Source organism: Thamnophis elegans, chromosome Z (genome assembly GCF_009769535.1).
Source record: "Thamnophis elegans isolate rThaEle1 chromosome Z, rThaEle1.pri, whole genome shotgun sequence".
NCBI lineage: Eukaryota > Metazoa > Chordata > Lepidosauria > Squamata > Colubridae > Thamnophis > Thamnophis elegans.
Genome location: NC_045558.1, coordinates 62,477,144 through 62,732,083, shown reverse-complemented (window position 1 = coordinate 62,732,083; position 254,940 = coordinate 62,477,144). Strand labels below are relative to the sequence as shown.

General features: G+C 43.1%; 1 protein-coding gene across 1 annotated transcript; it reads right to left on the bottom strand.

The window, feature by feature from the left end:
- Positions 1-13,113: 13,113 nt before the first annotated feature.
- Positions 13,114-215,725, bottom strand: STAC (SH3 and cysteine rich domain). The gene is made up of 12 exons (XM_032235867.1): positions 215,633-215,725; positions 214,506-214,691; positions 195,205-195,478; positions 129,939-130,039; positions 128,920-129,001; positions 119,723-119,838; positions 62,698-62,779; positions 60,864-60,934; positions 49,432-49,520; positions 49,136-49,187; positions 48,360-48,494; positions 13,114-13,212 (listed from the first exon to the last, which is right to left on the bottom strand). The coding sequence occupies exons 1-12, from the start codon at positions 215,723-215,725 to the stop codon at positions 13,114-13,116; spliced, it is 1,380 nt and encodes a 459-aa protein (XP_032091758.1).
- Positions 215,726-254,940: the final 39,215 nt, after the last annotated feature.

The following is a 254,940-nucleotide window of genomic DNA, read 5'->3' as shown; positions in this document are numbered from 1 at the left end:
CACAAACTACATGAAAGCAAAAATTCAACATGTTACCACCAACAGCAAATGTCGCCTCTGTAATGAAAAAGACGAGACAGTGGACCACTTGATCAGTGGTTGCAGCAAAATTTCACAAACTGACTACCTACAACGCCATGACTGCTTTGCTAAGATCATTCACTGGAAATAGTGCCAAAGGTTTGGATTTGAGTACAGCAAAAACCACTGGGAACATCAGGTTCAGAAGGTTTTAGAGAATGAGAAAGTCAAGATCTTGTGGGATTTCAGAATTCAGACTGACAGGCACTTGGCCCACAACACATCTGACATAATAATAGTTGAAAAGAAAAAAGTATGGTTCATTGACATTGCAATACCTGGAGATGCACAAACTGAAGATAAACAGCAAGAAAAAATCACAAAGTACCAGGACTTGCAAATTGAAGTTGAGAGACTGTGGAAAAGGAAATCGTGTGTTGTCCCAATTGTAATTTGAGCCCTTGGAGCAATACTTAAAGGGCTACCTCACTATTTGGAAATTTTAAATTTATCAGACTTGAACATTCTGATTCTACAAAAAACCACCCTACTTCTTATATCCTCTGACATTACCTTAGGTCCTTGGGTAGGACTCGAGCTCTTGAGCTACCAACCAGCCCCAAAGACTGTGAATCTCACCAAAGATTAACATTATTATTATTATACAATTGTATCACAGCGGCCAGTTGTTTCGCCGGATTTGGGATTGGTTACTAGTCGGGCCCCACCCAGGGGCCTAGGACGTCGTAACGTATTTTCGTAATATGCGTGCAGATCCAAGCAGTGCGGCTTTTTGCATTTGACTGATGGTGATTTTGTCAATTTTTAACTGTTTTAAATGTAATTCCAGTGCTTTTGGAATAGCACCCAGTGTGCCAATTACCACTGGAATTACCACTGCTGGTTTGTGCCATAGTCGTTGAATTTCGATTTTTTTAAATCCTGGTATTTTGCAATTTTTTCATGTTCCTTCTCGGCGACCCTGCTATCACCTGGTATTGCAATATCTATGATTGTAACCTTGTTTTTCTCAACCAGTGTGATGTCTGGTGTATTATGCGCCAGTATTTTGTCCGTTTGTATACGGAAATCCCACAAGATCTTGATCATCTGATCCTCGGTGACTTTTTCAGGCTGATGTTCCCACCAGTTTGTTGCTGTTTTAATATTATAATTTTTGCACAAATTCCAATGGATCATTTGCGCTACTGAATTGTGCCGCAACAAACTTGGTTATGGTTAACAACAGGTACATTAAAGAAAGAAACAGAGTCACTAATCCTGGCTGCGCAAGAACAAGCTATCCGCACAAATGCCATTAAGGCCAAAATCGAAAAATCCTCTGATGATGCCAAATGCAGACTTTGCAAAGAAGCTGATGAAACTGTTGATCACATACTCAGCTGCTGTAAAAAAATTGCGCAGACTGAATATAAATTGCGGCACAATTCAGTAGCACAAATGATCCATTGGAATTTGTGCAAAAATTATAATATTAAAACAGCAACAAACTGGTGGGAACATCAGCCTGAAAAAGTCACTGAAAATCAGATGGTCAAGATCTTGTGGGATTTCCGTGTACAAACCGACAAAATACTGGCACATAATACACCAGACATCACACTGGTTGAGAAAAATAAGGTCACAATCACAGACATCGCAATACCAGGTGATAGCAGGGTCACCGAGAAGGAACATGAAAAAATCGCAAGATACCAGGACTTAAAAATCGAAATTCAACGACTATGGCACAAACCAGCAGTGATAATTCCAGTGGTAATTGGCACACTGGGTGCTATTCCAAAAGCACTGGAATTACATTTAAAACAGTTAAAATTGACAAAATCACCATCAGTCAAATGCAAAAAGCCGCACTGCTTGGATCTGCACGCATATTACGAAAATACATTATGACGTCCTAGGCCCCTGGGTGGGGCCCGACTAGTAACCAATGCCAAATCCGGCAAAACAACTGGCTGCTGTGATACAATTGTATAATAATAATAATAATAATAATAATAATAATAATAATAATAATAATAATAGCAGCAGCAGCAGCAGCAGCAGCAACAACAACAACAGTGCAGCTGTGACCTTGGCTACAGGGAAATATACTTTGAAACTGTGAGAATTGTTAAGTAGTATCTGTTATTGCAACATTGTATTCAACCAGTTGCACCTATTTGCTAGAACCCATTGTTAACTTTCTAAGCAGTTCAGAGAACCAGTTGGAAGAAATCTCCTTTTGTTTTTTTTCCCCCACTTTACAGGGCTAATCCTATAAGGAAGGCAGGAAGGAAACATTCTGGTGTTGTTTCTAGCCTAATCTTTATTGCCTGGCTTACAGAAACTGCCTCTTGGTTAACCCTTATTACATTGTAACAGCTAAAAGTTCGTGGCAGTATGGCCAGATTTACTGTTGACTGAGTTTTTCCAGAATTCCCCTCCCCCTTTGCTGGTACTTTGCTGGGGCTTGACTTTCTTAAAGGGAAGGGTTGTTTTAAGCTTTTTACACTGCTGTTGGGAGGAAATACTCCCCTGTTGGACTTCTTCCAGTCTGAATGCAATCATACAACCATCAGCACTTTGAAGAAATAATTGAATAATGAAACAGAGTTGCTGGAATGAAACAATGGTAAGGAACCAAGATGCAAGGCTTCTTAGCTAGAAAGATTGACATTCAAATGTGAGTTTACCTTTCTGAGTTTTGGTCTAAAACTGCTTTTTGGTGAAGTTTAATTCTGTGCTTGGTGACATTTAATCCTGTGTTTATTGATGGGATAATTTTCCCTATTCAGCTTTATTTGGAAGAGAAAAGGTTAATGGCTGCTCCTGAAAAGAAACTGCGTTGAGAAATTTGGCTAGGTCCTGTGTCCTGTGTCTATTTGTTCTTGTAATTGGTTTAACAAGCAACTGCTACTATGTTTGCTACATTCTAGAGCTAATTGCTTTCTTTGTAGTTAAGCTTATCTCAAGTGTTTACGCTTGAGCTTGCCTTGGGTGTGAGCTCTGGCAATGAGCCAGACAAGGCTTATGTTTTAGTTTTAGAAGAATTTAAACTATTGTGATTTAATTATCACAAAAATTCAAACAGAATACAATCATTAAATTGTATTGTGTTTGGTATTTTTCCCTGCTTCATGGTTTCTTTTTCTATCTGGGGAGAAAATTGGCCTTTTGGGGTGTACTTCCACAGAGGCAGGATGCAAGCTTGGCACTGATTTGTACTGCCTTTCTTGGGGGGAGGGGCATGTGACCTTTCCTTAAATCTGGATGGTTTCCTTAAGATATCTTGTGAGGTGAGACCAATTGTGGTCGACAAACTTGGGAGGGCAGAGGCTTGAGCCTGGGTTGGTTCCCTATATAATTTGTTAGTTTGTCTCTTTAGCTTGGCATTTTGTAGTCAAATATGCCCACCCATTTTCTGGACAGCTTAAATGACCTCTCTGGTAAAGGGTTTCACTTCATGAGCAAAAGTTGCTGATAATTATCATTACATTTTAACTATTTCAATTCCTCAAGGTGTTCTGGCACTCTACCTGATTTGTAACTCTGGGTTGCATGTATTTCTAATGTAATGGTTGGTATTTAGAGCAGCTTTTTGCAAGCAAAGAAGCTTTGTGTACTTTTGTACAGATAATCCTTTAAAAAGTGACATGACCATTTTTCACACTTAAGACTGTTGCAGGATCCCCATGGTCACAAGAGATCGGAAGAGGAGAAATGCCCCTCAATGTGAGTGATGCCAAATTGGCTACACCCACCCAGTCACATGGCCACCCAGCTGGTTATTAGGACAGAGAACCAGTTAAATTATTTGAATCCTGTCACTGGCTTGGATGGCCTCCTGTACCACCCTGGCAGCCAAAATGGGGCATGCCACACACCCCTGTGCCTCATTTTGAACCCGGACAGCCTCCTACAATACCCTGGCAGCCAAAACAGGGCATGCAGCCTGCTGCACTCCCCGCAGCCAGTTTTGGGTATGGACAACCTCCTGCATTACCCTAGCAGCTAAAAAGGGGTGCATTGAGGTTGTCCACACACCCCGAATGAAACCCTGTCCCACAGAGATCAATGCTGCTAGAGTGGGGAGGAGGAGGAGGAGGAGGAGGAGGAGGAGGAGGAGGAGGAGGAGGAGGAGGAGGAGGAGGAGAATGGTAAGGCTTTGTACCAGCCGGTTGATCAGTCAGGGACCAGGTCAGTCAGGGCTAGCTAGTTGGGGAGGGAGAATGATGGTGGCTTCTGCCACCCCTGCTGTTGCCAACAGCTTGGATGCCTTGGCTGAAGCATGGATCGTACACTCATACACACAGAGAAAGTTTGGAGAGCCCCCCCCCCCATCTCTTTCTTTTTCTCTCACTGTTGCAGCACTTCAATGGCTGGTTGGCAGGGTGTTCTGGTAAGCCAGTGTAGGCTGTGGGGTGAAGCTCTGCATCCCCACCTTGCTTCATCCTCCACTCCCCACCCCTTCAATTTGTGGTCACCACCCCAGTGTGTTCTCATCCTCCTGCTAGGTTACAGCAGTGAGCAAGGGGAAGATGTGGCAAAGAATGAAGATTGAAGCAAGGCCAGGGGTGGAGGATGAAGCAAGGGAGGGAGTGTGGAGCTGCCCCACTCCCTCACTTCAGCTTACCTGAGGGCCCTTCAGCCAGGCTAGCCAGGCCAAACACTCATCCCCATACCCCTCTACCCAGGGCAGCCACATCCCTTCACTTTCCTGCTTTCCAGATCCATCCAGATCCAGTTGCTACATGCAGGACAACTAAAGTAGTCTGTGGACTATGGTAAAAAAAATAGTTCAGACCTTCCAACTTATAGACTACCTTAGTTGCCCTGCACACAGTGCCTCTGCACATACACGAACATGGAGATGGTGTGGGCTGGGCCGAAGTGGATCCTTACAGTTTTCAGGATAGTTACGTAGGCCGAATTTGGCCTTGTCATGGGTGGGATCGGGACCCCCCTGAGTTTGACCCCCTGATTTACATGAAATTCCTTATTCCATTATGTTAAATGAAGTAGCCTAACAACAATCAGTGCTTATTTAATGAGCTACCATCTATCCCCTAATTTTGGACACATTAATTTTGAACACATTATGTAAACACCAATTCTCTTAAAAAGTCCATAGTGCAAAGAAAGGTCAAAGAAAAGGGGAAAAAAGAAGAACCAGCAGGAAGGATGGACTTGACCTCGGTGGAAATGGGCATCCTTTTGGGAGACCTGAAAGGCCAGATTAGGACCAGGTATCCTGAAGAGGTTCTGTCTACCTGGTTGATATTGTCTTGAGGACAGTGAAGCAGTGACGTGCGGTGAAGTTCACGGCCAGTGAGGCAAGCGGGCAGGACCTCTATATTCTCCTCCCCCCACCCTCCAATCTAGGCAGGACCAAGCCGTTCCGGAAAAAAAAAAACCTGCCTGCCTCTTGCCTTTGAAGGAGAGGAGGAGGAGGAGGGCACCCGCTTGGGGAGGGGAGGTAGGACAAGCTGAAGGGTTCATCTCCCCACCGCATAAGGATCGGAGGGCTTGCCTCGGAGCCCGCCTCTCCTAGTGCGTGCTCGCTCGCTATAGCTGGGTGAGGGGGGTGGCGGGGGCTTTAAGGCAAGCGTCTGAATGCAAGAAATGAATAATCTCCCCGAGCAGCCTCACACACCAGAAGCACCGAGGACGGGCAGCAGCGGCTGGCGTTGGCAGAGCCCCCTGCCTCCGCCCACCCTCACGCACCAGGATTTTCCTTGTGACATTTTGCCTCCACCCCCCCAGCAACCGGAATATTGCGCGTGCATGCGCCATCCACCCCCCTCACCCCAGCTACAGCTGAGGAGAGGGAGGAAAGCCAAGGAGAGCCCCCCCCTCCCATGCAAAGCCCCCTTAAAGTAGAGAACAAGCCCGCTCTATGGCGGACAGGCGCACTGGCACTTTAAAGTGCATGCCGGCACTTTAGCTTGTCCCTCGGCCGCCAGCCGGAACCCCCCCGGCTAAGCGTTTTGTGGCTGGCTGAAATGCGCGAACATTTCCAGCCACCCACAGGGGGACTAGGAGGGAAGGAGTCGCTCCTCGGGAGTCTATCTAGCCAGCAGCCCCAGGAGACACCCCCTGCCCCCCAGAGAAGAATTGGGGCCACCAAAGCTCCCACACCCACCCACCTTTGGGATGCAAGAGACAGCAAGGCTTGCAGCGAAGGGAATCTGGACTGGGAGTGCGCATGTGCGAGGCAGGATGGCCGCTGGTTTCCTTTGCTCCGTCCGGTGGAGCAAAAAAACGCCGAAATAAACCGGCGTTCTGGATCGGAGCCTTACAAAACAGGGTCCCTGCAATGGAGTGAGATCCTGGGGAGCTGAACAAACAATCTTTCGGAGGATCGACGCTCCCAAACGTCCTCTGTCCCATGCGGCAGCCCAGAGTGTGCTTTGCAGCGCTCGTTTAGGCTGGCAGAATGGCGGCACTGTGCTAAAGGCTTTGCTTCAGTGTTTTTAAGCCTTAGGCATTTTAGTCACCTACAAGCAACTTCGGACCAGCGTTTTACGATCTTTTATGGTCCTAGCTTTAGCCTTATTTCCTTTGCTGATTGGGAGGACCCAGGTGCTTAGTTGTCTCCAGAGGACTATTGTTATTCAAAGGAGGTGGGTGATTCGAACGATGCTGGAGGAGGCAAGGCAGCTGGTTTTCTCCCAGCTGCTGTAGTCTGCTGTAGTCTCTCTAGGCGCCCCCCCCCCCCGTCCCTTTCTACTCTGGTGGATTATATTACTGGATGTTTTTGGCGTTTTCGACATCTTTGGCCCTGTTTTCCTTGGAATCTCTTTAGACTCTGTTGCTGACTTTATAGAGGGGTAGTTGGTTTGATATGGGGCGGTATAAGACCTGGCAGCTGGCCTTGTGGCCATTACCATGACCCCTTAATCTACCCCCTAGGCCTTTTTTACAGCACGGCCTCTCCTTTTCTCCCTGGCCCTTGGTTTGCTCTTACTCATACGGGACTTTACCATATGGTTCCTTACTCATGGCTACTGGACATTGGATATTGGACTCACAATCTAGTCCTGGTTGGTACGATCATTGCCGCCCGTTGTTGTTAAGAGACCCCATCTTAGCCCCTTTGGAGCTTCTATCCCAATACCATCTATACCATCTTTACCATCTATCACGCAAGAAGAGAGAAGACAAATCTTTCTCCCTCTTTATATTTCTGCGAACCTACTGGACTGGACTTTATGCGAACCCATCTACAGACTTTACCCGAACTTGCACATTTGTTACATCTTTTAATACTTGCGCAATTATTCTGGTATGAGGAGTGCATGTGGTATGTATGTATTTGATTGAATGAGCCCACACTTTTTAACTTTGTAATTTGTTTAATTCCTTTTTATACTATATTGCTGTATTTTATGTGTTTTAATCACTACGTGGGGACTGCCTGAGTGAACAAATGAGTGTGTTTGATTCGGAGGGCCTGTTGAGGAATGCGGGAGCCATAGGGGTGGTTGAGGGAACCACGGACACGGGAGTGGGCCAGAGCATTACAGTCGTAACAGGGAGGGGCAGATATGGCGGGGACTTTAGGGCTGGCCATTACCGGGGAAGGAGGGCTCGCTACGTCACAGAGATCCCTCCTTCCGGCCCTATGAGTCCCACTCCAAGGCCAGATGGCGTGAGTAATCAGGACCCCGGTCTCAGGCTGTTGTCGCTAAATGCCAGGTCTGTAGTTCACAAGGCTCCCCTCCTCCGGGACTTAATTTTAGACGAGAGGGCAGACCTGGCATGTATTACTGAAACCTGGCTGGGCCCGGAGGGAGGAGTCCCCCTCGTAGAGATGTGCCCAGAAGGTTTTCAGGTGCTCCATCAGCCGAGAGCCCAGGGAAGGGGTGGAGGTGTGGCTATTGTTATCCGAGAGTCTCTAGTACCTCGTAGGATCCCTGCTACGGAGCTTGTCGGGTGTGAGGCCCTGCTGGTGAAGTTGGACCTCAAGGGTCAAGTGGGTTTGCTGTTAATGTACCTGCCTCCCAACAGCGTTGCAGCAACCCTCCCCTCGCTCCTTGAGTCGGTAGCCGAGCTGGCAATTGAGTTCCCCAGGCTTATGGTTCTGGGGGATTTCAATTTGCCTTCGCTCGGTGAACACTCTGATGGAGCGCAGGAGTTCATGGCTTCCATGACAGCCATGGGCTTGACCAAGGTAATTTGGGGCCCAACCCACTCAGCGGGTCACACGCTCGACCTTGTATTTCTCTCGGAGCAGTGGACTTGTGATCTTGGTCTGAGGGGTAGTGAGATCATACCCCTGTCGTGATCAGACCACTGCCTACTGAGGCTTGACTTTCGGAGACCAAACCTCCACTGTAGGGAGGAGGAACCGACCAGGTGGTTCCGCCCCAGGCGACTTATGGACCCCTTGAGGTTCCAGACGGAGCTTGGGGTTATTCCTGATACTCTCACCCACAGTCCGGTGGAGACTCTGGTTGCTTCCTGGAACTCGGCAGCGTCGGAGTCTCTTGACCAGATTGCGCCACTACGGCCGCTCCGAGGCAGTGGATCCAGGAGGCCTCCTTGGTTTACTGAGGAACTCCGGGAGAGGAAGCGCCAGAAGAGACGCCTAGAGCACCTATAGAGGTCCAACAAATCCGAATCGAGCCGAGCACTTCTAACATCGTGCATCAAGGAATACATCAGGGCAATTAGGACGGCGAAAAGAGCTTACATTGCCACCTTGATCGCCTCCACTGAGTCGCGCCCAGCCGCCCTGTTTAGGATAACCCGTTCCCTCCTAAACAGGAGGGACACGGGGGATCCCCTGCAGGGTAGGGCTGAGGACTACGTCCAGTTCTTAGCGGACAAAGTTGCTCGGTTTCGGTCGGAGTTGGACTCCGATTCTGCAGATCCAGCCGAGGCACAGGGGGATAATCTCGTAGACCACCCCTGGGTTGAGTTTCAGGATGTTGCCCCTGGGGACGTGGACAAGGCCATGAGAGCTGTGAGTGCCTCCACATGTGTACTGGACCCGTGCCCCTCCTGGCTGGTTGCTAACAGCAGGGAGGTGACACGGGGCTGGATCCAGGCGGTTGTTACCGCCTCCCTTCGGGAGGGGCACTTCCCCACCGCACTTAAAGCGGCGGTGGTGAGACCCCTCCTGAAGAAACCATCCTTGGATCCAGCCGTTCTTAACAATTATCGTCCAGTCTCCAACCTCCCCTTTGTGGGGAAGGTTGTTGAGAAGGTGGTGGCCTTTCAGCTCCAGCAGTCCTTGGAGGAAGCTAGCTATCTTGACCCATTCCAGTCCGGCTTCAGGCCTGGCTACAGCTTTGGTCGCATTGGTCGCATTGACCGATGACCTCTGGAGAGCCAGGGACGGAGGCTTCGCCTCCATCCTGGTTCTCCTTGACCTCTCAGCGGCTTTCGAAACCATCGACCATGGTATCCTTCTGCGACGACTGTGACAGGTGGGGGTGGGAGGCACTGTTTTGCAGTGGTTCTCCTCTTACCTCTCGGACAGGTCGCAGTCGGTGTTAGTTGGAGGGCAGAGATCGACCCCTAGGCCCCTAACATATGGGGTGCCGCAGGGTTCGGTCTTGTCCCCCCTACTTTTCAACATCTACATGAAACCGCTGGGCGAGATCATTCGGCGGCACGGGATAAAATACCACCAGTATGCGGACGATACTCAGTTGTATCTGTCCGCTCCGTGCCAACTCAATGAAGCGGTGGACGTGATGAACCAGGGACTTGAAGCTGTTAGGGACTGGATGAGGGCTAACAAACTCGTGCTCAACCCAGATAAGACCGAGTGGCTGTTGTGTTTCCCTCCCACCAATCCGGCAAGTATTCCACCTCTCAGGCTGGGGGGTCAAACATTATACCCTTCAGACAGGGTCCGCAACTTGGGAGTCCTCCTGGACCCACAGCTGACTTTCGAACACCATTTGTCAGCTGTGACCAGGGGGGCATTTGCCCAGGTTCGCCTGGTGCACCAGTTGCACCCCTACCTGAACCGGGAGGCTCTCACAACAGTCACTCGTGCCCTTGTGACCTCTAGGCTGGAGTACTGCAATGTGCTCTACATGGGGCTGCCCTTGAAGAGTATTCGGCGACTTCAGCTAGTCCAGAATGCGGCCGCGCGAGCGATTGTGGGTGCACCTCGCTTCACCCACATAACACCTATCCTCCGCGAGCTGCACTGGCTACCTGTCGATCTCCGGGTGCGCTTCAAGGTGCTACTTGTCACCCATAAAGCCCTACATGGTAGTGGATCTGGGTACTTGAGAGACCGCCTACTGCCAATTACCTCCACGCGACCTATTAGATCTCATCGATTAGGCCTCCTCCGAGTTCCATCTGCCGGTCAATGCCGACTGGCAACTACGCGGAGGAGAGCCTTCTCGGTGGCAGCTCCGACCCTATGGAACGATCTCCCCGTGGAGATTCGTACCCTCACCACCCTCCAGACCTTCCGCACAGCCCTCAGAATCTGGCTATCCCGTCAGGCCTGGGGCTAAGACTGTAACCCGCCCGAATGGTATGAATGTTGTGTTTTTTTAATTATGTATTGTCTTATATGTTAAAAAGTTTGTCCCCTCTCCCCTTTGGGTTGTGAGCCGCCCTGAGTCCCCCCAGGGAAAAGGGCGGCATATAAATAAACTTCTACAATCTACAATCTACAATCTACCCTGGGAAGGTTGGGGAGGAGTGAAGAGCGAGCCTCCTCCTTCTCCCCCACTCCTCTCTCCTCTGAAGCGCGCCCTCTGAAATAACCCGCCCAACGTAAGTGTGCTCAAGAAGACATGATTGACTGCTTCCAGATCAGGAGGTGGGAGAATTAGTGCCTCTTTTCCATCTGAACTTCTTTGCCTTTTAACTCTTTCTTAACTTTTAGAAGGCGAAAAATTCCTTAAATTCCCACAAGTTCTCTCACCTCCTGCTTTGGTTAACACTAAGCAGACACCAAGCCACTGTGACCTGGAATCTGGTAGCAACTATCTTGGCTTTAATTATTTTTAAAAAAATATTTAAATTTCTTTTCTTTTCCTGAGGAGAGTGGTGAGGCTCTGCCTCCCTTGCCTCTAGTGACTGCACGTCCCTGCAGTGAAGTATTAGTGATGATCCTAATGAATAATCTATGCATCTATTTTCTGATCCACAGGTATACAAAGTAATAATAACTAAGATATGGTTGAATAGAAACATTAATATGTACCATATTTTTCAGAGTATAAGACACACCTTTTTCCCTCAAAAAAGAGGCTGAAAATCTGGGTGCATTAATACACTGAATACAGCATTTTTTTGCCCCCTGAAACCCCACACCCTTCATCAAAATGGCCATGCATAGCCTTTAGGAGGCTTTCAGAGTGCTCCTGGGGGCTGTGGAGGACAGAAATGAGCAAAAAACAGGCCATTTCTTGCTCAATTTTGCCCCCCCCTGCCCAGCCTCCAGGAGTACTCTATAAGCCTCCTAAAGGCTATGCCTTTTTTTGACAAAAAACATACTCATTTTTGCAAAAAATGGGCTGTTTTTGCTCATTTTGCCCCACCCACCCACCAGGAGCACTCTACAAGCCTCCTAAAGGCTATTCATGCCCTTTTTTGAAAAAAAAAAAAACAAACCCAGGCCTGTTTTCATGAAAAACTGCCATTTTTGGGAGGTCTGCAGAGTGCAAAAACTTTTTTAAAAATTTGCCTCTTCAAAATCTTGGTGCATCTTATTCTCCAAAAAATACAGTACTTGAATGCAATTCTAAATATGAGGAACACTTAACAGAAAGTTGATTCATGCAGTGGCTTAAAACAGTGTCCAATATTAAACATGAATACTGTATGGATATTAAAGCCTTTGATCCACCATAGCAAAAGATGTATGTATGTGCACATGCATTTCTGATTTCACCATCAATGGTGGTAGGAAAAAAGATGAAAGCCATTTGCTTGTAACAGAAACATGAATCAATAGAAAACAACCCAAATGTCTTTTAAAAATTACTTTATTGCTTGGTATCAAAAGAAATGACAATAATTAAAGGCCATCGTAAATCGAAACTAATATTAATATTTATCCTATGAGGCAGGAATGAAAGAGAAATTGAACTAAGAGAAGCAGTTAAAACAGGGCAGAATGACAATATATTGCATTGAAATAAACAATAGCATGTACAAATGGTTATATAGTATTATCGGGTCTTTGCATACTAAAATACAATGTAATCATTTGAGGAACCCCCTAATTCTGGTCAGTGGTTTGAAACCAAACAATGATATAAAGCAAGTTAGGTTAATAGTGTTTCTTCTGTACTGCTACAAAGGCAAAAGCTGACTCGAAACTGATTCAACTGGAATCAAAACAATGTTGTTTATATTGGGTGTCAAAACAAAATGTGAAATGACCAAAATTTTGGCTTCTGTCAGAGGCTGTTATCCCAAAGCAGTGATATTTCTGTTAGACTTAATAGAAGTTTTTATACACACATCTGACTTTGTGTTGGCTTATAGCTGATTCTAGCTTTCAGGTGAATTTTCAAACTTTGCTGTTTGAATGTGTGCTCATTTTTCAATGTGTTAATTTATTTTTTCTTTCATCCCATATATTTTTCATCTGTGGATATATGCATTTTTCATTCTGAAGGAAACTGACCACCCACAGGAACAAGCCAATGTTGTGTGTGTATGCATTTACCCTCAAATGTTCACATCCATGTACACACATAAAAAAGTGTTATTTTGGCAACAACATCTAATTGGCCTCACTGGGGAAAATGTTATTCATCAGTTGCATAATCAGAATTTACATTTGTGATCTGCATGTTTTTAGATATACATGCTGACCAATTTAACCTATCTAAAAGAAACCTGCAGAGCAGCATGTTTCCCAAATTGATGTCTACATGTTTCACTTAAACTGCCTTTTAATTTTTTTAAAAAAAGGGAAGGCCTCCTCACCCGATAACAGAACTCTGCAACTAAATGCAGTTGGTCTTTGTAGTTGTCTCCTGATTCCCCTAGTCATCTCCAAGACAGCTTGTTTGGGTAGACACAGTGCAAAATGAAGCAAGCAGATATTCCTGGCAAAGCTTTGCTACTGTATTGCAGTTGCTGAGCGGGCAAATTTCAGATGTGTTCTAAGACATCTACTGGGACAAAGCCCTTTTTTTCCCCACTGCATACTTCGATAAATCCGTCATGTTCTTTTTCTGAAGTTATGCAGATCTGAAGATAAACAATGGAGAGAACAGTTAAACATGTCTCACACTCAAACACTACTATTATTATGGAATGCAAATAGCTGCTGCATATAGTAGAGGAGACAATAAGCTGTAAATACACTGAATTGAACCAGGCTACCCAACTTTGCAGCCCTCTTTTAAATTTCTTTGATGTTTGCAAAGGGTATGAAGATGGAAACTACTGCTTTCTAAATATAAGTGTTCAGTTCATGTCCTATCCAAGGTTGTCAAACGGGCAGCCCATAGGCCGGATGCATCATGTGAGGCCCCACCCATCCCAACTCCATGAATTGAAAAATACATTGTGATGGCATACATGATGGCAACATGATGCCACGAGTTTGACACCTGTGTGCTACACACTTTTTATTTATTCATCATATTTATTATACATCATATTTCTTTGTGACAATAAGCCATTTCTTTGATAAAAGCTATTAAGAACAAGCACATTACTGTGGCTGAGATGTTTGCTAAGAGTTGCATAATAAATGAATTAAAACTAATAGAAATGATGGTTCAGAGAAATTCTAAACATACAATTTTAATTAGTTGTAATCTTACCTGTAAAATTATACACTGCTCAAAAAAATAAAGGGAACACAAAAATAAGACATCCTAGATCTGAATGAATGAAATATTCTTATTAAATACTTTGTTCATTACATAGTTGAATGTGCTGACAACAAAATCACACAAAAATTATCAATGGAAATCAAATTTAGCAACCCATGGAGGTCTGTATTTGGAGTTACACTCAAAATTAAAGTGGACAAAAACACTAGAGGCTGATCCAACTTTGATGTAATGTCCTTAAAAGAAGTCAAAATGAGGCTCAGTATTGTGTGTGGCCTCCACGTGCCTGTATGACCTTCCTACAATGCCTGGGCATGCTCCTGATGAGGTGGCAGATGGTCTCCTCCCATACATGGACTAAAGCATCTTCCAACTCCTGGACAGTCTGTGGTGCAACTTGGCGTTGGTGGATGGAGCGAGACATGATGTCCCAGATGTGCTCAATTGGATTCAGGTCTGGGGATGGGGCGGGCCAGTCCATAGCATCAATGCCTTCGTCTTGCAGGAACCGCTGATACACTCCAGCCACATGAGGTCTAGCATTGTCTTGCATTAGGAGGAACCCAGGGTCAACTGCACCAGCATATGGTCTCACAAGGGGTCTGAGAATCTCATCTCGGTACATAATGGCAGTCAGGCTATCTCTGGTGAGCACATGGAGAGCTGTGCGCCCCCCTAAAGAAATGCCACCCCACACCATTACTGACCCATTGCCAAACTGGTCTTGCTGGAGGATGTTGCAGGCAGCAGAATGTTCTCCACGGCGTCTCCAGACCCTGTCATGTCTGTCACATGTGCTCAGTGTGGACCTGCTTTCATCTGTGAAGAGCACAGGGCACCGGTGGCGAATTTCCCAATCTTGATGTTCTCTGGCAAATGCCAAACGTCCTGCATGGTGTTGGGCTGTAAGCACAACCCCTACCTGTGGACGTCGGGTCCTCATACCACCCTCATGGAGTCTGTTTCTGAGTGTTTGAGCAGCCACATGTACATTTGTGGCCCACTGGAAGTCATTTTGCAGGGCTGTGGCAGTGCTCCTCCTGTCCCTCCTTGTACAAAGGCAGAAGCAGTGGTCCTGATGCTGGGATGTTGCCCTTCTACGGCCTCCTCCACATCTCCTGATGTACTGGCCTGTCTCCTGGTAGCTCCTCCATGCTCTGGACACTACGCTGACAGACACAGCAAACCTTCTTGCCACAGCTCGCATTGATGTGCCATCCTGGATGAGCTGCACTACCTGAGCCACTTGTGTGGGTTGTAGACTCCGTCTCATGCTACCACTAGAGTGAAAGCACCGCCAGCATTCAAAAGTGACCAAACCATCAGCCAGAAAGCATAGGAACTGAGAAGTGGTCTGTGGTCACCACCTGCAGATCCACTCCTTTATTAGGGATGTCTTGCTAACTGCCTATGTTTTCCACCTGTTGTCTATTTGATGTGCACAACAGTATGTGAAATTGATTGTCAATCAGTGTTGATACCTAAGTGGACAGTTTGATTTCACAGATGTGTGATTGACTTAGCGTTACATTGTCTTGTTTAAGTGTTCCCTTTATTTTTTTGAGCAGTATATATAATTTGCACAACTCCATGGAATTCATATATCCAATTAAAGCACTGGATTCTTCTTGGTGGCTTGAGATCACTATTACCTTTTCACAAGAGTTAGGGGAATAATATTGCCTTTGATGGTTTATGTATTAGTTTAATCCTATGTTCCTATGAGTTCAGATATGAGTTATGAATAAACACTATAATTTCAGCTGGACATGATCATTTTATATGCAGGTAAAAATTAAAAGCCACATCCCTAACATATCTCATACAATTTTGCAATTGTAAAGAACATTTATTTATTTATTTATTTATTAATTTGTCAAACAAAAATGAGAACAAGAATAAAAAAAAATTCAATGACTGTGACAATAGGCACATTAATGCACTTATACATGACCCCTCTCCTGACCATTTAACTATGAAGTAAGCTCCATGGAAGTCAATTTGCAACTGAAACTATGAAAATTTGTAGCTGAGACAACTGGATCAGATAGAGCATTCCAGACTTTGACAACTCTATTACAGAAATCATATTTTTACAGGCAAGTTTAGAATGATATACATTAAGTTTAAAGTGGTTGTTTGTGCATGTACTATTGCAATTAAAATAAAAGAAGTCATTCACAGGTAAAGCATTACTATGTATAATTTTGTATGCAATCTAGGTCTGACTGCAAGTGATGCAGTTCTGTTATACAAACTAAGAATTTCAAGCCTAGTGTTGTAGCCCAACAGTGGCTGGCTGAGCTGTTGGTGGAGTCTGACAGCGATGAATTGAATTGAATTTATTGCATTTATATGCCGCCCTTTTCCCCGAAGGGGACTCAGGGTGGCTCACAATCCAAGTCAGGGAAGGGGGTAAAGATAAAGCATAAAAAAGACGAACAGAACAATACACAATTTAAAAGCACACAACAACCATACCATTCAAGGAAGTAGTAGTAGTAGCAGTTAGACTTATATACCACTTCATAGGGCTTTCAGCCCTCTCTAAGCGGTTTACAGAGTCAGCATATTGCCCCCAACAATCCGGGTCCTCATTTCACCCACCTCGGAAGGATGGAAGGCTGAGTCAACCTTGAGCCGGTGAGATTAGAACCGCTGAACTGCAGATAACAGTCAGCTGAAGTGGCCTGCAGTACTGCACCCTAACCACTGCGCCACCTCGGCTCTTATAGGAGGGGGCAAAGCTCTTTAGCCCCAGGCCTGTCAGAACAGCCAGGTTTTAAGGGCTTTGCGGAAGGCCTGGAGGGTGGTGAGGGTTCGAATCTCCACAGGGAGCTCATTCCAGAGGGTCAGAGCAGCCACAGAGAAGGCTCTCCTCCGGGTAGTCGCCAGTCAGCATTGGCCGGCGGATGGAATTCAGAGGAGGCCTAATCTGTGGGATCTAATCGGTCTATTGGAGGTAATTGGCAGCAGGCGGTCTCTCAAGTACCCAGGTCCAATACCATGAAGAGCTTTATAAGTGACGACTAGCGCCTTGAAGCGTATCCGAAGACCAATAGGCAGCCAGTGCAGCTCGCGGAGGATAGGTGTTACGTGGGTGAACCGAGGTGCACCCACGATACTCGTGCGGCTGCATTCTGGACAAGCTGAAGTCTCCGAATGCTCTTCAAGGGCTGCCCATGTAGAGCACGTTGCAGTAGTCCAGTCTAGAGGTCACAAGGGCACGAGTGACTGTTGTGAGGGCCTCCCGGTTCATGTAGGGACGCAACTAGTGCACCAGGCGAACCTGGGCAAATGCCCCCCTGGTCACAGCTGACAAGTGGTGTTCAAAAGTCAGCTGTGGGTCCAGGAGGACTCCCAAATTGCGAACCCTGTCTGAGGGGTGTACTGTTTGACCCCCCAGCCTGAGAGATGGAAAACTTGGCCAATTAGTAGGAGGGAAACACACCAGCCACTCGGTCTTATCTGGATTGAGTACAAGCTTGTTAACCCCCATCCAGACCCTAACAGCTTCGAGGCACTGGCACATCATGTCAACCGCTTCACTGAGTTGGCACAGGGCGGACAGATACAACTGTGTATCGTCCGCATACTGATGGTATTTTATCCCGTGCCGTCAAATGATCTCACCCAGCAGCTTCATGTAGATATTAAACAGGAGGGGGGACAGGATCGAACCCTGTGGCACCCCATAATTCAGGGGCCTAGGGGTCAATCTCTGCCCTCCGACCAACACCGACTGCAACCTGTCCGAGAGGTAAGAGGAGAACCACCGTAGAACAGTGCCTCCCACCCCCACCTCCCGCAGTCGTCGCAGAAGGATACCATAGTCGATGGTATCGAAGGCCGCTGAGAGGTCAAGGAGCACTAGGACGGAGGCATGACCTCCATCCCTGGCTCTCCAGAGATCATCGGTCAGCGCAGCCAAAGCGGTTTCCGTGCTGTAGCCAGGCCTAAATCCCGACTGGAAGGGATCTAGATAATCGGTTTCCTCCAAGGACCGCCGGAGCTGAAAGGCCACCACTTTCTCAACAACCTTCCCCACGAAGGGAAGGTTGGAAACTGGACGATAGTTGTTTAAAACGGCTGGATCCAAAGATGGCTTCTTCAGAAGGGGTCTCACCACCGCCGCCTTTAAAGTGGGGGGAAAGAACCCCTCTCGAAGGGAGGCGGTAACAACCGCCTGGATCCAGCCCCGTGTCACCTCCCTGCTGTTAGCAACCAGCCAGGAGGGGCACGGGTCCAGCACACATGTGGAGGCACTTACGGCTCCCATGGCCTTGTCCACGTCCTCAGGGGTAACAGCTTGAAAATCAATCCAGTGATGTCCATCCAGATTCTACCCTGGTCCCTCGGCTGGCTCTGCGCAATTGGAGTCCAGGTCCATCCGAAGCCGAGCAACTTTATCCGCGAGAAATTGGACGTAGTCCTCAGCTCTGCCTTGCAAAGGATTGCTCGTATCCCTCCTGTTTAGGAGGGAACAGGTTTGTCAGCCTCTGCTTTGCTGTTGCTTCGGCTGCCATGAAACGGGGAGGGAGGGCATGGTATTTGGGAGGGGTTACTCATTGTGCTGGAGGAAGGTTCTGGAGTTCAGCGGCTGATCGGACTACGCATGCGTGGGAGTTTCCCGCCAGGACTAACGGCACCGGCATTCCATCTTCATGATGCCTTTTGAAGTTATCTCGCACCTGACACTTGGGAGAATTATGATTGGACTGTAACTGTGATGCCAAGGGGGTGGGGGAATGGGCTATTCTATATATCAATCGCTTTCGCGCCTAAATATTCAGATTTCGCTTCGCTATGCCTTTAATCATTTATAATTAGTAAAAGTACACTTGATTTCCACACATGGAGTCTCGTGGTCTTTCTTTCCTAATTATCTAATGGAGAGGTGCTGACAGTAAGCAAAATCTCACTAGCACCCCACCAGGAGATTACAACCTTCCATGGGGGGTGTACTTTCAAGAAGAAACGAAGACAATGTCTTTGCACGCAAGCAATGAAGACATTGAAAAGGAAACTGCTGAACCATCATTACCTGAGAGAATGGCTGAGTTGGAAATAGCGGGCCTTGTGATCCCCCCCCCACTGGTCCTTGTCTATGGGACAAAAGGAGGACAGCGCAAGTTGGGATGCTGGAGTTACCAGGAGAAAACCTCAGGCGAAGCCACTTGAAATGGGGCAGATCTTGCCCAAATGAAGGCCCCGAGAAAGAGTTCAACCGGAGGACTTTGAACAAAGGTACTCTATGCAAAGATTCGGGGAGGGTGAAGAGGCCGAGGGAGGATGGGAGCAAGCTAACCCAGAGACAGCTTAACCCCTCCCAACTCTGAAGCCCCCTTTCTGGGTCAGAAGTGAGTGAAAGGGAGGCCCCACAGGCAAAGTCAAGCCGTTCACATGTTTCCGTTGCGGGAGGGGGGGCCACCACGCTCCAGAGTGCCGCGCTAAATTTCCCACAACCACCCCACCTCCTGCGAAGAGGGAAGGGAGATCAAGCAAGGCCCCAGACAAAAAGAAAAAGGAAGCTGCTTTCTCTGCTGATGCCACCCCCCCCCCCCGTGCTTCAGGCAGGATGTGGAGGAAGAAGCTGACGCTACCACCATCTCCTCTGATGACTCCGATGATGACGCCTCGCCTCGCTGGGTGAGTTCAAACAAAGGAACCATGCTGATCCCAATTGAATTAAGGGTTCCGCCCGATGAGGTGTCAGTGCAGCTTCCCGCCCTCCTTGACTCGGGCTGTTCCCACTGTATGATCAATCCTGCTATGGTGGAGAAACTAGGCCTCAAGTTAAAAACTTTGAAAACCCTTATTGTCTTTTGCCAGATAGATGGGTCCATTTCCCATCATCAAGCTCATCAATCCTGTTTCGGTTCGTTTGCAGCTGCCCAAGCATCTCAACCGTGTTCATCCCGTGTTCCACATTAACCTCATTAAGCCTGTTCGTGTTTCTACTTTACGTCCGCCTGTCGACCCTCCGCCTGCCCCCCTGTTGGTTGACGGTGAACGTCATTTTGAAGTTCGTGAGTTTCTGGATTCTCGACGGTGACGTAATCGAATCCAGTACTTAGTGGCTTGGAAGCATTTTCCTCCATCTCATACTGAATGGGTTGACAAGTCCCATGTTCATGCCCCCTGGCTGCTTCAACAGTTTTATTCTGCTTATCCTGACAAGCCTTGACTTTTTCCTCCCCCCCCTCTTTTCTCTTCTGTGTTTTGTTGTTCGTCTGTTTGTTTGTGTTTTCTCGTTTTCCAGGCCTGACTGCCTTTTTCCGGGGGACGGCTGGATGTCAGCCTCTGCTTTGCTGTTGCTTCGGCTGCCATGAAATGGGGAGGGAGGGCATGGTATTTGGGAGAGGTTACTCATTGTGCTGGAGGAAGGTTCTGGAGTTCAGCGGCTGATCGGACTATGCATGCGTGGGAGTTTCCCGCCAGGACTAACGGCACCGACATTCCATCTTCGTGATGCCTTTTGAAGTTATCTCGCACCTGACACTTGGGAGAATTATGATTGGACTGTAACTGTGATGCCAAGGGGAGAGGAATGGGCTATTCTATATATCAATCGCTTTCGCGCCTAAATATTCAGATTTCGCTTCGCTATGCCTTTAATCATTTATAATTAGTAAAAGTACACTTGATTTCCACACATGGAGTCTCGTGGTCTTTCTTTCCTAATTATCTAATGGAGAGGTGCTGACAAGGTTATCCTGAACAAGGCATCTGGGTGCGACTCAGCGGAAGCTATCAGAGAGGCAATGTGTGTTCTTTTTGTCATCCTGATTGCCAAAGGTAGACTCTGATGCTGGATGTTAAAAGCGCTCGGTCTGACTCAGACTTACTGGATCTCCATCGTTGCTCTAGGTGTCTCTTTCGGCGCTTCATCTCCCGGAGTTCCTCAGTAAACCAAGGAGCCCTCCTGGATCCATTGCCTCGGATTGGCCGTAAAGGCGCAATCCGGTTAAGAGCCTCTGCCGCTGCTGAATTCCAGGCAGCAACCAGAGTCTCCGCCGGACTGCGGGCGAGGGTATCAGGAACAACACCAAGCTCTGTCTGAAAGCCAAAAGGGTCCATAAGGCACCTGGGGTAGAACCACCTAATCGGTTCCTCCTCCCTACAGTGGGGGTTTGGTCTCCGAAAGTCAAGCCTCAGTAGGTAGTGGTTCGACCATGACAGGGGTAAGATCTCGCTACCCCTCAAACCAAGATCACAACTCCACAGCTCCGAGAGGAATACGAGGTCGAGCGGGTGACCTGCCGAGTGAGTCGGGCCACGAATTACTTGGGTCAAGCCCATGGCTGTCATGGAAGCCATGAACTCCTGTGCTCCATCAGAGTGTTCACCGAGCGAAGGCAAATTGAAATCCATCAGAACCATAAGCCTGGCATTTAGCGACAACAGCCTGAGACCAGGGTCCTGATTACTCACACCATCTGGCCTTGGAGTGGGACTCATAGGGCCAGAAGGAGGGATCTCTGTAATGTAGCAAGCTCTCCTTCCCCGGTAATGGCTAGCCCTAAAGTCCCCGCCATATCTGCTGGTCCGGGCCACTCCCGTGTCCGTAGTCCCTCCACCCACCCCCATAGCCCCCGCATTTCCCGACAGGCCCTTCAAATCAGTCATGCACTTATACATGACCCCTCTCCTGACCATTTAACTATGAAGTAAGATCCATGGAAGTCAATTTGCAACTGAAACTATGAAAATTTGTAGCTGAGACAACTGGATCGGATAGAGCATTCCAGACTTTGACAACTCTATTACAGAAATCATATTTTTACAGTCAAGTTTAGAATGATATACATTAAGTTTAAAGTGGTTGTTTGTGCATGTACTATTGCAATTAAAATAAAAGAAGTCATTCACAGGTAAAGCATTACTATGTATAATTTTGTATGCAATCTAGGTCTGACTGCAAGTGATGCAGTTCTGTTATACAAACTAAGAATTTCAAGCCTAGTGTTGTGGCCCAACAGTGGCTGGCTGAGCTGTTGGTGGAGTCTGACAGCGATGAACACTATGGGACTGCCCTGGAGGCTGAGGAAGACTCTGGGGGGTGTTCGGAGTCAGAGCAGGGACTAGAGAGGGTGTTGGCCACCAGGTGGTGTCTGAGTCAGGGAGCAGTGAGGAAGAACACAGGGAGACTGTCCCTGACATACATATGCATAGGACTGCAAGGAGAAGGGAGCAGCTTTGGAAAAAGGATCACAGAAGGAAATAGGAACAGGTGGCTACTGATTGGACCCTCCCAGAGAGCTTATAGACAGGAGGGGAATTTTGCAGGAAACAACAGTTTACTGATCCAGCCATAGAGAAAGATAGGGAGAATTTCGTGAGTTCAAGCCTTGTTTCATAGAGATAGCTTTCTGGACTCACAGCCAAGGGGTTGCTTATCTCCCTCCTTAGTTGAGGCAGACAGCCAAATCTGCATCTGTATATATTGTAGAGGCTTGGGACAGAACAGTTTGTTTCCTGCCCTCTAAAACAGATTTAAATATAATTTAAAATGGAGCAGCTTCATGCAGAAAACATGCAGCTCACACAACAGGTAGCTGTGTTGGCTGCCCAGGTGGCTCAGCTCCAAGTTCACACTGCTCCACCACCACCTCGGAGGAAATGTCCAGATGCAGTGCTTGATAAATTCGATGGCAACCAAGCCATGTTTCCGGCTTTTTTGGGACAATGCCAGTTGTTTATCTGCTTCAGAGCAGAGGACTTCCCCACTGACCGAGATAAAGTGGAGTTTATGATTAGCCTTAGCCTCTCTGCTTTGCTGTTGCTTCTCTCTGGCTCTGCAGCTCGTTGGACTACCCCACTGCTGGTCTAGGCTAGCCATTTGCTGGATGACTTCAGGGGGTTCTGTGACCACCTCAGGTTATGTATGAGGACCTCATTAAGATGGAGACAGCTATCCGATGTCCGAAGATTCTGAAGCAGGGACAGTATTCCTTGCAGGAATACATCAGTGAGTTTAAGCTACTTAGCCAGGATTTGGCTTGGAATGAGGCAACCCTCATGGACACATTTTTTAAAATAATTTTTAAAAATTTTTTAATTTAAAACAAATACATCATCCTTCTTTACATGCTATAGAAAGTGTATCAGTTGGTTACAAAAAAACCTTTCATGCATCTCTTCCACAGTAAACGAACATAGTTCATATTACCTTAAGTATTTTAACTCAAATATTTATACATGTCACCATCATTATATCTCCATTTTCACTTGACTATAATTGTTTAAACGTCCTTCATCATAAAGTATACCAAAGTTAAATACATAACCACATACTTGCCTTTCAATTACTATTTCTAAAATCCTCCACTAAGACTAAATCCTTATGTCCTGTTCTAGCTAAACATCCATAATATTTAATAACAAAGTTTTCTAATCCCCCTTTCCAAATCACTGTTTAAAGTTTACATCCAGTTTCCTTATGTTTACCCATATCTGTATATGAATTATTATTCTTATCCCTCCTTTATTTGACTATATCCTGTATCATAACATTTCCCCCTAATAATCAAACTTTAATTGTATCTAACTTAGTTTATTATTATTATGATACAATTGTATCACAGCGGCCAGTTGTTTCGCCGGATTTGGCATTGGTTACTAGTCGGGCCCCACCCAGGGGTCTAGTACGTCGTAACGTATTTTCGTAATATGCGTGCAGATCCAAGCAGTGCGGCTTTTTGCATTTGACTGATGGTGATTTTGTCAATTTTTAACTGTTTTAAATGTAATTCCAGTGCTTTTGGAATAGCACCCAGTGTGCCAATTACCACTGGAATTACCACTGCTGGTTTGTGCCATAGTCATTGAATTTCGATTTTTAAGTCCTGGTATCTTGTGATTTTTTCATGTTCCTTCTCGGCGACCCTGCTATCACCTGGTATTGCGATGTCTATGATTGTAACCTTGTTTTTCTCAACCAGTGTGATGTCTGGTGTATTATGAGCCAGTATTTTGTCCGTTTGTATACGGAAATCCCACAAGATCTTGACCATCTGATTTTCAATGACTTTTTCAGGCTGATGTTCCCACCAGTTTGTTGCTGTTTTAATATTAAAATTTTTGCACAAATTCCAATGGATCATTTGTGCTACTGAATTGTGCCGCAATTTATAATCAGTCTGTGCGATTTTTTTACAGCAGCTGAGTATGTGATCAACAGTTTCATCAGCTTCTTTGCAAAGTCTGCATTTGGCATCATCAGAGGATTTTTCGATTTTGGCCTTAATGGCATTTGTGCGGATAGCTTGTTCTTGTGCAGCCAGGATTAGTGACTGTGTTTCTTTCTTTAATGTACCTGTTGTTAACCATAACCAAGTTTTTTCATTGTCCACTTTATCTTTTATTTTTTCCAGAAATTGGCCATGCAATGCTTTGTTCTGCCAACTCTCCATTCTTGATTTTATCACATCTTTTCTGTATTCTTGTTTCGTCTGTTGGGCCTTCAGTAGATTTTTGTTCTTTACTTCGATCCATGTTTCCAAAACAGAAGAAAGAAAGAAAAAAACTAATAGCCACTGCCACTCTTGCCTTCCAGGCCTCTTTTATTTTTTTATTTTAGATTGACTTGAACACAAGTTCTTTTATGCTCTTCAAAGGAGAAGGGTTCTGTTTTTCCCCCTTTCTTTCCCCTGCCAATATAGTTCTGAAAGGCATCTGTGAAAACAATTCATGCCCTTGGCTCTTTATCAGTTTCTGTAAACAAGTCCCAAACCCTTCAGCTACAAAGTCAGTGAAGTCAAAGAATGAAAGAGAAGAGATATGTTGTTTCAAAAACTCCAGCCTCTGACTTCCGAGTGGCAGTGTGCTACTTTTCACTTTCTAATATTAATCTCTGACTTATAGGAAACAAAGTTCTTTAGATTTCTTTTAGTGAAATTTAATAACAAGTAATAGGAAGAATTGTAATCCAATTAGGGTTTATTTTCACTGCTCAATTCTTTTGCTTAAGGATCTAATTTGGCTTTAAAGAAAAATTTCTTTGGGTAGTCTTTTGCAAAATAGAAAAAATACCTCACCAGATGGATTCACTTTCTCTTTTCTCTTCCTTCCTTCTGGAGTGTCCTGACTTCATCAACCTGGGGCTGCCTGTTTACTGCCGGCTTGAAGCGCTTCCTTTGGGTCGATCAGGGACTTTGCGATGTCCCTGAGACCAGCAAGGCTTCGTCTTCCTCATCACTGTCTCTACGGGACAGTTTGGGTTTCAATGGACCATCCAGCGGCAAAAGTGTCAATGGTGTGACATCGCGAAATGGCTCCTCCTTCTGTCAGGAGTCATCTTTCTTTTATCTGAACAATACAAGTGCAGCCACCCTTGGTCTAGCCAGTTGTATGAACCCCCTTTTAAATTTTTGTCAATGAACTTTCATAATTCCTCCATCTCACGTAGGGTCATCAAATAAATCTGGGGCTTAGTGAGTTTTTCCCCTGGGAGGATTTTCATGCTGCAATCAGTGGCATGGTTGGGGGGGGGGGTTAGTTTGTCGGAGGCCCTTTCACTGAAAACCTCTCTGAGGTCCCAATATTCTTTGGGGATTTTCTCTTCTCCTTCAATCTTTTCCTGCACTGTGGCAGCTGGGTTCATTTTGGCTTGGCTATATGGAACATCCTCCCCTTCCCCTCAGGGGGTTTAGCAGAATGAATGTGCCACCACCCTTTCCTCCAGTTCACGTAAGGGTTCCATTTCCATAGCCACAGTAATCCCAGTATGAGGGGCCGATCCATCTCAGGTGCGACGATGAAACTCAAGGTTTCTTGGTGACCCCCCATCCACATTTCTATTGGTTCAGCTACACAATGGGCAGGGGCACCCTAGCAATTGACCCATCCAACTGGCAAAAGGCAAGGGGCACTTTCAAAGTTCTCAGACTTAAATCCATTTTCTCCACCACCTCTGGGCTGATTACACATTGGGTGCATCCAGAGTCTAAAAGGGCCAGCATCTTTTCCTGGGCTCCTGTTGATGGCACTTTTAATTCTACTGGGATGGTCACAGGGCCTAATCGGGGACTCACTGAGTGGTCATCATTTGAATCATTTTCACTTTCTCCCATGGAAGAGGAGGTTTCCTTCTCCTCGTGGCCTAGAGGAAGGACATCAGTACCTTCCATGCCTTCCAGGGCAGTTTCAGAGCGTCTCCCTAGCTGCCAGCCAGGTTCCTCCCTACCAGTCGGGGTCAGTTTGGGGCCATGTCTAGCATAGCAGCTGAGCTCCCAAGGCCCTCCTTTTTTGCTTTTGGTGCCTCCTTGGACCTCCCCCACACATCAGGCCTCCCCTCCTGGGTTAAGGGTTTCATCCTGCTTTTCGCCTTTTGATTTAGGAGGGGGTCGTCAAAACATTTTCTTAGGGAAGTAATAAACCCCTAGTAATCCCTCAGCAGGGGGGAAGCATCATTATGCAAGGCTACCATCCAAGCAGCCGCTTTGCCTCGCAAAGCCATAATAACACTTCTCACTTTGGCAACTTCTGATGAGAAAACCTCCCCATACTCTTGCATGTAATCCCAAATTTGCAGTAACCCCCCCCCACCAGTTCTTTGGGATCTCCTCTGTACTTCACTCCAAGTGGAGGAATCTGAGGCATTTGCTGCCTTCAGGGGGTTCCCTCCTCCTTGGGGAAGCTTGAACTGCTGCTGCTGTGGCCCCTCCCTCTTGCCCAGCTCTGGTAACTGTTCCCAGGGACGTTTCAGGGTTAACCAGGTCTTCTGCTCCCCCCTACGCCTAATCTATTCTCCCTTACAGTGAGTCTTACATGGACCTGCTGTTGTTCCCAAGCCTCCTCAGGAAGGTGTAAAGCATGGGTCATCATGAGTTCCTCTCTTTCAGCTGCCTGGCAGTCATCCTTTGGTTTTCAGCTGGTTGTGACCTTGACATCATCTTCTCCTGCTTGTTGCAGGGGCTAGACATTTGGGTGCTCCTCCCATGGAAGCTTTTAACTCCGGGATGGGTGCAAAGTCAGATCTTGCTTAATGTCAGGTATGCCTCCTTTAATATCCAAGAAAGAAAAACCTCAACTCCATTTTAATAGAGATAAAGTACTTTTACTAGATATGAAGTGAAAGCAGCAAAAAGGAAAGCAAGATCTGAGCCAGAAAGGCAGGAACAGGTACATATCAATCTTTCTCTATGGCTGGATCAGTAAATTATTCTTTCCTGCAAAATTTCTCTCCCGTCACTCCACCTATAAGCTTTCCGGGAAGGGACAATCAGTAGGCTCCTGTTCCTATTTCCTTCTGTGACCCTTTTTCCAAAGCTATTCCCTCCTCAGGGAGTTCACATTCCTCACAGGCATTATTGCAGATAACATGTTGGATTATTTGGAAACAAACAACATCTTGCCAGTAGAACAAAAAGGCAACAAAAGAAGGAGCAGGGGCACAAAAGATCAGCTCCTAATTGATAAAATGATATTAGAAAATTGTAAGAACAGAAAAACGAACTTGAATATGGTCTGGATTGATTACAAAAAGGCATTTGACTCACTGCCACATAGTTGGTTCATAAAATGCTTAGAAACAACTGGCATTAGCAAAATTATTACATCCTTTACTGAAAAGGCGATGAAACAATGGAGAACTGAGTTGGCAGTAGGGAATGAAATCTATTCAGATGAGGAAACCTTAAAATTCCAAAATATCTTGGCTGGAATTCAAAATCTATTGGAAGGATATGGGAGAATTGAGAAGAAGTTGGAAAGACTAGTCTTCCTCACAGCAAAAGATGATGGGATTGGAGCCCCAAAATTAAAGGGGAGAATGAAGATATAGAAGATAAAGATAAGACAATAGATGAATTTATTAATAGAGCAAATGTGGGTGAAAGTGGAAAGAAGGGAATATGGAAAAGGGAATTCGTTGAATTGGAGCTCTACTCCAGATTCCAGGACACGGAAGAAAAAAAATAGTAATGATGATGGACTTAAGAAGAGAAATTTTTATCAAAAGCAAGATTGACAACCAAAGACAAGCTAATTTTAGTAGCAGCTGGGCAACGAGATTACCTGAGAGATCCTTCAAGCAACAAAGTGCGGAGAGAAGTCTATAAAAATCTTATAAAGGAGATAAAAAGAAGACTGACACCACAATTGGCAAGAGAGATAAGACTGTTTTGTTACTAGAAAGATACAGGTTGACAATGAAAGTTGATAATAAAATATTAGTTGATTTTGTTGATTAATAAGTAGGAATTTTGTATCCCTTAGATTGTTTTAGATTGTTATCAAATGTTTTTTCACTAATGATTAATTAACTATAATAACAATAATGAAATGATAATGGATACAGCTTAATGATATATACATGTATTAGCAATCTAGTAAAAGAAATTTGGATATAAATTGCAAATTGTGACTTGGAAAAAAGACCTATAAATGTTATTAACAAATTTTTATTTAGATCTTGTTATAAAGGTATAAGGGTTTTTTTTGGGGGGGGGGGAGTCTGACAAGAGGAGATGGGACATAAATAATAAATGATTTTTAGCCAATTATAATAACAAGGAAATGTTAATGGGCATTGTTTAACAATATATACATGCTATGGTATTGGCAAAAGTAACAGATATAAATTCTAAATAGTGAGTTGGTGGGAGAAAGGGGGGAAGGTTTAGAAACTTTATTAATTGACTTTTACTTAAAAGATGTTATAAAGGTATAATGTTATTGGAGGATTTTTTGAAATAACTAATGAATGCCATTATGTGGTTGTGTCTTTAAGTATGAATGATTTGAGGTAAAAGCATGTTCAAATAATTGTAGTCAAATGAGAATTGTGGTAAATTGATAGTAAGATATACAAAGATTTTTGATTTAAAGTGTATAATCTAATATGAACTATAAGTAATGACTGTGGAAGAAATGCACGAAAGTTGTCTGTAACCAACTTTCTACAAGATGTAATGAAGGATGTACATCTTTCTACAAGATGTAATGAAGGATGATTCTTTTTTTGTGTTTTTGTTCAATTAAAATAAAATAAAAATAATAAAAAAAAGAAGCTGCAAACATTTTTGGCCAATAACCCACAAGGCCTTAGGTCAGGCTCACCAAGCACACAAAAAACAAACTGACAAAAAAAGGGCCAAGCCAGAAGAGTACCAAGTTGGGGATAGGGTATTTTTGTCCACTAAGTTTCTGCAAACCAAGCAGAAATCGAAGAAATTGGGTCCAAAATATGTGAGGCCGTTTCCCATTGTCAAAATTATAAATCCTGAATCAGTGAAATTGGAACTGCCAAAGGCCCTTAGAAGGATTTATGTAAACTTACTGAAACCAGAACACACTTTTGCTATGCGTCCACCCCAACCCCTCTTCCTCTCCTAAAGCTAAAGGAAACCCACCAGCTACATATGACAACTCAACAGGAGTTAATAAATCTTTTCTGTTACTTGGATTTTTCATTCACTAGCCATGTAATTCTTACTTCAGACTTGAATCCAAATGGCATTTTCACACAAGTATTTATTTCCAATTTACATAATCACACTTATTTATTAAATAGATGTGTGTAATGTTTCCTTTGTTTCATCTCTAAGTAATTTACAATAAAAGCATCAATAAAATATACCACATAACCTCTGTGAAATGATTACTGCTGGACTGAGAATTGCTGCCCTAAGAATTATACAATTTCTAGTAAAATTTAAATTATTGTCTTTGCAGTTTTCAAATTTTCTTTTTCTGCTTTTTTTGTATGTCAACATGAGTAATTAAAAACTTTTATGTTTTAATATACCCATTGTATAAACACTGTTAATACCTGAAGATACTTACAGCTTCCTGAGTAGCATGCTGAATGCCATCTACCTGAGAGGACAAATAATCTAGTAGTATTTTCAATAATTTTATACTGTCTTCTCATACTTAACCCTAACCCTAACCTTACAATCAAATATAGATGCCTATATTTTATTCTATAGTTGGGGTTATGCAATCTTGGCATACATTCCCAACATCCCCCACTCATTCCCTCTAGGATAAGTAGTGGGTTTTCCCACTAGTATGATGACACTGCACAGCTAGGAGAAGAGAGAATTAATATAATTAGAGGAATAGGTTTTACAAACCTGGGTATTTATTGATATCAGCCTTCTGATTACCAGGATTAAGTAGATACACAAACATTACGTTAAACAAATGCAATTTTTGATTTTGCAATTGTGCTTGATCAGCTAGCTTAACCTTGTCAGTCTTTCAGAGAAAATAGCTTCCCTCCAAACTATTTTCTAAGCTTTACATTCTTTGCACCTGATACTTTCTCTTGTCTAATATTCTGTTGGGAAAATCCAGTCTAGAATTAATCTCTGTTTGTGACTACATTATTTGGATAAGCTAGGTATCCTTTAATTGTAATAACATTTTCCTTCTCACAGCAGAAAAATAACATATACTATTTTCATTTCTCTTGCATTTCAGCTTCTTTACAAGAGCTATAATAAGGTGACCAGATTTTAACATTGGTAAAGTGGGACACCATTGACCGGGGGGCGGGGGTTGATTATTTTTTTTAAAAAAAATCGGGACTTTTTTAAAACACCGTGGGATGCGGGACAAATTGTTCAAAATCAGGACTGTCCCACCAAAAGCAGGATGTCTGGTCACCTTAGACTAGAGGTGCTGACTGAGGAGGAGGAGGATGAAGATATCGCCTTCAAACGGAAGCATGTGACTGACAATTCTATATATAACTGAACAGCAGCTTGGGATGTGAGGTGGGAATGTGGGGCTGAAAATTTAAAAAATTGCTTTTCAAACACTTGAAATAGAGCGATGCTGTATTAAACACTGCTTGTAGGCATATAAACATCCATATGGGTGTTATATGTGCACTAAAGCAGTGCACCTGCTTTGTATAAATAGCAGTGCACTCTGTTCTCACACTATGCAATCTTGGATCAGTGTTGTGTGGAGTTTACCAGTGTGTTAGTGGATGACTCAAAGTGGGCAAAACAGGAAAATGTAATACAAGTGTCAGCTCAACAGGGATTGTGTAAAACACCAAAAAAAATGCTGTACTAGCATCTCATGGCAGGATCATAGCTGCTTGACCCAGGCATTTTTTCCCTCAGAATTATCACCTTTCCCACCCTCCTGCCTGTTGTATTTATTTGATCTCTACTTACATAGTGTAAGGATTGAGTGAAAAATAATGGCTCTGAGGTTGTCAATTGCCATAAAAGGTAGTACTGACATGTTAGAAATGCTGAAACATTGTTTTGTTTTGATTGTTGAGAAGTAGTTTTGAAAAAAACATTGGGTTGCTATTGTTTGTGAAATGGAAGGCTGTGACAGGTTCTCAAGCATGCTTTAAGCAACGTGCCACGACTGAATTTTTGAGTGCTGAAGTCGCTTCAACTGAAATGCACTGCTGAAAGCAGCTTCTTTATGGTGATGATTATGTTGCTGTAAGTATAATTATTGCTGGCCAAAAATATAAATATGGTGAACCAGAACGAGCTGATTTATATGATCAAAAATGAAGTGAATGTTGCAATAACATAATCAAGCTGATGAATTGATTCAAGGCAATTAAATCACTCAAAGGGAGATGCTGCCAATCTTGGTATTTCACAGGAATATGTGAGATACAGTATTCTTCAATATCAGCAGTACAGTTGTGAGCACAGTGACAAAGTATTCTTACTGACAATGACAAACTGCTTTATGATGTCATTTTATGATTTTCAAACATTTTGTACATTTTTCTGTGTACAACAATAATACTTATATATTAGTTTTTTAAAAGGGTCCTGTTAGGAGGGCTATGTCACTAATTTTGGAGGATGACTTGCTTTTAAATACTTCAAAATAGTCTTGTGTCTTTCATTTGTAAATATTTAAAATTTCTATACAAGTCCCTCCACCAAAATATGTATTTTATATTCTAATGAGATACAAGTAACAAATCTAGTATTAATGTTTGCCATACCATGGGAATTAAATATGTATTGTCTGATGAGATTAATTTCACATTACTTGTCACTTTAAATAAACAAAAATAAAAACATAATGCAGTATTATGGTTCTTATTGGAGTTCTAATAAAAATTTTCTCTAGTACTTCAATCCTGTGTATATTTTCTTTAAAATGGCATCAATTAGCAAAATGTTTACAGTTTACCAACAGACCTGTTTGCCATGATAGTGAAGCTATAAAGAAATAAAATGTAGTCATTTAAGTACCAACTCACTCCAGATGCCTTTACCCAGCCATTAGGTCTCAAGTTAATCTACTTCCAAGGGAATGTTGCTGTGAAAGGGAGTATAGTACAAGTTCCTCTGCCTTGGTTTATAAGCATAATAATTAGTAAGATTTATCTCTATGTAAATAATCATAAAATATAATTATATGAATTAAATGCAGTCTTATTCAAGGATATAAATTATTGGCTATTTTAAAAAAATTAAATGTAATATAGGCAGTCCTCAATATACAACAGTTCATTTAGTGACAGTTCAAAGTTACAACGGCACAGAAAAAGGACTTCTACTGTTTTTCACACTTATGACCATTGCAGTATCCCTATGGTCATGAGATTTACATCTGGATGCTTGGCAACTGACACAGATTTATGACAGTTGCAGTTTTCTGGAGTCATGTGATTCCCTTTCGCGGCCCTCTCAAAACCAAAGAATGGGTAAAACAGATGCAGTCAACAACCATGTTACCAATTTAACTGCAATGATTCACTTAACAAATGTGGCAAGAAAAATTGTAAAATGGGGCAAAACTCAAGAAATTTCTCACTTAACATAAATTTTGGACTCAATTGTGGTCGTGCATTGAGGACTATCTGCACTTATCTTCAGTGTTACTTCATTCTGCTGTAGCATTAAATTTCATATAGAACAAGCTTGTTCTTTCAGAATTGTGGAATTGTTATATAACTGTCTACCTTTAGAAAAGTTTCTCTTGAGTTAAACTCAGCTCCTATAATTTTATTGATGTGTTTATTAATTTTCTTAGCAGTAGTATGGAAATTGTCATTGTTGCTTTTGGACAATTTTTAATATTTTCCTATTAAATATACAGTACTGAGATTCCCAGGTGGGTTCCCCTCCAATTATTAGCCAGGTTCAACCCTGCTCATCTTTTTGGGAACAGGCATAAACAGCCAGGTTACATCCCTACAAATTGAAAGCTCTCTCCCTCCCTCTCTATCTCTCTCCCCTCCTTTCCTCTCTCTCTGTCACTCTGCGTGTACATGTGTATGTGTCTGTCTGTCTGTCTTTCACTCACTTACTCACTTAATCACTCACTCTGTCTCTCTCTCTGTGTGTGTCTCTGTGTCTCTGTCTGTCTGTCTTTCTGTCTGTCTCTCCATCCCTCCCAACCTGCAGATGGGGTCCGGACCAGTGGAGCCTCTACCTTCTTTTTAACCAGGTGATTTTTCCTAAGACATAAAAAAAGAACCTTAATTACAGGCTCAACAAAAGAAGCTGGAAAGAGATACTGAAGCCAAGAAGCTGAAACCTGGGACTGGAGAAAAACCTTTTCTATCCCCTTACCAGCCCATCCAGGAAGATGAGTAACATGAGGGGGATCCCTCTCCCGCGGATGGGTTCCAGACCAGTGGAGCCTCCCTGGTCGTCGCAGCAGCAGCAGCCCCAAGGGTGCCGATCACGGCATTTTTTGCATCAGGGCATGCTGCAAAAGGGAGTGAGTGAAGACCTTTTCTAGCCAGCGCAAAGGACTTCCCCGGACCTGCTTTGCTGAGCGGTGGCGACGGGCCCGCACCTCCACCACCAGCAATTTGGAAAAGGTCTTCACTCACTCCCTCTTGCAGCCCACCCCGATGTGAAAAATGCCGAGATGTTAAGCAAGGGAAACATCTGTTGCTTCCGTAGAAAGGAAAGCAACTTCAGAGCTATGGCTGGCGTCGGGCCGGCAAAGGCTTCCCACTGACCTCCCCCCCCCACCTCCGTGTTCCTGACAGATCGAATTATTTCAGCAACATCTCCCCCCACCACAGCACCCCGCCTCCCCCTCGCATGTCACCTCTGCTCTGTTCTCCAGCGAGCCTCATGGGTTTTGTTTCCTTTAGGAATAAGAATGTTTAAAAGGCTTTTTTTTAATTTGGAAAAAAAAGATGATGCAGGTTCTGAAAGAGCGAATCTCCGTCGCACGGCTACACTTTTTCTTCCTCCAAATAATGGTCACCACTTATTGTAGCGAGTCAGCCTCCTAACTTCAGTCCAGGCTCTGCAATTACCTTCACTCCCCCCCCCCCCAAACCCACAGAAACAGGAGGGAATCGGTCAGTATCATTAGCACTCTCTCCCATGCCTGGCCTCCCCTTCGGAGGTAAGGGGAGGGGAAGAGCAGATCTCCTGGGGCAACAAATATTCCCCAAGTGGCCACCACCCGCTTCTTGTAGCTCCCCCCCAGAAAACAGGAGAGGAGTGAAATAAAGCTACGCTTTGGAAACGCGGATCTCCAACGCCAGGTCCACGCCAGGAGGTTCGGGGCTTCCCTCCAGGCCACCTGCACAGCCAGCAGCCGTGTCCACAGGCTCCATGGGGAAAAGCAGGCCATGGGAAAAGGGAGCAAGTGCGCTCCCTGCCTGCCCGCTCCAATCTCGCCCGCCCAGTTCCCAAACCCTCTCTTCGGAAAGAGTTCTCCAGCAGCCTCTGGCAAGGTGTTTTCCCCGCCCTGCTTGGGCCGAAAGCAAATAAAGCAAATAAAATATAAAATGCTGGTTTACCTTTCTCTGCTGCTTCTCTCCCAGGCTTGATCCAAGAGGAGATCCCTGTCCTAGTCTTCCTGCTGCCCTCGTGGTACGGGGAAAATGGATGGTACTTTGTCCCTTCTGTCTCCCCGTTGCTCAAAAAAGCAACTCCGGGAAAGTCCTTTTGGTGGCGGCAGGCATCCTAGAACCTGCTTGCTAGCAAAGGACCTTCCTGAAGTTGATTTCTGAGCACGGGGAGACAGAAGGGACAAAATACCATCTGGCCATTTGCAAGCCAATCAAGAGTGTGGCTTTGAAAACCTGTGGCATGATCGTGCTGCGCAGGAGTGAGTGTCTCTCCCCGAATATGGAGGACATAGTGGGCAACTTGTATGTATCCTAGAAAATCAGTAAGACCCGCAGGCGGCCTGTATCTGCCACAGTCTTGCAGCCTCTTTACCTTGGTAAAGATAAAAATTTAAAAAAAATCGGGACTTTTTAAGAACGCCGCAGGACGCAGGACAAATTGTGCAAAATCATGACTGTCCTGCCAAAAGTGGGATGCCTGGTTACCTTAGCTATAAGCAACTTGAAGGAACAAAGCTACAAAGCCATATAAATACAATTTGCCTCACTTTCTGGGCAAGTGACTTGGCATAAGTAAGGGTGCTAAAAAAAAACCTCTGCCCTTCTGAATAACATTATACAGTGGTCCTGTTGATAAAACATGATGTGTAAAATCTTTTTTAGTTCCCATGACAAGCATATTACTGTTTTGATATTCCTGCTTTATACAGCATATACAAACTCTCATTAAGAGTTTATGTCAAAATGTAGGCCTGAGAAGCGTCCATTAATTTTTAAAACATTCTTATCAAAAAAAGAAGTGTAATTTCATATTGGAAATTTAGCTGCACATAATATTGTGATGTGTAGGGTGAGTGAGGTAATTAGTGAATGGGACTTTGGCCTGGGAGGAGGAAACAAAATTGCAAATGGATTGTGGGGAGTCAAAAGAGCAGGCAGCAATATTAACATTTCTGTGTTGTGATGTTTGCCCTCTGGAGTGAGATCCTTCCTGAAATTATGTGACTTCCACCCTATTGACATTCCAGAATTCCTTGAAGACTTGACTATTTTCCTGGTCTGGATTAGAATGGATAGAAATGATTGTTGGATGTATTTTTTGCATGTGTTTATATTGAGCAGCGGATTCAAGTTATCTGTTCTACATTATGCTTCTATTTTTGTTTGCTAATTTGTGAGGTCTCTTAAGGGGAGCCTGAAACCCACACAGAGTGCATTCCTAGGTGGTGGATTGGGGGGGGGGGGTACTCAGTATTGCTTTTTTTTTTAAATATATTTTATTCATTTTCACATTCAATTTTACAATCACTTATATACTGGATATTTGCTATAAGAAAAGAAATAAAATAAAATAAAAAAGAAAAAAGAAAACACGATTCATCATCATTCAGCATAAGACAAAACCCCACCTGACACTTCCAACCTCCATACACCCCATCTTCCCCCTCCAACTTTCCTTTCCTCCCTCTAACACTCCCCTTTCCTACTTCCCTTTCCCCTCAAACCTTCCTTCTTACACCCTCCTTACATTCCCCTCTCACTCCCTCCTTGCTCCTCCCTCTTCTTTCCTTCTACCTCTCCCCTTGGTGTATTCCTTTATTCAACTCTTATTTATTAATATTGAACTATAAAGATAGAAAATAGGAAACAAAATATGATAAAAAGAGAAAGAAAAAAAAACCAAGGAAAAAAATATAAAGAAAGAAAAAAAAAAGAAAAGACAACCGTATACAAGTGCATTCTTCTTCTTATTGAAACTATATTACCACCCACCCACCCACCCCCCATAGGTCCCCCTCCCTAGTCCCCCCCGACTTCCCAGGGCCCACACCTGGCATTGTCCTCTGTCAAACCCCTTCTAAAATATCTTGTGATCCTATGAATTAAAAATAAAAGTAATATAAGAAAAAAATTGATACAAAAAAAAATTACAAATTATAAAAAGGAAAAGAAAAAAAAAGAAAAAAGAAAAAAAACTCTTTGTATTAAGCTCAGCCCCCCATCTTTATTAATGTTTAAGCAGTATAAATCATTCTATATATATTTTATTCTCGTCTCTTGCTTCTTTGTTATTTACCCGAACTTCCTGTAGACTCCCCAGTTCATCTTTCTTAACCTTATATTCAAATAAAAATTTATGCAAATTTATGCAGACATCAGTTTTCGATCTAGCTCAAAATAATCTCACCAAACTTTCCTTTATAGTAGGATTTAAACAGTGTGGATCATTCCACCTATTCAAATAATAATTTACCCAAGAATCAGTTTACATTCTGTCTCGAGATAATCTCACCAAGCTTTCCCTTCTAATAGAGTTTAAACAACGTAGATCATTCCGCATGAATTTTACCCTCATCCCTTGCTTCTCTGATATTTACCACTACTTCCTGTAGTCACTCCAACTAATCTTTCTTAACCTTATTTTCGAATAATAATTCACACAAGAGTCAGTTTGCCTTTTAACTCAAAGTAATCTGATCAAGCTTTCGCTACCCCTCCACCTACCCCGCGTTACCCGGCTCCCTTCCTCCCAAACCAAAATTCAGTAAAATTACCATCTCCACTCTCTTCACTTTAAAGTCCTGAACAATTTAAGTTAAAGTTCAAACATATAAGTCCCGTGAAATGTGTTCAACATCCGCTCCACGTAATTCAGTCCCAATATCACACCACCAGTATCCAATTCCGCTTTTTCAACCGGAGAGAGATCGCAAACCCCCATTCAATCCACAACTTTGAGAAATATTTTGAAATGTCTAATAGGAAAACATCGTAGTCTAGAGACTGAATATCTTGCAAATTGTTGGGTCTAAACAGGATTACCGTATCTTAAACCAAACAAATATTTTGAAGACATAGCTAAATCCTCGATCTCCGCTCTTCTGCTTCTCCAGGAGGGGGAGAGCTACACCCTCCGTCTTGCAGCCATGTGGTCTGCTGCTTGCCTTCCCCTCCGCCTTGTCTTTCCTCTTTTCCGAGTGAGTCAGGAAGTCCCGCCTTCAAAGTCTTATAATAGAAATCTTGAGCTTCCGAAACAGAATTGAGACGAAATCTTTGATTCTCAAATGTGACCGTGATGCCAGCTGGTGCTTCCCATTTATACTGAATCTGGTGTTTTCTAAGCTCTTCAGTTAGAAAAGTATAGTCTCTTCTTGCTTTTAACATCTGGGATGGTATTTCTTTGAAGACAATCAAATCCTGCCCATCAACTCGCAACCTATTATTGTAAAACTTTTGTATGATCGCATTTCTGGATTCTTTTGTGGAGAAATATATGATTATGTCCCTCGGGAGCTGTCGCTGTTCTGCTACCAACGAATTCTGGCGATAGATTTTCCGAATCTGCCAATCAAAATTAAGTCCCGGACTTCCCACCACATGGCTGAAGGCCTCAACAAAAGTCTGTTTCAAATTCTCTCGCTCCTTTTCACGCAATCCTCTGACTCTTATTGCAAATGCCTTCCTGTTAAAATTTATCATAACGAGCTGTTCTTGAGTATCTCTAATTTTTTGTTGTAATGTTTGCATGTTAGTAGTCAAATTAGAATTAGCCTCCTCCAAACTTTCCAATTTATTCTCCATTTCAGCGGTGTAATCTGTCAGAGCAGACACGGCTACAAACGTATTCGCCTTCATTTGGGCAATCTTAGTCTTTAAGTTATCATATAACTCCAATACAAATTCTTTAATTTCCTGTTTAAAGTCATTAAGCATTTGGAAAAAAAATTCCTGTGTTAAGAAATCTCCAGTAGAGGGCGTAGGAGACAAGGGCAGCGATTTTGTAACAGATTCTTTAAGCACATTCGTAGAAAAACGCTTCGGCTTTGACCTGGGAGCCATCATGAGTAAAGAGATAAACAAACAAACAGCGCTCTCGCTCCCCTCAATTTCCAAAAAAAATTCTTTGTTTGTAGGTTTTGGGTAGTTAATGAGGAATAGTCTCAAGGAAGATAAAGCCGGCTAAGTACATCCCCTTTCAGTCACCAACGGAGAAAAATCGCCATTTTGTAATGCGTTTAAACAAAGAAGCCTCTAGGGCAAACGAGGCTGGTGTTTAAGATAGTAATAAAAGTAAAACCTCTCAGGGGTGGGACCCGCTCGTATTAATCATAACTTCAAACAACTTTGCTTTGTCCTGAGGGGGGAGTCTCCTGTCTAGGGCTGCAAAAAAGGCAGCTGAGAAGAACTGGCTGGAGATAAGGGCTCAGCTAATGCTGGATCTAATCTCCGTCCACAGCCAAAAAAAAGGAAGAAGGCTGTGAACTACGAATAGACCCTAGCCACTGGGCTTCTCCCTGCCCCTTTCTTGCCAAAAAGGGGTGATATCTTTGATCTTATTTAGATATACAGACCAGATCTCTGAGAGGAGCTCCGTTGAGCCCCCTTCGGCGACAGCATCCACCCCCGGAAGTCACTCAGTATTGCTTTTATGCTATAATGGTGGGTTGGAGGGAATCAAATACCTCCCATGGACCAACAGGCCTGGTGAGTGGCAGATGGCTTATCAGTACCAACCGAAGGCAGATACCATTGGTCTTCAGCTTCAGAAGAACAGCACATGGTGTGGTGGTAGCCACTTGAACAGCTTGTGCACAGCCGTGTAGAAAGCAAAGGGAAGACTATTACACTATATATTTCACAGGAAAATCATGTAAACAGTGGTAAAACCTAACAATGGACTCAAGTACGGACACCCCTTTAAATAGGGCAGGGGTGGTAAGAATCTCCCAGTCTGCTAGAAGCATGATAAACCCAAAATTACAACTTGAAATGTGGATTTAGAGAAGTTCTATGAAGATATAAGCAGTGTACTGAAAACCCCACAAAGTGATGATATCATAATACTCATGGGGGACTTCAATGCAAAAGTGAGAGAAGGAAGTGATGTTCCTGTAGTTAGAAACTTTGGCTTAGGTACCAGAAATGGTAAAGGTGACAGATTTGTAGACTTCTGCAAGGAATGTAGGCAATATGTGATGAATACTTTTTTCCAAGTTACCAAAAAGAGGCCTCTACACTTGGAGATCACCGGCAGATACACAGAATAATATAGTAAGGAACCAAATTCACTATTTTACAATGAACAAAAGATTTAGAAATTCAGTAAAATCAGTAAAGACATACCTAGGCACAAATGTACCATCCAATCACAATCTGCTACTTGCTGAAGTTCAGGTGAAACTAAAAAAGATGAAAAACCCAAATCCTCCTAAACCAAGAATTGACAGCGACTTCATCATTAAACATGGAGATAAGATAAAAGAAGAACTAGACATTCATTTAAGAGAAACCAACAACCTAAATAATGAAGATGTAGAAGTGAATTGGAATAAATTTAAAAATGCAAAAGTAAAGGTAAGAAACTCAAAACAAGAAGAGGGGTACCACAAGAAATAACACTGGATGGTGGAGGAAATTATTCATCTCATGGATGAAAGACACTCTTATAAAAATGAAAACAAAGAAAAATATAATGAATTGCAGAAAACAATTAGAAGAAAATTTCAACTGGCAAAAGAAAAGTGGTTTGCAAAGAGATGCAAAGAGATAGAAGAGACAGAATGTATTCATGATAATTTCAACTTATACAAAAAAGTGAATGAAGCAGCAGGTGTCTACAAAAAGAAAACCAATAACTTAGTTGACAAGGGGGGAAATAATCTTGGATGATGATGAAAAACTAAAATGATTGAAGGAATAAATTGAAGAATTTTTTGAGGACACTAGGGATGATATTGATATGAGAAGTATAACAATTGGACCAAATATTACTATGGAGGAGGTTGAACAGGCAATAAAAATAGCAAAAACAAGAAAAGCCACAGGACCTGATGATATTCCAGTAGAAATTTTAAAATTGCTGGAAGAAAATTGGAAGAAATTTTTTACTGCATCTCTTCAATCAAATATATGAAACAGGAAAGATACCAAATGATTGGTTAAAGTCAACCTTTGTGATAATCCCCCAAAAAATAAATGCAAAGAAGTGTACCAAATACAGAAAAACAAGCCTAATGAGTCATGCCCTGAAAATATTCCTGAGAATAATTCACACAAGAATATACAACAAATTGAGGAGTGTCTAAGTAATTTGGTTTCAGAAATAATCTTGGTACAGGAGATGCCCTATTCAGCATTCAAGTTCTTGTACTGCACTGTAGAGATGTCAATCAGAGTTTACATGTGCTTCATTGATTTTGAAAAAGCATTTGATAAAATAAGACACAGCAAACTATTACAAATCCTGAAACAATGGGACTAGATGGCAGACATCCTAATCATAAAGAATCTATATTGGCATCAGGTAGCAAATGTAAGACTAGGCCAAAAATACTCCGATGATGCAGAAATATGAAGAGGGGTCAGACAGGCTGTCTCCGCTGTTGTTTAATATCTTCTCTGAGTCAATTTTCAATGAAGCACTGGAAAACATTGATGCTGGTCTCAAAGTAAACAGTGTCCAGATCAACAATTTAAGATATGCTGATGATACAGTTCTGCTTGCCAGTAAGCATGAAGATCTTTAGCTCCTCATCAACAGTCTCAAAAATATCTGAAAAATATGGCTTGAAGCTTGACACCTCAAAAACCATAAATTCAGAAGGAATGTGGAATACCACTAGAAAAAATTGAAAGGATCACATACCTCAGTTTTAATTAACATGAAAGCAGGGACATGATCACATTCTTCAAAATAATAAAGGTCTTCTGCAGTCATGATACAAGCCTAAGATTGAAAATTAGGCTTGTTGGATGTTACACCTTTTCTATCGTACTCTACAGAGTAGAGAGTTGATCTCTGACTGAAAACCACTTGAAGAAACTAGAAGCTTGAAATGTGGATTTACAGATGGCTGTTACATATAAGCTGGGCTGACAAAATCACAAATGAGGAGATGATAAGCCACCTGGGTAAGCAAAAGAATATCATCAAAGCCATAGAAAAGCAAAAGTTATAATAGTTTGGACATGTGATGAGACACCCAGAAAAATATGGCATACTTTACTTAATCCTCTACAGAAAAATTGAAGGCAAACAAGGTCCAGGCAGAAGAAGAATAATTCATGGCTTCAAAACCTAAGAGACTAGTTTGGACAAAACTCAGCAGCACTTTTTCATGTGGTTGTTGACAAAAATATGATTGCCAACATGATTGCCAATGTCCAATGATGGATATGGCACAACAAGAAGAAGAATATTGTGAGATGTATGTGTCAGATTCGTGAATCTGCCATTCTTCAAGGGAAGAGGGGGGGTTTGTTTGTTTGTTTGTTTATTGGATTTATATGCCGCCCTTCTCCCAAAGGACTCACGGCAGCGTACAACATAAAAAATACACATATAACAAAAGTTTAAAGGGAAATTAAATAAAGTATCCAAAAACAAACCCAATTAATATTAACAATACAATTTTAAAAATTAGATTAAAATTAACAATTAAATTAATCATTTATTTTATTCTGTTCAGGCCACGCCCGCTTGCTAGAAAAGCCAACTTTTTAGGGTGCGTCAGAAGGACCAGAGATTATGTGAAGCTCCAGATGCAGCTCATTCCAGAGGGAAGGTGCTCCCATAAAGAAGGCTCTCCCCCTGGGGGTCGCTAGCTGACACTGTCTGGCTGACAGCACCCTAAGGAGGCCAACTCTGTGGGATCGCTCTGGATGGTGGGAGGCTACTGGTGGCATTAGGTGGTCTCGCAGGTACCCTGGGCCTAAGCCATGGAGGTCATAATTAGTACCTTGAATCGCACCCGGAAAACAACCGGCAACTTGGGAGCACCTAGGTACCCTTATGATAACCTGCGCGGCCACATTCTGGACCAGCTGAAGCCTCCGGGTGCTCTTCAAGGGCAGCCCCACATAGAGAGCATTGCAGTAGTCCAGGCGAGAAAGGACAAGGGCATGAGTGACTGTGCACAGAGCATCCCAATCCAGGAAGGGGCGCAACTGACGTACCAGGCAAACCTGATAAAAGACCCCCCTGGTCACAGCCATCAGGTGTTCTTCTAAACTAAGCCGCTTATCCAGGAGGACTCCCAGATTGCAGGCCCTCTCTGAGGGGGCTAAAATTTTTCCCCTATCATCAAAAATGGAACAAGATGCACAAATCGGGATGACAGAAACCACAGCCACTCCATCTTGGAGGGATTGAGCTTGAGCCTGTTCCTCCCCATACAGATCTGCACAGCTTCCAGGCATCGGGACATCACATTGAGCGCATCGTTTAGGTGGTTTGGGTTAGAGATGAAAAGTTGGGTATCATCAGCAAGGCAGTGGGATAGAACCTCTCTCTCAATGAAGTGTTGGTAATCACCTGGAGCCAGCCTCGTGTCACCTCCTGGGAAGTCGAAACTAACCAAGAGGGAGACGGGTCCAGCACACAAGTGGCAGCACTGAGTCTCCCCATAATCTTGTCCATGCCCTTGGGGGTCATAGGGTCAAACTCATCCCAGATAGTCTCACAAGATTCATCCCCGTCGACTCACCCGAATCTACCCAGTCAGAGTCCAAGCCTGTCCAGATCTGAGCGATTTTATCCTGCAGATACTGAACAAATTATTCAGCTCTACCCTGCAAGGAGTTTTTCCCAGTTCCTTGGTTAAGTAAGGAGCGGGTCACCCTAAACAGGGCAACTGGGCAGTTATCTGCGGATGCGATAAGAGCGGGAAAATGTTGCCATTTTGCCACTTTTATCGCCACTAAGTAGGATTTAATATGAATTCTTACAAGTGTTCAGTCGGATTTGGACCGGCTGCCCCTGCAACCACTCTCTAGGCATCTTTTCTGGTGTTTCATCTCCCGGAGCTCCTCAGTAAACCAGGGAGCTACCCGGGATTGACACTGGGTCAGAGGCCACAAAGGCACAATGCGATCCAAGGCCCCAGTGGCCGCCCTATCCCAGGCTTCCACTAGGCCTTCAGTTGAGCTCTGAGCAAGGGATTCAGGAAAAGTCCTAAGCTCCATCAGGAACCTTTCAGGGTCCATCAGGTGCCTGGGGCGGAACCATCTAGTCGGTTCTGCCTCCCTGCTGCAAGGGATAGCATTATGGAAGTCAAGCCTGATGAGGAAATGATCCGACCATGACAAGGGTTGGATAGAAATATCCCCTAAATCTAGATCATTCATCCACTGCCCAGAGACAAAAATCAGGTTGAGCGTGTGTCCCCTGTTATGGGTGGGGTCTTGAATTAACTGAGTTAGGGCCCTAGCCATCATGGAAGTCATGAACTCCCGAGCTGACTCAGATGTGTCGCCAATGGAAGACAGGTTGAAATCCCCCAGGATCATAAGCCTGGGGAAATCAATCGCCAACAATCTGGCTAACACATTCAGCACCCCCAGCAGGGCCGATGAAACGTAGCAGGGAGACAGGTATGTAACAAAAAGGCCCACCTGAACTCCAAGGCCCCATTTCACAAAAAGAGACTCACACCCGCCTATCTGAGGCAGAGTGACCTCCTGAGGTCCGAGACTTTCCCTAATAACCACCACCACCACACCACCCCTGTCCTGGGCTCTCGGTTGGTGAAACGCCCAGAAGCCTGGTGGGCATAATTCACTAAGTGGAACACCCCCCTCATGGCCCAACCAGGTCTCTGTAATGCACGCCAGGTCCGTTCTACCCTCTTGTATGAGGTCGTAAATGAGGGGAGCCTTATGTACCATGGACCTGGCGTTAAACGATACCAGCCGGAGACCAGGGTCCTGTGATCCCGAGCACCCGGGGGTGCGAGAAGGGCAATGAGGGCCGGAATGCATGATCTCTCTTAAACAGCGAACTCGCATCCCCCAAACATAATTTGGCCCTCACTCCTAACCATATTTGCCTCTCCCACAAACAGTAGAGATGGTGAACCCCACAATGGAATGGCTTAATGTGTCCCCCAGAATCCCAACCCTACCCAGCACTCCTGACCCATGCCCATTAGTTAGCTCTGGCCTGTGCCCTGGCAGACTCCCCCCAAGCCTGTCTGAGCCATCTGAATCAACCCTCCCCGGGTCCCATACTCCCTATAGACCTTTCTATCGTTCTTTCCTATATATTCTATACCATGTAATTAATCACTTTATAACTGCTAGCCTGGTGCCTAGAGACCAGGCACTTTTTCACTTTTCACGGAATGGATAGGGAGGGAGAGCCATGTGGACTGCATCATTCAGGAAACAAGCCTGAGAAAGTCTTCTTATTAGTTTCCTTACAAACAACATGTTCACATGTGCAGATTGGCTAAATCCACATTGGATGGTTGGGAGGGAATTCCAACTTCTTTTATTCCTATTGTATTGCCTTAAGGACCCCAGATCCTGCTTTGCTTTTGCCTAGCTTTCACCTCTTTCTCAATAAAAGCTTCCTTTTGAAATGCAAAGTTTCAAGAGTCTTTATTTCCTTGATTAAGGGGGAGAGGCTGGGCCTTACATTATGTATGTATGTATGTGGACCCAATTGGCAAAAGGAATTCAGGACCATATAGTTGGAATCATGCAGAAGAGTCCTTCATCCTGCAGTGGATAGACAATGACTAAAATGATGGTGTATGTATTTATCTATGATTAAACTAAATGTCAAAAAACCTAGTCTGGCGTAAGGCAGATATTTTTCACTCTTTATTTTTTATAAGCTAAGTTGGCCACTGACATTTAGCCCTCCCTGTTCTTCCATAGCTATTTGTACTGTCACAAAAATATACTCTATAATTGGTAGAAATTGCTCACTTGCTTCCATTGCAAATGGCTATGACTCTCCATTAATATGTTTTCTTACAGCAATATCCCAAAAAATTGCTCTAGCTTGATTATTGGGATAAGTCAACAACCAATGTATTTTTTCACCGTTCTGTTGAAGATAAGAGTTTTTGCTTTTACAACGTATTCCTATTAATTCTGATACCAGCATAATTCCATAGTAACCCCTTGATTTAAATATATTTGTATGTTTATAAAAATAGCAAAATTACTTTTTTTCCTATATGCATTGGGGCATGTATATAATCTTTTTTTCAGCAAGCATGACAACCTTTGCCTTGGACCAGCTTTCTATTAATTGTGTTGACTATTTTATCCATGGGTTTGAATCTCAAATAGTTTGGAAGTTTGGAAGTTTATTAGCATTTGTATGCTGCCCACTCCCAGGGGGACTCTGGGCGGCTTACAGACAACAAGGGAATATAAAAATTAAAAATAGAAATACAGTTATTTAAAATTACTCAACATACATACCACTTAAAATGGGGCTGGATGCTGATCAACAGCCCCAGGCCTGCCGGAACAGCCAGGTCTTAGTAGCTTTACAGAAGTCCAGAAGAGTAGTGAGGGTCTGGATCTCTATGGGGAGATCATTCCATAGGGCCAGGGCAGCAACAGAGAAGGCCCTCCCCCGGGGGGTCGCCAGCCAACATTGACCCGCCAATGGCACCCGGAGGAGGCCCAATCTGTGTGATCTTATCGGTCTTTGGGAGGTAAATGGCAGGAGGCGGTCTCTCAGGTAACCAGGTCCTAAACCATGTAGGGCTTTAAAAGTAACGACTAGCACCTTGAAGCGTGTCCGGAGACCAATGGGGAGCCAGTGCAGCTCACAGAGGATAGGTGTAACATGGGTGTATCTAGGTACACCCATTATCGCTCGCGCGGCTGCATTCTGGACCAACTGCAGTCTTCGAGCACTCTTCAGGGGCAGCCCCATGTAGAGCGCATTACAGTAATCCAGTATTGAGGTGACGAGGGCATGAGTGACCATCCGAAGGGCCTCCTGGTCCAGATAGGGTCACAACGGGTGCACCAGGCGAACCTGGGCAAAGCCCCCCCCCCCCTGGTCACAGCCAACAAATGATGTTCTAATGTCAGCTGTGGATCCAGGAGGACTCCCAAATTGCAAACCCTCTCTGAGGGGCATATAATTTCACCCCTCCCAGGCTAAGAGATGGAATAACTGGACCATCCTTGGGAGGGAGCATCAATAGCCACTCAGTCTTGTCGGGATTGAGTGCAAGCTTGTTCACTCCCATCCAGACCCTGAAAACCTCCAGGCACTGGCACATCACTTCTACTGCTTCGCTGAGTTTGCATGGGGCGGAGAGATACAGTTGAGTATCGTCCGCGTATTGGTGGTATTTAATCCCGTGCCGGCGTATGATCTCACCCAGCGGCTTCATGTAGATGTTAATTAGGAGGGGAGACAGGACCGAGCCCTGCGGCACCCCATAATTGAGGGGCCTAGGGGTCGATCTCTGCCCTCCAACCAACACCGACTGCGACCTGTCCGAGAGGTAGGAGGAGAACCACCGTAGGACAGTGCCTCCCACTCCCATCTCTCGCAACCGTCGTAGAAAGATGCCATGGTCGATGGTATCGAAGGCTGCTGAGAGGTCAAGGAGCACTAGGATAGAGGAATGACCCCTATCCCTGGCCCACCAGAGATCATCGGTCAGCACGACCAAAGCAGTTTCGATGGAGTAACCAGGCCTGAAACCTGACTGAAAGGGATCTAGATAATCTGTTTCATCCAAGGTCCATCGGAGTTGAAAGGCCACCACCTTCTCAACAACCTTCCCTACGAAAGGGAGGTTGGAGACTGGACGATAGTTGTTCAAAATGGCTGGGTCCAGAGAAGGTTTCTTCAGGAGGGGTCTCACCACTGCATCCTTTAAGGGGTGCGGGATGGATCCCTCCCAAAGAGAGGTGTTAACAATCATCTGGAGCCAGCCACGTGTCACCTCCCTGCTGTTCGAGACCAGCCAGGAGGGGCACGGGTCCAGTATACAGGTGGAGGCACTCACCGCTCCCATGGCCTTGTCCATTTCCTCAGGAGTGACAAGTTGAAACTCGCTCCATAAAATCCGCTCAAGACTTTCCCCCGGCGCCTCGCCTGGTACCGTCCAATTGGAGTCCAGGTCCGTCCGAATCCGAGCGATTTTATCAGACAGAAACTGGACAAATTCCTCAGCTCTACCCTGTAAAGGGCCGTCCACATCCCTCCCTTTCAAGAGGGAGTGGGCTATTCTAAACAGGGCAGCTGGGCGCGATTCTGCAGATGCAATAAGAGTGGAAAAATGCGCACATTTTGCTGCCTGTATCGCCACTAGATAAGTCCTAATAAAAGCTCTTAATTGTTTTCGGTCAGATTCAGAGTTACTGGCTCTCCAGTGTCGCTCTAGGCATCTCTTTTGTCGCTTCATCTCCCGGAGTTCCTCGGTGAACCAAGGAGCCCTCCTGGATCCACTACCGCGGAGAGGCCATAAAGGCGCAATCCGGTTTAGAGCCTCTGCCGCCGCTGTATTCCAAGCAGTGACCAAAGACTCCGCCGGACTGTGGACGAGAGCGTCAGGTATTTCACCAAGCGCCGTCTGAAATCCCATAGGGTCCATCAGACATCTGGGGCGGAACCACCTAATCGGTTTCCCCTCCCTGCAGTGGGGGATTGGTTTCCAAAAGTCAAGCCTCAGTAGGAAATGATCAGACCATGACAAGGGCAAGGTCTTAATGCCCTTCAAATCTAGATCACGTCTCCACTGCTCCGAGAGAAATACCAGCGTGTGACCCGCTGTATGAGTCGGACCCCGAATTACTTGGGTCAAGTCCATGGCTGTCATGGAAGCCATGAACTCCTGCGCCCCATCAGAGCGTTTGCCAAGCAAAGGCAGGTTGAAATCCCCCAGAACAATAAGACTGGGGAACTCAACCGCTAGCTCGGCTACTGAATCATGGAATTTCAAGGGATTGTTTTTTTTAAAAGAGAAGATGGGTCCTTAAAATTCTAAAACAGAGAAAAGAGTTCTAAGTTTACTTACTTGGTTCTCTTTTAGAGTTATCTGTCCTTGTTCCTTGCATCCAATAAATGTTCTGATACATTTGAAAACATTTTCATCTTGTAATCTTTGAACAAAATTAGCAGGAAAAAAACCAATTCGACCTTCTATTTTTCCCTGTGAATAGGACATGGTGACCATTACATAGTATTAAAGCATATTTTGTATTTGTTATTTTTCTATCACTTCATCAAGGTGAAATGTTATGTTTTCCCTTCAACTACTAAGATGGCTAGCCTTATAAAATAGCTCACACCGAGTCTAAATCACTCACTGAGTTTCATTAAAGTTCAAAGGAATTTGAAGTTTAATCATTCTAGCTTTGGCCAGATGCTATAACCCATCTTCCCCTACATTGGCACCCCAAGTATGGCAGACTACAATTTCCTTCATCAATATTTAGCAAGTGGTTTGCATGATGATTGAGGATAGTGCACGCTATAATCAAATATATTTGGAGAACACCTTGTTGGTTTTATAATTGGTGACAATTTCTAATGTAGATAACCAGATAATTTGATGGGTTGTTTGCATTCTCCTGCTCTACTCAGATTTTAATCTGAAACAGAAGGAAGGTTTCCTTTTTTCTCACTATGAAAAAGAGTAGCTAACAAAAGAACTATGCTGGAAAAAATATAGTTCTACAACAGAGTATTGGGTTATAAATTAATTTGTACTAATGTATTGACCAACAAAGTATAATACAATATTCATTTTTTTTTTCCATTTTATCATTATTGAAGCTATTTTAATTGTACCTTCCACCAATCTTCATTTGAATCCTCCAGAAGTATAATTCTATCTCCTGGCCTATGATTAAAAGAACAGAATTAGGTGCAATTAGTTTACATGTCTCTATTAATATGCAAAAGCATCAGTATATTCTGTCATATATTCACCCATCAGGCTGCATTGTAGAATTATACAAAATTATCTGTAATGTTTAGGTGATACAATGTTGATGGGATTAAAAACTATTGTTTTTGATTTCAATAAAATTAGCTAAGCAAGCCAATCACAACAAAATGAAATATACAGTGTATACTAGCATTACCTCATTTCCAAATCTTCATGCTCCTGTGGTACAAATTTGTACAAGGCCACATAAGTATTCATCTGTATTGTATCTTTATTAAGAGATCCCTTGAAAGGGGAGAGAAAAGAAGAGTAAAAAATATTACTACCAGTTTTGCAAAAACATCATATTGGAAATCATAGATACTTTTCCTTAGACAGGCGGTATTTTGAAATATATTTGGTTTTTTGAGTACCCATGACCAATGCTACATTTTGGTCTGACTTTATTTTTTGTTCTTAACTCACTGTAGAACATAAATGGTGAAATATATCTGATAGGATCTAAATTTATTTTGAAAAAAAATTTAAAAAGCAAAAGAAGGGATATTTAGCAATGAATAACTCCTCTAGCAAACTCTGTTTGAGAAGCTACTAAGTATTATAAAGAGTACAACAGATTTGTATTATCTATTGAACTAGTACAATTCCAAATCCACCAAACAAGGCATATACAAAAGTGTGATCTGCGAAGGTAAATGGGGAATTTGGAAAGAAATTGCTTTTTTTTTTTTTAAATATATTTTATTCATTTTCACATTCCATTTTACAATCACTTATATACAGGGTATTTGCTATAAGAAAAAAATATAAAAAAAATATAAAAAAATAAAAAAGAAAACACAACTCATCATTCACAACCCCACCTGACACTTCCATCCTCCATACACCCCATCTACCCCCTCCAACTTTCCTTTCCTCCCTCTAACGCTCCCCTCCTACTTCCCTTTCCCCTCAAACCTTCCTTCTCCCCTTACTCCCAACACGCCCTCCTTACATTCCCCTTACTCCTTCCTTACTCCTCCCTCCTCTTTCCCTCTACCTCCCTCCTTGGTGTATTCCTTTATTCAAGTGTTGTTTATTATAATCTAATAAAAAGTAAAATAAACCAAGGAAAAAAAATTTAAAGAAAGAAAAGAGAAAAAAAAAGGAAAAAAAAAGAACAACCGTATATAAGTGCATTCTTGTTCTTATTGAGACTATGTTAACACCCACCCACCCACCCCCCATAAATCCCCATCCCTACTCCTCCCGACTTCCCAGGGCCCACACCTGGCACTGCCTTCTATCTAAAGTATCTTATGTTCGTATGGATTAAAAATAAAAGCAATATATTAAAGGAAAAAAAAAAAACCAAAAAAGGAAAAAAAAAAAGAAACTCTTTGTGTTAAGCTCAGCCCCCCATCTTTATATATGCTTAAATAGTGTAAGTCATTCTATCTATATTTTATTCTCGTCTCTTGCTTCTTTGTTATTTACCCCGACCTCCTGTAGACTCTCCCATTCCTCTTCCTTAACCTTGTATTCAGATAAACATTTATCCAAATTTGTATAGACATCAATATACAATCTAACTCAAAAATAATCCCTTCTAGTAAAATTTAAGCAGCGTGGATCATTCCACATATTCAAATATTACTTTATAGAAGAATAATCAAACTTTCCCTTTCTTAACCTTAATTTCAAACAATAATTCAAAATAATCTGACCAAACTTTCCCTTCTTAGTAAAGTTTAAGCAGCGTGGATCAAGTATTACTTTACACAAAAATCAGTTTGCATTCTATCTTGAAATGATCCCGACCAGCTTTCCCTTCTAATAGGATTTAAACAACGTAAATCATTCCGCATGCATTTTGCCCTCATCCCTTGCTTCTCTGATATTTACCACTATCAAATTTATGCAGACATTAGTTTAAAATTTAGCTCAAAATAATTTCACCAAGCTTTCCCTTCTAATAAAAATTAAATAGCATAGATCATTCCACATATTCAAATAATACTTTCAACAAGAATCAGTTTACCTTCCGTTTTAAAATTATGTCATCCAGCTTTCCCTTCTAACAGAATTTAAACAACATAAATCATTCTGCATTCATTTTACATATATACATTCAGTATCACCCCACCAATATACGTAAATCATTCCGCATGCATTTTACCCTCATCCCTTGCTTCTCTAATATTTGCCACTATCAAATTTATACAAACATTAGTTTAAAATCTAGCTCAAAATAATTTCACCAAGCTTTCCCTTCTAATAAAAATTAAATAGCATAGATCATTCCACATATTCAAATAATAGTTTCAACAAGAATCAGTTTACCTTCTATTTTAAAATAATCTCTTCAAACTTTCCCTTCTAACAAGATTTAAACAATGTAAATCATTCTGCATGCATTTTACATATATATATTCAGTATCACCCCACCAATACATTCCGCTTTTTCTGCCGGAGAGAGGTCGCAAACCCCCATTCAATCCACAACTTTGGTGAATATTTTAGAATGTCTAAATCCTCAAACTCCGCTTTTCTGCTTCTCCAAGGGAGGGGGAGCTACCCCCTCCATCTTGCAGCCATGTGGTCTGTTGCTTGCCTTCTCCTTCGGCTTGTCTCTCCTCTTTTCCAAGTGAATCAGGAAGTCCCGCCTTCAAAGTCTTGTAATAGAAATCTCGAGCCTCCGAAACAGAATTGAGACGAAGTCTTTGATTCTCAAATGTGACCGTAATGCCGGCTGGGGCCTCCCATTTATATTGAATCTGATGATTTCTAAGCTCTTTAGTTAAAAAGGTATAGTCCCTTCTTGCCTTTAACATCTGGAAAGGTATTTCTTTGAAGACAGTCAAGTCCTGGCCATCAACTCTCAATCTATTATTGTAAAATTTTTGCATGATCGCGTTTCTGGATTCTTTTGTGGAGAAATATATGATTATGTCCCTCGGGAGCTGTCGCTGTTCCGCTACCAACGAATTCTGGCGATAGATTTTCCGAATCTGCCAATCAAAGTTAAGTCCCGGGCTTCCCACCGCATGGCTGAGGGCTTCAACAAAGGTCTGTTTCAGATTCTCTCACTCCTTTTCGCGGAATCCTCTGACTCTTATTGCGAATGCCTTCTTATTAAAGTTTATCATAACGAGCTGTTCTTGGGTGTCTCTAATTTTTTGTTGTAATATTTGAATATTAGTAGTCAAATTAGAATTAGCCTCCTCCAAACTTTCCAATTTATTCTCTATTTCAGCGGTATAATCTGACAGGGCAGACACGGCTGCAAACGTATTCGCCTTCATTTGGTCAATTTTAGACTTTAAATCACCATATAGCTCCAATACAAATTCCTTAATTTCTTGTTTAAAATCATTAAACATTTGAAAAAAAAATTCCTGTGTTAAGAATTCTCCAGTAGAGGGCGTAGGAGACAAGGGCTGCGATTCCAGTGTAAATTCTTTAAGCTCATTCACAGATTCTTTAGGCACATTTGTAGAGAGACGCTTCGATTTTGACCTGGGTGCCATTATAAATAAACAAATAAACAGCACTTTCGCTCCCCTCTGTTTCCAAAAAAACCAAAAAAAGTTATTTTGTTAAGGAGCGGTCTGCAGGAAGGTAAAACCGGCTACGTACATCCCCTATCAGTCACCAACGGAGAGAAATCGCCATTTTGAAGTCCGTTTAAACAAAGAAGCCTCTAAGACAAATGGTGCTGGTATTTAAGATAGTAATAAAAGCATAAATCTCACAGGAGTGGGACCCGCCCGTATTAATCCTAGCTTCAAACAACTTTGCTTTGTCCTGGGGGGGGGGGGATCGCCTGTCTAGGGCTGCAAAAAAAGGCAGCTGAGAAGAACTGGCTGGAGATAAAAGCTCCGCTCACGCTGGATCTAATCTCTGTCCACAGCCAAAAAAAAAAGAGAAAGGCTGTGAATTACGAATAGACCCTAACCACAGAGCTACTCCCTGCCCCTTTATAGCCAAAAAGGGGTAATATCTATGATCTTATTTAGATATACAGACCAAATCTCTGAGAGAGCTCGGTTGAGCCCTCCTCAGCGACAGGCTCCCGGAAAGAAATTGCTTTTGATAACATACAAAATTTAGATTTTCCCCCCAATATCAGAACTGGCTTTATACACAAATCTATTTTCTCTCAAGCTTTCTTAATCTCTGTAAGCTTATATTAAGAGAGGGAGAAAAGGCTTTTTATGGCTGTTCTCATTCAATCTTGGGAACTGGAACCAATCCACATCAAATCTGTATGTATGTCTATTTCTGCCCATATTAGTTCTCTACAAAAGTAGTGATTTAAAAATGAAAATTCACATTTATTTCCAGACCTGTGTCAAATATATATCTTTTCTAAAATATGTTTTTCCTGAATACTTTTCCTTAATATGTGCATTTACTACCAAAGAAATTGTAAAGGGCTCCTCTCCTAACTTAAGAAAGTGAAGACTCTTGAAATGGACTATTTCAAAAGGAACCTTTAATTAAGAAGAATGGAAGCCATTAGAGGCAAAGCAACATCTGAATCGCTTTAGGCAATGCAAGTAGAATTAAAGTAATAGCGACCCCTCCTCTTTACTAGAATGCAGATTCTAGCCAATACACAAGTGTGAAGATGTTCATCAACTGCACTGAGAGCCGAATAAACATACATTCCCATGGCTAGCTTCCATTAGACACTAAAGTAAAACATCATAAACATTCCACAAAAGTTAATGGGATCACAGGCCTTTTGGCACCAGGAAACCAGCTGTAAAATATCAGTTGTCACAGGCATTGTCAATAAATTGGCTCCAAGTCCCCCCTCCTCCCAATTGAATGGCAGTATCACTTTTAGAGATATGACATGCTGCAGTTCTTTAGAAAAAGGAGAGATACACCTATGAAAAGATAGAAACAAAAATTCCATCATAGTATTTTAACAAGGTTTGTCAGGGTATTGGGAGTGGATTTTTTTTCAATAGGGTAGAGGCCCTAACATGGTGTTTAGCTACCCATTCATTTTGGGATGAAAGTAAAAGCTTCCAAGCAATTAAGTATTGGGTTTTCCCCCTGTGGGTCCTAGAGTAAAGGATTTCCTTAATTTCAAAGTGTTGTTCATCTTCTACCATGATAGGAACAGGTGGTGTAGGTGCAGGTATTCTGAGTTGTGAGATTACTTCTCGTTTGAATAAACTAATGTGAAATACTGGATGGACTTGCCTGAGTGCCTTTGGAAGGAGTATTTCTACTGTGAATGTTGAGTTTTACTGTTTAATTTACTTTTGTTCACATTTCTTTTTGTATTGTCCTACACTCCCTTTCCTTTTTGATTGTAAGCCGCCCTGAGTCCCCTCAGGGAAAAGGGCGGCCTATAAATGTCCAATAAATACAAAATACAAAAAATACAAATACTGTTACTGGGTTGATAACTCTAGTGATCAGGAAAGGTCCAGTGAAATTTGGCCGTAATTTTTTTGATGGCTGCAATGACTTCAGGAATTTTGTAGATAAATAAACTCTTATCTCCAACATGGAAAGGTTTGGGTTCCATTCTTTTCTTGTCAGCTTGAATTTTAAAAGCGCTCTAGCTTCCTATAAGGCTAACCTAACTACTGGCCATGTTTTTCATACCGTGTCTATCCATTCTTTAAGTGAGGGGATAGTGAGTTCTTCTGTGGGTAGTTCAGGCATGGGGCTGAAAACCTGGCCTGTTGCTACTCTAAAAGGGGTGAAAGCAGTCCTTGAGTGCATAGCGTTATTGAAGACCACTTCCACAAAAGGTAAAAGATCAGTCCAGTTATCCTGTTGAAAATTAATAAAACATCTTAGATATTGTTCTAGAACCAAGTTCAAATTTTCAGTTTGATGGTTAGTTTGAGTATGGTTACTGGAGCTCAATCTTTGGGTAATGCCAAGTAAGGTTAAAATGCCCTCCAAAATTTCGAGGTGAATTGGACCCCTCTGTCGGAGATGATTCTCTGCAGGGCTCCATGAAGGCGATAAATGTGTATCAGGAATAACCTGGCTAGACTTTTGGCAGTTGAGGTCATTTGGCATGGTATTAAATGTGCCTGTTTTGAAAACAGGTCTGTTATGATCCAAATGACAGTATTTCCCGCACTTTCTGGTAGTTCAACAATAAAGTACATAGCAATCTCTTTCCAGGGTGCTGAAGGATCAGCTACCATCTGTAATAGTCCTGGGATTTTTCCTTGGCATCTTTTAGCTGCCACACAAATAGGGCAGCTGGATACATAGCTCTCTATGCCCATTTTTAGTGATGGCCACCAAAATTGCCTTTTAATTAGGTATAAAGTTTCCACAAACCCAAAGTGTCCAGCTAATTTGGAGTTGTGGCACCTTGCTATTAAGCGCAGTCTTTGGCTAGTGGGAACATACAACTTCCCTCCCACCCAAGCTAAGTTAGCTTTCATCAGGCAGCTGGATTTGTGGCTCAAAAACCATTCTTTGGTGGCTAAAGCTTGTTTAAAAGTTTGGGTGGTGTTACTGCCCTTCAAAGTTTCTTGTTTTGCCTGGGATCTGGTGGTTACTTTAGTGGCTAGTTTATTGTTTTGTATCATGGGTTTGATTATGTCTGGCTTCATACTATTGTATTGCGGTTTTCTGGATAGTGCATTTGCCAGACACCCCACCCCAAGGAAGATATCTGAGCATAAATTCAAACTGTTTAAAGTACGGAGCCCATTGTGCTTGTTTTGGGGAAAGTTTCCTTGGGGTCTTTAGGGCTTCTAAATTTTTATGATCTGTCCAGTCTTCAAAAGGGATCTTACTCCCCTCTAGGAAATGCCTCCAAGTTAAAAGAGCCCACTGAACTGCATAAGCCACTTTCTCCCAAATGGCTCACCTTTGCTCAGATTCATTAAATTTTTTGGATGTGTAAACGCATGGTTATAACTGGTCTTGCTCATTCTTCTGAAGCAGGACCACTCCTATTGCCACATCGCTGGCATCTGCTTGTATGATGAATGGTTTCTCTATGTCCAGGTGCTTTATAATTTGCTCTGCTGAAAACAGTCATTTAAGTTTTTCAAAGGCATCTTGGCTGCTTCGGTTTTGGGTTATCCTCCCTCTTCATTTTTAAAAGCTTGGTGATGGGGAGAGCAATCTGGGTGAAAGCAGAGATAAACTGGCAGTAAAAGCTGGTGAATCCCAGGAAGCTTTGTAGTTACAGAGTAAACATTGTAGTTTATGTGTTCTGGGTGGTTCCCAGTCAAGTACCACCTGTGCTTTTGAAGGATCCATTTCTATGCCCTGGTGTGAAATGCGGTATCATAAGTGATCATTTTTTTCTTGGTGGAATTCGCATTTGGAGAGTTTAGCATAAGGTTTTGCAGAGCGAAGTTTGTTCAGAACCGCCTGGACTAGTTTTACATGTTCTGCCTTGGACTCAGAATATAACAAAATATCATCTAAGTAAACCAAATAGCCCTTATATAAATGCTCCTGTAACACTTTGCTTATTAATTGCATAAACACTGCAGGGGCCCCTTGTCCCCAAATGGCAGTTTGAATTGATAGCATCTAAGAGGGATGTTAAATGCTGTTTCCCATTCATCTCCCTCCTCAGTTCTGATATGGTAGTACACATCCCTTGAATCCAGCTTTGAAAAAACTCTCCCTTTTGCAAGGTTTGCTAGCATGTCCTTCATAAAGGGGAGGAGATACATGTTCTCCACAATGACCAAATTCAGGTTCCTAAAGTCCAAGCAGAGATTTTTAGAGCCATCATTTTTCTCTCTAAACAACAGTGGGGCTACAATTTTTGGCTGGGCTGGTTCAATGAAACCCCTTGCTAGGTTTTTCTCAATGAATATTCTCAGTTCTTCCAGCTTCCTCAGAGACAGGCTTGGGTTTAGGGAGTTTGGTCCTGGATAGAATTTCCATCACACAGTCAGTGGAGCAGTGGAGGGGAGGGATAGCATCAGAGGCTTTTTCGCTAAAAACCTCAGCTAAGTCCTTGTATTCTTTGGGTATGCCCTGGGTTGGCATAGTGTAAGTGGGCATTACTGTTTCTTGGTGCTCTTCCCCCTCAGTTTCTTTGTGTGGATTCTCAGCAAAAGTCATGTGCATCTGCACTCGTATGGTGCCTTACTTCCAATTAATTTGGGGGTTCCATTTTTTCAGCCATGCAAGGCCCAAGACTAGCGGCCATTCCATGCAAGGTGCCGCTATAAATGTAAGTATTTCTTTTAGCTCCCAATGCCTATCTGTAGAGACTCAGTGGCAAAAGAATCTGGCTTCCCCCTGCGATTGACCCATCTAGTTGGCAAAAAGCTATGAGGCTTTTCAGCTTCCTTACATTAATCCTCAACTTTCTTACCAGTGTTCGGCTGATCAAACAACAGGTGCATCCTGAGTTTATTTTATCCCCCTCTCCCAGTTGGGGATAAACAATCTTAGGGGGAAGATAAGCGGTTTAATTGGTTTGCTTACCAGTGGTTCAACCTCTGGATCGCTTCAAGTATGGTTCCTCCTGCTGAGAAGCGGGAGTTTCCTCCTCAAAGAGGTGGAGACTCTATGATTTCCCTTCTCCTCAGGGCCATCTCCTTAATATGCTGGCCAGGTTTCATAGGTTTCACCCCCCCAATGGGAACTGGTTTCCTCACAGGTGTTTGAGAATGGCATTGTGCAGCTCAGGGCCCCTTCTTTCCACACTTGAAACAGGCTGAGGTTTTCGGACAAGATGCCATTTGCAGATTGAAAAATTCTTGCTTCTATTGGGGTGGGGATTTATTCCACACACATCCTGCTCAGTACTGGTTCCTGGCCATATTAATCTCAGCCTCTTCGGCAGTGAGATACCATTCATATAGATGGTTTGGTGCACCTCGAGCCATGCAAGCATTGTAGAGGTCATCACAGCCCATTTTTGAAACAGCTTACCAAGATATCCTCTGGCCAGTTCACACAACACTTGAGATCTCAGAATTCTTCAGTATACTCTGCCACTGGCCGCTGTCCCTGCTTCAAACTTTATTGCAGTTGTGTGCTTTGCAGTCTGTGAGGGAGTCCTCAAAATGCCATCACAGGGACATCATGAAATGGACAGTCCCACAGTCCTGGTGCATCAGCATTATGTAGGGTCACAATCCATCTGGCTGCAGCTTCTTCCCTGGCTAGGGTAACAACTCACACTCAGGATCCTTGGGTTTGAAAATCATGCCCATACCCTTGCAATGTAGGTGAGCATGTGTCCACAAAGAATCCCAATTGTTGCAGATTTCCATCAAATGTCACCCCAAGTGAAGGAGTTTTTCTTTCCAGTTGCAGAGTTCAGGGTTGGTTGGAAATGGGCCCCAATCCATGCACCAACTGGTGTGGAGGGTTTTCTGGGTTGCCTACTGCTGTTGCTGTGTCATCTGCTTGATCAGAAGGGTCCAAAGAGAGGTAGCCCGTGGCTGCTGCCCTTCCAGTGCTTCTTTGCTGCCATTCTGGGTCCCCCCAGATGTTGAGATTATTGAAAATCTCCATAAACAACTGGTTTACATGTCTCTTCATGTCCCCTCAGCAAGGCTTTGTTTCCTCTTGGTGAGAGGGGGCTTCTAGCTCCATTTCCACCCTTGTTTTTTGGTTACCATGGGTGAGGGTGACTCATCTGGTCCTTCCATCCCAGCTGTCTTTCATCCCAATGCCAATCGACCAGCGGAGCTTTTTGGAGTCCTCCAGGATCACCTCATCCTCTCCGACAGGGTACAAGGAGCAAGCAGGCTTCCTGTTTGGGGGGGGGTTGACATCTCCCTCCAGCATTCAGCTTCCCCCTGCTCACTGTTGTGCTGAGAAAGGGTCCTCTCGATAAAGAGAAATTGCTTCTCTGGGCTGACCATTTTGCAGACATTGCTTTATGTAAGGATTGCTTCTCCTAGCTTAAGAAAGTGAAGACTCTTGAAAAGTAGTATTTCAAAGGGAAGCTTTTATTAAGTAGAAGGTAAACCATTGTTCAAAGCAATGTCTAAATGCCCTTAGGCAATGCAAGTAGAATTAGAGCAGTAGAGACCCCTCCCATGAATGCAGATTTTAGCCAATACATAAGTGTGAAGATGGTTCCTTTACCAACTGCCCTGAGAACCAGATAAACAAACATTCCCTTGGCTACCTTCTGTTAGACATTAAAGTGAACCATCCTACATAGCCATCATAAACCTTCCCCAAAAGGTGAGGAGATCTCAGGGCATTTGGTGCTAGGAAACCAGTTGTAAAATATCAGTTTTTACAGGCACTGCTAATAAATCGACTCCAAGGCCCCCCTTCTCCCAACTGAATGGTAGTATCACTTTTAGAGATCTGACACAATCATTCTTGCTATATTCAGCTGAGTTATTATAATTTACCTTTCCTATAATCCTATAAGATCTGGGATGGAGCTATAGAAGCTTTATATGCATGTCAACACAATCATTCCTCTTTATGAACACTTTGTGGACAAATTGGGCCTATTAGGTCTTAATACTTCTTTATGTAACTGGATACTTGATTTCCTTATTGATGGTCCCCAGTTTGTGTGAGTTGGAAAAGTTTCCATCTCCATGTCCATCTCCTTGAGTACAGGTCCTCCACAGGTTTGTGGCTTGAGTCCATTACTACTCACCCTGATGACCCATGACTGCTGTGCCAGGTCTGCTATGAATCATATTGTGAAGTACCTGGATGACACTGCAGGGGTGGGGTTTATCCGGGATGACAATGAAGATTCTTAGAGGGAGGAAGTGAAGGTTTTGGCAGATTGGTGCATTAAAAGTAACCTGGATTTGAATGTTAATAAAACAAAGGAGATCACTATTGATTTTAGAAAGGGCCGGCAAAGTCATAGTCCACTTTGTATGAAGGCTGCAGTTGTGGAAATGGTCAATAGTATTAAGTGCAGATAACTAACAATCTGACTTGGTCTCTTCATATGTTATCTTTAGTTAAGTGTGAAAAACAGCATTTGAATTACCTATGAGGAGAGCACATCTTTCTCCTTCTGTCCTGGCCACTTTTTACAGAGGCACGATTGAGAACATTTTAACAAACTGCATCACTGTTTGGTTTGGTGATTGCAGTGCCTCAAATAGAAGATCCATGCAGAAAATGGTAAGGACAGGTGAGAAGATTATAGAAAGCACGCTTTCCGTTATTGGTACTGTTTATAAACACTATCAACTTAGAGCTCGAAGCATTATTAGAGACCCCAAACACCCACTTTATGGTCTGTTTCTGTTGCTCCCTTCTGGGAGGAGGTTTCGAAGGATCTATAGCAGGACTACTAGATTCTGTAGCAGCTTTATTCAGCCATCTTCTAAACTCACAAGATTCTTTTTTTCATGATGGATACAAACTAGACTGTGATGTTTCTCTGTGTCATATATGTGTGTGTATATACATAATGGTTATCTTTTGAGAGCTGAATGCAATAAAATTTCATTTTAATGTAGGCTGACTAGTGTACTTTAAAAGTGACAATAAAGTTTCTGTTTCTGTTTCTATTCTATTCTATTCTTATCTTATTAATTTCAAGTTTTATTTTTTTCAAATGATATTTGGGGAGAATAAAGCTTATTCTGCAAATTATCATTTATTATCATATTTATATTTATTAATGTATATATTTACATTAAGTGTAATATACTGTTATCATATTTTAAAAGTCACCTGTAGTGCAGAGTTAATTTTCTTTGGTTCTTCTCCAAAATCTGACATGCCATTTACTGAATACGTAAATACTGTAATCAAAGAGAAAAATATATTTTAGGATTAAGAGTCTACCTGCCAAAGAACATCACCAGTTCTACTACTAATACGTTTTCACTTCATTTTGTCTTTGCCTGCAAGGATTTGTAACTTTCACTCCTATTCTAAGGGTTAATCACCAATATCCTATACTATTTCTAGCTGTGAAATTTTTTAAAGAGAAAGGAATGAAAGCCATGAACATTGATCCCGTTATTGGTATTAAAAATTTTACTTTTTAAATAGTTCCACTTATTCTTTAAGTGAATGGAAAGGTATGAGAAAAATGTAAGGAATGTTGTCAGTACCTCTCCATTAGATAATTAGGAAAGAAGACCACGAGACTCCGTGGGTAGAAATCAAGTGTACTTTTACTAATTATAAATGATTAAAGGCATAGCGAAGCGAAGACTGATTATTTAGGCGCGAAAGCGATTGATATATAGAATAACCCATTCCCCACCCCTTGGCATCACAGTTACAGTCCAATCATAATTCTCCCAAGTGTCAGGTATGAGATAACTTCAAAAGGCATCACTAAGATGGAATGTCGGTGCCGTTAGTCCTGGCGGGAACCTCCGACGCATGCATAGTCCAACAGGCAGCTGAGCTCCAGAAACTTCCTCCAGCACAATTAGTAACCCCTCCCAAATACCATCCCCTCCCTCCCCGTTTCATGGCAGCCGAAGCAACAGCAAAGCAGAGGCTGACAAATGTACAAAGATTTTATATTCAAATATTCTGTTCTGTTACATATATTTCCTACTTTTCTTCCTCACATATGACTTCTGACATATTAATTACTGTCAACATTCAACAATTCTGTTTTCAGAAATTTAACTATTTATCTGGAACTGATAATGTTCACATGAATATCAATAGTTACCAAGTATCAATTGTCTCCACACAATGGTGCTTTCCTAGGAATCTGAGGTAGATATCTCTGTCTCAGAGGGATCGTCCTCTCTCTTCTTTAAGTTCTATAGATGCTTGGTTCTTGGCAACAATGCCATATTCCATGTTAGCACAGGACAAAGCTTAAAAACTGCCTTATAATATGTATGTACTTGTTTTTTAATCATCTATCACACTTTGCATGCAGGGGTGGGTTGCTGCCCGCATTACTGCCAGCTTGGTGTGTGCAAAAAAATTGCTAAGTGCTGACTGTGTTAAGGGCCCCGTTTCCTGGCTGTATGGCTAACTGGCCAAATATCTTCACATGTACCTTTCAATACACTTAATACCCTTAATTAATGTGCTCTGTATTAGAATCCTTGGAAGCACAACACAAAAGGTTTAGCGTTATCATGGCTTTGCAGACAGCATGGGACATTTTCTAACTGCCAAGAGGAATATTTTGGAGGAGTTTTAGAGTATAATTTATTATGCTGGACTTCTGACAAGACAACTATAATCTCATCAAGTAATGATCAAATAAATTGTTTCTATTCTGGTGAGATTTGTTTGGAAACCCAGAGAATTCCATCAGCATCCTTCCTGCACTATGTGAAATTGTGCATAAATATGGAAAACATGAATATTAAATATGCTGTGATTTTTTTATGATTTGCTAACAGTGTACCAAGAAACACAACATACTTAATTATTAAAAACCCTGGGAAGTAGTAGAAGTAAGTAGTAACTGTCTCCTCAATATCTCTTTGCAACTTCTGACATTAATCCCAGAAGAGGATTTGTACTTTAAGACTCTATGAGATAATCTGTGTTCTAGCTTTAAATGATAGCTTGCACTCACCACTATTGCTGCGTTGCCTATTTAGGACAAACATATTTCCTAGGCTGCCTCCTTCTTCAGGAACCTCTGCCAAATCTGATGTCTGTAATAGGCAAAAAGGCAACACACTGGAAAATTAATGACGAAGAAAATTGAGATTAAACATGAGCATGCTACTCAGGAAGCTGTAACTATATTCAGGTATTAACAGTATTTATAAAATGGGAATATTAAAACATAAAAGTTTTAATTACTCATGTTGACATACAAAAAAAGCAGAAAAAGAAAATTTGAGAACTGCAGAGACAAGAATTTAAATTTTACTAGAAATTGTATAATTCTTAGGGCAGCAGTTCTCAGTCCAGCAGTAATCATTTCACAGAGGTTATGTGGTATATTTTATTGATGCTTTTATTGTAAATTACTTAGAGATGACACAAAGGAAACATTACAAACATCTATTTAATAAATAAGTATGATTATGTAAATTGGAAATAAATACTTGTGTGAAAATGCCATTTGGATTCAAGTCTGAAGTGAGAATTACATGGCTAGTGAATGAAAAATCCAAGTAACAGAAAAGATTTATTAACTCCTGTTGAGTTGTCATATGTAGCTGGTGGGTTTCCGGATCTAAGTCCTTGCAGGTTATTGGCCAAAACCGTTGAAGTTGATCACTCCACTCGGGCAGCTTCTTTTTTTTGAATTTTTTTATTTTAATTGAACAAAAACACAAAAAAGAATCATCCTTCATTACATCTTTAGAAAGTGTGTCAATTGGTTACAGATAACTTTCATGCATTTCTTCCACAGTCATTACTTATAGTTCATATTAGATTATACACACTTTAAATCAAGAATCTTTGTATATCTTACTATCAATGTACCACAATTCTCATTTCACTACAATTATTTGAACATGCTTTTACCTCAAATCATTCATACTTAAAGACACAACCACATAATGGCATTCAGGGGGCTGAATTCTACAGGGGGATGAATAAAGTGGGGGATTTGAGGGGCAACCCAAAGCACCGTCTGTCTAAATTTGCAGCAGGCAGGCAGTAACATTTTCATAGACCATGATCAGAGGAGCAGCTGATCCTATGGAGAGACTCCTCCTGCATTCAGTCCCAGGCCTACAAGTGGAAGTACCCCTTCCTTCCTTCCTCCTTTTACCTTCCTTCCTTCCCTCCCTCTTCCTTCCTTCTAACCTTCCTCCCTTTCCATTCTTTCTCCTTCCTTCCTTCCTTCCTCTTGCCTATCTACCTTCTGTCTTTCTGCTCTTTAGATCTCTCTTCCCCTTCCCTTAAGGTGACCAGATTTTCAGATTGGAAAAGAGGGACGCCCTTGACCGGGGGGGGGGGGGGGGGCTTGATTAAAAAAAAAAATTGTCAAAAGGTCACCCCAGGACACTGAAACCAGCATAAATACGAATCTGTTGCCAAACAAAATTTTGATCACGTGACCATGAGGATGCTGCAACGGTCGCTAAGTGTGAAAAATGGTCGCAATGGTCGCTAAGTGTGAAAAATGGTCATCAGTCACTTTTTTCAATGCCATTGTATCTTCCTGATTATTAAAAGTGCAAATTCACTCAGTGTCAATCATGACTCCTGAGTCCATTTCAAAGTATTGTGCATAGAAATTTTTAAAATGGCTTGTTTCAATTTATTTTGGATAGAATCTTTTTTTAAATAGTCTAAGACAATTTAAAAAAAGAATCAACACAGAATATCACTATTTTAAAAAATCATATGCACAATAAATAAAATATTATTTTAAAATACATTGAGCCTATACTCCTTACAGTAAATGACTCATCTGGAAACAAGCCAATAGCATTTTTTGTGCTTTCAAATTTACAGATTTTCCAAAATCAGCTTAAAGTCCAAATATTTAAAGACCACCCCCCTCAAAGCTATCTTACCAGAGCTTTAAATATCTTCTGGGGAGGCCCTGCTAGTAATCCCATTCATGACAAAGGTAGGGCTTTCTAGTTGGTAACATCTTAATTTGAGGCTTGATTGGAACATTATACAGAAGTTATTGAAAGACAGTAAAATGGACATCAACAATCTCACACCCTGCTCAAAGTTGTGACAGCAAGTTTAAATTTTTGACCTTAACTATCAAGAAAAAAAACAATTTTAAAACTGGCATGTCAGTGACTTCTTAAAAGTCAGGATGCCTGGTCAAGATTAAATTGCAGGTAGATTTCTTATCACTTTCTAAAAAGAGAAAAATTCAGAACATAACAAATAAAAGGTTGTGAATTTCACAGATGAGACAGAAAACCACAAATGGGCAAATATGATCTAGAAAGGCATGACTCTCCCATATTATGGGAATCCCATAAGCCCTGCAGATGTTCATAATGAAATTATATTTAACTATTTGGGACAGAAAGACAACACAGACTATTTTTTTAAAAAAATTCACCAATATCACACCATAAGATTCTTTATCTTTTCTTTGCAACAATTCCTAATGGCACAAGAAATCTCCATCAATATCTATCCCCAAGAAGAAAACTCTTCTTTCACAGCAAAATAATGTAGAAAAATTACAAACAATAACTCTTTTCAGCTTTATGCACCACCCCAGTAAACACAAATGTTTGATCAGAAAAAATATGTCCAAGATAGGAGCAATAAGCTATACACCATGATTTAGGAGTTTGATTTTTTTCAAAAATAAATGCTAAAATACTAAACTGTATATATGCACATTTAGGTAAATAGTGTTCTGTATACCCTCTCGGAGGCGGCGAGCGATCCCAATCACGAACGGACGCCGCCCGCAGATAACTTCCACGCGGTTCAGGCAGGGGCTTCTGCTGGGCGGCGGGACCCCCGGAAGTGAGAGGCTGCGATCCCGCCGCCCAGCAGAAGCCCCGGCGAGCGATCCCAATCACGAACGGACGCCGCCCGCAGATAACTTCCACGCGGTTCAGGCAGGGGCTTCTGCCGGGCGGCAGAAGCCCCGGCGATCGATCCCAATCATGAACGGACGCCGCCCGCAGATAACTTCCATGCGGTTCAGGCAGGGGCTTCTGCCGGGCAGCGGGACCCCCGGAAGTGAGAGGCTGCGATCCCGCCGCCCGGCAGAAGCCCCGGCGATCGATCCCAATCATGAACGGATGCCGCCCGCAGATAACTTCCATGCGGTTCAGGCAGGGGCTTCTGCCGGGCAGCGGGACCCCCGGAAGTGGGAGGCTGCGATCCCGCCGCCCGGCAGAAGCCCCGGCGATCGATCCCAATCATGAACGGACGCCGCCCGCAGATAACTTCCACGTGGTTCAGGCAGGGGCTTCTGCCGGGCAGCGGGACCCCCGGAAGCGAGAGGCTGCGATCCCGCCGCCCGGCAGAATCCCCGGCGATCGATTCCAATCACGAACGGACGCCACCCGCAGATAACTTCCACGCAGTTCAGGCAGGGGCTTCTGCTGGGCGGCGGGACCCCCGGAAGCGAGAGGCTGCGATCCCGCCGCCCGGCAGAAGCCCCGGTGATCGATTCCAATCACGAACGGATGCCGCCCACAGATAACTTCCACGCGGTTCAGGCAGGGGCTTCTGCTGGGCGGCGGGACCCCCGGAAGTGAGAGGCTGGGATCCCGCCGCCCGGCAGAAGCCCCGGCGATCGATCCCAATCACGAACGGACGCCGCCCGCAGATAACTTCCACGCGGTTCAGGGGCTTCTGCCGGCAGCGGGAGCCCTGGAAGCGAGAGGAAATTGTCTGCGGGCGGCTGGCAGCGCCCCAACCTGTCCTCCTGCCGCGGTGAGCGGAAAATTCGATTAGAATTAGATTACTCACCAGTCAGCGCAGCTGCAACCTCTTTCGTCTTTTGGTGAAAGGAAATGGAGACTCGCACAGGCGTGCTGAAAATTTCCCATGCCAGCCAGCTCACTGATTGGCTGGAGTCCAGGCCAATCCAATCAGTGAGCGGCAGGCTGGGCTGGCTTAAATTTGTAGGAGGTAAAAGGCTAAAAGCACGCTTTTTTGGCGCTCGCCGCTCCCGCCCATCAGCTGCTAGCTTGCTGGGCTGGCTCATCTGGTAGGATAGAGAACAGAACGATGAGCCAGCCCAGCAAGCTAGCAGCTGATGGGCGGGAGCTGCGAGCGCCAAAAAAAGCGTGCCTTTTAAAAAGGCGGGCGGGACGCGGGAAAATGCATTGGAAAGCGGGTGTGTCCCGCCAAAAGCGGGACGTCTGGTCACCTTACCTTCCCTTCCTTCCTCCTTCCATCCTTTCACAAAAACCAGGATGTTGTATTAGCATCATCATCATTCCGCTGAAAATGCCAGATTCTGTGGTACTTCTGGATGAAACTTAGAAAATTACAGAGACATGAGGAACCATTATATAATTTCACTTGGCAAAACTCTGATTAAAATAATAGCAACAAAATGTAAGGTTTTTTAATTTTAAAACTCTAGCAAAACATAGATTTATTTCCAGTTTAGTTATTTAATGTCATTGTCAGCACCTCTCCATTTAATAATTAGGAGAGAAAGACCATGAGACTCCATACGTGGAAAATCAAATGTACTTTTACTAATTAAAAATGGTTAAAGAGCGGTTGCATAGCAAAGTCTGATTAATTAGGCGCGAAAGCAGTTGATATATAGAATAGCCCATTCCACACACCCTGGCATCATAGGCCTAGGCCAATCATAAGTCCTTCAAGTGTCAGGTGTGAGATAACTTCAAAAGGCATCACGAAGATGGAATGTCGGTGCCGTTAGTCCAGGCGGGAAACACCCACGCATGCGTAGTCTGACCATCCAGTGAACTCCAGAATATTCCTCCAGCACATCGAGTAACCCCACCCAAATACCATGCCCTCCCTCCCCCTTTCATGGCAGCTGAAGCAACAGCAAAGCAGAAGCTGACAGTCATTATAAAAAGGAATGCAATTGATTAAATAAAAATGACTTTTTCTTTTATTAAGAATACTTATTCTACATTAAACTAGAAAATATTTCATAGGCCCTTCAACAAGTTTGTTACAAGTTTTCAGAAATACATGCATTCTTGAAACTGATACCATATAATGTTAAAAAGCAGATGGCTAACTAAGTACACTAAAAACCATGTTTAATTATTTGCTACTTGAGGCCAATAGCAATGATGAAGAAATTTCTACTAGACTGTCATCCTCAGTGACAATATTTTTAGGGCCAAAAAATAAAACTTCGTATATTGGATATGTTATCCATTTCTTAGCCTTCAATCAATCAATATAATTATTTCCATCAAAGAAAGCTTAAAAGTAGTGATTCAACAATAGTACTATAAAGAAAACATCATTTTTAATGATTTTCTATGAATGTGTGCATATCATTTTAGCATACCATTATTAATAAGCTAAAAACACTTAAAACGTGAGTTAAGAATAACCTAAAATAAAGGATAAAATCATGACATTGTTGAAAGACTATGTCCCTAATGAAAACCAAACAGGAATCTGAAAACATTCTCTGATATCATTTTTCAGTATTGTTGAGAATTATTGTTCATAATTCAGAATCATTGAGAATTATTGTTCATAATTCTCTGATTTAGTAAAAGTTTACATTTAGAGCCTCAAGTAACACTACTTGTATCCCTTCAAATATTTGAGAATCTCTAGTCTCCGTTAGCACCCCCATTAACTTTCTTTCATTCCAACCTACCCTGCAGGGTGGTTGCTGCAGGGAAAATTAGAAGGGAGTTCAAAGTTCATTGCTTTGAGCTTTTGAAAGAAGGGAGGATTAAAGCTCAAAGATTAAGTTCATTTCCTCACTAATGAATTGTAAGCCTTCAGGGCCATTCACCCAATTTTGAAAAAATATAAACCCATACTCATTACTGATCTTTCAAATTTATTATGGGATGACTCTAGAAGACATTATAAATTACCAGTGGGAAATATACTTAGTTGCATAACTAAATAAAACAATTCTAAACTTAATGTCATGTATACCAATTCACAGGCATATAATACTGCTGCGAACCTGCTGTTCATGCGATATGTTAAGGCCACCTTACTATATTTGAGTTAAAAATGACCAGTAAGCACCAGCCATCTTTAAAAGACTTTGCTGCATGCTGCCGCCTTGCCAACCTGGAATTTTTGCACCCTGCAAGTCTCCATCTTCATAATTTGCTAGAGTTCATCAGAGGATTTTATTTCGGCAATACAGAATTTCATTCCAATTATACCAACATTTTAAAATTGCCTGGGAGCTCCCCCACCGCAAATTAAAAACAATATACAAACACATTTAACAGTTGAGGACAGGAAGGAAGAAATGCTTTGTGGGCATAAGCCCGGACACCATCACGGGAGAAGGAAGGAAGATGTGGGCAAGAGCCAAGCCCTTCTTCTTCTTCTAACAAAGCAGCTGCAACTTGTGCAAGCTTAGGGTAGGCTTCATCGTGATGTACTCATTTCCCGTAGCCATGACTTTGGCTTGGAAGTCCTCCACCAGGTCCTCTTCCAGCTCACCTTCCTCTCCAATATTAAAAAGTCCCTTCAGTCCCAATGCGAGCAACCCACTCAGTGTCCCTGGCCCACGCTAGGAAATAATAGCCCCTGAGATCCCACCTGCCGCAACATCGCTTCCGCCTTCTGCCACATCACAAACAACTCCCCCAAGCAAATCTGTCTATGTCATCAACGTGCAATGGACACCAGACTATGCGGTGATGTCTCCAAGTCCAATGGAAAGCCATCAAGCATTGACTGATATAGATATAGGGCAAACAGTGTTCGTCTCCATTTGCGATTAGCTGGAGGGGGTTTCATTCACGATTCCACGGCCATTCTGCAGAGTATAGAGACTTCAGTCCGTGTCCAGCAAACGAGACTGCGCGGCAGTGGGAAACTGCTGTGCAATATTTACTTGCCATGTATTTACTTGCCAAAATTTACTTGCCAAAAATTGGGATTTTTTTACAACGCCCTGGGACGCGGGACAAATTATTAAAAAGCGTGACTGTCCCGCCAAAAGCAGGACGTCTGGTCAAACATTATCACAGGAAATATTTTATGGCATTTTGCATTATGTCATAAGCCATTTTATGATAATTTTATGACATAAAATGTTTCATAAAATTTGCCAAATTTCAATTTCCTAGGAGTCATGAGTTCCAGATTTTGGATGCATTCTATAGGTTAGCCCATTTGAAATAGCTTGGTTCAAAATTTGTTGTCTTATGATATGCTGTTTCACCAAGTTTATGTTATGGGTTTTAATAGTATATTGATTTTAATAGGGATATAAGCTTTCAAGAGATCAAGAGTAACTTCTTTGGAACAGCTTTAACAGTGATAATTATAGGAGAGAGGATATTGCATGGGAGATGTAAGACTACATTTTACTACTGTTCTCTGTCTTCTTTTTCCCCTAAGATGGTGGGCAGGAAGCAACAGCTGTAAAGAGCTCTTCCAAAAGTAAACAGATTTTTCCTTTTTCTTTTACATTTTAATTCACCTTTTTGACCCATTTTAAATCCATATCTTACTTTTTACAAGAGCACATATAGTGAGGCTACCAATTTGTTTTTAGTTACTTCTTAACAATACTACAAGCTTGGCTTTTAGAAACCAAGAGGCCTCTTACAAGCCAAGAGGCCTGAGAGGAAAGTAGAGAAAGAGGCCTGAGGGGCCTCAACCCCAGACAAGAAGTGAAGCCAGGGAGAGTAGGGAGTGAGCCACGGTGTCCCCAAAACATGAAAATAAGTGGCAAACGGCAAGACTGACCAACAGCCACAGACAAGCAGTAAAGCTGGGAAGAGCAGGGAGCAAGCCGAGCTAGCTACCACGAAGGATGGTCAATTTCCCGAAGACCAACAAGGTGACCTAGTGGCTGCCAGAAGTCATAACTCAGTGGACTTCCTGGGGGCGTGGCCTGTTGCCGAGGAGGGCTCCACCGAGCTCCTCAGAGATCTGGTCTGTATATCTAAATAAGATCATAGATAGCACCCCTTTTTGGCTAAGAAAGGGGCAGGGAGTAGCTCTGTAGGCTAGGGTCTATTCGTAAGCCACAGCCCTTTTCTTTTTTTGGCTGTGGATAGAGATTAGATCCAGCCGGAGCGGAGCTTTTATCTCCAGCCAGTTCTTCTCAGCTGCCCTTTTTTTTGGCAGCCCCAGACAGGCTAGCCCCCCCCAGGACAAAACAAAGTTTTTTTCAAGCTACAATTGATACGGGCGGGTCCCACCCCTGTGAGATTTATGTTTTTATTACTATCTTAAATACCAGCACCATTTGTCTTAGAGACTTCTTTGTCTAAATGGATTTCAAAATGGCAATTTCTCTCCGTGGATGATTGATAGTGGATATACTTAGCCGGTTTTACCTTCCTGCAGACCGCTCCTTAACAAAATAAACTCTTCTTCTTTGGAAACAGAGGGGAGCAAAGCGCTGCTTACTTGTGTATTTATTATGGCACCCAGGTCAAAGAAGCGCCTTGCTACAAATGTGTCTAAAGAATTTAAAGAATTTTTACTGGAACCACAGCCTTTGTCTCCTATGCCTTCTACTGGAGAACTTTTAACACAGGAATATTTCTTTAAAATGTTTAATGATTTTAAACAAGAAATTAAGGAATTTGTATTGGAACTATATGATGATTTAAAGTCTAAAGTTAATCAAATGAAGGCGAACACGTTTGCAGCCGTGTCTGCCCTGTCAGATTATTCTGCTGAAATAGAGAACAAATTGGAAAGTTTGGAGAAGGCTAAATTTAATTTGACTACCAATATTCAAATTTTACAACAAAAAATTAGAGACACTGAACAACAGCTTATGATGATAAATTTTAATAGGAAGGCATTTGCAATAAGAGTCAGAGGATTCCGTGAAAAGGAGCAAGAGAATCTGAAACAGACCTTTGCTGAAGCCTTCAGCCATGCGGTGGGAAGCCCGGGACTTAATTTTGATTGGCAGATTCGGAAAATCTATCGCCAGAACTCATTGATAGCGGAACAGCGACAGCTCCCGAGGGACATAATTATACATTTCTCTACAAAAGAATCTAGAAACGCGATTGTGCAAAAGTTTCATAACAACAGTCTCCGAGTTGATGACCAGGACCTGATTGTCTTCAAAGATATACCTTTCCAGATGTTGAAAGCAAGAAGGGACTACACCTTTTTAACTAAAGAGCTTAGGAGCCAACAGATTCGATACAGATGGGAGGCCCCTGCCGGCATCACGGTTACATTTAAGAATCAAAGATTTCGTCTTAACTCTGTTTCGGAGGCTCAAGATTTCTACTGTAGTACTTTGAAGGCGGGACTTCCTGACTCACTTGGAAGAGAGGAGAGACAAGTGGAAGGAGAAGGCAAGCGGCAGGCCATGTGGCTGCAAGATGGAGGGGGTAGCCTTTCCTCCCTCGGAGAAGCAGAAAAACGGAGATCGAGAATTTAGACATTTCAAAATATTCGCCAAAGTTAAGGACTGAATGGGGGTTTGAGACCTCTCTCCGGTAGAAAAAGCGGACTAATTCTTATCAGAAGGGAAAGCTGGGTGAAACTACTTTGAGCTAGATTTTAAATTAACGTTAGCATAAATTTGATAGTGGTAAACATTAGACAAGCAAGGGATCAGGGTAAAATATATGTGGAATGATTTACGTTGTTTAAAGCTTATTAGAACAGAAAGCCGGTTGGGATTATCTTAAGATAGGTGTAAAAAGAATGCGGAATGATTTATGTTGTTTAAACTTTGTTAGAAGGGACTATTTTAAAACAGAAGGTTAACTGACTCTTGCTGAAAGTATTATTTGAATATGTGGAATGATCCATGCTATTTAACTTTTATTAGAAGGGAAAGTTGGTTGAAATTGCTTTGAGTTAGATTTTAAACAAATGTTAGCATAAATTTGATAGTGGTAAATATCAGACAAGTAAGGGATGAGGGTAAAATGCATGTGGAATGAACTATGTTATTTAAATCCTATTAGAAGAGAAAGTCGGTTGGAATTATCTTAAGATAGAAGTTGATTTCTGTGTAAAGTAATATTTGATCTACGCTGCTTAACTTTACTAAGAAGGGGAAGCTTGGCTAGATTATTTTGAATTACTGTTTGAAAAGGAGGTTAAGAAAGATCATTTACGCTGTTTAAATTTTACTAGAAGGGAAAGCTTGATTACTCTTCTGCAAAGTAATTTGAATATGTGGCATGAACCACGTTGCTTAAATTTTATCGGAAGGGATCATAAGGTTTAGGAAGAGGAACGGGAGAGTCTACAGAAGGTTGGGGTAAATAGCAAAGAAGTAAGAGACGAGAATAAAATATAGATAGAATGATTTATACTATTTAAGCATAGATAAAGATGGGGGGCTGAGATCAACACAAAGAGTGGTTTCTTTTTTTTTCTTTTTTTCTTTTCTCTTTTCTTTTCTCTCTTCTTTTTTTCTGTTTTTCTTTCTTTTGACATATTACTTTTATTTTTTTAATCCATATGTATACAAGATATTTTAGACAGAAGGTAGTGCCAGGTGTGGGCCCTGGGAAGTCGGGAGGATTAGGGATGGGGATTTGTGGGGGGGGGTGTTAACATAGTCTTAATAAGAACAAGAATGTATTTATATACGGTGGTTCTTTTTTTTTTTCCCTTGGTTCATTTTACTTTTATCAGATCAAGCAACACTCGAATAAAGGCATACACCAAGGAGGGAGGTAGAGGGAAAGAAGAGGGAGGAGTAAGGAAGGAGTAAGGGGAATGTAAGGAGGGTGTGTGGGGAGTAAGGGGAGAAGGAAGGCTTGAGGGGAAAGGGAAGTAGGAGGGGAGTGTTAGAGGGAGAAAGGAAAGTTGGAGGGGGTAGATGGGGTGTATGGAGGATGGAAGGGTTAGGTGGGGTTGTGAATGATGAGTTGTGTTTCCTTTTTTTGTTCGTTTTATCTCCTTTTTTTTTCTTTTCTTATAGTAAATACCCTGTATATAAGTGATTGCAAATGGAATGTGAAAAATGAATAAAATATATTTTAAAAAAAAAGAAGAAGTCATAACTCAGTAATATTTTGGCACTCTGTAGCAGGTGTCCTGAAGGAACGGAGATTTGCATTTGACATACCAATCTCTTCTTAAGATTGGGAGAATTATTAACAGTGTTTGTTTGCTTCCATGGAACCTATAGAGAAAGTGTCTTTAAGCAGTGATCTAGTAAACTCTAGAACTTCCCCTATCCTTAGCCACCAGTCTCGGCAAAAGAGATACAACCCATCATTAAAAGCTTAAAGAGAAATCAAGCCCTAGGTGAGGATTTTTTATCAGCAGAATTATTCAAGAAATTTCCCAATGGTGGGATCCATTATTGGCAGGTCTTTTAACACGCAAAAATAACACCTGCCATATATCAGATGGTGGAAGATGGCAATAGTTGTGCCCATATATAAAAAGGGAATAAAAAGGATCCTAGTAATTACATGGCCTATTTGCCTGATTGACATTGTAGAAAAAATATGTGCTAGTTACTTTTAGAACAGAATTGAAATCTGGGTAGAGGAAAACAATATCCTTACAGAAGAACAAGCAGGTTTTAGACAAAGCCAATCTGCTTTGTCTTGAACCATCTAATTGCCATATATCCATATAAGAGGAGATCCCTGTTTGCTGCTTTTATATACCTTACAGAAACATTTGATATGGTAAACAGAGTACTATGCAGTAAATTGACATCTCTTAAAATAGAATCTAGACTCCTGGCTTTGATTAAATCCCTTTACATAAGTACCTGTTTGAGGGTGAGATATGGGGTTAATGGGGCTCTGACTAACAGGATTCCCACAAATAAAGGGATAAGGCAAGGGTATATCCTGGCCCCATTATTATTTAGTTTATATATCAACAACTGACCAGGGTTAATGAAGTATCCCATGGTACACATCAGTGATGGGTTTCAAAAAATTTTGGAACCTACTTTGTGGGTGTGGCCTCCTTTGTGGGAGTGGCTTGCTGGCCATGTGACTGGGTGCTAGTGGCTTGCCGGCCATGTGACCGGGGATGGCTTGCAGGTCATGTGACCAGGTGAGAGTGGCTTGCTGGTCATGTGACCGGGTGGGGGTGGCTTGGCAGTCATGTGGCCAGATGGGAGTGGCCAAGATGATGTCATTGAATTCTTTGCCCCAATGGATGATCTACAAAAAGAAGATATAAAAAAGGAAATTTATTATTTTGTGCACTTACTACTTAAAAAGATTAAAATAGGGACACAAAACAATAAAAGAGCTACTTACAGAAGGTAAGTAGCTTACTACTTACTACTTGTATTTCAAAGGGAATAAATACACATTTAATTTTTGGCTGTGGACGGAGATTAGATCCAGCGTTAGCTGAGCCCTTATCTCCAGCCAGTTCTTCTCAGCTGCCTTTTTTGCAGCCCTAGACAGGAGACTCCCCCCTCAGGACAAAGCAAAGTTGTTTGAAGTTATGATTAATACGAGCGGGTCCCACCCCTGAGAGGTTTTACTTTTATTACTATCTTAAACACCAGCCTCGTTTGCCCTAGAGGCTTCTTTGTTTAAACGCATTACAAAATGGCGATTTTTCTCCGTTGGTGACTGAAAGGGGATGTACTTAGCCGGCTTTATCTTCCTTGAGACTATTCCTCATTAACTACCCAAAACCTACAAACAAAGAATTTTTTTTGGAAATTGAGGGGAGCGAGAGCGCTGTTTGTTTGTTTATCTCTTTACTCATGATGGCTCCCAGGTCAAAGCCGAAGCGTTTTTCTACGAATGTGCTTAAAGAATCTGTTACAAAATCGCTGCCCTTGTCTCCTACGCCCTCTACTGGAGATTTCTTAACACAGGAATTTTTTTTTCAAATGCTTAATGACTTTAAACAGGAAATTAAAGAATTTGTATTGGAGTTATATGATAACTTAAAGACTAAGATTGCCCAAATGAAGGCGAATACGTTTGTAGCCGTGTCTGCTCTGACAGATTACACCGCTGAAATGGAGAATAAATTGGAAAGTTTGGAGGAGGCTAATTCTAATTTGACTACTAACATGCAAACATTACAACAAAAAATTAGAGATACTCAAGAACAGCTCGTTATGATAAATTTTAACAGGAAGGCATTTGCAATAAGAGTCAGAGGATTGCGTGAAAAGGAGCGAGAGAATTTGAAACAGACTTTTGTTGAGGCCTTCAGCCATGTGGTGGGAAGTCCGGGACTTAATTTTGATTGGCAGATTCGGAAAATCTATTGCCAGAATTCGTTGGTAGCAGAACAGCGACAGCTCCCGAGGGACATAATCATATATTTCTCCACAAAGAATCCAGAAATGCGATCATACAAAAGTTTTACAATAATAGGTTGCGAGTTGATGGGCAGGATTTGATTGTCTTCAAAGAAATACCATCCCAGATGTTAAAAGCAAGAAGAGACTATACTTTTCTAACTGAAGAGCTTAGAAAACACCAGATTCAGTATAAATGGGAAGCACCAGCTGGCATCACGGTCACATTTGAGAATCAAAGATTTCGTCTCAATTCTGTTTCGGAAGCTCAAGATTTCTATTATAAGACTTTGAAGGCGGGACTTCCTGACTCACTCGGAAAAGAGGAAAGACAAGGCGGAGGGGAAGGCAAGCAGCAGACCACATGGCTGCAAGACGGAGGGTGTAGCTCTCCCCCTCCTGGAGAAGCAGAAGAGCGGAGATCGAGGATTTAGCTATGTCTTCAAAATATTTGTTTGGTTTAAGATACGGTAATCCTGTTTAGACCCAACAATTTGCAAGATATTCAGTCTCTAGACTACGATGTTTTCCTATTAGACATTTCAAAATATTTCTCAAAGTTGTGGATTGAATGGGGGTTTGCGATCTCTCTCCGGTTGAAAAAGCGGAATTGGATACTGGTGGTGTGATATTGGGACTGAATTACGTGGAGCGGATGTTGAACACATTTCACGGGACTTATATGTTTGAACTTTAACTTAAATTGTTCAGGACTTTAAAGTGAAGAGAGTGGAGATGGTAATTTTACTGAATTTTGGTTTGGGAGGAAGGGAGCCGGGTAACGCGGGGTAGGTGGAGGGGTAGCGAAAGCTTGATCAGATTACTTTGAGTTAAAAGGCAAACTGACTCTTGTGTGAATTATTATTCGAAAATAAGGTTAAGAAAGATTAGTTGGAGTGACTACAGGAAGTAGTGGTAAATATCAGAGAAGCAAGGGATGAGGGTAAAATTCATGCGGAATGATCTACGTTGTTTAAACTCTATTAGAAGGGAAAGCTTGGTGAGATTATCTCGAGACAGAATGTAAACTGATTCTTGGGTAAATTATTATTTGAATAGGTGGAATGATCCACACTGTTTAAATCCTACTAGAAAGGAAAGTTTGGTGAGATTATTTTGAGCTAGATCGAAAACTGATGTCTGCATAAATTTGCATAAATTTTTATTTGAATATAAGGTTAAGGAAGATGAACTGGGGAGTCTACAGGAAGTTCGGGTAAATAACAAAGAAGCAAGAGACGAGAATAAAATATATATAGAATGATTTATACTGCTTAAACATTAATAAAGATGGGGGGCTGAGCTTAATACAAAGAGGTTTTTTTCTTTTTTCTTTTTTTTTTCTTTTCCTTTTTATAATTTGTAAATTTTTTTTGTATCAATTTTTTTCTTATATTACTTTTATTTTTAATTCATAGGATCACAAGATATTTTAGAAGGGGTTTGACAGAGGACAATGCCAGGTGTGGGCCCTGGGAAGTCGGGGGGGACTAGGGAGGGGGACCTATGGGGGGGGGGTGGGTGGGTGGTAATATAGTTTCAATAAGAAGAAGAATGCACTTGTATACGGTTGTCTTTTCTTTTTTTTCTTTCTTTATATTTTTTTCCTTGGTTTTTTTTTCTTTCTCTTTTTATCATATTTTGTTTCCTATTTTCTATCTTTATAGTTCAATATTAATAAATAAGAGTTGAATAAAGGAATACACCAAGGGGAGAGGTAGAAGGAAAGAAGAGGGAGGAGCAAGGAGGGAGTGAGAGGGGAATGTAAGGAGGGTGTAAGAAGGAAGGTTTGAGGGGAAAGGGAAGTAGGAAAGGGGAGTGTTAGAGGGAGGAAAGGAAAGTTGGAGGGGGAAGATGAGGTGTATGGAGGTTGGAAGTGTCAGGTGGGGTTTTGTCTTATGCTGAATGATGATGAATCGTGTTTTCTTTTTTATTTTTTATTTTATTTTATTTCTTTTCGTATAGCAAATATCCAGTATATAAGTGATTGTAAAATTGAATGTGAAAATGAATAAAAAATATATTTAAAAAAAAATACACATTTAATTTTACACATGTTAACAGCTGTTGGAATTGTGTTTGCATAACAATGGAAAAAACAAAGATATGAAAATGAATAAATATTAGAATGTGCAGGAATGAATAAATTGACAATTAAAATCAAGAAGGCTTCAAATACTTTTTCACGTGGGATTTGTTTTATCAATTGCTAACTAACAGAAACAGCAATTAGAAATTAAAAGTATGAAAGAAAACACCAATTATGTAAGGAAAGGTCACTAAAATGTATAAGGAAATATTATTAATACTTGATCATTATTAACGTGTAGATAATTGCAGGACATTACACACCCACATACACAAACTATGACAGTGCCAGGAAAACACCAAAAAATAACAATTTCCCCCCCAAAGACTGCAGATGAAACCAGTTTTTTTTCCCTAACCCTAAGAACAAGAAAGACAAAGCCACTGGAATAAAAAACCACCAAGGCATTGTGGAAAATTATAAAGGACAGTGCCAGGAAGCTCACAGAACCAGCAACCACCTCACAATTACCTAAACAACCAGGTATCACACAGAAACACAAAAAAATCTGGCAAAGCTGCCTTGCAACAACCTGGCTTGCCCATAGAAAAGCAGCCACCTTGAGAAACATAAACCATGCACCAATCTGTACACTTAAAAGCAACATATTGCATCACAAATAAAACATTTGCAAAACGGAATAACATTTCTTGTAATAAACATTCTATAAACAATAAATAAATAAAACATTCCCTAAAAATAATTAAAAACCACCAAGCTCAGGGAACACCAAGGACCCCGCTGTCATCTCCCCACCACCACTCCTCTTCCTCCTCTCAATATATCCCACTCTTTCTAGCCATGATGATGATGATACCTGGTTTGGGTAATGAAACATCTGCAAGAAAACAAGCAAGCTCAGAGGGCACCAAGGACCACAAAGTCATTGTCCTCCTACTCCACCTCCTTCTCTCTGTATACCCCATTTTTTCTAGCACTGATGATGACACTTGGTTGGGTAATGAGATGCCTGCAAGAAAACCACCAAGTTCAGAGAACACCAAAGGACCCCACAGTCCTCTCCCTCCTTATCTTTTTCCTTTTTGTCCTTCGACTTCTCCTCCTCCTCCTTTCCCCACAACCCCACTCCCTTCTAGCACTGATAATGTTACTTAGTTTGGTAATGAAATGTCTGTAAGAAAACCACCAAGCTCAGAAAGCAACAAGGATCCCACTATCCCCCACCTCCTCTTTCTCTCTTTCTCCTTTTTGTCCTTTCTCCTCCTTCCCCCCAACTCCACTCCCTTCTAGCACTGATGATGTTACCTAGTTTGGTAATGAAATGTCTGCAAGAAAACCACCAAGCTCAAAGAGCACCCAGGACCCTTCATTACTATGTGGAGCTATCAAGAATCTTTTCTGTTGGAGAGCCTTGATGCAAGGGAAAACTGAAAGTTTTAATTTTAATTCAGTTTTAGCATTTTAATCATCTTTACCTCTTTCAAATTTTATATGCTTTTTTTTAGATTTTAATGTTTTATTTGTACACTGTCCGGAGACCCTTTGTGAGGGAAATGGTTGGTTTCAAAATTTGATCAAATAAATAAATCAAAGCAGGGGCTGAGAGAAAATATGGAGATGTGGTGCTGTCCCTAAGAGACAAACATAAAAAGACCATCCCTGCAGTGTTTCATCCTCATGGATTTTTAGCCTTCATTTAATTGTTAATTTTAATGCTTTTATGGCATTGTAAGCGGTCCCGAATCAATTAAGCTAGTGAGATGGGAAGTATATAAATTTAATAAATAGACAACTCAGTTATGCACATGCAGAACAAATTGGGAAGTCTCTAAATGATGGATTACAATTGGTGATTCTCACACAAGTCATTCCACTTTAGCCTTTCAAGAATATTTTTTAAAAAAACTTTGGTGGGATGTTGTCTTTGCATATAATCTGGCTTTACTTTACTTGCAAGTACATATAGGTTTCTTCTGATAAAGACCCTAGTAACATTCTGAATTTGCAAAGATGCCGATCTCTTGCAGGAGCACAAGTCACACAAGAACTAAACAATCTTAGCATTAGTCCTGGTTTTCATGTGTCCCACTAAACCACAGTAGGGTTGATTGGATTCCGGTTGAGTAAACCCCAATTTGGGGTACCTGAAACATGATTTGCAATCTGTGGATTGACCCCAGGATCCCAACTCCTGTAGCCCCCAAAGTGTCTTTTTTAATTATTTACTTATTTGAATTTATTAGCCGGCCAACTCCAATGGACTTCCCTGTCCAGTACCCTCCACCCACTCACTCCTTTCACCCACTGCGTGTATACTACAGGCCCTGAACAAGACAAGGAGTGAACTGGCGAACCCATCTAGATATAGAATGTGGGAACACGGTGGAGCCTTAAGGGGAAACTCCCCGTTTTGCAAAAACCCCATTTTGCAACATTTTCCGCCAAACCCTGTGGGAAAAATCCTCCCAAGCCGCTTCCCCCTCAGGGTTAGCCCCATGGAAACTAGTCAACTACACAGCCTTGAAAAGAGAAGAGGGGGCAGATTTATCACAAAAAAGGAGCCTGGCGAAAGCCTAATGGGCAGGAACCGGTGTAAGCCAAACTGACCTGGAACAAGGAGCGATTGCTTCCTCTGCCCACTTCTTTGAGCGGCAGGCCTCAGCAGTGGTTAAGGCTCCTATCTTTAAATGCGGTTCTTTCCTCGCTACTTTATGAGGTTGGGCCCGGACTTGCTTTCTAAGCATGGGGCGATGGGCGGTAGTTTGGGTGGTGCGGCCGGCACCTAGGAGGTCCTAGGAGACCGGCCGTGCTGCGTAAGCTCCCGCCACCATGCCCGCGCCCATGCGGCCTGGCATCTTGGGCAAGTCTGGGGACCTTGCAAAGGCCTTGCATGATTCTCGAATCTGTCAAAGATGCCGGTCGTGCCACGTAAGCTCCCGCCACTGCCCCCATGCCCGCACCCGTGCTTTTTGGCAGCCATGCAGCCCTGCGCTATAAGTGAGCCCAGGATCCTTGCAAGGCTGCAAAAGGTCACTGGACTCACTTATAGTTCAGGGCCATGGCAGGCCGGTCCAGATGGCCTGCCGCTGCCCCTCTGCCCCGCACTTAGTTGCAGCTTACTTACCTCCTCTGAGTCGGCAGGCAACAATAGACAGCCAAGCAGGAAAAAAGGTAAGTGGGTTTAGATAGGGTTCTTAGAGGTGGGTGGGGTGATTGGTGAGCCAGCCAATCAGTAAGCGGTAGGTGGGGCTAGGATAGTGTGGATGGGCAGGGGAAGCGAGCAATGGAGCAGCTTCCAGACAGGAGGGGGTGAATGAGCAAGCGAGCGACAGGGCCGGGGCAGGTGTTCCGGAACTTACTTCCGGGTCTGGTGATGAACCAGTTCACCAGAACTGGTGCAGACCGGCAGAAACCACCACTGGTATACATGCCAATGATCCTAAGTTCTTGCTATAACAGCTTGCTTTATGCTGATGATATGATTTTATTATCATATTCACAAGTAGAATTAAGTAGGCTACTAAGAAGATTCAGCTCTTATTGCCAGGATAGCTCCATAATCATCAATAAATCTAAATGAAAAATAATCGTTTTTGGAAAACACCATCAGAGACATAGGTGGCAATTAGATAGTGAACCAATTGAACAGGTTTCACCTTTGTATACTTAGGCATAATTTTTTCAAAGACTGGATCTTGGGCTTGCCATCATCAACTGAGTACATTTAGAGCAAAAGCCTGTTTGAATTTTACTGCTTAAACTAAAGAACCTAGTTACCCAGGCTCCCTAGCCCCATTAATTAAGGTTATAAAGCTAAGGTTACCTCTGTGCTCTTGTATGGAGCAGACATTTGGGGTATACCACAGTCCTAGAACAAACACAGTTCCAGCACTTGAGATATATTTTGGGTGTAGATCCAAGAACATCTGCTGCAGGAGTTAAAGCTGAATTGGGAATTCATACAATTCATGCACTATCCAAAATTAGAGAATATAACTAAGTGCAAAGTCAATGAAATGGAAACTGATAGATTCCCCAAGTTATGTCTACTAGAGCAAATAAAATTATAGCCACAAATCTCCTGGATCATCAAACTAACCAATTTTGTAAGAAGCTGTGGCCTTCCTGTCTCTTGCATAGCAGGAGAACAACTCAAAAATAGAGCTGCCCAAAGTATTAAGGATATAGAAGCACAAAATGATATAGCTATCCCTAGAAAGGTGGGCAACTTGAGATGGCTGAGTAAATACAAATGTACTTTTCAAGCAGACAGCCATTTGAAGTTACAACTGCCAAAACATCTTAAAGATATTTACACGAGCGAGATTCAAACAGCTTGACACAATGGTCAGATATGGGAGATTCCAGTCTGTGCTCTATAATGGGTGTCTCTGTGTTTGTGGAGTAGCAAAAGTAGAAGACCTGGCTCACATCCTATTTGACTGTTGCTTGTATAAGGGGGTAAGAGACAGATACCTTGGTCTATATACCAAACAAATGCCCCTTGGGGTCCCCATATCAAAACAACTTACCTTATGTGTGACCAGAACCTGAAAATAGCATAACATTTAAAACAGCACAGTACTTAAACATAATGATTCAGTTGAGATCTGCATATATGGCACTGATTGGGGTAGATTGCAGGGGTGACACCAAAATATAATTATCATATTTATCTATATCGTAAATTATTGCATTCTATTCCAATTTCATTTTAGACTATTTTATTCCAATTTCATTTTAAATTGTATTTTATTTCAATTTCATTTTAAATCGCTTTTATCAAATTTTAGTAATAATTTGTTTCTGGAATTTTGCACTTTGATATGGCCCAAGGGCTAATCAATAAAGACCCAATGTCAACACAATAGCTTAAACTCAATTTATGGCCTACGTTAAAGAACCCTTTTCCAACGGTGGAGACAGTATGATTGATTTTTGTCTCCTTGCAAAGAGGGTCATAATGATGTGACTCCAAATTATAATTTTAAAAAGTCAACGATGATCTCATAGCTGCTGACCTCGCATCTCCTGATTGGCACCTTTTGTTCACAGGTTGTAATACTGCAGAAGACCATTATAACACTTTTTTTGCTTGAAATCAATAGAGTAATTAACCTATATGTATCAAAAATAACCCCTAAAGCAAAAAAAAAAAAATCCATAACAATAAGAAAGTTATAATCCCAAAAGATATCTTTGGTGAGAAGGCCATGTAGCTAATTTTAAAAAACACTATAAAACCTTATGCCACCACTTCCGGTGAGGGGGGGCTTTCCAGTGGGAGCTGATTGTTAACAGCTCTGGAATCCTGGTTGCGTTAAACTGTCTGAACAGCAATCCATCAGCCATTTGACAGCTTGTTTACCTTTTCTTCGGGCTAAGGAGATAAGGTGAGCTAATTGTGCTGGGCAATGCACCAACTAACTTTCTCAGACCGACTCTGGAAGGGGAGGAAGGGCACCTGAGATCAGAATTGTCTCAGTGCCAGGAATTCCTGCTGTTTATTAGCAGCACAAAGTAAACTACCCACCCTCAGAACAAAAAATTGATCTACTGAATTCAAGACGAGCAGAGCCTATACACGTGAACTTTTTATTGTTTGTATTAATCCTTACCTTCATTTTTACAAGAATTCCTTCTGATATCTTACTTGCTAAAGAGATATTCAAAATGGCGCCGAGTAGCTTCGTAACACTGATCGGGCTTTGAATTTCTACGGAGTTTAAAACTTCAAAGAAAAGGAGTGATTTATTACTAAATTAAACAGCAATTGCTGCACAATCGACCAGCATAGACTTATTAATTGGCTGAAGAAGATTAAAACTTGGAATGGCTTCTAAGCAAAACCCTATCCAAAAGGTTCCCCCCCCATTTCAAAAAGTGCGGGCAGTTCCCCCGCCCCCGGCATAAAACTAAAGTCATTACTTCCTCCCCCCATAGGGGAGCCATTAACTAAAGAAACTTTTCAGAAGGAACTGGCTGAAGCCTTTAAAAATCATGTAGTTACGATGGAAACAAAATTAAGCAGGAGATATCCGTTGCTCATAAGAACTGTCTGATAAACTTGAGACCCAGGTTCAGAAGATCAGGATTGATATATTGGGGGTTCTTAATTCGTTTCAGATTATGTGTCTGGAATTGAAAGCAGATTAGAAGATCTTAATGACTCTAATATTAATTTGGTATCCAAAATAGACGTGGTTCAACAAAAAGTCGGAGATGCTGAAAAGAAATTATTATGTTACAGTATAGACAAATGGAACTTGCACTAAGAATAAGAGGTTTGCATGAAAATAACCAGGAAAATCTGAAACAGATTCTCTCAGAAGCTTTCGATAGTCTGATGGGAAGGCCAGGGGGGAATTTTGATTGGCAAATTGATAAGGTCTATTGCGTTAACTCCTGGCTCGCTAGACAGAAGCAACTTCCAAGGGACACTGTGGTTTACTTTACCACAAGAGACATGAGGAATATGATATTGCAATAGTCCTATAAAACCAAGTTTAAATTGGAGGTCAGAAAGTGACTGTTTTGAAAGAGATACCACCTCAAATGCTAAGATCTAGGAAAGACTACACATTTTTAGTCAAAGAGCTTAAAAATTGTCAGCTACAGTTCAGATGGGATGCACCAGTTGGACTAGCACTCATTTTTCAGGGGCAAAGATACCATCTTAATTCAGTATGAAAGGCCCAAGATTTTTACCATAATATCTTGAAGGCCGGACACCCCGCCCCACCTGGACCTAGAGAAAGAGAACAAGAAGGACAAGATAGAGAGCAAACGACACAATTATCAACAAGGATGGATCATCTTTCTCTCTCAGAAGCACAAGGAGCCAAGGAACAAAGACAAACCCGTGTGATTACCAGACGAATGGACCAACAATTAAAAAAGCAACAATCACAACAAACACCTGTTACCAGTCAAGATGCTACAGGTACCAGCTTAGAAGCAGGATGTTCAGATGGCTCTAAAAAAGCTTCAGGGAACCAAAGATGACAACTAAGTTCCTAACATGGAACGTCAATGGATTAAACTCTCCACAGAAAAGAAAGAAAATAAATCACTATCTTAAACAGTTCAAGAATGATATAATTTGTTTGCAAGAAACTCACATTAGATCAACTGATCAAAAATATCTGATTAATACAAGATTTGGACAACATTTTATAGCTTCTGCTTCAGAGAAGAAAAATGGTATAGTTATATACTTAAGGAAGGATATGAAAGCTGAATTAATCAAAGCAGATCCCCACGGAAGATATATTGCAATAGACTTGGTATTAAAAGGGAAAAGGACATTGCTACTGGGAATATATGCTCCCAATCAACAACAAGATGGATTTTATAGAAAGCTTCATGCCAAATTAGTACAGTGGGATTATAGGTCCTGCATACTATTGGGTGACTGGAATGGTGTTATGGACACTAAGAAAGATAAGAAGGCTTCTCGGCCAAATACTCAAATGCGAGCGAAACTACCTAAGTCCTTTTTCGATATGATGGATGATTTCAAACTGAGAGATATTTGTCAAGAAAGAATGCAGAAGAATACGATTTACCTTCTTTTCTGATAGACATCAATCCTTTTCCAGAATTGATTTCATACTAACTACCAATGATTTGATTTCTAGGGTGAAGAAGAATGTGCCAGAGTTTATCAGATCATAATCCAGTTGGATGGAATTGGGAGGGGTGACGCAAGCAAGAAGGTCTTGGAGATTGAATGAAAATTTATTTAGATATGAGAAATATACTAATGAATGTAAAAAATTGTTAACAGAATACTTTGTTTTTAATATGAATAAGGGTACATCTATGGAAATTGTATGGGATGCAAGTAAAGCGTATATGAGAGGAGCTTTGATGAATCTAAATAGATTACATAGACGTAAACAAGGGGAAAAGCAAACAGAACTGGAAGATGAAATTAGGAAGAAAGAGCAAGAGTTAACTTTAAAACCAGGAGATATAAAGATTAAAGCAGCAATTACCTTATTAAAAGACCAATTTAATATGCTGATCTCAGACAAGGTAGCCACTAGTCTGTTATATGCAAAACATAACACTTTCTGCAATGCAAATAAATCTGGTAGATGGTTAGCATATCAGATTAGGAAAAAACAAAAATTTCGTAACATAGCCAAATTGCACTACAGAGGGAAAGAAGTGTATTAACAGGGTGAGATTCAAAAGGTCTTCCGTGAATTCTTTACAGCGTTGTACAAGGGTAACAAAATTAAAGGTCTAGATAAAGAAAAAATACCCATAGTTAAAGGAGAGCAGAGGGAAAGATTGAACCAATAACTTCGGGGAAAATTCTACAGGTAATTAAGCAGTTAAAGGCAGGGAAGGCACCTGGTACAGATGGCTTGACAGAGGCTTACTATAAAAATCTACAATTAGAAATGGCAGAACCTCTTAAGGAATTATTTAATAAGATTCAAACGGAAGGTAAGGTATCTCCATCTTGGAAGACAGCTTTTATATCCCTGATACCCAAAGAAGACCAGGATATTACCCAATCAAAAAAGTACAGACCTTTATCACTACTTAATGTAAATTATAAAATCTTTACTAAAATACTAGCAAATAGGTTAATGTTGGTTATTCAACAATTGATTCATAATGATCAAACAGGTTTTATTCAAGGGAGACAAATGAGAAGTAATGTAAGATTAATTGTTAATGCACTAGAATATTTGGGAAAGAATAACCAAATTCCTGCTGCGCTCATATTTATGGATGCTGAGAAAGCCTTTGATCGAGTTAACTGGCAATTCCTGTTGAAAACACTGCAAAAAATGCAAATAGGAGAACGTTTCTTACAATCAATTAAAGCAATATATCAACAGCAAACAACTCAAATTATAATTAATGGAAATTTAACAGATTCTTTTGAAATTGAAAAAGGTACAACACAGGGTTGTCCCTTGTCCCGATTAATGTTTATTATAGCTTTGGAAATATTGTTGAATAAAATACGGGGCTTGGAGGGCCTAAAGGGAATTAAGATTAGGCAGCAAGAATGTAGAGTACATGCTTTTGCGGATGATCTGGTTATAATATTAACCCAACTGCAGGAATCTAGTAAGATCTTAATGAATATGATTAATCAATATGGTCAAGTGTCAGGATTTAAAATAAATCTAGGGAAAACAAAAATATTAGCTACAAATATGAATACTAAACAAAAGGAAGAACTAGAAGGAATGATAGGATGTGAAATAGTTAAAAAGGTCAAATATTTAGGAGTTCATATTTCAACCATATTTCAAACCAGTGACGTGCGGTGAAGTTTAGGGCTGCTGAGGCACTGACACAGTAGTGGGTTTCAAATTTTTTAGATTTCTGGACTTCAACTGCCAGAATTCCACAGCCAGGCATGCTCAGTTCTGATTTAAAGTGACAGCATTTGTTTTTCTCCTTTGCGAAAGAAGTTTCCTTTTTTCATTTTTCTTTTTCTTCTCCCTTCCCCTACTTCCTCCCTCTTTCCCTCCCTCCCCCTCTTTCAAACACACACACACACACACACACACACACACACACAAGTTGTATTGGATATCTTTTCCAGTGGCTTGAAAACAGCTCCTCTGCCATCTCCCTCATTCCCCTGCTGCCTTCCCCAAACACCTACACCATTGCAAATGCAGCCTGCTGTCTGGGTGGGAAATGCCTGGAATGCAATGAAGCCCACCCACTCACCTCCTGCTGGAAGGCTGGGGTGAGAGGAGAGGCAGAGAAACTGGAGGGGAGCCGATCTGAGCCTTCCAAAAGAAAGAGGCTGGGGGAAAGTTTGTGTGCTACAGCATGGCTCTTTGCCTGGCTTCCTGTCTCCTCCAGCGTTCCCTCTAAGCTGTGCGCGTGAGCGGCCGCGCAGGTAACAAAGAAACACCATGCATAAGTTTCAAAGTGCAGCACAGTGTTTTTTAATGTCTTTAAATGTACTGATAATAGCCCCCTTCCCTCCTTTCTGAACTCTGATTTCTGATTGGTGAAATCAAGGAAAACTCTGCCCGGAGACCGATGATGCTGCAGAAGGGAGAATTCCCATTGGTCCCCCACATGTCCACTCCATTCCCTACCCAACTGCGCATGCGACACACACACACACACACACACACACAGACAAAACGCATGGACTTCCTCTCCCCAAAGACTTTCCTGAAGCCTGGCAGGGGGGTGCAGAAATGGCCTCCCTGCCCTCCTAGATGCCCTCTGGAAGTCAGAGACAGATCATGTCCGAACTTGTAGTTGGCCCTTTTGGGGCGTTTCTTGCCCTCTGCAGCCCCCGGGGACTTCCCTGAAGCCACGTCTGGCTTGTCCGGGAGGCCGTTGGTGCTTCCGGAGACGGTGGTGGTGAGCCTCGGGGCTCCCGGGCGGCCGATGTGCGCAGGGCGCTGGGCTGGTTCCAGCTGCAAAATTTCAGAAATCTCCCCATTCTGCCAGGCGGCTGCCAAAGGGAAGGGAGGGTTAGGGTGCTTCTCCCAACAGCCCAGGGCCGACTCCTCTGCCTTCCTCGGCGGTTGGGAGAGCGCTGCACCCCTTTCAGTCTCCTTGGGAGCCGCCAGGGTTGCTGCGGCTGGAGACGAGCGCTGCTGGGGAGAAGTCAGCGGGAGGGGGAGGAGAAGGGAAACTTCTGCTCGGGACTCCTTTTCCCTCCTCGCCCCCGGATCTCCCCCCAGCAGCGCTCGCCCCGCACGGCAGCAAAAGGTCCGTGTGTAACGGGGGCTGCCTGGCACCGATCAGCTGAGAGGCTGGCAAAGAAACGGCTCTGGGAGGAAGAAGGCAGGGATGCTGGCTGCCATTCACTTCCCTTCCTGTTCGCCGCCGCCTGCAGCCCTGGCCCCGCCTACACTGTAGGCTCTCTGGCTTGGGGGGAGGGGGGTTGGACTACATGACCTCTAAGGTCTCTTCCAACTCTGATTCATTTAACAACCGTGTTACTAATTTAAAAATGCCACGATTCACTTAACAACCGCATTACTAATTTGAAAACTGCAGCAATTCACTTAACAACCGTGTTAATAATTTAAAAACTGCAGTGATTCACTTAACAACCCTGTTACCAATTTAAAAACTAGTGATTCACTTAACAACTATGTTACTAATTTATAAATTAGTGATTCACTTAACAACTGTGTTACTAATTTAAAAACTGCAGTGATTCACTTAACAACCCTGTTACTAATTTAAAAACTAGTGATTCACTTAACAACCATGTTACTAATTTATAAATTAGTGATTCACTTAACAACTGTGTTACTAATTTAAAAACTGCAATGATTCACTTAATAACCATGTTACTAATTTAAAAACTGTAATGATTCACTTAACAATCGTGTTTCTACTTTTAAAAGTGCAGTGATTCACTTAACAACCCTGTTACTAAATTAAAAACTAGTGATTCACTTAATAACCGTGTTACTAATTTATAAATTAGTGATTCACTTAGCAAGCGTGTTACTAATTTAAAAACTGCAATGATTCATTTAACAACCATGTTACTAATTTAAAAAATTGTAATGATTCACTTAACAACCGTGTTTCTACTTTAAAAAGTGCAGTGATTCACTTAACAACCGCATTACTAATTTAAAAACTGCAGCAATTCACTTAACAACCGTGTTAGTAATTTAAGAACTAGTGATTCACTTAATAACCATGTTACTAATTTAAAAACTTCAATGATTCACTTAACAACAGCATTACTAATTTAAAAACTGCAGCAATTCAGTTAACACCCGTATTACTAATTTACGAACTAGTGATTCACTTAAAAACCGTGTTACTAATTTAAAAACTGCAGCCATTCATTTAACAACCATGATCCTAATTTAAAAACTGCAGTAATTCACTTAACAACCGTGTTAATAATTTAAAAACTGCAGCGATACACTTAACAACCGTGTTACTAATTTAAAAACTGCAGTGATTCACTTAACAACCGTGTTACTAATTTAAAAACTGCAGCAATTCACTTAACAAGTGTGTTACTAATTTAATAACTAGTGATTCACTTAATAACCATGTTACTAATTTAAAAACTGCAATGATTCACTTAACAACCGTATTACTAATTTAAAAACAGCAGTGATTCACTTAACAACCACGTTGCTAATGGAAGCGGAAGCGCAACAGCCAATGTTGGGGAAGGGGAAGGGGTGGCGCTCCCCTGTTCTCACCACCGCCACTCCTTTGCCCCTGGTAACGGTGACCGTTGTGCTGCTGCTTCCAGACGTAGGAGAGGCACATCGTTCTCCTGCTTCCTCCTGTAGAAGACGCTTTTTAGAGGCTTTTTTAAACAGTTAAGCAGAGTCATCCACGGTGACTCTGGCAGCAGCTAGTTCAGCCTGACCTCAGTGCTGGGGAAGCAAAACCCAAGCGCCTCTGCAGCTGTTGGGGGTTGGAGGAAGAAATGCTGCTGCTGCTGTTGTGTGTGTGTGTGTGTATTGGGGGAGGGGGAAGCATGAAAAGAGCCTAGAAGTTCTGCTTTGATCAGGAGAACGATGGGCCTCCCACCAGAGTCTGCCTGGATCTGGGGCCAATTTTGTGTGACTGGGTGTGTCGAAAAACACAATTGTGGGACACATGGCAACAAAACACCACGCAGCAGTTTCCAACTGCCGCGCAGTGGTTTTTGTGAGACGCCTTCCACCATAATAGGAGAGGAGAGCCAGCCCGGAGACAGCAATCAGTTCTAGGTCTACAAGGCAGAAAGTAAGTAGCTCAGAGAAGGGGTGTGGGGGTTGGGAGAAGGCATGGGACGGGCTTCCAGCAGCAGCTGCTCAGACTTGCCAGAGAGGGAGGGAGGGAGGGAGGGAGGGAGAGAGAGTATCCCTCCTTTCTTCAGCCCAACACTCTCGCTGGCATCCCAGCCAGATGAGAGGGACTGTAGAGGGTCTCCTCAAGTCTAGAGCAGCGAGCCATTTGATGGGAAAGTTGCCTCTTGGAAGGAATGACCCAGATTGGCTCCCGCTTCATCTCTCCTGCTTCGTCTCTCCTGCCTCTTTGCTTCTCCATTCAGTCTTTGGGCGGCAGATCAAAAGCGGAAGCCAATCCGGGTCATTCCTTCCAAGAGGCAACTTTCCCATCGAATGACTCGCTGCCCTAAACTCAGGGAGACCCTCTGCAGTCCCTCTCATCTGGCCGGGATGCCAGCGAGTGTGTTGGGCTGAAGGAAGGAGGGATACTCTCTCACTCTCTTTCTCTAGAAACATATATCATGTTTGCAATAATTTACCTTCTTTTCTAAATAGGCACAGTTCCCTTACTGGAACCCTCGCTCACTCACTCAAACACACACACATACACACACACTCATGCACAAAACCATTTTTCTCCATTCCAATTCAGATCCTATAAATCAATTGCTCTGTGAAACATCTGTGAAAAAAATTCAGGTGATCAGACATGAAAATGTGCTGCTCAAACACTATACTTTTCTGCACACACTGAAAATAAATTAGAGGGAACATTGGTCTCCTCCTGTGGTCTCCTCAGTGTTCGCTTGTGCTCTCCCTCCCCAAGTGTAGTTTGATTGCAGGCGGAACCACGTTGCCTTTTCAAACTTGTAATCAGTGAATCTGGGCTTCACACAAACTTTCTTTATATAGTTTTATCCAGCTGTGTGTGTGTGAGAGAGAGAAATGGATGGGGCCCTGGGGAGGAAGTCACTACACTTGGGGAGGGAGAGCACCAGTGAGAAGACCACAGGAGGAGGCAGGAAGCCAGGCAAAGAGCCATGCTGTAGCACACACACTTTCTCCCAGCCCCGGAAGGATCCACTATGTAAAAATCCAACCCAGCTTCACTGATTACAGGTTTGAAAAGGCAACTGTGGCTCTGCCTGCAATCAAACTACACTTGGGGAGGGAGAGCACAAGTGAGCTAGGGTCCTTCCTTCCAGCCTTTGCCCAAAGTCCCGCATAGCACCAGGAGGATAAAGTTTGAATTCCTTCCCCTCCTTCCGACCCACACATACCTTTTCCAGTTGCTTCAGAGAGTACTTCAACTCTGCTCTTGCCTTAGTTCCTCTGAAGAAGCTCTGCCCAAACGAGCGCCCTCTACTATGAGGCAGGAGAGCTGCGTGCTTCACCTAGTCTGAATTTTTAGGCATTTTATGATTGCTTAGGACAAGAAACATGTACACAGCGATCATAAAACGCCTAAAAAGTCAGACTAGGCAAGGAATGCAGTTCTCCTGCCTCATAGTAGTTAAGCAGAGTCATCCACTGTTAAGCAGAGTCATCCACTGTGAGGCAGCAACTAGCTCAGATTTTTCCTTTTACATTTTTTTCTTTTCATGATGAGAGCGGTGAGGCTGTGCCTCACTTGCCTCACCTGACTGCACGTCACTGGCAGAAACATTTGGACCACAAATCTTGACCAGGGTAAAGCAATAGATGCAATTTACATAGACTTCTGCAAAGCCTTTGATTCAGTGGTGCATGACAAAGTACTGTTGAAACTAAATTTTTACAGAATGTCCAGACCCATGCACAAGTGGAACAGGCAACAAATAGTCAAAATGGGAAGAGTCTTGGCCACTGACAATGCTGTTTCCCTACAAAGCAACCTTGACTATGTGTCAGAGTGGTTGTGCAATTGGCAACTCCAAATTTCAACTAATAAATGCTCTGTCCTACACATTGACAATAAAAATAAATTGGGCAGAAACAGTCTCATAGATGACCCTCACTCTGTCAAGGACCTAGGAGTACTCATCTCAAATGATCTAATCCCCAGAGCTCACCGTAACAGCATTACCAAAAAGGCATTAAGAGTTAGTAATCTAATTTTGTGAAGCTTCTTCTCCAGTAACACTGTATTGCTAATAAGGGCATATAAAACCTTTGTCAGAACAATTCTTGAATACAGCTTGTCCACCTGGAACCCACACTGTATATCAGACATTAACACGATTGAGCAGGTTCAGAGGTATTTCACGAGAAGAGTACTCCACTTCTCTATTCATAATAGATTCCCTATGCCGCTAGGTTTGAAATTTTGGGATTGGACAATCTATAACTGCTCCACCTGAGGTCCAATCTAAGCATAGTACACAAAATTGTCTGCTACAATATCTTGCCTGTCAATGACTTCTTCAGCTTCAACCACAATAATACATGGGCAAACCATCAAACTCAATTGCAGAAAATACAACTTCAGCAATAGAGTAGTCAATGCCTGGAATGCTCTATCCAACTCCATTATTACAGCCTTAAACCAGTGGTGGGTTTCTACCAGTATGCAACGGTATGCCCATACCGGAGTGGAAATTGGGCATCTGTTTCCATACCGGGGGAGCCGGAGGCCCTGTACAAGTACAGTCTCTCCCCTGGACTGTGCCCCCACTTGCTCCCTCACTCCCCCACCCCCAGTCACTGTTCACTCGCTCTCTCACCTGGCCTGTCCAGTCGCCACTCACTTGCTCACCAGAGGTGGGTTCCTATCAGTTCACACCGGTTCGGTAGAACCGGTTCGTCAAATCTACTGAACCGGTTAGAAAAGTTTCCACTGGTGGACCCGGAAGTATGCCCCAACCATGTCGCTTGCTCACCCTGCTCGTTCTGTCGCAGCTCACTCACTCCCCGCCTGTCCACACTAAACCAGCCCAGACTGCCGCTCATTGATTGGCTGGGGTCCAGCCAATCAGTGAGCGGGCTGGAGTCTTAAAAGGATTTAAAAGCGCAGTGCCAATGGCCAACATTCCTCTTTTGAAAAGAGTCTTTCTCTTTTGAAAAGAGTCTTTCTGTTTCCCAAGCAGCTGTTGCATCGCGTTTGCTAATAACATGGGAGAGAAACTTTGGTTATGAGATTGAAATGGGCAAATGGTGGGATCTATGGAGTAAGACTATTAAACTTACAATATCTACAGCATTTAAAGAAAACATATACAAGATGGCTTATAGATGGCGCCTCCTCCCAACGAGGTTAGCCAAAATGTTTCCTGGGTTATCTCCACTGTGTTGGAAATGTGGAAGAAGGGATGGCACATTCTACCATATTTGGTGGTCTTGTACTGAGGCCACGAAATACTGGAGAAGGATTCAAAAATGGCTGAAAGAGGTTACTGGGGCAAGCATGGAATGGAAACCCAAGAATTTTTTACTAAGCATACAACCAGAAAACATGAGTAAATCTATATGGTATTTGAGCCTACATATAATTGTGGCTGCAAGAATAACCTATGCACAATTTTGGAAATCTACTACCATACCGCCGGAAGATGCCATAATTAAAAAGATCTATGAATGTGCAGAAATGGACAGAATGACAGGTTGGCTGAGGGACAAAGGAGAAATAGAACATTATCTTAGCTGGAACCTATGGTATATGCGGGCGACAAGGAGAACAGCAGGGACTTAAAACGGGGAAAGTTAAATAGCAGTTGTTAACAATGGGAACTAAAAGTGAACATGGGTATTGTAATAGATCCCTGAACTTTGTAAAGAGAAGATGTTGCTTAGAGACTAAACAATGAGGAAGGAAAAAAAAGTTGGGCTGTGAATGACTGTCACCGCAGGGGGGTGGGATCCAGGTATAAGTGCATGCAATTAAAGTCCTCCTTTCAGTGTCTCTTCTTTGTGCAGGTTATTGGAGCAAGGTGATAAGGTGGTGGTGTGCAGAAGACAGGCAAGACAGTAATCTTTCCTCTGTAAGTAACTGTCTTTATTGCTAAGTGTGCTGGTTTCATCCTTAATATAGTAAGTGCAAGTGATTAAAGTCCTCCTTTCTGTGTCTCTTCTTTGTGCAGGTTATTGGAGCAAGGTGGTAAGGTGGGGGTGTGCAGAAGACCAGCAAGGCAGTAATCTTCTCTCTGTAAGTAGTTGTCTTTATTGCTGGGTGGGCTGGGTTCATCCTTAATATAGTAAGTGCAAGCGATTAAAGTCCTCTTTCTGTGACTCTTTGTGCAGGTTATTGGAGCAGGGTGGTAAGGTGGTGGTGCAGAAGACCGAGAAAAGGACAGTAATCTTCCTTTTCTATTATTTTGTGTGCTTGTTTCATCCTAATGAATGTGATTAAAGTCCTCCTTTCTGTGTCTTTTCTTTGTGCAGGTTATTGGAGCAAGGTGGTGAGGTGGTGGTGTGCAGAAGACCAGCAAGGCAGTAATCTTTCCTCTGTAAGTAGCTCTCTTTATTGTTTTGTGTGCTGGTTTCATCCAAATGCAGTGTCTGGTGTTTTTTTAAAGGGGGGAAACCACTGTTTTCTGTGGTTTCTGGTTCTGTGAGCTTTCTGGCATTGTCCTTTATACTTTCCACAATGCCTTGATAGTTTTTATTCCAGTGGTTTTGTCTTTGCTGTCCTTAGGGTTAGGGGAAAAACGTGTTTCATCTCCAGTATTTTGGGGGAAAACTGTTATTCTTTTGGTGTTTTCCTAGAACTGTCATAGTTTGGGTGTGTGTGTGTCTGTGTCTGTGTCTCTCTCTCTCTCTCTCTGTGTAATGTCATACAGTTATCTACACATTAATAATGTTCAGGAACTAATAATATTTGCTTATACATTTTAGTGACCTTTCCTTACATAATTGGTGTTTTCTTTCCTACTTCTTTCCTACTTTTCTAACTTCTGTTTCAGTTAGTTAGCCATTGATAAAATAAATCCCACATGAAAAAGTATTCAAAGCCTTCTCCTTGATTTTAATTGTCAATTTATTCATTCCTGCACATTCTAATGTTTTCTTTATTCATTTTTATATCTTTGTTTTTCCACGGTTGTGAAAACACAATTCCAGCAGCTGTTAACATGTATACAATTAAATATGTATTGTATTCCCTTTGAAATACCCAAGAAAATATTTTTGGATTTAAATCCATATCTTGCTTTACCATTGCTTCTCCAACACCAACTCTTGAATAGCTACTTGGACTGACCTAAGTACTGAGCCTAATTCATATATTCCTATTTTTTGAATTGAGGAATAAATTCAGAAAAAGAAATTTGTATTGCTCTTTGAATCTATCTATGACATTCATTCTTCTTGATCTTAGATGAAAAACTATATCTTTCCTGTTTGTTGGGGGAAGTCTTTCCTGAAAATACTGTACATTGTTGAGTGAAAACAGCGGTCCCTTCTGTTACCTGTAGTCCCCAGCTTACAACCACAATTGAGTCCAAGGCACAATATTGTTTTATTTCTTTTTCAGTTAGTATTATTTAACAGAATGAAGAAGAGGCAACAGATTATGACCACCTTCTTCTCCAAAAAACCAAGACAGGAGCAATCAGCTGATCCACCACAGTCATCAGCACCACCAGTGCCAGCACCAGCAGTACTACCAGTGCCAGCACCACCAGCATCACCACTTCCACCACTTGAAGTCGGAGAAAGCAGCAAGTCCATCTCCACTGAAAGTCTGGTAACTGAAAATGGTAAGTGAGCACCTGTCTACCCTAGACGAGTTCAAATCACCAGGATCGGATGGATTACACTCCAGGGTTCTGAAGGAACTGGCAGATGAGATCTCAGAACCACTGAACTATATCTTTCAGAGATCCTGGAGCACCAGGGAACTGTCGGGGGACTGGAAAAGAGCTGATGTGGTTCCCATCTTCAAAAAAAGAAAAAAATAGGTTCAGGAAACTACAGAGCTTTCAGCCTGACCTCAATACCAGGAAAGATTCTGGAAAAGATAATCAAGCAACGAATTAGCGAACACCTAGAAGTAAACAAACAACATGGGTTTGTCAAAAACAGATCATGCCAGACTAATCTTATTGCATTCTTTGATAAAGTGACAAAATTAGTGGACCTGAGGAAGGCTGTTGATATAGTTTACTTGGACTTCAATAAGGCATTTGATAAAGTAGACCATAACCTACTACTAGGTAAAGTAGAAGAATGTGGGTTAGACAGCATCACCACCAGATGGATTCATAACCGGCTGACCAACCACACTCAACGTGTAGTCCTCTATGGAACTGCATCTACATGGAGGGAAGTATGCAGTGGAATACCCCAAGGCTCTGTCTTAGGCCCAGTACTCTTCAACATCTTCATCAATGATTTGGATGAGGGAATAAATGGGGAACTCATCAAATTTCCAGAAGATACCAAGCTGGCAGGAATAGCCAATACTCCAGAAGATAGGCTTAAGGTACAGACGGATCTTGACACACTTGAACATTGGGCACTATCTAAGAAAATGAAATTCAATGGTGAAAAAAGTAAGGTTCTACATTTAGGCAAGAAAAACAAAATGCACAGGTACAGTATAGGTGGTACCTTGCTCAATAGTAGTAACTGTGAGAGGGATCTTGGAATCCTAGTGGACAACCAATTAAATATGAGCCAGCAGTGTACAGCAGCTGCCAAAAAAGCCAACACCGTTCTAGGCTACATGAACAGAGGGATAGAATCAAGATCATGTGAAGTGTTAATACCACTTTATAATGCCTTGGTAAGGCCACACTTGAATGCTTCATTCAATTTTGGTCACCACAGTGTAGAAAAGATGTGGAGACTCTAGAAAGAGTGCAGAGAAGAGCAACAAAGATGATTAGGGGACTGAAAACTAAAACATGAAGAACGGGTATGTCTAGTTTAATGAAAAGAAGAACTAGGGGAGGCATGATAGCAGTGTTCCAATATCTCAGGGGTTGCCACAGAGAAGAGGGAGTTAAACTATTCTCCAAGGCACCTGAGGATAGAACAAGAAGCAATGAGTGGAAACTAATCAAGGAGAGAAGCAACTTAGAACTGAGGAGAAATTTCCTGACAGTTAGAACAATTAATCAGTGGAACAGCTTGTCTCCAGAAGTGGTGAATGCCCCAACACTAGAAGTCTTTAAAAGATGTTGGATAGCCATTTGTCTGAAATGGTATATGATTTCCTGCCTCAGCAAGGGGTTGGACTAAAAGACCTCCAAGGTCCCTGTCAATTCTGCTACTGTATTGTATTGTATTGTATTGTATTGTATTGTATTGTATTGTATTGTATTGTATTGTATTGTATTGTATTGTATTGTATTGTATTGTATTGTATGGATGGTGTTGAATACCAGCAAGGACAGTCAATCTTTCTTCTATAAGTACCTGTTTTATTGTCTTGTGTGCTGGTTTCATCCTAATGCAATGCATGCAATTAAAGTCTTCCTTTCTGTGTCTCTTCTTTGTGCAGGCCATTCATTGGAGCAAGGTGGTCAAGTTGGAGATGTTGAAGACAGACAAAAGAACAGTCAAGTTCCTTCTCTATTGTTTTGTGTGCTTGTTTCATCCTAATGCAGTGCAGACAATTGAAGAGTTCCTTTCTGTGTCTCTTCTTGGTGCAGGTCATTGGAGCAAGGTGGTCAGTGATGTTGAAGACCAGAAAAGACAGTCATCTTCCTTCTATAGGTAGCTCTTTTATTGTTTTGTGAACTTATTTTATTCTTATTTAAGTAGTAAGTGCACAAAACAATAAATTTACCTTTTTTATATCTTCTTTTTATAGGTCATGTACTGGGGCAAAGAATTCAATGACATTGACTTGTCCACTCCCACCAGGTCACATGACTGCCAAACCACTCCCACCCAGCCACATGCATGCCAAGCCATTCCCACCTGGTCACATGACTGCCAAACCACTCCCACAAAATAGGCCACACCCACATAATAGGTAGTAAAAAAATTTGAAACCCACCACTGCCTCAAACCCTCACAGCTTCAATCTCAAACTGTCTAACATTCCATTAAATCATCCTAAAATCATCCAATCACAATATATCTTTATAACATATTCTAGATAAAACTTTTAAACCTCCTCTCATAATCTCCATCTGTTGTTTATATAAAATTTCATATTATCAAACTAATATATCTCTATCTCTATCTCTATCTCTATCTCTATCTCTATCTCTATCTCTATCTCTATCTCTATCTCTATCTCTATCTCTATCTCTATCTCTATCTCTATCTCTATCTCTATATCTATCTATCTATCTATCTATCTATCTATCTATCTATCTATCTATCTATCTATATATATATATATATATATATATATATATATATATATATATATATATATATTGTTATCATTATTAATCATTTTTTACCTATAGCTATTATTGCTTCATTTTATACATACTACTAGTAAACTAAATTTAGCTTACCGTATATACTCGAGTATAGGCCGACCCGAATATAAGCCGAGGCACCTAATTTTACCACAAAAAAAACTGGAAAAGTTATTGACTCGAGTATAAGCCTAGGGTGGGAAATGCAGCAGCTACCAGTAAATTTCAAAAATAAAAATAGATACCAATAATGTTTTTGAATATTTATTTCAAAGAAAAACAGTAAACTAGCGGTGTATTCAATGAAATACTTCACTCACCTCATGATGCTGATGTCCCGCTGTGATGATGATGTCCCGTGCAGCCGCGGGAGCGATGTCCCGCCTCCTATGACACACGACACAGTGATTCCTATCATTGGATCACTGTACCAGAGGAGGTGGGACATCGCTATGTGGCTGCTTGCCATAACAAGGAGGAGGTGGGACATCGTTGCAGAGCGGCAGGAGGGGGAGGAAGGGGAATCGTAAGACAGCCCTGCATTACATTAGAACGTGAGGAGGGGGGATGGTGCGGTGCGTGCTGCGCGGCAAACTGACACAGAGGGAGGGGAAACTCACAGGGGCACTGGGCCATTCACGAGTGTCACCCAGCGGCATGGCCCCGCCCCTTTTTCTCCTCCATTTCGGGCAAATTTTTCACTGACTCGAGTATAAGCCGAGGCGGCTTTTTTCAGCCCAAAAAGTGGGCTGAAAAACTAGGCTTATACTCGAGTATATACAGTAATTTTTATTATACATTTTCATTGCATCAAGCTGTATGCCTCCAGCAATAGTACTGTCTTATATCTCTTGCCATTTGCAGCATTAATGTTCTAGTTACTTTCTTAATAAATCTTATATAAACCTCCCTTGGCAACATGCTGTTCCTTTTGTATCTCACAAAAGCTTGAAACCCAATATTTGCTCTTTCCATTAGCTTATCTTTGGTTATCACTAGTGCTTTTATCAAGATTTCTCTCCTTATCTCCATCAGTTTTTCTCTATTTTCTTCTTCTGTGCTTTGAAGTCTGGGGTAGAGTTCCAATCCATCTATCGCCCCTTTCCATATTCCGCTCTTGCCTTTACCAACCACACACACTTTGTTGTCAGTATCCACAGTTTTCTTAGCTCTTTGCTCATTTTTTTCTTCCATCTTTTGAACTCTGTCCTCCACTTTCTTCATTTGGTAAATATCCTCAGTTTCTCCATCTGATTTTTCTGGTTTGTATTCCATATTCTCCAAACTCTTTTCAATTCTCTCTGTCACAACTAATAATTTTGAATTTCAAACAAAATCATATGTAATGTTACAGTTTCTTTTTCCTGTTGGGCCATTCTTTCAATTTTGCAGATACTGCAACTATAGGGTTCAAAGCTATTTTAATAAACTTCAAACAGGTTCATTTATTATCTTTCAAGTCAAAATGTTGTCTTCTCTCCAATAGCTAGTGATAGAACTTCCAAAAGGCACCTGTATAAACAACTTGTGCACTTCCTACTATCACTGTCAGTAAACAAGCTGAAAGAACCTTGAATCTCAAGTTATCAAAGAGAAAGAAGAAAAAACAATGTATCCAGCCTCCAGCCTCTAAGTGGCAGTGTAATTGCTTTTCCTCCTATTGTTACAACCCTCTTTAAGCCTTCTTATTTTCTTATTTATATTCCAAGCTTAAGAAAGAAAGAAAAACCCTTAAATGGAGATCAAAAACAATCCAATCAATCAAATCAAGCATTAAAAAAGAAGGATATTTTTAATCCATAGGTATAAGCAAAAGTGAAAAAGAAGAAGAAATAATTAATTCATTCAGTTTAAAAAATAGGGAGCCTTTGCAAAAGTTCCATCCATGAAAAAAAAAGAAATTAGAAACTGGATAACACACTAAGTTCAATGCAGCTCAATCTCGCTGTCTACAGTCTTTTGTCTTCAATCTTAACAACTTAATTTTTTTTCTTGGGTAGTCTCTTTTTCTATTAATAAAATTTCCTCACCAATTCGACACGCTTTCTCTTTCCACTTCCTTCCCATTCCGGAGCTGTCTCAACTTCAGCAGCTTCATTAGCTGTGTTTCTGTCGCCGAAAAAAAAAGGCTATTCCTGAATCTTTCAGGAACTTTGCGATGTGCCCTTCTCAATCACCATCTCTGCAGGATGGTTTAGGTCCAAATGGACCATCCAGTGGCAGGAATTTGACTGTAATTTCGAAACACCAAGATTGCACATCATGCCATCACGACATCAGTTCTCTTCCCTCAACTTCATCCCATTCTTAAGAGGTCCATAAAAGGGGCGTGCATAAGTGCACCAGTGTGCCTCTTGTCCCTTTCTTACTGCCCCCATTTATCTCTATTTATTTCCTTTGTTCATATTTATGTCATATCTATACTTGTACATTTTTGACAAACAAAAAAACAGTGTTCTAGTCAACTCTTGCTTAGGAACAGTATAGTACTATATTTTTAGTCAATATTGGCAGGATTAACTGGCAACTGCTCTCCAATACATAAAATGCATAAAAAAGAAATCTTATATAATTAGGGATGCAGGAAATGGAAGGTTTCTTCATGCAAATCATGTACTATATAACTCCTCCTCCTCTTCCTCCTCTTTTTTTGCCTTATGTTATCAGATTAGGTGCAAAAAGCATGCTGTAAATTTCAGAAGCTATATTCTAGTTAGATGAGAACAAAGCGGATGAGAGTTTATGGCATCTATAGGATGTTAGGTTGCATAATTTTACATGGAATTATTTTTATTAGTGTTTGGCAACAATACTTTGATTTGGCTAAAAGAAATTGAAAGTATGATATAATTGGAAAGCAGAGCCCAAAGAATTACTCCAGTTTTCCTCTGAACTGATCATACTGTAAATATTCCCTTATGCAAAGAATTGTTGAGAATCCTAAAGAAGCCCAATATAGTATGCAGGATTACATTACAGAAATGTAAATTGAAGCTATTATTGCACAATAGATATTCTAATTATGGCAATCAGAAATATTGTAATCTTATTATTGCTTTTCTCCTGAAATTGTAATTGTAAACAAAGTGTCCAATTTTTTCACTAGTGTTAACGGGTATTAATAGAGAACAGAAGAGAGAACAGAAGAGAAGATGCCCTAAAGATAGTATGACTTTTTCAAAGATCATTGGAAAAACAACCTCTTTGCATGATAATAGCATGCTGACAGCACCATAATGTAAGTATCTCTCTCTCTCTATGCTTTTAAAATATTTGCAATTCTATATGTATGGTATTTTGTATATTTGCAGAAGTAGGCATTTATAGAATTTTTGGTTGCTCCATAATTATCAAAAACAATTCTGAGCTTGTTTTTCTAGTGCGATTGGTATTCTAACTCAAAGAATAAATCGGGATTTCTCAACAGTTCTATTTTGTTTTTATCTCTCTTACAAGAATTGAAACTATTTTTGTTTACTTAGTCTGTCATGTCAGACAGAATTGGCTCAGGATAAGAAGGAATTTGCTTCAGAAAAGTCTATAGTTTGGGCTTTTTTGGAATGTTTTTCTCACTCTGTCAATCCCAAATAGCTCAGGATTTTAAACTTTAATTTTAAACAAGTTGTCTGTTTTTGTTTTACTTGTTGTCTTGATGGGCTGGCTGCTAAATCAAGGTCATGGCACACACTTGAAAGTAAATCGGGAAGACTGTACTTGGTGTGTGTGTGTGTGTGGCAAGAACAAAGAATGCATATCAACAGGAAATATGCATGTGTAAAGCATATAGCAATTATGGGTAGTTAGAAAGTTTGAATTTACTTTATTTGTATGCTGCCCTTTTCCCTGAAAGGGACTCAGGCGGCTCACAATTCAAGGGAGGGGAAAAACAACAAAATTACAAAATATAAAGACATACACAGTTAAAAAACACAACAATCATACCATTCGGAGTGGGGCTGCAAGTCTTTAGCCCCAGGCCTGTCGGAACAGCCAGGTCTTAAGGGCTATGCGGAAGGCCTGGAGGGTGGTGAGGGTACGAATCTCCACGGGGAGTTCGTTCCACAGGGTCGGAGCAGCCACAGAGAAGGCCCTCCTCCGGGTAGTCGCCAGTCGACATTGGGCGGCTGATGGAATTCGGAGGAGGCCTAGTCTGTGGGATCTTATTGGTCTAGTGGAGGTAATTGGCAGTAGGCGGTCTCTCAAGTACCCAGATCCAATACCATGAAGGGCTTTGTAGGTGACAACTAGCACCTTGAAGCGAAGTTGATAAAAATAACAAGGATTAGACAACTTGCAGACCTCAGCCAAAGTTAGCAATGGTCTGCAGCAAATGAAATGTCTATTAGATAACTCCTGGAGCATTTATTAGCCAAGGCTTAGGAATGGGACAGCTATAGACCAATAGAACAAATTGTAGAATTATTGCTAAAATGTTTATTAGAGGATATTTCTTATTATTTCACCTTTTCCCGCCTTCTCCTTTAGTGAAAACATATAAAGCTTTCTTAATCCTTTGTTCTTAGTTCTTGGCCTTTTGACCAGGAACCCTTTTCCTTGGAGTACTCCAATAAAAAGCAATTAGAAAACCTGCACCTCATGTCTGGCATCCATCATTGGCTTCGGCACCAGGCTCAGATCCGAATTGGAGACAAAAATCTGGGGGATCATTCCGGGATTCCACGCCTCGATTCAATTGGAGGGCACCAAAGACTACCAGAGGAGGACCCCTGGATGGATAAGACTTAGTGGCTGAAAGGTGTCTAATTGCTCTGAAATAAAACTCCCGGTCGGTGACCAGGACTGTGTGTTTCTGTGATTGAGTACTCTGAAAAGCAAAGGGTAATGCAGAGATCCACATGTACCACTGATGAAAAGAGTGGGTTGACTGAATACTATGAGCCACTGTTCTGTCCTATGATTCTAATGAATATGCAAGGACAGGCTTGGCTGTCTACCATGACTAATTACGGAGATAAAGCCACCCCTTGGCTAGAAGCCTAGAATGCTATCTTCAAGAAACCAAGATTAGATTTACGGAATGCTTTCGCAATGGCTAGTAAAATGGACTGTTGTTTCCTGCAAAGATTCACCTCCCATCACTCCACCTATAAACTCTTTTACTAGCCAGCTGTCCCTATTTCCTTCTATGATGTCTTCTCCACAGCTACTCCCTTCTCTTCTAAGCTCTATGCATACTCACATCAGGGACAACTTCCCTCTGTTCCTCCTCACTGCTCCCAAATTCAGATGCCATCAAGTGGCCAACAGGCCTCTCTAGTCCCTGCTCTGACCCAAACACCCTCCAGAGTCTTCTTCATCCTCCAGAGCAGTCCCATAATGGTCATCGCTGTCAGAGTCCACCAACAGCTCAGCGGGCCGCTGCTGGGCCACAACACTATCCCTCACCGCAGAGCCCTTACCCTGGGTCTGACACTCAGGGTGTGGCTTAGCTGGGAATTGTTTATGGAAATCCTGCACCAAAGCAGGTACGTGCACGGAGGTCACATCCTCCCAGGTAACATCTTCTGGCCCACGGCCTTTCCATTCCACCAGGTATTGGAACCGCTCTTTCAGCCATTGGGAATCCCAGATCCTGGCAACTTCATACTAGGCAGGCTCCTCATCGGCACGGGGTTCTGGCTGGGGATGATCGGGTTGGCGAAGAGGACAAGCTGGCTGTTCAGGAACAAGAAGAGATCGATGAAAGTCTGGATGGATTCGCATCAAACGTGGTAAAATCAGGTGATAGGCAACCGGATTGATGACTGCTTCAACAGGAAATGGGCTAAGGTAACGGTGGTCTAACTTCTTGACTGGCCGGTTTGACAGAAGATATCTAATGGACAGCCACAATTGATCACCCATGGTCAACGCCGGTGTTGCGCACCGAGACCTGTCCGTGACTTTCTTAAAGTCCTCCTTGGCTTTATCCAGATATCGCTGCACCACTTGATGGATCACCTGTAGTTCCAACAGGAAGTCCTTAGCTGCGGGGACCGGTGAGTTGATGGGTGTGAAGGGAAAGAACAGAGGATGATACCCCACATTGGCCAAGAAGGGCGTCGTCTGTGTGGATGTGTGTTGTGAGTTATTGAACGCAAACTCCCCTATTGCCAGGTAGTCCACCCAATCATTTTGCTGCTCATTCACAAAACAGCACAGGTACTTCTCCAAGATCCCCATCACTTTCTCCGTCCCTCCATCGGTTTTGGGATGGTGTGCTGAGGACAAGCAGACCTTGACATCCAAGCCCATAATCTGCACTTTCCAAAACTGGGCTGTGAATTGTGTTCCTCTGTCCAACCCGACCCTGTCAGGTAGGCCGTGCAGCCTGAAAACATGTTGGATAAACATGTGGGCAGTGGCGCGGGCTGTTGGTAATCTCCAACATGGGATAAAATGCGCCATCTTCATCAGCATGTCTACCTCCACAAACACTGTGGTAAATCCAGGAGACGGAGGCAAGTCTGTGTCAGCAATGGCTGGAGCAGCCATGGGGGGGGGGGGGCTCCCAACGCTGACTTAGCCTGCCAACACCATACACAAGATGTGACATAAGATTAATGGCTAGTAACTACTTCTCCCAAATGGTATAATTGCGCTTGAAAGAATTGAGTTTCCTCAAGTAATAAGCACAAGGGAAAAGGGTACTGCCAGATGCGTGAGCCTGAAGTAACACTGTTCCCACAGCAATATTGGATGCATCTGCCTCCACTACAAATGGATGGTGGGGGTCAGGATATTTCAAAATAGGCTCTTTCATGAAGGCCTGCTTCAAGGCCTGGAATGCATGGTGCTCAGCCCCCCACCCAGTGAAACAGAACTTTTTTCTGCAGGAGCCAAGTGAGGGGTGCAGTCAGGGAAGCAAAGCCAGGGATAAAGCTCCGATAGTAGTTGGCAAACCCGAGGAGTCACTGGACATCCATCACTCTGCTCCGGCCCTCTGGAATGATCTCCCTGTGGAGATCCGGACCCTCACCACCCTTCCGGCTTTCCGCAAAGCCACTAAGACCTGGCTGTTTCGGCAGGCCTGGGGCTGATGAGTTCCCAGCCCCACTTGAATTATTGCGACTGTTGTTGTGTTTTAATTTGCTTGTCTTTTTGTTTTTCTGTGTGTACTCCCCTTCCCCTCTGTTTGTTAGCCACCCTGAGTCCCTCGGGAATAGGGCGGCATACAAATTGAATAAACATAAACAAACTTAAACTCTCTGAGGAGGTTGCCAACTTTGCAAAGACTCCACCTTGTCCTGCTCCATTGCAATGCCTTAGGGAGAGATACGATGCCCCAGGAACTTGATCGTGGACTGCCAAAACTGGCACTTCTCCAGTTTCACATATAAGCGATTCTCATGGAGCTGTTGTAGGACCAGGCATAGGTGCTGCCGATGGCTCTCCCAAGAGGACAAGTAAATCAGGATGCCATAGAGATAAATGACAACAAACTGGTCCAAAATGTCCCGGAAGCTGTTGTTCATAAAATGTTGGAAGACAGCAGGGGCATTGGTCAGCCCAAAAGGCATGACCGTGTACTCAAAATGCTGGTACCTGGTGCCGAATGTCATCTTCCATTCATCCCCGGTTCGGATCCAAACAAGATTGTAGGCTCCATGCAGATCCAATTTGGTGAACACCTTAGCCTCTCTGAGCCGCTCCAACAATTCAGGAATAAGGGGCAGAGGATATTGATTGCCCACCGTGATAGCATTGAGTCTACAATAGTCACAACATAGTCTCAAATCTCCGGTCTTCTTTTTGACAAACAAGACAAGGGCAGACAATGGCGAAGATGAGGGTCTGATAAAACCCCGAGCTAGGTTTTTGTCCAAAAGATCCCGCAATGCAACCAACTCTGGGTCTGACATCTAATACAAATGACCCACAGGGAACGGCACGTATGGAATCAAATTGATAAGGAATCCACCTGAGATCTGGTTTTGAAATGGAAAACTGGTAGCAAAAAGGCATCCAATCCAGGAGCGACAAAGTTGCCAAAAGGGAAGCTCCCCCAAAATTTGCCAGTGGGTTGTATTTTGCCTTAACCTGAGATATTAGGAGGATTAGATATAAGGGATCAAAGGCAGCCTTTTTCTCATTATTGTATGTCTGTCTGGCATCAACTTCCCTTGGACAATCCAGGTGGTTTTTGGTCATTAAAGGGACCTCATAATATGGGACTTATAGAGCAACTAAAAACAATATTGCAGAAACAAAAGAGTCAGACAAAGATAGAATACTTCTGTTTATTTGTGAAACTTGTTAATAGTCCATTTCTGTTAGAGGAGTGTGGAGGTAGTATATATGTGTTTCTATGTTGCGTCATTTCCAAGACTTGGGAGAGGAGTAAGACATTATTATTTATTATTTTACTTAAAAAAAGGATTTGGGGGAAAATGGAGCTCATTGGCTTGTGAAAGCTTCCTAAAATAATGATAATAATGATTGGTTTGCCTGGAGAAAGTATGAAAGGAAATTTGTATGTGGATTTTTATGCAAGCAGTTTGAATGGAGGATAAAACTGTAAGTACACTGATGTGTAAATGTTTGTGTGTGTTGACTCCCTATCCCCAGACTGTGAAAGGAGTTAATTATTTTGATTCCCTTTCTTACAAAGAAACCCAGTGGTCCTCCAGTTAAACAGGAGGGCTCTGAGACTGGTCTGCCACCCCCTACTTACTAATGGGATGGAACACCCCAGACAAGGAGATCCCAGAGAATGTGGGAGGCTGAGGAACAACGTAATCAAACAGCGAGTGACTCTTGTGACATCTAGTCACATTCAAAACTAAAACCAGAGATGCAGGCTCACTCTGAGAAAATATAGTGGTAGGAGGAGAAAATAGATTCTCTCGAGTGCTAGTTTACATACCATTTTCTACTTCTGATCTTTATAACTGGAAGCAACAAAATCCCAGTTATAGGGAAGACCCAGAGAAAATGCACTGTTCTTATCGCATAGCCCCATTTGGGCAGACATTCAGATATTGATGGATGTCCTTTTAACACCAGAGAAAAAGAGACTGAGGGGGAGGGTAGTGGAGCGGCAGTTTTTTAAAAAGGAGAAGCATGAGAATGACAGCCGCTGGGAATGCCCCCCTCATGGAGCCAGAATGGGATCTGGATGATGTTGGGGAAAATATGAGGCTATAGAATTTTCAATGTTATATGGAATCCAAAAGTTCAATCCAAGAGTTCCCTAAATTAAGACTCTTGTAAAAGTATGTGAAATAAGGCAAAAGAAAGATGAGTCTTTTTCTTGAAAGGATATACCAGGACTTTAGGTAATACACTGATTTAGATCATGAAGCCTCAGATAATCAAGAAATGATAAACATGATTTTTATAGGGAAGTCAGCAGAGGATATTAGAAGAAAGTTACAGAAAGTAGAAGGAGATATGAGAAAGATATTTCAGACTTGGTTGAGATTGTTTACTGGAGAGTAAGAAGAAATGAGAAAGAAATTCAGAAGACTCGCCGAAATGCTATCTTCCTAGCAGATGCCCTTAGGCAGGAAAAGGTGGGAGAAACGGGGACAAAGTGGAAGAGGTGGCGAGGAGTGGGAGTTTAGGGAATCTGAAAGTAGTATGGGCATGAAAGGGAAAAGGTCCCCTTGGGACCTTACCAGAGTGCTATATGCAGAAAAGAAGAATTTTGGAAGAGTGGATGCCTGCCATACAAGCAGAAAAAGAAAGGTGAAGGGGCCAGGGGCAAGGAGCTGTTGCTCTCCCAACCCACCTCTGTGGAAGTCCAAACTGGGGGATCTAAACATAAGATGTTAACAGATACAGGAGCCACTAGATCTGTTTTTAACAGAGGTATTGCTCCTCGGACTACCAATGAGTTATCTTTTGTCGGGGCTTCAGGAAAGGCTATAATGTGCCTGAAACAACAAAAGCCCAAATTGCACAGCAGGAGGTGAAAATATAGGGTATGGCATCTGTACAGGACAGCAGAGATGTCAGCCTAAAGAAGCAATCTATTAAAGCCCTCTGTTAATAGAAAACAATTGGGATTCTTGGGGATGGTTGTTTTTTTTAATAGAAATTGGATTCTTAATTTTTGATTTATCATCAAGCCCCTTTATGTTAAAGGGGGGTGGGAAAATATTTGAATGGACTGGAGAATGCCAACGAGCATTCTGTCAGATCTCTAAAAGTGATACTGCTATTTAATTGGGAGGAGGGGTGCCTCGGAGTTAAATCACTAGCTGTACCTGTAACAACTGAGTTTTACAACTTTACAACTGGTTTCCTGTCACCAGAAACCTGAAGGTCCCAGCATCTCTGGAGGGATGTATATGATGGCCATGTGAGATATCTTACCTTAATGTCTAACTAGAGATAGCCATGGGAACCTGTGTTTTATTCAACTCTCAGGGCAGAAGAGTTAAGGAAACATCTTCACACTTGTGTGTTGGTCAGAATCTGCATTCAGACAAAGGAGAGGAGTCATTATCAGTTTAATCCAACTTGCATTGCCTAAAGGGTTTCAGATGCTGCTTTGCCTCTAATGATTTCCATCCTGCTTGATTAAAGATTCCTTTTGAAATAATCCATTTCAAGAGTCTTTACTTTCTTAAGTTAGGAGAGGAGCCATTACATAAAGCAGCATCTCTCTGCAAAGTGGTCAACTAGGAGAGATAACATTTTACTCTACTGAGGGGACCCTGCAAACCATGTCTGAGCATAACAGTGAACAAGGGGGAACTGATTGCTAGAGGGAGATGGAAACATCCCCCCAACCAGAGACCTGCTCCTTCTACCCTGGTGGAGAGAACAAGGTAAGCCTGGAGGACCCCAAAAAGCCCTGTTGGTCAATTGGAATCGGGATGAAAGATGGCTGGGAAGGGAGAACCAGGAGAGTCGCTCTTACTCGAGGTACTCAAGGTAGCTGAAAACCAGGGTGGAAATTGGAGTTAGAAGCCCCCTCTTGGCATGTGCGAGATCCGAATGGCTGCCAGGCTTTCTCACTCTGCAGAAAGCCTGACGAGAAAGACCCCGGAGAGCCTTCAGAACCTGCTATAATATTACCAAAAAGTCCCCCGGGGAGGACTGGAGCCCAGGGAACACGAGAGGACTGGGCATTTTGAAGATCTCGAGCGGTGAAACTCTCGGCGGCCTGGATTTACTCACGCTGCATGGAGAGGAAGATGGCGGTGGCGCGCTGCTGACAGCAGCATTTTACTTTAACCTTTGGCATTTTCAGACTCTATTCAGCCGAGCGGTGAGCCTTGGGGACCCTATAAATAGACATTACTATCTTCCATCGCCCCAGAGAGGCGGGGATCTATCGGGGCTTGGCCGGGCGGATCGGGCGGCTGGCTGTGGTTGCCGCCGCCGTAGCTCTCCTGGACTCCCCCCTCCATTTTGCTTGCCTTCCTCACCGTCGCAGCCTCTCCCCTTCGCCCTTCTGCGTGTCTGGGCATTTTTTTCTTCTGCCTGCCCACGCTGCTGCAGAGCCTTTGCCTGTTTCCCTACCCAGCACTGGCTCTCCACTGCCTTGGCCTGCGACCATCTGCTTTGGCCTTGTAACATCCATCCTCCTTCGACCGCTTGCCACCCGTCACTGCCCCTGAACATCTACTTCGGCCAGTGTCCATCTGATATAACGCTTAGGACCTCATGGTCTGCGCATTTATGGTGCATTCAGTCTGTGGAAAGGAGCGATAGAGGATGGCAGATTCAGGGGTGAGGACTTGGCGTCTTAACAACCGGCGCTCTCGCTTCTCCCCCCTCGATCTGTTCCAGCCACCGCCAGACTTTGGACCCCCAGACTTTGGACCTCTTAGAACTTTAGAAGAGGGGGAAGACAAGACATTTCCCTGCACATTATCTTCATATCCCCTATGGACCGTTATTGGTGATTGTTTTGACCTACATCTTGATCTGGAGGGTGTGGGACTGTGAAGTTACTGCTCGTTAACATCTGGCGTTTATGCCTTGTCCCCCTACATCTACAATCACCTTACACAACACGGAATTTTGGACCTTTGGCCTTGGGTGTCTTTCTGGGACTTAGAGGAAGGGAGAGGAGCAGAGCAGCTATCTTAAACAGCACTAGGTAGTGCTCCGCAAATTTTATGAATGTGGTGTGGATGGTGTGCCCGTTTGATGTCTGTACACACTTTTTAAAATTTTATTAATGCTGTATTTTCTGTGTTTTTAATTGACTTATGTGGAGACTGTATGGATGAGTGATTGTGTACGTATGTGAGGATTGGGAGTATAACCTGGTGCCTCCTCCACTGAGTGCCATTGCAGAAGTGGTAGGAGGGCCCAGGCCTATCTCCCATTCTAGAATGACTGATATAAATCGCCTGCCAGAAGGAATGGAGGCTGTGAGGGGGGAAATGAGGCCTACAGTTGCGTGGGTGGGCCGGAGCATTACGGTCATTACAGGGAGGGGCAGGTATGACGGGAACTTCAGGGCTAGCCATTACCGGGGAAGGAGGGTTCGCTACATCACAGCTATCCCCCCTTCCGGCCCTGTTAGTTCCACTCCAGGGCCAGATGGTGAGAGTGGTCAGGACCCTGGTCTCAGGCTGTTGTTGCTAAATGCCAGGTCTGTGGTTCACAAAGCTCCCCTCGTCCAGGACCTGATATTAGATGAGGGGGCAGACCTGGCATGTATTACTAAAACCTGGCTGGGCCCGGAGGGAGGAGTCCCCCTCACTGAAATGTGCCCAGAAGGGTTTCAGGTGCTTCATCAGCCGAGACCCCAGAGAAAGGGGTGGGGGAGTGGCTGTCATTGTCCGAGGGTCTTTAGTTCCTCGTAGGATCCCTGCTCCAGAGTTTGTCGGGTGTGAGTCCCTGTTGATGAAGTTGGACCTTGGGGGTCAAGTGGGATTGTTGTTAACGTACCTACCTCCCAACAGCATTGCAACAGCCCTTCCCTCGCTCCTGGAGTCAGTAGCCGAGCTGGAGGTAGAGTTCCCCAGGCTTATGGTGTTGGGGGATTTCAACCTGCCTACGCTCGGTGAACACTCTGATGGGGCGCAGGAGTTCATGGCTTCCATGACAGCCATGGACTTGACCCAAGTAATTCGGGGTTCGACTCACTCAGTGGGTCACACATTCGTATTCCTCTCAGAGCAGTGGAGGCATGATCTAGAGTTGAGGGGTATTAAGATCTTGCCCTTGTCATGGTCTGATCACTTCCTACTGAGGCTTGACTTTCGGAAACCAATCCCCCACTGTAGGGAGGAGGAACCGATTAGGTGGTTCCGCCCCAGACGCCTGATGGACCCTATGGGATTTCAGACGGCGGTTGGAGAAATACCTGACGCTCTCATCCACAGTCCGGTGGAGTTCTTAGTCGCTGCCTGGAATACAGCAGCGGCAGGGGCTCTAAACCAGATTGCGCTTTTGCGCTCCTGGAGAAGGGCGGCATACAAATAAACCAAATACAATACAATACCTCTCCGAGGTAGCGGATCCAGGAGAGCTCCTTGGTTTACCAAGGAACTCCGGGAGATGAAGCACCAAAAGAGATGCCTAGAGCACCACTGGAGGGCCAGTAAATCTAAGTCAGACCAAGCACTAATGAGAGCCTATATCAGAGCCTATCTCGTGGCAATATGGGTGGCGAAATGTGCGCATTTTGCCGCTCTTATTGCATCCGCTGAATCGTGCCCAGCCACCTTGTTTAGAATAACCCACTCCCTCTTGAAAGGGAGGGATGCGGATGACCCTTTACAAGGTAGAGCTGAGGAATTTGTTCAGTTTCTAATGGATAAAGTCGCTCGGATTCGGATAGATCTGGACTCCAATTGCACGGTACCAGCCGAGGTACCAGGGGAAGGTCTTGAGTGGAGTTTATGGAGCGAGTTTCAACTTGTCTCTCCTGAGGAAGTGGACAAGGCCATGGGAGCGGTGAGTGCCTCCACCTGTATATTGGACCCCTGCCCCTCCTGGCTGGTTTCGACCAGCAGGGAGATGACATGTGGCTGGATCCAGATGATAGTTAACACCTCTCTCCAGGAGGGAACCTTCCTGCTCCTCCTAAAGGATGCGGTGGTGAGACCCCTCCTGAAGAAACCTTCTCTGGACCCAGCCATTTTGAGCAACTATCGTCCAATCTCCAACCTGCCCTTCGTGGGGAAGGTTGTTGAGAAAGTGGTGGTTTTTCAACTCCGATGGTCCTTGGATGAAACCGACTATCTGGATTCCTTTCAGTCCAGTTTCAAGCCTGGTTACAGCACGGAAACTGTTTTGGTCGCACTGATCGATGATCTCTGGCGAGCCAGGGATAGGGGTCACTCCTCTATCCTAGTGCTACTTGACCTCTCGGCGGCCTTCGATACCATCGACCATGGTATCCTTCTGCGACAGTTACGGGAGGTGGGAGTGGGAGGCACCGTCCTACAGTGGTTCTCCTCCTACCTCTTGGACAGGTCACAGTCGGTGTTGGTTGGAGGGCAGAGATTGACCCCTAGGCCCCTCAATTATGGGGTGCCGCAGGGCTCGGTCCTGTCTCCCCTCCTATTTAACATCTACATGAAGCCCCTGGGTGAGATCATACGACGGCACGGGATTAAATACCACCAATATGTGGACGATACTCAACTGTATCTGTCCACCCCGTGCCAACTCAGTGAAGCAGTAGAAGTGATGTGCCAGTGCTTGGAGGCTGTTAGGGTCTGGATGGGAATGAACAAGCTTGCACTCAATCCCGACAAGACCGAGTGGCTATTGATGCTCCCTCCCAAAAATGGTCCAGCTATTCCATCCCTTAGCCTGGGGGTGGTGGTGAAGCCATATGCCCCTCAAAGAGGGTTCACAATTTGGGAGTCCTCCTGGATCCACAGCTGACATTAGAACATCATTTGTCGGCTGTGACCAGGGGGACCTTTGCCTGGTGCACCAATTGCGACCCTACCTGGACCAGGAGGCCCTTCGGATAGTCACTCACACCCTCGTGACTTCATGTCTGTATTACTGTAACACGCTCTACATGGGGCTGCCCTTGAAGAGTGTCCGAAGACTTCAGTTAGTCCAGAACGCAGCCGCGTGAGCGATTGTGGGTGCACCTAGGTACACCCGTGTTACACCTATCCTCCGCGAGCTCCACTGGCTGCCCATTGGTCTCCGGACACGCTTCAAGGTGGTAGTCATTACTTATAAAGCCCTTCATGGCATGGGACCTGGGTACCTGAGAGACCGTCTCCTGCCAATTACCTCCCAAAGACCGATTCGATTGCACAGACTAGGCCTTCTCCGGATCCCATCTGCCAGCCAATGTCGGCTGGTGACCCCCCAGGGGAGAGCCTTCTCTGTTGCAGCTCCAGCCCTCTGGAATGAGCTCCCCATGGAGATCTGGACCCTTAAGACCCTCCAGGCCTTCTGTAAAGCCACTAAGTGCTGGCTGCTCCAGCAGGCCTGGGGCTGTTGAAGTATCCAGCCCCACGGTAACTATGAATGTTGTTGTATTTTAAATTGTTGTTTGCCTTATTTATTCCCTTTCCCCTTTTTATTGTAAGCCACCCACAGTCCTCTGGGAGTGGGCGGCATACAAGAGTAATAAACTATAACTATAACTCTGACCAGGAGCAGCTAAATGAAGCCTCACTGAGAGAGGATCCTCTGAAGAGGCATGTAACCCAGTTGGTGATGGAAATATTGGAAAATCTCAACATTTGGGGAGCCAGACCGGCAACTGAGAAGCATTAGAAGGGCGGCAAATGGGGAGGACGCCAGGGGAACTAACTCCCCTATGGTCCCTGCTGATCAAGCTGATGGCACAGCACCAACAGCTAGGAACCCAGAAAACCCTCCCTTCAGTTGGCGCATGGGTTGGGGCCCACTCCTAACCAACCCCCAAACCTGAAGTTAGAAAGGAAAATTCCTTCCCTGGGGGTAAAATTTGATGGGAACCCAAAAAATTGGGATTATTTGTGGCACACATGCTGACCTACATGCAAGAATGTGGGTGTGATTTTCAAACCCAAGGAGCCCAAGTGTGAGTGGTTACCCTAGTCCTGGAAGGAGTCACCACCAGATGGATGGTGATTTTACATGATGCCAATGCACCAGAACTGCGGGACTTTGACCATTTCATGATGGCCCTGCAACGATGGTTTGACGACCCCCTTGCAGACCACAAAGCATGCAACCACATTAAAGTTGTGAAGCAGGGACGCCGGCCAGTGGCAGAGTATATAGAAGAATTCTGAGACCTGGCTAGTCATGTGAACTAGCCAGATGATATCCTGGTAAGCTGGTTCAAGGATGGACTGAGTGATGACCTCTACAATCCCTGTGTGGTCCGAGGTGCCCCAAACCACCTACATGAGTGGTATCTCATTGCTGAAGAGGCAGAGATTGACATGGCCAGAAATCAATACCGAGCAGGATGAATGCGGAGGAAATCCCCACCCCAATGGAAACAAGAACTTTAAACCGTAAACGACACCTTCGCCAAAATCCTGTTTCAAGTGTGGAAAAGAGGGGCACCAAGCTGCAGAATGCCATTCTCAGGCACTGGCTAAGAAGCCAGACCACCCACTGGGGGGGAAAGCCTACGAAACCTGGCCAGGACGGAAAGGAGACAGCCCTGAAGAGTAGGGAGACTGTATAATCTCCATCCCCTCCCTTCTTTGAGGAAGAAACCCCGGCTTCGCAGGAGGAGGAACCATACTCACCTGGAAGCGATCCAGAGGATGAACCACTGGTAAGAAAATCAATTAAACTGCTTACCCTTCCCCTAAGACTGTTTATCCCCAACTGGGAGAGGGGGATGAAAATCTCAGCTTTAGTGGACTCGGGGTGCACCCGCTGTTTGATCACCCCAACCCTGGTAAGGAAGTTGAGGATTAATATAAGGAAACTGAAAAGTCCCATAGCTTTTTGCCAACTGGATGGGTCAATACCAGGGCGGTGGAGCCAGCTTTATTTGCCACTAAGCCTCTACCGATAGGCATCAAACTTTCAAACTTTAATGGTATTTGTATGCTGCCCACTCCCTAGGGACTCTGGGCGGCTCACAGCAAATAAAACAACAAATAAAAACATTTAATACATTTAAAATTACAAAATTAAAATCAACACAGCATCCATTTCATCAAATGGGGCTGGAATACTCAACAGCCCCAGGCCTGCCGGAACAGCCAGGTCTTAGTCACTTTACGGAAGGCCGGGAGGGTGGTGAGGGTCCGGATCTCAGCAGGAAGCTCCTTCCACAAGGCTGATGCAGCTACAGAGAAGGCCCTCCCTCGGGGATCCCCCAACTGGCATTGTCCGGTTGACGGCACCCGGAGGAGGCCCAACCTGTGCGATCTTATTGGTCGTTGGGAGGTGAATGGCAAGAGGTGGTCTCTCAGGTAGCCAGATCCAATACCATGTAGGGCTTTAAAAGTAACAACTAGTACCTTGAAGCGAGTCCGGAGACCAATGGGAAGCCAGTGCAGCCCACAGAGGATAGGTGTAACATGGTGTACACCCACTATTACTTGCGCGGACCAGCTGTAGTCTTCAGACATTCTTCAGGGGCAGCCCCATGTACAGCGCGTTACAGTAATCCAGTCTTGAGGTGATGAGGGCATGAGTGACCATTCAAAGTGCCTCCCGGTCCAGATAGGGCCGCAACTGGTGCACCAGGCGAACCTGGGCAAAGGCCCCCCTGGTCACAGCCGACAAATGGTGTTCTAACATCAGCTGTGGGTCCAGGAGGACACCCAGATTGCGAGCTCTCTCCGAGGGGTGAATAATTTCACCCCCCAAGGCTAAGAGGTGGAATATCAGGACCGTCCTTGGGAGGCAACACTAATAGCCACTCGGTCTTATCTGGATTGAGTGCAAGCTTGTTCACTCCCATCCAGACCATGACAGCCTCCAGGCACTGGCACATCACTTCAACTGCTTCACTGAGTTGGCACGGGGCGGACAGATACAGTTGTGTATCATCTGCGTATTGATGATATTTAATCCCGTGCCGGTGTATGATCTCACCCAGTGGCTTCATGTAGATATTGAACAGGAGGGGGGACAGGACTGAACCCTGTGGCACCAACACCAACTGTGACCTGTCCGAGAGGTAGGAGGAGAACCACCATAGGACGGTGCCTCCCACTCCCACCTCCTGTAACCGTCACAGAAGGATACCATGGTCGATGGTATCGAAGGCCGCTGAGAGATCAAAAAGCACTAGTATAGAGGAATGACCTCTATCCCTGGCCCGCCAGAGATCATCGGTCAGCGCAGCCAAAGCAGTTTCGGTGCTGTAACCAGGCCTGAAACCCGAGTGAAAGAGATCCAGATAATCCGTTTCATTCAAGGTCCGTCGGAGTTGAAAGGCCACCACCTTCTCAACAACCTTCCCCATGAATGGGAGGTTGGAGACTGGATAGTTGTTCAAAATGGCTGGATCCAGGGAAGGTTTCTTGAGGCGGGGTCTCACCACCGCATCCTTTAAGGGGTGCGGGAAAGATCCCTCCTGAAGAGAGGTGTTAATAATCCCCTGGAGCCAACCACGTGTCATCTCCCTGCTGGCCGAGACCAGCCAGGAGGGACACAGATCCAGTAAACAGGTGGGGGCACTCACCGCTCCCATGGCTTTGTCCACTTTTTCAGGAGAGACAAGTTGAAACTTGCTCCATAAAATCTGATCAGGACCTTCCCCCGGCACCTCGGCTGGTACCGTCCAAGTGGAGTCCAGGTCCGTCCGAATCCGAACGATTTTATCCGACAGAAACTGGGAAAATTCCTCAGCTCTACCTTGTAGAGATTCGTCCGCATCCCTCCCTTTCAAGAGGGAGCAGGCTATCCTAAACAGAGTGGCTGGGTGCGATTCTGCGGAAACGATAAGAGCGGAAAAATGCGCACATTTTGCCACTCGTATCGCCACTAGATAAGTCCTAACAAAGGCTCTTAATTGTGTTCGGTCGAATTCAGAGTTACTGGCCCTCCATCGTCGCTCTAGGTGTCTTTTTTGGCGCTTCATCTCCCGGAGTTCCTCGGTGAACCAAGGAGCCCTCCTGGATCCACTGCCGCGGAGAGGCCGTAAAGGCTCAATCCAGTTTAGAGCCTCTGCCGCTGCTATATTCCAAGCAGTGACTAAGGACTCCACCGAACTGCGGACCAGAGATTCAGGTATCTCCCCAAGTGCCGCCTGAAATCCCGTAGGGTCCATCAGGCGCCTGGGACGGAACCAGAAGCCACAAGGAAATGCTTACATTTATAGTGGCACCTGGCATGGAATGGCCACTAGTTCTGGGTCTTGCATGGCTGGAAAAATGTAACCCCAAAATAAATTGGAAGCAAGGCACCATAAGAGTGCAGATACATGTAACTTTTGCTGAGAATCCAGACAAAGAAACTGAGGGGGCAGAGCAGCTAAAAACAGCAATGCCTGCTTACACTATGCCAACCCAGGGCATACCCAAAGGATATAAGGACTTGGCTGAAGCTTTTAGTGAAAAAGCATCTGATGAGCTTCCACCCCACTGCTCCACTGACTGTGCGATAGAAATCTTACCCAGAGCCAAACTCCCTAAACCCAAGATGTATAGCATGTCTCCAAGGGAGCTGGAAGAACTGAGGCCATTCATTGAGAAAAACCTAGCAAGAATATGCATAATATGCTGTATGCATATTCTGGGCAAATCAGAGGAATTCCACAGCTGAACTACATACATCACAAAGATAGCTACAATACCCCCTCCCCAATGGACAAATGGAAAGACTAGTGGCATTGGCTGTCAGGATGGTTGCCTGATTTCACTGGTTAAGTACCTAATAATGACCCTGGCAGGCATAGTCATTGTTCTCATAATCACCTGTTGTGCATTATAATGCAGTCTGTTTTGCCTTTCCACCTATAAGCAAACTAAGGGGTCCCCCAGTACACAGATATTGATGTTTGGTGAATCTTGGAAAATTAAATCATTTTCAGATTCAAAGGGAGGGAATGATGGGCTGGCTGCTAAAGCAAAGTCATGGCACACACCTGAAAGTAAATCAGGAAGACTGTAATTGGTGTGTGTGTGTGTGTTTCTGGCAAGAACAAAGAATGCTTATCAAGAGGAAATATGCATGTGTGAAGCCTGTAGCAATTATGGGTAGTTAGAAAGCTGATAAAAATAACAAGGATTAGACAACTTGCAGACCTCAGCCAAAAGTTAGCAATGGAGATGGTCTGCAGCAAATGAAATGTCTATTAGATAACTCCTGGAGCCAGGGCTTAGGAATGGGACAGCTATAGACCAATAGAATAAATTGTAGAATTATTGCTAAAATGTTGATTACAGGATATTTCTTATTATTTCACCTTGTCCCGCCTTCTCCTTTAGTAAAAACATATAAAGCTTTCTTAATCCTTTGTTCTTGGTTTTTGGCCTTTTGACCAGGAACCCTTTTCTTTGGAGTACTCCAATAAAAAGCAATTAGAAAACCTGCACCTCGTGTCTGGTGTCCATCATTGGCTTCAGCACCAGGCTCAGACCCGAATTGGGGACAACAGTCTTGTATACTAAACTTTTTTTAAAAGAGTTTCTTTTAACTCTTTATTTGTTCAATTTTCCCCATATTTCTACAAATCCTTTAGTTCAAAATTTTCAATACTTATTATTATTTTTTCATTCCCATTTCTTCTATCTTTATCCCTAATATTTATATTTTCTCTTTCATCTGCTTTTCTTTCCCTTCCGATATATTAAAATAGAAATGTTGATTATAAAATTGAGACAGGGACATAAAAAAAGCTCAAATCTCATTAGGAAAGTTTTTAAGGTGAGAGAAAGAAATGATATAATTACAGAATTTCTTTTGGGAGAGTCCGAGCTATTTCCAATGTTGCCGTTCTTGGTTTTCAGGGCCAATGAAGTTCCAAAGCGAAGTGTTTCATACACAGGGTCAACTTTATTGCCACAAGCTGAGGGGAGAAAAACAAAACATTGGTACATTTGAGAGATAAGGCAGGACAACTTATTTTCATAAACAATAACAAATATGCACCATGATAATACAATCCAACTGCTATGACAGCATGACAAGGTAGCAACAATGGTGCATTGGAATATCTGCAAGAAAAACACCTGCCTGCAAGCAAGAACTTGTGGAAGCATAAATTAGACAAAGTGATAGAAAGTGGTTGCTCTGAAACTTTAGAATTCAACCAGATAAGCACCTGCCACATAACTCCATAGATTTTCTTAATTGGCAATAAGAAAGACAAAAAAAGTCTGGCTAGTGGTTTTGGCAGTACCTGTAGACAGTAAAATAGAATAGAAACAATTGGAGAAGACAATAAAAGACAAAACTGATAAATAGAAATAGAGCAACTGTGGGGAAAAAAACCCAAAGATAGTACCAACAATAATTGGCACATCTCAGTAATATCCCAAATCAACTGGAACACTACTTGAAAACACTACTTGAACACGATCAGCTTTGACAAAATCACCATCAATCAATTGCAAAAGACAGTTTTACTTGGAACAGTAAAACATCCTGTGACAATACCTTCAACACCATCAAACATCCACATCTTTCTATCCCAGGTCCTTGGGAAGGACTTGTAAGTTGGATGAAAATGCCAAATCCTGTGTAAATATCTGCACAATAAACAGTAGATGTCAGCCGAAGAAGAGGATCTCATGATGTCCCACACTATGAAACATTTCCAGGAGGCTTGGGAGAGATGACGTTTTCACGAGAGCAGGTCCGAAAGAGAAGCTGATTCCCCTGATCTAGAGGAGAGACCTGCAGAAGACCTGTCTCGCCCAAGGGGGGCCTGGGGACAGACAGTGGACCTAATCAGGATGGGGAAGCCCCAGCAGCAGCTGCGAGAGCCCTTCCAAGAGGAGGAGCCCCCCCGCAGACACCAGATGGCAAAAGTTCCTCCACTTGGTGTGAAATTTGGAGGTGACCCAAAGGAGCTAGGATTTTTCCTGGTCCAGGTCTGGAATTTCATGCAACAGTTTGGAGAGGATCTCCCCAACAAAGAAGCCAAGGTAAGAGTTATTACCATGGCGTTGAAGAAGAAGATGGTGGCATGGATGGTTGCTCTGCATAACAATGACTCCCCCCTGTTAAGAGACTATAATAGGTTTATGGCCACCCTGAGAAAATGCTTTGATGACCCACTCACCGAGCAAAAGGCCAGAACCAAAATGAAAACCCTTCTCAGAGAAAGAATCCAGTGGTTGAATACATCCAAGAGTTTTGTGAACTATCTGTTTATATGCGGGACAGGTCGGAAGAAGCTTTAATGGACAGTTTTATGGATGGGCTGAACAAAGATATATACCAGAACTGTGTAAACAGCACCACCACCACCACCACCCGGTAATCTGCAATGCTGGTACGAATTGGCAGCAGATGTGGAGATCGATCTAGCCAATGATAAGTACTGTGAAGACAGTGAGAAAGAGAGAAATTCCCCTCCCGCCCCCCCCAAAGGAACTCCGAAAGGAGGAAAAAGTTGGTCTACAAGCAAGCCACTTGTTTCCTATTTGGGAAGGAGAGGCACTGGGCAGCGAATTGCCACTCCAAGATTGGACCAAAGGCCCCTGCTGAGGGGGAGAGGAAGCCAGAAAAACAACCTGGGAAACAGAAGGACACTGCTATAAAAGGGGTGGAACCGGTTGCAGAATTCCATCCCAATCTGAGGGAAGAAGAACCCTCCTCTCCATCGGGGGAAAGTGACACTGATTCCAATGACGACTGTCTGGTAAGTTCCCCATCGGGCCCCATGACCATCCCAATAGACTTAAAGTGCCTTCTACTGGCGCCCAAGCAAAAATGCTGGCCCTTTTAGACCCTGGATGCACACATTTCATTATTAGCCCAGAAGTGGTCGAAAAAATGGGCTTAAGATTGAGAACTTTGAAAGTCCCCATTGCCTTTTGCCAGCTGGATGGGTAAGTAGCTGGGGGGGGGGGCTCCTGCCCATATTGTGACTGAACCAATAGATATGTGGATGGGGGATCACCAAGAAACTTTAAATTTCATTGTTGCACCTGGGATGGATCGGCCCCTCATACTGGGCTAACCCTGGTTATGGAGATGGAACCCACACTTCAACTGGAGGAAAGGGTGGTTGAACATCCAATCAGCTAAACCCCAAGAGGGAAAGGGGAGGGTTTCCAACCTAACCTGGCGGCCCCGGTGCAGGAAAAAATTGAGGGGGAGGAGAAAATCCCAAAAGAATATCGGGACCTAAAGGACGTTTTCAGTGAAAAATCTTCTGATAAATTACCTCCCCTCACCACGTGACAGATTGCAGCATTGAAATCCTCCCAGGAGTAAACCTCCCAAACCCCAGATTTAATCGATGACCCCACGTGAAATGGAGGAATTACGGAAGTTTATTGACAAAAATTTGGAGAGGGGGTTTATAGAATCTGCTAGGCCTGTATTGTTTAGAGAAAAGAAATATGGCTCTTTTCATCTATGTGTCAACTACAAAAACCTCAACATTGTTTGCATAGAAAATGTATACCCCCTCCCACTAATGGACATATTGGCCCAATTGGGTAAAGGGAAGGTCTTCATGAAATTGGACCTAAGAGAGGCCTACTACAGAGTCAGAATCCAAAAGGGAGATGAATGGAAAACTGCTTTCAACTTTCCTTTGGGATGTTTTCAATTCAGGATACTCCCTTTTGGTCTGCAGGGGGCGCCAGCAGTTTTCATGCAATTAATAAACGAAGTTTTAAATGAACACCTGTACAAAGGTGTGATGGTCTACCTTGACAACATCCTTATCTACACGGAAACATGTGATGAACACATGACTTTAGTGTGATCAGTACTCAAGAACCTCTGGGCCACCGAACTTTATGCCAAATTGTGGGAGACGGCTACCGCATCTCCCACAATGGCATCAAGATGGACCCAGCGAAAGTCAAGGCTGTCACTGAGTGGGCACCGCCTCGCACCCGCAAACAATTACAAAGTTTTGGGGGATTTGCGAATTTTTATCGTCAATTTATTCCCTCATTCGCCAGCATTGCTCTGCCCATTACAAATCTCCTAAAATCAAAATGGGAGACCAAACCCAGACTGGTTAAGCCTTTGAATTGGACTATGGAGTGTCAAGCTGCTTTCAAAAAATTAAAGCGAGTCTTTGCAGCTGAACCTGTTTTGAAACATCCAGATATGGAGGCACTATTTATCGTTCAAGCTGATGTCAGTGATGTGGCGGTGGGGGCTGTATTACTTCAAATAAATGCTGATGGAAAATTGCAGCCGTGCTTACACCTCATGTAAGCTTACAGAGACAGAGAGGAGATGGGCTATATGGGAAAAGGAAGCTTTAGCTGTCAGATAGGCCTTGATGACCTGGCAACATTTTCTAGAAGGGGCAAAACACCCTTTTGAAGTATGGAATGATCATAAAAATTTGGAGGCATTGAAGACCCTGTGTAAGCTATCTCCTAAACAGGTGTGTTGGGCACAACACTTCAACCATTTCAACATTACCCTCAAGTACATTCCGGGGGGGGGGGACTTCATGACCGATGGTACAACAACTCTAAGCTGAATGTTGTTCACACACTCATCCCAGCAAAAAGTCTGGCTGCCCCAGTGGTTACTAGGAGCCAAGGCACAACGAATTTAGAGGTCACTATGGATCTAACATGCAAACTCAAGGAAGGCCTTGAGTCCAATGATTGGTTCAAAGAACATTCAAATGAATGCACCATGAAAGATGGACTAGCTTGGGTAGGAGCTATATTGTATGTTCCTGCTAACCTGAAACCTATTGTTCTTCAATGGGCCCACGATTCGAGAATGGCGGGCAATTTGGATTTGTAAAGATTTTGCATCTGATTAAGAGGCAATTTTGGTGGCCTTCATTGAAAAAAGACATTGAGTCCTACATTGCCAGTTGTCCTGTTTGTGCAGCTGCAAAATGACCACCGGGAAAGCCCCGGGCCTTCTCCAAAGTGTAGCCTGCCCTGAGGCCCCATGGAAGGAGATATCGATGGACTTCATTGTCGAATTGCCAGAGAGTCTAGGAAATACCGTGATTTGGGTAATCACCAATCTGTTTTCCAAACAAGTTCATTTTGTGCCCTGTTCCAAAATCCCATCAGCTAAGTTGTTAGCTAAGTTATTTATTACACATATGTATCAATTACATGGAGTACTTGAATGCATAATTTCGGATAGGGGGGTCAAATTCACCTCCCTCTTTTGAAAAGAGTTTCTGAAGTTAATTGGCTCCACTCACCATCCTCAGACTAAAGGGGCTTGTGAATGGACTAATTCTGTTCTGGAACAGTACCTCTGGTGTTTCATCAATTAACAGCAAGATAATTGGGCTGAACTGTTACCACATGCTAAGGTGACATACAATAACTCTGTGCACAGCAGTACAAGCTTGACCCCTTTTAGAGTTGTGTTTGGCCAGGACTTTATACCGATTCCTGAGTTACCTCAAGACAAACCACAAATTATGTCCCTCTCCAAGTGGAATGATCAACTTTGCCAATTTTGGCCCATGACCCGCAATGCGTTGGAGGCTGCTCACCAGGAGCACAAGAAACAGGCTGATAAAAAGAGGTTGAAGCTGAAAGAGTACAAAGTTGGGGATTGAGTGTTTTTGTCCAACAAGTTTCTGCAAACCACCCAAAAATAGAAAAAACTGGGCCCGAAGTATGTTGGTCCATTGCCTATTGTGAAAATCATAAATCCTGTTTCTGTACGATTGGAATTGCTAAAGAATCTGACATCTGTTTCACATGATCCTGTTGAAGCGAGAGCACACTTCTTCCTTTTGTCTGCCTCAACCTGTACCCCCAGCTCCTCTTCTTATTGAGGGAGAGCAGCATTTTGAAGTTAAAGAAATCTAGGACTCCAGGAAATATAGGAGTTTCAGTATCTGGTGTCCTGGAAACATTTCCCCCCCTCCCATACTGAATGGGTTGATAAATCTCATGTTAGGACTCCTAGACTTTTACAGAAGTTCTACACCAAGTACCCTGATAAGCCTTAATATTATTTGTAATGTACATATTTATGTTTTCTTTTATATTGTTGTTTCTCTTGCAGGGATGACTTCTCTTCCTGAAGGAGGCCAGATGTCAGCCTCTGTTTCGCTATTCGCTTTCAGCTGCCATTGAGATGGGGAGGGGGGGTATTTGGGAGGGGAAGATTTGGTACAGGAGAGATTGTTAAGAGGGAGTTTTGTTCTCACCATCTACTGCGCATGCTGATGGCTGATGTTTAGAGTTGGTCAAGGCCAACCATCTTGCATACCAACCTGATGATGCTTCTTGGAGATGCAACCCACATGACACCTGAGGGATTTGCAGATTGGACAATGGGATGGGGGTTACCGGGGGGGAGGATATTGGACAAATATTGATATTTATGATTTCATGCACTTTTGCCTCAGACCTTGCTTTACTTAGCTGCTATCTTTTCATAACCAGTAAAAGTACTCTTAATTCTGCAAAACAGAGTTAAGTGGTTTCTTTCTTGGTTGCTGAAGGAGGCCCGCTTGACAGTAAGAATAAAACAGCAATAATGTTTGGCAAAGTGAACATCTTAGAACAGATGTGTCAAACTCGATTTAATTGAGGGACAGATCATTATTGTGATTTTCCTGCAGGGGCCATGGGAAGGAAGGGCATGGCCAGGGTGGTTGCAGTGTACTGCGTATGGCCTGGAAACATGGCCACTTCGCCTCCTTTGGGCTGGGCAGACATGGTGCTCCAGGTGGTGACTGCAGGAGCCTACTAGACCTGCATGAGCTGCTGACAGCCTCAGTGGTGGCAGCAGCCCACTGCAGTGCTAAAGTGTATTGGGTGCATGAAGAGAATGTGCTCCATGTGCAGGCCAAGGGCAAGTCACACAAGGGGGATGAACTGGCCGAGGAGATGACCTCCAGCAATCTGCTCTCCAACTACAAGTAAAAACAGATGGGATCTCAGCAAAATGGTAAGTTATGCAGAACTCTTAGATGAAAAAGGAGAACTAAAATCAATACAAGATCTGAAAACACAAGGAATAAGTATGGAATGGTGGCCCTATTTACAAATTTAAAAGATTTAAGAAAGGTTGGGAACAATACGGAATACATGAGAAACAAATGGAATTAGATAAAATATTATTAGGAACGGGAGGAAAAATGATTATTAGATTATATAATTTATTTTAAGATATAAAATGGAGGAAGAGACAGTAAAGGAGAAAATGATTAGCTTGGGAAGAAATTTTGGCCATAATATAAGAAAAATGGGATAAAATTATGGGAAAGAAATTATAAATTTACAATGGCAGTAGCTTACAAAGAAAACCTCTATAAAATGTTTCATAGATGGCATTTGCCTCCAGCGAGATTGCCCAAAATGTACCCAAATTTATTCCCCAAATGTTGGAGATGTAGCCACAAGTCTGGAATATTCTACCATATGTGATGGACATGCCTCGTCACAAGGAAATACTGGTGCAAAATTTGGAAATGGTTAGAAGAAATGACAGAGCAAAAAATAGAACTGAAACTAGAAGCATTCCTATTAGGACTATTAGACCAAAAAATGGATAAACAATCTCAATACATAATCATACACATACTCACTGCAGCCATAATTGCTTTCACACAAAACTGGAAAAAAATCAATACACCCGCAGATGAAACGATAATTAGAAAAGTACTTGAATGTGCAGAGATGGACAAAATGACAATAGAACTAAAAGAAAGAGAAGAATCGGATTTCTATAAAATATGGAATAAAATTTATATGTGGCTAGAAAACAGAAGTCAAAACAGAAAATAGAGAATGTAATACGGTGATATAAATAATCAATATGTTAGCACTACTGATGTTATATTATAGGTTAAAGCAATAGGAAGGCAATGCAGAATGGAGAATTATAAAGGCTAAACAGGAAAGCCGATACAGAAGGCTGTATAATTACCTTATATTCTTATGTATGTTTTGTGTTTTGTTTTCAAGATTAAAACATTCAATAAAAATTATTTTTTAAAAAAACAGACGGGATGGAGTGGCTGTGGTGACACCATGGCAGCAGTACCTGGGGGCAGAGGCACAGGGTGGGGGAGGCTCATGGTCTGGCCTTCTGGATGTGCTGGGCAGCTACCTGTCCTATCCTAGCCACATGGAATGGAGCAGGCATGTCCAAAGATCCGCATCATGTGCCTTCCCCAATTATGTCTGCTGCTGGTGCTGCCACCACCATGCCTGCTTCTTGGAGGGGCAGCTGCTGACACCTCCCCCCCATGTGAGTGCATGCATGCATGTACAAACACACATATCTGAAAGACCAGAGATGCTGGTGTAGGCATGGCACTTATCTGCAACCTGGTGGCATCCAAGCAGGATGGGGTGGGATGGGCCTAAGTGATTGTGGCTTGATGCCTCCTGTGCACATGCGCACATGCCCTTACAGTGTCCAGGACCACTGCACAGGCTGTATTTGACCATGGGCCTTGAATTTGACACCCTGTCTTAGAACAAAGACTTCAGATATCATTAAGGTGACCAGACATCCTGCATCTGGCAGGACAGGCACACCTTTCAATAATTTTTCCCACGTCCCGGGCCATTCTAAAAAACAACCCGCTTTATTTTGGCGCTCGCAGCTCGCTCGCTCCCCTGCCCATCAGCTGCTAGTTCACTCGTTCTGTTCTATCTACACAGAGGCTCTGCGCAGCACCAGGAGGCCACGGAGAAGCTTCGCTCCACTTCTCACTCAGCTTTTCCCCAGAGGCGATCCGAGACTTCAAGCGGCGGAGTTTGGAGAAGCAGCGGCCGCAGGCCGGGTCAGCGGGTGGGCGGTGGGGCACTTTGCATCGTGGGAGCCGCCAAGCGCCTTTGCTGCAGACCCGGGTGCTTGGCGGCTCCCGCGATGCAAATTCCCCCCCGCCTCGGCCGCAAATTCCCCCCCCCCACCGCCGAGGCTTCGCAAAAGGATGCCCAGCTGAGCCTCATCAGGCATAAACCTCACCGCACGTCACTGAATTGTGGGTAGTTAGAAAATTGATAAAAATAACAAGGATTAGACAACTTGCAGACCTTAGCCAAAAGTTAGCAATGGAGATGGTCTGCAGCAAATGAAATGTCTATTAGATAACTCCTGGAGTATTCATTAGCCAAGGCTTCAGAATGGGACAGCTATATACCAATAGAACAAATTGTAGAATTATTGCTAAAATGTTGATTAGAGGATATTTCTTACTATTTCACCTTGTCCCGCCTTCTCTTTTAGTGAAAACATATAAAGCTTTCTTAATCCTTTGTTCTTAGTTCTTGGCCTTTTGACCAGGAACCCTTTTCCTTGGAGTACTCCAATAAAAAGCAATCAGAAAACCTGCACCTCGTGTCTGGCGTCCATCATTTGCTTCGGCACCAGGATCAGACCCGAATTGGGGACAACACAATAGTAACAGCAGAAACTGAGGAGAGGAGGAAACGACATTGCAAAAAATGTGGAGAAATGCTCCATGACAAGGCAGTGTAGTAGAATAGTTAAGAGGTTAATTCAGAAGTTCTAATTTACATTATAATTCAGCTAGGAAGCTACTTCAGTGAATTGTAGTTGTCTAAATGCTTTTATTTTTGTTAGCTATGGGTGATTCATCTCCTGCTACTTATATATTTACTTTCATCTGTCTAAGTAATCAAAAGCAACTATATTTTATTATGGTCTGGCTGTAAACCTCAATTACCCTTTAGAATCTCTTATCCCTGTGACTTTTAGAGAAAAAAAACCCTTGAAATCATATTCTGTTTATGTTGTTAAGAGTCCCCAAACGTGCCTTTGGCATGGGGAATTTCAGGTTTATGAACTTTATGTAACATTTGTGTTTTTTTTTCTTTATTGAAATTTCCCTCTTCAACAAGATTTGGAAAATTCCAGGAAGGAAAATGAGTGTCATGAATGAAAACATATAAAAGTTATACAGGACACTGAACATCAAGTTCATAGAACAGAAAAAGAGAAACAATAACAAACAGAAAATTAATCTTGAGTTTACCAATTGGCATGACTTCTTTGATGCATCCAAACTGCTCCTGAATGAGAAGGGGACTGCTGTAGTAACGGCTGAAACCTTTGGGCTAGAAAGTAAGAGAAAGGAAATGAAGATATGAGATTAGGAAAATTAAAGGCACTGGGTACACACATTTAAATTTAAAGACAAAAAGGCATTTCAGAGCCCATTCATTCACAGTATCTGCTCTAATTCTTACAACAACTGCACTTTTCCCAACAATCATGAAAATACTCTCTGCATTTGTAGAGCAATACTGAGAAAAAATTAATTCAGAATTTTTTAGAAATTCAGAAAGTTTAGAAATTCTTACTTACTTTAAAGTATATATCTACAGGTTTACATTATAAAAAGAATATTTGAATAAGGCTATTACAATAATACAGATGGCATTTGCACATTAAGGTGTTGTAAGAGAAGTGTTGAAATGGAGCCTTCATGGAAAGGAACTAGTAGGACTTTTGTTCTGATTCAGAAGGAAACCAGGAAACCACATTTGCTTTTCTGCTGAATTTAGGGCACAGTCCAGAATTTAGAGGGCCCTTGGTCAAGGTAGCTTTAACTGATCCTCCTCAGTATTACTGTCCACTTATTTGCCTTTTGACAAATTTGTGGATTGGAGATCTGCAAACTGTCAAAAAGCAGAGTATAAGACAAGAACAGCAGACTGCTTCACTTCTTCAGTCTTGCCATTGCTTGCAAAGTAAAGAAAGGATGGAAATAGCCAAAAACACAGTAAGGAGGACCCAGAAGATTATAGAAATCAGCAACACAGTCCTTGCAGAAAGAAGAATGTACAAAATGAAAATACTCAATATTATATCTGCCAATAGGGACCTATGCTACGTAAACATAAAGAGACAGGGAATGATTTCTATAACCTTTTAGTAGTGCAAGTATATTTCTTTAACTCAGCTAAATCAAGAAGATTGGAGGGATCTGTTAGACCAACATCTCTTACTGAACCTTATTTCCAGGTTTATTCAATAGTTATATTGGCTTACCAATTTGCCCATGCATCGTTGCTGTCCTGTGCTTTCTGCACATTTGTGGTGAATGCTCAGTTTGCATGCCTTACAGCGTAATCCATGTTTAGCATTTGTCCCTGTCAAAGGCACAGATACAATCAATAGTTTCCATATGCTCACCAAATGACATGGAATACATATTCAAATGAGATTCAACTTCTCTGCACTGCAAAACTTCCAGTTATTTTAAGTAAATGGAATCTGTTTCATTTTTACATATATGGTGAAGTGAGTCTGGAAAAACTTATTTGATCTGCAAATAATTGCATCTCAAGTATATGAGAAAGCAGAATTGTACATATGTAAATGGTTCCACCACAAAACCACGGTAGACTAAAGCGCATATGACTAAAGCGCAGTGACAAAATCGCACCGTCAAAACCGCGCGACAACAGCGCGCCGACAACAGCGCGCTGACAGAAGCGCGCTGTAACATAACCCTAAAAATAACCCTAAACCTAACCCTAAACCTAACGCTAAACCTACCCTAAACCTACCCTAAACCTAACTCTAAACCTAACCCTAAACCTAACCCTAAACCTTACCTTAAGTTAAATCGCGCTTCTGTCGGTGCGTTGTTGTGGGCGCGCTGTTGTGGGCGCGCTTTTGACATTGCGGTTTTAGCGCCACGGTGTTGTCGGCGCGCTTTTGACGTTCGCGGTTATGTTGTGCCACGATGTAAATGATAAAAATCATTTTTTAAAATGAATTTTTTAAAAAGATTTTAACCCAACATTTATTATTTTTATGAATAATTCAAGATGGTAAACATACCTAATACTCCTTCCTCCTCCTATTTTTTCCCACAACAAAAATTCTGTGAGAAGCTGGAATGAGACAGAATGACTGACTCAAAGTCTATCTGCTGGCTTTTCATGCTTAAGCAGGACTAGAGATCACAGTCTCATGTGTCATCTTTCCCCTTTAAAAACAGAAATGTATGAAATATTGCAAGGGTTTGGCAGCCTGTAAGAGATCCCATGGCTTTACCGGTGCAAAAGAATGCAATGAGAAATAAGGTTCCAGATGGCATTTGGTGCAGTGGGCATGATGGCAAGCGGGATCAGATGGGTAGGGCCAGGTCACAGAACTAACTGTAAATATAATTTACAGTTGAAGTTTGTTCATGTGACTGTGGAGTACTGCAGCAGCCAGTACTATTGGTTATAAATCTGTTTGTTTTACTTATCATAACTTAGAGCGGTTACTAAACAAATGCATATTAAGCAGGGACTTTGCATGAAATACAAATACAATAAAAATGCAGATCTAGTCTCCACTCTCTCTTACAATAAAGATATTTACAGAAATGCTTCCCTGAAATATTTTTGCCATATATCTTGTAACATTGATTAAGATCTAGCAATGGGACCTGGTTAGTAAAGGGGAGAATATCAGGTCCAAATCCTCATCATTTAAATAGACAAAACTGCTGAAATAAATAAAATTGGTTCCAGAACAGTAACTTGTGCATCACTATTTTCTCACTCAATCAAATAGGAAGATGAATGATTTCTCAATTTCTTGACATACATTTTCCTGTAATCTCCACTTGCATTTCCTATAGATTTGTATGCAACAAACATCCTGTACATATAACTCTGATCAGGTTAGGGTACTGTCTTTCTGCCCAAGCACTGCCTATTCTAACAGATTAACAGAGTTGGAAGGGACCTTATAGGTCATCTGGTCCACCCCAGCCCACCACTCAAGCAGGAGACCTTACACATTTCTGACAAATGGCACTCCAATTTCTTCTTGAAAATCTCAAGTGATGAAGCTCCCACAACTTCCGAGGGCAAGCTATTAGTTGACTGTTCTCATTGTCAGAAGGTTCCTCCTTATTTCTAGGCTGAATCTGCTTGCTCAGTTTCCATCCATTATTCCTTGTCTGGCCTTCAGGTGTTTTGGAAAATAGCTTGACCCCCGCCTCCTCTGTGGCAGCCCCTCAAATATTGGAACACTGCTATCATATCTCCCCTGGTACTTCTCTTCACTAGACTAGCCATGCCTAGTTCCTGTAACGATTCTTCATATGTTTTCGTCTCCAGTCGCCTAATCATCCTGATTGCTCTCCTCTGCACTTTTTCTAGAGTCTCAATATCTGTTTTATAGTGTGGTGACCAAAACTGGATGTAGTACTCTAGGTGTGGTCTTACTAGTTTTTATAGAGTGATATTAGTACCTCACTTGATCTTTATTGTATCCCTTTGTTAATGCAATTTAAGAGTGCATTGGCTTTTTTGGCCACTGCTGAACACTGCTGGCTCATATTTAGCTGGTTGTCCACTAGCCTCCAAGATCCCTCTCACAGACACTGCTATTAAGTCTGGTTTCATCCAGTTTAGAAGTGTCCTTTTGGTTTTTCTTACCTAAGTATAGGACTTCATTTTTCTTTACATTGAATTTCATTTTGTTAGATAGGGCTCAGTATTCAAGATCCTGAGTTTGTCTTCTAGAGTGTTAGCTATTCCTGCCAGCTTAGTATCATCTGCAAATAGAAGGGGTAAGTCGTTTATGAAGATATTGAAGAGTACTGAGCCTAAGACAGAACCTTGTGGTAACTCACTGCTTACTTCTCTCCATGTAGATTGAGATAAAATCTCCAAAATTTACATAATTGTTTTGTCACAAAAAGAACCAGCAAAAAGAAACAAACTCATGGAACAGGTGACTGACACTACTGTGGCATGCAGTATATGTTCCATGTGTGTGCTTATGCCCAAAGAACATCAACATTATACATGTATTAAATGTAAACTACGTGTACTGCTAGAAGAAAAAGTAAGGAATCTAAAGGCAACTCTAGCCCAACTCCAACCTATACAAGAAAACTATGCCCAAATTGAACCATATAATGAACAAATAACTCCCAGAGGATTTGACCCTGATAATAAACCCCTAGAGGAAGATAAATGGAGGTATGTCACACAAAGAAGGAAACACAAAGAAAAAACAGCATACATCTAAGCCAATCTAACCTAACCAGAAGCAGCCCTGTTAAAACTGGGCAATTGATTTCTCCCCCTAGATTAAAATATGCAGGCCCACTCAAAGAAAACATGCAGATACCTAGAAAAGAGACATCATCAAATACCCCTTAAAAAGTCACATCAACAAATACAGCTGAGATAAACAAAAAAGCACAGCCTGCACACCCTAAAAAGGAAGGTGAGTGTTGGTGATAGGAGATTCTATTCTCAAAGGAACAAAACCAGCCATCTGTAAACCAGGCATACAATCTAGAGAGTTATGTTAGAGAGTTATAATCTTGACAAACTTGAACATTGGGCACTATCTAACAAAATGAAGTTCAATGGTGAAAAAAGTAAGGTTTTACATTTAGGCAAGAAAAACAAAATGCACAGGTACAGTATAGATGGTACCTTGATCAATAGTAATAACTGTGAGAGGGATCTTGGAATCCTAGTGGACAACCATTTAAATATGAGCCAGCAGTGTGCAGCAGCTGCCAAAAAAGCCAACATAGTTCTAGACTACATAAACAGAGGGATAGAATCAAGATCACGTGAAGTGTTAAAACCACTTTATAATGCCTTGGTAAGGCCACACTTGAATGCTTCTTTCAGTTTTGGTCACCACGATGTAGAAAAGGTGTGGAGACTCTAGAAAGAGTGCAGAGAAGAGCAAGAAAGATGATTAGGGGAATGGAGGCTAAAACATATGAAGAATGGTTGCAAGTATGTCTAGTTTAATGAAAAGAAGGACTAGGGGAGACATAATAGCAATGTTCCAATATCTCAGGGGTTGCCACAAAGAAGAGGGTCAAACTATTCTCCAAAGCACCTGAGGGTAGAACAAGAAGCAATGGGTGGAAACTAATCAAGAACTGAGGAGAAATTTCCTGACAGAACAACCTATCAGTGGAACAGCTTGCCTCCAGAAGTTGTGAATTGAATTGAATTGAATACATTTATAGGCCGCCCAATCCCGAAGGACTCGGGCGGCTTACAGAAAACAAATTGCAAAAAAATAAACAATTAAAAACAGAGAAACAGTTTAAAAACCACATCATACATCCACTCTGGTCGGGGCTGGACCTCAATCATGAGGTCAACAGCCCCAGGCCTGTCAGAAAAGCCAGGTTTTGATAGCCTTTCAGAAGGCCATGAGAGTGGGTAGGGTCCGGATCTCTGGGGATAGTTCATTCCATAGGGTCGGAATGGCTACAGAGAAGGCCCTCCCCCGGGGAGCCGCCAGCTGACATTGTCTGGCTGACGGCACCTGGAGAAGGCCCACCCTGTGCGATCTTATCGGCCGTTGGGAGATATGCGGCAGAAGACGGTCTCGCAGATATCCAGGCCCTAGGCCATGTAGGACTTTAAAGGTAATAACCAGCACCTTGAATCGTGTTTGGAGACCGATAGGAAGCCAGTGCAGCTCGTGGAGGATAGGTGTAACATGGGTGTATCGTGGTACACTCAGTATCGCTTGTGCGGCTGCATTCTGGACTAATTGTAGTCTCTGAACACTTTTCAGGGGCAGCCCCATGTAGAGCGCATTACAGTAGTCAAATCTTGAGGTGACGAGGGTGTGAGTGACCGTTTGAAGTGCCTCCCAATCCAAATAGGGCCGCAACTGGTACACCAGGCGAACCTGGGCAAAGGCCCCCCTGATCACAGCCAAGTAGTGATGTTCTAATGTCAGCTGCGGATCCAGGAGGACTCCCAAGTTGCGGACCCTCTCTGAGGGGTGCAAATTTTCAACCCCCAGGCTTAAGGATGGACTATCTGGGCTGTCCTTGGGGGGCAGCATCCATAGCCACTCGGTCTTGTCAGGATTGAGTGCAAGTTTGTTCACTCCCATCCAGACCTTGACAGCTTCCAGGCACTGGCACATCACTTCCACCGCTACACTGAGCTGGCACGGGGTGGAGAGATACAGCTGTGTATCATCCACATATTGATGGTATTTGATCCCATGCCGACGAATGATCTCACCCAGTGGCTTCATGTAGATATTGAATAGGAGGGGGGACAAGACTGAGTTCTGCAGCACCCCATATTTAAGGGGCCTAGGGGTCAACCTTTGCCCTCCAACCAACACCGACTGCGACCTGTCAGAGAGGTAAGAGGAGAACCACCATAAGATGGTGCCTCCCACTCCCACCTCTTCCAGCCGTCGCAGAAGGATACCATGGTCGATGGTATTGAAGGCCGCTGAGAGGTCAAGGAGCACCAGGATAGAGGAATGTCCTCTATCCCTGGCCCACCAGAGATCATCGGTCAGCGCGACCAAAGCGGTTTCAGTGCAGTATCCAGGCCTGAAACCAGACTGAAAGGAGTCAAGATAATCTGCTTCATCCAAGGTCTGTCGGCGTTGAAGGGCCACCACCTTCTCAACAACCTTCTCTAAAAAAGGGAGGTTGGAAACCGGATGATGGTTCCTAAGAATAGCTGGGTCCAGAGAAGGCTTCTTGAGGAGGGGTCTTACCACTTCAGAGGTTGCGGGAAAGATCCCTCCTGCAAAGAAGTGTTCATGATCGTCTGGAGCCAGCCTCGTGTTACCTCCCTGCTGGTCGAGACCAGCCAGAAGGGACATGGGTCCAGTAAGCAGGTGGAGGCACTCATCGCTCCCATGGCCTTGTCCACTTCATCAGGGGTGACAAGCTGGAACTCACTCCAGGAAATCTGATCAAGACCCTCCCTCGGCATCTCTGCTGGTATTGTCCAAGTGGAGTCAAGGTCTGCCCGAATCTGAGTGATTTTGTCTGACAGAAACTGAGCGAATTCCTCAGCCCTTCCCTGTAAGGGTTCCCCCACGTCCTCCCCTTTCAGGAGGGAGCAAGTTATCCTAAACAGGGTGGCTGGGCAGGATTCTGCGGACGCAATAAGAGCGGAAATATGTGCACATTTTGCCACCCGTATTGCTACTAAATAAGTCCTAACGAAGGCTCTTAATAGTGTTCGGTCACATTCGGAGTTGCTAGCTCTCCAGCATCGCTCTAGGCATCTCTTTTGGTGCTTCATCTCCTGGAGTTCCTGGGTAAACCAAGGTGCCCTCCTGGATCCACTGCCGTGGAGAGACCGTAAAGGGGCAATCCGATCCATCGCCCCAGTCGCCGCTGTATTCCAGGCGACGACCAGGGACTCTGTCAGATTGTGGGCAAGGGAGTTAGGTATCTCCCCAAGCTCCTTCTGAAATCCCAGCAGGTCCATCAGGTGCCTGAGGCAGAACCATTTAATCGGTTCCACCTCCCTGCAGTGGGGGAGTAGCTTCTGAAAGTCAAGCCTCAGCAGGGAGTGATCTGACCATGACAAGGGCGAGATCTCTATCCCCTTTAGTTCAAGATCAGGTCTCCACTGCCCCGAGAGAAATACAAGGTCGAGCGTGTGTCCCGCTCTATGAGTCGGACCCTGAATTACCTGGGTCAAGTCCATGGTTGTCATGGAAGCCATGAACTCCTGAGCCCCATCAGAGCGTTCTCCTAGAGATGGCAGGTTGAAGTCCCCCAGTACTATCAGTCTGGGGAACTCAACTGCCAATCCGGCTACTGACTTTACGAGTGCAGGCAGGGCTGTTGCGATGCATCTGGGAGGTAGGTACGTCAGAAACAAGCCCACTTGAATCCCTAGGTCCAACTTCAAGAGAAGAGACTCACACCCCACAATCTCTGGAGCAGGGATCCTGCGAGGATATAATGACCCTCGAATAATAACTGCCACTCCCCCACCCCTTTCTCTGGTGTCGTGGTTGGTGGAGCACCTGGAACCCTTCTGGGCACATTTCTGAGAGGGGACTTCTCCCTCATGGCCCAGCCAGGTTTCAGTAATACATGCCAGGTCTGCCCCCTCATCAAGTATTAAGTCCCGGACGAGGGGAGCTTTATGGATCACAGACCTGGCATTTAGCAACAACAACCTGAGACCAGAGCCCTGACTTCTCTTGCCACCAGGTCCTTGAGTTGAGCTTTCAGTGCCAGAACAAGGGATTGCTGTGACGTAGCGAGCCCTCCTTCCCCGGTAATGGCTAGCCCTGTAGCTCTCATCATGTCTGCCCCTCCCGGTCGTAACCTGAATGCTCCGACCCGCCCCCATCCCCGTAGACCCTTCTGCCTCTCCCATGGCCCCCATTCTTCCCGGCAGGCCCCGCATATCATTCATTCTAGGATGAGAGGCGAGTCTGGGCCGCTTTCCACTTCTGCCTATGCACTCAGTGGAGGGGGCACCAGGCTGCACTCTCAGTCCTCTCATATATGCCACACAAGCACTCTCTCAAGCATACCCCACTGTAATCATTAAAACATATAAAATACAATAATACAATAATATAATTTAAAAGTGGGTTCATTCATCTTCATTCATACAGCACACACTCCACCAGCAGAATTTACGCAGATCTTAATTCTGCTTGAGTGGATCAGTGCAAGTTCAGATAGCCGGAACTAATGATGGTGCAGAAGAGCGAATTCCTCAATCTCTCTTCCCTCCTGTGGGTCCGGAAAAGTGCAAAAAGGGGCAAAAAGGGCTGGAAGTCTTTAAGATGTTGGATAGCCATTTGTCAGAAATGGTATAGGGTTTCCTGCCAAGGGGTTGGACGAGAAGACCTCCAAGGTCCCTTCCAACTCTGCTATTGTATTATTGTAATTGTTGTAAATTTATATAGCTCACACATAGGAGACCTAGGGTGGCTTCCAATGCTTCAACCTAGTGAAGCACCCAAATTGAACATCACATCCAATACTCAATATAGTTTAACATCACAGAGTATGTTAAAAGATAACCCTCAAGACAATCTCCATGACCACCATAATTCAAATTAATGAACTGGTATATGCTATAGACATTTTATATAATTCTGAAGATGTTTGTTTAAATGATTTTTAAAAACCAGCAATACATATTCCCCTGGGAAACTGAAGTTGGAGGCTAATCTCAAGGCAGATCAATCATTAGTCAGATGGTGGAATTACTTGCTGTTACTTGTCCCAGCTTCTGCCAACCTAGCAGTTCGAAAGCATGTAAAAATTTAAGTAGAAAAATAGGGACCACCTTTGGTAGGTAACAGGTTTCTATGTGTCTTCGGCATTTAGTCATGCCAGCCACATAACCATGGTGATGTCTTCAGACAGTGCTGGAACTTTGGCTTTGAAATGGAGATGAGCATCACCCCCTAGAGTCATGAATGACTAGCACATATGTGCGAGGGGAACCTTTCCCTTTAAGACTTGGTTATTGAAAAAATACAAGGGAATGACTCCATTGGATGCCCTAGAGATTGCTAAACAAAGGGTCACAGCACTGGCTAGCAGGTTAAGGAGATAAATTAGATAAACAGAGGCCAAGAAGATTTTAAATGCCCTGTTCTCCAAAGAACCATCCAAAGCAAAGCCACCAAAAGCAGAAATTTAATAGTACTGGAAAAACATTTGAGAGAAAGACACATAACATCAATGCAAGGTGGGGGCAGGACCAAAGAGAAGACCACAACAATCTCCCAGAACAGAAACTAGTCACCATCATAATAGCAGACATCCAATAGCAGATCAAAAATATAAACAGGTAGACTAACAGTAATATATGAATGTCTAGTACACAGATAAACCAGCTAGTAGTATCAGGCTCAGACCCAAACTGACTAATACAAGGAAGGACAGTGTCAAGCTTCAAAAGGTGTTTTTTTTGCTGTTGAAACCATTATCACTTCTCAAGTTGCCAACAAACTATGGTGGGAGAGAAGGGATAGATGGAATGTTGACTCAACATCTAGAAAGCAGCTTTGCAAACCAAGGACACTTCAACAAGTGTTTACCAGAGCCAAAATACTTTCTTACAACCATACCAGGAGACTCCATTGGACAATGTGACCTGGTCTAATAGGGTAAGGGAGAACCTGAATTTTAAGTAGGTGGGTTGGCACAGGAAATGGTTAGATCTGGTTTTGCCCTCATCTTTGATGAAATGTTGTAGTCAATGAAGTTTTGCATTAAGAGATTGGATATGGGGGGAGCTTGAAGAGACTGTGGAAGACACACACAGATGGCAAAAAGGGAGTAAAAACCTAGGGGTAGGCTGAAGAGATCATGGAAGGCAAGCATGGATGGCAGAAAGGGAGCAGAAAGCTGGAGGAGAACTTGCAGAAATCATGGGAGAGCCACGGGCAGGCAGTTCAGGGCTCAGGCAGCAGAAAGCTAGACCATGGCCCATTGTATGGGGGGAGGAAGCTGGGTGAGGAGATCGGGGAAGGCAGGTACCTGTAGGCTGTGGCGACCATGTGGTCGAGGCAAGCAAGTGAGCAAGAGAGCCAGAGATCAGCAGCAGCTATGGTGCAGGTGTCACTCTAGGCACTGGTCAAGACAGGCAAAGCAAGATAAGGAGTGGCTAGGAGAGGTGGGGAAGATGGAATGGGATGGGGCCAGCCAGTGGTGTGATCAGATAGTTCTCCAAACTTCACAAAAAGTTAACAACAGGTTCACTTGAACTGGTGTGAACCGGCTGAAAAGACAAAAGATAAGTAAGACTGATGGGGTGAAACTACCAGCAGGCCACATAGCAAATATGAAGAATAGCCACAAGTATTTTTGTATCCCACAGTCACATGAAACCATGACAAGGAGGCAAGAAAGAAAGCAACATTCAAGTACAATAAAAAAATAAGATAAATTCTAAAAAGCTATTTACACCATCAACATGTATTTTATTTTTTATTAATTTATTACATTTTATGCCACACATTTAACCGATGCAGTGATTCTGAGTAGCTTACAATATAATAAAAGGGTATAAAAAGGAATAAAAACAAAGCAATTAAAATTATGAGAATTTAAATAGCTAAAAGCAAAATTTCTAACTAAAATGGTTTGACTGAGATTGGACATATCAGTCAGGGTTCCAAGTAACACCCCTAATGAAAGAAGACTACGAGGCTTGAGTTTCCTCTATTTCATTAGAGATGTCATATTGGCACATCTGGGAAAACCTGAATCTGAAAGTTTCCAGGTTTTCCCCACCCAAACAAAGTCCCTGCACAACACTCACATGTCCATCACATGGTCCAATCAAGCACGGTGCCAACTGGAGATGCCTTCCAGTCACGCCACTCCAGATGCAGGTCCTTGACTCTCTGAGAAAGGAATGTTATTTTGACTATATCAACCTCACTACATACAATTCCCCCTTGTCAGGCGTCTCATTCAGTATCCAAGAAAGAAAACCCCCAACTCCATTTGAGTAGAGATAAAGGTACTTTTACTAGACATGAAATGAAAGCAGCTAAAGAAAAGCAAGATCCGAGACAAAAAGCATGAACGTGTACATATCAAATGTTTACCCAGAGCCCTCCCCCCAATTACCCCAACCCAATGTCCAATCTGCAACTCCCAAAGATATCATGTGGGGTGCATCTTCAAGTGGCCTCATTCCGTTGGTATGCAGAGATAGCTGATATTGACCAAAGCAAAACACCATCAGCATGCGCAGAAGATGATGAGACCAAAACTCTCTTCATTAATCTCCTCCAGCACCTGCAATTCCCCCCAAAAAAATACCACAAGTCCCCTCCCCTCCCAGTTACTATGGCAGCCAATAGCAAACAAGCAAAGTAGAGGCTGACATTCAACCCTCCGGCCAAGAGGACATCATCCCTGGAGAAAAAGATAAAACAGACAACAACAATAACAAAACATATCACAATTAGGGTTTATCAGGATATCTAGAATGGAACTTTTGCAAGATTTTAGGAGCTCTGACATTGGACTTATTCAACCACAGCATGGGAAAGAGGGAAATGTTTCCAGGCCACTAAATACTGTATTCTCCCCTATGTTTCTTGGAATTGAGGATCTCCTTAACCTCAAAATGTTGTTTACCTTCAATAAGGAGGGGAACAGGGGGTGGGTGTTGAGGTGAATGCATTAAAGACATGTTCTGGTATTAGTAAGTTCATATGGAACATGGGATGGATTCTCCTAAGGGTTTTTGGCAATTCAAATTGCACTGTGACAGGATTCACAATTTTAACAATGGGGAAAGGACCCACATATTTAGGACCAAGTTTTTTCAATTTCTGGGTAGTCTGAAGAAACTTAGTGGACAAGAACACCCTATCCCCAACCTGATATTCTTTTGGCTTTGACCTTTTTTTATCAGCTTGTTTTTTGTGTGCTTGGTGAGCCACATCTAAGGCTTTACGAGTCATAGGCCAGAAATGTTGAAACTGATCACACCACTCAGACAAAGTTCTGTGGTTTCTCCCGAGGCAATTCAGGAATAGGTATAAAATCCTGCCCAAACACTACCTTAAAAGGGGTCATTTCAGTACTACTGTGTACCAAATTGTTGTATGCTACCTCTGCATAGGACAAGAAGTCAATCCAATTATCCTGTTGATAATTGACATAGCATCTAAGATAATGCTCTAGAACCGAGTTAGCCCTTTCACAAGCCCCATTTGTCTGCAGATGGTGGGCAGAGCTTAGACTCTGGGCAGAGCCTATTAACTTCAGGAACTCCTTCCAGAAAAGGGGGGTGAATTGGACCCCCCCCATCTGAAATAATGCGTTCAGGAATTGCAGGTAATCTATACACATGAAAAATAAAGTTTAGCCAGTGTTTTTGCCAATGGAATCTTGGAACAGGAAACAAAATGCACTTGCTTGGAGAACAAATCTGTGATCACCCAGATGACAGTATTTCCCAGGCTTTCTGGTAACTCGACAATAAAATCCATCAATAACTCCTTCTATGGTGCACCAGGTCGTGCGATACTTTGAAGTAGTTCTTGAGGTTTTCCTTGAGGTTGGTGGTCTCTTTGCCATTGCACAAATGGGACAACTAGCAATGTAGGATTCTATGTCTTTTTTCAGAGAAGGCCACCAGAACTGTGTTTTAACCAAATGCAATGTCTTCACGAAACCAAAATGCCCAGACATTTTTGAATCATGGGCCTGTTGGAGGACAATGCTTTTTAGCCTAAAAAGAACATATAGCTTGACAAAGCCATCTTGCATGGTGCACTCATCGGAGTGTAATTTGAACCATTCATCAGATGCAAGGCTTTCCCTGAGCCTTTTCGTCAAATCAGTGGGCACCTCTAATCCATTTTCCCCTGGCTCCTGGTGACCACCAGAGCAGTTAGGTGTCTGATGGGAATGACTGGACAAATCACCACCGATCTGGCACTGTTGATTTGGGGTAGCCTGGACAAGGCATCAGCCATAAAGTTCTTTCCCCCATGTATGTATTTTAGTGTAAAGTGAAATAAGTAAAAATGTTATGCCCAGCGAACTTATTTAGGCGACAGTTTCCGTGATGTTTTTAACGCTTCAAGGTTTTTATGAAAACCTCTTTGAGGTCCCAATACTCTTTTGGGATTCTTTTTTCTCCCTCAATTTTTCTCATGCGAAAAAGCTGCTAAGTCTGTTACAGCACTGGCTAGGTGGGAAATCTTTCCCTCCCCCTCTGTCAGCTTTGCCAAATGGATGCATAACCATCCCTTCCACCAGTTCACCTGAGGGTTCCATTTCCACAGCCAAAGTAATCCCAGTATGAGGGGCCTGTCCATCCCTGGTGCCACGATGAAACTCAGGTATTCTTGGTGGTTCCCCATCCACAGATCCACCAGTTCGGTTACAAAATGCCCCCCCCCACAACTGACCCACCGAACTGGCAAAAGGCAATAGGTACTTTCATAGTTCTCAATCTTAAACCCATTTTTTCCACCATCTCATGGCTAATTAGGCATCAGGTGCAGCGAGAATCTAAAAGGGTCAACATCTTTCCCTTGGCACCAGTCAAGGGTACTATTAATTCTATTGGGATAGTCATGGGGCCTGATTGGAGACTTACCAAGGGATCATGTTCAGAGTTGGTTTCATTTTCTCCCAAAGAAGGAGAGGGTTCCTTCTCCTCCTGGCCTGGAGGAAGGATATCAGCAACTTCCACACCTTTCAGGGTGATTTCACGGCATTTCCCTGGCTGCTGATCGGGTTTCTTCCCTCCAGCTGAAGATGGTTTTGGGCAAAGCAGTGTAGCAGTTAGCAGCCAAATGTCCCTCTTTTCCACATCGGAAACACTCAGTTGATCTCAGCTTGGCTGCAGATCCCCCTTTTTCTGCTCTCGGTGCCTCTTTCGGTGTAGCGTGTGTGTGTGTGTCTTTGTTCTGGCTACTGCCTCCATGGTATTGATTTCTGGCTAGGTCAATCTCCTCATCAGCTCTCAACACTTAACAGCATTGCAGGGCACGGGCGGCCCTCCTGTTCCCACATTGTTGTTAAGGCCATTCATATAGCTGTCCATCAATGCCTCCTGGGGTCACCCCCACATATGCACAGACAGCTCACAAAGCTCCTGAGTGTACTCTACCACAGACCTACTCCCCTGGATTAAAGTTTTTTATCCTGGTTCTTGCCTTCCAATTTGCAAGGGGGTCATCAAAGTATTTCCTCAGGGCCATCATAAACAGGTAATCCCTCAGCAGGGGGGAATCATTGTTATGCAAGGCCACCATCCAGGCAGCAGCTTTGCCCTCCAATGCCATAGTAATACTTCTACTTTGGCAACCTCCAATGGGAAATCCTCCCCATACTCTTGCATGTAATTCCAAACCTGAACTAAAAAAACACCCAGCTCTTTAGGATCTCCTTCATACTTTACTCCAAGAGGAGGAATCTTTGGAATTTGATGCCTTCCTGGGGCTACCCCCCCCATAAGAGCTTGAATGACTGCTGCTGCTGTGGCTGGGATTCCTCCATCTTGAACAACTTCAATAGCAGCTCCCAGGGCCGTTTCGGGGTTAGCCAAATCATCTGCTCCACCTTCCACCTGCTCGGCTAATCCAATCTCCCTTTCAACCAGACCTTCGCGGAAATTGTGTTTTTCCCAGGCTTCTTGTAAAAGGTGCAAAGCCTGGGTCATCATGAGATCCTCTTTTTCAGCTTCCTGCCAGGCAGCCTCTGGTCCCCAGCATAGAGTAGTCACAACCTCTGCCACCGTTTCCTCAGGATTACTCACCTGTCCCACTCCCAGTCACCATCTGGGCCAGACTGATTTTTCTTCCAGATTCAGTTTGGCCATCAGTTCCATTTCCAATGAAAAGGATCCAGGAGCTCCCATGTCCTCCTGGTTGCTGCAGGGGTTAGACATGTTGATGCACCCCCCACGGAAGATTTGAACTCCAGGATGAGTGTGAAGGCAGATCTTGCTTAATGTCAGGTGTGTCTCATTCAGTATCCAAGAAAGAAAACCCCCAATTCCATTTGAGTAGAGATAGGTAGTTTTACTAGACATGAAATGAAAACAGCTAAAGAAAAGCAAGATCTGAGACAAAAAAGGCACAAGAGTGTACATAGGAAACGTTTACCCAGAGCCCTCTCCCCAATTACCCCAACCCAATGTCCAATCTGCAACTCCCAAAGGTGTCATGTGGGGTGCATCTTCAAGTGGCCTCATTCCATTGGTATGCAGAGATGGTTTACCTTGACCAAACCTAAACACAAGCCATCAGCATGTGCAGAAAATGGTGAGACCAAAACTCCCATCATAAATCTCCTCTAGCACCTGCAATTCCCCTCCCAAATACCACAAGCCCCCCACCCTCTCCATTACTATGGCAGCTGATAGCAAGCAAGCAAAAGAAGAGACTGACACCCCCTCCCAGTTTCCCACAGCAATAAATGTGGTAGGTCTGAAGGCCCAATGCCAAAGATGGCTTCCAGGCCTGACAGATCTCCTCCCCACACATCAGAAGACCATGTCCTGCAATGAGAATAACACAGGGGGTTAACATCAAAGTCCTAACTACCTCCCCCCAGGGGGACCCTTTGATTTGTCAGGATATTTTTCATGGAATTGCGTAACTAGCCTATTGCTTCAGACAAATGAACTTTCCAATGAACTAAAAATTGTAAATAACCCCTATATAATCTGGAATCCAATTCATTTTATTTCATAATGGATTTCCCCTTGTAGTACTATAGGCATAAGAGGTGCCTAGGTTTGAGGTCTTAAGCAAGACCCAAGAGCTGGTTTCAGCAAGCTGCAATGAAATACAGGCTGTACTTTCCCTATAATGCGGAGGAGGCTAAGCTGAAGTGTCACTGGGTTAATTACTTTCACTATTGGAAATGGACCTAAAATTTAGGTCCCAGCTTTTTGCTAGGCAGTCTTAATCATGTGTATTTGGTTGACAGAAAAATCCTATCTCCAATACAGAAGGGGAATTGAAGAGATTGGTCTTTGTCTTCCTGCTTTTTGTACTTCTCAGCAGCTTCTGCCAGTGCTTTTTTTGTATTCTCCCATCCCCTCTTTAGCGACTCCATCCATTCGGCCAAAGTCATGGAGGAGGGGGGGTCTCTAGGCAGTTCAGGCATGGGGACAAACTCCATGCCACTGGTAACCTAGAAAGGGTTAATTCCATGCTGCTATGCATGGTATTGTTATACGCCACTTCTGCAAAAGGCAACTCTGTGCTTGGATGAAAAGCCGAGCTGAGTCCTTGTGTAGATCCAATGGAGCTCTCAGGAACTCTCTCCAAAACTTTGCACTGAATTTGACTCCTCGATCTGAGATGATCCATTGGGCTATTCTGAGCAGTCAGTAAATTTGTCAGTAAATGAACGTCTTAGCCAGCTTCTTCGCAGAAGGCAGCCCAAGGTAAGCAGTAAAGTGAGCTTGCTTGGAAAATAAGTCTATCACTGTCGAAAATACTGTTTTACTTCCTCTATTTGGGAGTTCTACAATAAAATCCATTGGAATTTCTTCCCAAGGTCTGCTGGGGCTTGCCACTTGTTAAAGGAGTCCAGGGGTTTTTCCTGGTCTCATCTTAATGGCAGCACAGGTGGAAAAATCTTTCAAATAGACTTCTACATCAGCTTTCATCTTTGGCCATCAGAACTGCCTCCTAGCCAAGTGTAGGATTTTCAAGAATCCAAAGTGACTGGCCATCCTTGAGTCATGGCTGCATTGCAGCACCTCCAGCCTCAAGCTTGCAGGGACATATAGTTTGGATCCCTTTCAGGCTAGCCCCTCCCTCATGGTCAGGATGTCCCTGTTGCCTGTGAGCCAGAAAGTGCAGTTTTTAGTGCAGCTGTCAGCTTGTCCTGGATAGGGTTAAGTGGCCATCTGGATTGGCTCTGGTGGTGACTGCCCTGTTTGCTGTGGGGAGGGGGGGAATGATGGCATGGATGACTTCCTCCCTGCGGCTGTCAAATTGTGGCTTTCTTGACAGGGCATTAGTTAACAGGATTTTTCCTGCCAGGATGTACTTTAGCTCAAATTTGAAGTGCCTGAGGTATTGTGCCCAGAAAACTTGCTTGGAGACAGCTTCTTAGGGGTTTACAGAGCCTTGAAGTTTTTGTGATAGTCCAGACCTTGAAAGGCTCCTTCCCCCACTTCCAAAAAATCCCTCCATGTGAGGAAGTCCCACCAGGGACTTCTTTCCCCCAAATGGCCCACCTTCTCTCAGTGTCAGTGAACTTTTTGGACACATAGGCACAGGGCAGGAGTTATCCTTGGGGGTACTTTTGTAGGAGCACTGCTGCCAGTTATATCACTGGTGTCTGCTTGGATGATGACTGTCACTCTGGATCTGGATGCTGAAGGATCGGCTCCTGGGTGAACAGTTGTTTTAAATGCTCAAAGGCATTGCAAAAATGTTCAAAAGTTCAAAGGCTTTTTGACAGTCTATTGTCCATGAGAGTGGCTCGTTTACCTTCTGCGTTGTAGGAGGAGACCCAGTCTTGACCAGCTCTGTTAGGGATAGGGCAACTTCTGCAAATGCCAGGATAAACTGCCTGTCAGGTTTCTGAAAGATGCCCTAATTAATCATGAACCTTGAGCCATTTTTTGAAAAAATCCAGTCATTTATTAGGAACACCATTTCGTCATCACCCCATTACAGTTAGATCTGACCTCATTTAAATTATGACTGAACTTTGCCCCTGTTTCTTCCCTCCCCTCAGTCTATGTCATAAACCACTTTCTCCAATGAGGTGTATGCCTCACAAGCCTGCTGTAGTTATCTGAGATCCCACTCTAGCCAAAGGTATGCGTGGAATGCACCACCATCTCTTTCCTCACCATGGCAACTTTATGAGTTGACATTCGGCTTCTCTCACTTTCTGAAAGTGACCTGTGCAAAGCAAAAACAATTTGAGTAAAGGTATAGGATTTAATGTTGCACACACCCCCCCCAGGCTTGTTTAGATTTTCTGCATGGAATTTTGCTATAAGGCAAAGCCTGGATATTTCTACTCTGTACCCAAGATGCCTCTGACAAGGGGTAGCCCTTCCACCTGATTAAATATTGGAGTTGTCTCCTGTGCCACCTCGAATCAAGGATTTGTTGTACTTCATAATGGGTTTGGCCCCCTATGACCACAGGGTCTGGAGGCTCCTGTGGTAGTGGTCTCAGGGTCAATCCGACCATGGATCTTAAGAGGCTACTATGGAATACTGGATATATCTTTCCTAGCAGTCAGGGCAGTTTTAATTGCACTGTGACTGGGTTGATGATCTTTACTATGGAGAATGGTTCCATAGACAGTTTCTTGCTAGGGAGTTTTAACCTCAAATATTTTGTGAAGAGATAGACCTTCTCTCCCTCCTGGAATAGCCATTGTGGAACTCAGTGTTTATCTGCCTGTTTCTTTATAGGTTTGTGCTGCTTTAGCTAGTGCTTTTTTGACATTCTCCCAAGTTGCTTTCAGTATTGACATCCAATCAGTCAAGCTGACTGAGGAGGGTTGAATCCCTTGGATACTCAGGCATTGGGACAAAGTCCATGCCGCTCACTACTTTGAACAGTGTTAGTCCTGTGCTAATGTGAACAGCATTATTGATGCAATCTCAGCAAAAGACAGGAGGTCTGTCCAATTGGACTGCTGTTAGTTCACATAGCACCTCAGGTACTGCTCTACCATGGCATTCAGTCTCTCTGCCCCCCTCATTGGTGCTTAGGTGAAAAGCTAAGCTAAGGTCCTGGGATGATCCAATGGACTATAGGAACTCCCTCCAGAACTTAGCCGTGAACTGAACACTTCTGCGATAATTCTTCGAGGTACTCAATGCAGGCAGTTGATGTGCTTCAGAAACAGTTTGGACAGCTGGTGAACTGAGGGTAGTCTGCTGCAGGGTATGAAGTGTGCCTGTTTAGAGAACAGGTCTATTACAGTCCAAATCACAGTGTTCCCCCCACTTTTCAGTAACTCTACTATAAAGTCCATTGCAATATCCTCCCATGGCCTTGTTGGCTCTGTTGCAGCAGTCTGGGTGTCTGTGTTCCCAGTTGTCTCTTCATTGTGGCACAGATAGTGCAACTTTTCACATCTTTCTTTATGCTGGGCCACCAGAACTGCTTTTTTGTTAAAGGCAAAAATTGTTAGGAACCCAAAGTGGCCTGCCGGTTTGGTGTCGTGGCTCCTCTGGATAATTAGGGTGCATAGGGATTTTGATACGTAGAGTTTCATTCCCTTCCATGCAAGGTCATCTCTTTTTGTCAAGATGTGTTCCAGGGAACCAGGGATCTACTAGCAGTTTGGTTTTGAGTCTCCTGATTTGGTTGCTTTCTGGTTAGTCTTGGCAGTCATGGCATTGCCATCTGGTGGTCACTTGGGCAGCTATTTGAGTAGGGGGAATGATGGCATCACTACCTTCTCCCATTTGCATTTGTACTGGGGCATGTGGGAGAGGGTATCTGCTAGAAAGTTCCTCTCCCCTGGAATGTGCTTTAGTAAAAAGTCGAAACAGTTGAAGTACTGAGCCCAGTGAACTTGTTTGGGTGATAGTTTTCATGGGATCCTGAGGGCCTCCAGATTTTTGTGTTCAGTCCAGATTTCAAATGGTTTCTGGCCTCCTTCCAGTGGGTGTCACCAGGTTAGTGGTGCCCATCTGACCGTGAAAGCCTCCTTTTCCCATGTGGCCCATTGTCTCTCTGTGTCTGTGAGCTTGCAGGCAGTGTAGGCATGGGGAAGTAGGTATCCTTGGCTGTTTCTTTGGAATAGCACTGCTCCCACTGCCACATCACTGGTGTCTGCTTGGATAATGAAGGGTTGCTTGGGGTCAGGATGCTTCAGCACAGGTTGCTTTGCAAACATTTCTTTTAGTGTTTCAAATGCCTCTTGGCAGGTTAGGTCTCACTGCAGAGGTTGTCCTGGGTGGTGTTTCATTCCTGGGCTCCCTATCTTTAGGAGGTCCATCATGAGTTTGGCAATCTTCGCAAAGGAGGGGATGAATTACCAGTAGAACTTTGTGAACCCTAGGAAGCTTTGTAGCTGTCTGAAGACTTTGTACTTTGGCTGGGTCCATCTCTATTCCCTCATTTGACACTCAGTAACCCAGATAGTCTAGCCGTGCATAGTGGAATTCACATTTTGATAGCTTGATGTACAGGTTGGCTGCTAGACGTTTTTCGAGTACCTGTCAGACCAGGGGTATGTGGTCGTTAATGGTCTCTGTGTAGATGAGGATGTCATTCAGGTAGACGAGGACCCCTTGTAGAGGTGCTCATGCAGCAACTCATTTATTAACTGCATGGACACTGCTGGGGCTCCCTGCAATCCGAAATGCATCACTTTGAATTTCCCTAGGGGGCAGTTAAATGCTGCTTTCAACTCATCTCCTTCCCAGATGTGTACTTGGTAGTATGCTTCCCTGAGGTCTAGTTTGGTGAAAGCTTTTCCCCTGGTCAGGTAAGATAGCATGTCCTTCATGATGGGGAAAAGTTCATATGCACACTGCATTGATTCCTCTAAAGTCCACACACAATCTCATCTTGTTTTTTTCTTTGAAGAGGACTGGCACTGCACCCCATGGCTTGGCAGGCTCAATGAACCCCTGTGCTAGGTTTTTATCTATGTATTTGCATATTTCTTGCATTTCCTGGGGCATCATGGCTTGAGTAGTTTTGCCACGGGAATTATTTCAATGGTGCAATCTACCTCACATTGGGGGGGGGGGAGAATGTCGCACTGGGTCTCACCTGCAAGGTCCTAATATTCCCTTGGGATCTGTGAAGTGTCTGGGTTTTGTTCACCAATTGTTCTGGTGGGCTCTTTTGTGGGGGAGTTCCCTGCCTGGGTGTTGTTTCTACTTGCTAGTGTGGAAGCATTTGGGATCTCTTTTCTATCCTAAGTCTACAGATACCCCCTTGCCACCCACTTGTCTAGCCAGGAGAGTCACAGTATGACTGCACTTGTCATTTTGGGGGCTATTACAAATCAAATTAGTGCCCAGTGATCTGCTAGCTCTAGTCTCACTGGTTCAGACAGGTGTGTGGTTTACCTCTCTCTTTCTCTGGTGGCTTTCTCATGCCACTACAACATACTCCACAGTCGACTTTTATTGATACTCAGAACCACTCAGAGAGTTGGTTCAGAATGTCAGAGTATCATCTGGGCAATCTGCTTGTCCAGGGTTGTTCTGAAAAAATGCACTAACAGGGAGAGACTGGTAGTACCTCAGTGAGACAGGCAGAAAAAATGTGGGTTTTGAAGAACCTCATGGAAATTCTGGCTGACAAACCCATGCTGGGGATTTTTGGATCAGAACTTTTCTGAAGGGAAAGTGAAGGAGCTGCATTTCATTAGACCCAGAGGAACACAACTGGTTCCTTGCAAGTCAGAGATTAGCTCTCTGAATCGACGTCGGGGGAGGCAGCATTGTAAAATGGCTGCTACAAAGCTGAAGCATCTGAACTAAGCATTGATCAGGAACAGTGTTTGGAAGGAATGTTGAGACCTGGTGAGAAGATTTAAATAACCAATTGACACAAATCAGAATTTGGAAAAGGCAAAAATATTCTGAGTAGAAAATATCATTAACCGACAGATTGGGATTTTGGTGAAAAGGAAAGAAAGAAGGAAAAAAAATGTGGTTTAAATCATTACACCCAAAGAGAACTGTTGCCTTTAAACAATTTGTAGACAAAAATGAGAATTGGCGGCTTCCAGTTGGGTGGGGTCTGTGGGAGTTTCTTGTTTTTAACAGCTCTGGAATATTGGCTGCGTTAAACTGTCTAAACAGCATCCATCAACTGTTTGGCAGTTTGATTACCTCTTCTTCAGGCTTAGAAGAAGAAGGCGAATAAAACTATGTTTGGGCAGCGCTCCAACTAACCCCCCCAGACTATAAATCTGGGACGGGAGGGGGGGCCACCCGGCAGCATAGTAAATCTCTGTGTCAAGAATTTCTTCTGCTTTTTGCTGCAGAATGAAGGACCCACCCTCAGCACAAAGATTGATTTATTGCTGATTCCAAAATGGGCAGAACTAATACTCGTGAACGACTAATTGTATGTATAAATCTTTAGCTTCATTTTTAAAGAATTCCTTCTGACAATTGTTTGCTAGAAAGACATACAAAATGGCACCGAGCAGCTTTGTAGGAGGGGGTCGGGCTTTGATGACATTTTTATGGAGCTCAGAACATTTAAAGATCGGGAAGTGATTTATTATCAAACTAAATAGCAATTGCGGTATAATCAGCTTGCCTGGACTTACTAATTGGCTAAAGAAGATTAAACCTGGAATGGCTTCTAAGCAAAAGTCCCCCCCCTAACACATACAAAAGTGCAGGAAGCTCTCCTGCACCCACTACTAAATTACAGTCACTACTCCCCCCTTACTTCTGCAGGGGAGCCCCTGACCCGAGAAATTTTGCAAAAAGAATTAGTTGAAGCTTTTAAAAATCATGCAGATGCTATGGAAGTTAAAATTAAGGAAGAGATATCTGCTGCTCAAAAAGAACTGTCTGAAGAGTTTATGACTCGGAACCAGAGAATTAGAGACGATATTCTGGTGGCTTTTAACTGCCTTTTGAGCTACGTCTCGGGAATTGAAGAAAGATTAGAAGATCTTAGTGACTCTAATATTAATCTGGCAACGAAAATGGATGTGGTTCAACAAAAGGTTGGCGATGCAGAAAATGAAATTATAATGTTACAGTATAGACAAATTGAATTTGCCTTAAGGATAAGAGGCCTCCAAGAGAAAAATCAAGAAAATTTGAATCAGATCCTCTCAGAAGCCTTTGATCAATTGATGGGAAGGCCAGGAGGGAAATGGCAAATTGAAAAGGTTTATCGTGTCAACTCCTGGCTTTCCAGACAAAAGCAACTACCAAGAGACATTGTGGTGTACTTTGCTACTAGAGACATGAGGAACACGATACTGTGAGAGTCTTATAAAACTAAGCTTCAAATTGTGGGACAGGAGGTGACTGTTTTGAAGGAGATACCACCTAAAATGTTGAGATCAAGAAAAGACTATGCTTTTTTAGTCGAAGAGCTTAAAAATCGTCAGTTACAGTTCAGATGGGAAACGCCAGCCGGACTTGCACTCACCTATCTGGGGCAAAGATACCATCTTAATTTAGTATGGAAGGCTCGAGATTTCTACAATAACATATTGGAGGCTGGACATCCCCCCCCTCCTGGACCCAGAGAAAGAGAACAAGAAGGACAGGATAGACATCAAACCACTCAAGTATCAACAAGGTTGGATCAACTTCCTCTCTCAGAGGTACAAGGAGCCAAGGAACAAAGACAAACCCGTGTGATTACCAGGCAAATGGAACAAGAATTAAAAAAGCAACAATCACAACAAACACATGCCAAGCTACAGGTCTCAGTTTAGAATCAGTGGGAGGAGTCAGGCCAAAGGTTAAATTTCAGGATGTCCAGATGGCTCTTAAAAAGCTTCAGGGAGCTAAAGATGACAACTAAGTTCCTAAGTTGGAACGTTAATGGTTTAAATTCTCCACAGAAAAGGAAGAAAATAAATCACTATCTTAAACAATTCAAGAATGACATAATTTGCTTGCAAGAGACTCATATTAGATCAACTGATCAAAAATACTTGATTAATACAAGACTTGGACAACACTTTATAGCTTCTGCTCCAGAGAAGAAAAATGGTATAGTTATCTACTTAAGAAAGGACATGAAAGCTGAATTAATTAAAGCAGACTCCCAAGGAAGATACATTGCAATAGACCTGTATTAGAAGGGAAAAGGATACTGCTATTGGGAATATATGCTCCCAATCAACAACAAGACAAATTTTATAAAATGCTTCATGCTAAGTTAGTACATTGGGACTATAGATCCTGCATATTACTGGGTGATTGGAATGGCGTTACGGATACCAACAAAGATAAGAAGGCTTTTCGGCAAAATATCAAAATGCGAGTGAAACTACCTAAGTCCTTTTTTAAAGGATTTTAAATTGAGAGATATCTGGCGAGAAAGGAATGCAGAAGAATACGACTTCACTTTTTTTTCTGATAGACACCAATCCTTTTCTAGGATTGACTTTATACTAATAACCAATGATCTGCTTTCTAGAGTAAAGAAGACGAAGATATGTTCCAGAGTCTTATCAGATCATGACCTGGTTTGGATGGAGTTGGGAGTTGGGATGCAAGCAAGAAGGACTTGGAGACTGAATGAAAATTTATTTAGATATGAGAAAAATATTAATGAATGTAAAAAATTGTTAAGAGAATACTTTGTTTTCAATATGAATAAGAGTACATCTATGGAAAGGGTATGGGACTCAAGTAAAGCGTATATGAGAGGAGTTTTGATAAATTTAAATAGACTTCATAGACGCAAACAGTGGGAAAAGAGAATTGGACATGAAGATGAAATTAGGAAGAGAGAGCAGGAATTAACTTTAAAACTAGGAGACAAAAAGATTAAAGAAGCAATTACCTTATTAAGAGAGAAATTTAATATGCTGATGTCAGACCTGGTAGCTACCAATTTGCTATATGCAAAACCTAACACCTTCTGTAATGCAAATAAATCTGGTAGATGGTTAGCATATTTGACTAGGAAAAAACAGAAATCTCGTAATATATTGAAAGTACATTATAAAGGGAAGGAAGTGCACCAACAGGATGAGATTCAAAAGGTCTTTCATGAATTCTTTATAGGATTGTACACGAATGATAAAATTCAAGGCTTAGATATAGATAGCTACCTGGACAAAGAAAAAAATACCCATAGTTAAAGATGAGCAGAGGGAAAGACTGAATCAACCAATAACTTCGGAGGAAATTCTCCAGGTAATTAAACAGCTAAAGGCAGGGAAAGCACCGGGTACAGATGGCTTGACGGCGGCTTATTACAAAAATTTACAATTAGAAAAGGTAGAACCTCTTAAGGAATTATTTAATAAGATCCAAGTGGAAGAGAAGGTACCCCCATCTTGGAAGACAAGTTTAAGAGATCGAGGCAGGAACGACGCGAGAGCCAGGACTTCAACAAGAACAGATTTATTGGAAGCAAGCAAGAGCTGACAGCAATTCAAAAACATCAATTTCCATGCCAAGGTATTTATACAGACTTTGTTTAAAAGGGTAACCAATGGGTAGTGTCCAGCAACTGCTGATGCAGTACCCTGGCCAATCAGAGTGGCTCGGCTGGCCTCCCGGTCGTTGCTGGCCTCCCAGTCATAAGTGGAGGATTTTATTAATCCTCAACACCCCTTCCCCCCGGCTAGAACGCATGCCCCTAGTTGGAGCATGCGTAGTCCATTAGGTAGGCGGGGTGGCATCGGACCCGCCCAGACCTTCGCAGTTTGCCTGCAGTCGTCGGAGGGGTAGGACCTGCTCGTGGTAGCTCCTCCCCAAAGGGAGTGGAGCTCCAAGCAACGCCATCTTCAGACGGCCCAGAAGGCGGGCTCAACAAACCAGGTAGGCCGGGCCGAGGGGGCACGGCCGCTAGGGAACTGTCAGGTTGCCGGGAGGCGGTGACTGGCGAAGGGGTGTAGCTTGGCGGGAACTCTGTTACGGTTTGAGGGTGCAGAGGTGCTTGCCAGCAGGGGGCACCCAGATAGGCAGGGCCTGAACTGGGGAAGGCCCTTTCGAACTGCGCCGGGTCGGCTTGAACAGGCTGAACTGGAGCATTTAACTCTGGCAACAGAGGGTAGGAAAGGCCTGCCTGGGGAAAGGCCTGTGATGTTGGGACCGGCTGGCAGGCAGCTGTGTCGTCGGGCCCTGGATCCTTTGGCCCGCCGGTCTCTGCAGGGAGGCGCCTCCTTAGTTGATTCATGTGGTGCCTCCACTCGGATCCATTGGCCAGTCCAACCCTGTAGGAACAGGGGCCGGTTATGGAAACTATAACAGCAGCCACCCACCTAGGTTCCCCCGCAAAAGACCGGGCCCACACCAAATCCCCCAAGCGGAAGGAGCGGGGAGAGGTAACCCCCAGGTTGCATGACTGGTCCCCTGAATAGAGCAGGTGAAGCCTATCCAGGGGGGTCCGCAGACGCCGGCCCATCAAGAGCTCCGTGGGGCTTTTGTTGGTCGTTGAGCAGGGGGTGGAGTGTTGGCTTAGCAAGTAAGCTGTCACCCTCGTCTGCCAGTTGCCCCGGTCCATGCGGCCCAGTGCCTCCTTTGCTGAGTGGACCGCCCGCTCCGCCCGGCCATTGCAGGGGCTGTGGGCGCATGCCGGATTCCTTGACAGGCCAGGAATTCCTGAAATGTGGTAGACGTAAATTGGGGCCCGTTGTCTGAAACGAGTACGTCCGGCAACCCATGAGTTGTGAACAAACGGTGAAGGGCCCTGACCATACTCTCGGCTGTGGTGGAGGTCATGAGGACCAGTTCCACCCAGCGAGAGTAGGCATCTACCACAATCAGGAACGTTTGGCCATGGAAGGGGCCAGCGAAATCTATGTGGAGGTGAGACCATTGGCCTCTCGGAGCCTCCCACTCTCGAGCAGGCCCGGATGGGGGGTTAGGGCAGGAGAGTTGGCAGGTGGTGCAGCGGCCCACATAAGCCGCAATCTCTGAGTCCAGCAAAGGCCACCAGATATAGCTGTGGGCTAACGCCTTCATCTGCACTATGCCAGGGTGGTCTTTGTGGAGCAGAGGCAGGAACTGGGCCCGCAGTGCAGCAGGGATCACAACCCGATCCCCCCAGATGAGACAGCCCCCGTGGAGGGAGAGTTCAGCTTGCCGGGCCTTAAACGGCCGGAAGCAGTAGGCTACCTTCCCCAAGGGCCATCCCCTTAACACCCACGAGCAGACTTGGGCCAGGACTGGATCGGCCTTAGTGTGGGCCGCGACATCCGTGGCCGAAAGGGGCAGGCCGGAGGATGCAATCAAGAGGACGGATAGGGAGGGCAAAGGGGTGGGGTCAGTCTCCAGCAGGGGGCAGTGGCTAAGGGCATCAGCATGCCCTAGCTGCTTGCCTGGATGGTAGAGCAGCGTATAGGAATACGCTGCGAGGAACTCCATCCAGCTTGTTATCCTGGGAGAGAGGATGGGGGGTTCGGCTTGTCACCTGCCAAAAGCCCAAGGAGCGGCTTATGGTCAGTGACAAGAGTAAAGTGCCGACCATACAGATAGTCATGGAACTTTTTAACTCCGGACACTGCAGCCAGAGCCTCCTTGTCTATCTGGCTGTAGTTGCGCTCCACTGAGGAGAGTGTCCGGTAGTAAAAAGCCACGGGGGCCTCTGAGCCATTTGGAAGGACATGGCTCAGGACCGCCCCCAGACCATAAGGGGAGGCATCACAGGCTAATGTCAGCGGCAGCTTGTCACTGTACTGTACTAAGACAGCTGCTGACGTAAGCGTGTCTTTGACAGTCGTGAACGCATGCACTTCGCGGCTGCCCCAGTGCCAGGCCGTGGATCGGTCGAGCAATCGATGCAGCGGCTCGACTAGTGACGCCTTATGCGGCACGAATGGCACGTAAAAATTCAAAAGCCTGATGGCTGCCACCTTAGAAGGTGTGGGGTGGATTCCTTGGGCGTCTATCAAGAAACCCAAGAACTCCACCCTTGGAACAGCAAATGAGCATTTGTTGTGTTTGAGTTTTAAGCCCGCGCCCCTAAAATGCAGGAGGACCTTCTGAAGGATTTCGATGAGTTCTGAGCGGCTGGAAGCAGCGAACAGAACGTCATCAAAATACGGAACCACACCAGGGAGCCCATGGAGCAGCCATTCCATGAGGCTCTGGAAGATCCCCGGGGCCACGGAAATGCCAAATTGGAGGCGGCGGCAACGAAAAGCCCCACGATGGGTGATGATGGTCTGGGCAGCCGCCGCATCGTCATCCACCGGGAGCTGTTGGTAGGCCTGCGCCATATCCAGTTTTGCAAATGTGCAGCCCTGCCCCAGGGAATGGAGCAGGTGCTGCACCACAGGGACTGGATAGGGGTTTGCCTGGAGGGCAAGGTTGATCGTTGACTTGTAGTTGGCGCAGATCCACACCGACCCGTCTGGTTTGACAGGGACCACAATTGGGGTCTCCCATCGTGAATGGTCGATGGGTTCGAGTACGCCCTGCGCCAGAAGCTTGTCAAGCTCAGTGTCAACCTTAGCCCTCAAGGCAAAAGGCACCCTGCAAGCCTTAAGCTGAATCGGAGCAACCTGGGGGTCGAGGTTGAGGGAGATAGGGGTGCCCCTGTAAGAACCCAGCTGGCCGTCGAAGACGTCAGAGAACTCTAAGAGGACATCCTCCAGGGAGGAGGGAACCACCCTATGCACCCCCCCCCCCGATAGAGATCCCCAAGGCAGGAAACCAATCAAGCCCAAGTAAAGCAGGCAGAGAGTTCTTTACAATTAGAATAGACAGACACCCATGAAAATTCCCGTAGTCAACCTGAATAGGGAAAGTACCCAGGGTGGGAATGAGAATCCCCTGGTAGTCCCTAAGGGAAGTGTCCACAGGTTGTAGCTGGGCACAGGAGATGTGGGGCACAGGCGGGAGAAGGTGGCTCAGGAGATCAGGGAGCGGGAGGAACCAGAGTCCACCTCCATATGGCAAGGCTGACCTTCCAGCTGGAGTGAGGCAGAAACCTTCCGGGCTCCGGCGGACGCCTGGCTGACAGTTTCACCTGCGATCTCTGGCTGGTAGACAGTGTGGCAATCTTCAGCCCACCGAGCGGGCTGCGGCGGTTGGCGGCGCGGCTGCGTTTGGGATGCGGCAGGCTGCTGCAGGAAGGACGGTGCGGGCAGAGAGGCACGGCAGACCTGGGCAATGTGCCCCTTTTTGTTGCAAAGGCGGCAGACTGTGCCTTTCAAAGGGCAAGCCGTGCGGGCATGGTGACCACCGCAACCCACGCACAAGGTCGTAGCAGGGGCAGCGGAAGGAGGCGGTGGTGGGCACCTAGGCTGCACCCTGAGCTGGCCAACAACCTCATTGCAGGGGTCTTCGGGTGATACCAGTTCATCGACTAGGCAGGCTTGTGCGGCAGGTGGAGGGCACCCCGGCATCGGAGGAGGAGGTGACATTGACAGCTGGAGGCATTGCAGGGGGGGGTGCAGGCATTGCATATTGGCCGTGGACTGCTCAGAGAGTTCTGCTGCTCTGGCAGCCTCCACGGCCTGCTGCATTGTGATGTCGGGGTGTCGTAAGAGGTGGCTTCGCAAATTTATGTCCTTAACCCCACACACAAATTGCTCGACCAGGTTTTCGGCCAAATTCTGGAAGTCACACTGGGCCGCCGTTAAGCGGAGCGACTCCAGAAATTGCTGATGCTGATGCTCTCTGATGGTTTCTGGACACGCCGGCGGAATGCGAAGCGGCGAGCGATGCAGGAAGGTGCTGGGGCATAGTGGTTCTTCAGCTGGGACATTAGCGTATCCCAACTGAGCTGGTATACTGGCCACGGGGCGGCTAAAGCCCTGGCTGACACGAACATTGCGGGGCTGCAGCAGCTCAAGAAGAAACTGCATTTTTCCTCTTCTGGCTAGTTGTGGTTCTTGGATGCTATTAAATAGCATTCGAATCGCTCCATGAAACCTTCCCAGGTTTCACCAGCAGATCCGAATGGTGCGAAGGGCGGTAAGGCGGATGCCATGTTCACCGAGAAAAATTGACAGTTCAAGTGAGAGTAGATAGGGAGCGGAGAAAAAAAATTCAGCATTCGGCGCACCGACGGTTTGACGCGGCTTGAGCGGCTGGCTGAATCCCTTCTCACTCTGTCCTAGGCTCTGCTTCGGGAATTGCTGGATCCCACCCTTGTCACCAGTTTAAGAGATCGAGGCAGGAATGACGCGAGAGCCAGGACTTCAACAAGAACAGATTTATTGGAAGCAAGCAAGAGCTGACAGTGATTCAAAAACATCAATTTCCGCGCCAAGGTATTTATACAGACTTTGTTTAAAAGGGTAACCAATGGGAGGCCGGGTAGCGTCCAGCAACTGCTGACGCAGTACCCTGGCCAATCAGAGCGGCTCAGCTGGCTAGCAACAGTCTATGCTGCGCCTCAGCCAATCAGGGCTCAGCATAGACTGTTGCTGGCCTCCCGGTCGTAAGTGGAGGATTTTATTATTCCTCAACAACAGCCTTCATATCCCTGATACCTAAAGAAGATCAAGATCTTACTCAACCAAAAAATTATAGACCTATATCATTACTCAATATAGATTATAATTTTTTTACTAAAATACTAGCGAATACGTTCATGTTGGTTATTCAGCAATTGATTCATAATGACCAAACAGGTTTTATTCAAGGGAGACAAATGAGAAGTAATGTAAGACTAATTGTTAATACATTAGAATACTTGGGAAAGAATAACCAAATCCCTGCTGCGCTTATTTTTTTAGATGCTGAGAAAGCCTTTAATTGAGTGAATAGGCAATTCCTGCTGAAAATATTGCAAAAAATGCAAATAGGAAAGCATTTTTTACAATCAATTAAAGCAATATATCAGGAACAAACAGCTCAAATCATAGTTAATGGAAATCTAACAGATTCATTTAAAATTGAGAAAGGTTCAAGGCAGGGTTGTCCCTTATCCCCATTATTGTTTATCATAACTTTGGAACTATTGTTGAATAAAATACGGGGTTCATAGGACTTACAGGGAATCAAGATTAGGCAGCAAGAATATAGACTACGTGCTTTTGCAGATGACTTGGTTATAACATTAACCCAACTACAAGAATCTAGTAAGGTTTTAATGAATATGATTAATCAATATGGCCAAGTGTCAGGATTTAAAATAAACTCAGGGAAAACAAAGATACTAGTTACAAATATGAACACTAAACAAAGGGAAGAACTAGAAGGAATGACAGGATGTGAAATAGTTAAAAAGGTCAAATATTTAGGAGTTTATATCTCAACCTCAAATGGGAAGTTATACAAGTATAACTATGAACCACTATGGCATAGCATACAGACAGAGATGAAAAAATGGGAGAAATTACAGTTATCTTTGCTGGGAAGAATAGCAGCAGTGAAAATGAATATTCTAACTAAATTTTTATTTCTTTTTCAAACGTTACCAATACTCAAAAAAGATGTGAGTTTGCTAGAATGGCAGAAGGGCATTAATAAATTTGTATGGGCACGGAGGAAGCTGAGAGTAAGACTAAAAATAATGCAAGATTTGCGTGAGAGAGGAGGCTTGAAATTACCCAATTTAAAACTATATTATGAAGCAGTAGTTTTATCTGTAATTAGTGACTGGATTAATTTAACAGATGATAGAATACTTAATATTGAAGGGCATGATTTGGTATATGGTTGGCATGCTTATCTGCTATACAACAAAAAGGTGGATAAGAATTTCAAAAGTCATATTTTAAGGAATGCTCTACTGCGGGTCTGGAAAAAATATCAATACAAATTAAATGATAAGATACCCATGTGGGCAATTCCTAGACACACAATACAAAATATGAACATAGTACAAAAACAGGATGTAATTACTTACAGACAGCTTCTTACCTTAGAAAGAGGTGTACTACAATTAAAACTCTTAGATGTATTAAAAGAGGAAAAGATAATTCAAACATGGTTTCAGTACAGGCAGTTACAGGCCAGATGGAAAATAGATTAAAAAATCGGTTTTATGCAAGTCGAGGATAATTTACTTAAACAAATTAGAGATCAAAGTCCAATGCATAGAAAGAGAGTATATAATGTACTAATAGAAATGGACTCGGAAACAGAATTAGTTAAAGACTGTATGATAAAGTGGGCTCAAAATTTTGAAGAACCAATAATATTGGATACATGGAAAAAGATTTGGGTAAGAAATGTAAAATTTACACAAGCCCAAATTTGAGAGAAAACTTTTATAAGATGTTTTATAGATGGCATTTAGATCCTAAAAAATGGCTTCTATGTATTTGAACTTACAACCTAAATGCTGGAGATGTGATTGTGTGGATGCTACATATTTTCATATATGGTGGACTTGCAAAAAGGTTAAAGCATTTTGGATAAAAATATGGTGGATTATGCAAAATGTTCTTTAAAAAGGATAAAGTTTACCCCTCAGTTATTTTTGTTAGGTATAATTATTGATTGTACAGTTGTAGAGATTAATTTGATTTTGCATTTAATAACTGCAGCTAGATTGTTGGTGGCACAATACCGGAAGAAGGAAGATTTGCCTACTATTCAAGAATGGACATTGAAAGTAACAGACTTAGCTGAGATGGCTAAAATATCTGCATATCTTAAGGACTTGCTACTTGACTGAAGTAGCCAACATATAATTATGACTCAAATACAGCTATGAATTCTGCAATCCATATCTCAGGAAAAGTTTATATCACAGAATATTGGATTATTTTAATGGAAACTTGCAACAGCACCTCAAAGCATTTGGAGTGATAGACCATGTCTCCCCCCAAAATAAGACCTCCCCTGAAAATAAGACCTCCCCCAAAAATGACTAGCACAGGAAGCTGCCCTTCCCTTTCCTGGTCATTTAGTGGCAGCTGGGCCCCTTAATCATGACCTGCAGATCAGCTGAGCTGATTGAGAGCTGCCTCTCATTCTATCTCTCTGGATGCGTGGAGATGCTTCTTGCACACTCTTACCAGCCCTAGCCCTGCTGCGGCACCAGGCAACCTCACAGCTGAGGGCCCCTTGTCAAGTCCTGATCCAAGGCTCCCAATATGTGGGGGAGGGGCATGGAACTGCAACCATTGGAGCTGGCGAGTCCAATGATGAGCAAGGTTGTGGCGGCAGTGGTGGGACATCAGGAAAGTGTCGGCCAGCTGCTTGTCAGCAGGCCACTCTTCTGGCCACAAACAGCACTGGCAGGCAATGAGGTGCATGGCCGGCATGAAGAACAGGGAGGCAATGGTAGCAATGGGACCTAGTGGCAGCACAACACAACTGCTCATCATTTGTTCACCCCTGCAGCCGTGCACACACTTCCAGCCTTGCTTCCCAGGACTCTGCACCATGCTGTCAACCTGGTGATGCCACTGTGACTGTATCTCCTGTCACCACCATCGCCTCTCTGTTCTTTGCGCTGGCCACACACCTCGTTGCTTGCCAGTACCACTTGCAGCCAGATCCAGCCAGGAGAGCAGTCTGCTGCCAAGTGGCTGGCTGGCTGGCACTGTCCTGATGTGACCCACTGCCTTCCAGGATTGAAACATTGAAGGCTCAGAATGGGGCGTTTTTGTGAAATGCTTGAAAATGGGGAGGGGGAATTTTCCTGCTTTTCATTCTGTTCAGTCTGTGCTGAGCTTCAGAATAGGGTGAGGGGCAGGACAATCCCCCCCCCATGTTCAAGCCATTTGCAAAAACACCCTATTCCAAGCTTTCAATGTTGCAATCCTGGAATATGCTGAAGGCTCAGAATGGGACGTTTTTGCAAATGGCTTGAAAATGGGGAATGGGAATTTTCCTGCCTCTCACCCTGTTCTGAAGCTCAGCACAGACTGAGAACAGGATAAGAGGCAAAATTCCCCCCTTTTCCTGATTATCATTCTTTACTTAGGATCACAGTGCAGACACACATCCCCAAAAGGCTATATCTGAAGCCTTCAGCTTTGCAATCAGTACATCTGTGCAGATCTCCCAAGGAAAGGACTGTGTGTGTGTGTGTGTGTGTGTGTGTGAGAGAGAGAGAGAGAGAGAGAGAGAGAGAGAGAGAGAGAGAGAGAGAGAGAGAGAGAGAGAGAGAGAGAGAGAGAGAGAGAGAGAGAGAGAGAGAGAGAGAGAGAGAGAGATCCCTACCCCAAGATCCAAGGGAAGGAGGGCATCTGCAGACTGAAGCTGCAAAAAGGCCACACATCTTGGAGGTGGCTGCAGGAGTGCACAGCTGATAAGCTGTTTTGCAGAGGAACGTAGTGGCTCCTGCTGCTTTTGCAGCCACAATCACTGCACTTTTTTGAGACAGACCAAGCTGCTGGTTACACTGTTAGGCATGAGGGGCCGGTCACCCTCTCCCCCCCAAATAAGCAATTTTTTCAGAGGTCAAAAGAAAATAATACCTGGTCTTATTTTGGGGAAACATGATAGGAAGCTCCTAAATTTCTTTTCCCTGTTTTTGGAATAAGATAAGATGACAAGCAACTTTTTTTTCTGTAAACTTGCACTTAATGAAGTCAAATCTCTGATGTATCTCTTCTATAGCTTCCTACCTTTCTCAACTTTGAAGAAACACATAAGTTTGTAACCTGTAGTACAGTACAAGCAGTGTCATCAACTGGAATAGAAGTCATATTAATTAACACAACATGATTATTAGATCTAGAAGGAAAATTCAATTGCTAACATGATGTTGCCAAGAGAAGTAGAGAAAATTATTTCTTTCTTTGTTTGAACCAATATTCAAGTATTAATTCAAGATATTTTATAGCAATTTAGTCACCAGAAGAACATAAATACTAAATGTGTTAAAGCCCATAAAAAATAGCAATTTACCCCAGTTAATCCTAGTCACATTGACTTTTGAGTGTACTAAATGCTGCCATGTTTTAATGTAGTTTCATTAAGGAAAAGCAGAACACCAAAGAATATAAACTATATATAGTTTCGTTTCTTACCAGATGTTCTGACTAAAATCAATGATGACATTTCCTAAGTGCCTTTCAATGCATTTTAAGACTGTAAGTTGTTGCTGGTATGGCATTACATGAAGGCCGTAGGAGAGGCCCCAATTCAAAGGTCATTTCTGCAAGACAAATTATAACCTGGACAGTATTTGTGGTACCTCTGCAATATGAGGAATGCAACAAACCTAGCTTATTGATTGAAAAGGGTTTGGGGCAAACCAAATAATATACTATGCTGGGTGACCTAAATATACTGAGTGCCTAGAGGGGGAGATGGCTTATCATTTGGACTTCTCAGGAATATGATATGTCTGGGCTATGACCAGGTTTGCCCTATTGAAATATGGTGTGTAGGATAAACTACTATGAATTTTTTTTACTTGAAGCTGTTGTGCTGGAACTCTATTTCTACTCTTTATGGCTGCAATTTAATTTGTTAGTGGCACTTGTAAAAAGTCATATAAACCATGTTTGTGCAATTCATTTTATGCTTGGTCTGAAGTTTCTAAATGATGATGATGATGATGCATTTTTCATACTAAAACACTGCAAAAAAAATTAGAATTACAGCTAACCATATCATTTTCTCTGAGAAATTCTTGTCCATGGGAGACTTAGAATTATACTAGTATTGGATGAACTCTTCAGCAGTTCCTAATTAAATTGGATTTCAGTTAAAGATCCCTGCTAAATCAGATAAAACAAATCTACTTAAATCAGCAACCTGTTTCTCAGGCACTCATTATAATCCATAACAAGTACATGGAAGTGATAGTCATCCAGCACATACTTTTGAAGTGAAAGAAAAACTCAGTGCCATTTTATAATCTAACTAAGTTTATAAAACATTTCACAGTAGTACTTTCCATAATTTATGTGCAGCACATTGATTTTTAAAACTGTACTAGTGGTTACTTTCTCTGTGTAGGCCAACAATAATAACAAGTAATAATAGTAGTGGTAGTAAAAGAATAAATATGACCTTATGTCATCAAAGTTCTTGACTTATATCTTTAGTGATTATTTCACATAGGCAGTGCTCCAGAGGTGGGTTCCTACCAGTTTGGATCCATTCGGCTGAACCGGTAGTGTTATGCCGGCCTGGGCCACTGGAACCGGCAGTGACCCAGGCTGGCCATGCCCCCAAACCTGTTCCCTCAGTCACCACTGCCATTGCTTGCATGTTTTTTTGGCTGGAAAACGGCAGAGAGAAACAGTCCTATTGCCAAGGTACACAACGGGGGGGGGGGGGGAGCATGAGGCTTTGGGTGAAAGCAGGAGGGAGGTTGAGTGAGGGGAGAGCTGCTGGAGTGGTTGTTTTTTCCTGCTCCTCCAGAGCATGTGTTCAAAGGCCTTTTCAAAGTGAAAAGGGGGGCAGAAAAACAAAGTGGAGAGGAGGGGGCAGGATGCCCATGCACATGTGCCTCTCGGGCTTTGCCTGTATGCCTCTAAAGTTTAAAAAATGAGGTGAGGGGGAGAAAAAGAAGGTGATCTGTCAGGGCAAGCCAACCAGCTGCTGCTCTGGGAGGACATGCGCTGTTTGGTCACTTTTGCTTTCCCTCTGTTAAAACCCGTGCCTTGGGAAAGAAAAGAGGGGAAAGTCTCGAGCCCTGCAGGCACTGTGAGGGGAATGGCATGCTCGGGGGAGGGGAAGAAGAAGAAGACAATGGTTTGTGGTCTGTAACAAGTTCGAGATCCTGGCCGTAGAGATATTCATGGAACCTTTTTACTCCAGCCACTGCAGCCAAAGCCTCGCGGTCCAATTGGCTGTAGTTCCGCTCCACCGCAGACAAGGTCCTGGAGTAAAATGCAATAGGGGCTTTGGTGCCGTGCGGTGGCTGAGGACAACACCAACACCAAAAGGGGAAGCATCACAGGTTAACACCAATGGCAGGGTCTGGCTGGCTGTATTGTACTAGGAAGGAATCCGCTGACATGAGGCTCTGGAGGTTGCCCCTGACTACCGTCATGGGGAGGTTTTCATAGAAGTGTTTGTAGTTCACCCGGAAGGTGCCTGGGATGGGCACCCGGTTTCCCTGGTAATCATGCAGGCGGATGTCAGGGTTTCAGACAAGCCACTTTTGTAAATACAGGATCACTTGCTTGAGGACTGACCACGGCATTATGGTCAGTGATGACCCGGTGTCAATCTCCATCTCACATGGAGAGTCCTCGATGAGGACAGTGACTTTCAGCTTTTTGGGCTGCCTAGAGCGGATTTGTCTTATTGATGTATGGTAGGTGACTCTATTGTCACCTTCAGACTGCCAGGGGTACTTCTGCCAGGCCCCTGGTTTTGGCCTCTGTTGACAGCTTTGTGTATTTTGGGGCTGCCTGGTGTCGATAGGGAATTCACACCTTGGCGATGTGCCCCTTCCGCTTGCAATGCTGGCAAGTTGCTTCACGGAATTGGCAAGACAGTTGGGCATCGTCTCCTCCACAGCTGGCACAGGGCGGAACTTGTGAATTGAATTTTTGTGCTGGCTTGGTGAGGCTACCGCGCATGCGGTAGCTGTCATACTCCTCGCTTTCTGGGCCCTCAGGCTCGTCAGTCTCACAATGTACACAGGTATTTTTCCATGCGTCTTGAGGTGCACTTTGGCACTATAGAGTCTCAGTCAATTTGATGGCTGATTCGGATGCCCTGGTCTCATCCAGTGCGAACTGCAGAGTGAGGTTAGATTTAGTGAGTAACCTCCTCTGTAGGGTAATGTCTCGCATGCCGCAAATTATGCAGTCCAGAATCAGCTCATCCAGGTCTCGGAACTCGCAGTATGCTGCAGCTTTCCAGACCGCTGCCACATACTCGTTGATTGATTCACCCTCCATCTGGTTTCAGATGTTAAATTCATGCCGGCAAACGTACTTGGATGGCTTGGGTGAGTAGTGGGTCTTCAGCATCTGTTGTAGTGCAGACCAAGACACTGCTTGGAGTGATGTTGGTTCCGAGAGGTTTTTCACCATTTCAAACACTTCCCAGCCACAATAACTGAGGAACATGTTCTTCTTATGGCCTTTGGGAACGCTTGTAAGGTCGTTTGCCTCGAGGAAACACTCGAATCGTAGCATGTATGATTCCCAGTGCTCAGTGACTGGCTCATACAGAGTTGGTGGGGCATGTATAGCCATCCTGAATTAATTTTGCCACTCAGCGATGTCTTGCTCGATGCCGTGCAGGAAACTCCGGGCTGAATGTACTTGCAGAATCTCTTTTGCTAGTTCTGTTCGTCTAGTTGCCTTCCAATCCCACCTTCGTCGCCAGTGTTAGATTGGGTAAAGACTTCAGTAACAACAGCTCTTTATTGCAAGTAAGGTAAAATCCGGCTGAGGAAGGGTCGAACAGCAGCCCCTTTTAAAGGGATCTGTCAGACCCTTTGACCAATGGGATTAAACCTCTGTTCCAGCAGGACCTTGGTGGAAACCACTGTCAATGGGGGGGGGGGTGGAATATCTAACAAAGGATCTGTGAGAATTTTGAAATATTGCAATAAGCCAAGAAAAACAAAATAAAGCTGAAAGATTTAATTAAAGGAGAAGAAAAAGAATGGTAAAACATTCACTAAAGACACTAAATGCCTTTCTAATGTGTTTTCAATTGTAGGATTGGAAATATTTGATTGACTGTATGATTTAATGTTGAAAAAGAATAATCTTTATCAGTATAAACAGAGGTGTATTCTTCAAGCTTTAATGCAGTTTGCAAAAATCATTGTAGTAAACTGAATACCACTGTCGAACATCATTTCTCACCAAAAATGCAATTTAATGTAGAGTAAAGTAAAATTTTACACAGGCAAGAAAAAATGTATAGAATAGGTGGTGCCTGGCTCAAGTGGAAATAACTGTGAGACAGATCTGTGAGATGGAAACTTATCAAACAGATCCACCCTAGAAATGAGAACTTGACAGAACAATTAGATAAATGGGATGCCTTCAAAAAATTGTGGGTATACCATCACTGGAGGTTTTTAAGAAGAAATTTGTCCATAATAGTATAGGGTCTCATCTCATGTTTAAGCAGGGGTTGGACTAGAAAACCTCCAAGGTCCCTTCCAACTCTGTTATTCTTTATAAATCTCTCCACTCAGTCTTACCATGAGAATGGTGATAAACAATATTTGGAAATATACATTAGGCAGTCTTCTGACAGCAAAATCTTATCTTATTGGCTAGTATCAAGGGGAAGATGACTTTGAAAATGCTTCCTCTCCCACCACAACATGTGAGGTGAGTACTGGCTGGGAGGGGAGGGGCAAGGAGAAGCCAGGTGAGGTGCCCCTTCATGTGAATGACATTGAGTTGGCCATGCCCACCCAATCACATGGCCATATCCACCTAGTTATACTCACACAGTCACATGACCGCCAAGCCATGACTACAAAATAGGCCACAGAATAGGTAGTAATGTTTTTAACCCACCCCTCACACACACACACACACACACACACACACACACACCTATATACATAACAATTACAAATAAAGCAAAGCCATAGAAAACTCAATAGCAAATCTTAACATACTTAACAAGGTAATAACTATAACTGTAATATATTTACAGTAATTATAATAATACAACCAATGGGGGGGGGGGGGAGAAAAGAAAATGAACTTTAAATAAATTTCTACTTACATTAGTCTATTTCCTCTGGCAAAATGCATGTTGCTTGGCAATGCATGATGGAGCTGGTGAATTTAGCTTCTCTAATAGGGTCTCCCAAGGCATCGTATATACAGGCTGGGGAGTGGCTAAAGCCCAAAATGTCCCAAACATTTCATATCCTCAGAAGCTTAAGAAATAGCCTTGTTTGTGACCACTTGACAGCTCTGTGAAGTCATTAGCCTCTAGGAAGCACTCAAACCTTTCCAGGTATGCATCCCAGATCTTGGTTGCTGGATTAAAAGCCATGAATGCAGGTAGGACAGCCACCCTTACAAGGACAGGTGGCTGAGGAGATTGCCTCAGTGCGATATCCCATCGCCTGAGAATAGAGGGCAACATTCAGCTCTACATGCCTCAGCTTTGTTAAGGACTTCAGCTAGCCAGTCACCTCAGTCCTGAATCCCACCTTCATCACCAGTGCTCTGTTCAGAGCAGTGACGTGCAATGAGGTTTATGCCTGGTGAGGCTCAGCTGGGCATCTCTTCAAAGACTCGCCAGCTCCAGCGGAGTTCCTTCCCAGCCTTGGCGCGGGGGGGGGGGGAATTTGCATCACGGGAGCCGCCAAGCGCCCGGGTCTGCAGCAAAGGCGCTTGGCGGCTCCCCCGATGCAAAGTGCCCACCGCCGCCATCCACCCACTGCCCCAGCCTGCAGCCACTGCTTCTCCAGGCTCCGCCACTGGAAGTCCTGGATCATCTCTGGGGGAAGGTTGAGCGAGAAGTGGAGCGAAGCTTCTCTGCAGCCTCCCGGCGCCACGTAGAGGCTCTCGTATGAGCGTGTGCTAGTGGCCGGCGGCCCGGAGCAGCCCCGGCTCTGAGACAAGGCAGCACTTAAAGCAGCTGCTGCCACTGTCACCGCCACTCCTTCGGCCAGCGGGGCATTCCTGTCACCATGGGCCGCTTTGCCGCGCAGCAGCTGCTTCTGTAAGGAGGCGCTGGGCCAGGAACTGGAGAAGCTGGTGGATCGCTCGTACTGGAGCCTCCATGGAAAGGGCGCGGCGTGGCTTCCGAGCGATCTGCCGGCTTCTCCAGTTCCTGGCCCGCCTCCTCCAATGAACAATCCTGCTGTCCCAGCCTTCAGCCAGCCAGCCCACCCACCATCTGCCCGACCTGCTCCCTGCCTGGACTCACCGCTCTCCTTCTCCTCCTCCTCCTCCTCCTCCCCGCTCGGTGCTGGGCTGGCTGCAGGCCGGGGCAGCAGGATTGTTTGTCGGAGGAGGTGGGGGGCAAGGCGGTGGAGCGTGATGGCGGCGAGAAGCATCTCAGATGGAGCCAGGACACCCGGAAAGCAAGCCGGCACTTAAAGGCATGCCTGGGGAAGAGCTCCATTAACCCCCCACAGGAGATAATTCTGGGGTGTGGAAGGTGTGAGCCCCCCTGCAACTCAGCAAACTCCAGCCCAGGACTCATTTTGCTTTTCTGCAGAAACCAACGCACATGTTCATCCCTGCTCAACGTTTGATTTACATCTGAGTTCAAAACAGGCAGAGCAATGCCGGAGAATTTACAACTGTATGTATAAATAAACTTTAACTCCATTCCTTCTACTAAAACTAAAGAGACAGAAGATAAAATGGCACAGGAGTCTTGAAAGCGGGGTTGTACTGTAATGTTACAAACTACTACAGAGCTTAAAATCACTTAAAATAGCAGTGATAATTGGAGTAAGCAGTTTGTCTGGACTTAATAATTTGGTGGAAGATAAGCTTAACTGAAGAAATGGCTTCAAAGCAAGCTAAAATAATAACGGCTTCCAAAAGCGTGGGGAGTTCCCCAACCCCGACAAGTAAATTACAGTCATTACTGCCCCCCCATCCTCCTGCTGGAGAACCTTTAACTCAAGAGGTGCTACAAAGAGTTGGCCTAAAGGTTTTCAGATGCTGCTTTGCTTCTAATAGTTTTCATCCTGACTGATTAAAGGTTCCTTTTGAAATAATTAGTTTCAAGAATCTTTACTTTCTCAAGTTATGGGAGGAGCCATTACACAATGGTTAGATGTTCTTTTTCTATTCTCTAGTGTTGTTTGGTTTTGCCCTTCTCCTCCCTCTTTTTTATTTAAATCATAGCAACTATAAGACTGAGGCAGGCAAGAAATGTGGAACGGATGATTTTCCTGGTATTATTTTGAACAGCTTCTCTCTCCCTCTCCCCCCTTTGCCTGCTTATCTTACTGAATGTTCTTTTTTTTCTTATACTTTTTGTTATTTTTTTAAATGGGACAAACTGACTGTCAGATAAGAAAGACAGAAGTTAGAAAGGAAGAGATATTAAAAGGAGAAATCTTAAAGAGAAGAATTGTTAAAGCAGAGGATGTTAAATATCATTGTGACTATGTTATTGCACTACTACTATTATGGTGATGAATGTTATAATAAGAATGAATGCTATGTCTTATGAAATGTTACTGTACCCAGATCAAACACCGTTTGATGAAAATTGGATTCAAAATAGAACATCAATAAAACGTAAAAAAAAGAAGAGAGGGAGAGAGAGCAAAGTAGTTCACATTTGTTCCAGACATCAGTACATGAAAAAATGGTACTAAATTACAAGGAATCAGATTTCAGTTGGAAACAGAAAATATTTCATAATTGTAGGAGGTCAGGAGATGATAGATAGATTTTTGTTTGTTAAAGGTGCTTAAAGAGAGTCTAGATGGCCTTTTGTACAGAATGATGTAATAATGGATCCTACAGGAGTTGGACTACTAGATGTTCTGCAAAATCCCTTCCAATTTCAACAATCACCATAGGGACTCCAGAGATAGCATTCTATCAAGTGTTACCTTAATCCTGAATCAATTTGCAAAGATGAAAATTTAGTAGCCTATAAATAGACATAGCATTGCTTTAAAAAATGACCTTTGTTTTTATACAGATAGTCCACAACTTTGGACCATAATTGAGCCCATGTCTATTGATAAACAAGATAATTGTTAAAAGAATTTTGCCCCATTTTACGACCTTTCTTGCTACAGTTGTTAAGTTAAACACTGCTGTTGTTTTGAATCTGGCTTCCCCATTGTCTTTGCTTTCAGAAGGTTGCAAAAGATGATCATATGATCCTGGACACTGCAATCATCATAAGTATGAACCAATTGCCGAATGTCTGAATTTTGATAAATTCAGAATTTTGAAGGTGTAAAAAAATGGTCATGTTAGTTTTTTCAATGACATAACTTCAAAAGGTCACTAAACAAATGATTGTAAGTTGAGGACTACCTGTACATGATAAATACAGTGAGATTATTATACGAATGAAGATGAAACAATTCAACATTAACCACAATGGAGGAATGGATGGTGAAGGTGATTGAACTTGCTAATTAAAAACCCTTTATAGACATTTGTGTGAGACAGGAAAAAAATGAACTTATGATATATGTTTTTGTTGATTAGAAAAAATGTAGATTATTAAAAAAAAATAAAGTTATTCTGTAAACATCATTTTTAATTTATACCTATAAAAGAAAATTGGAAGTTACTTCTTTATATTTTCTTTCCTTTAAATATTAGTTCATCTTAGTTTTTATCATTCTTGTTCAAAATCTTAATAATGTTATTTTTAAGAGATTGAGCAAAACATTTTTCCCATTTCTATTTTTATTAGATACAATCCAAATGTATTTCTGAGGTCTTGATAAATGTATTTTTTAAAATTCCTAGGAGAAATAGCTGAATATATTACTACATACATACTTGAAACAAGAGTGAGAGTCCTTCTCATGACTTTGTTTTTAAAAATAACAATAATATTATTAACAGCATATATTTCCCCACAGTGCAATAAAAAGTATTCGATACTTTGGCATTGCTAAGTAGCAGTCTGCCTACAGCAAAAGCCCTACTTTAATTTGTATGTATATACTTTACTATTGTTTAGATATAAAGGAAGACATAAGGTCACAATTTTGTGTACATGTAAGAGCACATACACACTCAGACTCACAAATGAAAACACATTGAAAAGAGTATTGGGCAGCATAGTTAATTGTGAAACTAAAGCAGCAAATAGCATTAATAAAAACAAAAGGCCAGTTGGTTATACCTGGTTCGTTACTAGCCAGTAGTGATAGTTGGTCTAGTGTACTATAGTTCATATACTTAAAAACATATGGATATTGGAAAAAAGGTATTATCTTTAAGCACAAGATAATCAAATTGCAAGGCAAGCATGCAGGCTACCTTATATGGATAGAATAAAGTAAATGCAAAAAGCTAATTAAGCAGATGGAATCTTCTCACTTTGACAAGAAGATACCTAGATATTACTACATTTCTCGTCATAACCTTTAAACTGGATGAAATAGTGCATCATAGGGCAACAATTTTTCAACCAAATTGCAAGGCAAACATGCAGGCTACCTTATATGGATAGAATAAAGTAAATGCAAAAAGCTAATTAAGCAGATGGAATCTTCTACCTTTGACAAGTAGATACCTAGATACTACTACATTTCTCGTCATAACCTTTAAACTGGATGAAATGGTGCATCATAGGGCAACAATTTTTCAACCAAATACAAAAATGGGCTATTTTACCTAACATGTCCAAATCTATGAACCCTGTCTCCTGTGGAATTGAAATCTGGCCAAATGTAAAACTGTCAGCCTCTGCTTTGCTGCTGTTTCGGCTGCCATTGAAACGGGGAGGGGGGACATGGTATTTGGGAGGGGATTACTAATTGTGATGGAGGAAGATTCTGGAGTTCTGCTGCCTGTCTGACTGCGCATGTGGAGGAGGTTCCCGCCAAGGCCAACGGCACCGACATTCCATCTTGGTGATGCCTTTCGAAGTTATCTCACACCTGACACTTGGGAGAATTACGATTGGACTGCAACTGAGATGCCAAGGGGTGGGGAATGGGTTATTCTATATATCACTCGCTTTCGCGCCTAAATAATCAGTCTTCGCTTTGCTACACTTCTAATCATTTATAATTAGTAAAAGTACACTTGATTTCTATCAATGGACTCTCGTGGTTTTCTTTCCTAATTATTCAATGAAGGAGTGCTGACAGTAAGCGAAGACTCACTCACACCCCACCAGGAGTTTTCAACCTACCGTGGGGGGTGTACTCAAAAGAAGGAATGGAGAAAAAATGTCATTGCAAGCGAGCGATGATGAGGAGACTAGAAGAGAAACTGCAGAACCATCTTTACCTGAAAGGCTAGCTGGGCTAAGGGTAGAAGAGCCTGCAGTTAGGCCCTGATGGACTTTAGGAGTGGGGCAAAAGGAGGATTGTGAGAATTTGGATGCTGGAGTTACCAGAAGAAGACAAAAGAAAAAACCAGCCGACTGGGAAGAAGCTATGACCAAGCGGAGGTCCCGAGAAAGAGAGAAAACGGAAGAATTTGAACAAAGGTACTCTATGCATAAATTTAGGGAGGGTGAAGAGGCCAAGGGGGGATGGGAGCAAACAAACCCAGAAACAGCTTCCCCCCCCCAGCCAGAGCTGCTGCCAGAGTAGGGGGCCCCCCCAGAAGATGCAGAATGGCAAAAGTCCCTCCCTTGCCAGTAAAATATAACGGAATTCCCGGGATCCTGGGTCTCTTTGTTATACAGATTTGGAATTATATGGACATTTATGAGCCCGATTTAGAAACAGATGAGATGAAGGTGCGAATGGTTTTACTTTCTTTGGAAGGAAAAGCGGCCGATTGGATGGTCAGCTTACACCAATGTAACTCCCCCCTCCTGAGGAATTTTGATGTCTTTATGACTGCACTAAAGAGGAGATTTGATGATCCACTGATTGAGAAAAGAGGGAAGGTGAAATTTATGGCCCTCAAGCAGGGAGATAGACCGGTGGCTGAATATATTCAGGAGTTTCAGCAGCTTTCATCATATATGAGGGGTTGGTCTGAAGAGGCGCTCCTTGACCAGTTTGCATTGGGATTAAATGAGGACATTTACCAACAATGCGTTAACAGACACCTTCCCAAGCGAGTTGTGGCTTGGTATGAAAATGCAGCAGACGTTGAGCTCGACTTGATTAGACTTCAACGTGCGAGGGAAGAGAAAGCAGAGAAATCAGCCCCCCTAGCTCAAGAGGCCCCATTCCGCATCAGGGGTGAAGAGAAGGGAAGCTCCGCCGGCAAGGCCATGCCTTTCACGTGCTTCCATTGTGGAAAGGGGGGCCATCGCGCCATGGATTGCCGCGTTAAACTTCCTGCAACTGCCCCACCCCCTACCAAGAGGGAAGGGAAGTCTAGCAAGGCCCCAGGGAGGAAGAAAGAGGCTGCCTTCGCTGCTGAAAACACCCCCCAGCGTTTGCAGCAGGAGGCGGAGGAGGAAGCGGACGTGACCACCAGCTCCTCTGATGACTCCGATGGTGACGCCTCACCTCGTTGGGTGAGTTCGAATGAAGGCCCCATGTTGATCCCAATTGAGTTAAGGGTGCCATCCGATGGGGAGACAGAACGGCTTCCCACCCTCCTCGATTCAGGCTGTTCTAGATGTATGATTAATCCTGCAATGGTTGAGAAACTAGGCTTGAAATTGAGGACTTTGAAAACCCCTATTGTTTTTTGCCAAATCGATGGATCCATTGCAGGGGGTGGCTCGGCCCATTTCTACACTGAACCCCTAGAGATGAAAATGGGCACCCATGTAGAATTGATCTCTTTTATTGTGGCTCCTGGGATGGACAGACCCCTTATTTTGGGACTCCCCTGGCTTCGTAAATGGAACCCTTGCATTAATTGGAGGGAGGGGTGGCTGCGTATTCGGACCAGCACAGCCCCAGACGGGGAGGCCGACGCCCCAGAGCCTGCTGGCTCCAGTCCCGCATTGGCCGCCAGGGGCCAGGAGAAGATTGAAGGGGAAGAAAAGATTCCGAAAGAGTATTGGGACCTGAAGGGGGTTTTTAGTGAAAAATCTTCAGATAAACTTCCACCCCACAGACCTATTGATTGCTCCATCGATATTTTACCTGGAGTAAAGCTTCCAAAGCCCCAAATATATTCCATGTCCCCTAGAGAAATGGAGGAAATGAGGAAATTCATAGATAAGAACTTGAAAAGGGGTTTCATTGTGCCAGCGAGGCCCAAGGTAGCAGCACCAGTGTTGTTCAGAGAAAAGAAAGATGGCTCCCTCAAATTATGTGTGAATTTCAAAAACTTGAACTGCATCTCAGCTCAGAACCTATACCCATTACCACTGATGAAGGACATACTGGCCCAACTGGGGAAGGGCCGTATTTTCACTAAATTGGACCTAAGAGAAGCATACTATAGGGTCCGCATAAAGGAGGGGGATGAGTGGAAGACTGCTTTCAACTGCCCCTTGGGTTGTTTCCAGTTCCGGGTGATGCCCTTTGGCCTGCAGGGGGTGCCTGCAGTTTTCATGCAATTAATTAATGAAATTTTGCATGACCACCTTTACAAGGGTGTTATCGTATATTTAGATGATATCCTTATTTACACACAAACATATGACGAACACGTCAAGTTGGTCCGCACTGTCCTAAAGAAACTCCGAGCCGGATATATAATGTATTAATACAGATGGATTCGGAAACAGAATTAGTTAAAGATTGTATGATAAAGTGGGCTCAAAACATTGAAGAACCAATAATGCTGGATACATGGGAAAGAATCTGGGTAAGAAATGTGAAATTTACACAAGCTCAAAACCTGAGAGAAAATTTTTATAAGATGTTCTATAGATGGCATTTAGATCCTAAAAAATGGCTTCTGTGTATCCGAACTTACAGCCTAAATGTTGGAGATGTGGCTCTCTCGATGCTACATATTTTCATATATGGTGGACCTGCCAAAAGGTTAAGGCATTTTGGATAAAAATATGGTGGATTATGCAAAATATCTTTAAAAGAAGGATAAAGTTTACTCCTCAGTTATTCTTACTAGGTATATGTACTGACTTTACAGTGGTAGAGACTAACTAGATTCTGCACCTAATAACGACAGCAAGACTGTTGCTGGCGCAATACTGGAAGAAGGAAGAGTTGCCTACAACTCAAGAATGGACATTGAAAGTTACAAACTTAGCCGAGATGGCTAAAATATCGGCATATCTTAAAGATCACTCAAATGAGAGATATAAACGAGACTGGAAGAAATGGATTGACTATATACAAAATAAATACGGGACCAAGAAATTCCAGTTAGCCTATGCTTAAGATCAGAAATGATTTAAATTGTTTAAAGTTAGTTCAGCAAGAAGAAGCTAAGGTCAATGTAGAATGTTATTAATTTCTTTATTTCTTTTTTTTCTCAATAGATTTTAGACTGTGTTTGTTAGAAATCCATACCGTGTACGGGTTCTGGGAAGTCGGGGGGGGGAGGAGGAGGGGGGTTGGGGTGGAGGGTGGAGGGAGGGAGGGGTATATATTAGGCTAGACAAGAATTTGGTGGTAAACTAGAATTATTTTGACATACAAAAAATTGTACTTCGATGTCTTACTGATTGAGGAATGATGAAATGTTTGTCTTAAAAGAAATAAAACTTTTGAACAGGAAAACAAACAAACTCCGAGCCGCTGAACTTTATGCCAAGTTATCCAAATGTGAATTTCACCAGGAGAAGATAGACTACCTTGGGTATCGTATCTCCCCCGCTGGTATTGAGATGGACCCCGCTAAGGTCAAGCTGGTCACTGAGTGTGAGGTGCCCCGTACACGCAGGCAATTACAGAAGTTTTTGGGTTTTGCCAATTTCTACCATCAGTTCATCCCTTCTTTTGCCAAAATTGAACTTCCCATCACTAATTTGTTGAAGTCCAAGGGAGGGCCTAAACCTAAGCCTAGCAAGCCGTTGGATTGGACCATGGAGTGTCAAGCTGCTTTTGAGAAGTTGAAACGACTCTTTGCCGAGGAGCCAGTTCTGAAGCATCCGGAGATGGACAAGCCTTTTGTCTTTCAAGCTGATGCCAGTGACGTGGCGGTAGGGGCCGTCTTGCTTCAGACTAACGACCAAAGTAATTTACAACCATGTGCATACCTGTCCCGTAAACTCACAGACACGGAAAGGCATTGGGCAATCTGGGAGAAGGAAGCATTTGCTGTACGTTGAGCTTTGGCCACATGGAGCCACTTTCTGGAGGGCGCTAAGCACCTGTTTGAGGTGTGGACTGACCATAAGAACTTGGAAGCTTTGAGGACTCCCAGGCGCCTCTCCCCTAAGCAAATGTGCTGGGCTCAGCATTTCAATCGTTTCAATTGCACACTTAAGTACATCCCAGGAGGAAAGAACTTTATGGCTGATGCTTTGTCCAGACTCCCTCAATACAACTGCTCTAAGCTCAGCGTTATCCAGCCCGTGGTTCCCACGTCCAGCCTCGCTGCTCCTGTTGTTACTAGGTAACAGACACGCTCAAAGGTGGAAGTGTCTCAAGATTTTCTGTCCGATCTCAAAAAGGCCCTTCCCCAGGATGACTGGTTCCTGCAGCATCAAAGTGAATGCACAATGAGAGATGATTTGCCATGGATTGGAGCGAAACTTTAAGTCCCCGCCTCTCTTAGTCTCGTTGTTCTCCAATGGGCTCATGATTCCGAATTAGCGGGGCACTTTGGATTTGTGAAGATGCTGCATTTGGTGAAACGGCAGTTTTGGTGGCCCTCTTTGAAGAAGGACATTGAACTTTATGTTGCCAGCTGTCTGGTCTGTGCGGCCGCTAAACGCCCGCTGGGGAAACCGCAGGGTTTACTCCAGACTGTAGCTTACCTTGTCACCCCCTGAAAGAAGGTTTCTATGGACTTCATTGTCGAACTTCCTGAGAGCCAGGGGCACACTGTCATATGGGTGGTTACTGACTTATTTTCCAAACAAGTTCATTTTGTACCTTGCCCTAAGATTCCTTCTGCAAAGGCACTTGCTAAACTCTTCATTTCTCACGTTTACCAGTTGCATGGCGTGCCTGATCGCATCATTTCTGATAGAGGTGTACAATTCACTTCTGTTTTCTGGAAGGAATTTCTTAAGCGCATTGGCTCCACCCAGGGTCTAAGCTCCACCCACCACCCTCAGACTAATGGGGCTTGTGAGAGGACTAATTCTGTTCTAGAACAATATTTACGTTGTTTCATCAATTACCAGCAAGATGATTGGGTGGACTTGTTGACGCATGCAGAAGTGGCTTATAATAATTCCGTACATAGCAGCACTGGATTCACTCCTTTTCAAGTTGTCTCTGGCCAAGACTTTGTTCCTATTCCCGAAGCTCCTCTTGAACAGCCACAGATTTCGTCCATCTCCGAATGGAGTGAGCGGTTGAGGCATATTTGGCCTTTGGCACTTCGCACTTTGGATGCTGCACATCGTGCACATAAGAAACAGGCTGATAAGAAACGTGTGCAACCTTATCAGTACAAGGTGGGTGACCAACTGTATTTATCCACAAAGTTCCTTCAAAGTACGCAAAAGTCTAAGAAGTTGGGGCCTAAGTACGTGGGCCCGTTTCCCATAATCAAGGTCATCAATCCTGTTTCGGTTCGCTTGCAGCTACCCAAGCACCTCAACCGTGTTTATCTGGTTTTCCACATTAATCTCATTAAACTTGTTCGTTTCTCGTCTTTACGTCCACCAGTGGACCCGCCACCTGCCCCCCTATTGATTGATGGTGAACAGCATTTTGAGGTCCGGGAAATATTGGACTCTCGGTGGAGGCGGAATCGGATTCAGTACCTAGTGGCTTGGAAGCATTTTCCTCCGTGTCATGCCGAGTGGATGGACAAGTCCCACCTCCGCGCTCCCCAGCTACTCCGCCAGTTCTATTCTACTTATCCTGACAAACCCTGATTGACTCTCCTTCCTGACTTTCTCTTCCCCCCCCTTCTTTCTTTTTCTGTTTTTTGTTGTTAGTCTGTTTGTTTGTGTTTTGTCTTTTTCCAGGCCTGACCGCCTTTTTCCAGAGGACGGCCGGATGTCAGCCTCTGCTTTGCTGCTGCTTCGGCTGCCATTGAAATGGGGAGGGGGGGATGGTGTTTGGGAGGGGATTACTAATTGTGATGGAGGAAGATTCTGGAGTTCTGCTGCCTGTCTGACTGCACATGCGGAGGAGGTTCCCGCCAAGGCCAACGGCACCGACATTCCATCTTGGTGATGCCTTTCGAAGTTATCTCACACCTGACACTTGGGAGAATTACGATTGGACTGCAACTGGGATGCCAAGGGGTGGGGAATGGGTTATTCTATATATCACTCACTTTCGCGCCTAAATAATCAGTCTTCGCTTTGCTACACTTCTAATCATTTATAATTAGTAAAAGTACACTTGATTTCTATCAATGGACTCTCATGGTTTTCTTTCCTAATTATTCAATGAAGGAGTGCTGACAAAAACATTTTATGACAAAATTATCATAAAACAGTTTATGACATAATTGACATAATACAAAATGCTATAAAATGTTTCCTGTGCTATGTAGCTCAACACAGGCTATTCTACATCTTTGAATGTATCCCAACTTTTCCAGTGAAGTCAATACATTAGAAGTTCTGTTATTGTTGAAAGAATTGAGAAATCTGATTAAGAAATATCTCTGAAAGAATGACCCTATGGGGCTTTGGTTGTCTAGTAATAAATAAAAGTCCACTGGCTGGCTTTATAATACATGCTAAGCTACAAACTATAATGTACAACCTACAATAACCGGCATCACACAGCACACAGAGGCAAATCCTAAGTAACGACATATTTATTTACTTACTTACTTATTTATTTATTTATTTAGTTTGTATGCCGCCCACTCCCGAGAGACTCAGGGTCCGGATCTCAACAGGGAGATCGTTCCATAGGGCCGGAGCAGCAACAGAGAAGGCCCTCCCCCGGAGAGTCACCAGCCGACATTGACCGGCAGATGGAATCCGTAGGAGGCCTAGTCTGTGCGATCTTATAGGCCTCTGGGAGGTAATTGGCAGGAGGCGGTCTCTCAAGTAGCCAGGTCCGATACCATGTAGGGCTTTAAAAGTAATGACTAGCTTTTCCCAGAAGGGTTGTCCTTCCTCTGGCAAGGCCAGAGGTTTCGGATTGAATCATTGCAAGATGCACAAGACTTTATGGAAAGTCAGTTGAAGAGGGGAACTCAGAGTAACGATGGAGAATTGGATAACAAGAGCTGAGGAGGGGAGTGAAAGAATAGTGTCCCGGGAGACGAGAAAGGGGGAAATGAGAATCAAAATAGAGATGAGAGACCGCAGAAGAGGCAGACAACAAAATCCAAAGCCTTACACAAATAAACATGGCGGATGAACTCCGCTTCATTTCTTTAAACATAAATAGTTTGAATTCACTAAGAAAGAGAATAAAATATTGAATGCTTTTCGGAAAAAGAATTGTGATCTGACATGCCTGCAAGAAGTACATATAGTGAATCACCAGCAAAATGTGTTGTATACCCCCGGCTGGGTATAATGCATACAAGTTTAGTAGATGAAAAGAAAAGGGGCATTGTGCTGTATATTAAAGATCATATCGATTCTAAATTGGTGTATACTGATGGGGAGGGGAGACTTTTAATGGTTGAATTGAAATTTGGTTGATATAAAATTTTGCTGGTGGTCATATATGCACCGAACAACAATCAAAGTATTTTTTTTAGAAAGTTGCATCAAAAAACTGCAGAGTTAGATTATGACCACATATGTGTGGTGGGTGATTATAACGCTGTGGCAGGTAGGACAATGGACTATAACCCAGGAAACATCCAAAAGTGGATGAGAAAGGAGGAGAGCTCTCCCCAAAACTTTTGAAGACATGAAGGAGGAATATGAATTAAAGGATGTATGGCATGAACTCCACCCACAGAAACAACAATTTACTTTCTTTTCACATAGACATCAATCCTGTTCTAGGATTGAATGGCTTGGTTGTCACCAGAAATTGGGGATCTGATTAAGGAATCAGCAATTGAGATTAATACTTGGGCCGATCATAATCCACTCTTATTGGTGTGGAAAGGAGTAAGGCAGGGGAGGAAGAGAAGGTGGATGATGAATACAGAGATAGTGAAAGAACAAGAATTTCAACAAATGTTTAAAAGGGAAATGAGGTTTTTTTTTGAAGAAAATAGGAAGGGAGTAACCCCACAAATACTTTGGGATACGGCCAAGGCTTATATGAGAGGCCTAGCTATTAAATATACAATAGGCACTCAGAGGAAAAAATTAGAAGAGAGGGCAAAATGGGTAGCCAAATTGGAGGTGGTGGAAAAAGCCTTGCAACAGGACCCACTAGATGATAAGAAAAAAGAAGAAATGGCTAGAATTAAGCATGGGATATCTCTTCTAGACCAGGAGGATGTTGCTCGGAAACTTAGGGGGATTAAGCAAAACTTTTTGAGCATGCTAACAAACCGGGTTGTTGGCTCTCTTATAGACTTCGGAAAGAAAGAGAGAGCAGACGTATAGCTCAACTGCAGAATAGTAAAGGGGAATTAGTAGAAACCAAGGGGGGAGAAACAGGAAATTATTCAAGGTTTTTTTCAGCAACTATATAGTAGGGAAGAAACTTCTGAGGACCAAATTAGATAATGCAAATCTACCCAAGATCTCAAATGAAGCGAAAGGGGTACTAAACCAAAAGATAACAATAGATGAATTAGAAAAGGCAGTCAAAAAAATGGAAAACAACAAAACTCCTGGGATGGATGGTTTGCCAGTTGAAATCTATAAAACTTTTTTGGAAATCTTAGGACAAGAGATGATAGTAATATTTAATGCTGTCTTGACGGATTCTATAGCACCGAAATCGTGGGCTGAGGCCTATAGGGGGGCATTCGCCCAGGTTCGCCTGGTGCGCCAGTTGCGACCCTACCTGAATCGGGAGGCGCTCACAACAGTCACTCGGGCCCTAGTGATCTCCAGGCTGGAATACTGCAATGTGCTCTACATGGGGCTGCCCTTGAAGAGCATCCGGCGACTTCAGCTAGTGCAGAACGCAGCCGCGCGAGTGATTGCGGGTGTACCTCGATTCACCCGCATAACACCTATCCTCCGCGAGCTGCGCTGGCTACCTGTCGATCTCCGGATGCGCTTCAAGGTGCTATTAATCACCCATAAAGCCCTACATGGCAGTGGATCTGGATACTTGAGAGACCGCCTTCTGCCAATTACCTCCCTGCGACCAATAAGATCACATAGATTAGGCCTCCTCCGTATTCCATCGGCCAGCCAGTGTCGGCTGGCAACCACAAGGAGGAGGGCCTTCTCAGCAGTAGCCCCGGCCCTTTGGAACGAGCTCCCTGTGGAGATTCGTACCCTCTCCACCGTCCAAGCCTTCCGCACAGCCCTGAAGAACTGGCTCGCCCGTCAGGCCTGGGGATAAGGATAATTGCCCCTCCCGAATGTTGTATGGATGTTGCCTACTATTTTTAGTATATGTCTCTATTTTGTTGTCTGTATCCCCCCTTCCTAGTTTTATGTGAGCCGCCCTGAGTCCCCTCAGGGAAAAGGGCGGCCTACAAATTCTAATAAAACTAAACTAAACTAAACTAAAACTATATAACCCTTTTGCCTAAAGCTGGAGCTGATCGTACCCAAATTAAAAACTATAGGTCCATTTCACTTTTGAATGTGGATTATAAAATCTTTGCAGCTATACTGGCAGATAGGCTTCCTTAGTAAATTTATACACCCTGATCAGAACGGCTTCCTGCCGTCAAGGCATTTGAAAGATAATGTTAGAATTATTTTGGATGCTTAGAATATTATGAAGCCCGGCCGGATAAACAAGTGGCCTTTATGTTTCTCGATGCACAAAAGGCTTTTGATCAGGTAAATTGGAAGTTTATGTTGTCACAATTAGAAAATATGAAGTTTGGAGAAAACTTCTTAAATGCAGTTCGGGCAATTTCTGTACGACAAACTGCGACATTATTGGTAAATGGAGAAGAGGTGGGCGATATTGAGATTGGTAAAGGCACAAGACAAGGATGCCCACTATCCCCCCTACTGTTTATCCTTACATTAGAACCAGTGACGTGCAGTCACTAGAGGCAGGGGAGGTGAGGCCTCACCAGTCTCCTGAGGGAAAGGAAACTATTTTCAAAATAATTAAAAAGGCCAAGGTAGTTGCTCCCAGACTCTAAGTCACAGTGACTCTGAGTCTCCTTAGTGCAGTTAATAGGAGGAGGCTAGAGAAATATCGGCCTCCTTTGCTTAAGGATTTTTTCGCCTTTTAAGTGTCAACCAAGGGTTAAAACCCGAAGATTACGTATGCAAATGAGGCATGTGATACTCCCGCCTCCTCCTGCAGAGGGCACTTTGTTTAGAGCCTATTTTAAAATGTTTAAGCAGAGTCATACACGTGGTGACTCTAGCAGCAACTAGCCTAGCCTAGCCTGCCTGGCCCTGGCTAGACCAAATCTAACATTTTCGACGGAGCTGGAAGGTATGTGGGTCAGAGCGAGGGGGGGGAGGAATTCAATTTATTTGTAATGTAAATAAATATAATTTGTTTTTATTATGTGTATGTGCGTGTGTGGGGTTTTTTTTTACCCCCCTCTGCTGGCGTGTGGGCTGGCACATCTATTTTTTTTTTCATTTTTCATTTATTATTTTTCATTTTTTTTTAAAGCCATGCCGCCTCGGTGCCCCATAGAACGAAACATGTCCTGGTTTGTGGCCGGTGGGCATGCACTTTAAAGTGCAAGCGTGCAGCCCGGCCACAAACCAGGACATGTTTCACTGAATGGCCGGCCGACGCGAAGGGAAGCTGGCAGTTTAGACCTCGGCCGCTATTCAGCGAAACATGTCTCGCTGAATGATGGCCGAGGGACAAGCTAAAGTGCCGGCATGAGAGCCTGCTTGCCTTCCGTGCTGGCCCGCGCGGAAGACAAGCAGGCATTTAAAGGCATGCTGGCAGTTTAGACCTCAGCCGCTATTCAGCGAAACATGTCTCGCTGAAGGACAGCCGAGGGACAAGCTAAAGTGCCGGCATGAGAGCCTGCTTGCCTTCCGCGCCGGCCCGCGTGGAAGACAAGCAGGCATTTAAAGGCATGTTGGCAGTTTAGACCTCGGCCGCTATTCAGCGAAACATGTCTTGCTGAATGACGGCCAAGGGACAAGCTAAAGTGCCGGCATGAGAGCCTGCTTGCCTTCCGCGCCGGCCCGCGCGGAAGACAAGCAGGCATTTAAAGGCATGCTGGCAGTTTAGACCTTGGCCGCTATTCAGCGAAACATGTCTCGCTGAATGACGGCCGAGGGACAAGCTAAAGTGCCGGCATGAGAGCCTGCTTGCCTTCCGCGCCAGCCCGCGTGGAAGACAAGCAGGCATTTAAAGGCATGCGGCCATTTAGACCTCGGCCGCTATTCAGCGAAACATGTCTCGCTGAATGACGGCCGAGGGACAAGCTAAAGTGCCGGCATGAGAGCCTGCTTACCTTCCGCGGGGAAGACAAGCAGGTATTTAAAGGCATGCTGGCAGTTTCGCTGAATGGGGGGGGGGGGCGAGTCCTGCCGGCACGCTAAAACGTTGATTGTAATTCCTCCTTTGCTAGAGCAAAAAAGAAACCAGAACCCCACCCCCTCTGAATGGCCCTACTCAATGGCCCTCTGCCTGTAAAAAACAAAACAAAAACAAGAAAACCAAAGAGACAAGAACAGCATGGACCTCTGCATTAAAAAACATACATAATTATGTCCTCTTTGTGTTCATCCCTTCACTTTAGATCACATGTTGTTGATTTACTCTTCAAAAAGGGAAGGAGGGAAACAAGGGAAAAGGGAGCTTTCACTGCTGCTTTTTTAAAATTTTCCTGAAAAAATATTTTTCTCTCCTCTAAGAAAAATTTTTGAAAAGAAAAGTTTCATTTTGTACGTTAGAAATATACATATATTATATATACCTCTTACATTTTACTAAATCACATGGTTATTTTAGAAGACATTACATAAGGGAGGCATTGTTGTTAAACTGGGAAAAGGTTAAAAGATTACATTATTTAAAAATTCCAGTCTGGATATCAACAATTGAAGCATTTTCGTATCCGATAATATATAAAAAGGAGCAAACAGTTAGATATACAGAATTATTGAATATAGAGGGTGAGCTCAAATCTAGTCAAGAGTTGAAGCAAGAAGGGATGGAAATGAACTGGTATTCATATGTACAGATACAATCTAGATATAATGAAGATAGAAAAACTAAAGGTCTTTATAACAAAATGACTGAGTTAGACAAAATTCTAACAGGTACTGATGAAAAAGTAATTAAAAAACTATATGGATATTTATTAGAGTTTAAATTGCATGAAGAACAAGTTAAAGAAACTATGATAGCCTGGGGAAAAAACTTTAGGTATGGGATTGACTTAGAGAACTGGCAGAAATTGTGGTCTCAAAATTATAAAATGACAATGTCTACTGCATATAGAGAAAATTTGTATAAGATGTTTTACAGGTGGCACCTACCCCCGACCAGAATCGCAAGAATGTTCAAGAATAAATCAGAAAAGTGTTGGAAATGTCACCAGATACCTGGCTCATACTACCACATGTGGTGGACTTGCACTGAAGCTAAAAGATACTGGACTAAAATCCACATGTGGTTGGAGAAAATGACACACAAACAAATAGACTTTAAACCAGAGATGTTTTTATTGGGAATCATACCAGAAACCTACAACAAAGACTTAAAATATCTGATTGTAAATGTGTTAACAGCAGCCAGAATTGTATTTGCAAAAAACTGGAAAAACGAAACAATACCAAAAGAGGAAGAAGTTATCCGAAAAATAATGGACTGTGCCGAAATAAGTAAATTGACATTTGAAATTAGAGAACAAGAGGATGAACAATTTTATAAGATATGGGACTTGTTTTATCGGTGGCTAAGGGGAAAAAAAAACTTTGGAAATGAAAAATGATATACTTATGCTTTAATTGAAAAAAGTAAATGATGATATAATTATGCTGTGAAATAATCTAACAATGATACAATGAAGAATTAATATAAGGTCTGGTGATATAATGTATAAGGTTAGGAACTTACTATAATGATACTTTGCTGCTGATGAAGCAATTTTAATAGGGGAACAAATGAAAACTGGTATATATAGGCAGCGACGCCTTGTTGAAAAATAGATCACATGTTGTTGATTTACTCTTCAAAAAGGGAAGGAGGGAAACAAGGGAAAAGGGAGCTTTCACTGCTGCTTTTTAAAAATTTTACTGAAAAAATATTTTTCTCTCCTGTAAGAAAAATTTTTGAAAAGAAAAGTTTCATTTTGTACGTTAGAAATATACATATATTATATATACCTCTTACATTTTACAAATGTAGCAAATTATTCAATATAAACAGACAACAAAAAATTAACACAAACCCATAAAAATAAAAGTTAAAAAGAAACCATGTAAATTAGTGCAGGTCTTAAAAATAAAATTGAAGCCAAACATTTAACTCTTCAGACAAGACCGAAAAAGAGGCTGTGAGTTTCATTGTTGTCAGCACTGGAAATGCTTCTGAAGCACAGCTGTGTGTTCATTATGTGTTTCTTTAGGAAATAGAAGTTGGTCCCTCCCCCTTTCTTCCTTGTGCATGTAGACTTCTTTTCCAAAAGCAAGAGTATAATAAAGCAATGTCAAACATTGCAAATTGCAGGTGCTAAGTGAGACTTCCTCCCTATTATTCTAAACGTTAGAAGGGTATGCATATAAATCCCTAAAGGTGGGTTTGTGGTATCCTTCTCTGCTACAGGAATAAATTAACAAGAGGAGATTATGCTGGGTGGATAGTCTCTACCAGGGAGGAAGATGTGGTTCAAGTCCAGTGTAATAACTAGGCAGTCTACGTTACAATACACTCCACAGGGGCAAGTGGGTGGCAGTGGTACTTTTAGGGGAAAGCATGAACAAGCGTAAAGCTGAACACTTTGTAATAGTGTTGTTCAGGTTTAACGTTTCAGCCCTATGCAGTTTTACCTTTTCATTACTGTGTACTTTCCCTCTTCATCCACTGAGTGCATCAGAAAACAGGCAGAGTGCTCAATATACTTTGTGTCTTCTTTCCTCGTCCCATGAAAGGGGAGGAAACAAAGAAAGGACTCACTTTAGGGGCATATTAAAATATCCTACAGATCAATCCCACAGTGTGCCTAGCCAGGAAACATTTCCCATAACATGATATTGAACACATTAAAAATAGTTACTCTTCTCTGGGGGTTAGGTGCATCTGGAAGTTAAGGCTTGTATATATTCTAGCAAGGAATCCTTAATTTAGGTTGAGAGAGTGGGAAGGGAAACTTAAAAGGTCAGGCTCTAGAAAAACATATTTTAGCTTATCTATTTGACAAACATTTTTCGCTGAATGGCAGCCAAGCCATGCCGGCACTTTAAAGTGCATGGGCTGGGCGTGTCCCCGAAGACGGGCGGCAGATGGGGCAGGCAGCTGGAGCCCCTTCTGTTACCGTCCTCCAGCGGTGACAGTAACTTTGTTCTTTGAAGTGCTATAGATTAAAGAAAAACAGCAATATGCTAAGTTGCAGAAGCAACTATTTCATAAAGTTTTTCATGAATATCCTTTTATATAAAATGTGAAATGTTTCTGTTCCTCAGCATCTTGGGTAATGCTTGCACAATTGTGGAATCTTTGTGTTACCTGCAGTCGCCTTGTGATTCCACCAGGTGACCAGGGAAAGTTCTGACTTTTTGAAGATCCATGTAGATCTCCAATTCTCCATCCATGCAGACAATGCCAGAAACTAATCTCTTTGGTGGTTCTGTATGAGAGTTAAAAAGTCAAGTGCAGTCATTCATTTTTCCCCCTTACCTTTTCCACTTTCAGAAATGGAGGATTACATTTCTAAACTAAAAGATTTTTCTAAACTGGACTTTCAATCAAAGCAGGAGATAATAATTAAAGGAAGACCAACACCGGAGCTAAACGGCCTGTTTCAAAGGAATAGACAGAATACCCACTCTTTCCAAACGGTGTGGTACACATGAAAAGGCTGGTTGTGTGGATGTTCAGTAAGAAACCGCCTTTTCTGCTTTCCCTGCCTTCTTTTCTCAACTTGCGACAATGTCTGGACTCAGAGGGGATATTGTGACCTGAAGAATTTGCAGAGAAGCCTCAGCAAACATGAGCAGTCGACCAACCACATACATAGTCAGATCACACTAAAAACATTCGGCATATCCAGGATAGACATAGCTTTAGACGAACAACGCAGACTCAATATCAGCATCCACAATGCTAAGGTAAAGGAAAACCGAGAGATTTTAAAAGATCTCATCGAAGCCACCTGCTTCCTCGCCAAACAGCAGCTGGCATTTCGTGGAAATGATGAAAGTACAGACTCTACCAATTGTGGAAACTATGTTGAACTCTTACATTCTTATGCTAGGAAAGATGACAGGCTAGCTAAACATTTGAAAACATCCACTGTGTTTTCCGGCTTGTCAAACAGAATACAGAATGATTTAATTGAAGCAGTCAGTGATGTCATTAGAAATGACATTAAAAAAGAGATCAGTGCAACTCCATTTGTTGCTGTAGAAGTAGACAAGACCACAGATGTCACAAACCGAGCTCAGATTTCTGTCATACTGCGGTATGTGGCTATGACTGATGCCAAATGTGAGGTGAAGGAGGCGTTTTTGGGATTTGATGACGTGAGTGAGGACAGACGTGCTCCCGCAATTGCTGAGTATATCCTGAGAGTGTTGGAGACGTATGACTGTGTTGGAAAGCTTGTAGCTCAGACCTACGATGGGGCCACTGTAATGGCATCAGAACTTAATGGCATGCAAGCTAAAATAAAAGAAAAAGTGCCCGAAGCCATGTTTACACACTGTTATGCACACAAGCTGAACTTGGTGCTTTTGCATTCAGCAAAGTGCATGCCGGAGTGTCGCACATTTTTTAAAACAGTTGAGGGACTAGCGTCATTTTTCAGCAAGTCCACAAAGCGCACTCACTTGCTGGATGATGTTGTTAAGCGCCGTTTACCCAGAGCAGCGCCCACAAGATGGAGTTCTAACTCTAGGCTGGTGCAAACAATAAGCATGCACCACAATGATCTGCGCGCATTATTTCATGTCATTGTAGAAAATCCTGACAACTGGGACAATGACACACTAATGATGGCAACAGGATACGATCGGTGGCTGCCAAAACCATCAACATGCTTTCTCCTTATGGCATATGAGGACATTTTCAATGAAACTGACACACTTTTTAAAGTACTGCAAAACAAAGTGATGGACATTGAATATTGTCTTGCACGCATCCGTGACACCTTTACAGCTCTTGAGCGCATGAAACTGGAGTTCAACAGTTTATATGACCGATTTGAGAAGAAATGCAGCTCACTTGGCCTGACAGGGACTGGACGTAGAGAGTCGATTATATCTGAACAAAAACGAGTCTTTTGTAACATTTTGGAGAACATAAACCATCAAATGCAGGCTAGGTTTGATCATTTTGGTGAGTTGACTTTCCTTGGTTTGGTGGATTGCACAAAATTTAATGAAATGTCCCAACGTTTTGATGACACGAAACTGCAGAGCCTTTCAAAATATGCCAGATTTTTTGACTTTGTGAAACTGAAGGCGGATCTCGTTGGACTGTACAGCTCACAAGTGATCAGGGATACATGTAAATCTCCTGCCCTGGTATGCCCAATGGATGGAAGTGAATGAATGGAAGTGTGACCTTCCTCCCATATTTGGGCATATCAGGGGTTGTGACTTTAAATATATACCTTTCACCCTGGCCTGGCTGATAAGGAGTCGAGCTCTGTAGCTCAATGGTTAACACATCTGCCTAAGAGGCAATAGAGCACAGGTTCGATTCCCAGCAAGGGTATGGCTAGCTGATGAGAGCTAAATAGCTTGAAATAGATCTATACTAGTCTCTCTTTATTTATTTATCAGCATAAATATAACAAATGTAACAAAAAGGCAACAGTAAAAAATACTGGGTTTCTGTCTGGATGGTCTCTTGTGACGAGCCGAAGGACAGAGAATGGAAGTGTGACCTTCCTCCCATATTTGGGCATACCAGGGGTTGTGACTTTAAATATATACCTTTCACCCTGGCCTGGCTGATAAGGAGTCGAGCTCTGTAGCTCAATGGTTAACACATCTGCCTAAGAGGCAATAGAGCACAGGTTCGATTCCCAAAAACTTGGGTATGGCTAGCTGATGAGAGCTAAATAGCTTGAAATAGATCTATACTAGTCTCCCTTTATTTATTTATCAGCATAAATGTAACAAATATATATATATATATATATATATATATATATATATATATATATATATATATATATATATATATATATATATGTATATAGTTGTTCGGGTTTTCTCCCGCGTAGAATTGGAGATGTCTTGGCGACAAACCCGAACAACTAGAGACCTACATACAAAACCCGAACAACTAGAGACCTACATACTAACACCCGCGAAAACCTCAGAAAACATATATATATATGTATGTATGTATGTATGTATGTATGTGTATGTGTATGTGTATGTGTATGTGTATGTGTATGTATGTATGTATGTATGTATATATATATTAGTGTCACAACCCCTGGTAAGCCCCAATTATGGGAGGAAGCTAACTGCTTCCAACATCTGTCAATTGGCTCGTCACAAGAGTCCATCACGACAGAAACCCAATATTTTTACTGTTGCCTTTGTTATATTTGTGTTTCTATTTGTGCTGATAAATAAATAAAGGGAGACTAGTATAGATCTATTTCAAGCTATTTAGCTCTCATTATATATATATATATATATATATATATATATATATATATATATATATATATATATATATATATATATATAAAGTAACGACTAGCACCTTGAAGCGTGTCTGGAGACCAATGGGAAGCCAGTGCAGCTCGCGGAGGATAGGTGTAACGTGGGTGTACCTAGGTACACCCACTATCGCTCGCGTGGCTGCATTCTGGACTAACTGGAGTCTTCGAACACTTTTTAGGGGCAGCCCCATGTAGAGTGCATTACAGTAATCCAGTCTTGAGGTGACGAGGGCATGAGTGATCATCCAAAGGGCCTCCTGGTCCAGATAGGGTCGCAATTGGTGCACCAGGCGAACCTGGGCGAAGGACCCCCTGGTCACAGCCGACAAGTGGTGTTCTAGCGTCAGCTGTGGATCCAGGAGGACTCCCAAATTGCAAACCCTCTCTGAGGGGCGTATAATTTCACCCCCCAGGTTGAGAGATGGAATAGCTGGACCATCCTTGGGAGGGAGCATCAATAGCCACTCAGCCTTGTCGGGATTGAGTGCAAGCTTGTTCGTTCCCATCCAGACCCTAACAGCCTCCAAGCACTGGAACATCACGTCTACCGCTTCACTGAGTTGGCACGGGGCGGACAGATACAATTGGGCATCGTCCGCCTATTGGTGGTATTTAATCCCATGCCAACGTATGATCTCACCCAGTGGCTTCATGTAGATGTTAAATAGGAGGGGGGGCAGGACCGAACCCTGCGGCACCCCATAATTGAGGGGCCTAGGGGTCAATCTCTGCTCTCCGACCAACACCGACTGCGACCTGTCCGAGAGGTAGGAGGAGAACCACCAATGAACGGTGCCTCCCACTCCCACTTCTTGCAACCGTCGCAGAAGGATACCATGGTCGATGGTATTGAAGGCCACTGAGAGGTCAAGAAGCACAAGGATAGAGGAGTGACCCCTATCCCTGGCTCGCCAGAGATCATCGATCAGCACGACCAAAGCAGTTTCCGTGCTGTAGCCAGGCCTGAAACCCGACTGAAAGGAATCCAGATAATCAGTTTCATCCAAGGTCCGTCGGAGTTGAAAGGCCACCAATTTCTCAACAACCTTCCCTACAAAGGGGAGGTTGGAGACTGGATGATAGTTGTTCAAAATGGCTGGGTCCAGAGAAGATTTCTTCAGGAGGGTCTCACCACCGTATCCTTTAGGAGGTGCGGGAAGGATCCCTCCCGAAGAGAGGTGTTAACTATTGTCTGGAGCCAGCCACGTGTCACCGAGACCAGCCAGGAGGGGCACGGGTCCAGTATACAGGTGGAGGCACTCACCGCTCTCATGGCCTTGTCCACTTCCTCAGGAGCGACAAGTTGAAACTCGCTCCATAAAATCCGCTCAAGACCTTCCCCTGGTACCTCGGCTGGTACTGTGCGATTGGAGTCCAGATCTGTCTGAATCCAAGCGACTTTATCTGTTAGAAACTGAACAAATTCCTCAGCTCTACCCAGGATGGAGCGGGCTAGAGCGGAGAAATGCGCACATTTCGCCGCCCGTATTGCCACAAGATAGGTCCTGATATAGGCTCTCATCAGTGCTCGGTCAGATTCAGAGTTACTAGCCATCCAGCGGTGCTCTAGGTATTTCTTTTGGTGCTTCATCTCCCGGAGTTCCTCGGTAAACCAACGAGCCCTCCTGGATCCACTGCCTGGATCCTCGGAGAGGCCATAAAGGGGCAATCCAGTCTAGAGCCCCCGCCGCCGCTGTGTTCCAAGCAGCAACTAAGGACTCTACCGGACTGTGGACGAGAGCGACAGGTATTTCTCCAAGCGCCGTCTGAAATCTCATAGGGTCCATCAGGCGTCTGGGGCAGAACCACCTAATCGGTTCCCCCTCCCTACAGTGGGGGATTGGTTTCCGAAAGTCAAGCCTCAGTAGGAAGTGATCAGACCATGACAAGGGCAAGATCTTAATGCCCTTCAAATCTAGATCACGTCTCCACTGCTCCCAGAGAAATACGAGGTCAAGCATGTGACCCGCTGAGTGAGTCGGATCCCGAATTACTTGGGTCAAGTCCATAGCTGTCATGGAAGCCATGAACTCTTGCGCCCCATCAGAGTGTTCACCAAGTGAAGGCAAGTTGAAATCCCCCGGTACCATAAGCCTGGGGAACTCTACCGCCAGCTCGGCTACTGACTCGAGGAACGAGGGGAGGGCTGTTGAGAGGTAGGTATGTTAACAACAAGTCCACTTGACCCTCAAGGTCCAACTTCACCAACAGGGACTCATACCCGACAAGCTCCAGAGCAGGGATCCTACGAGGAACCAATGACCTTTGGATGATGATGGCCACTCCCCCACCCCTTTTCTGGGGTCACAGCTGATGGAGCACCTGAAACCCTTCTGGGTACATTTCAGTGAGGGGGACTCCTCCCTCCAGGCCCAACTAGGTTTCAGTAATACATGCCAGGTCTGCCCCCTCGTCTAATATTAGGTCCCGGACGAGGAGAGCTTTGTGAACCACAGACCTGGCATTTAGCAACAACAGCCTGAGACCAGGGCCCTGACAACTCTCGCCATACATGTATTGACATACATATATACATACATGCAAATACATACATACAAATACACATTCCTTTTTAAAATTTTAATTAACTGATTTTCTGTATTCTACTTACTGTCTATAACCAAATAAAGATTTGTTTATTTGATTGATTGATTGATTGTTATGTGTGAAACATGCCTTCAATCTTCAAGTCCACGAATTGCCCTTGGTATCCCTGTTATCTTTTAGGATTTTAAAGTAATAATCACCAAGAGTATGTGGTATAGCCCTCTTCTTAACCTTCAAACAATGTTCCCAAGGAGGAAAGAGTCATGATGAAGCAGAGCAAAGGCTGTCAAGCTCAGAAATGAATAGTTGATAAAAGGCAGAAAATAAAATAAGACCTGAAGGAATATTTGAGTTCCCAACATATAAAGGCTGATACAGTATTTACAATATCTAGTTGCACATCTGCCATTGCTTTCCATGTTGTAGTATGAGAAACTAACTAACTGCATTTTTGAAAATTAAATCCAAAATGTAAAATGCAAAAATAAAATGACTAATCCAAGTGGGGTCAGGAGGTTATTCATTGACAACATATTTTCTTTTTTATCTGTTCATTTTTGAATACTTTTGAATAGATTTGTGCTCATGCTGAATTTGCTAATTCATCTGAATTCATGCTTTTAAGGCTCTCTGCATTTGACACAGATGAGAGACCTAGCATGCAAATAATGTGTAGAAAATTAAAATGTTTTCCATCTAAGTCACTATAGGAAATAAAGTTCAAGAATAGCATGGCTAATTAATAAATCAATCCATGTTTAAAGCATAGGTAATTAGATTTAGGTGTGCAATATAATGGAGATTTCTACTGATAGTTGTTCATCAATATTTATCACTTTCTTAGCTTATTGCTGGCTAGTATTTAAGCATGTTTTCCTCGTCATGACTATATCTCCTTTGCTGCTGATATACTGAAATCTGGAAAGTTAACTCTAGATTCTAGAAAGTTGGTTCTTAGAATTTCTAAATACAGGTAATCCTCAACTTACAACAGTTCATTTAGTGGCCATTCAAAGTTACAACATTACTGAAAAAAGTGACATGACCATTTTTCATACTTATGACCATTGCAGCATCCCCATTGTTATGTGATCAAAATTCAGACACTTGTCAACTGGTTCATATTTATGACCTTTGCAGTGTCCTGGTTCATGTGACCTCCTTTTTGAGATCTTATGAGAAGCAAAGTCAATGGGGAAGCCAGATTCACTTAAGAATCATACTACTATCTTAACAACTACAGTGATTCACTTAACAACTATGTAAAGAAAGGTCATAAAATGGAACAAAACTCACTTAACAAATGTCTGACTTAGCAACATAAATGTTGTGCTCAATTGTGGTCATAAGTTGGGATTACCTGTATAGAAGTTATGATTAGTTTCTCATAAACAGTGATTCCCAGAATCACTTTTTATATACAAAAACATAAAAATATTCCAATTTTTCCATGCAATTTGAATATATTAAATAAATGCAAAAATAAGTTCCCTAGAAAGGTTACTTTGTAAAGTAACAAAAACAAAACAAACAAAAAACAAAAATAAAACACAAATTCTTTCTTACCAACAATCATATGGTTGCAGACATCACAGAATGTGGGTTTTTTGAAAATGTGTTCCTGAAAAATGTGAATCTTGTCGTCTGGTTGGAGATGAGTTTTGGTTGGAGTGGAGTTTCGACTTTCCAAATTAGGGAGCTGTTCCCTTTTAGAGGTGATTTCTGATAGCAAATCTACTTGCAACTTTGTGCCACAATTTGTTTGTTGAAAAAAGTTGTCTGCACTTTTACTCCTCAAACTTTTGGTCTTGAAAGAAAGTGATCGTTTCAATTTCTGGAGCTGAAAAAAAATTAACAATAGCATTTTTTCCAAAAGGAAGAATTCAGAATACATGGCATGTAACCATTATATGCAATTTCCATTCATATTTAGTGTTCTGGCAATTTCAAGTAACTAGAATTCTAATACAGCCAGGAGACCTTCAATAACAATCACAAACCAGCAATAGAGCCAATCTTGCTTATTTGTTTATTTTTTTAAATATGAGCTTTCAGATGCCATAACATGTTAATACAAGCCATAAAATGCCATAAAATGTTAATGCAGTTAAAGTCAATTAGAGACCTTTATATACTTTCAAAGCCTATTCTAACCAACATGCTATTTATACAATTATATATCAGCATCTCATTTATCACTAAGACGTAGGCAAATCTGCCTGGCTTCAAATTCTGCAGGACCTTGGCTAGTTAACCTCATTCGTTTCCACACTTAATTAATATGGAAATACTGCTGCTAATTTGTTCATGGGTAACAGTGGGATAGCAGCAAAAGCCCTGCTGCAGTTCTAGCTGTGCTGAAATTCTGAGGGTGCCAGCCTTCTCCCAGACTTGTTTGTTCTTGCATGGGATAGCTTCCAGTTCAAATACTTGACCTCAAAGTAGGTGGGAGGGGAGGAATACTGGGGGAAATGGGCCACAGAGGTAGTAGAGCACTGTGCCTAGCAAGGGGAAAAAGAACACAAGAGGAGGCTTCTTCTAATTTGCTCTGGGTCAAAAAAGGAAGCAGTAATACTGCTGGCAATGTAAGAGGGCATCAAACTTATCTAGTTTAGACCACTCACAGACAAATAGGCATTTGAGGCATCACTATTTCAAAACTTTCAAATCATTTTCTTCAGTCAAATCTGCAATGGTCACCTGCATATTTGCCACATTAAATTGAAGCACATTCAATTAGTACACAGACTTCAGGGGCTTGTGAGCTATACTCAGTCTTTAGATAGTGTGCAGAGGACTGCACTCCAAAATTGAATGGGACTAACACTAATTTAATTGAAATTAAGGTAATTAAATATAGCTTCTGCATTTACTTTCAATATAGCATCTCCCTTCTATTTCTTTAAATGTTACTATTTTTGGCTATTTTTGGAAGGGCTTTGAAGAACCAAACATCCTGAAGGATGCATGCAGACTTAAAGTTTCAGATTTGCACCCAATATACAAGAGGCTATAATGAAACGCCTATAAGATTTCCTTCCTGCTAATTCAGTGCTACTACTTGGCTAAACTCTTATATTCCCCCCATTCAAAATGATTGTCATTATATAAACTTTCCACAAATAAGGTTTTTTTCACATTAAAAATTCAAATTTCTAACTATACTTTCTGAGTGTCTCAGGTGTTCCATTATGTTTTCTAAGAATACAGTAGAGGTTTGTGGAGGAAATCACAGAGTCAGGTATGCAGTACAATATTACCAGAAAAAAGCTATGCAAGATTAGGTTAACAACTCTTAATGCCTTTTTGGTGATGTTATTACAGTGGGCTCTGGCACTTAGATCATTAGATATGAGTACTCCAAAGTCCTTGATAGAGTGAGAGTCATCTACAAGGTTATGTCCACCCAGTTTGTATTTTGTGTTTTGATTTTTTTTGCTAATGTGTAAGACAGAGCATTTGTTGGTTGAGATTTGAACTTGCCAATTATTTGACCATTCTAAAACATAGTCAAGGTCTTTTTGAAGGGTAGCTGCATTGTCGGTGGTGTTAAATAGTTTTATATCATCAGCGAAGAGAACACAGTTTTTGTAATATGATCACAAAGGTCATTTATGTAAAGCAGTGGTCCCCAACCTTTTTATCGCCATGGACCGGTCAACATTTGATAATTTTACTGTGGCCCGCTGAGGGGGGGATGTTGATTGTTTATATTTTAGATTGTTTTGATTTAATAATTTTAATTTAATTGTATTTAAACATGCCTTCAAAATAAAATACAGTTACAGGCTGCTGAAGCTGCTGACAGCCCCTAAATACAAGCACTGGAGAGAAGCATGTCATGTTGGTGAGAGTTTTTAAACCTTTTTTTCTATTGGAAAGACAACACCCTAAATTTGGAAATCCAATTTAAAATAAGGCTTATTAGTGAGAAAAGTGTCAGATATAAGTTTGCCAATTGAAGGGGTTTTTTGTTGTTGTTGTTTCCCTTTTTATCTCCGGAAGCTGGGCCGGACTTTTATTGAAATGTGGATTGGCTTTCTGTGTTTTTCTTTTTCTCTCTGATACTCTTAATTTTGGACCTTGTGGGGACATTGAATTTAAATCTAAAATGTATTGAAGATTTCTTCTTTTTTTTTAGCCTGCTCTTTGGTACTTTTTCTTATTTTCTAAGAAAAAGTTTAAATGGAAGTTTTAAGTATCGAGACTTGATACAAGCTAACACAAGCCAACGCAGTCTAGTGGACTTGAAACATTGTTACCAGAAGCTTCCCTTGTAAACCATTTGGTTAAGACTGGAAGAGCAGGCTTTGTTTACTTAGCTGGAGTCTTTCAGTATCTGGAAACCTACTTTAGACTAAATAATAAGCAGCAAGGGAAGCTAAGAATGACCTTGGAAAGACTTTTATCTTAGGGGGGGGGAGACTGAATTTATTTGTTCTAGCTTGTTTTTATACTACTTTTATATTATCTTGCTGGGGAGATATTGACTTTTTTATTCCCCTTGACTTTTTGACTCCCCCCTCCCTTTTTTGTGGCTTGAAGTATCTTTGCTTTTTGCTTTTTACTTTATTTTTTATTTTTGCACTTTTTTCCTTTCGAAGATATTTGAACATCAATGGATGGCTTGCCTTAAATTTTGTGTAAATTGGACTGAAGAGTTTCGTTTCTTTTCTTTTTTTCCCCTCTTCCTCTCTCTTCTCTTTTTTATTCCTTTACTTCTCTTCTTAAGTGAGATTCTCACTCTTTCCTCCTCCCTTCTTTTTCTTTCACCCTTCTCTTATTTTATTTATAACCTCTCATCTTCATAAATTGTTGTCTAAACCTCTGTGATATTAACTGCACTAGAATATAAAGGGGAAAAAACTTAGAACATGAGTAGAAAAGTACACTTGCGGGAGGTCAGAGGTCAATACAGTCAATGCTGCAGCAAGAAAAGGGGAAAGGAGTAAACTTAGAGGCAATCATGCAAGCGATACAGAAATTGCAAGCAGGAGTTGATAGCAAGGATGAAAAGCTAGACACCATTGTAAAGAAGTCTGAGAGTATAGAAAAAAGAATGGAGACAATAGAACAACAAAATCAAAGCATAGTACAAAAAGTTGACAAAATGGAAGGAAAAATGGAAAAATATGCACAACTGGATGATGAAATATGATGACAGGATTCAAAAAATTGAAGAAAAAATTCAAGAAGGAGAAAAGAAAGCTGAGAAGTTAGACAGTAGACTGAGCAACATGGAAAGGGAGAGCAGTGGAATATTAAGATGGGAGATGGATAGGTCTGAATTCTTCTTAAGATTTCAAAACATAGAAGAAAGAGGAGAGAACCTAGCACAGATAATATCTGAGATATTGACAAATGTATTAGAGATATTTCAGGAGAAGATGATGGATGGCATAGATGAAGCGTTCCGAGTACATACAAGATATGCAAAGAGAAATGCTCTTCCAAGGGAAGTCCATGTAAGATTTACCAAGAAAACAAATAAACTACAAATTCTACAGAAAATGAGAGATAGAAAATTAGAATATAAAGGCAAAGAGATTGTAGTTCTCAAACAAATTCCAAGAGAGGTTAGAGAGAGGAGAAGAGAATATCAATTTTTGATTAAAGTTTTGATTAAAAAAGGTGTTAATTACAGATGGCTCATACTGGAAGGTCTACTATTTACATGGTAAGCACAAAGACACAGGATAGATACAATTGATAAAGCAGAAGCTTTCTATGCAGAATATTTCAGAGAAACAGCTGAGAAAACTTGAAAAAGATGATTTAGTGGCACAACTACTGGAGGCACCTACAACTGAGACTGAAAAAGTAGAAGGAGCTGTAGGTGGAATTGAGAAAGAAGAAGGTGCGGTGGGGGTGGTGTAAGCTACAGAGAACAACAAGAACCCAGATCTACTAGAGCTATAAACCCTGTATATAAAGTATAAATATGAAGGAAATAAAAATGATTACAATCAATATTAATGGACTTAACTCAGCAATTAAAAGAAAGAAAACATTTCATAAATTAGAAAAGTTAAAACTTGACATAATCTGCTTACAAGAAATACATATTCAGAAGAGACATGAACACCTACTAACAACCAAAGCTTGGGAAAATGTTTTCAACACTGGCGAATTGCAAGGAAAGAGGAGTGATCTTCTATATTAAAGATAATATTCCAGCAAAATTAATCTATGCAGATGAAGAGGGAAGAATTTTGATGGTGGAAATTATGGATATATAAAAAAAACCCTTCTAATTGGAATCTATGCCCTAATGAAAAACAAGATGAATTTTATAAAAAATTGCATAAAAGAATCTTGGACTTAGACTATGTTGATATTTTTATGATGGGAGATTTCAATGGCATTGTGAACCAGAACATGGATTACAAACACACAAAACAACAAAGCTAAATAGAAAATTGCTTCTGAAATCTTTCTTGCAACGCACAAGAAATTGAGATTGAAACAAGCACTTGGGCGGACCACAGTCAATTACAATTAAATGGAAAGGCCAAAGGACAAGATCTAGATGAACATTAAATAATACTATATTGAAAGAAAAAGTCTTTGTACAAAAAATGGAAAAAGAGCTAGCCTTTTTCTTTTTCTTTCTTTCTCTTTCCCGCAGGCACGGGATTAGATACCATCAATATGCGGACGATACTCAATTGTATCTGTCCGCCCCGTGCCAACTCAATGAAGCGGTGGACGTGATGTGCCGGGGCCTTGAGGCCGTCATGGACTGGATGAGGGTTAACAAGCTTGTGCTCAACCCAGAAAAGACCGAGTGGCTGTTGTGTTTCCCTCCCAAAGATTTGGCTACTGTTCCATCACTCAGGCTGGGGGGTCAAATTTTATACCCCTCAGAGAGGGTTCGCAACTTGGGAGTCCTCCTGGATCCACAGCTGTCATTTGACCACCACTTAACGGCTGTGACCAGGGGGGCGTTCGCCCAGGTACGCCTGGTGCGCCAGTTGCGACCCTACCTGAATCGGGAGGCTCTCACAACAGTCACTCGGGCCCTTGTGACCTCTAGGCTGGAATACTGCAATGTGCTCTACATGGGGCTGCCCTTGAAGAGCATCCGGCGACTTCAGCTAGTGCAGAATGCAGCCGCGCGAGTGATTGCGGGTGCACCCCGATTCACCCGCATTACACCTATCCTCCGCGAGCTGCGCTGGCTACCTGTTGATCTCCGGATGCGCTTCAAGGTGCTATTAATCACCCATAAAGCCCTACATGGCAGTGGATCTGGATACTTGAGAGACCGCCTTCTGCCAATTACATCCCTGCGACCGATAAGATCCCATAGATTAGGCCTCCTCCGCATTCCATCGGCCAGCCAGTGTCGGCTGGCAACTACAAGGAGGAGGGCCTTCTCAGCAGTAGCCCCGACCCTTTGGAACGAGCTCCCCGTGGAGATTCGTACCCTCTCCACCGTCCAGGCCTTCCGCATAGCCTTGAAGAACTGGCTCGCCCGTCAGGCCTGGGGATAGGATAGTTGCCCCTCCCGAATGATGAATGTATGTTGTTTGCTATTTTATTACATGTTGTCCTACTGTCTGTATTCCCCCCCTTCCCAGTTTTTGTGTGAGCCGCCCTGAGTCCCCTCAGGGAAAAGGGCGGCCTACAAATTCTAATAAAATTCTAAATTCTAAATTCTAAAGAAAATAGGAAAGAAGATACATCAATGCAGAATCTTTGGGATACAATGAAGGCTGTCACTAGAGGTCTGATAATAGACTATACAAGGAAGAAAAACTTAAAGAAAAGACAAATGCATAAAGCTTTAGATAATGACTACAAAATACTTGAAAGAGAGCTACAGAGATTGCCACAAAAAAAAGATGTTAAAATAAAAATGGATATAATTAAACATAAAATGGATCTACTGGAAAAGGAAGAACTGGCACAAAAAATTAGAGATGCTAAACAGAATTACTTTGGAAATGCAAACAAATCAGGTAGATGGCTAGCATATAAGCTGAAAAAAGAGAGAGATGCAAAGAAAATATTCCAATTAAGAATGGAAACACTGAGAAAAAAATTATACAAGATTACTATGCTAAACTCTACGATCAAGAGAAGGTGGAAGAGGGAGGAGTTTAAAAGTATTTACAGGATGCTAATGTTCCCCAGATACCAGATGAAACTAGAACAATGTTGGAAAGTAAAATAACAATGATGGAGCTAACGGAAGCACTTAAAAAACAAAATAATGGAAAAGCCCCAGGTCCGGATGAACTATCTGTGGGATTCTATAAATTATTTGAAGAAATCTTGACTCTCCCACTCTTAGAAGTCATGAATGAAGTGATATCTGAGAGTAAAATACAGACCAAAATGGTTTTTTACCCAAGAGACAAATTAAAGACAATATGAGAATGATTTTGAATACTTTGGAATATTATGAGGCTCATCCCAAAAAACAAATGGCTTTGATGTTTCTCAATGCACAGAAGGTCTTTGACAATGTGAATTGGCAATTTATGTTTCTACAATTGGAGCAGATGAACTTTGGTAAGAAATTAATTCAAACCATACAAATGGTATATCATAAACAAACAGCAAAGATAATGGTAAATGGAGAATTGACAGATTCTATTGAAATAAAGAGAGGTACAAGATAAGGTTGCCCATTATCTAATAGTTCCAAGCAGCGATCAAGGTCTCCACTGGACTGTGGACGAGAGTATCAGGTATAACACCAAGCGCCGTCTGAAAACCCAGAGGGCCCATTAGGCACCTGGGGTGGAACCACCTAATCGGTTCCTTCTCCCTACAGTGGGGGATTGGCCTCCAAAAGTCGAGCCTCAGTAGGAAGTGGTCCAACCATGACAGAGGCAGGATCTCAATACCCCTCAAACCAAGATCACGACTCCACTGCTCCGAGAGAAATACGAGGTCGAGTGTGTGACCCGCTGAGTGAGTCAGACCCCGAATTACTTGGGTCAAGTCCATGGCTGTCATGGTAGCCATGAACTCCTGTGCCCCATCAGAGTGCTCACAGAACGAAGGCAAATTGAAATCCCCCAGCACCATAAGCCTGGGGAACTCAACTGCCAGCTCGGCTACTGACTCAAGGAGCGAGGGGAGGGCTGTTGTAATGCTGTTGGGAGGCAGGTACATTAACAACAAGCCCACTTGACCCCCAAGGTCCAACTTCACCAGTAAGGACTCACACCCAACAAGCTCCGAAGCAGGGATCCTATGAGGGACTAGAGACCTTCGGATAACAATAGCCACTCTCACACCCCTTTTCTGGGGTCGTGGCTGATGAAGCACCTGAAAACCCTCTGGGCACATCTCAGTGAGGGGGACTCCTCCCTCCGGGCTCAGCCAGGTTTCAGTAATACATTCCAGGTCTGCCCCCTCATCTAAAATTAGGTCCTAGACGAGAGGAGCCTTGTGAACCACAGACCTGGCATTTAGCAACAGCAGCCTGAGACCAGGGCCCTGATTACTCACGCCAGCTAGCCTTGGAGTGGAACTAATAGGGCCAGAAGGAGGGATCTCTGAGATGTAGCGAACCCTCCTTCCCCGGTAATGGCTAGCCCTAAAGTTCCCGCCATATCTGCCCCTCCCTGTTATGACCGTAATGTTCCGGCCCACTCCTGGGTCCGTGGTCCCCCCATCCCTCCCTCTGGCTACTGCATTCTTCGGCAGGCCCTTTGAATCAAACATCCTAGGCTGGTATTAGGCCCAGGCCCCTCTGACACTTCTGCAGTGCACTCAGTGCAGAGGGTACCCGGTTGTGGTCCCAGCCTATTCAGACACACAACACATCCATTCACCCAAGCAATCCCCACGTAGCAATTAAAAACACAAAAATACAACAATAATGGATTAATAAAAAGTGGGGTCATTCATGCAATCATACAATAACACCCATATCACATGCACTCCCCATACAAGTTAAAAATTGCGCAGCAGTGCAAGAAGTTCATAAAAAGCTAATATGGAAGAGGGAGTCCTAGTATTCCTTGTCTTCTCCTCTGCAGGGTCCCGCAGAGAGGGCAAAGTCCAAAAGTCTGGAGCGATAGGGAGTTAATGTCGGTTGGAGGAAGGTGTGGAGCAAGCTCTCCACCCACGTCCTCTTCGTCCATTGCTTAAGTGGGAGTCTCAGCAAAGCTGAGGATGGATTCAAAAGACCCAGCTTGCTTCAAGATGATGGTCCGGAAAACAAAAGCAGGGGCAGAGATGACCGGGAGGCAGAAAGGCCGTGGTTAGTCTCGGGTACAGTAGCGAAAGCTGAAAGGCTGGTCATGGTCAAATGGCCAGGGGTTACAGCAGCCAAAGTACAGCCCCTCCCCCAGCAATCCGGATCCAGCTGAAAAGAGACTGCGCCCCCGATGGAAGGGGGGTAGAGAGGGGGGAGGACACAGCTGAGCCGTGGTGTTCACAAGCCGGCATCAGCGGGTCAACGGTCCATCAGGCTAGCAATCCCAACCCTACCCCTAGCCCTAACCCTAGCCCTAACCCTAACCCTAGTCTAACCCTAATCCTAGCCCTAACACTGACCCTACCACTAACCCTAACCCAGACCCTAATCCTAACCCTAACCTAACCCTAACCCTAGCCTTAACCCTCACCCTGACCCTGGCCCTAGCCCTCTCCAGCAACAGTTGTAGCAGTCAGGGCAGCAATAGCTGGGTCAGGGCCCCCAGGACGAACCTCCAGGCCGCCAAGACCGAAGCGCGACAGCCACAGCTGGTGTTCTGCTTGATGATGGTCACAGAGGGGGGTCCTCCCCTTCAAAAGCCAGAAGCTGTAATCTCGCCGTCCCAACGTCGTTGCTACCACCAGAGTTAAGTTTAGAAACGCGCCGCATTCAAAACGACGCTGCCATTTTCTGTAGCCGGCATGGGAGATGGGCAGGTCTCCGGAGCACTCAAATGTCCAGGGGTCGCTAAAGCAGTCCCCCTTGCAACGCTCCCCCACTCCCCCACTCTTCTCTCCGAAGTCTAGCAGCCAGAAGTTAGAGTCTTATTGTTAGGCTTATTGACCTAACACTGCCACTGCCGCTGCTGCCGAGTTCAAAAAAGCTGATCTAAAGCTGATCTTCTCTGTTGTTACCAGATTTTTTTATTTTCTAGCATAATCATTTGCAATATTAATATTTCTTTTTCATGTTGTGCCATTCTTCCAACTTATAAATACTGCCACAATAACATCCAAGGCTTTTTTGTTAAATTTCAAGCAAGTTCATTATAATCTTTCAAGTCAAGGCTTTCTCTTCAGTCCAGCTACTAATAGTACTCCAAAAGAGCACCTGTATAAACAAATTGTGTGCTTCCCATTATCACTTTCAATAAACAAACTCAAAAGTCTTGAGAATGTTCTAAGCGAAAAGAGAAAAACAATGTTTCCAAACCTCCAGCCCCTAAGTGGCAGTGTTACTTCTTTTTCCTCCTGCTTTTACATCCCTCTTTGTATTCCAAACTTAAGGAGAAAAGTTCTTAAAAGAAAAACAATCTGATCAAGCATTGTAAAAAAAAAGAAATTCTTAATCCATCAGTATGAAAAAAAGAATGAAAAATAGAAGAAGAAAAATTAACCAATCCAATTTAAAAAGTAGGAAACATTTGTAAAAATTCCATCCATAAAAAAATATATTAAAAAAGACAACACACTAAGTTTAATTCTGGCTTAATCTCACCACTTGCTCTCTTCTGTCTTCAAATTTAATTTAACTTTTAGTTTTTTAGGTGATCTCTTCTCTAATAATAAAATTTATCTTACCAATTCAACACACTTTCACTCCCTCTTTCCTTCTCTTCTGGAGCTGTCCCAACTTTAGCAGCTTCAATGGCTGCTTCTCTGTTGCAGGAAAAAAGAACTTCTCCTGGATCAATCAGGGACTTTCTGATGTCCCTGAAATCAGCAGGATGTGTCCTCCTCTATCACCATCTCTAAGGGATGGTTTAGGTCCAAAAGGACCGTCCAGCAACAGAGATATCGATGGTGATCTTGGAGGTCCAAGATCACATGTTGTGTCATCATGACGTCAGCTCCACCTCCAAGATGTAGCAGCTTTCTTGAGGTGCTTTATTCTCAGACCCAGTATGGAATCAGCTAAAGATTCTGACTGTGGAGCCCTCAAGGCTCTTTAAGAACCAATACCAAGTCAACTGTAAAAGCCATTCACTTAAGTTCCATCCAGTTCTGGGGAACCAATTGTTCCTGAGAGTCTCTGGATGTAGATGAAGTCATCTAGCATGAAACAAATTGAATATATTGATGCAGAAGCTTCATGACTTCTTGGCTCACTCATCAGAAGAATCAGAGGACACAAATTCTCCCCAAGTATTATATATGAGGAAAAATATAGATAGTGCAAAATGCCTGGAAATATTCCAGCCTCAGTGGAAAACAGCAAGGAAGAGGGTAGTAGCTCTTCTAAATGATCCAAATAATTAGGAATGCTCCAAAAGAAAATCCACAGCTGTAACAAAATAAAGTTGGAACAAATGAAACCATGACTCAAGATATTTCAAATGAAAACTCAGAAAATAAAGTTGATGTCAATAGTTTGCCAAAAGAAATTATTGTTGTACAACCAGAGCCAGTACTTAATGAAGACAAAGATTACTTTAAAGGACCTGAATTTAGGGATAGAAATGCTACTAAATTAAAAACAGAAGCAGCAAAATGAATTGTTCAGTGAAGTTGATGAATTTTTAATTTTAAATAAGGAAAAGACAGGCAATTCAAGACAATTTACAAGACACACCTTGTAAAGAGGCATCTGTTAAAAAAAAGCATGGAGTTTCAAAGAAAGTGCATTGAAAGGAAAACAGAATGTTTCATCAGTAAAAGACAATAGGAGCTCTTCAGGAAAGCAAAGCAAAGTTTGGGGGAAATTACAGGATTTATCTTCTGATGATGAAGGATGTTCCCAAAGCAAGAACAAAGTAGTGAATCCTTAGATGAGATAAAGAAAGCCAAAAAAGAAAAAGAAATCATAAATGAGAGAAAGACCTTTGAAAGGAGGAAAAGTTATTCCTTTTCTGAAATTGAGAAGCCTTCTCCTGAAAAAGAAAACTGGAGTGCTTCTGGTAGTATCAGAAAAAAAAAAACTTGAGGGGAAAATAGGAAGGAACTTAAGAGGGAGAATTTGTAAGAAACCCCAAGATAATGTTTCATATACTGAGAAATCTCCCCAAACGAAGAGGTCTGTGATCCTTTGGATGACAATTTAAATAAAAAGGGAGATAAAGAAAAAAAGAAAAGCCCTAAAAGGAGGAATTAAAAACAACTACCAAGAAGTGAGTTACAATTGTTTCCTGATGAAGACTAATGAGGAGAAAAAGAAGAAAATGAGAGGGACAGCCAAGAAGGAAAATAGCAAAGTTAAAGAGACAGGAAAACAAGCTTAAAAAACCCAAGGGCACATCTGTCAATACTGCTGCCACATACTCTCATCAAATGAAGTTGAAAATGAAAATTTGAATTCAACAGGCAAAGAAAGCAATGATGAACAAAAAATAAAACCAGTAACAGAAGGTTTGTTGGTGAATAGAAAACTGGTTTTTTTTTAGTCTTCAGGAGATGAAGGAGAGCATAAATCTGTAGCTGTGCCAATGGAAGAAGAGGAAGATGACGATGATAATCCCAAGAATAGGTATGATTCCATCCGTAAGGACTTTAAAAAGATTATAACACAGCCTAAGTATGGGCACAACGAGAGCAACAAAACAGCAAGCAGGTTGTAAAAACCAGAAGTGCCTGCCTTGTACAGACTTGGTCACAGGCTTTCTGCCAGCTTGCACAAGAGGTCTTGTGGTAGGTAAGAGGGTGGAGCTCGATTGAAGTCTGGAATGTTGCTAACTTCCCTGTGAGATTGAAAGACTGGATTTTGTTGGGACAAGTGAACCACCCACCCTTGTCATACTGTTCTACAGGAGAAAAGACTGAGGGTGAGGTTTCAATAGGTTCTATTCAATTCTACCAGAAGAACACATAGCCATCCTCAGAGTGGCAGGAGAGGGCTAGAGACAAACTTGGGAGGTGGCTGCACCTGTTCTCAAAAGAAAAATTTAATGTAGGGCCTGCTGTGCTAGGACCGCTCAACATTGAAAGATAAGTCTTTCTGAGAAAGGTCTCAGTGGATCCCCTTAAATGATTTAGATGACCTCAGAGAGATTGTAGCAGAATTGAAGAGGCCTGGGATCATCCAAAAATCTCAGAGCCTTACATCTCTCCCATAGTAGTAGACTGGAAGAAGAATTTGTTCCTGAGGATGTGCATAGATTACCATACCATTAATTGGAGGACCATTCCAGATCAGTACTCCCCAGAGGGGCAAAATGGTTTAGTGTGCTGAATCTGAGAAGTTGCTCCATCAACAGATGACAGAGAGAAAATTGCTTTCATTTGTCCCTTGGGGTTCTATGAATTCAATCAGATGCCTCAAGCATTGTCAGGTGTCCCAGTGACTTTTCAGCAACTTATGGATTGGATGGTGGGAAACATGATTTTTTTTAAAAAAATTATTTTTTATTTATATATAAATATTTTGAAATATTTTGAAAACAGTGTATTGTCTAGATATTTCATTTTAACAAAATAACAATAAATATACTAACAGTAATAAAAATAATATATGTAGTAATTATAACAATAATAATAATTGCATTATTTGTGCTTCTATTGATTATACTGACATACTTATAGTCATATATAATGTTAATCTTTTACATACACATAATAATCTTTATTCTTCTAAGTTCTACCTCTTGTATCTAGCCACTGGTAAAACCTATTCCATGTTGAATAATACTAATAATACTAATAAACAATAATATCTCCTTTATCTTTTATTTTTAATGTCAGTCTGTCCATCTCTGCACATTTCCAACATTTGATGAGCATATTTCTAGAGATCTTTGTTAATCTTGTCAGTGGCAGAAGCCACCTATAGAAAATTTTGTATAAATTTTCCTTATATGCAGTGGCCATTGCCAGCTTATAATTTCTATCCCAAAACGTTTGCCATTTATCTAATTTTATAGTGTAGCCATTTTTTTTGCCCATACTATCATTGTTTCTTTAACTTATTCATCTTCCATTTTAAAGCTTAGTAGGTAATTATATAGTTTCCTTATTAATTTTTCATCTGTCCCTAATAGTATTTGATCAAGTATAATTGGTTCTTTATAAAACCCCATATTTTCACATCTCTCTCATATCTTGATTGTATTTGCAAGTGCAGTCACCATGCTAGGTCCATCTCTTGGTTTTGAAATTCCTGTCTAGTTTTTTCTTCCTTGTTTAAGATGTCTTTGTAGGATACATTTTTTTTGCCAAATTGACAATATTTCGATTTAATGCTCCATTGTAGAAAGCCAAACTGATATTTTCCTATAGTTTTTTTATTTAACTTTTTCCCATACTAAAAATAAAGCATTCCTCACATTGTGCCTTTGAAAGTATCTATGTGCTGTATTCCTTCCTGTAAATGTGTTTTTATTTTTCCATTTTCATTTCATACAGTCACATATATACTGTGCATAACCGGGGCCATATAACATTAAACAATAAACACAGCGATTAGTCTTGTCAACAATACCCCCCAAAATACAAACCCAATGTACCACTTCGACCCTCCATACACCCTTCCTTTCGCCCCCCTCCAACTTTCCTTCTTCCCTCCAACATTCCCCTCTACCCTACTTCCCCTCCCCCTCTATCACTCCTCTCTCCCAGTACACTCCCTCCCTTCCTTCTCACCCTCCCTCCCATCCTCTCTCCCACCCTCTCTACCCCTCTTCTAACCCTCTACTCCTTCCTTCGGTGTATTTCTACTATCTATTAATATATTCAGCTAGTCCTATTTTTACAGTGAAATTAAAGAGCAACAGTATACAAGTGCAATCACGTTACTATAAAATCTAACACATACTATATATCCCCCCCTCCCCCTAACACCCCACTTCCCTCCCCCCCCGACTTCCCAGAGCCCGTACACGGTATAGATTTTTAACAAATACAGTCTAAAATATATTAAGACAAAGGAAATAAAAAAAGAAGTTAATAACATCCCTGCATTAAACTCAGCTTCTTCCTGTTGCACTAACTTTAAGCAGTTTAGATTATTCCTAATCTTAAGCATAGGCTATCTGTAATTTCTTAGTCCCATATTTGTTTTGTATATAGTCAATCCATTTTTTCCAGTCTCGTTTGTATCTCTCACTTGAATGGTCTTTAAGATACGCTGATATTTTCGCCATCTCGGCTAGGTTTGTGACTTTTAAAGAGTTGTAGGCAAGTCTTCCTTCTTCCAGTATTGCGCCACCAACAGTCTTGCTACCGTTATTAAGTGCAGAACCAAATTAGTCTCTACCGCTGTAAATTCAGTACATATACCTAATAAAAATAACTGAGGAGTAAATTTTATCCTTCTTTTAAAAATATTTTGCATAATCCACCACATTTTTATCCAAAATGCCTTAACCTTTTAACAAGTCCACCATATATGAAAATATGCAGCATCGAGAGAACCACATCTCCAATATTTAGGCTGTACATTTGGGTACATAGAAGCCAGTTTTTTAGGATCTAAATGCCATCTATAAAACATCTTATAAAAATTTTCTCTCAGATTTTGTGCTTGTGTGAACTTCACATTTCTTACCCATATTCTTTCCCATGTATCCAACATTATTGGTTCTTCAATATTTTGAGCCCACTTTATCATACAATCTTTAACTAGTTCTGTTTCCGAATCCATCTGTATTAGTACATTATATATCCTCTTTATGTGCATTAAACTTTGATCTCTTATTTGTTTAAACAAATTATCCTCAACTTGGATAAAACCAGTTTTTTGGTCTATTTTCCACCTGGCCTGTAATTGGCCATACTGGAACCATGTTTGAACTACCTTCTCCTCTTTCAATACCTCTAAAGATTTTAGTTGTAAAAACCCCCTTTCCAAAGTGAGAAGTTGTCTGTAGGTGGTTCTATCCTGCTTTTGTGCTATATTCATATTTTCAATTGCATGTCTAGGAATTGCCCACATGGGTAATTTGTCATTTAGTTTATATTGATATTTTTTTCCAAACCCGCAGTAAAGCATTTCTTAAGATATGACTTTTAAAATTCTTATCTAGTTTTTTGTTGAATAACAAGTAAGCATGCCAACCATATACCAGATCGTGTCCCTCGATATTCAGTATTCTATCGTTGGTTAAATGGGTCCAATCACTAATTGCGGATAGCACCACTGCATCATAATATAATTTTAGGTTAGGTAATTTCAAGCCTCCTCTCTCGCGTACATCTTGCATTATTTTCATCTTTACCCTCGGTTTCTTTCCTGCCCATACAAATTTGTTGATACCCTTCTGCCATTCTAAAAGATTCGCATCTTTTTTAAGTATAGGTAGCATTTGAAAAAGGAATAAAAATTTTGGTAAGATATTCATTTTCACTGCCGCTATCCTACCCAGCAAGGATAAGTGCAATTTCTCCCATTTTTTCATCTCTGTCTGTATACTCCACCAAAGTGGTATATAATTGTGCTTATATAATTTCCCGTTTGAGGCTAAAATATTAACCCCAAGATATTTGACTTTTTTGACTACCTCACATCCTAGCATCCCTCCTAGTTCTTCCTTTCGTTTAGTATTCATATTTATAGCTAATATTTTGGTTTTTCCTAAATTTATTTTAAAACCAGACACTTGACCATATTGATTAATCATATTCATACTAGATTCCTGTGGTTGTTCCAATATTATGACCAAATCATCCGCAAAAGCGCAGACTCTGTATTCTTGCTGCCTAATCTTGATCCCTTTTAGACCATCCAAGCCCCGTATTTTATTCAACAATACTTCCAAAGTTATAATGAACAATAGTGGGGACAAAGGACAGCCCTGTCTTGTACCTTTTCTGATTGGAAAAGGGTCTGTTAAACTTCCGTTGACGATGATTTGAGCTGTTTGCTGTTGGTATATTGCTGTGATTGACTGTAAAAAGCTATCTCCTATCTGCATTTTTTGCAATATTTTCAACAGAAATTGCCAGTTAACTCGATCAAAGGCCTTCTCAGCAGCCAGAAATATGAACGCAGCAGGAATTTGGTTGTTCTTTCCCAAATATTCTAATGCATTGATAATTAGTCTAACATTACTCTTCATCTGTCTCCCCTGTATAAAACCTGTTTGGTCGGTATGTATCAATTGTTGAATAACCACCATTAACCTATTTGCTAGTATTTTAGTAAAAATTTTATAATTTACATTAAGTAATGAGATAGGTCTATAATTTTTTGGTTGGGTAGTATCTTGATCTTCTTTGGGTATCAAAGATATAAACACTGTCTTCCAAGATGGGGGCACTTTACCTTCCGTTTGAATTTTATTAAATAGTTCTCTAAGAGGTTCTACCATTTCTAACTGTAAATTTTTATAATAAACTGCTGTCAAGCCATCTGTGCCTGGCGCTTTCCCTAACTTTAGTTGCTTAATTACCTGCAAGATTTCCCCTGAGGTTATTGGTTGGTTCAACTTTTGCCTGTACTCTTCTCTAACTAGGGCTATTTTCTCTTTATCTAAGTATTTGTCTATATCTAAACCCTTAATTTTATCCCCTTTATACAATTCTGTAAAAAATTCCTGAAATGCCTTTTGAATCTCCTCCTGTTGAAACACCTCCTTCCCTCTATAAATCAATTTGGTTACATTTCAAATTTTCCTTTTTTTCCTAATCTGATAAGCTAACCATCTGCCCAGGTTATTTGCATTACAAAAAGTGTTGTGTTTTGCAAATAATAAACTAGTGGCTACCTGGTCAGAGATCAGCATATCAAATTGGGATTTTAATATGGTAATTGCTTCCTTAACCTTTGTATCGCCTGGATTCAATGTTAACTCCAACTCTTTCCCTTTAATTTCCTCTTCCAATTCTTTTCATTTTAGCCCTTGTTTATGTCTATGCATTTTGTTTATATTCATCAGTACTCCTCTCATATACGCTTTGCTTGCATCCCATACAAATTCCATAGGTGTACCCTTATTCATATTCAAAACAAAGTATTCAGATAACAATTTTTTACAATCATTAATGTACTTTTCATATCTGAATAAGTTTTCATTCAGCCTCCAAGACCTTCTTGCCTGCACTGTCCTTCCCAATTCCATCCAAACTGGGTTATGATCCGAAAGGACCCTCACCGCAATCTTTGTCTTCTTCACCGTAGAAAGTAAATCATTAGTGATTAATATAAAGTCAATCCTCGAAAAGGATTGATGTCTATCGGAAAAGACGGTGAAATCATATTCCTCTGCGTTTCTTTCTCACCAAATATCTCTCAATTCAAAGTCGTCCATCATGTCAAAAAAAGGTTTGGGTAACTTAGCTTGCATTTTAGTATTTGGGTGAGAGGTCTTCTTATCTCTTTTAGTGTCAATCACGCCATTCCAGTCACCCAATAGTATACAAGACTTATAGTCCCACTGTAGTAATTTAGCATAAAGATTTCTATAGAATCCGTCTTGCTGTTGATTAGGAGCATAAATTCCCAAAAGTAATATCTTTTTCCCTTCTAAGATTAGGTCTAGCGCGATATATCTTCCAAAGGGATCTGCTTCAATTAGTTCAGCCTTAATGTCTTTTCTTAAGTATACAACTATACCATTTTTCTTTTCCGTAGCAGAGGTCACAAAATGTTGACCAAGTTTGGGGTTAAACAAATATTTTTGATCAGTTGATTTGATATGAGTTTCTTGCAGACAAATTATATCATTCTTGAACTGTTTAAGATAGTGGAATATTTTCTTTCTCTTCTGTGGAGAATTCAGTCCATTGACATTCCATGTCAAAATCTTAGTTGTCATCTCTGGTTGCCTGAAGCTTTTTTAGAGCCTCCTGCATGGCCTGTTTAACCTTTGGCCTAGCTCCTCCCATGGCTTCTGAGCTTGTTGCTGCGACTCCTTGATCAATGGCCGGTGATTGTTGAGGTTGTTGCATTGTGGCTTGTTTTTCCATTCGTCTGGTAATCATATGGCTAGGTCTTTGTTCCATGACACCTTGCCCTTCCAGGAAGGGAAGGTGGTGCATCTTGTCTGGTAGTTGTGTAGTTTGCTGTCTATCTTGTCCTTCATGTGGTCTTTCTCTGGATCCAGATGGTGCAGGGTGTCCCGCCTTCAGAATATTGTGATAGAAATCTCGAGCTTTCCATACAGAGTTGAGACGATATCTTTGCTTGTCAAATGTAATTATAATACTGTCAGCACCTCTCCATTTAATAATTAGGAAAGAAAGACCATGAGACTCCATACGTGGAAAATCAAATGTACTTTTACTAATTAAAAATGGTTAGAGAGCGGTTGCATAGCGAAGTCTAATTAATTAGGCGCGAAAGCAGTTGATATATAGAATAGCCCATTCCACACCCCCTGGCATCATAGGCCTAGGCCAATCATAAGTCCTTCAAGTGTCAGGTGTGAGATAACTTCAAAAGGCATCACGAAGATGGAATGTCGGTGCCGTTAGTCCAGGCGGGAAACACCCACGCATGCGTAGTCTGACCATCCAGTGAACTCCAGAACATTCCTCCAGCACATCGAGTAACCCCACCCAAATACCATGCCCTCCCTCCCCGTTTCATGGCAGCTGAAGCAACAGCAAAGCAGAAGCTGACATCCGGCCATCCCCCGGAAAAAGGCGTTTAGGCCTAAAAACAAACAAACAAACAAACAGACGAACAACAAAACACAAAAAGGAACAGGGAGGGGAAAAGAGAAAAATTAAGGCTTGTCAGGGTAAGCATCATAAAACTTACGAAGCAGCCGGGGGGCATGAACATGGGACTTGTCAACTCATTCCGCATGAGAAGGAGGAAAATGCTTCCAAGCCACCAAGTATTGGATGCGATTACGCCGCTTGCGGGAATCAAGTATTTGACGAACTTCAAAATGCCGTTCACCATCGATCAGCAAAGGAGCAGGCGGAGGGTCATCAGGTGGACGTAAATGTGGAACACGAACAGGTTTAATGAGGTTAATGTGGAATACCGGGTGAACCCGGTGAAGGTGCTTGGGCAACTGCAAGCGAACAGAGACAGGATTGATGACCTTCACGATAGGGAACGGACCCACATATTTTGGTCCCAACTTTTTGGACTTCTGCGGGGTGCGAAGAAACTTCGTGGACAAATAAACCAAGTCACCCTCCTGGTATTCATATGGCTGTGTACGCCTTTTATCCGCCTGTTTTTTATGGGCACGATGTGCAGCATCCAGAGTTGTCAGGGTCAAAGGCCAGATACGGCTGAGACGTTCGCTCCAGTCAGCGACGGACGGAACTTGCGGCTGGTCACGAGGCAATTCAGGAATAGGAACAAAATCTTGACCATACACCACCCGGAAAGGCGTGAAACCAGTGCTGGAATGGACAGAATTGTTGTAGGCCACCTCAGCATGTGGCAATAAGTCCACCCAATCATCTTGTTGATAATTGATGAAACAACATAAATATTGTTCAAGAACAGAATTAGTCCTCTCACAAGCGCCATTAGTCTGAGGATGGTAGGCGGAGCTAAGGCCCTGGGCGGAGCCAATACGTTTGAGAAATTCCTTCCAGAACACTGAGGTGAACTGGACACCCCTATCGGAGATGATGCGATCAGGCACTCCATGCAAACGGTAAATGTGGGAAATGAAGAGTTTAGCCAGCGCCTTAGCGGAAGGAATTTTGTGGCAGGGGACGAAATGAACTTGTTTCGAAAACAAATCCGTAACGACCCAAATGACGGTGTGCCCCTGGCTCTCGGGGAGTTCAACAATAAAGTCCATAGAGATCTCCTTCCAAGGGGCAACAGGTCGGGCAACAGACTGGAGCAATCCCTGCGGTTTCCCAGGAGGTCGTTTCGCGGCCGCACAAACGGGGCAACTGGCAACATAAAGTTCAATGTCCTTCTTCAAAGATGGCCACCAAAATTGTCTCTTTACCAAATGCAAAGTTTTACAAAACCAAAATGACCCACCAATTTGGAGTCGTGAGCACGTTGGAGGACAACGGGACGAAGGGAGGCGGGGACATACAATTTGGCACTGATCCATGGCAATTCGTCCCTCATTGTGCACTCATCCTGATGCTTCTAGAACCAGTCATCCTGGGAAGGGCAAGTTTGAGGTCAGAAAGAAAATCTTGAGGCACGTCCACTTTTGCTCGTGCCTGCTGGCGAGTAACCACCGGAGCCGCCAGGCTGGAAGTGGGAACCACCGGTTGCACGATGCTCAGTTTAGAGCAGTTGTATTGAGGGAGTCTGGACAAGGCGTCCACCATGAAATTCTTCCCCCAGGGATGTACTTGAGTGTGAAATTGAACCGGTTGAAATGCTGGGCCCACCGCATTTGTTTGGGGGAGAGACAGCGCGGCGTCCTCAAAGCCTCCAGATTCTTGTGGTCAGTCCACACCTCGAAGGGTGCTTAGCGCCTTCCAGAAAATGGCACCACGTGGTTAGGGCCCACCGTACCGCAAACACTTCCTTCTCCCAAACAGCCCAACGCCTCTCAGTGTCAGTGAGTTTGCGGGAGGTGTACGTGCAAGGTTGCAGGTTACCTTGGTCGTTGGATTGCAACAAGACGGCCCCAACAGCAACGTCGCTGGCATCAGCTTGGACGACGAAAGGCTTGTCCATGTCGGGATGCTTCAGCACCGGCTCCGCAGCAAAAAGGCATTTCAGTTTCTCGAAAGCCGCTTGGCAGTCCATGGTCCAGTCAAGAGGCTTGCTAGGCTTAGGTTTAGGACCACCCCTGGATTTCAGCAAATTAGTTATAGGAAGCGCAATTTTGGCAAAAGAAGGAATGAATTGACGGTAGAAATTAGCAAAACCCAAAAAATTTTGCAATTGTCTACGAGTTCTAGGCGCGTCCCACTCAGTGACCGCCCTCACCTTTTCAGGGTCCATTTCAATGCCAGCTGGAGAGATGCGATATCCAAGGTAGTCAATCTTAGTTTGGTGAAACTCACACTTGGATAATTTGGCATAAAGATCAGCAGCTCTGAGTTTTTTCAAAACAGTGCGCACAAGTGCGACATGTTCGTCATAGGAGCGAGTATAGATAAGGATATCGTCCAAATATACGATAACTCCTTTGTAGAGGTGGTCATGCAAGATCTCATTGATTAACTGCATGAAAACTGCAGGGGCCCCTTGCAGGCCAAAAGGCATGACCCGGAACTGGAAGCAACCAAGAGGGCAGTTGAAAGCAGTCTTCCATTCATCTCCCTCCTTTATGCGGACCCTATAATAAGCTTCCCTGAGGTCCAATTTAGTGAAAATGCGGCCCTTCCCCAACTGGGCCAACATGTCCTTCATTAATGGAAGTGGGTATACATTTTGGGCCGATATCCCATTCAAATTTTTAAATTAACACATAATCGAAGAGAGCCATCTTTCTTTTCACGGAAAAGTACAGGGGCAGCAACCTTGGGACGAGCAGGTTCAATGAATCCCCGTTCCAAATTTTTATCTATGAAATTTCGCATTTCTTCCATCTCCCTGGGTGACATGGAGTATATTTGGGGTTTTGGTAGTTTAACCCCGGGTAGAATGTCAATAGAGCAATCAGTAGGTCTGTGGGGTGGAAGTTTGTCGGAAAACTTCTCACTGAAAACCCCCCTTAGGTCCCAATATGCTTTAGGAATCTTTTCCTCTCCTTCAATCCTCTCCTGCCCTCTGGCGGCCACCTCATGATTGCAATTAACAGGTTTCTCAGGAACGCCCCTCCCCCTCCGGAGGCTCTTTCGTGCGAATGCGTAACCAGCCTTCCCTCCAATTTATGCGAGGGTTCCATTTCCGAAGCCAAGGTAGGCCCAAAATGAGAGGCCTATCCATCCCAGGCGCCACAATGAATGAGATCAGTTCTGTGTGGGAGCCCATTTTCATTTCCAAGGGCTCAGTAAAGAAATGGGCGCCCCCCCCCCCCCCGCGATGGATCCATCTATTTGGCAAAAGACAATGGGGTTTTTAAAGTGCGTAATTTGAGGCCCAACTTTTCCACCATAGCAGGATTGATCATTGACCGGGAACACCCTGAGTCAAGCAAGGCGTGAAGGGATTCTGGCTCCCCATCGGGCGGAACTTTAATTCTATGGGGATTAGCATGGGGCCCTTATTTGAACTCACCCAGCGAGGCGATGTGTCGTCATCTGAGTCATCAGAAGAGCTGGGGGGGGGCGTCCGCTTCTCCCTCTAAGGCCTGGCTGAAGCGAGGGGGTCTGGAATCCACAGCGAAGGCAGCTTCCTTCCTTCTCTTGTCTGAGGACTTGCCAGACCTCTCCTCCCGTTTGGATGGGGTTTGGGAGGTTGAGGGCAATTTAGCACGGCAGTCGGGTGCGCGATGGCCTAAATTTCCGCAATGAAAACACATTACTGGCCTTGATTTCCCCGAGGAGCCACCCCTCCCCTCGCCCTTTCCTCCGAACGGGGCTTTCCAGCTAGGGGGATGGTGGTTTTTGTAGCTTTCTCCTTCTTTTTCTGTCTCTCCTCTCTTGCATAACGGAAGCCTCGTTTAAATCCAGCTCGATGTCAGCAGCGTGTTCAAACTAAACGGTTAAGCGCTTGGGGAGATTTTGATTGACACATTACTGATAGATATCTTCATCCAAGCCCAAAGCAAATTTGTCCAAAAGGGCATCTTCACTCCACCCCCTCATGTACTGGGAAAGGCGTTGAAACTCTTGAATATACTGGGACACCGGTCTGTCATCTTGCTCGAGGGTGATAATTTTAACTTGCTTCGTTTCTCAGTAAGGGGGTCATCAAGCATCTTTTGAAAGCCTCCATAAACCTATTGAAATTCCTCAGGAGGGGGGAAAGCGACTGATGTAAACCAGTACTCCAGTCAGACGCTTCACCGTCTAAGGACAATAAAATCATCCTTATCTTCATGGTATCTGATTCAAAATCTGGGCCGTAGATCTCCATGTAATTATAAACTTGCATGAATAAAAGACCCCAGTTTTGCAGGGCTTCCATCATATCTCACAGGCAGGGGGGGAATTTTTGCCATTCTGCGTCTTCTGGGAGGTGGCCCCCCTAGTCTGGCAAAAGGCCCAGCAGGAGGGGGTGAGTCAGCTCGAGGGGGGGTGAATCAGCGCGTGGGTTTTCTCGCTCCAACCCTCCTGACCTCTTCATCTTCCCCACATATTTGCCCAAAGTACCTTTGTCCCAAGTAATCAGGTTGATCTCCCTCCTGGGGTCTTCTTTCGGCTCCCGCCTCCAGCGGCCTTTCCTGGTGTTTCCTTCGGGTAACCCCCGCATCCCAGCCTGGTTCCTCCTCTCTTGTCCTATCGAGGTGGACCACCGGGGGGGAGGTGGGTCAGCCGGGCTTGATATTTGCAGTTGAGACAAATCCTCATGAAGCAAGAGTTCGGCGGGGAGTTCTCCCTCCTTTCCTTCGCTGGCTGGCGAAGACATTTGCACCCTCCACGGTAGATGGTGATCTCCTGGAAAGGTGATTTTCAGACTTCGCTACTTGTCAGCACCTCTCCATTTAATAATTAGGAAAGAAAGACCATGAGACTCCATACGTGGAAAATCAAATGTACTTTTACTAATTAAAAATGGTTAGAGAGCGGTTGCATAGCGAAGTCTGATTAATTAGGCGCGAAAGCAGTTGATATATAGAATAGCCCATTCCACACCCCCTGGCATCATAGGCCTAGGCCAATCATAAGTCCTTCAAGTGTCAGGGTGTGAGATAACTTCAAAAGGCATCATGAAGATGGAATGTCGGTGCCGTTAGGTCCAGGCGGGAAACCACCCACGCATGCGTAGTCTGACCATCCAGTGAACTCCAGAACATTCCTCCAGCACATCGAGTAACCCCACCCAAATACCACGCCCTCCCTCCCCGTTTCATGGCAGCTGAAGCAACAGCAAAGCAGAAGCTGACAAATACCAAATGGCACATCCCATCTATACTGTATCTGACTGTTTCTGAGTTCTTCCACTAGAAAGCATAATCTCTCCTGGCTCTTAGCATTTGAGGTGGTATTCTTTCAAGACAATCAAATCCTGTCCGCCAATTTGAAGCCTGGTGGTATAGGACTCTTGTAGTATCATGTTTTCTGAACTCTCGTTGTGGCGAAGTATATAACTACATCTTGGAGGAGTTGCTTCTGTTTATCCGCCCAAAATTACAGCGATAAATTTTTTCGATCTGCCAGTCAAGTTGGACCCCGGATCTTCCCACCAGACGGTCAAAAGCCTCTGAAAAAATCGTTTCAAGTTCTCCTGTTTGTCTTCCGCGCAGCCCCCTGACTCTTAATGCAAGCTCCATCTGTCTGTACTGTATCATAATAATTTGTTTTTCAGCGTTTTCAACTTTTTGTTGCACCACTTCAGTTTTGGATATCAAATTGGTGTTAGCTTCATTAAGAACCTCTAGATTATCTTCCATTCCAGAAACATGTTCTGTCAATACCGTTACAAGTCCCAGCATATCATCATTTATTTTGGCAATGCCTAGTATCAAGCTTATCATATAAGTCCGCCTTAAACTCTTTTATCTCGTTCTTTATCTCCTCTCTGAATTCTCTGAAAGTTTCTAAATTCTGCTCTCTAAATTCTCTAAAAGTTTCCAAAAAAAGTTCTTTCATTAGCAAATCTCCAGTAGGGGGCATAGAGGGTGGAAGCTGCAACTTTGTGCCAGGTATGGGGGATGTGGTTCTAGGAGGAAGTTTCGGCCCAGAGGATTTAATTTTGATGGCCAGTATGTCTTATCTTCAAGCAATTAATCAACTCTACTGGCCCGCTGTGCAGCTTACGAGAAAAAAAGTATTAAGTCACCCCTTTGTTTGTTCTTAAGGATTTTTCAAAAGGGCGTTGTAACAAAGCAGCTCGGCATATTCAGCACCATTTGGACTTCTCTATATCAGAAATATATATTAGCAAAGTTGATAAGAGGAAAGTCTTGTAAACTCTTCAAGAAGTAAACTAATTAATAACAAAGACGCTAGCCGACTGTTCCTCCCGTGTTTTTGGCAGAAAGGTTTGCAGAAGTGTTTCAAAAAGTTCGCATTGTAACGAAACAGTTCAGCATATTCACCTCTGTTTGGAATGTCTCTATAGTAGCAAAAAGTCTTTTAAAACTTTGAAAGTGAAACTAATTAGTAAGATCTGTTGGCCGACTGTGAAGCGAAATTCCCTCCCTTTCTTTGAAGTTTTGAGACTCCGTTTAATTAGATAAACAATATTAGTCAGCAATTCAACTGGCTCATCACCATTTTAGACACTTCTTTAAGTACGTAAAGTAATGGAAGAGGATTTTGTAGCAAAGAAGCTAGATTTAAATAGACAATTAATGATCTCGCATACGAATTCTGCTAGTTTTGGAATCAGATAAATCAATCTTTGAACTGAGTGGGAGGGAATCTTACTTGGGGCTGCCAGGCAGCCGGAGATTTCCAGCGCGGAGCAGTTCTGCCTTCAGCTGGCCCCCCTTCTCTTCACAGACACAAAAGCTGCAAAGATCAGAAAGGCATTTGCTTGACAAAACTTCTCTCCTTTCCCTTCTTTTCCCGAAGAGGAAGGTGTCTGTCAGATGTCTGATGGATGATCATCTTAACAGATAACGCCACTGGTAATATGGGAGCAGCTGTGTTTAGCTACTACCATCAGTAAGTCCCGCCCAGGAAGTCCTATTCCTTCCATACCACAGAAAGTATGCCACCCTAATTGAAGATGATGGCCCTCCAGTAACAACAATCTTCTATGTCTCAGGTTTATCCAATCTTTCACCCATGTAATCACAGATGCCGCGTAACTACAACTCCAGTCTGTTAGCCCAAAACCCCATTGCATTTAGGACCCTAACCTAACCCTAACTCCTGTAGCATTTTCAATCTTATTCTTGCTTTTTTCCCTTGCCTGGTGTATTTCAAATTATTTATTTACTTCCTCAAAATATTTTTTCTCTAGTTTTACTAGAGAAAAAATATTGTTTGGAATAAGAAAAGTAGTTTCGGCAATATATTCTTTTATAATAGCTATTCTTCCTACCATTGAAAGTTGTAGATTCTTCCATTTCTCCAAGTCCGTTAATTTTCTGCATTAACTTCTATAATTATCATCTTTAATTGTTGCACATCTTGCTATTAAGTGAATTCCTAAATATGTTCACTTTCAGTACTATCTGAAGATCTATCTTCTTTGTCAATTCATTTTTTCTGCTTAATAGTTTTGACATAATTTTTTCTTTATTTGTTTTCAGTCCTGCAACTTCTCTCTACTCCTCTATTTTACTTATTAGTTTGGGGTTGGTTTCTAATGGTTCTTCTAATATAAAAAACAGGTCATCTGTAAATGCTTATAATTTATACTTTCCTTTTTTATTTCCATTTCTTTTATTTTTGGATCCTGCCTAATATTTTCTAATTAACATTTCTAATGTTAGTTTAAGTAGCAGTGGAGACAATAGGCATTCTTGTCTTGCCCCTTTTTAATATAAAAAATTCTCTGTCACATCCCCATTCACAATCACTTTTGCTCTCTTTGTTGTCTAAATTGCCTTGATCATATTTATAATTTTTTTTGCCAAAGTCCAATCACTTTAATTATTGCATCATAAATTGCCAATTTACATTATCAAAGGCTTTCTGGGCATCTAGAAAAATTCAATGCCAATTGCTTTTCACAGTGTACTTCTGTCAGCCTCTGTTTTGGCTGCTTGTTTTTGGCTGCCCATTGAAACAGGAAGGAGGGGGCATTGTTTGTGGGTGGGGAAGCCACCCAGAGTCCTTCGGGAGTGGGCAGCATATAAATTTTAATAATAAATAAATAAATAGGTGTAAGCACTGGAGAGACTGAATAAAAGGAGGTGTTCTCACCATGTACTGCGTATGCTGCAGATAAAAGATTGCCACCCAGACCAACTGTCCGGCATACCAGCCTGATAATGTTTTTTTAAGGTGTCTCCCACATGATACCTGTGGGGTGTACTGATTGGACTATGGACTAAGGTTACCAGGGGGAGGGGGTTGGGTCACATATTGATATCTATGATTACGTGTGCTTTTGCCTCAGACCTCGCTTTGCTTAGCTACTATCTACTCATGACCAGTAAAAGTACTCTTAATTCTGCAAAATGGAGTTGAGTGGTTTCTTTCTTGGTTACTGATTGAAGCAGCCTTGACATTAAGCGATGTCTCAGACACGCACTCATCCCGGAGCTGATAACTACCGAGGGGAGTGCACCCAATTCCTACACCCCCACCCCAGAACATGTCCCAGCAAGGCAGCGACCAGGGGGAGAATGAGGAGAAGCCTCATGAAACAAATTGTAGAGGCTTGGAAAAGGAAACATTCCAGTTGTGACCCTGGAAAAAAGTGGACAGATTTCTCTGCCCTGAGAGAGGCCAGGGGACAATAAAAATGATTTATGGTCCTTCCTCAGGCAGCTGTGGAATTCATGCAACAGTTTGGAAATAGGTATTTTTCATTGAGGGAAGGCAAGGTACAAAAACTTGCTATGCCTTGGGAAAGTAGGCAGCTTTGGGATGGAGGCCCCACATGATGCTGAACCCCCCCCCCCCCTACTGAGAGACTATAAAAGAATTTATGGCTGCTTTGAATAATACTTTGAGTGATCTGTGCTCACGGGGCTACAAACAAAAAGCTAAATTTACATCCCTTACTCAGGGAAACAAGAACTGTGTAAACAGGGGGAGGGCTCCCAATTGCAGCTCTGTTATGACTGTGGCTGTGGAGAGAAAGATGATTTTAGTCCATGACAATTATAGCGAAGATAGTGAGAGAGAGAAAGCTACCCCACCAAAATCCCCGCAAGGAGCTCCAAATGAAGGGAAACTTCAAGCAGAACCCAGTTTTCTCATCCCCAAACTGAGACCAAGGCCCTCTATTAGGGGGGACAGGAGGCCAGAGAAACCTCCTGAAGGGGAAGAGGGGAGACCGCCATGAAGGCATTGGAGGTTTGTCCCAAATCCCACCCTGCCCCAGGGAGAGAGAAATCACCCTCTTCGTCAGAGGAAAGTGAAACCGAAACACATACGATCATCTAGTAAGCTCCCGATCAGGGCCCATAACTATCCCAGTGAAACTTAAAGTGCCCTCTACTGGAGCGCAAGAAAATATGCTGGCTCTTTTAGATTCGGGTTGCACACGTTGCATGGTTAGCCCCGAAGTAGTGGAAAAATTGGGCCTAAGACTAAAAACCTTGAAGGTCCCTATTGCTTTTGCTACTTGGATGGCTCGATAGTTGGAAGGAGTCTGGCCCATTTTTGTGACTGGAGCCAATAGACATGTGGACGGGAACTCACCAAGAGTCAATAAGTTTTTAGTGTGGCCCCAGGAATGGATCGCCGCTGATATTGGGCTTACCCGGGCTGCGTAAAATTGAATCACACATCATTGGAGGAAAGGGGTGATACGCAGCCGTCTGCTACACCCCCTGAAGGAAAGGGGGGGAGGCTCCCAAGCAGAGTAACTGTTCTGCTACAACCCCCTCAAAGGAGAGGGGCCCCAAACAGGGTAACAGTGTACCCCAAACTAGCAGCCAGGGGGGCAAGAAAAAAGTTGAAGGGGAGGAGAAAATCCAAAAGAATATTGGGACCTGAAAGATGTTTTCAGTGAAAAATCAATTTGATAAATTGCCCGCCCACCATGGCCACTGATTGCAGCCATTGAGAATCCTTCCCGGAGGTCAAATTCCGAAACTTCAGATTATTCAATGACCCCTTGTGAAATGGATAAGTTTAAGAAAGTTTATTGACAAAAATTTGCAGAGAGGTTTCATTGAGCCTGCTAGGCCCCGGTGGCTGCCCCTGTTATGTTCAGAGAAAAGAAAGATGGCTCCTTCGCTTGGTGGTCAATTATAAAAATCTGAACGCTATCCTATTCAGAATCTCTACCCGTTGCCGCTAATGAAGGACATGCTAGCCCAGTTGGGTAAAGGAAGAATTTTCACAAATTAGACCTGCGGGAGCCTATTACAGAGTCAGAATTAAGGAGGGTGATGAGTGGAAGACTGCGTTCAACTGCCCTCTTGGTTGTTTTCAATTCCGGGTACTGCCATTGGCCTACAGGGGCGCCAGCTGTTTTCATGCAATTGATTAATGACGTTTTGCATGACCACCTCTACAAAGGTGATGGTCTATCTTGATGACATCCTTATTTACACAGAAACATGTGAAGAACACGTGAAACTGGTCCGCTCAGTGCTAAAAAACTCCGGGCAGCAGAGCTATATGCAAAATTGTCTAAGTGTGAATTTCATCAGGAAAAAATTGACTACCTTGGGTATCGCATCTCCCACGATGGCATCGAGATGGACCCCGCAAAGGTCCAAGCTGTCACTGAGTGGGCACCCCCCCACCGCAAACAGTTGCAAAGTTTTTGGGATTTGCGAATTTTTATCGTCAATTTATTCTCTCATCGCCATCGCCCTCCCTATTACGAACCTCCTGAAATCAAAAGGGGAGGCCAAACCTAGACCAGGAAAGCCCTTAAATTGGACTATGGAGTGTCAAGCCGCATTTGAAAAACTTAAACGACTATTTGCAGCTGAACCTGTTTTGAAACACCCAGACATGGATTCGCCATTTGTGGTCCAGGCGATGCAAGTGACATTGCAGTGGGGGCAGTATTGCTACAAACAAATGCTGATGGAAAGCTACAACCTTGCCTTACACCTCTCGAAAGCTGACTGAGACAGAGAGACGATGGGCTATATGGAAAAGGAGGCTTTTGCAGTCAGGTGGGCTTTGATGACCTGGCGACATTTCTTGGAGGGAGCAAAACACCCTTTTGAGGTGTGGACTGACCATAAGAATTTGGAGGCATTAAAAACTCCCCAAAATTATCCCCCAAACAGATGAGATGGGCACAACATTTTAACAGGTTCGATTTCACTTTAAAGTATATCCCAGGGGGAAGAACTTTATGGCAGATGCTCTATCTAGACTCCCTCAATACAACAGCTCAAAGCTCAGCGTGGTTCACCCAGTCATCCCAGCGAAGAATCTCGCTGCTCCGGTGGTCACCAGAAGCCACAGCAGTTCAAATTTTGAGGTCACAAAGGACCTCGTCTCCAAACTCAAGGAAAACCTTGAGTCCGATGAGTGGTTTAAAGCATTCCAATGAGTGTACCATGAAAGACGGTCTACCTTGGATAGGGCTAATTGTATGTTCCTGCTGCCATTAGAATTTGGTTCTGCAATGGGCCCTCACTCACGCATGCAAGCCATTTTGATTATTAAAACTCGGCATCTCATTAAAGACAATTTTGTGCCATCATTGAAGAAGGACTTTGAGTCCTATGTGCCAGTTGCTCCACATGTGCTGCTGCGAAGTGCCCACCAGGGAAAACCCCGGGCCTCCTCCAGGGCGTGGCCTGTCCGGAGGCACCTTGGAAAGATATATCTATGGATTTCATGGTGAATTACCTGAAAGTCAAAGAAATACTGTGATTTGGGTCGTTACCAGACTTGTTTTCCAAACAAGTTCATTTGTTCTGTGTTCCAAAATGCCGTCAGCGAAATCCTTGGCTAAATGTTTATTACACATGTATATCGCCTGCATGGTGTACCAGACTAGCATTATCTCTGATAGGGGGTTTTCAGTTCACCTCCTTACTTTGGAAGAAGTTTTTAAAGTTGATTGGCTCCCTCCCAGGGGCTAAGCTCCACCCACCATCCACAGACTAATGGAGCTTGTGAAAGACTAATTCTGTTTTGGAACAGTACCTCCGGGGTTTCATTAATTATCAGCAAGATAATTGGGTTGAGTTGTTACCTCATGCTGAAGTGGCCTACAACAACTTGGTTGCACAGCAGTACTGGTTTTACGTCTTTAAAGTAGTGTTTGGTCATGATTTTGTACCTATTCCGGAGGTGCCACGAGAAAAACCACAAGTCCTATCCCTTTCAGAATGAGTGACGAACTCCGCAAAATCTGGCTTACAAGGCATTGGATGCTGCTCATCGGGCACACAAGAAACAAGCTGACAAGAAGAGACTAAGCAAAGGGAATACAAGGTTGGAGACCGTGGTGTATTTGTATTTGGGCTCAGTTTGGGAATGAGAGAACTGGGTTTGCTTGCAGTGCCACTTTTCCCTTCATTTGAGCTCCCTTGCAGGGATTTTGGTGGAGTAGCCTTCTCTCTCCCCACTATCTTCGCTATAATTGTCATGGACTAAATCACTTCCCATCTCCACAGACAAGTCATAGCAGAGCTGCAATTGGGAGCCCCCCCCCCATTTACACAGTTCTTGTTTCCCTGGTTAAGGGATGTAAATTTAGCTTTTGTTTGTAGGCGTAGCAAGTTTTCTTACATTGCCTTCTTCAATTAAAAATTATGTTTCCAAACTGTTGCATGAATTCCCACGAGCGCCTGAGGAAGGACCATAAATCATGTTATTGTCCCCTGGCCTCTCTCAGGCAGAGAAATCTTTCCACTTCTTTTCCAGGTCACAACTGGAATTTTCCTTTTCCCAAGCCTCTACAATTGTTTCATGAGGCTCTCCTCATTCTCCCCCTGGTCGCTGCCTTGCTGGACATGTTCCAGGGGTGGTGTGTAGGATTGGCTGCACTCCCCTCAGGAGTTATCAGCTCCAGGATGAGTGCGTGTCTGAGACCTCGCTTAATTCAATGGCTGCTTCGCTCAGTAACCAAGAACAAAACCACTCAACTCCATTTTGCAGAATTAAGAGTACTTTTACTGTCATGAGTAGATAGTAGCTAAGCAAAGTGAGGTCTGAGGCAAAAGCGTGCATAATCAGAGATAGCAATATGTGACCCAACTCCCTCCCCCTGGTAACCTAGTCCATAGTCCAATCAGTACACCCCACGGTATCATGTGGGAGACATCTTCAAAAAACATCATCAGGCTGGTATGCCGGACAGTTGGTCTGGGCGGCAATCCTTTATCTACAGCAGCGCAGTTGATGGTGGAACACCTCCCTTTATTCAGTCTCTCCAGTGCTGACCTACTTCGCCACCCACAAACAATGCCCCTTCCCTCCCCATTTCAATGGCAACCGAAAGCAAGCAGCAAAACAGAGGCTGAACATCTGGTATCATTTGAAAAAGAAATAAGAACTTAGGCAAGACATTCATTTTCACTGCTGCTAATCCTTCCCAACAAAGATAATTGTAGTTTTTTCCCAATTTTCATCTCTACCTGTATTTTATGCCATAATGGTTCATAATTCTATTTATAGCTTCCCATTTGAAGTTGTAATATAAACTCCTAAGTATTTAACCTTTTTAACTATCGCACATCCTGTTATTCTTTCTAATTCTTCCCTTTCATTAGTGTCATATTTTAACTAACATCTTTGTTTTCCCTAGATTTATTAAACCCTGATACTTGGCTGTATTGATTAATCGTATTCATTAAGGCCTTAGTAGATTTCCCTGGTTGGGTTAAAGTTATAACAAGTCATCCGCAAATGCTCGTAATCTATATTCGTAGTGCCTAATCTTAATTCCCTGTAAATCTTCTTACCCCTGTATTTTATTCAGCAATAACTCCAAGGTTATAATAAACAATAATGGTGATAGGGGGCAACCCTGTTTGTACCTTTCTTGATTCTAAAAGATTCTGTTAAACTCTCATTGACTATAATTTGTGCTGTTTGTTCCTGTTATATTGCATTGATTGATTGTAGAAAATACTCTCCAATTTGCATCTTTTGCATTGTTTTCATTAAAAATTGCCAATTAACTCGATCAAATGCTTTCTCTGCATCTAGAAATATAAGCGCTGCAGGGACTTGGTTATTCTTTCCCAAATACTCCAATATTAACAATTTGTCTTACATTACTTCTCATTTGTCTCCCTTGTATAAAACTAGTTTGATCATTGTGAATCAGTTGCTGAGTAACCAACATCAACCTATTTGCTAGTATTTAGCAAAAAATTTATAATCTGTGTTGAGTAATACTATAGGCTATAATTTTTTGGCTGACTAAGATCTTGATCTTCTTTGGGTATCAAGGATATAAAAGCAGTTCTCCAAGATGGAGGTACCTTCCCTTTCATTTGGATTTTGCTAAATAATTCCTTAAGAGGTTCTACCATTTCTAATTGTAAATTTTTATAGTAAACCGCTGTCAAGCCATCTGTGCCCGATGCTTTCCCAGCCTTTAACTGTTTAATTACCTAGAGGATTTCCCCCGAAGTTATTGGTTGATTCAATCTCTCCCTTTGCTCATCCTTTACTATAGGTATTTTTTCTTTGTCCAAGTATCTATCTATATCTAAGCCTTGTATTTTATCACCCATGTAAAATCCTGTAAAAAATTCAAGGAAGGCCTTTGGGATCATGTCCTGTTGATAAACCTCTTTACCTTTGTAATAAAATTTTTGTATGGTACGAGATTTTTGTTTGTTCCTGGTCATGTATGCTAACCATCTAACCATCTACCTGGCTTATTTGCATTGCAAAAAATATTATGTTTAGCATATAACAAGTTAGTAGCCACCTGATCTGACATCAGCATATTGAATTGCGCTAGTAATAAGGCAATTGCCTCTTTTTTATCTTCTTGTCTCCTGGGTTTGATATTAACTCTTCTTAATCTCTTCTTCTAGTTCCTTTCTTTTTTTCCCCTGTCTATGTCTATATAACTTTTTAAAATTTACACTTTGCTTTGCTTGCATCCCAAACCATTTCCATAGATGTATCCTTATTCATAAAAAACAAATATTCTCTCAACAATTTTTTACATTCATTGACATTTCTCTCATATCTAAATAAATTTCTTTTAACCTCTAACCCCTTTTAGATTCCTTCCCATATTCAATTCCATCCAAACCAGGTTATGATCTGTTAAGGCTCTGGAACATATCTTGATCTTCTTTACCTTGGAAAGCAAATCATTTGTGGTTAATATGAAATCAATCCTAGAGAAAGATTGATGTCTATAAGAAAAGAATTTAAAGTTCTGTTCTTTGGCATTCCTTTCTTGCGAAATATCTCTGAGCTCAAAGTTATCCATCATATCAAGAAAGACTTAGGTAATTTCGCACTCATTTGAATATTTTGCGAAAGACCCTTCTTATCTTTCTTGGTATCCAAAACTCCATTCCAGTCACCCATTAGTATGAAGGATCTATAGTCCCTCTATATTAACTTGGTATGACGTATCTTGTAGAATTTAACTTATTATTGATTGGGAGCGTATACTCCTATTAAAAGTATCTTTTTCCCTTCTAGTAATAGTTCTATTGCGATATATCTTCCTTGAGAATCTGCTTCAATTAGATCAGCTTTCATATCATTTCTTAGGTATATAACTATACCGTTTTCTTCTCTGGGTGGAGGCTACAAAATGTTGTCCAACTCTTGCGTTTATCAAATATTTCTGGTCATTTGTTCTAATATGTGTTTCTTGCAGGCAAATTATATCATTCTTGAACTGTTTCAAATAATGGTTTATTTTCTTCTTTTTCTGCAGTGAATTTAAGCCATTGATGTTCCAGGTTAAGAATTTAGTTATCATCTTTAGCTCCCTGAAGCTTTTTAAGAGCCATCTTGAAATCCTGTAGTTTGGTTTTTAGCCTAGCTCCTCCCACCACTTCTGAGCTGAAATCTGTGGCTGCTTTAGCCACTTGTTGCAGAGCTTGTTGTTTCTTTAATTCTTGTTCCATACATCTAGTGACCACTCCAGTTTGTCTTTACTCCTTGGCTCCTTCTAATTCCACCAGAGGGTCTGAACTTGGTCCACCTGCAATGATCCTTGAGTATCTTGCTGTCTCGTCTGTCCTTCTTGCTCCCTTTGTCTGGGTCCTGGAGATGGGGGGGTGACCAGCCTTTAATACATTGCTGTAAAAATCTCTAGCCTTCCAAACTGAGTTAAGACAATATCTTTGTCCCAGGTAGTTGACCACTAATCCGGCTGGAGCTTCCCATCTGAACTGTAACTAATGGTTCTTAAGTTCCTCCACTAGGAATGCATAGTCTTTTCTGGATCTCAACATTTTGGGTGGAATTTCCTTCAAAACTGTCACATCCTGGCCCACAATCTGCAACTTGGTTTTGTAAGACTCTTGTAGTATCAAATTTCTCACATCCCTTGTGGCAAAATACACTACAATGTCTCTTAGGAGTTGTTTCTGTCTAGCAATCCATGAATTAACATGATACATCTTGTCTATTTGCCAGTCAAAGTCCCCTCGCCCACCGGCCCATCAGTTGGTCAAAGGGTTCAGAAAAACTCCTTCAGATTTTCTTGATGTTTCTCTTTAAGGTCCCTTATTCTTAAAGCAAATTCCATCTGCCTATACTGCAGCATTGTGATTTCATTTTCTGCATTGTAAATCTTACCTTGGACCACATCCATTTTAGTTTCCAAATTAATATTGGATTCATTAACATCTTCCACTTTTTCGTCTAATACAGATACATAGCCAGATAAGCATTTAAAGGCTTCTGAAACATCTTCTCTAATTTCTTGGTTACAAATCTGAACTAACTCCATAACCTCTTCCAAGATCTCCTTAAAAGCAGCAGAAATCTTCTCCTGTATTTTAATTTCTAACACGGCTTCATGGTCTTTTAAAGCATCATTTAACACTCTTTGTAATACTTCTTGTGTTAAAGGTTCTCCAGCAGGCAGAAGGGGTTCGAGGTGGGGGGGTAACAATGACTGTAATTTACTTGTCAGAGCTGGGGAACTGCCCGCACTTTTTGAGGCCATCGTTATTTTAGCATGCTTTGAAGCCATTTCCTCAGTTAATCTTATCTTTGACCCAATTAATAAGTCCAGACAGGCCGCTTGTTCCAATTATTTCTCTGTAGCTTGCTAATAAATCACTGCTGGTTTAGTGATTTTTATGTAATTTTAAGTTCTGTGGTAGTTGTAGCATTACAGCAAAGTCCCGCCCTTAGAGTTCTTCAGTGCCATTTTTATCTTCCATCATAATTTAGTAGAAGAAGTTAAAGATTATACATACAGTTCTAAGTTCTCTGGTATTTCTCTGCTTGTCTTGGATTCAGGTATAAATCAAATGTTGAGCAAAGGGCGAACGTGTGTCTTAGTTTCTGCAAAAAAGCAGAATGAGTCCCGGACGCGGAGTTCGCTGAGTTGCAGGGGGGCTCACACCTTCCACACCCCAGATTTATCTCCTGGGGGAGGTTAGAGGAGCACTTCCCAAGCCCAGCTACTCACTCCCTCCTTCTTCGCCCGAAGAAGAGGTAATCAATCTGTCAAACAGCTGATGAATGCTGTTTAGACAGTGTAACTCTATCTCGGGACTGGAGCTGCTAAAAAAACAGCTTCTTCAGATGACCCGTCCAAACTGAAAGTCCCCCGGGTAGGCCTTTTTGTTACGTACCTGTCTCCCTGCCAAGTTTCATTGATCCTGCCGGAGCTGCTAAATGTGTTAGCTGTATTGGTGGTTGATTTCCTCAGGCTTATTATCCTGGGGGATTTCAATCTGCCTTCTATTGACGAGACATCTGAGTCAGCTCGGGAGTTCATGGCTTCCATGATGGCTATGGACCTAACTCAGTTAATTCAAGACCCCACCCATAATGGGGACACACGCTCAACCTGATTTTTGTCTCTGGGCAGTGGATGAATGATCTAGATTTAGGGGATATTTCTATCCAACCCTTGTCATGGTCAGATCATTTCCTCATCAGGCTGGACTTCCATACTGCTACCCCTCACCGCAGGGAGGCAGAACTGACTAGATGGTTTGCCCCAGGTGCCTGATGGACCCTGAAAGGTTCCTGATGGAGCTTGGGACTTTTCCTGCATCCCTTGCTCACAACTTGACTGAAACCTTAGTGGAAATCTGGGATAGGGCAGCCACTGGGGCTTTGGATCGTGTGTGGGCTTTGCGGCCTCTGAACCCGTGTTGATCCCGGGTAGCTCCCTGGTTTACCGAGGAGCTCCAGGAGATGAAATGCTGGAAAAGACGCCTAGAGAGTGGTTGGGGGCCAGCCGGGTCCAAATCTGATCAACACTAGTAAGAATTCATATTAAATCCTACTTAGTGATGATAAAACGCAAAATGGCAACAGTTGTCCGCTCTTATCATGTCCACAGATAGTGCCCAGCCGCCCTGTTTAGGGTGACCCACTCCTTACTTAACCAGGAACTGGAAAGACTCCTTGCAGGGTAGGGCTGAGAATTTGTTCAGTATCTGCAGGATAAATAGCTCAGATCCAGACAGGCTTGGACTTTGACTGGATAGATTCGGGCAAGTCGATAGGGATGAATCTTGTGGAGACCCTCTGGGATGAGTTTGATCCTTTACCCCCGACGGCAATGGACAGGGATTATGGGAGACTCATGCTACTAGCTTTGTGTGCTGGACCCGTGTCCCTCTTGGTTAGTCTCGGCTTCCCAGGAAGTGACATAAGGCTGGCTCCAGGCAATTACCAACACTTCATTGAGAGGAGGGGTTCTTTCCCACCGCCTTGAAGGAGGCAGTGGTGAGGCCCCTCCTTAAGAAGCCTTCCCTTGACCCAGCTTCTTTAGGCCAAGTATTGTCCAGTCTCCAACCTTCGTTATGTAGCGAAGGTTGTTGAGAGTGTGGTAGCAACGTCAGCTTCCCCTGGATGAAGCTATCTACCTGGATCCTTTCAGTCAGGTTTCAGGCCCAGATACAGCATGGAGACGGCATTGGTCGCGTTGGGCAATGATCTCTGGCAGGCCTGGGACAGGGGCTGCTCCTCTGTCCTGGTCCTATTAGACCTCTCAGCAGCTTTCAATACCATCGACAATGTAGCCTACTGTGACGACTCGGGGGTTGGGAGTGGGGGGGCACCGTTTTACAGTGGTTCTCCTCCTACCTGCGGATCGGTCACAGTTTGTGTTGACTGGAGGGCAGGATTGACCCCAAGGCGCGTCACCTGTGGGTGCCCCAGGGGCCAGTTCTACTCACCCCTCCTGTTCAACATATATATGAAAACCAATGGTGAGATCATCTGTGTTTTGGGGTATGGTATCATCAATATGCTGATGATACCCAATTTTCATCTCTACCCCAAATCACCCAAACAATGCCCTTGACAGGATGACCCGATGCCTGGAGCTGTGCGGATCTGGATGGGGAGGAACAGGCTCAGGCTCAATCCCTCCAAGACGGAGTGGCTGTGATTTCCGTCATCCTGATTTGTTGCAGCTTGTTCCATCTTTGATTACAGGGGGAGAAATTTTAGCCCCCTCAGAGAGGGCCCGCAATCTGGGCAGTCCTCCTGGTTATGTGGCTTAGTTTTAGAAGAACAGCTGACAGCCGTGACCAGGGGGGCCTTTTACCAGGTTCGCCTGGTACGTCAGTTGCGCCCCTTTCTGGATCGGATGCTCTGTGCACAGTCACTCATGCCCTTGTCCTTCCTCACCTGGACTACTGTACACTCTCTACAATGGGACTGCCCTTGAAGACCACTCGTAGCTTCAACTGGCCCAGAATGTGGCTGCGCGAGTTATCATGGGGGCACCTAGGTGCTCCCATGTTACCCCCCCTTTTAGGCGGCCTGCACTGGTTGCCAGTTGTCTTCCAGGTGCGATTCAAGGTACTAATTATGACCTTTAAAGTGCTCCATGGCTTAGGCCCAGGATACCTGCGAGACCACCTACTGCCACCGGTAGCCTCCCACCGGCCAGTGCGATTCCACAGAGTTGGCCTCCTCAGGTACCATCGGCCAGACAGTGTTGCTAGTGATCCCCAGGGGAAGAGCCTTCTCTGTGGGAGGTCCTTCCCTCTGGAGGGTGCTAACAGTCAGTGAAAAATATGTCCTCTGAGAAACTTTGGTACTATCCCATAAAGTTCTTCTACCACCTCTCCACATAAAATTAGGATTGATGAAGCAATTCTAAAAAAAAACTTCCAAGAGGATGGAGAATGCTTCAAATACTTGGTCCCAAGTTTCCATGTCTGTCAGGAGTCAAAATTGAAGGAAGGTTGTTTGTCAGATGAGATATTAAAGGCTTATAGTTGATCAAGAGTTGTCAATACCATGATGATTCCTCAAAAAGAAGGGTGGATTGCATTTAAAGAAGTCATACAGAATTTTAGGGCAATAACAAAGATCCTCACGACAAAAAGATCAGCGGAAGAATTTGAACAGCATTTCAAGCTTTAGGTTGCCTGATGAGTTTGAAAAGTGCATTTCCCCCTTGACTACTTTCCTGAAAATTTGAGAGCTTTGAGTGAGGAATCGGTTAGTGAACATTCCCCCAAGACATTAAAGAGATGGAGATACCAGGAGAAAATGGAGGCATACAATGATTACAGACTATTTGTTGGATGCTTCAGAGAGACATTCCAGATGCTACTCACAAGCATAAATGCACCAAGAGGAGCCTCACAAGGAAGAAGAATCGAGTTTGTGTGTGTGAGGATTTTCATGAAATATTGTAATAAAACTTTAATTTTATAAGTCTATTTCCATTTATTTTGAGGTATTGCCTTATTTAACATAGTTACCTAAATTGTCAGGAAACGTGATGTCCTATGACAAAATGGTGGTCATTTTCAGATTCAGCACACCAAAAAACATAAAGATTATGTGGAATAACCAAAACAGGTCTAGAAAAATTTTTTTTTGCAGACCTGTAAAATCATTGCTACCTGTTTAACTGGATGTATCTTATAATATTCCAGTGTGTTCAGAATCATCTGCATATTATTTTTGATTTGCCTCTTAGGTAGAAAGCCATTCTGGTCTGTGTGTATGAAGTCATTCAGGAAACTTTTCAATCTTTCTGCAATTATTGAGGGATAGAACTTGTAATCTACATTTTACAATGATACCAGTCTATAGTTTTTTATTGTAATAAGTCAGAATCTTCTTTAGGTATCAATGTTATAATTGCCTCTGTCCATGTTTTAGGAATCTTTGCTTCAAACAATACTTTTGTCAGATCCCTAAAAGTGATGCTGCCATTCAATTGGGAGGGGGGAGCCCTCGGAGTTAAATCACTAGCTGTATCTTTAACAACTGAGTTTTACAACTTTACAACTGGTTTCCTGTCACCGAAAAACTGAAGGTCCCAGCATCTCTGGAGGAATGTTTATGATAGCCATGTGGGATAACTTACTTTAATGTCTAACTAGAGATAGCCATGGGAACCTGTGTTTTATTGACTCTCATGGCAGAAGAGTTAAGGAAACATCTTTACACTTGTGTATTGGTCAGAATTTGCATTCGGACAAAGCCATTATCAGCTTAATCTCACTTGCATTGCCTAAAGGGTTTCAGATGCTGCTTTGCCTCTAATGGTTTCTATCCTGACTGATTAATGGTTCCTTTTAAAATAATCCGTTTCAAGAGTCTTTACTTTCTCAAGTTAGGAGAGGAGCCATTACAACTTTGTTTTAGACTTCTGGCATAGATCTCTTGTAGATGTTTATAAAATTCTGCCAGTAGGCCATCCAGTCCTGGTGTCTTGTTGGATTTTTGGCCTCTTAATTGCTTTCATTGACTTCATTATTGTTATTCTTCCATTCAACATTGTTTTTACTTCATCCAGCACTTTGGGTAGGTTGGCTTTTTCCATATATTGTTTAATTCTATATTTTATATTTTCTTTTCTATATAGTTTTTCATAAAATTATTTTCTATTTTCTTATTTTCATTTTTGTGTTGGATTGTACCCATCTGGTTTCTTCCTCTTTTTCGAGTCTGAATGCCAACCATCTACCTGGCTTATTTGTGTTTTCAAAAGCTTTGTTTGGCTGCTTTGATTTTTTGTGCTAGTTCTTCCTTCTCTAAAATATGTAATTCATGTTTTACTAGTTCCATTTCATTAGTTCCAAGAGAGAACACTCTGAAAACCACAGGGAGTCCAAAGTTAAAAAAAGAAGATCATCAAGTGGTGTTTTTGTTCTAGATGAGATTTTTCTGACCTCTCCTTCAAATGAAAAGTCTTGGCTCTCCCTCAAAATTGGGTTTAATTGAGAGTGAGACTAAAGAATAGGAGGTAGGATTTTAAACTTTCCACCTTTGGATTTTATAGCAAAGAGGCTTTTAGTCATTAATAAATAAGACATAGAAAAGCTTACTATTTTACTACAAGAAAATGTGGAAGAGATAGAAAGAGAAGACTAAGGTATTATTTGGGGTGAAGCTCTGTAGTCCCCTTTTTATTAAATTTGGAAACCTTTGATTGTAAAAAGGAAAAACTTTAAGCTTTAAATTTAAGGAGTGATGGGACTAAAATAGAAAATAAAGGAAAGAACAAGTCCACTATTAACTGGTACCAGATGGCAGAGAAACTGTTTAAGGAAAAAACTTCTGAATAGACATCATTTTGGGATGTGAATTACAGCAAATGATTACAGTAAATGAAACAATTTTCTGACACTTGCAATCTGTTTAGTCTGGAAGACCAGAGAATGCAAGAGCTGTAACTATGTAAAATCAGCCACTCTCTGGCTTTAGCAGGTAATAAATAAGTAAGCAAGCTGCAACTGGAAACTTTTGAATAGAATACCTTTGGACTCTTTTTTCCCCTTCTTTCATTTTTTCCTGTTTTCCTTTAAGACTTTTAAAACTTAGTAGTTGGGAAGCTATAAAGACTTGTCAAATCAGGCTGAATTATAAATTACATTTATGGAATATAATTAATTTTTGGATATTACAATTGTAGGAGGAGAAGAAGAAGAAACTAAATAATTATACAAGAACTCTTGGGACAGTTTTGAAATATTGTTGGGAACATATGTGGGCCTAGGTGGATTACCAATAAACTTTGATAGCCTATTCACCAAGGAGGAACAGAAGAAGGATCAAAGACGACTTTGAGAGATATTTTGATTTGCCGTATAAAATTTGTGAGAAACTTATTTTGGATTCTGTGGGCTTTAGGAAACTAATTAGTATTCACATTTATATTTTATTTCTACATAATTTCTACACAATACTGTTATGGAGAAGAAGGGTGGAAAACTATACTTAAAAGTACTCTTGAACTGATATTTATAGACTATTTGGACAGAAGTATAATAAGTTGGATATAGGAATCTAGTAGTGAGAGTGTTACAAAAAGTTTATTGCATTTGGGTGACAATTGGGAGGGAATAGTGGAATACTTGGGAGTGTGTTGGAAGGCATTGTCTGTTCTATGGGTTAATATTGAAAGATGAAGAAAGCTACTTCAACTCCCTCTTCAGCAACACTATCTGCTGCCCCAACTCCAGCAAGCCAGAGATCCTTGGATAATTTTTTGGTGCAGAAAAGAAATGCAATGCAGGCAGATACAAAATCAATGTTCCAATCAATACAGAATCAATGATCAAGCTACATGAAAGAATACAAAAGTGGATGATAGTGGAAAATATCCAACAAATAATGATAAAGAGTGAAGAAATTTTAAAAGTAGAAGAAAAATCAGAACATACTGAGAAAGAGGTGGTGGAAATGGATCAGAGATTAACTCAGGTGACAAGAGCCTGGAGGCCACAATATATCCCTGGAGATGAAAAAAGCTGAACATTTCCTAAGATTCAAAACATAGAAGAGAAGGGGAGGACTTCCCAGATAAAATAGCAAGATCATATGTCGTGCCATCGCGACATCAGCTCTCATATGGACTTTATTGTTGAACTACCAGAATGTGGGCGGAACGATCCCAACTGCCAAAAGTCTAGCCAAGTTATTACTGATACACATTTATCGCCTTCATGGAGCCCCACAGAGAATCATCTCTGACAGAGAGGTCCAATTCACCTCAAAATTGTGGAGGGCATTTTTAACTTTACTTGGCACCACCCAAGGATTGGGCTTGTCGTACCATTCCCAGACTAACGGGAAAACTGAAAATTGAACTTGGTCCTAGAACAAATCTCAGATGTTTTATTAATTTTCAACAGGATAACTGGACTGATCTTTTACCTTTTGCGGAAGTGGCCTTCAATAACGCTGCACACTCAAACACTAGTTTCACCCCTTTTAGAGAAGCAACAGGCCAGGATTTCAGCCCCCCTGAACTACCCACAGAAAAACCCACTATCCCCTCACTTAAGGAGTGGATAGACACGTTATGAAACACATGCCCAGTAGTTAGATTATTTTAGAGGAAACTAGAGCGGCTTTTAAAATTCAAGCTGACGAGAAAGAGTGGAACCCAAACCTTTCCATGTTGGAGATAGGGTATCTACAAAATTCCTGAAGTCATTGCAGCCATCAAAATTAGGGCCAAATTTCATTGGACTTTTCCCTATCATTAGAGTCATCCACCCAGTACAGTAGAATTACTCCTTCCAAAGACACAGGCAAGTCTACCCAGTATTTCCACATTAGTTTTACTCAAAAGACGTAATCTCACCACCAGACCACCTGTATTTATTTGATTTGTATTTATTTAGCTTGTATGCCGCCCACTCTCGGAAGACTCAGGGTGGCTTACAAATAAGAGGGAAGGGGGGATACAAGAAATAAAAAATGACAATTAAAAAAATTCAACTACATTCATACTTAGGATGGGGCTGGATAATTCAACAGCCCAGGCCTGCCGGAACAGCAGGTCTTGGTCGCTTTGCGGAAGGCCGGAAGGGTAGTAAGGGTCCGGATCTCAACGGGGAGATTGTTCCATAGGGACAGAGCAGCTACAGAGAAGGCCCGCCCCAGGGGGTCACCAGCTGACATTGGCCGGCAGATGGAATCTGGAGGAGGCCTAGTCTGTGCGATCTAATAGGTCTCTGGGAGGTGATTGGCAGGAGGAGGTCTCTCAGGTAGCCAGGTCTGATACCATGTAGGGCTTTAAAAGTAACGACTAGCACCTTGAAGCATGTCCGGAGATCAATGGGAAGCCAGTGCAGCTCGCGGAGGATAGGTGTAATCTGGGTGTACCTAGGTGCACCAACAATCGCTCACGTGGCTGCATTCTGGACTAGCTGGAGTCTTTGAACACTCTTCAGGGGCAGCCCTATGTAGAGCGCATTACAGTAATCCAGTCTGGTGGTGACGAGGGCGTGAGTGACTATCCGAAGGGCCTCCAAGTCCAGATAGGGTCGCAATTGGTGCACCAGGCGAACCTGGGCAAGGCCCCCCTGGTCACAGCTGACAAATGATGTTCTAACATCAGCTGTGGATCCAGGAGGACTCCCAAATTGCGAACCCTCTCTGAGGGGCATATAATTTCACCCCCCAGGCTAAGAGATGGAATAGCTGGACCATCTTTGGGAGGGAGCATCAATAGCCACTCAGTCTTGTAGGGATTGAGTGCAAGCTTATTCATTCCCATCCAGACCCTGACAGCCTCCAGGCACTGGCACATCACTTCTACTGCTTCACTGAGTTGGCATGGGTCGGACAGATACAATTGTGTATTGTCCGCATATTGATGATATTTAATCCCGTGCCGACGTATGATCTCACCCAGTGGCTTCATGTAGATGTTAAATAGGAGGGGGGACGGACCGAACCCTGCTGCACTCCATAATTGAGGGCAATGGGTCGATCTCTGCCCTCTGACCAACCCCGACTGTGACCTGTCCAAGAGGTAGGAGGAGAACACCGAAGAACGGTGCTTACCACTCCCACCTCCCACAACCGTCGCAGGAAGGATACCATGGTCAATGGTATCGAAGGCCGCTGAGAGGTCAAGGAGCACTAGGATAGAGGAATGACCCCTATCCCTGGCTCGCCAGAGATCATCGATCAGCACGACCACAGGCAGTTTCCATGCTGTACCAGGCCTGAAACCCGACTGAAAGGGATCCAGATAATCAGTTTCATCCAAGGACCATTGAGTTGAAAGGCCACCACTTCCTCGACAACCTCCCTACAAAGGGGCAGTTGGAGAATGGATGATAGTTACTCAAAATGCTGGATCCAGAGAAGGTTTCTTCAGGAGGGGTCTCACCACCCACATCCTTTAGGAGGTGCGGGAAGGATCCCTCCTGGAGAGAGGTGTTAACTATCGTCTGGATCCAGCCATGTGTCACCTCCCTGCTGGTCGAAACCAGCAGGAGGGGCATGGATCCAGTATACAGGTGGAGGCACTCACTGCTCCCATGGCCTTGTCCACTTCCTCAGGAGCGACAAGTTTGAAACTCGCTCCATAAAATCCACTCAAGACCTTCCCCCGGTACCTCAGCTGGTACCATGCAATTGGAGTCCAGATCTGTCCGAATGCGAGCGACTTTATCCATTAGAAACTGAACAAGTTCCTCAGCTCTACCCTGTAAAGGGTCATCCGCATCCCTCCCTTTCAAGAGGGAGCAGGCTATTCTAAACAGGCGGCTGGGCGGATGCAATAAGAGTGGCAAAATGCTCACATTTCGCCGCCCATATTGCCACGAGATAGGTCCTGATATAGGCTCTCATCAGTGCTTGGTCTGACTCAGAGTTACTGGCCCTCCAGCGGCGCTCTAGGCATCTCTTTTGGCACTTCATCTCCCGGAGTTCCTCGGTGAACCAAGGAGCCCTCCTGGATCCACTATCTCGGAGAGGCTGTAAAGGCGCAATCTGGTTTAGAGCCCCCGCCGCCGCTGTATTCCAAGCAGCGACTAAGGACTCTACCGGACTGCGGACGAAAGCGTCAGGTATTTCTCCAAGCACTGTCTGAAATCCCATAGGGTCCATCAGGCGCCTGGGGCGGAACCACCTAATCGGTTCCTCCTCCCTACAGTGGAGGATTGGTTTCCGAAAGTCAAGCCTCAGTAGGAAGTGATCAGATTATGACAAGGGCAAGATCTTAATGCCCCTCAAATCTAGATCACATCTCCAATGCTCTGAGAGGAATACGAGGTCAAGTGTGTGACCTGCTGAGTGAGTCGGACCCCGGATTACTTGGGTCCAGTCCAGGGCTGTCATGGAAGCAATGAACTCCTGCGCCCCATCAGAGAGTTCGCCGAGCAAAGGCAGGTTGAAATCCCCCAGCATCATAAGCTTGGGGAACTCTACTGCCCCGCTCGGCTACTGACTCGAGGAGCGAGGGGAGGGCTGTTGCAACGCTGTTGGGAGGAAGGTACGTTAACACAAGCCCACTTGATCCTCAAGGTCCAACTTCACCAACAAGGACTCACACCCGACAAGCTCCGGAGCAGGGATCCTACGAGGAACTAATGACCTTCGGATGATGACAACCACTCCATCAGGTGCGGCTGATGGAGCACTGAAAACCTTCTGGGCACATTTCAGTGAGGGGGGACTCCTCCCTCCTGACCCAGCCAGGTTTCAGTAATACATGCCAGGTCTGCCCCCTCGTCTAATATTAGGTCCCGGACGAAGGGAGCTTTGTGAACCACAGTCCTGGCATTTAGCAACAACAGCCTGAGACCAGGGCCCTGAAAACTCTCACCATCTGGTCCTGGAGTGGAACTAACAGGGCCGGAAGGAGGGATCGCTGTAACGTAGCGAACCCTCCTTCCCCGGTAATGGCTAGTCCTGACGTTTCCTGTCGTACCTGCCCCTCCCTGTCATGACCATAATGCTCCGGCCCACTCCTGCACCCGGTAGACCCCATTTCCCCTCCCGTAGCCTCCGCACCTCTCTGGCAGGTCATTTATGTCAATCATTCTAGGATGGGATGCCGGCCTGGGTCCTCTACCACTTCTGCAAAAGCACTCAGTGGAGGAGGCACCAGGCTGTACTCCCAGTCCTCTCATGCATACAGTCGCTCACCCAAACACTCCCCACATAAGTCAATTAAAAACATACAAAATACAATGATAATAAGAGTTTTAAAGTGGGTATAGACATCAACAATCACACCATACACACCTCATACATAAAGCACGGGAAATTGCGATTGGCGCAGTTTGGAGATAATAGTCAGTAATAGGACAAGAGAGGAAAAGTCTTTACAATCGGGCGCTCCTCTTCCACTGGGTCAAATAGAAGGGACAAAGTTCTACAGTTTAGAACTTTGCACCTGCACCTACACCACCTGTTCCTATCATGATAGAAGATGAGCAATACTTTGAAATTAAGGAAATCCTTGACTCTAGGACCCACAGGGGGAAAACCCAATACTTAGTTGCTTGGAAGCATTTATCTTCGTCCCAAAATGAATGGGTAGGTAAATACCATGTTAGGGCCCCCACCTAACATGGTATTTACCTACCTACCACGAGGAGGAGGAGGAGGAGGAAGGAGAAGCCCCTGGCAACATGGACGTGAGGTAACCCCCACTGGCTGCGGCCCCATCCAGAGACGCTGCTGCTGCTGCAGCCGCCACTCACCGGGCACCCAGCAGCCATCCCAGCCCCAATGTGCCTCAGGCTGATACCACCGCCGCCTCCCCATCGGAGCCGCTTTGGTGAGGCCGTAGATGACTTACTGTGAGGGGGGTGGAGAGTGCGCGTGGCTGGCCAGGCTGAGGAGACGGTCCACCTCCACCTCCTCTGGAGCTCCACTGGGCTGGGCAGGAGGAGGCAGGCTTAAGGGTGGGGGAGGCAGCTGAGGGATAATGCAGGCACCGCCCCGCTGCAGACAGCAAAGGCCTGGCGGGAGGGGAGGGGGAGGCAGAAGGGCTTTGGTTCCCCTTGGCGGAAATGGTTGAAGCTCAGAGGAGGAGGGGCGGAAAGGGGAAGGGTGCGGCCGCAGCCCAGCCCACATATAAAGGGACCATCAGTACGAAGCTGTAGAGAGGCCAAACTGTTCCGAATATACTCACGAAATGAACGATATGATAAATGACAGAGCTCAATTCCAATACAATGTCACACGAAATAATTAAATCAAATGAAAATAAAATGAAATCTATGAAAATTCAATATAGCAATGCAATCGGAACATTGAAATGGAATCGTGAAATATTAGTATAGCGTGTGTTGCTTTTACGTCCAACAGATAGCACTGGTTTTCAAAAAACATGTTTTTACCTGTCACAGGTGTGACATTTATATATATAGGTACATAAAACACACGCGTATTCGAATGCAAAATTTCAAAGCAATCGGTGAAGAACTTTCGGAGATTTAAGATTTTGAACAAATGAACATTTGCATTTTTATTTATATAGATTATCTTTATATTATCTTCAACTGGTAACTCAGAACTTTTATATTTAATGAAAAAGTGAATGCAACAGGAAATAAATATTTTAGGTGTATCCCACAGTGGAATTTTCTTTACAGAATAAAATTTAAATGTTCTATTTTATTCAGAATAAAAATAAATAAAAGCAACTAGATAATCTCTTGTTATCCCTTGTCTGAAGTTGTAAGGTTTTCTTTCTATGTAACCTGAACAGTTAAGAAATAGGGGTCTTAATATGTCTGATTAGCTGACCTTTATATCCATCCCAGAGAAATACCTTCTGATTTGAGTCAATTTATTCTAATTATCCTAGAGTTAATCCTTGGTTGTCCATTCCACATCTACAATACATCTATATCTACATCTACATCTACAATACATCTATATTCTATCCTTGCCTAAAGAAGCTGATGACTTATTTTAAGTGATTATATTAGCATAATGTGTTTTATTATAAATATAAATTACTAATGTAAATGTTCTCACAAAGAATTCATCATAATTTCTTTTTTGTTTTAATTATTTTAACCTGCTTCTCTGATGCCACTGGAAGTTACAGAAAAAAGAAATATTTTAGCCCTTAGAGTGTTTTTGCTGGCAACTGGGATCTGCTTTACATCAAAGTAGAGTTGATCCATTGAATACAATACTGTCAACAACACCTAACAAAGATCCAGTCTAAATTTTTCTATCACTAATTGGAATTGATGGGAACTGAACTGTAACTTTCAACATACAAATAATATACTCTTACAGAGCTTTACCTCCTCACATATCTGCAACTGTTTGACATCTTTGTTTTCTCCTTTTCCTTTGATTACTTTTATCTATTGGGATTTCTATTATTTATATTTCAGAGGCTTAAAGAAGATCATTGCTTTATCTGTTAACAGTGCTGGAAAGCTGTGAACATCTTCAGGAATAACCATATGTCTTTAATAGTCCTGCACTGCATCTTAGTGGTTTTCTCCAGCATCCTAACAATGACAGCTCCAACTGATTGGATTCAGAATCTACCATTCCATTTCTCATGATATTTTGGAGTGAATGTTGTAAACATAAATGTGGCTCCTGAATCCATCCTGAGAAGGAAAGAACTTCAGAGTACTGGATCTAAAACAAAGGTACAATATAAGTTTCCTTTCAAGACATGAAGGTTGTTGGCATACAACAGGACTGTAGGCATGGATGTCCATAGGAACATGAACGCAAGTGAAATATGACATCATGGCATCATGGCATAAACAATACAATTTAATCACTTGTGTCAGATGACATGATCTACTTACATAATTGTATCATAATGAAGATGATACAATAATCTATTTTGATGTTATTCTGTTTTGTATTGGGGCTATGGGGTTATATTCTCACTGAGTCCTATATCCTCTAGTTCAGGGTGTCAAACTGGTGACCCATGGGCCAGATAAATCACACACAGGCCCCACCCACCCAGCTCCGTGAATGGAAAAAATGTCACAAAACATTACATAATGGCAACATGACGGCCAGTGTGGACACCTGTGCTCTAGTTCCTGAATATTAATGCTGGATATTGAAGCTATTGCGAATATTCATATAACTTTTGGGATGGTTATGACAATGCAAATGGATAGCTATTTCTTATGCATTATACCCATTCCTGCAGTTAATGACTGAAGATTCTAAATACAGAAATCCTTGAGTTATGATATAATGGAGCCTGCTCATTCCATTCATAATGCAAGGATTTGTGAGAGTGAATCTTGTACCTTTGAATGAGATCACTTCCCTCCTTTCGCCCATACATTCATTAATAAAATGCAAGACCTGTTAAGTGCACATGAGGTATTTCAGGGTGGGGAAGGCCATGGAGAACCTACTGATGGAACACGTTAACTGCTTAAGACCACCCAAGGCCCCCCTGATTAATTGAAACACTTTATGCACCCCTCAACTTCCCACGCCAGGTCACTACTTTATGAAGATCTAGCAAGCAGTCTCCTCTTAGCTTCTCAGCCATGTGTGCCCCTTTGACACTCTGTTAGGCCTGCCATGGGCCCCTCCATGGGCCCATTGCAGGCTGAAATGGAGCCTCCAAGGATCAGATCTGAGTCTCGAGGAAGGGATCTAGCCCTCCAAGGCTCTGTCGGCCCTCCCTGGCATTCCAGGGAACTCCATTTGGCCTGCAACAGGCCAGGGAGGCCTGCAGAGCAGTGACATGTGGTGAGGTTTATGGTTGGTGACGCACTGACACAGTGGTGGGTTTCAAATTTTTTAGACTTGTGGACTTCAACTCCCAGAATTCTCCAGCCAGGCATGCTCAGTTCCGATTTAAAGCGACAGCATTTGTTTTTCTCCTTTGTGAGAAAGTTTCCTCATTCTTTTTCTTCTCCCTCCCCCTCCTTCTCCCCCCCTTTCTCAAACAGACACACGTGCTTGCAGGCTGGGGTGAGAGAGAGGCAGATCCGGAGCCGATCCGAGCCTTTGATTGCAGGCGGAGCTACGTGGAACCTATGTAGAAATTCTGTAAAATGTGTTCTATAATAAATGTGGCAAATTTGCAGTGATCTTTTTCACCAAAGATACTAACTATCCAAATCCTTTTGAGAGTCATTTTATTTGTGTTTTAAGACAACCCTGTTGAAAAAAAACAATTTATGCCAAATGAAGCCGACATGCCAAAGATAATTATATAGTTTATTTTAGATTCATTTGTGTTTTTAGCTCTTGATCTTTACTATTGTAATTAAAATTCACAACTACATTTTCTCCAAATATGACGAATTCTTTCTTTTGCTTTGTCCTTACTTGTCTTAATAACTTACTTTATTTATAATGTGATGAAGTCCAATGAAAGAGCTCAACAAATCATTAAGCATTAAAAAAACTAAAGTTTTCCAGTGAAATCAGCAGGTTTTCAAATGCCTAATTTTGGCAGGATTGTGTCTTGTGATACTTTAGGTTAATAATAATAATAATAATAATAATAATAATAATAATAATAATAATAATAATAAAAAACCTAAGGATGATAACAACCATAAATCTTAAGGGTTTTTTTTTCTTAAGATTTATTAAACTAATGTTGATTCATTGTCTCTAAAGTGGATATTTGGTCAAGAGTGGATTACTGCAATATTAATCATTCTTTGGTAGTAAAGAAAAAGGAAGGTTAAAGAAAAAAAATCTATTGATATCAGTGAAGTTTTTATTTATTTATTTAAAACTTTATTTATTTATTTAAAGCTTTATATGCTACCCAATCCCAAAGGACTCCGGCCGGCTTATAAGAAATATAAAAAACATAACAACAATACAATTAAAACAACAGTCATCCCTCATAAATTCATTCTAGTCGGGGCCGGACCTCAACAGTGAGGTCAACAGCCCCAGGCCTGCCGGAATAGCCAGGTTTTTACGCTTTCCTGAAGGCCATCAGAGTTGGTATGGTCCAGATTTCCAGGGGGAGTGGTTTAAAAGCCATTATGTCCTTAGAAGGCATACCTATTTTTCAGAATATAAGACGTACCAAATTTGAAGAGGTAAATTAAAAAAAAGTTTTTGCACTATGCAGGACCTCCCAAACCCACTGCACACCTCATTTTTTGTGAAAAATTGGTCATGTAGAGAGTTTGAGAGGCCTGCAAAGTGCTCCTGGGGGCTGGGCGGGGGGCAAAGATTGAGCAAAAAATGGCCCATTTTTGCTTTAAAAAGGGCATGCATAGATTTTAGTTGGTGTGTAGAGTGCTCCTAGGGCTTGTGGGGGAATGAGTGAAAAATGGTCCATTTTTCACTCATTTTTGTCTCCCAAGCCCCCAGGAGCACTCTGCAGGCCTCCAAACCCTCTGCATGGTCAATTTTTGTGAAGGGGCAGGGTTATCCTGTCCAATCAACATTCCTCTTTCAGATTTCTTGTTATGTTAACTATAAAAGTGGATGTAAGCTAAAGATCGGGGTTCCCTCTTTGAATGAGGAATCCCTTTTGTCTAAATTATGCGCGTGCGCGGGTTTGGAATGGCGAGCACGGGCTCTTTCGCTCTGCTCAAACTTGGCGAAAGAGCGCTGGGAAGCCTTCCAACAGACTGCAAAAACTTTTGGAAAGGGTCCCTGGGAGAGCTCAAGATCTGCAGGGCCTGAGGAATCCAGATAGCTGGGGGCTAACACTTCGGAGGTTCTTTTTAGCCCCGCAACGCTTTGCAGCCTCTCAACCACCCGGCTGCGTAAGGACGGTGACGCTGACGTTGACGGTCAGCGTTTTTTTCTCTTTACCATTCTTGGACGCCTGGATGTTCCTGGTGCTGCCCGCCTGACCCAGTGAACCCCTGATGAGATAAGGATCGTTGTCATCCTGGCAGCCGTCTCCTGAGCAACAGAACGGCAAGTAGTTGAAACTGGAGGGAAAGCGTGGAGGGAAAGATGGCGATCTTAAACAGCTGATCCGCAGCATTTTTACATCTTGGACGCCTCTTCCCTAGCCAGCCTGCTTGAACCTTGTTCGCGCTTGAAGGACTGGTGAGCCCTGACGAGCCCTAGTGACTGGTGAGCCTGGAGGGTTTTAACTTTAATCAACTTCTCATTTAAAGAAGGAAGCGTCGGAAGCTTTATTGAGACCTTAAGCTTTGGCTGTGTTTGTTGCCGCCTTAGACGCCCCCCCCCCCTCGGTTCTATCTGCTCACCCTGCTATTTGTTATCTGCCCCTACGGCTTAGGAAAGACCTGGCCGTTTTGACTGACTGGTGTGCTTGCTAGGGTGGGGAAGAGGACGACCCCCTAAACCCCCTGAACTGAGCCCTGTGTCATTGCGGCCTCCTCCGGACATTGCTCTTTGCCTCCCGCTCCAGCCACTAGGGGAGTAGGATTGTGGCTGAGTTGGTGTGAGAGTAATGGGGGATGGCGACCACGGTGGCAGAGACTGGGCTCCAAAACATCAGCACTCCCCTCCTCCTCTGCTAAAGTGGCTCAGGCTAGTTCCAAACTTTGGCCCCCTGGATTGGGGCACTTACTCATCGTTAAGGCTGCCATCTATGAATCACTGGACTTTCTACTTTCTACATCTTGCCCTGCCTGTATACGGCCGCCTTATATATCATCCACTTTTGATCTGGCGGCCAAGGACGTCTCCTCAGGACATAGGAGGGAGAGAAACGGAGTACCTCTCCCCCCCCTTTTCACATTGTTACACATCTAACTGCGCAATTTTTTAAATAGTATGATGAGTGTATGGGATTGGTTGTGATTGAATGAATGGCCCACTTTTATTATTATATTGTTGTAAATTTCTGTGTTTTAACTCTTACGTGGGGACTGTTTGGGGAGTGCATGGGTATGTATGATTCGGAGGACCTGCCGGGAGATGCGGGGGCCATGGGGGTGGTTGAGGGACCAGAGACACGGGAGAGGGTCGGGGTATTACGGTCGTAACAGGGAGGGGCAGATATGGTGGGGACTTTAGGGCAGACCATTACCGGGGAAGGAGGGTTCGCTACATTACAGAGATCCCTCCTTCGGCCCTATGAGTCCCACTCCGAGACCAGATGGCGCAAGTAGTCAGGACCCTGGACTCAGGCTGCTGTCACTAAATGCCAGGTCTGTGGTACATAAAGCTCCTCTCATCCGGGACTTAATTTTAGACGAGAGGGCAGACCTGGCATGTATTACTGAAACCTGGCTGGGCCCAGAGGGAGGAGTCCCCCTTGTAGAGCTGTGCCCAGAAGGATTTCAGGTGCTGCACCAGCCGAGAGCCCAGGGAAGGGGTGGGGTGTGGCCATTGTTATCCGGGAGTCGTTAGTTCCTCGTAGGGTCCCTGCTCCGGAGCTTGTCGGGTGTGAGTCTCTGCTGATAAAGTTGGACCTCAAGGGTCAAGTGGGTCTCCTGTTAACATACCTGCCTCCCAACTGCGTTGCAGCAGCCCTCCCCTCGCTCCTCGAGTCGGTAGCCGAGCTGGCGATTGAGTTCCCTAGGTTGATGGTCCTGGGGGAGTTTAATTTGCCGTCGCTCGGTGAAAACTCTGATGGGGCACAGGAGTTCATGGCTTCCATGACAGCCATGGGCTTGACCCAAGTAATCCGGGGCCCAACCCATTCGGCGGGTCACATGCTCGACCTCGTATTCCTCTCGGAGCAGTGGATTGGTGATCTTGGTCTGAGGGGTAACGACATCATACCCCTGTCGTGGTCAGACCACTTCCTACTGAGGCTCGACTTCCGGAGACCAAACCCCCACTGTAGGGAGGAGGAACCGACCAGGTGGTTCCACCCCAGGCGACTTATGGAACCGTTAAGGTTCCAGACGAGCTTGGGGTTATTCCTGATACTTTCGCCCACAGTCCGGTAGAGACTCTGGTTGCTGCTTGGCACTCGGCAGCATCGGAGGCCCTCGACCGGATTGCGCCACTACGGCCCCTCCGAGGCGGCAGATCCCGGAGACCTCCTTGGTTTCCGAGGAACTCCGGGAGATGAAGCGCCGGAGGAGATGCCTAAAGCACCGATGGAGGTCCGATAAGTCCGAATCGAACCGAGCAATGGTAACCACCAGCACCAAGGAATACACCAGGGCACTTAGGGCAGCGAAAAGATCTCACATAGCCACCTTGGTTGCGTCCGCTGAGTCCCGCCCAGCCGCCCTGTTTAGGATAACCCGCTCCCTACTAAATAAGAGGGAAGTGGGGGAACCCTTGCAGGGTAGAGCTGAGGATTATGCCCAATTCTTAGCGGACAAAATTGCTCGGTTTCGGTCGGACTTGGACTCCATCCCTGCAGTTCCAGCCGAGGCACAAGAGGATCAAGTAGACCATCTCTGGGTTGAGTTTCAGGATGTTGCCCCTGGGGATGTGGACAAGGCCATGAGGGCTGTAAGTGCCTCCACCTGTGTACTGGACCCGTGTCCCTCATGGCTGGTTACTAACAGCAGTGGGGTGACACGAGGCTGGATCCAGGCGGTTGTTACCGCCTCTCTTCGGGAGGGGAACTTCCCCGCCGCACTGAAAGCGGCGGTGGTGAGACCCCTCCTAAAGAAGCCATCTCTGGATCCAGCTGTTCTTAATAACTATCGCCCAGTCTCCAACCTTCCCTTCCTTGGGAAGGTTGTTGAGAAGGTGGTGGCCTTCCAGCTCCAGCGGTCCTTGGAGGAAGCAAACTATCTCGACCCCTTCCAGTCAGGCTTCAGACCCGGTTACAGCACAGAAACCGCTTTGGTCGCATTGACCGATGATCTTTGGAGAGCCAGAGATGGAGGACATCCCTCCATCCTGGTTCTCCTTGACCTCTCAGCGGCGTTCGATACCATCGACCATGGTATCCTTCTGCGACGACTGCGGGAGGTGGGAGTGGGAGGCACCATGTTGCGGTGGTTCTCCTCCTACCTCTCGGACAGGTCGCAGTCGGTGTTAGTGGGGGGGCAGAGATCGTCCCCTAGGCCCCTAACATATGGGGGTGCCTCAGGGTTCGGTCTTATCCCCTACTATTCAACATCTACATGAAACCGCTGGGAGAGATCATCCGAAGGCACGGGATAAGATACCATCAATATGCGGACGATACCCAGTTGTATCTGTCCGCCCCGTGCCAACTCAATGAAGCGGCAGACGTGATGAGCCGAGGCCTTGAGGCCGTTATGGACTGGATGAGGGCTAACAAGCTTGTACTCAACCCAGAAAAGACCGAGTGGCTGTTGTGCTTCCCTCCCAAAAATTCGACCAATATTCATCACTCAGGCTGGGGGGTCAAATTTTACACCCCTCAGAGAGGGTTCGCAACTTCGAGTCCTCCTGGATACACAGCTATCTTTTGACCACCACCTGACGGCTGTGACCAGGGGGGCATTCGCCCAGGTTCGCCTGGTGCGCCAGTTGCGACCCTACCTGAATCGGGAGGCTCTCACAACAGTCACTCGGGCCCTTGTGACCTCTAGGCTGGAATACTGCAATGTGCTCTACATGGGGCTGCCCTTGAAGAGCATCTGGCGACTTCAGCTAGTCCAGAACGCGGCCGCGCGAGTGATTGTGGGTGCACCTCGGTTCACCACATAACACCTATCCTCCGCGAGCTGCGCTGGCTACCTGTCGATCTCCGGATGCGCTTCAAGGTGCTACTAGTCACCCATAAAGCCCTGCATGGTAGTGGATCTGCGGTACTTGAGAGACCGCCTTCTGCCAATCACCTCCTGCGACCAATTAGATCTCATAGATTGGGCCTCCTCCGAATTCCATCGGCCAGCCAGTGCCGGCTGGCAACCACAAGGAGGAGGGCCTTCTCAGTAGTAGCCCCGACCCTTTGGAACGAGCTCCCCGTGGAGATTCGTACCCTCACCACCGTCCAGGCCTTCCGCACAGCCCTTAAGAACTGGCTAGCCCGTCAGGCCTGGGGACAAAGATAGCCGCCCCTCCCGAATGATGAATGAATGTTGCTTATTATTTTTTTACTATATGTGTCTACGTCATTGTTTGTATTCCCCTTCCTGATTTTTATGTGAGCCGCCCTGAGTCCCCTCATGGAAAAGGGCGGCCTACAAATGTTAATAAACATTTAACATTTAAACAAACATTTAATTAAGGTGACCAGACGTCCTGATTTCAGCATGACAATCATGCTTTATAACAATTTGTCCCGTGTCCCGGGCATTTTAAAAAAGTCCCGATTTTCTGGCTTCATGTTGAAAGCCCAGTGATTTGCTTAAGAAATCCTAATCGGGGCAAGACAAAAGACACCCTGTCTAACCTCTCTCTCTCTTTGTCTCAGTACTTTCATTGAAGATATTAAAATGTTAAAGCAACAAAACAGAACCCCCCGCCCCTTTTACCTCATTTTATAAGAAAAAATGACCAAGTACCATAGAGCTCCAGGAAATGCTTGGCTAGAGGGCCGCGAGTGTTACTTCCTGGATTTTCTGGAGGGGAGGGGCATGGAGGTTGGAGGTCTAGAAAAAATGGTGGCAAGTTTCTTTGAAAAATGTTTCCCTGACTAATTTCACCATTTCAATTTGCTCAGTTCTTAACATCTACATCATTCTGGGAGTGCAAGCCTGCTGCTAAGTGACCTGGGTTTTTTTTCTTTTATTTTTTTAATGTATTTAAAATAATATTTATTTATTGTGCATAGGATTTTTTAAAATTCTGTCTGCATAGGATTTTTTAAAATTGTCTTAGACTATTTAAAAAAAGATTCTATCCAAAATAAATTGAAGTGAAACCATGTTTAAAAATTCTATGCACAATACTTTGAAATATATTGTGCATAGAAAGAATAGTTTGAAATGTTTTACTTCAATTGATTCTGTGTAGATTTTTTAAAAAATTGTCTTAGGCTATTTAAAAAAAAGATTCTATCCAAAATACAAAATACCAGCTGCAGTTATTCACTTAAGAACTGTGGCAAGAAAGGTGGTATAGTGACCAAAGTTACAATGGCATTGAAAAAGTGACTGATGACCATTTTTCACACTTAGCGACCATTTTCACACTTAGTGACCATTGCAGCATCCTCCTGGTCACGTGATCAAAATTTGGATGTTTGGCAACAGTTACAATTTATATTGTAAATTGTAGTTATGTTGAAATAAAAAAATATTACAATACTATTTTTGCGTTGTATGAAAATTTTTGTTGCTCCGTATAAATTTTTAATCACCCCCCCACTTAAAGGTGTCCCTCTTTACCAATCTGAAAATCTGGTTACCTTAGTCTAAATATTCTATAAATTGCAATTCAACAATCTTCCTGTCTTGGTTTTCTCATTGGAAAATATGCACACAGAGAAATGAACCTGAAAAGCCATATTTGGCCTTCAGTTGTGTTGTTTGGGTCAAGGAGATATGAACCAATTAATGCAGATCTGTTAAGAGTTTGCAGCAATTCAACCAGCACACAAATAAATAATTGAGCAGGATTCATGTAGAAACTTCTTTATATACAGTAATATAAAACATGATGCATGTATACAATACCGATGGCTATCCCAGCTCATAATTACACTGACAAGATCTTAATACATACAGTAAAAACAGTAAATATGCAGATACAGCAATTAATTCAGATCATTTTAATGCAGATATAGGAAAGATGGTGCAGTAAATATGTACTATTGCCCCAAACACTATTTTTGGGTGGTCTTTGGATACTTTATAATATAATGCCTGTGGAAAGTGAACAGAATTACAATTCCCATTTTATACTGAAGAATTAAAAGACCTATTCAAGAAAAATGTCTTCTCATGGTAAAGAAAAAGTCTCAATTACCCTTTATGATCAGTTTATTGTTTGATGCCAAAAAACAACTAGAAAGATCTTATTTCTAAATATGGTCTGTTGTTATAAACATTGAAGGGAAGTTGCTAAAAAAATTACAAATTGTATTCTACCAAAGTAAATTTGAATTTCTTGAATCTATTCTAACCAAAACATTTTATAACCTGGTTATGAAACTTTTCTTTCATTATTAAAATTATTATTTTTATAGACACATTGACTAAACATGAATTTGGATATTTACATTACAAATAATGAAGCCACAAAATAAAAAGTGTCTTCCAAAAAAAGGAAAAAAGTCTAAAGACTTTTTAAAAAGCCTGGCTATGTGTTGCTGGTGCCACTAACAATTGGATCAAAATATAATCCAACATAATTCCTATTAGTTTCAATACATCTATTTTTTTCTGTAATTTAAGAATCCAATAAAGTTTGTATTTATTATTGCTTTAAGTTTGTTAGTGAAGTTTTATATAATACTTAAGAAACTATTCTGATTTTTCATGCCTACCCTGCCCCACAATGATTGTGAAATTCAATTTCTCACATCTTTAAAGCTTTTTTCTGTTTACTTTTTAAAGTTTTCAACAATATTGGCAACAATGAAAATATTGTATGTTCCACACATTGTATGTTCCACACATACAATCAATTTTGCTTCATGTTTATTATAGATTAGAAGTATTTTTGAATTAACTTGTAAGTGCAGGTAAATTAGTCTCCACATGATTTTAATAAAATTAAATAAATAAATAAAATTATTCATATAAATGTGGTACACACACATTTATTAGCATAACAAAAAGTTATTAAGAGTTTTCTCATAAAATATTGCCTCTAAAGTAGCACATGGTAGCATTAAATCAACAGAATTTAAAACTTCCATGACTTAGCTAAATAATTAATATCTAAATCATGAAAAGTATTAAAACATACGGGAGATAAAGTTTCTGGTGGGCTTTCTTATCACATATTAAACAGTTCCAAGATATGGGCCCATCTCTTTGTTCATTAATCACTGATCCATTTCAACGGAAGAAGCAAAGAACTACAACCTGTTCTCCTTGTCTGCTCTGCTCTCGCTAAGTTGTCTGCAACCAGCACAATAAATCTTTTGTTAATGTGAGTGAACAGCAATGTTTAATGTTTGATATG

Coding starts and splice junctions, on each gene's coding strand:
- STAC (XM_032235867.1), bottom strand. CDS start 215,725: ATGAGGGACGAATTGCCATGGATCAGTGCCAAATTGTATGTCCCCGCC. Junction 49,521..60,863: donor AAATTAACTCTGCACTACAG/GTGACTTTTAAA, acceptor TCCCCTTTCAAG/GGATCTCTTAATAAAGATAC. Junction 48,495..49,135: donor CAAATGAAGATTGGTGGAAG/GTACAATTAAAA, acceptor TCCTATTCACAG/GGAAAAATAGAAGGTCGAAT.